General features: G+C 33.5%; 1 protein-coding gene across 12 annotated transcripts; it reads left to right on the forward strand.

Annotated features, from left to right (window-relative positions):
- Positions 1 to 15,640: 15,640 nt before the first annotated feature.
- Positions 15,641 to 212,381, forward strand: LOC118198227 (nuclear factor 1 X-type-like). Of its 12 annotated transcripts, none has more exons than XM_085820131.1 (17): positions 46,736 to 46,952; positions 48,310 to 48,397; positions 79,184 to 79,268; positions 84,043 to 84,145; positions 140,081 to 140,236; positions 151,208 to 151,399; positions 152,657 to 152,840; positions 156,182 to 156,238; positions 164,135 to 164,197; positions 166,477 to 166,809; positions 175,464 to 175,547; positions 178,177 to 178,355; positions 181,423 to 181,543; positions 190,517 to 190,687; positions 192,945 to 193,069; positions 195,467 to 195,719; positions 203,386 to 212,381. In XM_085820131.1, exons 4-17 carry the CDS (start codon positions 84,053 to 84,055, stop codon positions 203,487 to 203,489), a joined length of 2,115 nt encoding a protein of 704 aa, XP_085676257.1. In that variant the 5' UTR covers positions 46,736 to 46,952; positions 48,310 to 48,397; positions 79,184 to 79,268; positions 84,043 to 84,052; the 3' UTR covers positions 203,490 to 212,381. The 12 variants fall into 12 exon arrangements, with proteins under 12 accessions (XP_085676256.1, XP_085676257.1, XP_085676258.1 ...); XM_085820134.1 differs by lacking the exon at positions 46,736 to 46,952 and adding an exon at positions 47,062 to 47,561; XM_085820133.1 differs by lacking the exon at positions 46,736 to 46,952 and adding an exon at positions 47,062 to 47,476.
- The last annotated feature ends 75,977 nt before the right edge of the window (positions 212,382 to 288,358 follow it).

Genomic DNA, 288,358 nt, shown 5'->3' on the forward strand with positions numbered 1-288,358 from the left:
ACACAAAGAAACTATTCCGCGACCGAGAGAGAGGCACTTGCAGTTCTGTTAGCAGTGCAGAAGTTCCGAGTCTATTTTGGAAAGGCGCCGATAACAGTGTACTCTGATCATGCGGCGGTAACTAGATTGTACTCAGGGAAAAATTTGTCCCCCAGGTTAATAAGATGGGCACTCAAGCTACAAGAATATAATCTGGTAATCATGCATACCCCCGGAAAGGAAAATATCGTAGCAGATGCCCTATCAAGAATAAAATAGATGAACAAGGGAATACCGTAAAGGTGGCAATGCTCACAGCATGTACAATAAATTCCCGAGAAACTGTAATAACTGAACTGGGTAAGGATCCTGAGTTTGGAAGCATTTATGAGTATTTGAAGGATCCTGAAAATTTTAGCCACCAAGATATTGTGGCGATAAGAAATAGGGCGGCCCATTACGAATAATAGATGGTCTATTATTTTATACAAAATTACGAATTCCAACAACGAATTTCGACCTGTTATCCCAGCTAGTCTTAGATTAAATATCCTGCGGGAGCTCCATGACAGCCCTTTAGCTTCTCATGCTGGTATTCGAAAAACTATCCAACGCGTACGCGAGGCAGTCTACTTTCCTGAACTGCAAAAGTTAACAAGGGCGTATGTCCAGTCCTGCCCAACATGTCAAGCAGTTAATTATATTAATTTCCGCCCGGCCGGGTTTCTAAATAGTATTAAATCCGAATTTCCAAATGAAATAATTGGCATCGATTTATTAGGCCCTTTCCCAAAAAGTCAGTTAAATAAAAGTCGCTATCTCCTTGTTATGGTTGATCATTTTAGTAAATGGACCGAAATTGTTCCCTTAAAACGAGCCTCCGCGAAATTAGTTACTGATTCTATTTTAAATAAGTATATTTTAAAATACGTGGCGCCCCTAAAAGTTATATCGGATAATGGTCCTCAATTTGTAAGTAATATATTTGAAGACATGTGCCAAAAACTGGGCATACGTCATTTAAAAATGGTCCCGTATCGGCCGCAATCAAATATAGCGGAACGGGTCAATAGAAATATAGTGAAAATTATCCGTAGTTATGTTAAAAATTTTCATAAAAGCTGGGATAACTATGTCAATGAATTTGCTTTCGCCCTTAGGACCGCAAAACATGATACAACGGGCAAAACTCCTGCTGAGTTATTTCTAGGCAGAAAGATTATAACACCGTTAGATAAATTATTTTATGTGCAACAAAGAGCCCCAGAATTTAAAATGGGTGATATAGAAAAACTAATAAAAGAAGCAAAAAGAATACGGAAGTAGCACAAAGAAAACAGAAGCTCTATTATGATTTGAAACGACGGGGAGTAACTTATAAAGTAGGGGATGAAGTTTTAAAAATTAAGCATTCACTTTCTTCAGCACCAGAAGATAAAACTGCCAAATTTTTTTCCACGATTTGAAGGACCATATGTTATAGAAAAAATAACTCACGCTGTAGTAGTGTTAAAAGCCAGAAATGGTGAAACCTGTTCCGCAAACATTGATCAAATCAAGCCCTACTTCGATCGTAATAAAATGCAAATATTTTCAGATCTTTTGCAGGATCCGGCACGGCAGACACCGCAGGCACAAGCTCCAGAGGTGGAAAAACGACAAGTACAAGGGCAAGCCAATAAGAGGCAGGAGCAAGTGAAAAGAAAATTGCCCCGCGGAAAAATTGAAGGTAGCAAGAAAAAGAAGCCGTTCCATCGTCCAGAAAAGAGAGTTCACGAACACCCCCAGAATGAAGAAGGGAGAAGGACGACGTATGTGAAGAGAACCAGGAGAAATGACGGCAACTATAACCCGGCTCTAAAACGGAAGATCGACTCATCCGACAGGACTCTCCGCAGTAAATGTAGCCGAACTGCGGAAGGGCCATCAGCGGCGGAGGAAAAGTTACAAGGAAAATTTGAACGGCCAACAACGAGGTCCAAGCAGGCACACGAAAGAAGTTTCGCGGTTCCGCCAAGACCAGCTGCCATCAAACGGCCAAGACCACAAGCAGAGGAGAAAAAGAAGGTATTCAAGGGTGACCGAACTGGTGAAAAAAGGAAGCTTCCAGAGGAAGGCACTGAAGGGCGAGCCCGTACAAGAAGGAGGATAAATCAAACTACTATCTGCAGTACCTTTAAAGACTGGGCCCAGAAAAGGATGTCCGAATATCGCAAAGATAAGTAAAATTTTATGTTACTTTGCAAACATTAAGTTAATCTTTCATTCTTACTGCAAGTGTCAGATTTCAAGAAGTTTTACCTCATGCGAGGTATACCTTTATCGCCAAAAGGGCGAGAAATGAGTTCTTACCGATTTTGGTATTATGTTTTTCAATTACTCGCGCGTAAAATTAAAAGTTGATGTATAATAGCGTTGTGTAAAGACTTAAATATTGTAAAAAGTTATTGTATAAATTTTATTTAAAACATTCTAGCAAGAAAGAAGTTTTAGTCTGAAAGACTTTTTGAAGTGTATTATTTCAATGTAGAAAGAATTGGCACTTGCTTTGAAAAGAATAGAAGTTAACAATGTACTACTAAGGTATGTTTTCAAATGTGAAAAATTAACGGCATGTTAATATGTTCTTATATACAATGTGAACTGTTATTTTAAATGTTAAGAAATACCGTGATATGGTAAAAGTGAAAGTAATGTTAAAATTTTTTTTATTCGTGTGACTGTAAACAGATTAAATCATGATGAATATGTGTTAAAGGTTGAATGATGTAGTTAGGCTCTCTGACGCTACACTTCAGAGTTAGACACTTTCAGAATAGTACCTCAGGGTTTAGAGTTGAAATTAGGGTGTGTTAAGAGGTCTTGTTATGCTGAATTTTAACACGTTAGTGTTTTGATTGTAGGAGGAAGTGTGGAACACGTAGACAGAAACACATTCGTGTTTGGTGTTCTTTTTACAACACATGTCAGAGAGCACGGGGAGAGATAATTAAAATAGTCATGAATGAAATAAGAATGTTAAGAGAAGTATATTCTATATGTTATTTGCAATGTCATTGTGTAACATTTCATTAAACTAGTTTTCCTTCCAGATCTCTGGAAGGAACCAGAATTGAATAAAGCTCCTGTTTAGATGCAGTACAGATGAAAAAAAAAGATTGTTGTATATCCTGGGAGCTGCTATTGTAACAAATTTCTTTCTTTTAAATTTTCTAGTTTCTAGAGAAGTTATGTTGTAAAAGGTTGGCCTCGCGTTAGATTCTAGAGCTAAAAGTTTTCAACAAGGTCGTTTTAGACCTCAGTTTCAAACTAATTAACTCTGGCGGGAAGTATGTAAGGATCTTAAGTTTTACTAACGTTTATTTTATTTTAAATCTTTACTATCACTTCTTATTTTCTACTTCCGGCCAGAATTATAAGCGTTAAGGTTTTTATGCAAAGTTTGTCTGGCGAACGCCAAGTATTTAAGTTGTGGCTTTTTGCCAAGCGGGAGAGAGGAAGCAGTTGAGTCAAAGCAGGCCGCTTACCTTAGAAGTTACGCAGTTACTGTTTGCCTTCCAGGCCAGAGGTTTTAATCCTCTTGATAACTTTTAAACGTATTGTAGTGTTCTCAGTTATCTGTACTACATACGCTTTCCTGTTAATATAAGGCCAATCTTCCACGTTTATTATTCTAAAGCTGAATTAGAGTTTAGTTTTATTTTTATACTTTTACGTTAGACCCCGAGTAGCGGGTCGGTGTATTCCGAAGTACGAAAGTTATTGTACGAGTATATAGAGAAAAATAAAGGGTTTTGTATACCCTTCGTCTGTATCCTGTCTACTTACCACAATTAGTGAACATAGCTTTAATAAGCTCTCTGTTCCGAGTCAGGTCCTTGTATGTTCCTGAAAAAGGTAAGAAGGAACATTGACTCTGATAGAGCAAGGTCTTGCGTTTTTGTGAAAGTGCATGGTTTGTGCTTCATTGCATGGTGAGAATGGTCACTCTTTGTTTCAGGTCTTTGACATGTGGCTTCCATGATAACTTACTATTTATGGTCAGCCTGAAGTATTTCACTTGCTGGAAAATTTTTATTCGTCTGCTTTGAAGTCTGATATTGGGATTTTTCTTCAGGACTCTTTTGCATCCGGTCACCAGTGTCTATATTTTATCAATCTTTTCACGTCCACAAAAATGTATCTTCTTTAGTTAAGGAGAGTAATGCCGATGCAGTCTTCCGTAACATTTCGGAATTCTAATATTTTGGTATTTATACGTTTCATTACTATTTTCTTCAATTGGTGGCGCTATCTTCGGGCTCATTTTGCTTCCTCCAAATTGCATTTGATATAAAAGCGGATCTGTGTCTGATAGCCAACAATCACCTCTTCAATTCTACCTCGTATGGAGAACTCTCATCTTCGGACTTCATCATATGTTAGACTCAGTCGGAATTCTCTAAGGATATTGGTAAGAGTAGGAACGAGTCATCCTGCTTAATGCCAGAAAAAACACCAAAGTTATTCAAAACATCATTCGTATTTTTGAGGAATGAACGTTTTTTAAATAAAAGCCTTATTATGCCACATTTTCATACTTTGACTAAAGAGCATTTGTCATCCTATAGAATGCTTAGGTGTTATTTACAATACCTAATAAAGTATATAGTAATTTTCATATTTTATACTTTTGTACCAGACATTCTATAAAATGCATACGTTTCCTATAGAATGCCGGCATTATCTGAAACAGATGTAAAGCAAACAATAAAGGTATGTTTTCGATAAATCTAGGTGCAGGTCTATTTATACATCATTTAGTTTTTATTCAATAAATATATTTCTAGAAATAAAGCATAAAATGATGCAAATTTTATGTCATTGCTTTTGTAAGAAGATTCAAATCTACCACTGCTTTTCAAAAACATCTTAACAGTATAACCATCTCACTATTTTAATGATAAATTATATGTCCAAAGTTTTCAGTTATTGAATTAAAAATCTGAAATCATTTCAAGAATGTTATTTGAAGATTTACGTCCTCTTGTGTGAAGTGAATAAGACAGGAAACGTAAGAGTATCCTGATTTACACCATTATTGTTATCAATAGCTATTTCTGAAAACATATATTACGGTACAGAATAATTGCCACTCTCCCTCAGAGACCACCTCTCATCCCACAGATAAGTTTAAAAATCAATTACTTAAATATCTGTTTTCTTTATATGATATTTTTATTTATTTATTTTTTTTTTTTTTTTTTTTTTCGGTTGAAAGAAACTTCGGTAGCGCAACAAATCAGCACACTTTGCTCGCAGTACACTATTTAGGCTCAACCAGTTCATTGTTGAACAACGTTCATTCATCGCCTAACAATTTAGAATTCTGGAGAATTTCCATTTTGATGGAAATCAATGGTTTGCCATTTTTAGTGACAAAATAATTATTAGGAATTTAGTCTTTATATTATTAAGAATTAATTATAATAACTTTTAATAATCTACGAGCATGTAGCTATTTTAAATATACTAAATGCAGTAAATACTAGAGCGTTGACAGTGAATGAATGAAAATTCATCGATGCTTCTATAGTGAGCAGCATAACATTTACAACTTCCAAATTCAGTGTACTTTATCAGGATTAATATATCGTTTGCAAAGTTACTGTATTACACTGTAATACATTAACGTATTTATGTATTAGTTAATGTATTACTGTTGGTTACATTGTTATGCGTAGCTAATGTATTGCAAAATATTGTTAATGAACTATATTGTATGACTTGTGTGTAGTTACTATATGGCTAATTCGTTGCATTATATGATTAATGCTGTGTTCTGTATGGGCAACTAAGATGAGAGTAGATAAATTATATGACCCCATTGATTGTAACATTCAAACTCATATGCAACATCTATACTTATAGTAGTGAAATAATTGTCTAGTTGGTGATCAAAAGTTAAAAAAAAAAAAAAAGAAAGAAAGAAAAAGAAAAAGAAAAGAAAAGAAAAAAGAGAGAGAGGCATAAGCCTTATAAGAAATAGACTAAGACCCAACTGAGTTTTCTTCCTTACTTCCCATACACCGCGGTGATCCTCATTTTGGTGTGTATTTAATCCATTACGAATCCGTACGCACGTAATAATATAATGATTGCTACAGAATAAATGTTGTGTTTCCTATAATTGAATTCTTCAATTAATAAAACAAGATAATATAAAAGAAACATGAAACAATCGATAACTGAACTAACATCAGGTATATACTCAAAAACAGAGTATCATGTACCAAAAATAATATAAATATAGATGAGAAGATCTGAAGGAAAGAAATAAGCTGATATTTTTTTTTCGTATTTAATGTATATTAATTAGTGAACAATTAAAGCTTTTATGCAATGAAAAATTTTAAAAAAAACTTTCATTTTAGTCCTTTTTTTAAAGCGTAATTAAATGTATTTGTTATATTAAAGAAATTATACAGTGAACTGTTGTATTCATTATAGCTCACTGTATAATTTCTTTTAAGTCTAGAATCATCGGATAAGAATGATTGATTAAATTCGCGTAATCCAAAAGCAACGCTTTTGATTTATTATTAAAATCATTTAATAATAGTTTTATGAAATTACATTGGCTGGGCTCATATATATATGTATATATATATAATACTAATATATATATATATAATAATTTATTTACTAAATAATATTGATTATATTATCTCCTAAGTTTAATTATAATATATATATATATATATATATACGTGTGTGTGTGTAGGTGTGTGCGTGTGTCTGTATGTGTGTCAGATAAAAAATATAATTTAAACTAGCAAAAACCTTTCATTCCCTCCTCTAATCTAAAAATAGTAATGACTTTTCTGAATTGCACCATTTGTAGATCAGTCTACGTCATATGGCTTGCATAGCGCTGATGACGTAGCTAATTCAGAACTGAACTCGAAGCTTTGAGAACTGAAACTTTCTTTTACTAAACAACTTAAACAGAAATCTTCTCTTAATAGGCTGCCATATTGGATACTTTTTTTTTTTTTTTTTTTTTTTTAGTCCAAAGGGATTTGAATCCCGAAGGACTATTAGTTTCGTTTTGGCATTTTGCGTCGGACGGATAAATGTCGGTTCACTTTTCAAACTGTTGCCATAAAATGTTAGAGTCCTGCATTATATTTGAAGAAATTAAATAATGAAAATCTGCGTAAATGTATGTATATTTCTCACATTGTCATAAAATAACGGTACATAGAGTCATCGAATTTTGAATAACGTAATTCTCCAACGAATATGAGCATGTGGAAGACCAAATTTGAAATTTGAAATTTGTTTTATGATCGATTTCCTATTTTTTAAAACTTTGACGAATTTTTGATTAACAAACTCAAGGATTTCAAAGCGAACAATGGCAACGTTGTGCAGAAAAAACAATTTTATCTCCAGCGCGTGAGTCTCTGTATAGGAAATTCTAAAGATATGCTCGTTTTAAAACTATTTTGCGATATTGCTGTTGCACTGGATCTTATGGTTTAAGTGCGAGGAACATGATATTTAATAAAGAAAGGTAACACACAAAATGTTAAAAAAACGCCCCTTTGGACGTAATTTAAAATCTGAAACATTTCAGATTTTTTTTTTTTTTTTTTTTTTTTTTTTAACTGCACACTTTAGCTTTTACCTGTCTTCCCGTTAAGACGCTGATTCGCTCTGCTATCTTCCTATCGCAACAATATCAAAAATGTAAATGTTTTTGAATAGCCACAATTAGCGTGCCAAGTAAATTGTGGCTGCAAATGTCCAATGGAAATAAAAATGATTTAATCCGCCTCGGCTGCCAAGCTTGCTGTTCATTACGGATTTAATATTCTACTTTCTACGCTATCAACATTGCTACGTCTTTTTCATCACATTCACACATCACACATGTATACACTTCTTTTATATTAGTTCTTTGAGATGACCGGTCTCATAAGCGGCTAGTGGTTAAAGTTATACAGAATTTAATAAATTGTAAAGATAACTTATTTGAACATTTAAGAAAATTTTGATAAAACACTTTTCACTTTTGAAAACTGGTTAAATTAAATCGCTAAATTAATTTTTTTTTATTATTTATTTATTATTTATTTAAGTAATGAGAATATTCTATTATTATCGTTTTAACTAAGTGAATAATATTTTTCTCAAATAAAATTGACTGAAATTAAAAAAGTTCCTAAATTGCTTGTTTTATGAAAATCAATTTCTTAATAACATTGTTTGTTTTATTCATAAAACCTTAGATCTGAATTGTAATTACGATGAAATATTATTTTAAATCTTATGTGATGTATTTTCGGTTTTGCGTAAAATAATATCGTGCAAAAGAATACAGAGAAAAAAAATTTGAAAATCTGTATGATATTCCACACAAAGGTACAGTGTATGGCAGTTTATTATGAAGGAAACGATTAGATGTATCTCCAGCTTTATGAAATTTCGCTTTATGCCACTTCACTTTTATGGAGGACTAGCTGAAGTACCCTACGTTGTGAGGGCTTTACGTAAATTAAAAAGAGGGGAACTACTCTTCTTTCCCTAATTACATTTAGGGAAAAAAGAGTAGTTTTTGTGCAACATTTTATTCACCTCGAATAAAACTGTAGCACTAGCGCCATATAACGGATTTAGTAAAAGCTGATACTTGCTTTATTATTGGTTGTGTCTTCTTTTAGAAATGAGTTTTTCGAAATTCATTGTCCAGTTCAGCCAATTTCTTCAGCGATTTCGAAATAGTCGCGAAAAATTGACAAAAAACACACATAAATTAGACACTAAAGATTCTATGTTCTAAACAGAAAACGAACACGGAGCCTTCTAACAGTTTTATTAAGAGCTGTTAGCGGAGACGCAACAACGGCAACGGGAAATTAAGATGGATGTCGTTATTTCAAAATTGGAATTGTGTAGAAATATTAGTATTTATTTTCTGTAAAAAACACTTATAAATTCTTTGGTTGGTATTGGCTGCCACTGACAGCGGGAACGCAATAATGGTGATGTGAATCTAACATGAACGTCGTGAGCGTAATGTTATAATATAAATACCTTGTAGGGTTTATATTTACTTTAACTAACATTTATTTTAAGTTTAAACTATCTTTCCTGTCAATCCTTACTTTCCCCTGGAACTGCCAATGCCAGAATATGTAAATTTGAGTAGAACGCGCAAGCATTCAAATTATCAGCGGAAGTAGTATGATTTAAATAGAAGGAAACGAGTTCGGTGAGAGAGTTATTCTTACTTAGCGAGCGCGGAGGTAGAAATCGAGAATTGAAGAACCCCGCGTTGCGGCCTATGTGCTTGGCGGGAAGTAGTTGCAATTGTTCCAGTGAGCTTCAAGTCTGCTGAATTAGCTGCGGTATTTGTAAAACGCGGTGAGTTAGTTATTTTAGAGAGCCTCGTAGTTAGATTCTTGTTCTTAGTTTCTTTTCAGGTTATTATTTTTATTTGACCGCCTAGTTGGCACATTTTGTAAGCGTCAAGAGGACGCAATTGTAATTTAGTACGTTGAATAAAAAGGGACTTAAACCCTTTATAAGACTCTGTGGTTTATACAAGCTTTCACAGTCACCTCTTGGTTGCGTGCTAGTTAGAGGCGCGCAACGTTATATTGGCGCCCGAACACTTATCGAACTGAAATGGCCGAAAATTGGATGGAAGCCGCTGGACAACACCAAGAAATGACAACGCAGTTAGAAGGATTTGGATACCTGGTCCAGACTTTGAGAGCATCAATCAAGCCAAACGTCTATTTCGACGGAAAAAATTCGGTGGCGGTATTTCTCGAAGGTATAGAAAACCACTTTCAGCTCTACCCTGTGCCTGAAAGACAAAAAGTTGCCATCGCCACATCAGCACTAAGAGGACAGGCCGCGCTATGGTGGAAAAATATAGGCAAATTTCTTCTAGGTGAATTTGGAAGCCCGACGTATACATTTGAAAATTTCAAAAAATCGTTAGTAAAGGCCTTCCCCATAGTGAAAGATCGCGCACGGCTGGAAGCCGAACTATATAGTATCTATCAACGGGATACAGCAGAATTGACGGACTTTATTTTACGAAAAATCAAGCTAACGGATATGGTGTATGGCAAGAAACCCGATGAGGAGATCATTGAAATAATATTACCAAGATTGTTACCCGCTGTCCAAGACTACTTTGAAATTAGAAACCCAAGAACATTGCAGGAACTCTTCGAATTGGCGGTGAAGTTTCAAAATCGCAGAATCGCGGAAAGAGCGAGAGGGGAAACATATTCTCAACATACCCGAAGGACGGAGGAAACCAGAAATGGAAATCGCTCATATGGGGGAAAGAAATATCAAGCTAACGCATCGAAACTCGAAGGTCAAGGCCCAAAAAGAAAATTTGAAAATAAGCATCCGCGTACCCAGAAGACACAGATTGAAAGGAAAGCTTTAAACGACTAGAGGGGCCTGTGAAAGGGAGGGTCCAGACCCCGGAAGTTTTAGAAAAACCCTCAAATAGACATCTAAATACAGTCATCGTAAAAAACTCACAGCTACCAATTATACAAGTCCTGGTTGGCGATGTACCAGTAAAAGCCCTCATGGATACAGGGGCAGAAGGAAATTTCATGAGTGAAAAGTTCTTCAAAAAGAATTTTTATTAGATACGACTCTTTAAAACCAGAAATACGGAAATTATAGCGGCGCAAGGAAAAACATGTCACTGCATCGGGAAAGTATCATTGAACTTACAGATAAAGGAGGAGGGTCTCAAAGTATTAATTTTTGTGGTGAAACACCTCCAACACTCTCTTATTTTAGGTATGGACTTTTTAAGGGCCGCGAGGGCCAAATTAAATTTTCAAGATAGTTCCGTGGTGCTGGAGATGGACCAGAGGGTTGTGGAACCGGTGGAGACACCTGAATTGGACCTTAGCCATTTGAATGACCAGGAAAGTAAAGCAATACAGAAGTGGTGAGTAATTTTTCTCATTTGTTTTCAGAAAAACCGGGAAACTATCAGATCGTGACTCACAAGATTGAATTAAATGCCGAAAAACCTTGTAGGACTAAACCTTACCGCTATGACAAACAAAAAGACGTAATCATCGAAGAACATATTCAGGAGATGTAAAAGAATAAAATAATAACGCCCATAAATAGTGAATACGCGAGTCCAGTCGTACTATGTAGGAAAAAGAACGAGTTTCCTCCTTCGGATAAAAGGGCTTGGAGGTTTGCTATCGATTATAGAAAACTAAATAGCATAACTAAATTCCCAGTTTACCCTTTGCCGGTTATAGACGAGATCATTAGACAGATCAAATCGACGAGATATATGTCTACTTTGGACTTAACGTCTGGCTACTATCAAATAGCTATGAGACCCGAAGATATACATAAAACCGCTTTTATAACAAAATCGGGCACTTATGCATTTTTACGCATGCCTTTTGGGTTGTGTGGGGCCCCATCAACATTCCAGAGAGCTATGGACATTGTTCTAAAGCCTGTCCTAGGAAAATCAACTTTAATTTATCTAGATGATATAATTATAACGAGTAGTACGTTGGAACAACACATTAGGGACCTCGAACAAGTTTTTAAATTATTAAAAGAGGCCGGTCTTACAATTAACGCCTCAAAATGCAAGTTCGCAACTAAAGAACTTAAATATCTCGGTTATAAAATTTCACAAAAGGGTATAGAAACGCAAGATTCAAAAATAAAAGCTATTAAGAATTTCCCACCGCCCAACACCGCCAAGAAACTTTCGTCTTTCCTTGGACTATGTTCTTACTATCGATCTTTCATAAAAGATTTCGCTAATATTGTTGAACCACTCTTAATAATCAAAAGAAAAAAGAGTAAATTTACGTGGACAGCGGAAGCGAACACAGCTTTTGAAAGATTAAAAGAAGCGCTTATTAATGCCCCTGTTTTAAAATTCCCTGAGGGGGACGAAAACCTGGAAATTGCGGCAGATGCATCAGACTATGCGGTGGGTGCGGTTCTTATGCAAAATAACCATCCGCTGGCATTTTTTTAGTAAAACATTGAATCAAACACAAAGGAATTATACAGCTACAGAAAGAGAAACATTAGCCGTATTAATGGCTGTACACAAATTTCGAGTTTATTTCGGCAAATCGCCAGTAACAGTCTTTTCGGATCATGCGGCTGTTGGTAGACTTTACTCGGGAAAAAACCTAACGCCCAGGTTAATAAGATGGGCTTTAAAACTCCAAGAATATAATATCACAATAAAATATAAACCGGGTAAGGAAAACAATGTAGCTGACGCACTTTCTCGTATAAAACTGGACGAGGAAGGTAATGAACTTAAATGCGCTGTGTTGACTTAAAAAATTTTAGATTCTAGAGATACGGTTATTACTGAACTGAAAGCTGATCCTGAATTTGGAAATATCTATGCTTATTTGAAAGTCCCCGAAAGCTTTGAGCACACAGATATCGATGCGATAAGAAATAGAGCAAAAAACTATGAAATAATAGATAATTTATTATTCTATACGAAAACAACAAACGAAAATCTTGAGTATAAGCCAGTCATCCCAGCCTCGCTTCGATTAAGCATTTTGAAGGAGTTGCACGAAAAAAAAACAGCGGGCCACCTCGGGGTCAGAAAGACTTTAAAAAGGGTACGCGAGGCGGTATATTTCCCGCAATTATACAAAATAGTAACGGCGTATGTCAGGTCCTGCAATCAATGTCAGTTAATAAATGATATTAATTACAGCCCGGCCGGGTACTTAAATAGCATTCGCGCTACATTTCCGAATGAAATTTTAGGCATAGATCTCCTTGGTCCCTTCCCCCAGAGCGAGTTAAATAAAAATCGTTTTCTTTTAGTAATAGTAGATCATTTTTCAAAATGGATAGAAATTGTTCCACTTAAACGCGCGTCAGCCAAAACAGTCGCAGATGCATTCTTACACAGATACATTTTAAAATACGGTGCACCGATAAAAGTCATTAGCGATAACGGAAAACAATTCATTAGTCAAATATTTGAAAACATATGCAATGGACTTGATATACGCCATATCAAAATGGTTCCGTATAGACCACAGGCTAACATAGCAGAAAGAGTTAATAAAAATATTGTAAAAATAATTCGCAGTTACGTTAGCACACATCACAAACGCTGGGATGGCTACATAAATGAATTAGCTTATGCTTTAAGAACGGCACATCATGATACTACGGGAAAAACTCCAGCAGAATTATTTTTAGGCAGAAAGTTAATTACGCCTTTAGATAAATTATTCTTTGTGCAACAAAGAGAGCAGGAATTTAGACAAAAGGACGTGCAAAAGCTAATTGATCAGGCGCTTAAAACTTCGGATACGACAAGAAATAGACAAAAGTTATATTACGATAGAAAACGCCGTGAAGCAGATTTTAAAGTTGGGGATAAAGTATTGAAACGGAAATTTTCTTTATCAAGTGCCCCAGACAATTTTATGGCAAAGCTAGCTCCAAAGTTTGAAGGCCCCTATGTAATTCAGGAAATCAAAGGAGTAGTCTTATATCTTAAAAACGAGAGAGGGGAAATCTGTAAAGCAAGTCCCGACCAGGTGAAAAAATACTATAATCCAAATGATTTTGAAATCCTTAAAAGTTTCTTGCAGGACTCAAGTCTAAACGAAATAGAAGGGCCAGAGCCTGCAACAACTATTCCACCACCCAAGAAACGGAGAACTGAAGAGAGACCTAGCACTTCTACAACCCGGACATCGGTATCAAAAAGAAAAAAGGATTTTCAAACTCCGGCGTTTAAGAAAAACAAAAATACAGATGAACCGGGTAAAGAAACCGTAGTAAAGACGAAAACACCACCTATAAAAGATTGCAGGAGAAATTACACATCAAGGAGAACGCGCACACGGCCACAGAGTCAGGTGCCAGCAAGGCCGCCGTTCCGGAAACTGCAACGCCAACAGGAGGCACAAAAATACGACGAACAGAAGAAATTCAAGAAGGACTCCAGACCGGAGGACGTCAAGACCAGCCGTCCCAGGCAGAAACGCAAAGGCCAACAACCAGACGATTACTCCGTCAAGAGGCCAGCATGTAGAGGACGCAAAAGAAAGATCAACGGGGACGACAATCGGAGATCAATAAGGAGAAGATTGACATCCATGACACCTCTAACTTGGGACCAATTTTGTCAAAAACGGATGACGGAGTTTCAAGCATCGAAAACTCAAAGATAAGTTAAAACCTTCTATAATTTTTTTTTTCTCTTTTGTTCCGAAATGTTATGCATAAGTACGAAGTTCTATGTTTTGACGAAAGTCAATATGTCTCGGTTGAGACTTAGTTTTGTTTTACTTTATTTAGCTAAGGCAAAAGTATTATTTTCTTTAAGTGTAAAAGCTAAAAACAAGCATTTTCTGTTGGTCGAAAGACTAATTCTGTTATGTTAAAGCCAAAATTTGGCCGGAGATAAAAATAACTTCGTATTCTTGTACTAATAAGAATTTTAGTTCCAGTGCCGCCAGCTTGGCGAAGAATGAGTAAAGTAAAAATTTATTTTCTCTTATTCATTTTATGGTAAATTGTAAAAAGCATATGTATTAAACTTTTGTAAATGTATGTAAATACTTGCATGTTATGTAAAAGTAGAATTTAGTCGAGAAGCATAAAATTGTAGATGCTAAAAGTGAATGCTTAAAAGCAATGAAGTCAAAATTTAAGTATTAAACTGTAAAGTCATGCTTTAGAGCGAAAGCCTGCATGTTTAAAGATGAATGAGGGGGAAGTTAGAATGAATGTGTTTTGTAGGGTTCTCCACCTACATTTGAATTTTTAAGAATATTAAAGTAGCTCATTGAGTTGTAGAATGTCGAGTAAGGTGTGTCTATTTGGTTGTTGAATTCTAACAAATCATGGTGGTTAGGGGAAGTGTTGTAAGACTAAAACACGAATATTCCCGTTTGACACCACACATGGTGGAGAGCCAGGGTAAAGTTAAATTAATGCTTGAAAAATTGAATGAATGTCAAGTAAGCAATAACTAAGAAAAACGAAACGTTAAAAACAAAAATTTATTGTGTCAAGAAAGTGTAAATTATAATGTATGTAGAAAGATACTGATACTTATTCCTTCCAGATGCTGGAAGGAAAGACCAAGATTGATTGATGAAGTCCAGGAAAAGTTGCTGTAAGAAGAAAGCTTTGTAACGACTAACAGAATTTTAATTGTTACATAAGATTTTTTTTGTGTAAACGAGGCTTTCGCCAGTTAGTTCAGAATTAGATAAACTTACAACAGGTCGTTTGTAGGACCTGCTTCCAAGTTTTCCAAATTCTGGCAGCGGCAAATGTAGGGTTTATATTTACTTTAACTAACATTTATTTTAAGTTTAAACTATCTTTCCTGTCAATCCTTACTTTCCCCTGGAACTGCCAATGCCAGAATATGTAAATTTGAGTAGAACGCGCAAGCATTCAAATTATCAGCGGAAGTAGTATGATTTAAATAGAAGGAAACGAGTTCGGTGAGAGAGTTATTCTTACTTAGCGAGCGCGGAGGTAGAAATCGAGAATTGAAGAACCCCGCGTTGCGGCCTATGTGCTTGGCGGGAAGTAGTTGCAATTGTTCCAGTGAGCTTCAAGTCTGCTGAATTAGCTGCGGTATTTGTAAAACGCGGTGAGTTAGTTATTTTAGAGAGCCTCGTAGTTAGAATATTGTCTTTACTTTCTTTTCAGGTTTTTATTTTTATTTGACTGCCTAGTTGGCACAGTTTGTAAGCGTCAAGCGGACGCAATTGTAATTTAGTACGTTGAATAAAAAGGGACTTAAACCCTTTATAAGACTGTGGTTTATACAAGCTTTCACAGTCACCTCTTGGTTGCGTGCTAGTTAGAGGCGCGCAACGTTATAACCTTAAGCGTGGACTTCGTGGTCTGAATTTTCAATATCTTATCTAGACACTGGCCTTTCTCTGGTTTTGAAGGACAAGTGTGCAAAATTTCATAAAGTTCGGAATAAAACTGCAAATTTGTATGAAAGACAAACTCACGGACACTCTTTTTAATTTATAGAGATTTATTATTTAAGTGTTTTTTTTTTTAAACATTCAAAATAAATTCGAAGATAATATTTAGAATTGAAAGAAGAAGTGTCGTTCAGCGTTTATTTGATTCAAATATTTTCAAGACTAAGATTTTGGAAGGTAATGTAGGGTTAGGAAAGATTTCGGGTAATGTAGGGTTAGGAAAGATTTCGGGTAATTTAGAATGCCTGCAAAGAAGTGTATGGCAGAAATACGTCGGAATCTATGGAGTTGAGTATATTTCAAGACTTTTACATTCACAGTAGTTGACAGTCTCAACTTTTGACTTTGATACTATGAGTACAAGAAGCTGTGGACACTAGAAATTTATCCCCTTTTAGATTTAGATGGCCATAAAACGTTTAAAATTATCTTCTTGCTCTTTCTCAGCTAGGACTGACATCAGGCCAACACCCCAATCTCCTGTATATCACACCATCCCAAATTTCAAAGATGGGATTTCCAAAGGGCGATGTGCCTTTACAAGAAACTTTTCAAATCTTTTATGCTGTTGCGTTACGTGAAGCTAAGTTACTATACTATTTTTTTATTTTTTTAAATTTAAGTTAATCTAACAAGTGTTGTTTTTACGTGAGATAGTCTTCAATTTATCTCCCATAGCTTCTGGTAAATAAATATATTCTTCAGGGCTGCCATTCGATGTGATATAAGCTCTTCAATTAATTTTTCAAATCGCTTAACAAACTGAGCGGTTCAAAAGCAATAAACGAATTTCTTAATGATTTTAATTATTGCTCGTATAATAATATATCCAAACGATATAATTTAAAATATATTTAATTCTTTTAATGTCTAATATATATTTTTGAGAACATTTGCAACATTATTTTAAATGAAAAAAGATGTAAATAAAGCCATGTATTACATACTTCGGCGCATAAACATTTAGGTTTTGTATTTAATTCATAAGTATAAAAAATATTTTACCAGATGGAAAATGTTACCTTCGACCATTTAAAAATTTATTTTATATTTACAGAATCCTACCATCTCTAATCCAGAATCTGTTTCCACCAAATTCGCTACCTTTTTACTTCCTTGTACGAAGTAAAAAGGAAGTATTGTAATCAAAACTTCAGGCATCATATTTCAACGAAAATATCCATTTTGACAGCTATCGAATGCAATTTAACGATATTTTTGCGTCACATCTGTACGTAAGGACAGAATAAAAGACTCTTCCCCCCCAAAAGAAATTATAAAACTGACTTAAAATGAATTCTGAAGAGAAATTTTCTTGGCGTCTGTACGTATGTACTGTTACGAAATGTCAAGACGCGGTGAGATGGCTTCCCCGCAAAGCAGTTTTAGGGTTGCCATAAAATTTCAGTGGTATGCAGAGTGAAATCGCCCACTTGGAGACAAAATTGGCGATATACCATGGACGGATGGAGAACCTTCTGGAACGAATTCTTACCGGTTTAGCCCAGAATGTTCTCGAACACAAGCCGAAAGCTATATCAACCTTGCTGGTCCGAAGTCAGTCAGTAGTATTGAGAGTGTGTCTCGTCTAGCGAGTCAGTCCGTGCGGAGTCGATCGAGTTGACAGCCGGGGAACGAGTGCCGAGTGGGTCGTCGAGTGCACCGAGGGAGGCTGTTAGTGTATCGCGGTTAGTGCGTCGTCGAGAGAGTGTGTCGAGCTCCGTGAACGACTGAACCGAAGACATATAAACAAGAGTCCTCGTTTAGTCTCGAAGTCGAGTGTAGAGTGGGTCGTCGAGTGTTTCGAACTCTTATTAGTGTATCGCGGTTAGTGCGTCGTCGAGAGAGTGCGTTAAGCTCCGGGAACGACTGAACCGCAGAGTCGGAACTGTGCTCGTGTGTCGTCGAGTACATCGTGAGTTGTAGCGTGGAGAGTCTCGAGAGTACGTGGAGTTCCGAGAACAACCAAGCAGAGTCGGGAGCTGTACTCTGGTGCTTTTCAGGAAGCTGTCTCCACCGTTATTGCCTGACAGTGTGAAGGCTGTGTCGCGGATTGTTCCAGCGTGTTTATAGTAGATCTTCGATGACTGCAAAAAGCGTTAATGCAGCTGTCCTGATTAATATTGACTAAATAAAGTGTGTTTCGATACTTGATGTCGTCCTTACTCACTCCAAATCTACAAACCCCGTACGAACGTAAAGGAAGAAAATAACGTAACAACTAGTTTCAGAAGAATTAAAAAAACGTAACAGTACGTATCTCGCATAACTCAAAAATGAGTAGCCTCAGAACATTGAAATTTTGTATATAGGACTGCTATAGCATGTAGATGTGAACCTCGTATTTTGGTTGCAATCGGCCGCACCAAAAGTATATAAATATATGTATATATATATATAATTAACAAGCTAGGTAGTTAGTACAATACTGAAAGACCAATTTGGTCTAAATAATTTTTTGCTCAATATGCTGCAAAATTAAGGAAATGAGAAATTGTAGAAAGCTCGCGAAAAAGTTACCAGGAGCTGTGGTTCCAAAAAAATGTTCAACACATTTTTTTTAAAAAAACAATGTCATTGAAGGGTGAAAAATTATGCTACACGCAAAATAGAATGTAAAATATATTAAACACAGTAAAATACTAATCATTGGAAACTAGTAATGGCAAAAAAGACAGTAAAATACCTATCGATGTGATAAGTGAAAAGTTAAAACATATAAAAAAAACCACTCGATGGAACAAGTTAAAAGATAAAACAAACAAAAGCATATAAAAATATAAAGCGGAAAATGATAAATTAGCTCACTTCGAAGTCCAACCTGGCTTTTCAAGGGAAATTTCTAGTTAAACGTCGAACCAAGCTAACTCCATTACGCATTTCGCCGAAACAGACAATTGAAACTTACAAAATTTTTTAATTAATTAGATGAATTGTCTTAAAAATTTTTTTAGTCTCAGTTCTCTGTTCCAATTTCCCGACGCGTCCGCACATAATGATACATTAAGGTGTTAAAAGATGTAAATGCAATTCCGATGTACAGCAACAATTAAGATAAAAATAAATAGCAGTCTGTTATTAGTCAAAATATACAATAACTTACGGGCTGGACCTGCAAGCTTAAAGAATTATACCTTTATAAATTTTAGAAATCTGAAATTAAATTTAAAGGAAAACCAACACAGTGGGTCTTGCTAAGACCAAAAAAAAATTTTTTTAGTAAAAGAAACATAAAAAACAGACCTGTGGCTATGCAGAGTTCTCCATCGTGAAACAAAGTTGAAAAGGGGTTGTAATTCCCTTCTGTGTCCTTCAACGCTCTCCCACTCGTCGTGTGATATATATATATATATATATATCCTCTCTGTTATTCGGCTCAGTAATTTCAGTTTCTTTATTCTTATATGTTTGTAAATTGGGTACTTTTTGCTTTAAAAATGATTGAATTATGTTGTTCTTATCTTCGGGTTAAGGTTTTTATGCCTTTAGTAAATCTAAATGCGATATTTTTAGAATTATTAACAATTTAAAAGTTGTTTAAGTGCCGCTAAGCCTTTTGCAATGGCGGCAAAGTTTGTTTACATTTGAAACAGCTGAATAGTAGATTTGTTGCCAATCTAGAGAAAGTAAGCTTCGCAGAAACAAAGATAACGCCTTCTTTTTCTATTGTGAATTAAATCATGCTTAATCCATTCTGGAATTTATTCGAGGAAATAAGTGTTTAAGATTTATTTCATAAATTTCAATACAGATATTTTGAGTTTTTATGTATTTTTGCCTTGTCACGAAGAAAAAACTGAATTAATTGAATGAGAAATACTGAATCGTCTGTGAAAAACCCCTTTTTTGTTGTTGTTTGCTTAATTTCTTTTATACATCGTTTTAGATTTATTATAATATTTGAATAGAATATGTGCCAACGATTAGATAATTCTTAAGATGATATAAATTTTGTGCATTCTGAGTTAAAAAATGAATGAAATTTTACGCTGTTAAGCGAACCTACAGAGTGTCGCTATGGTAAACAAATAAGTGAATTTTAAAGAGTGCATTTATTCTATTGTGGTTTATGCGCTAATGACGAAATAAATTTAATTCAATCCAATAACTTTAAGTGAAATGCAAGAAAAAATCCGTATAATTTAATATTCCGTACAAGGAAGTCATGTGGTGTGCACATCAGATATTTTTTTTCAAAAACTTCGTAACTGCAAGTACGTGTCTAGGATTAATGTTAGTAAATGAAAATGTATCCGTAGCCTTCACTTATCCAGTGTATATAAAGATCAATATTTCTAAATGTTTTATACAATAAAGTGTTTATTAAAAGGCGAATTGTTAATAATAAGCCCTCCCCCTTTTCATTGAGTAATGCACTGAAATAGTTTGTTTTAATCTGATACATATGGTATCGTAACAGCTCAAAGCTTATTTTAATCTGATACATATGCTGCCGTTGTAGCTCAAAACTTATTGAAACCTAGTTTTTACCAATAAATCCTACATTTATCATTGTGAAGTGGTAAAAATTCTTTAAAATGTTCGTAAGGCCTGCATTGCAAGCTATTGCCAAATCATACATCTTATAAGTCTTAAGATTTACCATGTCAATTACTAAAATTTGAAGAATAAAGACATATTGTTGCATTTAATTTATTAGTAAAACCTGTGGAATTTCATCTCATAATAAAATGCTGTTTTAATTTCCCGTTCCATTTCCAATGCTTTTCAACATCGGCTTTTAAATAGAGTGCAAGAAATATCAGGATATTAATGTTACTGTATTCTTATCACTTACTAAAAATGGGATTTTCGAATTCGGCATTGATATTAAGCCAAATGATTTTTTTGCTGAAGTATCTAATGCAGCTTATCATTACAGCTTATTAGTTACAATAATACTGCAAATATGTACACTTGCCTGAAGGATGTAATGTAAGTTAAATATTTTGAAAAATAAATTGATTAAATATGTTTTATTAGAAACGAAATAAAGATTTAAATTATTAAAACGCACATTTATAGCAATTCAAATCGCTCAGTTTGTTAAACTGTACAACAGCAATTCAAAAAATAAATTAAAGATCTTAACGCCACGTCAAACGGCAATACTTTGGAAGCTGGTTATTTGCCAGGCGGTGTGAAAAGTAAATTTAAAATTTTAAGAATTGTGAAAATTTAAGGCTTGTCCAAATCGGTGGATAATTAATGGCATGGTAGCATAACGTAATATTAGAGAGAGGCCTCAAAATTAAGGAAAATACCCCTAAATATAATTCTAAGACCAAAATTATGAAGATTACATAAAGTTTTTAAATTACTAGCTTTGGTGTATTGATCAGCAATGCCCGAGAGGAAGAACTAAAAATAAATTAGAAAACTTATGATCAATGAATGAATTAGGTCCCTGAACGAGTAATTTGCGACGCTGCCTATACGATTAATGTCATGCTAACGCTGCCTAGCTTAAAGTAACATGGAGCAAAAAGTGGAAAGTCTAAGCTATCAAAATTTTTTCTGGGTCAAAAAACTTTTGCTGCTATTGCTTTTTACTAAATTTCCCTGTTTAAGAATTGGTTATTGCTCTTTTGTGAATATGAATTAAAGTTTCGCTGTTTCCGTTTGTCAAGTTTATGTGTCATCATTTAGGATTGTAACTTTCAAGACTTTTTTTGCATTTAATATCGGAGTCGCGCCATATTTTCGTCATCGGGTCTCGTGCAAAAATAGCATTAACTGCTGAGCAAAGAAACGTTTAAAGAATTACGTGGGGTACCAATCTCTCTACTCACACCTACTCTACTTAGTTTTTTTTCACTCTCAATTTTTCTTCCCCCACTTTTTTATCTTTTCTTTTTCTTTCTTTCTTTTTTTCCAGCTCCTCTTTCTATCTCTTTTATTTTACCCCAGACAAGAGCCCAAAATAATACCAACACCTGGAGTGCGCTGCACAAGGGGGTAAGAAATTTCCTTCTGGGCTGTTTTTTAATATTCCCCAAAAGTAGGGGAAAAGATGTTTGAGGTTTTTCTTTTCGCAGCGTTAACTAGAAATGCTATGACGAATATTTAAATGATGTCTTTACAAAAGCTCTGGCTCTTTGAAGACATTTGCACTGTTGCAGTAAAATACCATTACACATCTTAGTTTAAATGATAGTATAGATCTCCAAAATTTCGGGTATTTGTCACTATCTTTCTTTCTGCAGGACAAATAAGTATTTACTGTAATAAGTGAACGCATGTTTTTATATACATGCCTATATATAGTTTTATATACATATAATATAAACATCTTTGGTAGATTCCAAAATTTTTTCATTGTTACCTTACGTTACAATACGTTATTTTACAATGCGCATAACACCCAAGCAAGTACTCAAAGGGTTGCCTTTGAGCAAAAGATCATTATTTCTTTCAATACAAGATCTCAGCGAGATGAAGAGCATAAGCAGGTTGCTACAGGTTCGAAGATAAAATCCCCCCTATAGTTAATTTTAACGAATTCTATTTCGGGTAATTTAGAATGCCTGCAAAGAACTGTATGGTAGAAATACGTCGGAATCTATGGAGCTGAGTATATTTCAAGACTTTTACATTCACAGTAGTTGACAATCTCAACTTTTGACTTTGATACAATGAGTACAAGAAGCTGTGGACACTAGAAATTTATTCCCTTTTAGATTTAGATGGCCATAAGATTTTTAAAATTATCTTCTTGCTCTTTCTCAGCTAGGACTGACATCAGGCCAACACCCCAATCTCCTGTATATCACACCATCCCAAATTTCAAAGATGGGATTTCCAAAAGTCGATGTGCCTTTACAAAAATGTTTTCAAATCTTATATACTGTTCCGTTATGTGAAGCTAAGTTACTACACCATTGTTTTTTTTTTTTTTTTTTTTTTTTTTTAAATTTTAAGTTAATCTAATAAGTGTTGTTTTTACGTGAGATAGCATCTTCAATTTATCTCCCATAGCGTCTGGTAAATAAATATATTCTTCAGGACTGCCATTCGATGTGATATAAACCCTTTAATTAAATTTTCAAATCGCTTAACAAACTGAGCGGTTCAAAAGCAATAAACGAATTTCTTAATGATTTTAATTATTGCTCGTATAATAATATATCTAAACGATATAATTTAAAATATATTTAATTCTTTTAATGTCCAATAAATATTTTTGGGAACATTTGCAACATTATTTTAAATGAAAAAAGATGTAAATAAAGCCATGTATTACACACTTCGGCGCATAAACATTTATGTTTTGTATTTAATTCATAAAAGTATAAAAAATATTTTACCAGATGGAAATTGTTACCTTCGACCATTTAAAAATTTATTTTTTATTTACAGAATCCTACCATCTCTAATCCAGAATCTGTTTCCACCAAATTCGCTACCTTTTTACTTCCTTGTACGAAGTAAAAAGGAAATATTGTAATCAAAACTTCAGGCATCATATTTCAACGAAAATATCCCTTTTGACAGCTATCGAATGCAATTTAACGATATTTTTGCATCACATCCGTACCTAAGGACAGAATAAAAGACTCTTCCCCCCCCAAAAAAAAATTGGCGATATACCATGGACTGATGGAGAACCTTCTGGAACGAATTCTTACCGGTTTAGCCCAGAATGTTCTCGAACACAAGCCGAAAACTATATAAACCCTGCTGGTCCGCAGTCAGTCAGTAGTATTGAGAGTGTGTCTCGTCTAGCGAGTCAGTCCGTGCGGAGTCGATCAAGTTGACAGCCGGGCAGCAAATGCCGAGTTGGTCATCGAGTGCACCGACGGAGTCTGTTAGTGTATCGCGGTTAGTGCGTCGTCGAGAGAGCGTGTCGAGCTCCGGTAACGACTGAACCGAAGACATATAAACAAGAGTCCTCGTTTAGTCTCGAAGTCGAGTGTAGAGTGGGTCGTTGAGTGCATCGAACACAAATTTAAAAAATTACAATATATCTAACTGATACGCTTTAAAAACATTTAAATTATTATTTAATAAACTAATGATTTTTATGTGGGTTTATTACATTACTGTAACTCATAAATGAGGTTTCTTACGTCAGATATTGCATGTGTAATGCAAAATCATTTTCAATTTTCAATTTTTTCATTCATTGCGTTTTATTTCAATAAAATGTAAAACTAAAAAAAAGAATTACATAATTTTTATTCCCTTAAAGCAAATTTAAAAAAATAATCTGACCTTTATTTAGTAAACATTATGTTCTTCGCACTTAAACCATAAAATTAAATTCAACAGCAATATCGCAAAATAATTTTAAAATGAGCATATCTTTAGAATTTCCAGTACAGAGTCTCGCGCCCTGGAGACAAAAGTGTTTTTTTTCTGTTCAACGTTGCCATTGCTCGCTTTGAAATCTTTGAATCGTTAATGAAAAATTCGTTAAAGTTTTACAAAATATGAAATCGATAATAAAACAAATTACAAATTTCAAATTTGGGCTTCCCATAGTCGACCATTTGGGCTTCCCAAAGTCGACCATTTGGGCCCATAGTCGCAGGAGGATTACGTTATTCAAAATTGAATGGCTCTAGGCACCGTTGTTTTATCACAATGCAAGAAACATACATACATTTATGCAGCTTCTTCATTATTTAATTTCTTTAAATATAATATAGGACGATAATATTTGGTGGCAACAATTTGTAAAATGAAACAACACTTGTAGTGAATTAATGCAAAATGGCAAAACGAAATTAATAGTCCTTCTGGGCAAATTGCCGTTTTGGACTAATAAACGTTTTTGAAAAAATTATACACTGAAATTATTTTTATGTCCAACCCTCAACCTTAAGAGGTATTCTTCTTCATTTAAAAAAGAATAATGCAACTAGTTTTCATTTAAACTGGTTACCGGTTTAGTTTATGGCTATCGTTTTTATGATGAGCATGCTAAATGTTTTAAAAGAAAAAAGAAAAAGATAGTAAACCTTTTGTAACAGTAACAATACATGGTTCCAAACGATTTTGATATTCTTAGAAATCATCATTATCGGTAATAGCGATTACCTATAGGCGTAGTGGATCCAAGTTCTTAAAGTCAGTTCAAGGAAAAAAAAATGTGATACAGTGAAATACATAGGTTTAAAATAAAGCTTTATTAAAAATGATTAATCAAATTACTAATCAAATGTGAAAGGATTCAGATTTTAACCTCGCAGAGGTTTTTGTTAATGTATTTTATGCTTTTCCTCAGTTTGCCTCTTGCATTCACTCCTGCTAACACAACTTTTTTCTTTATTTAAGCTTTAAACATCACTTTCTTTGCATTTACGCCGCATAAATTTTCACAAAATATTTATAAGGAGTACATTTTTAGAATGTCCGACAGCGTCAAGTATTGCCACACATTTTTCTATTTTCAGTCTTTTCTCAATTCATCATAACAATGTTTAGTTTTCTTAACAAGATGACCTATAACAGTTTTTCTATGTTGCCTCCTTTCTTTCTTTTTTTTTCCCCCCTGCGTTGTGTTTTTTCGAAAAGCTGAAGGTCGAGACTAATAGCATCTCTAGCGCTAATAAGCGGGGAATAATGTAGTGGTGGGTAAAAAAACACAGGGAAATTTTTTATCCTACACTTAATTTTCTAAAATTCTATAAATGAGTAAATAAATAACATTTTTAAATAAGTGAAACAAACCTTATGTGTAAAACTGAGGGTGGAAACAAGAAAACTGAAATCTAAAACACTTTTAGATTGCAGTCGTTCATTTAAAAAAAAAGTTTACGATTACGATTTTTTAAAATATTTTAAATATGAAGCATGATATAAATTTTTAAATAATCACCTCATGACTTCATTGTATGCCTATTAAATTATACACAATTTTTGCTACACTTTATTTAAACATAATATTTCCTCGGATTATTTTAACTCAATCAACGGATTTTTCAAGGCAAATTGAAAATTACTTCAAAATTTGCAAATTTTGAAATTTAATATCTCGGTCAATTTTTGTCGCACGAGAGTCAAATTTCTTGTATATTTATTTTTTCATAACGAGTATAAAACTTTCTTAAATCCAAGTATAAGAACCGGCAGACAACATTAAAAGCTAGATTTCGCTATTTGTCCAAAATTAATTACTTTTAATATTAAATTGATAAAACATGAATATTTTCGTTATTTAAAACACTTTTGTATTTGGCAGTACATGACTAGCTTCAACTATTGCAAAAATAAAGGCCGGGTAAGGACTTTTAAGCCGTTTAAAGGGGCTGGGTTAGAGTTTGTTCTACTATGAATTCTCATTTTAACTTTGATATGTTTGGATTTTGTGTTAAACCTCTTATACACGATTGCTAATATTAATATTGTTGAGGAATAACCTTGCTTTAATTCCAGTTTACTTTTAACTTTAGAATCTTTAAGTCTTTTACTTCAATCTTGCAGCTATAGTTCAGGACGGGTATAAAAATTTGCTTTTAATTTTGTCTCTTATTATGTTTCTTTTTGTATACATATATATAGAAATTACCCTTAAGAATTAAAATTATACAGCTATAACCATGATCAGAATTAAAAATAAAATACAATTTAAAAAAATGTTTTTATACAATAAGCTTTTATTTAAAATGGGTATGATAATTAATGCACTAAAAGGAGAAAAGTAATTTTTCATATAGTTTAATGAGAAAAGTAGACTAAATAATTCTATTTACAGAATTAGCTACAATTTTCAATCGCGAATAATAAAAGTGTGGGGCGACCATTACAAATTAAAAAAGATAATGGTTTATACATTTGACAATGTAATTAAATTAATAGATTTCGTTATTTAGGTTGTCCACTCATTTATTATTTGCGATATAAAAATTGTAGGAGAATTCTGTAAATAGAATTATTTAATCTATTATTCCTAGTAAACTGCATGATAAATTATTCTACTGGAAACTTTGAGCGTTTTACTTATAACTAAAATGAAAAAAAAAACGAACATCGTTAATTCGTCATTAAGTGAGCGGAGATGGTAAACTCAAAAGCAATTTTTCAGCGAGAAATGCTTTTTCTGTCGTCTGTTTTAGACTGCAACACATTTTTAAAAACAAATTTTGAAAATTGTTCAATTGATATTTTTCAAACTTTCTCACTTTTAAGAAGGCGAAAATTTTGTTTTATAATCTATGAAAATTTAAAAACTTTACATCATGTTACAATATTCATACAATCTCATTGAAAAGATTTTCCTACTCTTTATTCGATAGTGCAAACAGTAAAATTCTGTTTTTCTTAGTTTGTTAAGCAAAGCTATGTGCGAAAAATCGTTTAAATATTAAATAAAAAAATTCTAAATCGAATTTTGAAAAAAAAAAAAAAAAAAAAAAATCGCTTGAGCACACTGTTTTGCCGTCAACCAAATATGCATGTAAAAAATTTGCACTAGGTAGCTTATCAGGAAGTAGGTTAAAAATCGGTGGAGAAATTCCGCTCACAGTGAAATACCATGAGGGAATTAAATAAAAGTTTATAATTACAGACAGACTCAGAAAATCTCAACTCCTATTTTGGTTAACAAGTTTTTAATAATACAAAGGATGATCGTATGTAAAAGATATTTCCAAAAAATGTAGTTGCACAGATTGCAAGAAAGGTAGTTGCAATTGCATTCTAAAAGAATTATTTTACAATTGTATTTTAATTCAATTATCAATGAAATATATTGTAACTCATTAATACCCAAGTCTCCCATGAAGTTTACTCTTTCTCGAAACGAAACACTCTTAGCGACTAAACAATGATTCACAGAGTAAATAAGTAACAATATGTATTTAATTTTCTATTAATCGTTATGAGGTAATATTCACCAAATGATATGTAGTGAGATTTTATTAATATGCGATGAAGTATTATTGAAACAGATGTAGTGAATGTGATTCTTATTGGATTATAATAAATTACTTTATATTATAAACTAAAAAACATATCATATACATTCACCATCATCCATGACGTGATGACAGCTCAGGACTGGCCAAGGTCTTCTGGACTAGAAGTTTTCAACCACCTTTATTAGCAGCCAAGATCCTCGAGTTCTTATTATTAAGGACTAAACAATCCTCCTCCACAGCATCTATCCATTGAAGTCTATGTCTTTCTTTTCTTGTGTTACTTGGTCTAGCCGAAAATACTTCTTTTAGTATGTTACTGTCATTCATACAAACAACATGCCCAGCCCACATGAAGCAGCTTATTTCAATGTAGAAAACAACATCTGGCCCTTTGAACATTCGGTATAATTCGGTATATCATGTACATTAATCTAAATTAATTTAATAGTTTCGGAAAAATATTTATCTTTTTATTTTTTTAATCAAGGAACAAAATTGAAAACGATTCAGTAAATTAACAGGAAGTTTAATTTTAAATAAGGCTATGTATTTCATTTTTAACAACTAGCGGTAAAACATTTTTCAAAAACAGTCAAAATTGGGTTTATTAAGTTCGCAAATCCAAGTTCCGGTAGACATGTAGGAGGAGGTTGACAGGCTGCAACGTGTTTTATTGCCTTTTTCGACATATCCAATGGTGTAAAAACAGAAATTTGATGAGAAAAAGTTTAATCAGTAAGCTTTGATATATGCGAATAATTAAACTTAAGAATATCTCTATGAAAATCTGGTGGTGTCGCTGTAAAATATTATACTTTCAACACAAAAACGTATACACAAAAATCTTTAATAAAATCGTCTCAATGTAAGGTAGTTCAATAGCACTGTTAAGCAACAGAAGCTAGTTTTATAGTTCGTACGAGGACCGATTAATACACTCATGTCCATAAATTAAGGATAATTCGGAGTCACGTGGAAATCGAACTCTAAAATAAATATATCACCTGTAAGATCACTACACACATCTTCAAGAATCATATGCAAATTTCAGGAAGTAACCAGATGACACCTATGGTACGTCACAATGACGAGAGTGTAAAAGAGTGATATATAAGGAATACAGGCAAAAAAGTAAAATTGTTCACAGGCGCTTTATAAGCATTTCAGTGCAATAACCGAATAGTTATGACACAAAGGACGCATTTGGATGATTTTTTAAGTGGTAGAATTATCGGCCGTCTGGAATGTGGGCGTACCAAACTGGAAGTACCAGACGAACTTGGAATTGCCCAGAGTGTCATCTCCAGGCTTTGGCAACGATTCCAAGATGATGGTAATGTGAGTAGACGTTATAGCACAGGTCGCCCCAGAGTAACAACGCCGAATGAGGATCGGTATTTGGCAGTTACTACCAAAATAAACAGGCGGAGCATAGCCTCAGACCTGTCTCGTCAGCTCTCTTCAGCCGCTAGTACGACAATTTCTAGGCAGACCGTGTACAGACGCTTAGGGCAGATTGGTCTATATGCTGGTAGACCTGTCAGATGCGTTCCAGTTACTGCAACTTACTGTCGCCTGCGGTTAGCCTGGAGTTGAGAGCATGCATTGTGGACACCGCAACAGTGGGCTTGTGTGATGTTTTCCGACGAGTCCAGATTTAGCTTGCAGTCTGATTCCCGCCGGACTTTCATATGGAGAGCTCCAGGTACCCGTTACCACCAAGAAAACATCATTGAACGACACCGTTACGGTGGTGCAGGAGTGCTCGTTTGGGGTGGAATTATTCTGGGTTCCAGAACTGACCTGCATGTTCAAATTGGAACCATGACAAGCAAATCTATCGGGACGTCATTCTGGAACAACATGCACGTTTGTTTCGGGGCACCATGGGCGCACAATTTGTGTTTATGGATGACAACGCCCGTCCTCACCGTGCAAACATTGTAAGCGAATGCTTTCAATCGGAGGATATCACCCGTATGGACTGGCCAGCATTCTCACCGGATTTGAATCCAGTAGAGCACGTGTGGGACATGCTTGGCCGACGAGTTGCAGCCCTGTCAACCTCCTCCTACATGTCTACCTGAACTTCGGAGAGCATTGCTTTTTGAGTGGTGTAATATCCTCCAAGATCAGATTGATAATTTGATACTTAGCATGCCTAGGCATTGTACGGACTGTATTGCATCGTCTGGGAAGTACACAATGTATTAACAATCATACCAACCATGTAATATTGGTTTTTTGTAAATAGGTTTTTTTTTTTTTTTTTTTGTAATTTTCTCCAGGGAGAAAAAATCGCTAATTTTTTTTAATAATATCAAACATATAGCATCTTTTTTGCTCTTTACCTTTTGTTTAATAAATAAGCTTTACAAATAAATCAAATTTGTTTTGCTTCTAACTCTTCCTTTGCCTGATTTTGCATTATCCTTAATTTATGGACATGAGTGTAGATTGTCAATAAAAAAAATAATATCAAGATGTGATGGTTGCAAATAACAGAGAAACAAACCTCAGTAAAACGTGAAAAATTGTTAAGAATACGCGAAAAGCTTTTAAATACTTTGGCTAAAAGAAGATTGAATGAAATATGCTCAATAATAATATATAAAGCTCATAGATTTTGTGAACGGAGAAGGCTACAAAGAAAACTACAAAATTTGGAATACAAAAAGAAATTTGAATAAATTTTGGGGAACTAAAAGAATGATAAGGAGTGACGAATGATTAACCATAAAAGATTTCTTTAGCTCTCATTAGTTGAATATAGGAACTTTTCTATGTATTCTGTTTAATGTTTACTTACGTTTATCTTAAAATAGATTTCGAAACATTTAATTGTACTAACCTACGGTAAAAAAATTTTTTGTTTCAAATTTTAGATATTCTTCTTATAATTTTTGGCGTAAAATTCAAAACTTGCAAAAAAGTTATGCATCTCGTATAATTTAATAATAAACTCAATTTTCTTTCATTTTTTTCTTTTTATCTTCTTTTCTTTTTAAATCTACACTAGTGATTCTTTTCTTTTATTCCAAAATGGCAATTTGCCCAGAAGGGCTATTAATTTCATTTTGGCATTTTGAGTACAAAACTTTAAATGCCCATTTCAGTTTTAAAATTGTTGCCACCAATTATTATCGCCCTGTGTTATTTTAAGAAATTAAATAATGAAGAATCTGCCCAAATGTATGTATGTTTCTCGCAATGTAATAAAACAACGGTACCTAGAGCCATCAAATTTTGAATAACATAACCCTCCACCAAATATGGGCATCTGGGAAGCCCTAATATGGAATTTGGAATTTATTTTATTATCGGTTTCATATTGTGTAACACTTTAACGAATTTCTGATCAACAAACTCAATGATTTCAAAGCGAGCCATGCCAACATTGTATGAAAAAAAAAAAAAAAAAAATATCTCCAGCGCATGAGACTTTTTATCAGAAATTCTAAAGATAGGCTCGTTTTAAATTTTTTTGCGATACTGCTGTTGAATTGAATTTTATGATTTAAGTGCAAAAGACATGGTATTTAATAAATAAAAGTAACACACAAAACGTTAAAAAAGTCCCTTTGGGCAAAATGTAAAATTTGAAAGCTTTCAGGTTTTTTCCTTTATTTATTTATTTATTTATTTTTTAATTTTGACTTACCTCACGGTTTCGGAATTTTTGAATCCGAATTAATTATTAAGCTGTAAAAAAATGTGTTTTAATAAGAGAAAAGATGCAATGATTAAGATATCTTCCGTTAAGAAAATAGAAAATATTAAATTGTTTAGAAGTTTTTCATTTAATCTTTTAATTATATTGAAAAAGTAATATAAATTATTTTATAATCATTAAAACTCAAATATTCATTATAACATAAATTCAAATATTTTTTCATTGTTTCTAATCTATTTGATTATGGGTTGGCTAAACGAGTCTTGTTTCTGAACATATTAATTCCAGAAATGAAGAAGTTCCACTCATTTCTCCTTGATATCGGCTTTATGCAAAATAATGTATTTTTTGTCGGTTTATATTCTCGTAGTGATACTCAAATAATTTCTTTCATAAAAATTTACTCCAACTTGTATATACATACACGATATTCAACATCAAAAACTGAGTCTTTTAACCAAAACCAAGTCTATTTATTTCTCTAAGGGTTTTATTTTACAAAATTTATATTCCACGCAGATTAATTTTTGTAGCATGCCTCCATACAGGGAAAGGCGTGAAATAAGTTGGACTGATCATTGTTTTACCAAATATCCTTTTATTTTGAGTAGAATGACATCTGAGTTTCCCGAGAAGATGTCTTAAATTAGCTATGAAAATATTAATTTTATTTTTGAGGTTATTATTATTAGTCCAGGGGCTTTGTCTCTAAAGGACTATTGTTTTCGTTTTGCGATTTTGCGTTGGTTCACTATAAATGTCCGTTTCACTTTTCATACTGTTGCCACCAAATGTTAGAGTCCTGCATTATATTTGAAGAAATTAAATAATGAAAAATCTCCATAAATGTATGTATATTTCTCGCATTGTGATGAAACAACGGTACATAGAGCCATCGAATTTTGAATGACGTAATCCTACTGCAAATATGGGCATGTGGAAGACCAAATTTGAAATTTATTTTATTATCGATTTCCTATTTTGTAAAACTTTAACGAATTTTGATTAATAAATTCAAGAATTTCAAAACGAGCAATTACAACATTGTACAGAAAAAACATTTTTATCTCCAACGCGCGAGACTCTGTCTCGGAAATTCTAAAGATATGCTCAATTTAAAACTATATCGCGTTATTGCTCTTGAACTGAATTTCAAGTTTTAAGTGTGAAGAACGTAATATTTAATAAATAAAGTTAGCAGACAAAATGTTAAAAAAACGCCCCTTTGGACGTAATTTAAAATATGAAACCTTTCAGATTTTTTTTAATGAATTTTATTTTTGAGGTTTAAAGTCGAGGTTTTTTTTTTTTTTTTTTTTTTTTTTTTTTACAAGCATGATGCCTAAATATGTAACTTCTTCGAATTTCTTCCCTATTTCTTTTTAAAATAAAGTGGAAGTTAATGGTAGAGTGAGTGACTGAGCTTTTCAAAATGGAAATGCATTTGATTCTTGATATGAAATGTAAGCCATGCTTCTAGCACATCAAGATAATGCTATAATTAACTATAAATATTTTCTGGAGTTTTGGTCTGTGTCTTAATAGCTGTGTCATTAGCAAAGAGTGCTATTTGAATTTTAAATTTTTATAGGATATTATGAGTATTCTAGCAAGCCCGCTCCCCCAATTTTCTAACCAATTGAATAAACAAACGCTTGAAAGTCTTTACGGTATGAATTTCATGGGAATAAGAATGAAAGAATTGGGAAGTAAGGAATAAATCCCAATAATATCTTCCCTTTTTTCCAAGATAAAAAGCATAAAATTTAGAATTCCATTTTAAATTGCTTAACAAATCATTGCCATCCTCAACTTAAAATAAAGAATAATTTAAATTAAACATTTTAATATTTTCCAGCGCTTTCAAATACCGAGTTAATATATTTGTTTACTAACAGTTCGTATAAACTCTTCTGAATAAACATAACAGACAAACAAAATATTAGCCAGAGGTTTTTAAACCTTTTTACAATTTGAAGCAGAAACAATTTTTACAGGTGGAGATATCCGTAGCAAATCCGAATATCTTGATCAATATTTGCATCCGAAATATAGCTAGTAGCCCATCAGCGATCGAGCAGTAAAAGCCGCTGAATGCTGGTATTTCTTACCGGGGTTCGAGTTCCGACGAACCGGCGGATTGCATGGCCGTTTTCGCGGTTTACCTCTTGTGCCATGTGGATAGAAGCCAATTTCTTCTTAAAAAGACCTTCATGCGGCATCCCTCCCTTTCCGTGTAGTGCCTAAGGGCGAAGCACGTAATAACTAAAGTATGACTAGCATAGCGAATATGGAAAAGTATGGCAACACTTAGCATTCTATAAACGTAAATATTGATCAGCTGAGTGCATTCACGCGACACATTTTTTTCCCACTTCGCTTTCTTTAATATACGATTTATTATATAATAAGGCTTTTAGAGCTGAGCCTTGGGACGTTCCTGCTTTAATCGGGCTCCACATTCCCAATTCGGAAGCTGGACGATCTCATGAAGAAAAGAAACAAGAACTCCAATTAGATTATCCGAAAACTAAGCTTGATTAATTTATAAGTAAAGCCACACTGCCAGCCGCTGTTAAACGTTTTTCAACATCAAGGAAAATCTCACCCATGGGAAATTTGTTATTGAAACTTTCAGTAACAGTGTTGACGACACGAAGGAGTTTCGTAGTGCTGTGTTTTTGGAAGGAAGAAAGGGATGATGGTTTGAGTGTGACTCTTTCTCTAGTTTTTTTAGAAAGGATAACTAAATAAGGTAATTAGTCTGTAATTTCAATGAAAGGTGTTGTTTTGATTTGGTTTAAGAAAAATAATTATAATTGCAGATTTGCTTATAACGTTTCCAACTAATAGGAGGTGGGAAAGCAAAGTAAAATTTTGCCAGTGAGATAATTTCAGTTTCTTAACATGAGTAATTAAATAACAGGAGCAGTAGATGTATTTTTGTGTAATTTGCGCGAAATGTTCTACAGCGATCTTCCACAAGAATACTAGTTAAAAAGCTGACCCTTTTCGGGTATTTAAATTTATAGATACTACGTTTCATTTGATTGTTTATGGCAGAAGTCTCAAACTTAAATTGCATGTGAGTCGAATGTACGATCTAAAAATAGCTAACGAGCCAGGCTCCCCTCTTTTATTTATTTATTTATTTTTGGAAGAAAAATGAACTAAGTTTTAAATTTGGCTCATTAAATATTTATTAAAACATCCACAAACAAAAATAATAATAACTGAAAGGAAAAAAATATCAAATTTATATTTATTTTCTATCTGAAATCTAATATTTGGTACTTGCAAGACATTTTTGTTGGTTGGAAATTTCTAAGTCAAACGTATTGACAGCTAAATATCAATGTTTAAAATTCTCTGAAATTTGGCGTTTCTAATAATTCTAACATGTTTAACTAATCTTCAATTTAAATTAAAAATAAAGAAATCATGAAAAGTTTCCACGTGGAACAAAACTTGAGGATAAATACTGAGAATATAATGTCTGTTTGTTAAATTTTTCTTCGACACTAAATTAAAATCCATACGTTTGTATATAAACTTTATTTCGTACTACAGTTTGACACTAGATGGCGTTTCGATTCTTATGAAGTTCATAGCCTTGGGAAAAAATTACTCGAACTTACCTTCATAGCGGATTATTAAATGCTCATCTGTCAATCGGGTTCTTTTCCTATTAATTTCCGACTGTGAAAAATGCTGTTCACGTACAAATGTTTTCTCAAATAAAGTGAGTATACTTATTGCAAATATATCGTAACCGAGGGTACTTATTTTTTGACAAGTACGAATAAAGATTAATCAAATCTCTATCTTGAAATCTTTGAATAAAATTTATATCACACTATAAATTAATTAGCTCAGTTTATAGAATTTTTCTGGTAAAAATTGCTTGTAACGATAATGAAAATTATGTAAGGTAAGACTTCAAATAATTAAAGTTTTGAAACGGTACTTGCAATAAATACGTAATTGAAATGTACTCGCGATCCGCAAATGCATTGCTTTGTATATTAATAGGGTATCATATGAATTTTGGTGTTTACTCATTCTATTACAGATTCTATAGATTTCGCTCATAGGATGAAGGAGGAATGAGAGGGGTGAAGCGCGAATGGATTTATGGTTAGGAAATATTGTCAGTTTTCGTCAAATTTTCAGTTTCATTACTAAGTGCCTAAATATTATTAATTTTAAAATTTCCTTCGATGATGCACTCCATAATATTAATGAATTCTACCCCCTCACCTGTAATATTAGTACTTTCGTAGGCTGGTGGTAGAAAAGAATGGAATTTCTCCAAGGACAGATTTTTAATGAAATTAGGTATGAATATACATTTATAACATAAAAACAGATGTATCATTCAAAAATCATTTTATGTAAGCATGATTATCAGAAAGGCTCATAGCGCAGGGATGTCCAAAATCTACATTGTGATATCGAACTAAAAATGAGCTTAATATGAGATATGGTCCTCTCTCACAGTCACAGGTCGCGCAGTGTGACGACAGGCTGGATAAGGGGCAGTTTAGGTGTCCTGTGGCAGCCGTTCCCACTCTTGTAGCAAGGAAGTTTTCAACTCCTGGATTGTTCTCGGAAGGGGGTGACGATATAAAATTGCCCTCCCAAGAGCGTTTCAGATATACTCTATAGGCTTAAGGTCAGGCGATCTGAGTGGCCAATCCACGAGGCGAATATCCTCACTTTACAGATAATCATCAACCAGCTGAGCCCTGTGTAGAAGAGCGTAGTAGTTCGTTAACAGGAACCTAGAGCCAACTGTGCACCTGAAAAGTCGAATATAGGACTCTGAGATCTACTCTCTGTACCTCATAGTAGACAGGGAGTCTTTGTCAAAAACATATAAGAATGTGAATCAGCGTCCAGGCTGAATCTTGACTCATCAGTCAAAAAGTACGGTCCTCCACCGAAGTCTGGTCCAAGGCGCATTTTGTCTGTGCTGCATTGAGCGAGACGCAAACAGCGGCTTTTCTGGGACACGTGTTTTCTCATGAAGCCTTCGAGCAACTTTAGACCGTGAAACTGGGGTTGCCAGTCGTATACAGCTCAGGCTATGTAGCAGTTCTGTATCGCAGCGCTAAAGTAACAAATAACGAACTTCATTTGTTGTTGTGGGTCTTGGTCAACCATGTCCAGGTTTTCTCGACATGGATCCAGTGTCGTGAAACTGCCATCGCAAATTTCAGACAACACTGGGCGTTGCACTGAGCTCTATAGCCACCAGCGCTTGTGATTGGCTTGCCTCCAATTTGCCAACAATTCTCCATCTCATTCCGTCATCCATACGTTCGTGGCTACTCATTTTACCTGGAACCTTATAAAATTTACCAAACTCTTGCGAGAAACATGACGAATGTCATGAAGGAATACGAGCACACCAAATCCGTGAAAACCCCTCTTGCACTTACATCTCCTCCAGAATCACTGCTCCGCAGACACGCACGTCTACGCTCAGGTATTCGACTCTGAATATATGCATAATTCTTCAGCAGCATAATTAGTACCTTTAATTCAATATTTGCTGCAAAAATAGACATAATTTGCAAATTCTATTAATTTTGTGCAAGAGTGGACTTCGTGCGAGCAGCTTTATGAGTCAATTTTTAAGAGGAAAAATTTCATTAATTGTAGAAGTATTATAATAATATGAGTAGTTTGGTTTGGTATTATTGCGATGCAATATTTAGATTGTATGAAGTCAAATATATATGCAATTAAAGCGACTACCCTGCAATTAAAGTAACACCGTTTCTAACAACAATGTTTGGCATTGAAATCCCCGTTAATGACCTTGCGTGAATTTATTTTCAAAAGATCAATGAGGTCTACGCAATCAATAATATGACTGGATAGCATATAAATGTTTGATAGAGAATTCTTCCTCTTCTCTGTTTGGAGGGAGATAACTGTACTTTCAAAGGAATCGTATTGTAATTATTGCAATCATAAGGAATGCTTTTACATAAGTAGGTCAACACCTCTGCCAGTATATCTATCTACACTGAAGTGACAAAAGTCATGCGATACCTCCTAATATTTTGTCGGTCCTCCTTTTGCCCGGCGAAGTGCAGCAACTCGACGTGGCATGGACTCAACAAGTCGTTGGAAGTCCCCTGCAGGAATATTGAGCTATGCTGCCTCTATAGACGTCCATAATTGTGAAAGTGTTGACTGTGCAGGGTTTTGGGTACGAACTGACCTCTCGATGATGTCCCATAAATGTTCGATGGGATTCGTGTCGGGCGATCTAGGTTGCCAGATCATTCGCTGGAATTGCCCAGAATATTCTTCTAACCAATCGCGAACAATTGTGGCCCGGTGACATAGCGCATTGTCATCCATAAAAATCCCATCGTTGTTTGAGTACGTGAAGTCCATAAATGGCTGTAAGTGATCTCCAAGTAGCTGAAGGTATCCACTTCCAGTCAATGATCGGTTCAGTTGCATCAGAGGACCGAGTCCATGCCATGTAAAAACAGCCCAGACCATTATGGAACCATCAGCAGCTTGAACAGTGCCTTGTTGACAACTTGGGTCCATGGCTTTGTGGGGTCTGCGCCACACTCGAACCCTACCATCAGCTCTTACCAACTGAAATCGTGACTCATCTGACCAAGCCACGGTTTTCCATTCGTTTAGGGACCAACCAATATGCTCACGAGCCCACGAGAGTCGCTGCAGGCGATGTCGTGCTGTCAGTAAAGGCACTCGAGTCGATCTTCTGCTGGCATAGCCCAAGGAAGACAAATTTCGTCGCACTGTCCTATCGGACACGTCCCTCGTACGTCCCACATTGATTTCTGCGGTTATTTGACGCAGTGTTGCTTGTCCGTGAACATTGACAACTCTACGCAGACGTCGCTGGTCTCGGTCGTTAAGTGCAGGTGGTCGGCCACTGCGCTGTCCATGGTGGGATGTTATGCCTGAAATTAGATACTCTCGGCACACTCTTGACACTGTGGATCTCGGAATGTTGAATTCCCTAACGATATCCGAAATGGAATGCCCATGCGTCTAGCTCCAACTACCATTCCGAGTTCAAAGTCTATTAATTCTCGTCGTGTGGCCATAATCACGCCAAAGCCTCTTCACATGAATAACTTGAACACAAATGAAAGCCCTGCCAAAGCACTTCGCATTTATACATTTTCTACGCGATACTACTGCCATCTATATATTTGCATATTGCTATCCCAAGACTTTTGTCACTTCAGTGTATCATATAAGCTAGATAATTGGGAAGTAGCTTAAGCTTACTGCAGCAAGGTTTAAGGTAGGTTTCTTGAATAAAGATAATATTGAATTTTCCTCTTCAACAAGATCCATAAAGTCCTTCTTTCTTGCTTAAAAGATCGTTTTACTCTAATACATATAGTTAGGTTTAGGTGTGTGTGTGTGGTGTATTTAATTATGGCAAAGCACACGAGGGCTATCTGCCTAAGGGGAGGAATGCCTTTCGTGGAGGACTTTCTAAGGGAAACTGGCTCGTATACACGTTACACATGGGGAAAACCACGAAAACGCCCATGCAGCCAGCCCGTTCGCGGGATTCGAACCTCGGACCGAACTACCAGTGTTCAGCGACTTTACCGCTCGGCCGCTGGTGGGCCTAGTTAGGTTTAGGCAATTTGCTTTAGTTCTTGCAGTATTTAGAGAAATTAGATATATTCAGGCAGAATTTCTTCCGCGTATCTTCGGTGTTAGTTGTTTCTCCGAATATTGCCATGTTGGCAAAGGCTAAGATCTTTAATTTACCTTTCAAATTGAACCAATCTATTACTAATTTAAAAAATGAGAGATTAAAAAACAATAAATTCACTTCTTAACAATTTAAATCTCTAATTTCCAATTTTTATATATATATATATATTAAAAAATATTTATTTTAAACGTATTTAATTTATAAAATATATTTATTTTAAATATATTTAATTCATAAAATATATAATACATGAAAAAATATAATATATATGTTAAAATATATTTAATTTATAATAATAATTTATTTCCTTATACAATCACTAATTTGTGTTCAAAATCTGCAGCTTTATTGCCATTAATAAAAATATATTCCTAGCTCCATATGCTATGCTACGCAAAATGTTATGATACGAAACCATTTTTAAATTTGCATGATATTTTACATGTAAAAAATTTTTTTGGATGTTTTTAAAATTAATATGACAATTTTTAAGGGCAAACTCTTCTTCGATGTGTTAGAGAGATACCGCAAGTTCGAAACATTTCGGAAGAACAGCTGTTTAATGCAATTTTCCTGCTTTATCACAAGACACAAGACAACCATTTGGGATTTCCACGTAAAGGAGAAATTAGTTCCTCATAACAAACACATACATTATGCCAACAAAGGACTCCCATTCAAGTCCTTTAGCTGTTTGCCGATTGAGTAAATACATACAATCTACAACTTTTTAGAGGAAAAGAGAAAAAAATTGCGCGTCTTTTAAACAGGTAGACAAATCGTTTGAAACAGTTGTTCGTCTGAAATGAACGGATATGTGATACAGGCTTTGAATTGTAATTTAAAGTTTTCAGATTAAAATAATTTTTAAAAAATTTTCTTTCTTTCGCTAAAATTTCTTTCTTTTTCTTCATGGTCTATTGAACATATTTTATTTCTGGACAAAGCAATTCTTGAAAAGCACATTTTAAACTTGATTACACAGCGCAAAGGACGCACTCTATGTTCCCGTTTTTGATCACACATTTGCCCCTTTTTACATCGCTATTGACGGTACAGTTGTTGAAAAAAAGGTAAACGACGATATGTTGACAAGACAGCAATTAAGAGCAGAAATGCGATGCGTCTAAGATGAAAATTTTATATTCAGAAAGATTTTGTTTCAGTTTAGCTTCATTTCATTGGTTAATCTTAAGTTTCAGTTTCCAAATTTGAAATCACTATAAGCGTATCCTGTGTCATTAGCGTTATGCAAGAATCATATGACAAGGACTCATTTTAAAAATGACACAGTTTAGAACGATTTATTACAAGCAGTTACGATTTTTAGGCCAGAAAGGGGAAATAACCAAATTAAAATAGAGAATTAAAGGACCATTGCAAATTCAATTTGCAATTTGCAAGAACAATTTTGATTTACTTTTTTTATCTTGCACACACACATATATATATATTTCCAGACAGATGATAAATCTCTCCAGATGCTGAAATTGTTTTCTAAACTGAGTTTCTTACTACTATAGTTTCTCTCGCACTAAATGTAAAAGATGATCGTACTGTTCTTTCTCTGTGTAAATTCAGTAATATTATGCTTGTTGTTAGTAAATTAGACATCAGAACTACGTTTAATAATCTGTGCATAACAAAAGCAATTCAAAATGATTTTACATTTTGCTAAAGTGACCAGAGTTTACTCAAGACTGTGCAAGACAAGACAATTTTGGTGACTAAATAAATTATTATTTGATGCATATTCTTACTTTTTAAAACATTTAACATTCTTAGTTGGATTTTCTTAATGTAATAAAAAGCCACAAAATGAGACTTCTTAATTCTAAGTGATTTCTGTTTCCAGTGAAGGTCACCGCCTTCAACACAATTATTCTATTATGGGAAAGCATACTAGGGCCATCTGCCTAAGTGATTTTGAACAGATGCAGAAATAATTAGGAAAATATCCCTACCCCAGCCAGTTCACCAGGATTTGAGTTCTTAATTATTCACCAGGATTTGAACCCTTAACCATTTTATATTAAATTTCGGTTCCCAACTGAAAATCATTATTGGCTGAAGCGTTATGCAAATATCTGCGTCTTGAGCGTTATACAGAATCGTGCGAGAAACATTAATTACCAAATGATGTAGTTCAAAGAGCTTTGTTATATGCAGTTAATATTTTTAGGCTGGAAGCGGGAAATAACCGAATTAAAACCGAAAGATAGAGGCTACTGCAGGTTAGCATTTTATCTTATGATTTCATGCGTAGAAGGAAACATTGGAACTCTTAACAGCTTTCGGTAGCAGTCATGGCTCAAAATTGGCTTAAAAAAAAATTGCACGTCTTTTAAACAGGTAGAAAAATTGTTTGAAACTGTTCGTCTGAAATGAAAGGATATGTGATACAGGCTTTGAACTGTAATTTAAGGTTTTCATATTGAAATAATTTTTAAAAAATTTTCTTTCTCCCGCTAAAATTTCTTTCTTTTTCTGTTTATTTTCTGTTAATTTATGGTTAAGGCATACAGATGAAAATAACGAATTGGATTTCGATAAATCACCAATCTATATTTTCACACATTTCCAATTAATTTGGTATACATTAATTCAATCATAATTAAATATGATAAATTTCTGTGTACATTGTTTTTTTTTAAAGAAATGACGTAAGAATCTGAGAAACGAAATGGCGCGGGGATGACAGAGCAGCACTTAGGAAAAGGAATGGAATGACGTAGTTTTTTTTGTGGAAAGATTATTTATACTTACTAAGTCTTGATGAAATTGTAGAGACAAGCTATGATTGTTTAATTTGAGGTTGTTGCATAACATAGATGGATCTCGAATTTGGGAGAACAGACGGATTTAAGGGGAGAGCACCAAATCTAGAATAGTTAATTTGAGAGATCGCGAATTGTTTTTAAAGCAGTTTTCATATTTTCTTGTATTTTACATATATATGTAAATAAATATGTTAAGCAGAGCAGAACTGAATGGTATTTATTTAGTGAATAGCCTTCTTTCAGAGCAAAGGGATCAGAATGATCCCAATACATGTTGAATAGACAGCTATAGACTAATAAAAATGAAAGGGAAAATGTAAACAATTGCAGAAAATCAGGGCCCTATTAAGACTTTTAGAAGTCCTAAGCGCAGTCCAATGGAAATTTTTTGTGGTGCCCCCTTTGATTTCCTAATTCTCTTTTTTGCCCCTTTTCCTTAATGCTCAAAGCACAAGCTTATTCAGATTAGTTGTTAATCCAACTCTGCACGAAACAAAAACTGTATTTCCTTCGTTATGTAAGGCCTGTAAAAATAATTCATGTAGTAAATATTGAATAAATTAGATATACTCTAAAGCCATTAATATGCCATGGATCTGTCAAGATTAACATTGGTAATAAAAGGACAATAATAATAAAGACTGAAAAAAATAATACAATAGTAAACAAATTTGGGTAATGATGTAGTATGCGATCTACTGCTTTTAGTTAGTTATTTTAAAGATAGCCCCACTGAAATTGGTTGTATGATATTTATGCGAAGTTTGTGCAGAAATGTGTGTCCAAAATTATTCTTAACTTGTAATAGAGAAAAAAAAAAAAAAAAAATCTGAAAGCTTTCAGATTTTATGTTATGCCCTAAAAAGGCGTTTTTTTTAACGTTTTGTGTGCTACCTTAATTTATAAAATATCATATCACTTAAACCACATAAAATTCAATTCAACAGCAATATCACAAAATATTTAAAATTAGCAAAACAGCGTATCTTTAGAATTTCCGATGCACAGTGTTGGGCGCTGGAGATAAAAATGTCTTTTTCCGTACAGTGTTGCCATTGCTCGCTTTGAAATCGTTCAGTTTGTTAATAAAAAATTAAAAGTTTTACAAAATATGAAATCGATAATAAAATAAATTCCAAATTTCAAATTTAGACTTCCACATGTCCATATTCGCAGTAGAATTACGTCAGTCAAAATTCGATGAACCTATATACCGTTGTTTCATCCCAATGCTAGAAATATACATGCATTTATGCAGATTTTTCATTATTTAATTTCTTCAAATATAATGCAAGACTCTAACATTTGGTGGCAACAGTTTGAAAAATGAAACAGACATTTAGAGTGGTTCGACGCAAAATCGAAAAAAAAAAAAAAAAAAAAAAAAAAAAATATTTGGAAAAAAAAAAATTTGGCAATAGCTCATTATTTGAAATGTGAAATATCGTCTGCTACTTTTTGTTCTTTCGAAACGCCACATATTCCGCATGTTCCATGTGTTGTTTCAAGCCGTGGCTTAAAGAGTATGCTTTTGCGTTTTTCGAAGAGAAATATCCATCTTGCATAATTAAACAGCGTTGTGAAATGCATGGTATTAAAATTCTAAGTCCAAAATAAGCAACGTTATTAATCGGAAGGAAAAAAACCCGTAAAATAACCCCTACACGTAAAGAACACTTCAAACGAGTACCCGAAAAAGTTACGTACTGTTTCTAATGTTTCTGAAGTTAACAAGAAAAACTCCGCTGATGCAAGAAATCAATTGCACACTCTTTAAATACATCTGTAATCTCTTTAAATACAAGCACTCGAGTGGTTGTATACTGATCTTCTTCTGAGAGTTCTCGCAGCCGGGCCTCATCAACATCAGTAGGCCGGCCAGAGAACTCTGCTTGAATGTCATAGTCCTTGTTTTTGAACTTTCCATACCAAACCTTCAAATTGGTATATAATACAACATTAGTACCTAAAGTTGAACACATGATTTGGTGACATTCTGCAGCTGTCTTTTTTTCAACAGAACTGGAAGTAAATGATGATGATGGTTCTAATCTGGTAGATTCTAATAATTTCAGACACCTTGTACTTAATGATAACGATATTTTTTTACAAATTTCACAACTCAGTATTCTAAAGCAAATCTATTTCTTTCAAATGCCTATAATTGTTTGAGAAATTATGATTAAGCACGCCAACTCGAACTGTTTGCGAAGTTCATTTGACCCTTGATGAAGCATGGGCTTACGTAAATAACTGTAATAAAAATTTTATTGACTGTAACAAAAATTATTACTGATTTTTTATTATACTTATTTTTTAAAGTAATTTATTGCCGAAAACAAAGAGAAAAAGATACAAGCCTGTTTCGTTAATGCAAAGAAAGTTTCAATAAAGGGTTTATGATTGCTGCAGAATTTTCTTTCAATCGGAAATTAAAAATAAGAAAAGCGGGGGGGGCGGAAAGTTAAAATCAACTCAACGTACTAATCAAGAGAAAGTTTTACGTCCGATATTTACAAAAGAAGGTCCATTTATTTATCCTAATGACTTTCGAAGAGTGAAACTTTATAAAGACAAAACAACAAATCACACTTCGAAAAGTAGCACTGTATTCCTTGAAGAAATGAAGATTAGTACAGGTCTTGCCTACTGGACAACTTTTCAATGTATTTCTGTGAAGTCCCTTGATATTTCGCTTATAGTGCCTTTGGTATCTTGAAAAAAGTTGTTTCTAAATGCAAACCCTCACGATGGATGGACTTTGGAAAGTAGTGGACATTGGAAATTACGAAAGGTTTTCCGTTACTTTGGAAATTTTACAAAAAGTTTTCCGTTCTGGAAATAACGATGCAGATTTAAAGTAAAACCAAAAAAAGGGCTATCAGATCAAGCTTTTAAAAAAATACTGTTAACATTTTAAGCCTTAACTAAACGGCCTGAAATTTTTCTAAAAATGTGTGAATACCCTCTGTATTTTGCAAACGCCACAGAATATTTTACATATTATTTACAAGTAACGTTCAGAAGTGAAGGGAAGAGAAAAATTTAAAACAAAACCAATCATTCCTTTAACGTAGCAACTAAATGTGTTAAGCATAGAAGAATTTGATAGTACTTAATTTAGCAAGTCTCCTTCATTTAGAGAAAAAGAATCAAATTGAAAAAAATGGGCGGATAAACGACAAACACATAAACATAAAATAATCAAAACACTAAAAAGAAAATTTCAAAAAAAGCAGAAAATATATTTCTTTTATGCATATTCACGCAGTCAAGTATTAAAATTCAGCCGGAGCCCAGATAAGGTGAACTCTGGCATGTTTATTTACTATTTATTAATTTAATTTATCTAAATAATTAACTTTATATTGCTACACTTTACTTGATTTTTAGCTATGCATTATTTTTCTTTTACTTCTCTAACCGGCCTTTCATAAGGTTCTAGCTCTTCTAATTTCAGAAATTAAGCCTTGACACGCACACACACACGCGCGCGGAAGCCCATGCACATACACATGTAAAACATTCTCAAGGGAATAGAAATTTAGAAAAGTGTGCATGCAAAGTAACATATTAACATCAACGCGAGATTGAAGGAATTTAAACAAGTAAATGTATATTTCTTTTATATCTCTTTCTATGTACGCATATTCACGCAGTCAAGTATTAGAATTCAGCCGGAGCCCAGATAAGGATAACTCTGGCATGTTTACTTACTATTTATTAATTTAATTTATCTAATTAATTAACTTTATCTTGCTACACTTTACTCGATTTTTAGCTATGCATTATTTTTCTTTTACTTCTCTAACCGGCCTTTCATAAAGTTCTAGCTCTTCTAATTTCAGAAATTAAGTCTTGACAGGCACACACACACACGCGCGCGCAAGCCCATGCACACACACGTGTAAAACATTCTCAAGGGAACAGAAATTTAGAAAAGTGTGCATGCAAAGTAACATATTAACATCAACGCGAGATTGAAGAAATTTAAACAAGTAAATGTATATTTTAAAATTTAGAAATTTAAGCAAGTAAATATATATTTTAAAATTTATCATAATTTTATGTCTTTTGAGGTGAACATAATGTAAATATAAGCTGAAATAAAATGTAATTTTTGGTTAGCTAATATATTATTATATTAAATTATAAAATTTTATATTTTATGCTAAAACTTATTTTTTTATAAATGTAAAAGAGAAACACTTACGTATAAATAGCAGAAAGTTTTGCATTAGAAGAAATGTTAAATATGGTTATATTTCCTTTATCTTAACATCAGATTTTATTATTAATTTATTTCCCTTCTTTTGCTCCTTTCAACTGTAATTTAAAACTTTGCTTTTTAAAAATTAATGTAATTTTGAACTTTTTGTTATTAAATTGTGTACTTTCTATATCATTCTTATTTTTTTTTTTTAGTGGTTCTATTTCCTTTCTATTAAATTCAAACATTCTTTCATCTTAGAAATCAAGCCCTATATATATCAAGTTTGCGTTTTAATTAAACTTCGGGTGTCAGCAAAAAAAGTGTGATACAAACGCACGGCGGGTTTTTTCAACTACCGAGAGCGTCTTCTCCGTGCGGCGCTGCGATTGGTCGACGACTTTTGATTGACATGCGCGCCAGAACCTCCTCGCCAAGATCGCGCGAGAGGAAAAATATTTTACTACGCCACAGCTGTGAACATATACCTCCTCTAGATCGCAGCACGCGTTTCGTGAAGGGGGGAAACCTTCACACAATCGATCGATATTTCGTGATTGATTTTCTTCCATTGAAAAACCCACATCTACCCAGTAAAGTTAAGTCGCGCTAGGAGAAGGAGGCTAAGCGTTATGAGGGGGAAATCGGCGAGAAAAAGGCAGTGTTAAGGAATGGTAAGTGCAGTTTATTTTTCTATTTCTGTTATTTCTCTCCCTTGCTTAGAATAGACGCAGATTTTTTACTCCGTCATGCATTTGCTTGGCCAGGCAGAAGTGAAAGATCTATCTGTGCTATGTTTTTAGCATTTACTAAAGTCTTTTTCTAAGCCTAAATATATTAGAACTAATTGTAATTTAAATATTGCACCGAAGAGGTGTTGTTTGCATTCCGATCGTAAACAGTGCGAATGGATATTGGATTAAGTACAATAAACAAATAGCAGCTAGTGTACTTTTGACAGTCTAAACCGCATTGGTTAAACAGGGTACAGGGTGAAGACGTTCTCAGACTGCCTACTTTCTTACGAGAAGGCGAGCACGCCCGTTATACTGGGTTTCAATTTGCAAATGATACACAAATATCGTTCGCCGTCATAGAGGCATGGCTCAAAATGGAATTAGGGGGTAGGGAAATGTATTTCGGTGCATTATGCCTGATGGAAAAAATGAACTGTGGCATTTAAACCAGTTACCGTAATGTAAAGATCAACCATAAATGAATTTTTTTCTTTATTTAAAATAGGACATTTTTATATTGTGCAATGAACACGTACATTTTCTCATGTAATGTTTGTTTATTTTATTTTATTTTATTTTTTTTTTTTTTGTTTGTTTTGCAAGTACACCCGTTATACAAATTTTTGTGTTTGTATACCGCGTTGCTGTTTTTTTAATTCAAGTATTTGCCGAATTAATTGAATTTTTCGAAAGCTGATTGTAACTTTTAACTGTATCTTTTGACTTTTGTTCATGTTAGTCCATATGTATTTTTTTAAATGTTAAAAGCATTTTTAAAAAATTATTCTTTGCTGTTTAGAATTCTAAACTATATTTTTTAAGTAACTAATTCCATATATATAGGTCTAAATATACAAATTTTTAAGAACATATATTAAATTTACTATTAAAACATCTCAAATGCTGTAGTTTTGTAGTGATAAATATTTCGATTTAATTTGTGTTTAATTTCTTTCTTCCAAATAGTGTATGAATTATTATCTAATTTTTTCGAATACCTATTATTTTGCTGTAATAATCACTCAAAATATAATTTTTTGCATATCTGTGCACTGACTTGTAGGAAATTTATAAAATTGCAGCAATTAAAAAAAGTGGGGGGTTGCAATTGAATGGTTTATAACCATTGTTTTTTATAAAGTGTACAATTAACTGCTAAAAAACAGCAAATATTTTGAAAATTTGGGATAGGAATTATAGTATTTATATATGATTTTGTGATTTTGAAATAGTTTTTTTACCGCTTTTATAAAATTTATATTTATTATATTATATTAGTTTTTTGATTTTATAGGGTGGCCTGTTTTATATTCAAACTCTAACGTAAAAAAGGCGTGAGCTAATTGATGGGTCTAGAAGGATATCGCTGGAAACACTATAAGGTATGTGTTTATAATAAATACATTACATATTGATGTAACATAATAATAGATTTTGAAATTAAAAATGTTCTAATTATTATAATACGATATCAATTAATAATGTAAACATTATAATACAGTGGCTCTAGTGCAGAATTGGGTGTCCCTTTGGTTAGCGACTTTTTTTTAAAAAAATTTTGATGATGAAACCTCATTTCTGGTTACCACGATATTTTTAACTGTGTTTTAGCTTCCTGATTTTTTTAAATGAAAATAGATTCATGTGTACATGGGCAAATTTAAGGCAGTGTGCAATGCCTAGTTTGTGCGATTCTAGGAAATTTTTTAAGTGAAAACAGATCGATGAGTACATGGACATAGAGTTTGTGCAACTCTTTGACTTCTAATTTTGGTTTTGTTTAGCGGCCACCTTGAAGTTGTGCATTCCTGGCACTGATCTTTGTATCAAAAAAGAATCGCCAAAAAACAAGGGGCACCCATTTGTAAACTTTTACCAAATGTTTGATTATAACCTTTTTTTATGGATGAAAATTAATTAATACACTGTTTAGGTAATTGAAAAATGACGAGGGAAAATCCCAAAACTTTCTTTCCAAAACATTAGGCATTTATAAAAATAGAACTTTGAAATAGCACTTATTAAACACTGCTTTTCTTAAAAGGGAAATAAAAGAAGAGTTTCTGTAATACATGTTTTTCTTGCAAAAAGTATTTCTTCACCTTATGTTACATACAGCTTTATTCATAGCTTACTTTAAGTCACCATATTGTGTGATTATGTGTTATAATAAATAACTGCATTACTTAAACATTTTCTTTAACCAGTGTGATTCTTAGCTGCTCTGTTTTATTTTGAACACCATACAAATTATTTATTATGGCCAATATACTGTTATAAATTTTGGTACTTTCCTGTTATTGTGATCAGACTCAGAAATGTATACATGTTATTGTTGTTGGTAATGCTCACTTGCCTTGACCTATAGTCAACTCAAGCCCACAAAATTCCTCGTGGCAAGGAGTGCAAGTTTACGGCTGCCATTGACAACAGCCTTGAGCACCTTGCAGATGACAGTGTGATTTAGCTCAGTTCCGCACCCAATTTTGATAGAGAGCACTCTGGTGAGCTCCGAAGGTCTCCCAACCCTCTTCCCCTACTAACAACCTCTCGAGGGGACTTTCAGCTCGCTGCATATTTAAAGTGCTGCCATGCAGCACTGACACAGTACATTTACAAACATCCATGCCTTCTCCAGGATTCGAACCCGGCCCTTTAGCACGACAGTCAATGATGCTAACCACTATACTGGTTGGGCGGCAATGTATGTATGTATACATTCATATACGTATGTATGTATACTCATGCATATATGTACAGTCAAAAGTCTTTAATCCGGGCTCGTAGGGACTTCGGTGATTCCAGATTATCGATTTTTCCGGATTATAGATCATCAGTTTAAATCTGGTAAGATGGCATGCAGAAATTATAAAATTAAAAATATGAAACCATAATTTATAAAATAATGAGCAATTATAATCTAAAGGGTATCAAAATTTACAAAAAAAAAAAAAAAAGCTTAATATTTATTTGTTTACTATATTAAACATTTCTTTCAATGCGCGCATGTGTAAAGCATACATTATGCATATCCGAAATTAGAAAATTGCAACCAGAAAACTATTTGATTTGTATTCGTGATATTTATAATGATGAGGAATTTGATTTAAATCATATCAAAGATGGAGTGCATCGAGATGAAATACTACATTTAATAAGGAATTATAAGCCGAATAAAATAAAAACATCTGCCCTGAAGATAACGATAGTGCTGACAGATCAACTTCCAGTTCATTGTGCCGCGATGTCCCCCCCCTCTCCCGCGCAGTGCAGCGTGAAATTGATAAACAGATTTCGGAACGGTTAGATAAACAAAGGATATGCCTTTATCCATTTTTTGGAGCAATTCCACTTTTTGTTTGATGGACATCGAAACATACTTTCGTTTTGTAGATCCTTTGGCAGCTCCAGCATCGGAAATTCTATTTGACATAATCGAAAGTTCAAGCTTACTTTTATAAAATTGCCCTTACAGTCTGCAAAAAATAATAAGCCGGATCCAATTCGAAGATTAAGGAACAACGCAATCATCAACATTAACTGAAATAGATAATTAGATAATTTTAGGTTATACCGTCCGTTATACATTAAACGTGCACGCGAAAACGTATTCTGCGCTTGTGCACATGCATATGCGCAGTCGTAAAGGTCTTACGCGCATGCGCAGAAAGTTTTTAGCTTTGAGGTCCGGATTATAGATCATTCCGGATTATGGGTGTCCGAATTAACGACTTTTGACTGTATATACGTACGTACATTTCCACAGCTGGTCCCTGTAAAGAAGAGTACCTAAATATATTTTTTTGCATAAATTGTTTTTCTTCCTAGGTTAAATATTTAATTTTGGTATTTACATTTATATATTTTCTGATTGACTGTAAAAGTTGGTGGAGATCCTGTCAGAGTTATAGCAAACATTTTCTAACAGAAGTTTAAAGTAACACATTGCTGTTTTAAGAAAATGACAGACCATTTTTTTATTTATTTAGATAATCAATAGCTGCATGGTACAGATACAGTACAAAGTTCGAACGTCCATTATCTGGAATAATCTAAAATCAGGACCTCGAAGCCACAAATATTTTTTTTTTGTATGCTTTACACATGCGCTTTTGATTTTTTCTTCCATAATATAACATGTAGAGATTTTCATTTAAAAATTCCAATTCTTAATTTCACTTATGCACTAAATAAAATATCTCGTTATGGGAAAACAATCATGTAAGCATAAATTTGTGAAATTAATAATATGAGTCCGTAGCTGTGTATCTGCTTGGCATACATCTCAAACCGAAACATTCACCTATTTTATATCCCTGACACCGACCTGGCGAGTCATTATTTATTACATTTTGCTTTCATCACCGCATATTTATCAATACATGACAGCTTCAGTAATAACTCACGCAGTGATGTCTAAACATTTTTTGGTACTTTTCCGTTTCGCCGGCACAAATCTCGCCAAGCAGACTTTATTGGCGACAACATAGAGTATATACATAAAAAGTACTAAAAAATTGTTAGTTCTAATAATTCTTTTTTTGAAGGCATAAACATTTTAATATCACTTAAAATTTTATAAAAAGCCAATAAATTTGTAAAAAGACATTAATTTAAGAATTTACTATGCTTTCATGATTCAACATCCTGATTTGCCGGTTCATATCACGTGACCCCAAGCTATCTCATCTCACGTAAACTACTCTACAAAAATCTAATGCTGTCAGTAATTATCTACATTAATTTCAAGTTAAATCTTAATTTGGAACACAAGTTTAAATGCAAGAAATATTTCAATTTGTACGAATAGCTTACTCAGAAATTATGTAAAACTGCAGTGCTTTACTTTGCTAATGCATTCTCATTAGAATTGATGAATTTAACCCTTGACTTTACCTTTTCTATATTTTCGGCTTCAGGTAAGAGCTGTAATTGCATCCTAATTGACTTAATTACCGAAAATGGCCTTAGACTTAAAACTGAACTATCTGATAAAAATTCTATGTACTAATTATATCCCAGTATTGAAAGAAACAATTAATCTGATAAGAAAAACTTGTTTGTTTGCGACTTGGGTACTATTCCGTTTTGAGGACCGTAAAAAATTGCAGCGAAAATGTATGAGCAAAAGCGCCAAATCTAGCAAACGCACCCATTTAACAGCACGCCAAATCTAGCGTACGCGCTGATTTCAGATTGCATAAGTTTATATATATTTCTTCAGATGCCATTGAAATACTAGGTTAATTTTTAAATCCTTTTTTGATTTTAAATCCTTTTTTAATATCCTAAGGATTTAACAATTTGGGAATTGCCCATGGCGAAAAGTCGGCAATAGAATTTTGGGTAAAGTGCAGAATCACCCACTGTTTGAAGCCTTTATAAGAATTGCACATACTCGATATCCATGTGCACATCGACCTATTTTCACTTTAAAAGAAATCCCAGAATTGCACAAAAATGGCACTGCGCCCACCTTTGACATTATCTATGTACACATCGACCTATTTTCACTTAAAAAGTAAAAGAAAATTGACAAAAATTCAATTGTTTTTACCCTTGTAAAATGCGGCAAACAAATAAGTGAGCGATTCTATATATAATTATTATATAGAATCGCTCGAGAATATTTTCAATGAAAAGGCATCATTCATTATAGAAAATTACGTTTGAACAACCAACGAAATGAAATTATGCTTTAGCGATAAGTCGGTAGCGAAATAACGATGCAGGCATCCATTCAGTTATGTATAGCAATTTTTATATAAATTATAATAATGATCCGAAATAGTTATTTACTCTTATGCTTCCATTCAGTCATGTTTAGCCTTTTTCATATAAATTATAATAATAAAAAGTATTATATGAAAATAACCTTTCATCTAAATTAAAACATCAGTCTTAGATAGTTATTTACTATTATACTTCCTTTTTTGCCTCAATTATTAGGGTTGCCGCAATTATTTTTGGCAGCATTGGCATCAACAATAGTTTGGCGATTTTTTACGGCCCTCGAAACCGAATAGTACCCAGATTTGTTTTGAAAATGAGGCGTAAAAGGTTACCAGCGAGAATATTCCGTTTGGCATCGGTAGTACCATTATTGGCGACTTTATCGCTTGCGCCGGCAAAACGGAAAAGTACCCTTTTTTTATATTAGTAATTGAATAACAAGCGTATGGCAACCTTTTATGCTAACATTATGCTTGGCGATGATTATAGATTTTTAATAGCTCTAAGAAATGTTGACTAAAAAAAATTCAACAAAAATTTCTTTTCATATACTAAAAATAGATTTTGTTAATGAAACTCATAGGCCAAAAGATTACATTTAGTGCTATTTTAATTAATAACTGATATGTTATTCACCATAAGCGGCGGCAGAATATGTCGGCACCAGACGGCAGAATTTAGGGAAGACAAAATTTTTGGAATTTGGGGAAGTACCGAGTGGCAAAATTAAGGGATGAGAAGTTTTTATGATTTAGGGAAAGCTGTGGGATGCAAAGTTTAGGTGTGGTGAAAATTTAGAACTTAGGAAGGCACTCTGTAGCAGAATTTAGGACCCATAGAGACTGCATCAGGCAGTATTTAGCACCAACCCTAGATAAAGTGTTAAGTATATGTGGGAGTTGATTTATTCAGGACACTGATTAGTTTTAAGCATGTGCAAGAAATAAACGTAGGTATAGTAAATAACAAAACTAATACAATTCAGGCTTAATTCAGTACACAATAGGAGCAAGACAAAATTCAGCGAAACAACTTGGTTTCCATTGCCAATCTTGTGATACACAGCCAATAATGTATAACGGATGCTATTAAGCTGGGCTAAAATTATCTTTACTGATTCTAAGGCATTTCAGTTAATGTAGCGGACTGCGCTGATCCCCAATCGTCTGGTTTGATCCAGCTTATTATTTTTTGCAGACTGTTATTATTATGGCAATTTTATAAAACCTAAGCTTGAACTTTTGATTATGTCAAAAAGAGTTTCCAATTCTGGAGTTGCCAAAGGATCTACGAAGCAAAACCATGTTTCGTTGTCCATTAAACAAGAAGTGGAATTGCTGCAAAAAATGGATAAAGGCATATCTGAGGAGTATTGCATTGGAAAGTCAACTGTATGTGACATAAAGAAAAAGGGACTTTTTGAATTTTTTGTGGAAGCAACTTAAACAACTTGCGTTGAAAGAAATGTTTTATAAAGTAAACAAATAAATATTAAGCTTTTTTTTGTAAAGTTTGATACCCTTTAGATCATAATTGTTCTTTATTTCATAAATTACGATTTCATATTTTTAATTGTATGATTTCTGCATGCCATCTTTCCAGATTTAAATTGATCATCTAATATCCAGAAAAATCCCAAATCCGGAATTCCCCTAAGTTCCGACGAGTCCGGGCCCACCAGTGGCCGAGCGGTAACGTCGCTGAACACTGGTAGTTCGGTCCAAGGTTCGAATCCCACGAATGGGCTGACTACATGGGTGTTTTCGTGGTTTTCCCCATGTGTAACATGTATACGAGCCAGTTTCCCTTAAAACGTCCTCCACGAAGGCATCCCTCCCTTAAGGCAGATAGCCCTTGAGTGCTTTGCCGTAATCTAATAAACCAAACCAAACCAAACTTGATGAGTCCGAGTTGTACTTATAAAAATTAAATTTGAACTCAAATTTTGAGGTTATCTTACAAACTAATTTGTTAAAATTAGCATCAGTCATCCCAGCATTTAAAATAAAAACAAAATTATCAACCTCTCTGTAAACATGACCTAATATAAATTGAGTGAAATATGAATCTGAGTGGTATAGTACAACACAGTTCTGCAATGTTTTCTAGTGCATCCTTTTGCTTATTCCCAGTCTTTCAGTATGTGCACGAGTATAACCAGTCCCATTTGAGGATCAAACCTGCATAAAACTGACACGTAGATCTTTTGGGTATGATGTAATATCAGGCTTATGCATTATTAGAATAAAATTGCACTGTTTGGTGACAGTTTTTATATGTCAAAAATGTTTGATGGTAAAATACTTAAGGACTTTATTTTCAAACTTTTAATCTACTTGTTTGAATAATGACTGTTTGAATGAGTACGTGTTTGAATACTTGTACTAATATTTTTTTTTTTTTTTCTTTTTTTTTCCTGAGATGTAGATATCCACCATATATACCTTTTTATTTACTTCACAATAATGAATTAGAAAAAATTCATTTTTTGTAATGTTTTAGCTGTATAATTATATTTTGTAGTAAATGCATGATATTTTTAATTTACTCAGGCTTAATTTTAAAATTAATCATGTTCAGACAGAGAAATTAAAAGCTAAATTCCATTGGAATACCTGTAAATATATGTTTCTTTTTCTAATTTAATGAATAATTTTTTTTCAGGCACCCATAATAATTAATTGCAATCTTTTTACCATTGGTTAAATTGAAAAAAAAAAAAAAAAAAAAAAAAAAAAAAAACAACGTTCCGGAAAAACCTTTTTTTGTATTATTAGCTCAAAGCTTCATTAGCTCAGAAGGGCTATTAATTTCAGTTTGGCATTTTGCGTCGATGCACTGTAAATGTCTGTATCACATTTCAAACTGTTGCCACCAAATATTATCGCCCTGTTTTTAAAGAAATTAAATAATGAAAAATCTGCAGAAATGTTGAAATATGTTTCTCGCATTGTGATAAAACAACAGTACCTAAAGCCATTAAATTTTGAATAACATAATCTTCCACTGAATATGGGCATCTGGAAGCCCTAATTTGGAATTTGAAATTTGTTTTCTTATCGATTTCATATTTTGTAACACTTCAATGAATTTTTTAACAAACTTGATTCAAAGCAAGCAATGGCAAAACTGTACGAAAAAAAATTATGTCCAGCGCATGAGACTATGTATAAAAAATTCTAAGGATAGGCTCATTTTAAAATTATTTTGCAATATTGCTGTTGAATTAAATTTTATGGTTTAAGTGCAAAGAACGGCTAATCTTTGGAATATGGTAACAGGTAGTTTGGCGACATTTTTGTAAGGTGATAAAGGTTACTAGCTAGGACTTTAGCAGTGTACATGGATAAAGTCAAGAGTGTGTGCAATGGCATTTTTGTGCAATAAAATAAGCATTGAAAAGTTAGTCTTATGTAGACAGCATTACGTAATTTAGTTGTACGTAATCTGCAATTTAAAAACTTGATTCATTCATTAAATGTAAATGCTCACTTTTCACACCCTTCCAGAAAAAAAAAAAAAAAAAAAAAAAAAAAAAAAGAAGGAAACTCTGTTTAAATTCACAGATTCCCAAGGTACTTTTTTTAATGAAATAAACAATAATTATTTGTATTTAATTTTTATTTAATAAGGACTAAATCGAGTGATTTGGGGGAGCTATGAAGCTGCTGTTTGACATGACAAACAGCAGCTTCATAGCTCACACAAATCACTCGATGGCATGCCAAAAAAGCACCATTCTTGACAAATTTTGGAGGTGTGTGTAGGAATGTTGTCCTGTTGAAAAGTAAATTTGCACTGATTCAGATGCTTTAGAATGTCAAGACGAACATTTTTTTTTGTTCCAGTAACTTATGAAAGGCATCTTATGGGCCATATGTCCATTGTAAACTGCTTTTTAAAGACATTTCTCGCCAATTGAGATGTCATTTTAATCTTGTGTTGCATTTTTCTTTTCTGACACCAGTTGTTATGTTATTTTCTTCCTTCATGTTCGTACAGGGTTTGTGTGGATTTGGAGTGAATAATGACGACACTACTTGATGAAGTATCGAAACACACTTTATTAGCCAGTATTATCAGGACAGCTCCAAAACACGTTTTACAGTTATCGATGAACTACTATAAACACGCTGACACGATCAGCGACACAGCCTTCAGGTTATCAGGCTATCACGGTGGAGACAGCTTCACTGCAAAGCACTGGAGTACAGCTCCCGACTCTATTCAGTTGTTCCGTTCTCAAAACTCCACGTACTCTTGAGACTCTCCACTCCGTTTCCAGAGCTTAACACGCTCTCTCGACAATGCACTAACCGCGATACTCTACAAGACTCTTTCGGTGCACTCGACGACCCACTCGGCACTCGCTGGCCGGCTTTCAACTTGATCATCTCTGCATGGACTAACTGAGACACACTCTAACTGACTGCGAACCAGCAGGGTTTATATAGCTTTTGGCTTGTGTTTGAGAACCTTCTGGGCTAAACTGGTAAGAATTCGTTCCAGAAGGTTCTCCATCCGTCCATGGCATATTGCCAATTTTGTCAACAAATGTTTCCAAATGGGCGATTTCTCGCCAAATATGGCAACCCTGCCTTCCCTCGCCATTTTATGGCAACCCTAAAACTGCTTTGTGGGGGGGGACAGGAAGCTATCTTACCACGCCTGCAGATTTTGTAACACTTGTCATCAGTCTGCTAAGTCAACTCTGACTTGAGATGCACGTATTCATGGATTATCTTTAACCTTACGCATGATTTTTTTTTTTTTTTTTTTTTTTTTTTTTTTTAATGCAAGTGACTTAGCTTCAGAGGTCTTCTGGATCCATAGTCTCAAAATTTTGAAACTCTTGGCCCTTTTCCATAATATATTATATAACTTAATTTATTAATGATTTCATCAGTTTGTTTCATAAATAATCCACCATTTCGTAACTTATTCACCAACTCTCAAATAACTTCAGTAACTTCCATTTTAAGATGATAATCTTCAAGCTAGAATTAAACAACTTTTGCTATCATGTATTTGTAATGTTTACGTACAATCCAGTTTTGAAAATATATTGAGGTTCACTTTATAGAGGCCATAATCAATATACATATTGCATATGAAAATATTTTTTGCATAACACTTCACACCTCTTAAATATTCATTGAAAACACTTTCTACATTTTGCAAAAAGAGACATTTATTATGAATTGTTTTAAAGACTGAAGCATATTTCAGTAATTACTGCAGGCTGAAGGCAAAGATTAGAAGTTATGCTAATATATTTGTAACTTTGGCTTCCATAGCCACCGAGCGGTTAAGTTGCTGGTAGTTCGGTTCGAGGTTCGAATCCTGTGAACGGGCTGGCTGCATGGATGTTTTCCCCGTGTATAAAGTGTATGTGAGCCAGTTTCCATTACAAAGTCCTCCCTGAAGGCATCCCACTCTTTAGGTAGATAGCTCTTGAGTCCTTTGCCATAATCATTTTGAAAGGTTTTTTTTTTACCCCCTGTATATGCATGGTAGCATAATTTAACAGTGGAAAATTTTTAAAAAGACTTCCTTTAAGGATTTTCTTTAAGTGCACAGTTAAATAAATTTGTAAGTTATGCATTATTGTGTTGTTTATTCAGCGAATTTCAGTTGAGGCTCTGCATATGGGAATAAAATTTCCTTTGTCACCAGTAAAATGGTGCCTTAAAGAATTATAAAAACTTTACCATGGGTTTACATTAATTTCAGTTGCAGAAGCTCAGTGCATTTTGAAAAACAAGTGGATGTATTCTGTCATCATTGATAGTGTTTCTTTTGAAATATACTGATGTTTTCAACTCAAACTAATGACACACCTGGCTGAGTGTTTTTTTTTTTTTTTAAGATAGTTAATATCTTACTTTTATTGAAATTTTTTAAAATTATTAAATTTCCAAACTTTGTTACTATGCAAATATACAAGCACGAGGTTTGATAAATGAATAGCCATCTGTATATTTTTTGTAGAATTTTTACTTATTTTTTTTTTAAAGGCATTTTTAAGCTAAATAGTATTAAAATTTAACCTTAAAGTTCTACTCAGAAACAGTACTGAAGTAGAACACTTAATATTTTAGCGATCAGCAGAAGCAATTAGCTAGGAATGTTCTTAAAAAAGAAATACCTGGTACATTATTTAAGGGAAAGTTTTTGCCATCTTACGCTGTGTATTTTTCCTGTAAAGGAATCAGTTATGTTTTAATAAAACTCTGAAAATAACTTCTAGAAATGCAGATTTGATTATATAAATGATGAGTTGGTACACCAGATGCTGTTTAATGTGATCAGGATTATTGTTATCATACAGTTATTGTTACTGAGTTTCCGAAATATATGTGAAATAGAAAATGTGTCACTTATTGTGAACAACAGTTAGGTTAACATGATCAAAATATAATAGAAAAATTTTTTTGAACTAAAATCCGTGAGTAAAAGGTCGCCAAATAAGCTCAAAATAGAATATAAAAAGATGCTAAATGACAGAAATTTTGGGGAAAAGGGGTTAAATTTACCAGACGTCTTGACATTAGTTAGACATAGATTTTCATTTATATTTATTTTGAGGGTGATCACCATGGAGGTAAGAAGTAAGAGGTGGCCCTAACTGGTTTTCACCATGCACTGATTTGAAGCACTGGCAATCCCTTCGTGGAGACCAAAACATTCAGTGACTTATCATTAAGATCAATGGGTTTTGACACAATCAGATGTAAACATTTTATAATTATGTTGTAAATATACATAAATGTACATGCTTCTTCTTCAATATTTGAGTCCTAAGTATGTGAAAAGAATACATTTTTAAACAATGTTTCATTCTGAAGGGAATTAAATGCTATATTTTTCACAGAACAGTTTGCTTACTTAATTTAAATATTTTCAAAAATTTTTGTTAATTACAGTAGAAAAAAATGTTAAGGTAATTCGATTTTATTCGATTAAGAATATTTCTTTTCTATTTACAGATCTTCTTAAAATACTTCCTCAAATATGATATGATTTTTTAGTTTCCGAGGCATCTTTTAAATAAAAAATCTGAGTCAATTTATAATTAATGCTCTATTCGGTATACTTCAAATTAGAGCAGCTTTCATTTTAATGATGAAATATATTAAATATTGTTGCTGATTTCCGTGTACTTAACTTTCTCTGAATATTTATGAAAGGGAATAAAAAATATTTTTTTAAAGTATTATTTAAAACTTGTAACTGAATTATTATAAAAATGCAAGGAAATAATTCTTTTAATACTTATTAGATTTTTTTTCCATTAATTTCAGCAATACATATTCTAAAACTCTTCTTTACTACTTCCTTAAGTACACGTCTCATAGAATTTGCTTTACAATACCTTTTAAGAGATTGCTTTCCAGTACAAACAATTCTTGCTTAAATAGTTTTTTAAATGTATTTGTCAACAGAATTTCAATTTATGTTTACAATTAAATGTTAAGGTTATTATATATTTAGATAATATTTATAATCATTATAAATTTAGATATAATGAATAAATCCTTCATTTTGAAATAAATTTATAAATAATTTAATAAATACATGTATTTTGTTAAAGGCAGATACATGCTTTTTGCAAGCATGTGCATAAATACCCATACATATTTTGTATTTTTCATTTTCAGCATGTGCAAATCTTTAATTTTTGTGCATTCACTATATTTTGCCAGTAAAGTAATTTACAATAATTTAGTATATACCAAAAATTTTTACATATCTTATGTATAAATATAATTTGAATGAAAATGACATGCACTAATTTTAATACCCACTCAAAGGTCAGTTTTTCTTCGAAATTCCTCCATGATGGCATTTATCCCTTTAGGCAGATGGCCCTTGCATGCCTTACTCTACTTAATAAAAGCTTAACCTGACCTATGTGCCTAATTACAAATATTTTAACATGCATAATTTTATATTTACAATTTAGCCATCAAGTTTCAAACTTAAAACATTCATTATCAAATTCAATAGCGATTTGACCCAGTTTAATAATTCTCAGATAATATGATAAATAATAACTATCCATTTCACATTTAAACATTAACCTCATTGCCATCAGATCACAATCTGTCACACAATGAATGTTTCTTTTATATGGAAGTGTCCCGTTTTTGATTTGTGAGGAACTGTCGTGTGTTGACATATCATCAAAGCTGTCAAGGAAGCTTCTGGATGTAAACAAAAAAAAAAAAAAAAAAAAAAAAAAACCCTATCTGGAGACCAAAGTCTGAAAGCAGTGCTTCACGCGTAATACAAGGTTGGCCCCTCCTTTCATTCTTACCTCCATGTCAGGCACAGAACCTTCTTCTTCAGGAGCAGCCCTCCAAAACAAACCTCTGCAGAATTTTCTTTTTTTTCTCCCTCTCTGAAAACATACTTATCAAATTAAGTTTTACATTGAGTCATATATTTCAGTGTCACAGTATTATAAAAAGTAGGTAACTGAGTATTAAGTTTCATGTTAGATTGATCTCTAATATTGCTTCTCCCCCTCTGAGTGTTTATACTTTTTGTATGCTTTGAAACCAATATTAAGATAAATTTAAATACATTGAAGCGTATGTGGAACTTACTATTGTTCATGTCATGTAACATATAAAGATAATTGTAAAATGAAGAATTTACATTGTTTTTGTATACAGTACAAAGTCTTTAATCCGGACGTCCATAATCCACACTTTTAGAGCTTTGAGGTCCGGGTTCCTCAAAGCTCTAAAACCTTGACGCATGCGCATTTAATGTATAATGGACGGTATAAGCTAAGCTAAAATTATCTATTTCAGTTAATGTTGCAGATTGCATTGTTCCTTAATCTTCTAATTAGATCAGGCTTATTATTTTTTGCAGACTGTTGAGCAATTTTATAAAAAGTAAACTTGAACTTTCGATTATGTCAAAAAGAGTTTCCGATTCTGGAGCTGCCAAAGGACCTACAAAGCGAAAGCATGTTTTGATGTACCACTTCCGATAGTGAAGAAAGTGACAGAGAGGTTATTGAAAATGAAAAAATTTCAATTGACAAGTTAGTCGGTATTCTCGACACAGCAATTACAGGACTTGAACAGTGGAACTGAACAAGAAATTATGTCTGTTTATAGAATTAAAGAGAAAGTATTAGCACAAAAAATGAAGCAACTTAAACAACTTACATTGAACGAAATGTTTAATAAAGTAAACAAATAAATATTATGGTTTTTTTTTTTTTTTTTTTTTTTGTAAATTTTGATACACTTTGGATCATAATTGCTCTTTATTTCATAAATTATGGTTTCATGTTTTTAATTTTATGATTTCTGCATGCCATCTTAACAGATTTAAATTAATGATCTATAATCCAGAAAAACCCCTAATCCGGAATCGCCGAAGTCCCAACGAGTCCGGGTTAAAGACTTTGTACTGTATCTTGTTATTATTAGAATTCCTAACATAAAAAAGTAACATCTTTTGCTTTTATATACTATCCTATACATGGCAATTATAAGACAGGGTCAAATTAATAGTTATTCAAGTGAATTATTTGTGCAGTGTTAGTAGTGATATGAAAAACTCTGTAGTAAAAGATTATTCTTAGCTCATTTCTGAATTGAGCTTGAGAGAATTATTAAGTGCAAGAGCTTATGAAAATTTCCTTATTTAAGGGCATTTACTGTTTGATTGCAAGGTTTGGTATATTATTTCTTCATTGTTTTCCGCTTGTAGTTATCTGTGTTAGACAACTTAATATCCTTCTTCAGGCAGTCCAGCCACCTAGTAGCAGATCTCAATCTTTTTTTTTTTTTTTTTTTTTTTTGCACCATAAATTTTCAGAACTGTGGAATTATTACTTTTTGGCTGCACTTGAGTCTTTAAATAAGCTTGTTATGGTGCATATGAAGCCTGTAAAGAATTCTTAAAATTTATGATTATAGCACAAAGACCAAGCATAATCATTTAAGGGTCTTTTTTTTTGTTCACGCCATACTATACATTTTTGGCACCATATTGGTACATTTTGACCTCTTACTTCATGCTTTGGCTCAATTCTGGAGATGAAACAGAATGCTTAGGAATAGCAACAAGAAATTATTCTGTTATTTCGCAACAGAATCCTCTAAAAACCCATTGTAGTAAAAAAGGCGGGGGTCTCTTTTTTTTTTTTTTTTGGTATGCATGTGCATGAAGGAGCATTCATCAACTTTCACATTTTTGTAGAATCCATAGATTTTAACACTAGGATGAGAGAACATTTGCAGTGGAGGAACTGACACATTACTGTCCATGTATTAGTTTACTCAAATGTTGTGTTTTGATTCAGTAGAAGTAAACTTTTCACAAAATTCAACAGACTTTTAACTCATAACACCATAAATAAATTAATCGGCAGTAGCAAAAGGAATGTGTTATCCAACAAACAATATTTGTGTTTGAACACCCTTTTCTTCTCATCAGAAATGAAGGTTATATAGCCATTTCGGCTTTGATTCTCATTTAAATTTTATAAATTTGAATGCATTCTTTCTTTGAGAAAAATATTTCTTTTGTAAAGAAACAGGATAGCGGATAGCTACCTGTTCATCTCCTGGCAAACTCCAAGTTATAAGGTCCATTGCTGCATTAAAAACAAAAATGATAAAATAAATAAAAACCTGAAAGGTTCAGATTTTAACGGTCGCCCAAAAGGATTTCTTAAGGTTATTATATAAGATGAAAAATGTGTCTACATGAACTCTGGTTACAAAGGCAGTTATCACCAGGAAAGAAACCAAATCAAATTTTCAACACCTGGTATTGATGCCAAAACAACAACAACAAAAAAGCACCAAGTAATAAAGCTTTAATAGGAAAGTACTCATGTAACCTGTATGCAAAAGAGAAAAGTAAGATGTAAATTTAGACAAGAAAACTTGTTTATGATTGGAATGAGTTTGTTACAGAATTCTGTTAGTTTTGAGGGCGATTGTTACAAATTGTTCTTTTTCACTAAAAAAATAATAAAAGTTTCATTTAAAGGTGAGTAGTTTTGAGGGCAATTATTACAAATCGCTCTTTTTCACTTAAAATAAATAAATAAATAAATAAATAAATAAAATAAAATAAATAAAAAATAAATAAATAAATAAATAAATAAAATGTTTCATTTAAAGGTGAGCAGTATGTAAGTGTCAACTGAGATCTGTTTAAATGGGCTATTTATTTGTATCTCACGTGAAATCACATAAATAAGACTTAAAACACAATTAGAATAGCTCATATTCTGATGTGTTTCTTTCTTTTTTCGTCCACCTATAGAAAACTACACTGAAGTGCCATTGAATTAGGGATAGCAAGTTAATAACGAGTTAGGCCTCCTCTGCCTTTGATAATAGCTGTCACACAATAAGGCATAAATTCAATAACTTTGTGGAAGCATTCTTCAGAAATGGCTTGCCAAACAACGGATAGACTGTCCATAATTCAGGAATAGTTGCTAGTGTTATGTGATGCGGTTTCACACCTTTCTCCAAAACATCTGAAAGGTGCTCAATAGGATTTAAGTCATGGCTTCTAGGTAGCCAAATCATGATAGAAAGAGTCATGTCAGAGGAATGGTCATCCAATCGGGCAGTAATTGTGAGACCTGGACTTGTGAGAGTTGCAGTTATCTTGCTGGAACACTCCCATTTCCAAGTGAATGACAGGATGACATAGATGGAGATGATTGCCCAACAACTCTTATGTACTAAATCATATTGAGGGAGGTTGTTACAAATACCAAGGCTTCCAAACACTAAGAGAAAACACCCCAGAACATGACTAAGCATACATGGTCTTGTACAATTCCAATCAGGCATTCAGGATCCAAGACTTCATGAGCCTGATGCCCTATTCTTAGCCGGAATTGAGACACATCACATCCATGCTATTTGTTCCCAGTTCTCTAGAGTCCATTCTCAGTGTTCTCTTGCCTTGGCAAGACTTGTAGCTCAAATGCAAGCATTGAGCAATGACACCCTTGTGGGTCTACAGCTCCTGAAGCCCATATGGTGAAGCGAGCGTTGTATGGTCCATTCACTGACTATATGACTGGTGCCATGATTCAGCTGGGTGATAATTTGAGCTAATGTTTGGCTCTTCTAGCTATGTACTGTAGGATTGAGACGTCTCGCACCATCCTGGTCCAAGGCTAATTTGTCCAATCGCTATGGTTTTTCCCACCATCCGTGTATTCTCATTATACTATTGTGATTTCCTATATGTTTTACCACCAATCCTCGAATTCCATATCACAGATTATGTTCTTGCTGCATTAATATAAATATTAACAAGACATAGTGCACAATAAAAATTAAACTTTATTTCGGAACTTCGCGCACATTCCCCGACAGCCGGCCTGTTTCGCTCTGCTCGCTACTCGTAAGAAACTTCTCCTCTAGGGTTATTATTGTGATTTCCTATATGTTTTACCACCAATCCTCGAATTCCATATCACAGATTATGTTCTTGCTGCATTAATATAAATATTAACAAGACATAGTGCACAATAAAAATTAAAGCTTTATTTCGGAACTTCGCGCACACTCCCTGACAGTCGGCCTGTTTCGCTCTGCTCGCTACTCGTAAGAAACTTCTCCTCTAGGGTTGCCACACTTATCGGAGGGTGCAAGGCGCGCTCCTTATCGCCATCACCACAATACTCTTGACTCTGTCGGCCTTAAAAATCCTAGCCCTTCGACGATTTCAGATATTGAATGGCCCATGCGTCGAGCGCTTGCTCTCTGTTTACGATCGAAAGTGTCTAAATCAGAAGTTTTATCCATACTGGCAACTGAAACAACTGATTAACAACAGCCATAGTACTAGCTATATAAGAAGTTACCACAATGCCCTTACATGAGCATAAATGCGGCGCAGATTATACATAGGATTTACAAAATTTGCATAGCATGTCTAATCTAATTCAGTGGCACTTCAGTGCATTTGGTATATGCTATCCCATAATGAAAAGATCTAGAGAGAGATCTACATTAATTATTTTTGCCATTAGTAGAGCTTTATATAAAAATTTACATCGGTCTCAGAGATGCTTTCTTCCCTAATCGTACATCCAATTTATATGAAGTTAGACTAAGTATGTTTTATGTATAAAATTATTGGCAGATATTTGAATTTGCTTTGAAATTCACTTTTATGTCTAAATACTTTGAATATACTTTTATGACTAAATAAAAAAGCATTTAGCAGTGAAGTGATGTTTTGATTTTTCATTCTTGATGTGGCTTCTGATGTTAATTAAAAATTGACTGAGAAATAAATGTGTAATTGAGAGCTGAATTATATCTAAGATTTTCAGTCCTAATTATAATCTAAGATTTTCAGTTCTAAAATTATAAATTCAGAAAATTATAATCTAAGATTTTCAGTTCTAAAGTTATAAATTCAGAAAATTATAATCTAAGATTTTCAGTTCATTTTAATTTTAGATGTATTAAGTCATTAATTGCATAAATATATATAAAATGAGTAGCTAAAACTGTTTAATACTTTTCAATTTTTTTCTTGAAAATGTTTTTAAACCAGGCAAAATTTATCTATATTTTATGTAATGCATTTTCAAATGTATTACATATATATATTTTCATCTTATATTTCTGACAATTAGCAATGCTCAGATGTTTAAAATTAATGAACATTGATCATGCCATTCCGAGTTTGAATCCCAACAGAATGAACAGATGGCATGTGTATTTTGGTGTTTTCCGTGTTTATGTAATGTATGAATCAATTTCTTTTATAAAATCTTCTATGAGGAATTTTTCTGAGGCTGATCATACTTAAATCTCTAAAACATTTTTGAAATAATCATATCAAACTGTAATATATGAAATCAAATTTTGAGTCACTCGTACTTAGTGCTATCAACTTAGTGCAATTTTTTGGTTTCTGTATAAGAATAAGTTTTATGGTATTTTTCTTTTACTGGGACCAGATTTAGATATTGCCAAATGCTAAAGATTTGGTGAAAATGTTGAAGCATAAAAAAAATTGCGAAAATATTTGCAATAAAGTGAAGAAAAATCCAAGGAAAAAAATAACATAATGGATATTAAAAAAATAGGAAACTTTAATAGAAATTAAACAATTTGTTAAAAAAAAGGGGGGCAGTGAATTAATAATTATGTGGAGCCATGAAACTTTGGATATAATTTAAAATATCTGAAAGCTTTTATGTTTTAGGAGGAAGCTGCTGCCATAAAAACTCAGTTAAATTAATTGGTTACAGGCAAGTGCCATGCTAACATTTATTTAGCGATTGCTCACTGCCCCATAACATTTCAATGGTTTGATGTGACAATCAATATTGGGATCAATAAAAGTGTAGTTAAAGGTCAAAATTTTCAAATGTGGCTGCATTTAATTCTTTACTGTTATACGCTTTCCAATAGTCTATTATAGTGTCATGAATAATTTCAATAACTCTAAGCAAAGCTTTGGGAGAACAGTTAGGCAGGTAATTAAAAAACATTCTTTAATTTTTCGCTGATCTTACTGCAGACTTTTTGTGGTGAAAGGGTTTAGCCAGTGTTTTTTTTTTTTTTTTTTTTGACATGAAAATAAACTTTTGTCCATTTCAACAATGTAGCACAATACACAATAAGAAAAATAGTGTTTCTAGTAAAATTAACTTTGCAAAATGTTGTTCTGATAAAGCAAAATGGAAACTTCATGTGAACCTCTTGAAAAGTTTAGCAAAACATTTGGTGATGAGTCCAGTCCCAATAATAGAAAAGTACCTGATTTATGACTTGTAATTCCACAGAATGATTTATTACATATCTGCAAAGATGGTGCTAAGCATATTGCCATTCAGTGCAGTCTCGGTATGTTCTAAATTTTGCAACTCTATGCCTCCCTAAATTCTAATTGCTACCTCCAAATTCTTCAACCTAGTGCTTCCTTTAAATTAAAAAAATTTTCCCATCCCTTAATTTTGCTGCTGAGTGTATCTCCAAATTCTAAAAAAATTGTTGCCTGTGTATTCTACTGCCTGATGTTGATGAGGAGAAATTTAAGAGTAATTTTTTCCCATGTACAAAAAATAGATTTTGTAAATGATACTCATATGTCATTAGTTTACATTTAATGCTATTTGAATTAAGAATAACTGATTTGTTATTCAGATAAACCTATAATCGGAGCCAGAGTTGGTGCAGCCAAACCAGTCAGCAATTTAGGGATGGCAAAATTTTTAGAATTTAGAGAAGCACCAAGCTACAAAATTAAAAGAGGACAAAATCTGTAGAATTTAGGGAAAGCTCTGAGATGCAAACTGTTTTAGAATTTAGAGAGGCACTTGGCAGCTGAGTTTGCAACTGGTAACCAGTATAGGAGATAGAATTCTGATGTCTGTGGACTGCAGTGGGTTGCAAAATGTCTAGCACCAGCCCTGGACAAGCCTTAAGCCTTTATTTATTCGGGACTCGGATAATCCTTAAGCATGTTTGGGAAATAGGAATATGTGTAATAAATAACTAATATAATTCAGTCTTAACTTCATCAGCGTGCGAGAAAAGCAAGACAAAATTTAATGGAACAACATGTCTTTAGTTTCCAATCTCATGCTATATTGCCAATAATGCAAAGCAGAAGCTAGTTAAAGTTTTTGATGATACCCAGAAATTTGAAGGTTTTTCAGATATCACTGGCAAAAGGCAAAATTTTTCAATTAATGGAATTTTTAAAATGTTGTGGAGAAGTGCTCATAAATAAAGATGATATAACAGAAGTTTTTCATTGCGATCATAATGCTTCAGATATGAATCAACTAATGGGCAGCAAAATCTGTAGTATGGTTCTAAATACAACAGATATTCCTACCAATAGTGAAGAAAGTGACTGAGATGTTATTGAGAACAAAACAATTTTAATTGACAATTTAGCGGGTGTTCTCAACACAGCAGTTACAGGACTTGAACATGGAATTTTGGAACTGAACAACAAATATTTACCTATAGAATCTAAAAATTCTACTGTGCCTAAATTTTGCATCCCAGTGTTTTCCCTAAATTCTGAAGATTTGGCCATCCTTTAATTTTGCTGCTTGGTGCTTCTATAAATTTTAAAAGTTTCACCTTCCCTGAATTCTGCTTGCAGCCACTCTAACTCTGGTGCTGGTTGGGCTTATCTGAGAAAAACTAAATTATTTTTCAATGTAAACAGCACAGAATTTTCATGAATTAAAACACTTTTCAGGTCAAACTGTTTTTCTTCAAATATTTTATTTGTTTCCATAAATTAAAGAGAAAAATTAAAAAACTGTTTTTTTCCCCCTTTTCTTTTCTTTTTTTTTCAAAACAGCTAGTCTTTGAGTGCAGTTTCATAATATATTACTTGTCTGCTAAACGTGTTTGTTTCTGTGATGAATCAAAATGAATTAGATAGGCGTTTGTTTATATAAGATATAATTTGTTTAAGATAGGGATTTGTTAAGAATCCTTTTGTTTATGAAGTGGGAAAAAATTTTAATTTCTGAGTTTTAGTTATAGTATTTAGTTAAAGTTCTTTAGCATTGCTGCTTTTGTTAAACAGTTAAAAATTCTTTTAAAAATGCGTAATATTTTCTCATTTTGTCTAGTTGTACATTTGCATTTTACTACCCAGACGGTAAAGTGGTTAGGGGAGCCTACTGCAGTACTGAAGGGCCCGGGTTCGAATCCCGGAGAAGGCAAGGTTGTAGGCCCCTTCATAGGAGGCAGTGGTAGCCACCTATTATTAGGTGCTTCCACAGTAAAACAGCTGCCACTTATGGCCTTAGGAGTGGCCAATGCTGAATAGGCAAGTGCCCACCATTGGATTAAGATAAATTGCAGTTTTGTGTTTCTGTAAGATGCATCTTCCAAATATCTTGGCCATTGTGTCTGTATTTAATTATGTATACACACTGCCCACGGAAATACTAATGCAGACTTTACTTCTGTAGCCATTGATTCTACATATATACTTTCAGGTAGACAAATGCTTTAAATAAAATTATTCGTGTTACGGTATTTGTAAATTTAAAATATCAGTTTTGTAAAAATTATGAAATTTAACTTTTTATATAGCCTTCCAGTCCCTCTAGGTATACTTAGCAAGAGTTTTACTTATTTTAAAAAATATGTAAAATGTTTTGACTCCCGTAAGACAAAATCTAACCAAGATATGTAAAGTTTGAGATCGTGTTCAGAGGATATACATAAATGTTTGCGTTTGTACATAATTAAAAATGAAGTATAAATTTAGATAAGGTTTCTGATGTTTAATACATTATGTAATAAACATTTCTATGTAAACATTGAAAGTACTGATCAATATAACATTTAAAAAAAATAGAGACCTTATTTTGAGAATCTTGATGAATACACATTCTAGAAAAATGAGGCAAGCTTCAGTATTGGCATATAGCAAATTTGCAACATTGTTTGCATAAATTATAAATAAAAGATATTTTTAATTTAATGAATTTTTGTATGATTATTGAAGTATGATTTTAAAGTTATAAAACTGCAGACAAATATTAATAGTATTTTTATCATTTGAAACTTAAATTACTCGTATGAAAACTCAACTTTCAATATACCAACAAAAAAGTATAAAGTAATACTTTAAAATTATAAAGTAAAGAATGTTACACATAAATGAAAAACAATATTAACAAATGAAAAAAATATTCTAATTTATTTTTTAACTGACCACTAAAAAAGGAAAATGTGCTGAAAAGGATATTAAAAATTAAATACCTCAGTCAATTTTTGTCATACAGAAGTACAATCAGCAGTTGTGGCAACAAAACCTGTTTCATGCTCAAAATTGTTTTCACACTTTAGTTTTCTTTAATGATCTCAAAATCATTTTCATGAATAGTGAACATTGTGATTGGATTTAAAACATTTTAGCATGTATAAGGTAAATTTATGAATAAAGGAAATAAACCTGTTTCCTATTTCAGAAGGCATTCATAAGCCTATACATTACATTTATGTAGAGAAACTTCTTTTAGACTTTTCAAGATTTCTCAAAGACTTTTATTGCATATATAGTCACATTTTCAGTATCCATTTCAAGTTTGATTGTTAGAGAATTTAATGTGCTTGATTATCAGTAATTTTTATTTTTTCAATACAATCTAAATTTAAAAAAAATAGTAAAATATATTTAAATGAGCTGTAGTTGTAGCTGATGGTTCCTTTTCTCATTAATCTCACTTAAGTAAATTGTATAAAGTACAGGGTAATCCAGAAGTTCTGCAGGTTAAGTTGAAATGTGTTTTCTTCTAATTATTCTGTTACTAGTAATCTTTATTGAAGCAGATGTATAAATATGGTCTTTTCTGCTCGCATTGCAAAATTCTAGCATATGTGATGGATAATTTTTTTTCATTGCACTGGTAAGAATGGGGAATCAAAAATTTCATTTTCATCATATTATGCTCTTTTATTTTGAAAGGAAAAAAAATGCTAGTCAGACTGCTGAAAAAATTTATGCTACATATAGATAAAGTGCTGTTTTTGACTATGCAGTTCAGGTGGTTTGGAAAGTTTAAAGCATGGAAATTTCGCCCTCGAAGGTGATTGCCGTCTGGATGATCACCCTGTGTAAATAAGGACCTATTAGAAGAAGTTGTTGCTGACAATCCATGTTACATAGTTCAAGAACTATTAACAGGCTAAATCAGGGGTTCTCAACCAGTGGTACGCAAGAGAAAAATAGGTGGTATACAAAAAAGCAAAGTATTTTTAACTATTAAATTCAAAAATTAAAACGCCCAACATCCTGATTGAGTTTTTTTCTCTAACACTCGTAAATTTATGTGATCTGAGGTTTGTTAAAGAGTGGGGGTGGTATAGTACTTTGTAGTGGTAGTACTAAAAGGTTTTCAATATTTGTTTAGATGGTACACATTAGTCAAAAGGTTGAAAACCGCTGGGCTAAATGATCGTTATGTAAAATTAAAAATTCAATACTCTAAAGTACTAATGTTATATTTTGTGCATTATTTTTCCTATAAAGGATCTATTTTTATAGCTTTAGGGAGCAGAATTTAATAAATGTTCTTGTTACTGAGTTAAGGGCGGAAATGTATTTTCTTCCCCTCAAAGATTATCCTTGAATTTTTACAGTTATTATAAAGTGTTTTCTTTTTTGGATTTGAAATTTATTAAATTTCATTGTTTTAAATAGTGTGTCATCAGTTTTATATTATAAATATTTTTTGATTTGAGGAAGTGCTTTTTTTTTTTTTTTTTTTTCTTTGTTTTGGGTAGGAGATTAGAAAGCTTATTGCTGATTATCTTATAATTAAAAGCTGATGGAAAAGATGGCCAAAAATTTTAATTAAATTTTAAAAGCTAGCAAGGGAACTCTAGTAATACATGGAAACTAGCCAAGGAGTTTCATTTGTAGAATGAAAAACAAGTCAACAGATGGTTTAAAAACAGACTTGGGAAATGGGGACGTGATTGGGGGGGGTGGAAAACCACAGACTAATATGAAAGCTGTTAGAAGTTCAGATAAAAAGTGCAAAATAATTATAAATAGTTGAAATAAGTAGAAAAGAAAGTTTAGAAATATGAGTATATCATTTTAAAGTGGGAAATAGATTTGTTAAAAAGTTTAGCGTATAAATATAAGTATAAAGAAACAAAGTTAATGAGTTTATCAGTACTTTTGATCTTGTGGTTCTTCAGGTTGTTTCTCATAGTCAAATATTCTCATAAATCTATGCTGAATTACTGTAAATAATAAAAATTAACTTATTTCCTGTGTACTTGATGCTAAATATGTTTTTATGGGAAATTGTAGTTCTCAGATGATAATGAAACTGGAAAGTTATTTATGGTTTTAAAATAATCGAAGACTGATTAAATTAAATTAAATTTTGGGTACTTAATTTTGGTGACTAATTTAACTGCCTATTGCTTACCAGATTAGAATGTATTTCTGTATCTAATTTACCTTTTGATATGTATCAAAAAGCTTTTCTTCATATAGTCAACAATAAATAAAAGAAATAAAAATGTATTACATATGTGCATTGGCTAAAGAAGATTTACAGTAAAACTAATGTTTGTAACAAGGACACATTTTTTGCACCTCGTGGTTACAGTATCCAACTTTGAGAAGAAAATTATCTAGTAGCGAGCTTGAACTGTTTTGTTTGTGTCAAAATTCGTAAATGTTGCTTTTTTCTGTCTTGGTCACCATATTGTGTAGTTCATTGTTGTTCTTAGTTTGTTATTAAATTATGCTGATTGTGCATATAAAAGTTTTGCATTAAAGCTACAGTAGTAGCAGTATTTTGTGCTAGATTCTAAAGCATGAAATACTTATTAGAATTAATAGTAACAATAGCTTTGAAACTTTAGCATCAATTCCAACTCTTTTGTTAGAAGTGGATAAGACGAGTGGTCAAGTAGATATGACCACTGATTAGTGGTACGTTAACCTGCATCGTTTCAGAAAAGGCATTTGTTGCTTAGGCATTTCTATGGTTTTTAATGTAAGTTACTCACCTGCCTGTGGTGACGCCACGTTTTTTTTCTCTCATTTTAAGACAGATGCCTTAAAATATTTTACAATATTCAAATCAAATAATCTAATTCAATGCAATAAAATATTAACCATTAAAAATTGTGAATTTTCTTAAGAATGATCATCATTAACTTACTTTCATTAGTTATATCTTTTGTATAAAAGGAAACTTCTTACAACTAGGTCTAAATTCATATTAAAAATTTCTTTATCATATAGATTGTATAATAAATTTTATAGAAAAATTATGATAAAAGTCCTGAAGCCAGATCATGCAGTAATTTAGAGGTAATTATTAAAGTCAAAACAAAATCAAAGAAAATTCAAATGTCATATTCAGTTTAACTAAATAGAAAAATGAATTGGTATCAAGAATGATTTAAATTTCTTTAAAATTTAACAATTTTGAAATGTGGTTGCAACAAAAAAAACTAAGAGAAACTATATAAGTAAAATTTTTTGACGATAGAATATGGTAAACAATATCCAAGGGAAAAAAATCTTGCTCTGAGAACATTAGACAGATACATAATTATTTGAAAAATAATTTTTTCTTTTTTTATTAAAAAAAGAAGACTAAATAAGTTGATTCTATATTCTTGAAGTAGAATTCTTTATGAGGACTGTCGTGAGTCTAGAAGTTGAAATATGCCCTTTGGTTAGTAAAAGAATAGTAGTAAAATACTAAACAATTTATTCAAAAATTTTTCTGAAATTGTAAGATTTGGAAAAAAAAAAAAAAAAAAAAAAAAAAAAATAATTCAACAGTGATAAAAAATCCAGTCTATAACCATCTATAATAGGTTTAGGTATTATAGTATTTATGCAAATCAGCAGATTAACTGTGTAAGTTTAGATTGATAAATGTAATTCAGCCAGTTGCTTTTTAATAAAATTATATTGAATTTTACGTTTGACTGCAACTTAACTAGTTTAATGGTTTTGAAATTAAAAAGTCTTTTTACATAGCTTATGTGCAGTACAAAGTCTTAGGTCTGGAATCATTGGGACTTTGGCAATTCTGGATTTTGGAAATTTTCAGATTTTAGATCGTCAGTGTAAATCTGAGATGACCTGTAGAAATTATAAAATTAAAAGTATGAGATAGCTGTTTATGAAATTAAAAGGAATCAAAATTTACAAAAAAAAAAAAAAAAAAAAACCCTCAATATTTATGTATTTGTTTTATAAAATATTTCTTTCAATATAGATTGTCTAATCTTTTTTTAATGTGCTAATACTTTCTCTTTAATTTTATAAATAGAGATAATTTCTTTTTCAGTAACATTGTTCACATTTTATAATTCTGTAATTGCTGTGTACAGTTACATTGTTCAAATTTTATAATTCTGTAATTGCTGTGTACAGTTACATTGTTCAAATTTTGTGATTATTGAGGAGTCCAACTGAATTGAAACTATACTTCCTCGCCTGGTGAGAAACTCTATGGTGCCATATTAATATATAAACTTTTTGTCTACATTTCAAACTTTAAGCCTAAAATGTTTGCAAAAACGTGGTTTTCGCAGTTGCAGAAACTACGTTTTAAACACGCAATTTACGCTAAAAATCCGAAACAAAAACAAAAAATTCAGATAGCAAAAAAGTAAAGTTTCTAACCATAAATATTTGACAAGAATCCATGTACACAGCGATCTGTTTTAACTTAAAAAAAACAACACAGAATTGCACAATCTATGCAGCAAATAAATTATGAACTATGCACACCTCGCTTAAATAAATTAACAACAATAAATTTCAAACAACACTATGTACACAGCGTTCTGTTTAAACTTTAAAAAAACATCAGCTAATTGCACAATCTGGATATTGCACACAAATCAACAAAATAATTAAAATAAATTACAAACAGTTCAAAAAACAACAATTACAACAGAAATTCATACTTAAAAAAACAATGAACATAACATTTTACAAAATAAGAACAACAATAAAATAAAATGCACTTACCATGAATGAGTGCTTCTTCGAACAGCAGAAATATTAATTTCAAATATCACCAAAACAACAATTTAAATCAAAAACACACTTTCATCAAATATTCTACTAACAAATTTTCATTTTATCTCACTCGAGAGTTCTTACAGTTTCCACAAATTTGTTGAAAGGATCTTTCATTTCGGGGCAGCGATGGAAAAGCATATAAACCACCAAAAAAAACTCAAAATCTCATTTCCAATTATAAGTAGGCAACGTAGCTTTAACATGCCGCCATGTAATCTCTATCATAGTTATACGACAGCCAGACTCACTATCCATAAAACTGATACTATCATTCACAAATAAATGTTCAAAACCTTCTCCTAAATCCTTGTAGAATTTCCAACCACCCAAAAAAATAGTTGTACCAGGCATGCGACTAAAATTTTGCCAACATGTCTTTCATTGAATCATAAACCATTTCAAATCACCCACTACACGAACTAACCAGCAACTAAAACCACTACAGTAAAATCCAAGTTTCCACATAGAAAGGGTTGCCTTAAAAACCAACATCGCCCCCCAAACCATCGCAGAACACGTAGTCGCATCAAAAACCAGCGCAAAACACATATCGTCACATTTGACGACCTGAGGGCGTATATAAGAGTAGTAATTGGATTTTTTTCATTCTCTGGGTCACTTTCTTCACTATTGGTAGTGATATTTTCTGAATTTAAAACTGTACTACACATTTCACTATCCATTAGTTGATTATGATTGGGCGTTGTCATTGCAATAAAAAACTTCTTTTATCTTCATTTATTATTACTTCACATTTCTTCATGAATTCAATAAGTTGAAAAATTTTGCCTTTGCTTCTGATATCTGAAAATTTTGGCAATATTTCCCTAGCCAGCAGGTATTTGCAGGTGACAACAGAGCTGCATTTAACCATTAAACAAAATAGCATGTGTTTGAGGCATCAAGGAAAGCAGGCATTGCATAAGATGCTTTAGGAACTTGGAGGGTAAGACAAGATTTCAAATCATCTACTTCTCCACAGAGTGTGTGGGGCAACTAACTATATATGTATGCAAGATATAAAAAAATATGATGGTTGCTTTAAAAATAGTTAACGACCTCAAAATTAACTATTCTAGATTTTATGCCCTACCCCTAAATTCATCTGTTCTCCCAAATCCAAGATCTTTCCATGTTATGTAACACTGCTTGAAAAAGGTAACTAAAACTAAAATTAACCAATCACAGATTAGCTGTACTTCTGCACCTATCTAGTATAAATATAAAATATAGTTGCTAATTGCATATAGTATAAATAATTACTAACTGCGTAGTCTCTCTTTCCCTCCCCCTTTGCCTGCTTGCTGACAGCGTGTTGCTCAGCCTTTGCTAGCTGTTTGCTATTATTTAAAATGTAATTGCATATCTAAACTTATGGGGCACGTTTAGCACCCGTAATCTTCTATCAGTTATAAATTTATGTGCTAAGAAATTCGTCATCCAAAAATAAAAGATGTTTAACTATCAAGCTGGTCATGCTTCTTCTAAAATTCCATCCGATCATCCACTACACCATAATGTCCAGTCATCTATGCAACAGTTTTTTCGGCCATGACTAGAACATGAATTGCTTTCATCTTCCATCAAAAATAAAATATTACATGTATATATGTGTGTAATGATTTAGAACAGAAGGGAATTAGGGATTTTTAGTCATAGTGGATGTTGTAAACAGTGATGTTTGTAGATGTATAAAAATATTGCAGGAGGCTGATTTAACATATTTTATTTCTGGGAAAAGAATTCTAGAAAAGTACGTTCCTATTATGAATTGCACAGGGCAGCAGGTGTAATCTCCATGCCTGTCTTGATCACATCTTTATCTGTTCTACATTTTTGATAAAACTGTTGATGAAAGAGAGAAATAAGTGATGACATCTTAGTAGAAAGCATAAGCAGGAATGTGTCATACCCAACAAGAAAGCCGAGCTCAAGTGAAAACAATCCAAAAGAGTTTCAGTTGTTTTATCTTGATTGGTTAAAGTGTTTATTATGTATGTGCGTAAATAACATTATGTAAGAGTCATACCACATAGATTAATTTACAAATGATAAGGTTTAGAGATTTATTGTAAATAGTTCCTATTTTTAGTACAGAATGGGCAAACAGCCAAATAAAATGGGGAGTTAAGGGTCCTTTACAAATTAAAGTTAAATTTTTGTATGTGTTTTGATAGCCATGATATGATTACTTAATATTTGATACAGTTACATGATATGATAGATGAAATGATAATGTATTACCAAATAAATACTAGAATTTCTTGTAGATCATGGCTGATTAGGCTTACAGAGACAAAAGAAGGAAACTTTAGGAATACTTTATTAGAAGGTATCAGAAAAGTAAGATGAAAATGAGTAGAAAATACACTTAAAAATAGGGAAGCTACATTATTTGATTAATTTTAATGTGTCAGAGAAGGATATAATCAGCTAATAAACATTGAAAGCATGTTTGGCTAGCTTTCACCTTAAGCTCTAGCTAAACTATATTATTTACAGGATACAGAGTAAGAAGTATGTGAGAAACAAACACGTCTTTTCACTGGTTGAGGAAGACAAGATTGAGTATTACTATTAGTGGATACATGATCAGCTGTCATAGCTGCACCATTTATCCTAAACCACAAATGAAGCATATGTATAATTGATTCTATTAATAGTCTGCAGTTCAAAATAAGGTAAAGAAATAATAAATACTGGAAATAAAGTAATAAAATAAGTGATATCAGACATGCAAACTAATAGTCATGCTTTCATGGGGTTGTGGAGTAATTTGAAATTGATTTTTTAGATAAGTTGAAATTTTGTGTTAAAGATATGTCATATATGTTTTTTGAGTGAAGTGAATCGTAAAAGAAATCTTTGGTATTATGGAGATCTTTATTTTAGGTTGTAGAAAATATAGCATAGCTATAGATGAAGGATGAAGTACTATGTATTAGGATGCAGAAGAATTCTGAAATTGCATTTTTTAATTCATAGATTAATAGTTCAGTTCTGCATCTAGATTTCTGAATTCACTGAAATTCATTTTAAAGTTAAGTTCCTAATTGAGGCATTTACATATGATAAAGATTGGTTAGATTTTTCGTACAGTGATTCCTGTGCCACAAAAGTGACCGTTAATATTTTAGCTGTCATGTGCTACTTACTACACAGTGGGAGCATGATTTTATCAATTGCATGTGACACATGTGAAAAGTATAAGTAAACATAAAGTTCCATGGAATAAAGAATTATTTCTTGTTTAAGGTTTTCCTGTGGAAAGGACTCTAAAGTAACCAAATTTGACAAAGTTGCTGAGGCATTATTTAAAACAGTGTCTGTCACATATAGGTGAATTGTACTTGATACCATGTCATGATACCAATACAGATTTAGTTTCTATGTTTCTCATATTCACAAAGGTTTGAGAACGGGATATGCATCCAATTGAATACCTTCTTTGAGGAAAGGAAAAATGCCTTCCATAATATTGGGAAAAGTGCATTGTACAGGGCTTTACTTCGAAGAATTATTTTTTGTATAACAAGCATGGCCATTCCATTTGTCTGGCTCATATTTGAATGCCATAGTACAGCATTTCTCAAACTTTTTTTCAAGTGGGGACCACTTTTACAAATTTCATGTTCTGCAGACCTTGCTCTTTCCTGTATGGAAGCAATTTTTTTTCGCACATGTTGCAAACTGTATTTATGTATTTAAAATAAGATTAAATAAAATTCATTTAATTTTATATTGTATGAAGTAATTAAATTAATAGAAGAAAATTTATATTCTTTTTTAATAATTCAGGTTTTATTTACAATTTGGGTAACTTTTATCCTATTAAATAAAATTAGGTACCGATGTTAATGAGATGGATGAGCTTGTCAATTCTAGCATAGTCATTCTATACTTGGATATATTCTGATTTGAGATCAACAGGTACGTCAGTTCTATGCTTCATTTTTACTTGAGTCTTTTTGTTTATAAAATGTCAATCTTGGAAGAAAATGTGATAGGCTGTTGCCATGTGTAATTTCCACATTTTGAGATTTTCAGCTATGGTTTGATATATGCACGTAATTTGATTTTTAGCCCAAAGGGGGTGTGTTAGCCCAGAAGAGCTGTTAGGCTCCGTTCAAACGATGTTATAAATGTATATATTTATAGCATTGTGGTTTAACAAAATTGGAAGATAAACTAAATTTTTTTCGCCTGAAAGAATGACATGAAGCCGGCTTGACCTCTTTAAATTTGTGTGCCTGAATTATGGAGACTAACACTAGGTCAACCTAGTGATGCTTTCGCACATGTGAAATTAGATGAAGTATTGCCTAGACATAGCCTGAGATACAAATGGTATTCGCATGAGATTATACTAAAATTTTTTTTATTTCTTTCCACCTATGTAATCTCCAATACTGTAAAGGTATTGAAGGTATTGATTTCGTATTAAAAAGTATTAGCAGAGTTTTCCCTTTTATTATTTTTCCATTTGAGTAAAATTTATGTATTTCCGTTTTTAACCCCCCAAATAGAATGAGATATTATATTGATAAATTATAATACTAAATTTGAAATTGGTATTAATTTTGTTCTTGGAAAAAAAAGTGTTTCAAGAACTTGCTGAATGAAGAAAAGTACTTCAAGAGCTTGCTTTGTCATTAGAAAAATCAAATTTTCTAATGAGTATAAATTGAATAAATATATTAATGTGAGAAGGAATAAGTTGAAATTATGCGCTGTCTTTACTTTCACTGGGAAACAATAAGAAGAAATTCCAAACTGTCAAAATTCTATAGAATGAGTATGAAAATAGTATCTAAAATTAAGTATAATAGTATATCTAAAATTAACGAAAGGCTTCAATGATGCAAGTAGAAATGGTAAAATAAATGTTACCTGAAACTTTTACATTAGTTTTTTTTTTTTTTTTTTTTTTTTTGGTATAAATAATTACTAGACAAGAAAGTGCTTTTTATATTTTAAATTAATGACTCAAAATCTCATTACTAAACATATTAATGAATATTGTTTTAATACTTGTTTTTTACTATTTAAAATATTTGTTGTAATGAAATCATGTATTTTAAGCTGCATTCTATGCCCTGAAGTTAAGTTCATTATTTGGAACTCATTGGCCATTTTCAAAGAATGCGATAATAATTAAAATTTGTATTGAGCATTTATCATCCATATTGAATGATACGTTTTGTTTTCCTCACTTTTTTAAACATTTTAACAGAAATAATTTTTTTCTGATTCTAAAATTTATTAATTTCTTTCAGTGGGCTTTAATATTTCTCCTTCAAAATAGGCATTTTTTTGTTCATAACCATATTAAATTGATTAAATTGACAGAAATCTATAGAACTCATTTTATTCTCTAGTAGACTAATATCGAGAGATATTAATAATTTAATTAATATTTAAGCCTTATATCAGCTATATAAGCTGGTCATATTATATAGTGATGTTTATTATGGTGGACAGAAAGCAAATTTCAGCCCATTAATATATTCTTTGGAGTAACGTTAGTAACTTACATGGAGTATTTCTCAGTCGTATTATATTTAATGATATTTAGTGCAGTAAACTAAGTACACTGTCCACACTGTGTTTGTTTTCGGGAGTGTAGTTTTAAAGTTTACTTAAGGTTTTATTGAATATTGTTAGTATATCATCTGGTGTTTCCTTCTTGTAATAACCTGAAGGTAGAATGGTAAAAATTAAATTCTTTAAGTCATAACTGTTTTGTCATCTTCGTTGCTAAAGATGACTTCTGTGCAAATTCCATGTGATGTAGTGCAAATTCCATGTGATCTTGGTTTCATGCTTGCGATTCTTTTTTCCATTTAAACTTTTGAGTGATAATACTAGCTGTGTTGCAGGACTTATTTTATTTTTAGAATGCATTCGTTGTGCTCTGTCTGGAAAGGATGTCTCAAAATAACCCCTGCATTCATACCATGCACTTAAAAATAGCTTCATGATCTGGAGCTTTAATGTCATTGCAACCATTTTGTGAGAAGATGAAAACAGAAACATACCCCCTGTACCTTTAAATCATATTGATTGAGAAAAGAAAAATCTAATTCTAATCACAGTAGCAAATGATTTTCTTTAACTAATATATATTGTTTTAGATAATTTATTAAAGTAAAAAAAATATATATATATGCATGTATTTTAGCATTTCATTTCAATCGAAACTGCATTAGGAGATAGCTTGTAGACACTGGAATGGTAATGAAAACTTTAAATGTGAATTATTTATTATAATTTGAAATTGGAAGGGAGTAATTTCCTTAAGGTATAATATTACTATATGATCAGTATTATTTTTTGAGATTATTATGCTTTCACCTTAAGAGTGTTCTTGAAGTTTATGATACATGATCAGTATTATTTTTTGAGATTATCATGCTTTCACCTTAAGAGTGTTCTTGAAGTTTATCATAGCTTATTACATTTAACATGCCTCATAGTTCAGTGTAATGTTTTAAGTTTGTCATAGTTTATAATATATATATACATGTATATACATAGTTTCACCTCCAGGGTATTTTTTTCATAAAATCTGTCTGAAATTTCTGGTGATCTAAGAAGGGATACAGATATGTATTGATAATTAATTTACATAGAAAAAATCTGAACATGATTTAACACTGAAAGCTATTACATTTCATGTATATGCTTATAATACTAGACTATATATCTGTATTTAGGCATAGTTTTAAAAAAAAAAAAAGATCTAAAACTGGATAAAAAGAAAAGCTAATACTAAATCTGTTCAAGATGTAAATGCTAAAGAATATTAAAATCCTGTAAATTTCCTGAGGGATGCCAAAACATGTTTCAGATTCATGTTGAAATTTCAGGTTTTACTACTGTAGTAGTGACCCAAACTCAGGTAACAAAATAAACTAGAAACATGGAAATCTTCTGGTTTTCTTTTTGTGTAATGTTAAGGTCATTATTTCTAGATGTATAACTTTCAAGTGCTTTTTCGTAGTTCGTCAAACAGCTTGGCCTTGGTAATGTTCTAGAAGTGATATTATATTAAGTAGAATTCTCTGAAAAATCACACAACTTGAAATTGTGATGGCATTACGTCAAAATAAAACTGTAAATAAATAAATAAAATAATAATAGTAAATTAAAAAAGAGATGGAAGTATGTTAATTAGTTTTGCAGCATGATATAGAATGACAGTGCTCCTGTCATTCTGTGTGCATTTGAATTATTGAAGAGTAATTTAATAGTAGTTCGTATATTTACAGTTTTAGTGTTAAAGCCTGTAAAGTTCAAATTGAAAAGGAAACTTTATTTGTTATGAGAACTATCATCATATACACATGATTACAACCACATATGCCTGTGGCATAGAGTGAGCAATTAGCAAAGAAATAGAAGCTCTGCAAAGACTATGCTGCTTTGCAAATAATGTTAAATAATGTTTGCTGCTACTTTTTGGGTAACAGAAACTAATTCTTGCACTAGGATTCTTGAAGTTGCTGTGCAACTGTCACTGCCACAAGCACAACAGATCTGTCCTCTCATCTGATGAATTATATGAAATCGTTCCTATCAGTAGGTCCATCCTTCCTGCTCTTTTGAAATTGCTGTCGTCAGTAGGTCTATCTTTCCTGCACTCACTAATTCCCATCACTGTAGCTTGTTCTTGTCCAGCATAAACAATTTCTCAGAATAACTTGCAGTCTCAAGATTTGATTCTTGAAAGTGATCATAAAATTTCTTTAAAGGTAGTAAAATATGTATGTAATTTTAACAGACATTTATTTAGGTTGATTACTATAAAAATTTTGTTTTAAAGTATTAAAATGAATAAATTTTGTTACATTAAATTTGAGTGATTTAATTAATCCAAATAAATATCTTCAGACTGTGTAGAGATCACTCGTAGACTGTACATATCAGATATATTACAAGGACTTGGAAAGAAAAGTATTTTATTACTGGCCATCCAAAATATCATGAAGAGAACATCCTGTTGGTTTGAAATTTGCATTAAGTATAGATCTGATAGGATATGCAAAAGATATTAGCTATTGCAGTGTTTGAGAGAGAAAGGATTGTGCTTTCTTGAGATTGCAGGTTATTCTTCTGAGAAATTGACATTTATGTTGGGTGAGAACAATCAACAATGAAGAGAATGTGGAATTAATAAGTGCAGGAAAAATGGACCTACTCATGAGAGTGATTTCAAATAATTCATCAAATGAGAGGACAAGCCTGTTGTGCTCATGACAGTGATAGTTTTGTATATTAACTAATAAGTCATAAATTGTATATTAACTTTAAAATATTCCTTCATAATCAAGGCATCACAATTTTGGATTTATTTCCGGAAAAATCACTTCATGGTAATGTCTTAAATATATTTTTGGTTGCGAGAATAATTTAGCTTTCTAGTTCATAATTTGAATTTAGTGTGGAATCAAAGTATGCTAAATGGAAATAAAGTAGGGAAACAGAATTAGGCAACTGAACTCTCTTCCCCAGCAAAAGTTAGCGTGATTGCAAGAGAAACCTGAAAAGAACTGACTTTGAGATGCCCATTTTAAAGTAACGAACTGAAGTAATGGATGAATAAAGAGATGATATATGTCAAATATTACATAAAACAATGAGTAAATTGATTTATTAGCATTGTAATATATATTTACCTATTAAATAGTTCTTGTAATTGCAGATAATCTTACATGCCCATTTCACAAACATTGCCTCTGATGGTAGCCTGTGGGACTCTCCTCAATTGTAACTCTTCATTTTCCAGCCCAGACTGCATGCCTCTGGTGAGTAGAAAGCATTTTAAATTCCTTTTACAATAAATACTGGGTTAAAAGTTGCATATTATTTTTCAATCTCTGTAAATCTTTACAAAGTTGGAAAAAATTTATAGGTCAGATATTCATGAAATAGGGAAAAAAACAGGTTTCCCCTATTTTAATAGAGAGCATTCCTGTGAAACCTTTTATAAGCTGAAACAGCTTTAAACAAAGAAATATTACCATATGGGAAAAGCCTTTGGATGCTCCTAATTCTTCAAAGAAATGTATCAAATCGTACCAAACAGTTTTTAAAATCTCAAGTCACGTCCAATGCTTCTCTGACTAAATGTTGAAAAATCAAAATTTATTATGTTTTTTCAATTGCAAAAGGCTTGAAGTAAGGTAGTATGCTTGACTGTTATGGGAAACATGCTTGGATAAATTTTTAACTGTTGTATTATACAGTATAAAGTCCGAAATCTGGACGTCCATTATCCAGAATGATCTAAAATCCGGACCTCGAAGCCACAAATAATTTTTTTTTTTTGTATGCTTTACGCATGTACATTTGATTTTTTCTTCCATAATAAAACATGTAGAGATTTTCATTTAAAAATTTCAATTCTTAATTTTATTTACACACTAAATAAAATATCTCGTTATGGGAAAACAATCATGTAATCATAAATTTGTGAGATTAGTAATATGGCTCCGTAGCTGTGTATCTGCTTGGCATACATCTCAAACCCAAACATTCACCTATTTTACATCCCTGATACCGACCTGGCGATCCATTATTTATTATATTTTGCTTTCATCACCGCATGTTTATCAATACATGACAGCTTCGGTAATAACTCGTGCAGCGATGTCTAAACTTTTTTATATATTAGGAATTGAATAACAAGAGTATGGCAACCTTTTATGCCAACATTATGCTTGACAGTGATAATAGATTTTTAAATGCTCTAAGAAATGTTGATGAGGAAACATTCAACAAAAATTTCTTTTCATATGCTAAAAATAGATGTTGTTAATGAAACTAATAGGCCAAAAGATTACATTTAGTGCTATTTTAATTAAAAATAACTGGTATGTTTATTCACCATAAACCCAGAAGCGGTGGCAGCCTATGTCGGCACCGGACGGTAGAATTTAGGGAAGACAAAATGTTTGGAATTTGGGGAAGCACCCAGCGGCAAAATTAAGGGATGAGAAGTTTTTTATGATTTAGGGAAAGCACTGGGATCCAAAGTTTAGGCGCTGTGAAAATTTAGAACTTAGAAAGGCACTTTGTAGCAAAATTTAGGACCCATAGAGACTGCACCAGGTGGTATCTAGCATCGGTCCTAGATAAAGCCTTAAGTATATGTGGGAGTTTATTTATTCAGGACTTTTTATTTTACTTTATAAAAGCTAAAATTATCTTCGTAGCTTTTGTGTTAGCTAAAGATAGGTGGTAGTTGAGATTTTTCATGGAAAGTTTCATGAGTTACCTTTTCTGTTCAGTGATGGACTTCCTAGTTCTTCATGGGTATGGCTGTAAAGTGGTCAAGGGTTTGGTTATCACTCGAACTCCAAAGCAGACATGACAGATTGGTTCTTGCGTTTCACCGAGATCTTCAGCTGATAAGTGTGTCCATTTCCTCTTGTTATCTGGTTTTTATGAACGTTTTCTTCTCTGCCATTCAGCAGTTGAGAAATGGGTACAGCTGCTGGCAAAGATTCATCTTTCAAGAATTTGACCAGTTTCATGCATACTGTGTCGTGATAGAGGAGCGTGTTACTCTCCCACGGACCATGCCTGCTTAGTTTGCTTCAGTGGCTAAAGGGGGTATTTATTTAATCTAATTTAAAAATCTTATTGAATGTGCTTGTGTTCTATCTAATAAAGCATATGAATTAATATTCACAAATAATCAATTGTGTTTGTTGAATGTTTATCCTTACTTTTTCTTTTAATATTTTGCAATGCTGAAAGTTATTCGTTTTTCTGTTAGTTTTCTTTGCTTCATATAAGTAATTTATGGGGTGTACATTTAAAAACAAATTATTTAATATCAAAAGTTAGGGTTATTAAGATGTAAATTTATGAATTGATGTGTGCTAATATTATTGAAGAATTCTGTTTTGAGCAAATTTGCATTAAATAACTTAAGTTTCATCAACTTCTTCAAGTCACTTGCATATCTTTTCAATTATTTTCTCTCAATTTTTTGCTTATTGAGAATAATGTTTAAAGATTAAATGGGCTAGCAAAATTTCCAAAACTTTTTTGCTGCTTCAGAAGAGCAATCTACAGAAACGATTACTCTCAAAATCAAAGGAATTTAATTCAAAATCTGTGTCAATCTCACACTGCTTTTTATTTTTTTAGAGGGAGGGGTTAATTTTAAACCTGTGAAGATGTGCAATGAAAGCTCAAGAAATGTCAATTTCTGGATACATGAAAATTTCATATAGTTGAGTGTATAAATAATGGGGTTCACATTAGAAAAGCCAAATGAATGGGGGAAAATTCTGCTCAATTTTTAACCGTTTGAGTCCGGCTGCGCGCTTCACTTGTCGTATGCCAAAAATACGGGGCAGCGCGATAGCGCTTCTCTTGTTTTGTATCGAGAATGCGAAGACGCTGCCGTTGGTTAGTATACTTGAAAAAAAAATTATTGAAATGTTCGATTGGTTTCGCATCAGGAGGAGGGGCATGCTTTGGTCCAGGTACTTCAGAAAAAGTATTTGATTCGTTTGAAAAAATTGTATCTGCGGGTAAAACTCATCAATAATATCGTCATCGGAGGTACTTGCAGTTACTTCATCATCATCACTGCTATCACTAATAACTCGTAATCTCTTAGAACGAATGATGATGTCACTTTCACTATCACTTTCAAGGTCATTACTATTCTCTTTATTATCACTTCTCATAACATAGTCACTTTCAAATGAATCAGAACTTGACATGGGTTATTTCGTAATTATCAGTATAACACTTGGTAAAAAAATGAAAACAATTTCTTATTTGTTGCCAACTTGAATATCAAAAGCCTACATTTAAAATTTTATAAGAATTTTGAAAAAAGAAATTGCATTTTGGACATAAAATCGTACATATTTCATAAGCCTTAAACATGAAAGTAAAGCATCTGATCTAATTTTGAAATCCCGCCCATCATGAAAGTTGGCAGGAATGTCACCAATCATATTAGCAGAAATTTAAACAAACATATTCTTCTTTATTTACTTATGTAATAAAAAGTTACAAATTATAGATATGGCGTATAAAACATTTTAAATCGTGTACTGGAAAATCATAATTTTTCTCTGTTCATAGCCATTGTTTATCCATTTTGAAAGCTGCATATCGTGACCTTTTTCTGATACTTGAATCCTGTAACTTTGAAAATACCCCAAAGGATGTTTTCCCAAACACATTTTTTTGCTTTCCCAAAGTCATTTTTTAAATGTGAGAAAAAATGTAACTTATATTCTTCATCACAAAAATTAAACTAATCAAGAATTAATCAAGTTTAAGTTAAACTTAAAGAATAAATCAACTTATCAAGTTTACGTTAAACCAAATTGATTTTCTTAGACTGCTTTGTGATGTTCTGCTTACCCATTATTGGTGCTAAATCACACTATTTGGTGATAACATATACCTAAAATGAGGTCTATAACAGCATTTCAAATATCTCATTTACTAAATTTTTTAGGAGAAAATGTTTTTCTAAAATGTTAAAATATTCTGTTAATTGAATGCTGGATAGTCAGGCTTGTATTGAATTAGTAATATTAAATTACAGTAAATGCCACTAATGTGATCTCAGTTAATGTTATTTAGATATTGTTATCAAATTGCCAAAGTCTAGCTCGTTTAAAATAAAAATTGCCTAGTAGGGATTGAATAGTATTGCCTAGTAGGGGAAAGTGGTTAATTTTGATTTTAGTTTATCATTTAAAATTGGGCAACAACACAAATTTAATTTGACATAGATTTTCAATAAATTTATTGATTTTGAAGATGATCAGACACAGTTTTTTTTTCATTGGACAACTCCCCCCCCCTTAAAAACATCTATGCAAAAACTAAGATTGTACTTTTGCTTAGTTTTAAACTTTACGTTGTGTTATTCTATTCCAATGAGGGATGCCCTCCGAGTATTAAGATTCGAGGTACACCATCTCCGAAATAATTTTTAGAAGCATTATGAACAGTTCATAAACAAACTTTCGCATTTTCCTAAGTATCTCTTTATATGTTTCTAGTTATATTTGTATTAAATCAATGAAATTCCATAACTCTTTTGATTGTAAAAATCCTTCTTGGTGCTTCGATTTTTTTTGGGGGGGGGACAAAAGAGTGTATTATTGTCCTGTATTATATTTAAAGAAATTAAATAACAAAGAGTTTGCATGAATGTATGGATGCTTTCCACTCTGTGAAAAAACAATGTCACCTAGAGCCATCAAATTTTGAATAACGTAGTCTTCCACCTGACTATGAATACCTGGAAGCTCAAATATTGAATGTGTTTAATTGTGTATTTCACATGTTGTAAAACTTAAAAAATTTTTTAATTAATAAACTCTATGATTTCAAAGCAAGCTATGGCAACACTGTATGGGAAAAAGTATTTTTATCTCCAGCGTACAAGACTGCCTATCAGAAGTTCTAATATGCTGTTTTTAAAGATTTTATTGCATATTTCAAATTTTATAAAATTGTAACAAATTTTTGATTAACAAACTCAGTGATTTCAAAGTGAGCAATGGCAACACTTTATGGAAAAAAACATTTTTATCTGCTGTGCGCAAGACTGTCTATTGGAAATTCTAAGGATAGGCTGTTTTTAAATAATTTTAGCTCAAAGGAACAATAAGCCTAAATGCTCTCGAAATGTGAATGTGTATGTAAATGAAACAAAGCCACTTTGGGCATAATGTAAAATCTGAGCGCAATTTTTTTTAAATTTATTTTTTGGTTTTGTTGCGGTAAAAGCAGATAATCAAATGCAGGAGAACTAAAAAATTGTAAATATATATAAGTAAAGAGAAAAATAAAGCTGAACCATGCAGAATATTTTTAAGTAAAATTTTCAGAAAAGGATTAAATTATTATTTGTTTTAAATTTAGAAATGTGAAAATCAGTGGAAGTATAATCACAGCTATAAATAAAGTTATAAAATTTATGGTGTGACTTGTGGTTTAGTAAGAAAATATTTTCTGTTAAGTACTTAATGATTTAGATTTCTCAAAGTTTTATAACTGAAGCTCTGGAAGTCATTTGCATTAAGGTACTTAATGTTTGAGATGTACATATGTCTTTGTTTTATATTAATTACATAAAATATCTGTATTAAATTTATTTCAAAAGAATAGTCTGTATCATTCCATTTTAAATAGTTTAATTATATGAAAACTGTTAAAATGATATGGTAGTGGAATTTTCACAAAATAGTTTTAAAATTTACTTTAATTTCATATAATTTGTTTATTACATTAATTGGGCAGATGAAGAGGAAGAATTTTTGTCTTCAATTGATAATTGTTAGTTAATATTAATATTTTTTAATGAAGTCTCTATCTGGAAGTTTTGTATATAAGCATGTGCATTGTTTATGAATTGATCTTTATTCTGATATTAATATTGCTTAATTTCTCTGTTTCACATTTTATCCTCATATTCATGAATGTGACCTTAGGTTTAGGGTGCGCCTTTATTGGTCTTGAGTGATTCTGCTGAGAGAATGATTGATCTGTTTTGTCCTAATTTTGATACGAAACATGCTCTGGTGGATGAAATTTTAGGATTTCATAACCTTTTTTCTCTGCTGCCAATTTCTCGAGAGGACATTCAGAATAAGGGTTTTATGTATCCCCTTTCTGAAAAGATTCTGCACGTTCACAAATGCCATATTGAGTATTCAAAACCAAATACAATAATAGTACATTGGGCTTTTGCTAAGCATTATGATATCTGATGTAGCAGAAAATTATGTGCATATGGAGTGGTGCATATGGAGTTATCTGACTTATTAAATCTAGCAGTCTTTTGTACCCTTAAATGAAGCTTTTGTATTTTCCTTAGGATTGGATGAGAGATATAATTAATTTTGTATTAAAGCTAATGTTTTTAAAATTTACTTTGTTTCTTCATGTTTAAAGTCAATCTCCTAAAGCATATAAGCATTCATTTACATCAATTATGTGCATGTGGAGTGGTCAAATTTACAATTTTTGTCTGAATTATTAAACCTAGCAGTCTTTTGTACCCTTAAATGAAGCTTTTGTATTTTCCTAAGGATTGGATGAGAGATATAATTAATTTTGTATTAAAGATAATTTTTTTAAAATTTACTTTGTTTCTTCATGTTTAAAGTAAATCTCCTAAAGCATATAACAGGGTTCATGGCGGTCCTTACAAGTGCTTATAAGTCCTTATATTTGAAAATAAAATATAAAGGCCCTTATAGGTGCTTACTTTTTCTTATTTTTTTGCTTTTAGTGCTTTTTTTTAATGAACGCGCATTTACCCCCCCCCCCCCCCCCCGTACCAAAGCCGAAACTAAATAAACAACTTTTCTTCCTTATATGGAACGTCAGATGGTGAATCATACTCCCGGAAATAGCTTTTTCCCTTTCTCTGCATTAAGGTAACCTATGGTGAGCGCGAGAGTACAGACAGGTGCACGTCGTTCTATTGGTCAAAGAATTGCGAAAACCGTAGAAAATTCCGGTACACTCGGTATTCTTTTCCTCCCACCCAAATACTACACACGTTTGAATTTCTATCAAGATTTTAATACGAGGGCCATCCAGGAAGTAGATTACGTTTCCGTCTGTGTCCGCTAGGGGCGGGGCTAGCGCGGCCATCTTGGGGTCAGAGCGTTGCGCAGCTCAGTCTGCATCTAGCCGTGCTAGTGAGAGGTTCGTGCTGTGCTCCGTTCAGATACTGTGACGGTTTGAAATGTCTGCGTTAATTGAAAATCCCGCGAGCTGCGAGGTGCGCTCAGTAATAAGGTTTCTGACTGCAAAAAACTGTAAACCGATAGAAATCTATCGGCAGCTTCGTGAAGTGTATGGGGACAACATTATCACTGAAGGTGGAGTGCGTCAGTGGGTCATAAGATTTCAAAATGGCCGAACCAATGTTCACGACGAAGATCGAAGTGGGAGACCCAGCATAGTGACCGCCGAACTTCTCGAAAAAGTCGATGCTAAAGTCCGTGAAAATCGAAATTTCACAATAACGGAACTTTCTTTGAGTTTTCCACAAATTTCGTGAAGTTTGTTGCACGAAATCATCAGTGAAAAGCTTGGTTACCACAAGTTTTGTGCAAGATGGATTCCAAAAATCTTGACAGAGGACCACAAAAATCAGCGAATGGCTGCAGCGTTGAACTTTTTGGACGCTTACCATAAGGATGGTGACTCTTTACTCGATCGCATCGTTACTGGTGACGAAACATGGGTGAAACATGTGAACTGTGAAACGAAATTGCAATCAATGCAGTGGGGGCACACAAGTTCTCCCCAAAAACCCAAGAAATGCATGCAAACAATGTCGGCAAGGAAGATGATGGCGACTATTTTTTGGGACAGAAAAGGTGTAATTTTGGTGGACTTCCTGGAAAGAGGCACTACAATAAACTCTCAAAGGTATTGCCAAACTCTCCAAAAACTCAGAAGAGCAATTCAAAACAAGCGCAGAGGAATGTTGAGCTCTAAGATCTTGTTGATTCACGACAACGCCCGGCCCCACACGGCAAATGTCACTCGTAAAGTTCTTGAATCTTTTAAGTGGGAGTTGTTTCCTCATCCGCCGTACAGTCCCGACCTGGCACCGAGCGACTTCCACCTATTCCCAGCAATGAAGAAGTAACTGGCTATGCAGCGTTTTGATGACGACGCACAGCTGCAAGAAGAGGTAACAAAGTGGTTGAAGGCGCAGGCAGCCGAATTTTTCGACGAAGGAATTTCCAAGCTCGTACATCGCTACGATAAATGCCTTAATTTGTATGGTGACTATGTAGAAAAGTAGTATTTGAGTGTGGCTTTCATCTGTATATAATAAAATTTGTTTCCTATACTTTGTTTATTTTTTTATTCCAAAACGTAATCTACTTTCTGGATAGCCCTCGTAATTTACATTCTCGTTCCGCGTGGTCAGTTCATATTCGTGTTTATTATGATCGTTATGCTTACTACACTGGTGTGCAAAAATTAAGGACGAAGTCGAAAAATTAGCATATCAGCTGAACGAAGAGGCAAAGCGGACAGAAAGACCAATCAGGAGATTAAGTAAGGTGATGTACGGTAGCACATGTGCAGATATGCAGGTAGACGTAATGGGAGAGTGTCTGAGTAGTATAAAGCATGTTGTCGGTGTAAGATCAGTATTTCTGGCAAAGAGATTGCACACCGTATAGCAGTTAAAATCATACCGAGTTACTGCCTCAGCGAGAAATGGCGAATAATCAATCTGTTAGACGACATCTGGATGCTTTTACCCGAGGTCGAATCATTGGGAAGTTGGAGGAAGGCCGCAGTATGACAAGTGTGGCTGCAGAGTTCGGAATTGCTCACAGCATCGTTTCACGACTTTGGAGACAATTTCAAACTACAGGAACAGCTATCCGGGGGTTTAGTAGTGGTCGTCCACGAGGAACCACACCCGCAGATTGCCTTACAGGCTAGAAGAAACAGGCGGCAGAAACCGGGAGAAATCGCTAGACACACGACACAGGCGACTGGACGAGCGATATTGCGTTTTACCGTGGCCAGAAGACTGCACGGTGGTGGTCTGTTTGCACGATGCCTTGTACGGTGTGTACCTCTAACGCCTGCCCATCGGAGAAGGCGTTCTCTGTGGTGCCGGGAACACCGGAATTGGAGAGAGAATGAATGGGGACGAGTACTCTTTACAGATGAGAGCAGATTCAGTCTGAGTAGCGATTCTCATCGCATACTCATCTGGAGAGAGCGGGGAAGCCGCAATCATCCCTCGAACATCATTGAAAGGGACAGGTATGGAGGTGGCGGTGTTCTCGTTTGGGGAGGCATCATGCTTGGTAGTCGTATAGACCTTCACATCTTCGACGCAGGTTCAGTCAACGGGACCCGTTATTGTAACGAGATTCTTCTTTTTAGAGGCGCTATGGGTCCACAATTCCTTTTCATGGACGACAATGCACCATGTCATCGCACAGTAGCTGCCGAACAGCTCTTAGAGAGTGAGGATATTGAACGTATGGATTGGCCGGCACGATCTCCGGATCTCAATCCCATCGAGCATCTATGGGATTTTGTAGGCAGACGCTTGGCAGCTCGTACCTTACCACCAGTAACGATTCCGGAGCTTCGATTGGCGCTGCAAGACGAATGGGCAGCAATGCCTCAACAACTCAATGACACCCTCATTCTCAGCATGGGCAGACGCTGTGAAACCTGCCTAGCAGTCAGGGGAGATCATATCCCCTATTAAAGACCGGATGTTTCTTGCTGGACACCCATCACAGGGATGTTTCGGCCTTCAGTCGCATTGCGCTCCATGCTACTTTTTCAATAAAGCTTCTTTTTATTCCTCTGATTTCTTTTTATCCCTCTGATCCTCTGATTTTGTAAGTGTTGCTTACATTACTCAAGTCCTTACGTATTGGGGATCTTACGGTATTAAATGTGTTGATTTGGAAAGCTTTTGTACAAAGTTATATTGAAAAAACCGTCTCGTCCTAGCATATGTATGAATATTTATAATAATATAGTTGCAGTAGCTGCTGAAGTGTAGATAAACTTCCAAAAATGGGTTTATTTTTACACAGATTAGCTTTCTAAGGAATAATATTCCGAATGGCTTAAATAAAATGAAAGTAATCGATAGTCAGAATAATTTCTTTTTTTTTTTTTTTTTTTGCGCCAATACATTATACAGTACGGAGGCTGGGAGGTTCTCCCCTTTCTCCGTAAAATCGCTAATTATTGAAGCAGCGGACTTTTTTTTTTTTTTTTTTGTCACTGTCCAATTTGCATTGGATAGGACTAAATTTTTGCGGTCTACCCAACCCAAGTGAAGAATGATTCTATTCCGGAAATTTAACGGTCTGTTCAAAATTAGAACGAAAACACCCCAGATTAGTGAGTTTCTTTATTTTCCTTTATTTAGTTCTTTATTCTCCGAATACCGGCAGCTGTTGATTCCGATTGCGTAATATCATGTATGGAAGAATTATGCCACACGTATTGCGCAATAACGTTTGCGGTATTTTGCAGAGATAATTAATTTTGATGTTCAATCTGAGATTTATTTATGAATACTTAAAAGAGTTTTACTGTTCTTTCTAAGCAGAATATTTCTCAGTTCCGTTGGTCTATTTTTATATGATGCAGATATCGAAATGTCAAAATCCATTTATTTAGCCGAGAAATCTAAAGAACGGCTACAATCTCCAGCTCCCTCCTCTTTTTCCAGTTACACTCGACTATACGGAATATTCGGCAATTTCTGAGTATGCGGGTTAGTTAAGCTTTTACTGTTAAAGGACGACTGCATGAAGCAATTTTCCGCGTTCTGATTTCAGAAATGTTCCTCTTTTTTACTTAAATTACTTTCCTTGGAATGTATGTTAAGGGAAAACTGTTATGCACTGTGCATAACAGTTTTCCCTTAACAAAATTTAGAAAATGTTCAGAATTTTGATTTAAGTTAAATTATTTAAATATTAATATGAGTGGAAAAATAAATTGTATTTATTATTAAATGCCAAGCGAATACAGTTAATATGGCTTATTATTATTTATTTTCTATATTTTGAACTGAAATTTCATTATTAAATCTTGTAATATAGTTTAGTTCTGCATAGTTTTTTTCCTCTTATTGTAAACTAATTCTGTAAATTGAATTGTCATTTAAAATTTAAAAAAAAAGTTAATTGTTTTCCATGGTTGAGGTAATGCTCATTCTCTTAATAAATATTGCATTGCTAAATATTTTAAATTGAAAGTCTAATTTTTCTTTTAAGGTTATGCAGTTGTGTATAATGTAATCAGACAGGTGCTTATTTTTTTCTTAAAATGTGCTTGAAAAGTGCTTATAGGTGCTTATTTTTTTAACTAAAATGTGGCTACGAATCCTGATATAAGCATTCAATTACATCAAATGTTATATAAATTTTTATTTGTATTCTTTGAGGGCAAACCTACGTAATGCATCACCAAATCTTTCAGTTTTTTTAGTGTAGCTGAAATCATATATTTTTTATAATTTAAGATTTTTGAAAAATATTTCCTGTTGGTAAATACCCTTTGTGGACAGGTTTTGAGTACCATTGTTTAAATATCTTACACCCTTTATTTTATGAAGAAACCTGAAAGATACATGTGCACTGTTATCTTTTGAAGTAATGCATTTAAAGACTTTTCCCAGGCCTTTCAAGCAGTCTATACTGAATTGGTGAGCAATAAGGGAAACAATATGTATGTGTGGGAAATACTTGAGGGAGTAAATAATTCTACAAAGAAGATGGATTCTATTTAATGCAAGTGTAAACGAGAATGTTATTTAGAGTTTCGAGAAAAGTGGGACATGATTTAGGGTAAGAATGCAGCTCTGACCGGAATGAGTTCACAACAGTAGTCTTCAGATTTCAGAGTTTTGAGTCAGATTTCTCTTTCTGTAGTTGTATGAAGCCGTAATTTTGAAGTGAACATCGAAGGAATCGATCGCATTTGCTTCATTTGAAATACATTTGATCTAGTGTTCCTTTTAGTAGTGAATATGGCTCTTGTCACACGAAACAAACGCAGTGCTAGTTTCAAATGCAAAGTCATTCATTTTGAAAAACAAATTAATAATCGTGCTGCAGGAAGGAAGTTTGGTGTTGGTGAAATCTTCATACATGTTTTGAAGAAAAATTAAATCACAATAGTTAATATGCCAAAGAATAATGTGTTTTGCATAAAAGAGTAAGAAAATGGCCTGCTATAGAAGAAAGTATTGGGAACTGGGTCCCAGAAAATCGCCAGAATGGATTAATTGTAGGAAGAAACAGTGTACATCTATTTGTCTTGAAATGGGCAAAAAAGAATGCAAATGGAAGTGAAAACTTTAAAGCACCTTTGAGTTGGTGTTATCAATTTATGGCCTGAAATAATTTAGTTCTATGAGAAAAAACAAAAGTTTCAGAAAATCATCTGAAAGATTTGAACTACAAATTCATAAGTTTCCAGAAATATGATATTGAATTACGAAGGGAAAAAAAAAAAAAAAAAAAAAAAAAAAAAAATCTTTACTGTCACATACTAGAAATATGGATGAGACTGCAGTAATGTTTAATATGGTAGAAAATAAAACAATTTATATGAAAGGAAAAAAATGATTCACGTAAAAACAGCAGGTCATGAAAAATCTCACCTCACCATAGTGCTTTCCTGCCTAGCAGACATTACAAAATTAAAACTCATGGTTATTTTTAAAAGGAAGACAATGCCAAATGTAATTTCCAAAATGCTGTTTTTATTCATGTTTACGAGCAAAGATGGATAAACAAAAAAAGATGTGAAATAGTGGATAAGAAATATCTGGCAAAAGCATCCCATTTCTTTAAAGAATGTTGAAAGTGTCTTAGTTTGGGACATGTTCTGATGGATATAATGAATAATACGAAGAAAGTGTTGAAAGAGTGTAATACGGACATGGCAGTTATTGCAGGTGGATTAACTAATATAATTTAAATGTATATGTTAATAAACTATTCAAAGAAAATTTAAAATGACAGTGGAATAATGGATATTAGAAGGTGGAAAAACATTTACGAAAGAAAGCCGAATGTGTCATGCCAGTCTAGAAATAGCGTGTGAGTGGATAAAGCATGGAGTGAAAATAATCCCGTCATAATTGATATATATGTGGATCAGAGTAAAAAGGACGGTGAAAATGAAACAGAATTTGATGATGTGCCAAGATATAATGGAAAACAAATATAATGAACATTTCATGTCATCCAATAGTGAAAAATTTTTAAGTTTATAAGTTTATCACTTCTTTTGTATAAACAGCGTGTAGGTACATGTAGAAATCTAATTTTTGTATGCTCATCGTTTGTTTATTTTTAAATGTATGATTTCTATATCTAGTTTACTCGTATAACATGCACCCTTAGATTTTGATCTTATTTTTTGTATTAAAAGTGTCCTTTATATGCTGGACTATATGGTACATGTTTGTATGGAATATAAAAAATATACTGAAATTTTATGAAAGTTTATGTATTTATTATTATTTTTTTAATGCTGGTGCATTAATAGTTTTATTTTTTCAGAGGTTAATTTTTATAAATTTTAGAATTTAAATTCCCATGCATGCATGGAAGATGAATTAATGTGTAACATTGAAATGGGCATCAGTTGCAAGCAAATTGATAGTTTTAATGTAATGTTGTTTGAACCTGAATACGTAATAAATCATTAGCTGAATGTCAGATCATTTAATCCTATCTAATCTACATTTCAAATAGAGTTGTCGAGTAATTAGGTTTTTTTTTTCCTTTCTTTTTTCTTTTTTTTCTTTTTTTCTTTTTCTTTCTTTCTTTCTTTTTTTTTTTTAAAGCAGGAAACATGAAAAATACCTAGTGTACTCACTGCAAATCAAACACCAGACCTCCTGATTGCTAGCCAGATGTGCTGTCTGGTTACACCACTAAGGCATACAGAGAGGAGGGAGAAAATACTTTATAGAGTATTCAATTTATTCAGCATTAGGTATGAATTTCTACTTACTAAGCCAACTGCACAATATACCATAATTTTGGGTAAATAATCTGCTCTGGCACAAATACTGCACATGGGATAATTGACTAAAAAAAATTGAAGTTAATCAGGTAACCCACACTGCCGTATATGCTGCAGCAGAGCATTCCAAACCATGGCAATTAATATTCATTCAATCAGTAAATTCCTTTGCATACTGATGTGATCATCATTTCCAACAACAACATAATATAAAAAGTAAATACATAAATAAATAAAAAAATATATGAACATTTTACTTTGAATTTGCCAAAAAACTATCAGTACTGATTTCCAGTACACTTTATTTTTACAGGTTGGGTAACCTATGCTTATCACCATAAATTACCGTATTATGAAAAACGGATTCGTAAATTAAATAATCTAACAAAATTTTATAATTAAAATAAACTACATTTATTTATAAAAAACCTTCAAAAAATGAGACTCGTGAATGTCAGAATTAAATAAGCTTAACAAACCACCATCAAGGTCACTTTCATCACCCTGTTCTAAATCACTTCTTCCAACATTGCTATCTTTATTTTCATTTTCTTTTTTAATGATTTCTGATTTAATGAAAGCTGATATGATCATATCAATTCAGACTGATTGTCTTGCTTTATCAACCCACTAGGCAACTTCCTCATATGAAGCTTTTCTAATCCATGTGGAATTTATGAAGGAAGGAAGTCAGTTTCACATCCATTCCTTCCACTGCTTTTGTAGTCTGTGCTTGAAAATTATATTGATGGTGAGATCCAATGGCTGTAAAATTTCTGTAAGCCTGCCTGGTATCAATGATATATCAGTGCAAAGTATTTTTGCTTCTGATTTTGCAGTTTTCACTAAATGGAATTGTATTTGCTCAAGAATGATGAGTCCCAGAGTTTGGAAAAAAGCCTTTTTTCTTTTTAAAAACATTTCTCTTGGCCACCGCAACATCAGTTTTTGCACATCCAGTGCAATTAAGACCCCGGTCAGGGAAGTTTCCTTTCAGAACTATTTTTCTTTTGAAAATTATCATGAGGCTTAACTTTGGTCAGTTAGCGGCACAATGCAAAACACAAGTGAAAGAGCATTTCTGGTTGTTAATACAGAAATAGGTTTTTCACCTGTTGAACGAACAATTCTGCTTGGAGAACAATCAAAAGTTTTTCATTCAAAGGAATTCATCTACTATATTAATTATTTGCCCTCTATTCAAATTCTGTTCTGTAATTTTCTTAGATGTGAACTCCAAAAAAGCTATCTTTTTTTTTTTTTTCCAAGCTAGTCCACAGGAAGCTTCAGTTCAACTATTGTTTTGGTCCTGACAAATAATTTCTTTTCTTTCATGAATCAAACACTAGTTATGTCCACCAGTAAAGTTTTTAATGCCCATCTGTTGAGCAATTATTCTGCCTGAAGGCGAATTCTAACTGTTGACACTGGTAATCCCTTTTCTTTCTGCTCTGTTGTCCATTTCTGTTGTCTTCCAAAATAGGGCAGGCTATGATGCCAGTCTGACGAGATCTTTAATTCTTAGGCATTTTCTCTAATTCTTGTTTGGACTTCCACTGCCGAATGCATTTTCTTCAAACTGTAGTTTAGGGGTGACTTTTGGGGAAACAAAAACGTGCTTACTCATCAGCACTTTTTGTCAAAAAATGCTTCCAAGCTGTAGAAACTAAACTGGAGTAGTTCTTTCAGTGGAAATGGTAGAACTGTTGAATGTTGAAGCCAGTAATGGCTGTTTCTGGAGAAAAACGCAATACATACGAACTTTTAAATAAGAAGTGTTATTAGTTTTTCTTCTTTAGTATAGTAGTTGTTGCACACTGTGTGTAATTCTCTTTCTTCTGATTGTAAGTATGTTTGTGGGACTCCTCGCATCGAAAATTTGATAGCTGCTTCAAATTAGTATTCGTATTAGCATTCTAACTGAAGAACTGTTGCGCGAAGTATTGTGAAATTTAATGGGTTTGTAATTCAGGCAATTGGGAAGAAACTTCTGAGACACAAAGTAATGATTAAAAAATATTTTAACTGACGAAAAAACGGCTCTGTAATCAGATAATGAGACTAAAAAATAAATAAAAAAGAGGCCATATTGCGTTGGCCCTGAGATGGCCTGAGTGCAGAATGCATTTTGTGTTTTTCCTTTCTATTCCCTCGATCAAAATGATAAATATTGCGACTCCAATGCAATGGTCTTAAGGAATTGCCATAGTTCTTAGCTAAGGAATTCCGTGATAGTGCGTGTGCATGCAACGTATATGCAGTTTACTGAAAGTTAGATGTACTGTTTAACTTGACACCAAATATTGAATGCGGAGAATACTGAAATCTAACAGGATATGACACTGACATTCTTAGCGCGTATGTGGTTGACAAAAGTTGTCTTGAAACATTCTGAGGAGCGGTGAAGCACATTTTTTCCAGTAAATGCATAGAATTGCTGCATTTGTGTGTCAAAGTTATGTTTCTTGGTTTCACGGAGCTCCTGTAAAAAAGTTAAAAAGTTGTTGTTCTGAACTGTATAAAACACGTTTTGCTTGGTCCGGTTTCTTTTTTGAAAATATTTTGCGGGCAGAACTTCCGTAATAAACATAGGATGTTGTAAGGAAATATTGCAGAATAAAGTCTCGTTTCTTCCTACAAAGGATCATTTGGTTAAAACCTTCTTCCACACACTGGATCCTTAAAAGAACTGCGCATCACGATTGTAATCACAAACAAGTGACAAGCGAATAATAAATACAAGTGATTTTAAATCTTTTAAGACGTGCACAGTACGTGGTCTTGTTATGCAGTTTGGTATTACCATTTACAGAAACATTCTGCAACCCATGAATATGGCACTTCATGAATGTATTCCATTTACGTTTTATTTCCACAAATGATCAAGATTTCCCCTCCAATTTTGCTGAGAATGACCATATGTATGAATAGCAATACTAGGATTGATATTAATATCAATTTTACTGACTGTTAAAAGAAATGTTGCGTAAATAACAGAATTTTCTGCCGATATTGCGATTCAGTTATAGTAAAGTGATGGATATCACCCCAGGGTTCTAGCTGAGTTTGAAACAATGGTTAAATATGTCGGCTACAGAATTTTACTAGGCCTATGTTCATTCTGGACGTGACGACTTAAGAAGAGGAGTGGGAAGTAGGAATATTATGAAAGAAAAAGAATCAGCTACTGGAAAATGGTAGATAAGTTATTAAACCCTTTTTTTATCACTGTTTTTCATTCAAAACCTTTGAAAACTATATTTTTTACAGTCTAGAAGCCCATTTTTAGATTATATATATGTTTCCCAATTAGCTTATATGCTTTTTTTATGCAGGGATTATTGAAAGCTAATGTTAATTCTAGGCGTTCTTTTCTGAATGTGGACCGATGGTATGCGTTGTTCTGCGATACTGTTATTCAGGATATACCGTATTGCTAATGACATACATATATAAACTGCATTTTTAAATTGTGTATCAGACAACTACCTTACACCAGAAGAATAGTTGACATGGCAGATGAATTTTCAGTTTGTGGGAAAGTACTGGCTTCCACCTTCAACAAAGATCTCTGCCGACGTAAAAAAGGTGTTAAATAACTACAATAAAAATATTCATTTCGGAAGATACTGCTCAGCATTTATTGCGACAAGTATGAGCCCCGACCCCATTATTTTTTTCCGATAGCCTTTATATTATCAAACCTTTGTTTGCTTTGATGTAGGATTCGTGGCAGACATTCGCTTTCATCATTTTCTTAATAAAATTCTTCATTGAAGGAATTAATTGTATTATGCATTTTTGCTATACGTGGTTTCAGAATATGTTCGCTGGCTAATTCCTTTTTTTGGGGGAAAGGTAGGTAATTCTTATTTGATAATTATTGGAAGTGGCATAAGTGATTTTTTTTTTTTTGCTGCGTATCCCAAGAATCCTGTTGTTTGTTCGCGCATCATGTCTAGAAATTCTACTAATCATTCAAGATGTCGTTCAGAACAAAAGACCGTGATACGACAGAAGTATTTTGCGACGAATTAAAAAGAATTCCTTGTAACCTGTTGTTGCTTTCCAAGTATATCTTCTGCCCCAGAAGTTCTTTGTGGATCTTGGCTTCTCTCCAGTGAGTAGATCACTTCACTGATTCTTTGACGTCTGAAGATGCAAAGGGACTGACCTCGAATCATAAGGCTGTTTCTTTCTTCCCCCTCTCATTTTTTTTATTTGGGGAGGGGGGAGTGAAATTCCTAACTTTATTTTTATTTATTTATTTATTTAAGAAATTACAGCTTGTTTTGGTTTTTTAGAGGCTAAAGACTGTTTTTCATTATGCTGGACATGAAGCACGAGTGATCATTAATTGTGCGTCATTAATAAATATTTTTTCATCTTTATGCATAGAAGTAATTTAAATGTTGATGCAGGTATTTGTTCTTTTTAAATCTTTCAAATATATCCTGACATTCAATAATTCAGTAATTAAAATTAATAAAAGTTGTATGTGTAATAAAAATGTATGATGATGAACAATAAATGTATATGTAATAAAAATTTATGATGATTCAGCAGATAAAAATGTTTGAGAAATTATTTGAACATAAATGGTCTTGCTTTTGATTGGAGGAGGTGCTTAATTCAGTTACGTTTACAAATACAGTTAGTATAAATACTTCATTTATGTTCTCACACAAGTTTAAGCATTACTGCATGAAGAGAAGATCGAAAATCATGGGGGGAAGGTCTTTTTGAGGTATTCCCCCCATAGGATAAATTATGCGCTTTAAATAAATGAATATAAATAAACACTATTATTGTGGAAAAGTCTCTTTTTTAGGCCCATATTCATAAACATTGTATTGAATATATAATATGAACTTAACAATTTAAGTTTCAAATTGATAAAATAGTACATCAGATTCAAGATTATGAAACTAATTCATGATTCCACATAAGAAGCGCAGGGACGTATCTTTTATTTCCTTTATTTCCTCAAAAGATTTAACATAAATCTGAAGGGTTTCAGAGCTCGACTTATATGAAAAACGCAGACGCAGATCATTTCTAAGATTTACCAAGTCTCTTATTTCCTATATTTTATATAAGAACATATATTCCTTTTTTACAATTAAGTAAGTGATTTTTTTTTTTCTGCTTCTGAGGTGGCAATGAAAATATTCATATTGTTTTTATTTTCTGAAGCATTGGTGCACAACTTTTTTTCTGAATGAAATCTAAATGAATTATTTTCAGTTTATTTGGAAGGGAGCCATTTGAATAATGTTATACTATCATGTTTATAACCCATGTGACCTGGCAAATAGCCGTTTACCCCTCAATGCGGCATAAGCTCTTTAATATATCTGTTGTATTATCAATGCAGTTGCAAAAAAGCGAGTCATATAAAAATAATTACCATTAAATATGTGATATAAAAAGAATTACAAATTAATAATTTGTGTTTTTTGACAATATATCTAATTGGTATAATTGATAATGCATTTAATTTGTAATATATACAACTGATGGTTTTAATAAAAAAATGCATATTGCGATTAATTAGAAGTACTGCGAATCTTAAAAGGTTTTGGATAATAGTAGTAGTAATAAAAAGGAGAGAAAACTTTTCTTTAATATTAAGAGTTTTTACTTACAGAAAAACTTCAAGTGTCTATTCAATAAAAATAATAAAAAAATCATGAGATAACCTTTTTTCTTAAAAAAATATTTTATATTTATTCAAAAGTTAAAATGAAATGTAATAAATGAAGTATATAATTAAAACTTGAATTGTGAGGTTCATTTATTCCATATAATTTGACACAAACATATTTGTGTAATGGTTTAAATTTTTTCCCATAATTTTTTTAAATCAAAGCAAGTGTACAGGGGTTATTATTAGCAATTAGATAAACACAGAAATGTTAAAAAATTAAGAGAGTGTTCAATGGGGTTACCCACGATCTGATACTGGCAATCCAGATCAGTTGAAATTGCTATAGTCGTATTCTTTTTTTCTTTTCTTTTCTTTCTTTGTTTATGTATTTTTTATGTAATGAATGCTTTTGTTGTAAGTCAATAAAATTTAATCTTTTCAAAGTTTTGAGTTAAATCGTTTAATGATTTTTTTTTGGGGGGGGGGTTGGAATTCGAATGCTGAAAAATATCTGACAGTGTCAGTTTCCGAATCTCAAATTTTTCAGGGGAATCGAGGATTCAAATGTTCCATCTCGATAATTAATAAGGGCACACAGCGGCCGAACTGAACACTCTTATTTAAACAGTTAAGACTCTCTTAGGTTGACCTTGGTTCAATTCCAGGCGAACATTTTGCTGCATGGGAGTTTTCATGGTTCCTTTGGTTTTCCATAGAAAGCACTCCACAAAGACATCCCTTTTCATTACGCAGACAGGCGTAGCGTGCTTGTCGTAATCAAATAAATCAAACATGATAAACAACAGATTTTTCTGCTCTCTTAACATCACTAATCTTAATACTGAATGAACTCCTCCTTTCTTTTCTTTAAAGGCATGTATAATTGGCTTTTGAATTACTCGCATTTCTCTTATTTGCTCAGTAAAATATTCCGTATCTTTTTTTTTGGGGGGGGGGATATTTATTGCTATTTAGAAAAACTAGCAGACAAATTATATAGTCTGCAAGAGGAAAAAAGTAGGTTTGTCGAAACGCATAAATGTATACAGATACTAGTTTATCATTTATTACTTTTAAACACAAATCTATTGAACTTTAAATTCGTCATAATACACAAATAGTTTCAAGTTCTTCGTTATACCATTGACAGTGAGTGGAGTTAGACAAATGTATTCTCCCCAAAAGAAAATTTAACTAGGATACATATTGTGGTATACAACTGGTTCGTCGTCGTTTGAAGAATTCGTCAATTAAGTAAACTGAATCATTGAGTAAAGTGTTAACATTCCGAAGTCCTTGGTTAGTTTAAATTGCATGTAGCATTTTACTGAACGCCTTAAATGACACAGAAAAAGTGTCTAGTACGCTGGCATTGTTTTCCATAGCATTTAAAAATATTGAAGTACTTCATGTTGTGTAGGTGTCCCTAGGCCCCGAGAAAGAATTTCCTGGCCAAGGTACCGTATTCCTGGAGGGGGGGGATGTCCATAGCAGTCTCTGAACATAGCGTAAATTTACAAAGTATATGATTAGTGAAACTGACCAGTTTCATGTGATCTCAGAAGAATAAGCAGTTGAAAGAACACAGGAAGATTAGCTGTTGGATAAAATGTCAAGTACCAGAATTAACCCTCTAACCGACAAGGCCGTGTATATTGGTCTAGAATGTTTTTGTGACGTCATTAAATATATAAATGTGGGATTTTAAATTTATAGCTTAATATTTTTCCTCGCGCGCTGTCTAAATTTTAGCTGTTGACTGCACGAGTGAAATTGATAGAACTCTCGCCACTTTGTTTTATGAGAGGAGATGTAAGATGTTACAGATGCTGTATTAATAGATTAACGATCTTATAGATGTATTAATGTTTCATTAAATGTGCTTTGTTTGAACATGAATTGCAATTTCGAAATTAAAGAACCCACAAAATTGGTCTGAGAAGTGGGATAATGTCGTCGATGTCGACGCATAGAGGAAGGCCGAATGTGGGATTTTAAATCCATAGCTTAATATTTTTCCTCGCGCGCTGTCTAAATTTTAGCTGTTGACTGCATGAGTGAAATTGATAGAACTCTCGCCACTTTGTTTTATGAAAGGAGATGTAAGATGTTGTTTTATAGATGTAGGATGTTACAGATGCTGTATTAATAGATTAACGATCTTATAGATGTATTAATGTTTCATTAAATGTGCTTTGTTTGAACATTATTTGCAATTTCGAAATTAAAGAACCCACATATATATACCCTCATTTTGAAATATTTCCTAAAAATAAAGGCAATATTAAAAGTCCATAAATTCAGGTATAAAGTACTAGGGGCAATTTGGCATAAAAATCCAGAAAATATCTCTTTTTCATGGCAGTTTGGGGAAATTTAGGTTATCTTATCTCCGTACCGGTCAGAGGTTTTTAACAGGTTTTGCATATGGAGAGAATGTATGGGATTTCTCAAGAATTATGCAATTTTGAAAATAATGGCAAAAGTACATGGAGAGAGGTAAAACATTATATTGTGTTACCATTCTTCAGTGTTATGATTATTATAAAATATTTTCTCCCTTCTTTTGGCATGCCTTCGTGGTGTAATGGTTAGCACACTCGGCGCTTATTCGAGAGGTCCAGGTTCGAGTTCCGGCGAGGGCATTGCTCATTTTTCACATTTCCTGCTTCTAAATAACATGTCTCTTCAATTTCAGCTAACGTTTGAAGAAAAAACATGAAATTCCTCGGTAATATTACTGTGCGTTTTTAATTAGCATATGTTTTTTGATGATAGTAAACATGTATTTAAGATAATGTGCTTCTAAAGGGGTTTAGAAACTTTTTCATATTTTTAAATAGTTTACTAAAATCATTATTAGATGTATTATTAGCATTTATCATTCTGTTACAGCCTTTTTTATGTTTAATTTAAATAATTTTTACCATGTCTGATAACGAAATTTTGATATCAGCATTAATCGGGTAAAAGGCTTAAGAGGAACTTAACACCAGGTCAAATACTGCTCTTCTAAACTCGTTATTAAGCTTAGACATAAACCTGCACTCACCTCGAGGTGATTAATAATTAACAACTTTCACTCCCCTGGAGGTGATCAAGAATTGCTTGGGATGTGTACTGCAGATTTTTTTAAAGCATTTCGTTTGTTACAAATTTTTCATTTTGTAATTTACAGAAACAAAGTTAATGTAGTTGTTGACAAGCGGACAGTTTAGTTTGTAAACTGATAGGGTAAATTTATGGTAGTGCAACATTATAAATATATTTCCCCTTTAGTTTTCTTTAATACAAAAATGCATCATATAAGGTTATAAGGTATTTCTCCCGCCTTCTTAGCATGCCTTTGTGGTGTAATGGTCAGCAAACTCGGCGCGTATTGGAGAGGTCAGAAATTCGAATCCGGCGAGGGCATTGCTCATTTTTCACATCTTCTACCTTAAAATAACCTAATGACTCTACAATGGCTCCCGAACTAAAAACGGTGGTGGATGATGATTCTTTACCACCAGGATTTGGCGATTGGGTCCCCTAATCCCTATTCGTCCTTTAAGGGGGAGTATATAAGGTAATCCTGGCGAAAGCATTGCTCATTTTTCACATCTCCCATAACAAAATAACCTAATGTCACTACAAGGCAATATAAGCACCAATAGTATGTATTTATCTACCATTAGTTATGGAAAATACTTCTAGTCAGCAGCAGGTTATTAAATGTTGTAGCAACTAATAAAAAGCACAGGAATCGGTGTAACATGCATCCTGTAGTAGAGACTCGGTGAATAAATGTAGGTTTTCAAAATTCTGTATTCAGTAACTTTGGCCGTATCGATTTTGATATATATATGTATCGATTTTGATGCAACCACGCTATCTTAGAAAATATTTGATTTCATACCAAAATGTCTCCACGAATGAAATTCTTATAAAACAACAGTCGGAGACACACGATGCCCTCTTCCTGCTTCAGAAGAATCCATGCGCCCCCAACCTAAAGTGGTTTATTAACTCTTGCATAAAACAAAAGACTATAGAGATCGGAAAACCATTGGGGGGGGGAATGCGTAAAGGTATGAACATTTAAATGTGCAGTCCACTTTTGGATTGAATATCTCGCAGAGGCACTGGTATTCAAACTTAATGTGAACGTTATAAAAGTACGAAATTTTTGTGATAAATATCTGTTGAATTAAAACTCAAATTTGATTTTATGCGAATAAATAGTAATAGGGATTATACTGTGGTTATTAAATTCTACACGCGGTCCTTGACAGCTTTATAGGGGCATGCTTGCTCAAAACATTTGAATGGCTGGACACATGTGTTTAATTTTTTTTTTTTTTTTTTTTTGCATGTATATGTGTATGTTTGTTTATCGCTGTATATAAGTTATAGTGTCAAAATTTAACTTGCGTGTTTAATAATATTTCTGCTATTATACTATACGGTTCTAATCATATACAGGGAGTTTGTCGGTTAATCACTAAGAAAAATACATGAAGTACAGAAGATCGAGAATTACTTGTATAGATTTTAAATGCATAATATCCATTTTTTTTTCCGCATAGAAAACTCAAGATGGTTACTGTAGTGAAATTGGGCCGCGGAAGTAGATATTTGAGATGTATCTCGAAAATGCGCAAGCTAATTCAGTGGAATCTGCAGCTTTAATTAGAATATTGTTTAACACCCCTCCTGGCCATAAATTTCCTCAATTTAAATTTGGAAAAATTTTGGCTAGGAGAGGTGTCCGGAATTCATCTGCCAACAGGAAAACTTTTAATATTTTGTTTCGCAATTACAAAAAGGGGGCAGAGGGTATGTTAGCTTTCTGGCAAATCTAGAGCTTCATAAGTTCCAGCTTTCGGTTATCTTCAACAAAAATCCTGAAAATGGGGCAAAAAATCATCAGTGTGTCGGACAGCGAGCAGAGCGGTTCGCAGAGGGAGTAAGCAGAAATCGAGAAAAATGTGTATTTATAGGTAAGCTTATAAAATAAGTGAATTTATTTGGAGGAAGAATTGAAATCAATCATGCGTTTCCTTTCCAGAATTTATCTAAAGTTAGTATGTTAGTATAGGACATTTTAACGACGCTGAGAATCATACGATCACCTGCCATTCTTTTTCACTCTAAACGAATACATTTGGAATTAATAATAATAAATTTGGAATATATAAAGAGCAAAGAGCAAACGACCAAAAATGCAAGATTAGTTTGTAAGAATTTCTCTTGCTCATTACTGCGTGCTTTCACAGTATAATTGTAAAGTATTCCCGACTAGTAGTCAGGAGGTGGGGTGTTTGAATCTCGGCGAGGGCATAGTAGTTTTTTCATGTTTATTGCTTTAAAAACATAACTCAATAGGTGGCGCACTAACTAAAATATGGGTGGGGTGGGGCTATAATTCGTCCCCATCAAGGATTTGGTGACTGGGTTTCCTCCGCCTTAGTTGCATTTTAAATGGGGGTAGACTGTAAGGAAATTTCTCCCTTCTTACCGCTCGCGTTTGTAATTTAATCGGAAAGTACGTCTGGTCAGTAATTGGTAGGTCCTGATTTCAAATCCCTGCGAGGGCATCGCAGTTTTTTTACATGTTTCTCGGATTGAAAAACCTAAGACTCTTAATATCTGCTAAATGCGCTTTATGAATATTGGGATGGAGAAAGAACTATATAATGAAAGCTTTCTGATGGTGAGTATGGATTTGCTGGGGTAGCTGTAGGGTTTCACAATTCAACAGAAACATCTAGTCGCAGACCAAAGGCTAAAAAAACGCTGAGTATTGGCATTTTGTTTTCATTTCTTAAGAAATCGACTGACTGATTTCACAATGTTTTCCTTGTATGTAGCATAGTACGAGAAATTCCCCTTAAAAAATCCCCAATAAAAAAAAATAAAAGTACTGGCTGGAAAGGGAAGCTAATTACTGCTACAGATAGATGAAAAATGTGATAAAAAAATCATGGCTGTTGCCGTGTAATATTAAGGGCACTTACTTCTTTTATAATTATTTATTTTAGTGCTGTTCAGATTTGTTTCTGTGGAATATTTGGGGGGTTGCCCAAATTAGGCTTTTAAATATTTTGAAACTTTTGATTATTCGCAAATTTCACGATTTATGTTTTTTACTTAATGAAAAAACATAAAAATCTTGATATTTTAAACATCAGTAATTTTATCTAGAGATGGCTAATTTAATATTTCTTTCCCCCTTTTTTTGTTTCAAATTTGGTCGAGTGGTGGTGATATGCAATTCATTTGGAAAAAGAGCCCCCTTTTTTTCCCATTGAATGTAATCGTTAACAATAAAAAGATGTACAGAAAAAATCTTTTACTGGAAGGTTTTTGTAAAGTTTATTAGTCTTGTTAATGTACTCTGGATTGTAGATTGTTTGGTGTGCTAGTTTAGTTGATGAGCTGCGTAAGGAAAATGCTCAAAAATTATCTGCCTAATTTTCTTTGGAGGATTTTCTAAAAAGAAACAGCACTTCGTTTATGTTGTTAAACTTGGAAAAAATCACAGAAACCTTTTCAGTTAGCAAGTACTCCTTGAAATGATTTCGGGACGAAGTACCAGTACTCAGTACTCAGTAGTCTTGTCCATTTGACCATTATTGTGATGGATTTACCAGCTATATAGTTACTATTTTTATCTAGGGGTCTATGCATTCTGAAAACAATCCAAGAATTCTTTCGAGAAAATTTTGTGAAACGTTGGCCTGTGCAAAGGATTCTGTTGAGTGTTGATAGTTTTCCCTGACAGAAAGGAAGTGAACAAGAGTTAGACGATTATGTGCTAGAAGTCATTTCTTGGCATCCAAAAATGCAGCCAGTTACCTGCATCTAATAATATATGGACTTTGAGTGCTATTACTTTTTGTTTATTGTGTTAAGGGCCGCTCTCTTCACATGTTTCACAGCATTAATTAATTTCTACTCAGAGTAGCATCTAGTTCACCGACAAAAGAAAAAGGCTTGTCCCGCGTTACGTCACAACTGTGAGTGATTTTATGCGGAAAGGTAGACAACCTCGGCACATGTTGACAGTTGCCGCGATAGAGTTGAATCAGCAGGCCTTTGGGCTTCGTCCAAGCAACAATGGTGCCAAACGTCGGCCCCAGCAAGTTATCGCATGCACCTCTCCCCCTTTCACCTGCATCGGGATTGGCCCCAAGTCGAGCAAGTTCATCGGGGACATTAATTCTTGTTCGGAAAAGTTTCTGTTTTGATAGATAGCTATTAATGAGTTTTTTTTTTTTTTGTTGTTGTTGTAACTAAAGCGTTTTTGAATACGTGTTGCTGGCTTTATCATCATCAAAATTTTCTTTTCTGTGAAATTTTGACTCTGTATGCGTATTTGAGATCATAGCTTTGAAAGTTGTGGCTAGCGTTTTTTAATTTAATATATTTCGCTCCACTTTACGTAATATATTGTTGTATTTAATATACTGCCTGTTGGTCCTTTTGCCTTTTAAGAGTGCTTGATGAAAGGCATGATATCACTTATGGTGGTAATAAAGAAAGTAATACGTTTACCAAGTTCCCTTTTTAAGGGAAAACTTACACAACTAATTTATTCAAATGCCAAGAATAAATCCCGGGTCGACATAATAGTGTTCTACACCTTTAGTTTTTCGGATGCTCATGCGTCTAGTATTAAAGGGTTGGTGAATTTTCTTAGATTCATATGTTGCGCAATTCGTGGTACAAAAAATCTGAAGGAGTTTAAAATAAATAAAAGTATATTGGACAGAAAGATAAGAGAAGACAATTTTGTCATTTCATTTTCAATGAAGAACATTTTATTTGAGATTTATTTGGAGCATTATGATCAGCAAACGCGGCCGTTCGTATATTTATGAACATTTTCAAGTATAAAATTTTTACCTCTCGCATCTCTCTGAAAATTGTTTTTGAAACTGCCAAAATAGTGATTTGAATACTGAAGTTATGAACATGATGCTTTGAATTTAAATTTTTTCATCAGAATCTTGTAGTTTTTGGTCCTGAGTTTAATTTCTGCCAGATGAACGGATTGGCTGCTTGAGATTTCCGTTGTTTTTTGGCGTATGTAATACGAATATGAATCTTTCCCTTAGAACAGCGGGTCTCAACCTTTTGACTAAAGCGTACCATCTAAACAAAAGTTGAACACCTTTAGTACCACCACTGCAAGGTACTACTACCACCACCACTCTTGAACAAAGCTCAGATCGCATAAATTTACGAGTGTTAGAGAAAAAACTCAACCAGGATGTTGGGGTTTTAATTTTTGAATTTAATAGTTAAAAATACTTTGCTTCTTAGCGTACCACCTATTTTTCTCTTCCGTACCACCGCTTGAGGACCCCTGCCTTAGAATATACCTTGAAGGTAACCGCCTTAAGATAAGTTGACCTGAAGTGTTTTGCGGGAATAGAAATCTGAAGTTTCGCGCTGTTTTTAATAAAGTGAATTTCCGTATCTTTTCATCTGTTGTGTGGAAAAGAGAAATGTATATTTAAGGAAAATTTAAATGCTTTAAGAACTTAGAAAGTTCTTTTAAAGAATAATCTTGATTAGAACACTGATTGGATTAAGTGTATTTTCGCTGGTCATTATAAGTTCTTTGTAAATGCAGGAATGAAAAAAAAAGTTTGAACATAGCTAAAAACATTTGTTGAGTCATTATGTGCCTAAATAATCTCCTGACGAAGGATAAGTATGATATTTACAGTGCAACTGAAGAGCTTTTATGCTGCGGTTACTTCTAACTTCTTGAGTAGCACGTAAGGGGTTTTGTATGCTAGCACTTGTTAACTTTTTTTTATTGGAGGAACTGCTATGTAATACGCATTTTGTGCAAAATTTTTCTGCATTCCAAAAGCTACAGTTAGATGTATATCTTTCATCAGCAGTGGTACCAAAGTAGTAGGACTTCACAGTACTGCCATCCATTTCTCGGCTGACCTACGAATTCCAAATCTTGGCTCTCTTCCCCTCTACATTCGTTTCTTTCTATGTCTTCTTCCATCTGCCTTGCAGCAATTCGCTTAAGTAAGCCAAAGATGTGTCGAAAAACTTCACGACGCTAATTAAGTGAGGATGAGTGTAGATACAAGATACCGTTAGAAATGAATACACTCAATGAATTCGTCTTTTTGTAGGTTGCTTTCTTTGCATGCTCTGATGCTTGCAGGATAACAGACATTACAGGTAATTAAGCAAGTAACGTCTATTACAAATTTAATTCAATATACTGTATTCTTGAACTCTTCCAGACTAAAGGGATTATATTCTTGCTGATAATTATGCGAATCGACACAGCTTGTGTAGTCAAGCCACATGCGCCCTCACTGGAAGACATGTCTTTGAATTCAAAAGTACGAGTTTCTGTTTCTTAATTAGGAAGAGCGTCTTGATATGCCTTCTAAAATTATAAAATGCCCAATTTTTTACTGATTTTAGATAAGACCCGTTTGAACTATCTTTTAATAAATGTAATGTTTTTGAAATCCGGTTGTAAACATGTATTACTGCCTACAAGCGGCCGAGCGGTAAAAGCCGCTGAACTCTGGTAGTTCGGTCCGGGGTTCGAGTCTCGGCGAACGGGCTGGCTCAATGGGCGTTTTAGTGGTTTTCCCCATGTATAACGTGGATACGACCTAGTTTCCCTTTAAAAGACCTCCACGGGGCATCCCTCCTTTTCCGTGTAGTGTCTAAGGGCGGAGCACGTAATAAGTAAAAAAAAAAAAAAAAAGTCTTACTTATTATGAATTATCATCAGTCATTTTGCAGTTTTATTATGATCCTTCTTCTTTTTTCGTATGCGCAAAAAGGGAAAGAAGCAGATGAAAAGTAATTAACGCTTAAATTATAAGAGGCTGGAAACAGACTATACTATATTTCGAGTATTTTAGGGAATCTTCTCGCAATTTTTACCAATCAAAAATAGGGGGGCAAAAGATACATGGATTATTAAGAATGTAAGGTAGTAATGATATTTATCCTTGGTATACTTTAATTAACAGAAGTGTTAATTTTATAAGATAAATTTATCATTTTTAAATTTAATGCATGTGTTCCGAAGAATGTGAAAATTTTCTCAAAAGCTTGCAAGTAGTCAATTTTTGCTGAATACTGTAAAATAAATAGAAAACTGAAAGACTAATTACTGCATTCTCTAAATCTTTCTCTCTCTCTCTCTTTATTTTTAAATAGCATTATTAATTGTTAAAGAAGTCAAATTTAGGGATAGCTACGAAAGTTGATCAAGGAAAGTCAGGCAGTCGGACCTATAGCTTTGAAAATAAAAATAATATCAAGAATTTATTGCTTTAAAGTATCGTAAGTACTATGTTTTATGACCTTAAGTAGGATATTTTCGAACTGTGCTTCTAAATGTGTTTCTCAGTCTAATGTTAACAATCAGAATCTGTGTTTTAATGCATTATTAAGTGTTCATAACAAATTTGACGCTTTTTCTATTTGCTCGCCTGTGGCTAGTGTCTGACTTGCCGCGCCTAAGAAATATTTAAATGAGGTAATTAATTATGTTATTTTATAAAGTTATACTTGGTCTAGTACTAGAACTTTAGTCCTATAATCCTAGCAGATACACAGCGAATTACCGCTAAGTCTGAGATAATACGACAGATTCTTATGAAAGTTTTAAAATAACCTTTTTATTTAAACGGAATTTTGAGCATAGCATAAAGGCACGACTATATGCTGCAAATAACCCCAGCTCGTGGCAATGCAATTTAAATAAGAACAGCATTTCAAATTGAACGTTGATCCGTAGTCTAAGATTACAGAGTTAAATACTAAGCTACAACCTGGCTCTTGATAATTTAACTGCACGTAAGTATAAAGTATCGACGGCGAGAAAACGCAAAACCTAGATAGTTACAACAAGAAACTGGCAGAAATCTAAGCACGCTACGCTAGTGCTATGAGTACGCTTTCTCTCCAAAATCCAAAAACTTCAGCTCAAATACACGTATAATTTATTTTCATTCTGGTGAGGAATACTGAAAGAAGATAAAATAAAGCTCCAAATCATTATAACTGGCTGGCTTAAAATAAGAACTTTACAATTATCTGTATTAAATTAAAATATTAATGAATTCGTAATTTTTTGATAGACGTATCTTTTTCCTGCCCAACGCTGCGGGCACTTAGTTGTCCTCATTTAACATTTTATTAGATAAAATCTTAATTTAAACTGTCCGTACTGGTGGAAATTCCGATTTTCTTCAAACTTTTCTGAGTTATTTTTGGGGAAATTTGGCTGCATGCATCAAATTGGGTTACTTCTAGCAATCCACTTTGCTTGAAATCCTTGAAAGGCTTCATCAAGTGGTTGTAAGATTAAAATTAAACATTTTGGAATCGCTGCCATATCTGTTTCGTCCTTCATGGGCAGACATCATCTATTTAGATATTTATCTTCTTTTACTATAAACTTCTATTCAATCTGTTTTAGTTCTATGTATTTATTGATGCTGTCTTGTATTTTCCATGCAAAAAAGGCGTTTGAAAATTCGATACAAGTGCGTATTAACTGTAACTGTTAATCGTCTGATTAAAAATTCATTGAAGCTAATTGCAGCTGCGATTGCTTTATCTTTTCACAGTAAGTTAAGTACCCTATCCGGAATTTGAAAATTCGATACAAGTGCGTATTAACTGTAACTGTTAATCGTCTGATTAAAAATTCATTGAAGCTAATTGCAGCTGCGATTGCTTTATCTTTTCACAGTAAGTTAAGTACCCTATCCGGAATTTGAAATTCGATAAAGTGCGTATTAACTGTAACTGTTAATCGTCTGATTAAAAATTCATTGAAGCTAATTGCAGCTGCGATTGCTTTATCTTTTCACAGTAAGTTAAGTACCCTATCCGGAAGACGTGATATTATGTCCTGAGTTGAGTGTTAATATGTTATTAGGCGTAAGTCACTGGTCTAATATGTTATCTTTCATGGCAATTCTTTCATGGTGGTGTATTTTTTACAAACATTAGTGTTTATATTGTGGATGTATTGCTGTTTGTCTTCTGTGTCTTTCTTTCTCCCCCTCTGGTCTGTTTGGGTCAAAATTGCCGAATACTTGAAAATAACTTTAGTCTTGTGGTTTATCATTGAAGGAACACTGGAAATCATGAGAAGCTTCGTTAATGAAATTTTAGCAAATCTGAAATGTGATGCCGTAAGCTAGACGTTTCTCTGTTTTCGATATTTCTAATTTGTAATTTAGTTTATCTGATGGTTCAAGAACCACCAGAAGCTTTCTTGTGCCAAATGAATCTGTTTACCGTCGGGAAACCTTTTAAACAAAATTTAAGTGTCAGGGAATTCTAGATTTACTGTGTCAGGGAATCCTAGATTTACTATTATTTGCATCTTTTCTTTTTATAAAATTCATATGGAAAATATGTATCATTTTGTTGGTTTGTTTCAGGTTATTAAAGCAGAAAGTAACTTGTCAAGCATACTGATTCCCAGAAATAAATAAAATAAAAAATGGGTATCAAAAAACATTGCGCATTGAGGTTATAGTCTAGTACTCAAGAGAAAGATTTTTAGGTCACAGATTTCATAAAATAGCATAAAAATTGAAAATAACTAATGATTTTTGAAACCTTTTTTTTTAAAAATCTACTGCAATAGTATCATAAAAGCTCATATAAAATATCTTGTTAGTACAAGTTAGTTATTCATTAACAGATTGATTTAATTTTAGAGATAAATATCTTATGCCTGATGAGCTGGGAAGAATGAAAGGAAAATCATATATTTCTGATAGTGATGATAAATAAATGTAAAAATCATATATTTCTGATAGTGATGATAGTTGCCAAGGGTTGTATCTTGATTCTTTCTCCTTTTCTCGGTCTTCTTTTCCAGGGCATAATTGTGTCTACAGATTTTATTTTGCTAAGGAGTGATGTTATATAGTAACCTAACATATAATGTATTTCTTTTAAGACGTGAAAAATAATTTAAAAGTATATATATGTATATACTATATATATATATATGTCTAGATTAAAACTGCCAGTTTAGGAGACCTCATGCGGACATTCTTATTCCCAAAAAATTAACCCATGGTCCTGAACACGAGCTAACATAAAAAGCAATATGGTATAGAAGCCTCGAAGGGAATTTATTATGGTTATTATACTTATATATGTTATACAGATTGAGACTTTTACAATAACTTCTTAAATTTTTTTATAAATTCTGTAGATTTCTAGTAAAATTAGAAACATGAAATGAAAAATAAACAGTATGTGTAAATATATTTCTGAATATTCAAATATATATATATATATATATGCTTGTGTTTTAAGACATTAAACTAATTTTTTTTTTTTAATTCAGAGCTCGATTCCCTAAAGAACAGGCGAGCTATACGAGAATTTGGAGCAGTATATGAGCAGCTACAAACGTTTTCTGAGTTCTGCAACTTATTTAGAACTAATCTGTAAACAGTAGATTTATTTGCTTGCTATACTTTATTTTATAACAACTTTTTACTATTTTTAGTTGTTGGAGAATTTCGGTAGTGGTTTTAAATTGATTAAAAAGAGTCATCGCTTGGAATTAATCACGGTTTTCAGTATCTCTGCTTAATTATAGAGATGGGGGTTCGAATATTTTTGGGGGAGGGATTTGTTTGGGACGTATCATTACAGTGTTCACTCTTGAGGATGGACTACTGTTTTGAGTCTGTGGCTGGCTAACTCGAAATGTACAGTACGAGAACTTTGCAGACAGTTGTAGGAAACCATTGCAAATCGTGACCCATGTTAAAGAAAATAAGTGGAACCACAGGAGATAGCTTTGTTCAGTTATGGATGGCTTATTACGTTGATCAAGCTGTTGTGCCTTTAAATATTTTTACGCAGGGTTGCGTACTGTCTCGCGGAATATTTTATGGATTTCCTTGAATAAATGTCAGAAATATTTCTTTCAGCAAGCGGAGAGTCATCTAAACCAACCCTTTCTTAATTAATGTCTTTTCATTTAGACTGACCGAATGCTGCCTTATGAATTTGTTATTTGCATCCTCCTCTTTATTTATTTATTTATTTATTTATTTATTTATTTATTATTATTATTATTATTATTATTATTATTATTATTATTATTATTTGTCTGGGTGTGTGTGAGAGAGAGAGAGAGAGAGAGAGAACATCCTAAGATTTCGCTTGCAGTAATAAAGCAGTTTGCTAATGCTAAGTCTAAAGAGGTGCTTCGTTTCTTGTGTAACTTCATTTCACTATAATATGTCCTCAACTGTTGCTGTTTCGAATGCGGGACTGTTCCATTATGCGTCACTGTGCTATTAATGATGTGTTAAAGACGAGATAGAACCTACCTCCTCGAATTTCACTCCCGCAAGCAAAGACTATTCAATGCACAAGTCATCAGGCCATCTTTTCCATTTCCTTTTATTTTCTTCCCCCCTTCCAATTTGCTTCGGCCCTCGCAGGCTATTTTTAGATGATTCTCTCTCTCTCGTCCTAGGTGTGCTGGGACTTGGAAGAATTTTTAAGCTTTTTCATTGCTTCTTCTTCTTTCCTCAGTATTTAACCAGGAGGTGCGAGATAAACTCGTTTATGGTGACATCCCCGTATCTTTGCAGGTACTGTTTTGTTAAGATGTGTGGGTGGACCCCAGAAATGGATCCACAGTTTCTTTGCGGAAAAATCCTAAACTAAACAGCATTTCCGTTGGTGAATAGTGGAAATTCAGTGCCTACTCATAGTGTCAGGAGGGATTAAGTAGCCACTTTGCTGGATTAAAATTTTTAGGAAAATCACTGGGTCGATTTTAATATAAATATGGTTGATGTTCTTTCCGTATCTGCAAAAAAAAAAAAAAAAAAAAAAAAAAAAAATTAATCCTAGAAAAAGCACGTATGTGATAACCCTTAAAATCGATAAAGATTTGTGCAAATTTGTGCCAATCTAAAGTTGCTTTATTTCTAATTTAAAATTTCTTTTCCATTTATATCTTTTGCTACTATCTGCGGCAGCTAAAAAAGCCGCTTTCAAGATCATGTAGTCTTGTGGGCAGAAGGCACACGAACATACATCTTCAGTATACCCCACGTTGCATTGCATAAGACCAGGGCCGGCGCTAAGCATTTTGCCGCCCGGTGCGGTTTCTGCGGATCCTAAACGGTGCTGCACGACGCCTCTCTAAATTCTAAAATTTTTGCCGCTTCTGAACTCTGCTATCTGAAAGCTAAAAACTGTCCTGCCCTTAAATTTTACTGCTCGCTGCTTATATAAACTTGAATAAAATTTTTGCCACCTCTAAATTCTGCCATCCGGTGCGGTTGTACTGGTTCCATCGGCCCTGGCGCCGACCGTGCATAAGACAGTGTGACCTAGGAAACGGTGCAAAAGCCGAAAACCTTTTTTTCCGCTACGATTTATTCAGGAATATGTAAAGGAAATATGACATTCTACAGATTCTAATGCTAAAAAATTAAAATAAATCAAATCGTATGATGAATGAAAGAATGTTTATGTTGTTTGTTGCAATTGCATCTGTAGTTGTAAATGGGGCGAACAGCGTGCAGATATAAACAGTATGCATATTTGGAGATCTCTATCGTCGAATCCGATTTTATTACACCATCATTTATTCTGATGATATTTATGTTGTTTAAAATATTGTTAAGCATTCTATATTATTAAAGAATTAATATTTTTTCTTCTATACTGAAATTGGATTCTCCCGAATTAGGACCCTAGACATTTTCCATATTTTTCTGATAGTTTATTCGGCGCGTGTGGGTATTATAGTGGCTTATATCATCAATAATAATTTTATTTTATTTAAGCCAAACAAACTGTATTAATATTAAAGGTGGTCAAAAAGAGATCATTGGATAAAATGCGAATGCTCGCTATCACATTCAACGTTGCGTAGTTATCATTTTCTGTTTTTCAGTCATCTATACCATGCCATGCCATGAGACACATTTCAGCTCTTACGATTTCTGTTTTCTTTTTGTATTGGGGGGTCGTGATTATTACGGTGTTGCAACATCGATGTCGTTTTACGTTTTTTTTTTTTAATTCTTGATTGTTACGATATCGATGTTGTCTATTTATTGTCATCGTTGAGCATACTGCTTTCTTTTCACTTTCGTAGTATCTCATTCATTTTCTTTACTCTTTCTTCACGCACATTCTCCAAGCTAACAAGAATTATGAATGACGGAAAACCCTCTGCAGTGTAATATTGCGATGAAATTTATTCTAAACGAATTCTTTTGTCTTACTATCTTGTCTTGAAAGTTTTAGCACTATCTTACGAAGCCTTGAAGAGATATTAAAGGGAAATATTGATAGTAGCTGTTGAAACATCGCTTGTAGTAAATTGATATATTGTTAATAGGTACGAAATCGTACCAGTTTTTAATTGGCTCAAACATATTGAATAACCCTATGTGTCTGTTTTATAGCTGTCTTTCCCTCAAACTCATAGAATCTGTGATAGCAATGTTGTTTGATATAAAATCTTTTGTCTTTTGTGAAGTGCAGTGAAATCCTTACTTAATTTGTTCCATAGCTGTAATTTTGCCTTGATTTTCTCAACAGTATTAAGAAGATTCAGGTGCAATCTGTTTCACGAGGATACAGACAGTATACCTAGTGCATCTATATTTTTTACACCTGAACTTTTTTTCAATCTCAATGGAGCTACTGCTTAATGTGTACTGTCTAATTTTGTCTCCTCTTTAATATATCTTCTGGAATTCTTCATTTTAATTTATGCAGCCGTAATTTGCTGTTGCAAATTCAGATGCTAACGAAAAGCAATGATGATTTGATTGAAATGTCTAACAGTAACCTGAATTTCACCCCTTATGCTCCCCGGTCATTACTTGTAAGGAAAACCCGAGTTTTATAACCATAGCCAAATCGAAAATATTCTATGTTAGTAAGAGAAAATTAATCCTGGTTAGGAAGAACTTGATTTCAGAAGTTTCAAGATTCTCCCCATTTATTTCTTTCTTTTGTTCTCCCCCCCTTTAGTAGGCAGAAAATAAATCGTAAGGAAAATTGGAAGGAGAAGATAGGCTGTATTTTCTATTGAGAAGCAACTGACCTGACTTCTGAAAAGAATTTTTTCTCTTAGGCCTTTAAGATTGGATCAAAAAATAGATCTTTCTCGCCTCTTTGCGCAGTGCAGTTATTATCTAATTTTTAATTGCAGAGAAAAGTGTAACTTTTATTAAATATCTTCTTACTCGTCAGGTTTTCAGGGAAATATAAAAAGGATGGAAAAGCTTTGCAATAGTGGGATTTTCTATGAGTATACCAACGAAATACGTAGCCTTAAAAATAAATGTACGTAGAAGGTTAACAGTGATATAGTCCTCCTTCCCATCAGTTTCTGTGAGTTCTATCCTAAAACTGTTAATGGCCTGTGCATGTTCTCTCGCAGACAAAAGTAATTAATATTACTAGGTAATTAAAAATATGGCAGATGGTGTGTTTTAGGGTGTATTTGTGTGATTATGAATAGCATCCAGATATAGCAGAGGTAATCAACGAAATCAAATTCGTAGATGTCAAGAATATCAATTCGGAATCTTAGGTTATAGATATTATTAAAAAGATAAATGTTTTGGAAGACTAAGTTATAAAATTGTTCGTAAGAAGGTAAAAATGGAAGCAAAATTATTTCCGATTGCATCTTTTTTTTCCATTAGAGGGATTGAAAATATTTCGTGCTATTTAATTTATATGGATTTAAATTCTGTAAAAAAAGCTAAATAAGTTCTACGATGTCTCTCAAACTTTAAAAAAAAAAAAAAAAAAAAAAAAAAAACTTTCATTTCTAAAATTTGCTTTTATTAAAAAGCATTGTTTCTCAGGCTCAGATTATTTTGTTTAGTAGCTGGGTTGTGCAGTCTGAGTTGAGAAAACTGAAGGGGTGTAATTTTAACTGGTTTCTAATCCTTTAATCATTAATAATTAGCAAATAAAAATATGCTGGAATTTATCCTCTGCAGAGTGTTCCATAAATATTGGTACAAACTCTAAAGGCGGATAGGGCATGTCAAAAGAATTGAGAACTGCACTGCAACCCATGATCGCAAACATCGTTGTACGCTGCCACATAAACGCTGTTGACGAGGCTGTTCACACTGGCTTGCTCACCTGTTACCATCATCTGTAACATCGACAACAAATTATCTCATCTCAGGCTTACTTCCCCCTGTGCCTCCAAATGTAAGACGCAATATATAGTTTCAACATGATGGGCCCCCTTCCCATTATGAATGATGTAGTCGGAGACATTTGTATGATGGACTGGGCCTGATGGACCAGTTGACTGGTCCCCACGCTCTCCGGATTTGAGCGGCCTGGATTTCTTTCTTTGGAAGAGCTGGAGAGAACTTAAAGCTGTTGTGTATGGAACGCCTGTCGAGTTTGATAACATTTTGAAATGGTATCATATACTACAATATTATGCAATATTTTATGAGCAATAAATACTTCTTATATCTTTGTGTTATGGCCCTTCATTTTTTGTAACTCTGATAACACTTTCCCATGACATTTCCGGTAAAGGATTGCTAGGCAATTCTCAATACTTTTGACTTGCCCTATTTTCCCTTAAAGTTTGCACCAATATTTATGGGAGGACAACCTTTATCTATCATATGGATAAGTTGCGTTTCAAAGGCGTTTTTTAATTGCATTTAATGAAGTTGAATTTCTTAAATTAAAAATTTATGTAAACAATGAATATTTTTAAGGGACCGGCGCCGAACTTTCCGTGTGGCCGGCGTCGGCCCCTGGGCACCGGCACTGGAATTTTCGTTTGGCTGGCGTCGGTCCGCGGGACCGACAGTATTAAATTTTAAAAATAAATGTAGTCTCAATGAAATGTGATCAAATTTAGTTTTAATCAAATGTATTGAAACATTCTAAAAAATACGGCTTAGCTCGCTGCCGGCTGAACGGAAAGGACAGCAAATTCGGCGCCGCGCTCAACATGTTAAAATGCTTCGGGCATAGTTGTTACCATCTCGTCACTTTGTAATGGTCTTAGGAAACTCTATAATAACTGTGGCCTGTGAAAAGTTGGCTGCGCTTTACTGCTTGTTGACTAGTGTTTACCAAGGCTGAAATCTTCACAGCTGTATCCCGGCAGCATATTTCACTAGTGCACATCAGCGTAGCCACTGAGGGAGGGGTTTCGCAAATGGAGCAGTGAGCTTCTATTTCTCTTGTGAAGCTAAAGTCTTCATGCCATGTAAGCGTATGCTGTTTATCTTTTAATTCGCATTTGTTTCGCAGTTATGAATGTATGGCGTAATAGCAGAAAATCTCGTAGTGCTTTCGTTTTATGAGTGTAATTAATCGCTAACATTTTCGCGATTTTTTATCACGCATTAACATTTGGATTGATGTTCACGGCATATTATCGCTCTTTGCATCGAGAAAATGACTCAAGCTTCAGTTAGCCTCAGATATTATGCATTTGCTAACGCTGTCGATTAAGAGAATTCAAGTGTTTTTTTTTTTTTTTTTTTTTAATTGAGCTGAGAAGGATTGGAACTGTTACAATGAATCTAGTGTTTTCTTATTTCAGTGCTTGCATTCTTTTGATTTTGAAAGTGTAAGATTCAGAATACATATTGTGTATGATCTAATTATACGCATTGTTAATTATACCCATTGTACGCATCCTATCATAGTTACATTGTTGTCACATTAAAATTCTGACTAAGACAAAAGTAATAGTGAAAAACCATTAGAAAGCCATCTGAATTTAAATGTATTTTTTTCTTGTTATTATACTTAGAGCTTCGGATGGAAGTCATCGTTGACACAAGTAGTAGGAAAAAATAAAAATTTATTTGTTATGAAGTTTTTGTTTTTTGGTATTGTTCTATTATCGGGACCGTATTCAGATATCGCCAAAAGCTGGCGATTTGGCGAAAAATTCGAAGCACTAAATTAATCTCCGTATTTACGATACGGTTGAGTAGAAGAAAATCCAAGAGAAAATTTACAAATTTTTAATGTAAATTAAACAATTTGCCAAAGAAATTTAAAAAAAAAGTCGTTTATCGAATTAATATTAACACGAAGGCATGAAACTGCGGATATCATTTAAAATGTCTGAAAACATTTGCGTTTTAGAACTCTTTTGCCACCCCATAAACTCAGTTAAATAAGAATCGATGAATTGGTTACGGTCAGTGCCGCGTTGACACTTGTTTCGTACTGCGCCCTAGACATTAATGCATAGCCACAGATTTCCTTCATATAACTGTTTCAGTCAACAGCAGGGCGGCCCACCAGCGGCCGAGCGGTAAAGTCGCTGAACACTGGTAGTTCGGTCCGAGGTTCGAATCCCGCGAACGGGCTGGCTGCATGGGCGTTTTCGTGGTTTTCCCCATGTGTAACGTGTATACGAGCCAGTTTCCCTTAGAAAGTCCTCCACGAAAGGCATCCCTCCCCTTAGGCAGATAGCCCTAGTGTGCTTTGCCGTATTCTCAATACACACACACAACAGCAAGGCAATGATTCGTATCTAGTTGATACTGACAAAATTCAAGGGAAGTTAATTCCAAATACCATGCATAAAATTAAACGAATTGCCGTTAAGAAACCGTTTCTAATCTTTCAAACCAATTTTGAGAACGTAATCTTTCTTTCTACCCCGCTGCCAACACGTCATATCTTCACATCTCCATTTCGGTGCTTCCTTCGAACTGAAGTACAGCATCATTGTATGGTTTTTCGTGCATTTTCTTTCAGAGTGAATTATTCCTCGTTCCTGTTTGGCAGATTTTTCATTATTAGGCAAATCCCAAATTTTCTTATTCCTGGTAATAGAGCAGTAATAAAAACAGAAGTGACCCGTTACATCTTTAGAATTGTAGTCTCGTTGCCAATTTTGAAAAGACGTATTTTATCATCATCATCATCATCAATATTGCCGGCATATTGCTGCTTTTACGCAATGTTTCCGGCTCATGACACATAGGCCCGAAGGGCGCAAGACGGTAGTAAGCAATGACGATTGAAAGGAGGCATCAGTAGTGCGAAAAGGGGGTGACAGCATGACGTCACAAGTCTAGAGAAACACGCAGACAAAGCCCAGGACCAGGAGAGGCGAAGACAGGGTGAAAATCAGACTTGTTCTGTTGTTCATGATAGGTACATGTCATAATAAAGTTACACAAATAAGATGATACAATACAATTTATTAGAATAAAATACATGTAAATAAAATGAAAAAGAGTATATAAGTAAAATACGGCAAAATAAGTCTATATACATATTTACAGCGACGTTGCGCTCGTGATAAAGTTACGTAGGGAAGTTCGAGTCTCGAGTGGTGAAAGCTGCGAGTGGTCGAATACGTGCGTCCTCTGCAAATATCTGGTAATCGGAATACTTTGAAATGTTTCATATGTGAACAATTTTTTGCTTTTTCAAAGAATTTTCTATTAGCTTTATGAAGGAACTCTTCAACTCTGTCTATGCGTAGGTCTCTATGTAAGGTCTCATTCGAAACATAAAAGTGCGCATTAGTAATAATTCTGAGAAGTTTGATTTGCGTTACTTGGAGTTTTTTCATATCACTTTGAGTGTAGGTCGCCCAGGCAGGGGACGGCGTAACAAAAAATTGGTCTGATAATTGCTGTATAGATGTGTCTTTTCCTTTTAAGATCTAGTCGAGAGTTTTTACCTATAAGTGGGAGGAGATTTTTGATGGTATAGGAGGTCTTCCATTTAATATTCTGAATATGGTCTTTCCAGGTAAATCTGTGATTCAAAACTACCCCAAGATAAGTAGCCTTTTTAACAAGTGGTACTTCTTCATTAAAGATATTAATTTTTCTGTCCAAAGGGATTCTGGAATGTTTTTTACCGATGATTATCAACTGGGATTTTTGTCCGTTAATCGCAATTCTCCATTTAGCGCACCATTCCTCTATGGCTGGAATTTTTTCTTGAAGTTTTATCAGTGCATGCTCTTGAATGTGACTTCACGGCAAGGGCGGTGTCATCAGCATAATATCCGAGGTAAGTATTGAGGTCGGCACTATTGGGTAAATCATAAACATAAAAAAGATACAAAATAGGGCCAAGAATAGACCCTTGAGCTACCCCGGCTTTCAGATATTTGGTCTCAGAGTGTTCATATCCAAAATTTACAAAGAATTTGCGGTTCCGTATGAAAGAGTTGATAAGTAAGATGAGGTCTGTACTGAAATCTAGTGTGATGAGCTTGAAAATGAGCCCCTCATGCCAGACGCGGTCGAAAGCTTTCGCCACGTCTAGCATGAGTAAGGCGACACTTTGATGCCTGAATAAAGCAGATCCAATGAATTCACACTGACGAACAAGTTGTTTTGTCGTTGAGAGATTTTTACGGAAACCAAATTGTTCCATTGGGAGCTTATCCATATGCGGTTCAATTCTTTTATAGAAACGTATTTTACTTTTAAAATATATATATACAGTGGTGGCCAAAATTGTGGACACTTTTGGAAATTTTTATGTTTTTGATCTTTGTATGCTTATAGAAAATGTTACATTTCGCAAAATGCAAACTTGTATATATCATTTTAAAGAGAATTTATTACTGAATTCAATACAAAACACAAAATTCAATTATTTGCAATACAAAAAAAAGTTATATGTACTTTAATATAAATAAAAAACACAGTTATGAAGTGGTTTGTAACGTCTAGCTTTCCTGGCCAATCACTGTTCTTGTTCTGAGAATCAATCAAATGTTGGTAACTGCCAGTAGAAGCTGACATCATGTTTACACTTGAAACAATTCATTATTTTGCTTTGTTCTGTAGAAGGAGGACCTGTCTCTTGTACACTGCAATTACAAGTAGGAGTTTTTGTAAAAATTTTTAATATTTAGTCAAGAAGCAATGACATCAAATAAAAGAGTAGATTAGACACCTAGAAAGAGATGTAATATTATTGTGTTACGAGAAAGTGGTTTTTCCTATGCTGAAATTGCAAGACAGGTGGTTGGTTCAGTGACTACATCTGGAGTCCGAAAGTTTTGTTTACGATATCAGGAGACAAATTCAATAAAAAACAAAGAAGGAAAAGGCCGAAAAAGGTGCACCACATCTATTGATGACAGAAGAATAAAAAGACTATGTCTCCAAGATAGAAAAATGTCATCAGCGGCCATCAGAAATGATCTGAATGATGCTGGTGTTTCTGTCAGTTCAAGAACAATCAGGAGAAGATTAACAGATGTTGGACTGAGAGGTAGAATTCCACGAAAAAAGCCTTATTTTCATTTTCAGCAACGAAAAAGAAAGACTACAGTGGGCAAAGGAACACATTAATTTATAACGTTGCGCGCCTCTAACTAGCACGCAACCAAGAGGTGACTGTGAAAGCTTGTATAAACCACAGAGTCTTATAAAGGGTTTAAGTCCCTTTTTATTCAACGTACTAATTTACAATTGCGTTCTCTTGACGCTTACAAACGGTGCCAACTCGGCAGTCAAAATAAAAATAAAAACCTGAAAAGAAATTAAAGACAATATTCTAACTACGAGGCTCTCTCAAATAACTAACTCACCGCGTTTTACAATACGGCTGCTAATTCAGCAGACTTGAAGCTCACTGGAACAATTGCAACTACTTCCCGCCAAGCACATAGGCCGCAACGCGGGGTTTTTCAAATCTCTATAACTACCTCCGCGCTCGCTAAGTAAGAATAACTCTCTCTCACCGAACTTGTTTCCTTCTATTTAAATCATACTACTTCCGCTGATAATTTGAATGCTTGCGCGTTCTACTCAAATTTACATATTCTGGCATTGGCAGTTCCAGGGGAAAGTAAGGATTGACAGGAAAGATAGTTTAAACTTAAAATAAATGTTAGTTAAAATAAATATAAACCCTACATTTGCCGCTGACAGAATTTGGAAAACTTGGAAGCAGGTCCTACAAACGACCTGTTGTAAGTTTATCTAATTCTGAACTAACTGGCGAAAGCCTCGTTTACACAAAAATAATCTTATGTAACAATTAAAATTCTGTTACTCTTTACAAAGGTTTCTTCTTACAGCAACTTTTCCTGGACTTCATCAATCAATCTTGGTCTTTCCTTCCAGCATCTGGAAGGAATAAGTATCAGTATCTTTCTACATACATTATAATTTACACTTTCTTGACACAATAAATTTTTGTTTTTAACGTTTCGTTTTTCTTAGTTATTGCTTACTTGACATTCATTCAATTTTTCAAGCATTAATTTAACTTTACCCTGGCTTCTCCACCGTGTGTGGTGTCAAACGGGAATATTCGTGTTTTAAGTCTTACAACACTTCCCCTAACCACCATGATTTGTTAGAATTCAACAACCAAATAGACACACCTTACTCGACATTCTACAACTCAATGAGCTACTTTAATATTCTTAAAAATTCAAATGTAGGTGGAGAACCCTACAAAACACATTCATTCTAACTTCCCCCTCATTCATCTTTTAAACATGCAGGCTTTCGCTCTAAAGCATGACTTTACAGTTTAATACTTAAATTTTGACTTCATTGCTTTTAAGCATTCACTTTTAGCATCTACAATTTTATGCTTCTAGACTAAATTCTACTTTTACATAACATGCAAGTATTTACATACATTTACAAAAGTTTAATACATATGCTTTTTACAATTTACCATAAAATGAATAAGAGAAAATAAATTTTTACTTTACTCATCCTTCGCCAAGCTGGCGGCACTGAAACTAAAATTCTTATTAGTACATACAAGAATACGAAGTTATTTTTATCTCCGGCCAAATTTTGGCTTTAACATAACAGAATTAGTCTTTCGACCAACAGAAAATGCTTGTTTTTAGCTTTTACACTTAAAGAAAATAATACTTTTGCCTTAGCTAAATAAAGTAAAACAAAACTAAGTCTCAACCGAGACATATTGACTTTCGTCAAAACATAGAACTTCGTACTTATGCATAACATTTCGGAACAAAAGAGAAAAATATTTATAGAAGGTTTTAACTTATCTTTAAGTTTTCGATGCTTGAAACTCCGTCATCCGTTTTTGACAAAATTGATCCCAAGTTAGAGGTGTCTTGGATGTCAATCTTCTCCTTGTTGATCTCCAATTGTCGTCCCCGTTGATCTTTCTTTTGCGTCCTCTACATGCTGGCCTCTTGACGGAGTAATCGTCTGGTTGTTGGCTTTTGCGTTTCTGCCTGGGACGGCTGGTCTTGACGTCCTCCGGTCTGGAGTCCTTGAATTTCTTCTGTTCCTCGTACTTCTGTGCTTCCTGTTGGCGTTTCAGTTTCCGGAACGGCGGCCTTGCTGGCACCTGACTCTGTGGCCGTGTGCGCGTTCTTCTTGATGTGTAATTCCTCCTGCCATCCTTTGTAGGTGGTGTTTTTCTTTTTACCACGGTTTCTTTACCCGGTTCATCTGTACTTTTGTTTTTCTTAAACGCCGGAGTTTGATAATCATTTTTTCTTTTTGATACCGACGTCCGGGTTGTAGAAGTGCTAGGTCTCTCTTCAGTTCTCCGTTTCTTGGGTGGTGGAATAGTTGTTGCAGTCTCTGGCCCTTCTATTTCGTTTAGACTTGAGTCCTGCAAAAAACTTTTAAGGATTTCAAAATCATTGGGATTATAGTATTTTTTCACCTGGTCGGGACTTGCTTTACAGATTTCCCCTCTCTCGTTTTTAAGATATAAAACTACTCCTTTGATTTCCTGAATTACATAGGGGCCTTCAAACTTTGGAGCTAGCTTTGCCATAAAATTGTCTGGGGCACTTGATAAAGAAAATTTCCGTTTCAATACTTTATCCCCAACTTTAAAATCTGCTTCACGGCGTTTTTTATCGTAATAAATTTTCTGCCTATTTCTTGCCGTATCCGAGGTTTTAAGCGCCTGATCAATTAGTTTTTGCACGTCCTTTTGTTTGAATTCCTGCTCTCTTTGTTGCACAAAGAATAATTTATCTAAAGGCGTAATTAACTTTCTGCCTAAAAATAATTCTGCTGGAGTTTTTCCCGTAGTATCATGATCTGCCGTTCTTAAAGCATAAGCTAATTCATTTATGTAGCCATCACAGCACTTATGATGTGTGCTAACGTAACTGCGAATTATTTTTACAATGTTTTTATTAACTCTTTCTGCTATGTTAGCCTGTGGTCTATACGGAACCATTTTGATATGGCGTATATCAAGTCCATTGCATATGTTTTCAAATATTTGACTAATTAATTGTTTTCCGTTATCGCTAATGACTTTTATCGGTGCACCGTATTTTAAAATGTATCTGTGTAAGAATGCATCTGCGACTGTTTTGGCTGACGCGCGTTTAAGTGGAACAATTTCTATCCATTTTGAAAAATGATCTACTATTACTAAAAGAAAACGATTTTTATTTAACTCGCTCTGGGGGAAGGGACCAAGGAGATCTATGCCTAAAATTTCATTCGGAAATGTAGCGCGAATGCTATTTAAGTACCCGGCCGGGCTGTAATTAATATCATTTATTAACTGACATTGATTGCAGGACCTGACATACGCCGTTACTATTTTGTATAATTGCGGGAAATATACAGCCTCGCGTACCCTTTTTAAAGTCTTTCTGACCCCGAGGTGGCCCGCTGTTTTTTTTTCGTGCAACTCCCTCAAAATGCTTAATCGAAGCGAGGCTGGGATGACTGGCTTATACTCAAGATTTTCGTTCGTTGTTTTCGTATAGAATAATAAATTATCTATTATTTCATAGTTTTTTGCTCTATTTCTTATCGCATCGATATCTGTATGCTCAAAGCCTTCGGGGTCTTTCAAATAAGCATAGATATTTCCAAATTCAGGATCAGCTTTCAGTTCAGTAATAACCGTATCTCTAGAATCTAAAATTTTTGAAGTCAACACAGCGCATTTAAGTTCATTACCTTCCTCGTCCAGTTTTATACGAGAAAGTGCGTCAGCTACATTGTTTTCCTTACCCGGTTTATATTTTATTGTGATATTATATTCTTGGAGTTTTAAAGCCCATCTTATTAACCTGGGCGTTAGGTTTTTTTTGCCGAGTAAAGTCTACCAACAGCCGCATGATCCGAAAAGACAGTTACTGGCGATTTGCCGAAATAAACTCGAAATTTGTGTACAGCCATTAATACGGCTAATGTTTCTCTTTCTGTAGCTGTATAATTCCTTTGTGTTTGATTCAATGTTTTACTAAAAAATGCCAGCGGATGGTTATTTTGCATAAGAACCGCACCCACCGCATAGTCTGATGCATCTGCCGCAATTTCCAGGTTTTCGTCCCCCTCAGGGAATTTTAAAACAGGGGCATTAATAAGCGCTTCTTTTAATGATTCAAAAGCTGTGTTAGCTTCCGCTGTCCACGTAAATTTACTGTTTTTTCTTTTGATTACTAAGAGTGGTTCAACAATATTAGCGAAATCTTTTATGAAAGATCGATAGTAAGAACATAGTCCAAGGAAAGACGAAAGTTTCTTGGCGGTGTTGGGCGGTGGGAAATTCTTAATAGCTTTTATTTTTGAATCTTGCGTTTCTATACCCTTTTGCGAAATTTTATAACCGAGATATTTAAGTTCTTTAGTTGCGAACTTGCATTTTGAGGCGTTAATTGTAAGACCGGCCTCTTTTAATAATTTAAAAACTTGTTCGAGATCACTAATGTGTTGTTCCAACGTACTACTCGTTATAATTATATCATCTAGATAAATTAAAGTTGATTTTCCTAGGACAGGCTTTAGAACAATGTCCATAGCTCTCTGGAATGTTGACGGGGCCCCACACAACCCAAAAGGCATGCGTAAAAATGCATAAGTGCCCGATTTTGTTATAAACGCGGTTTTATGTATATCTTCGGGTCTCATAGCTATTTGATAGTAGCCAGACGTTAAGTCCAAAGTAGACATATATCTCGTCGATTTGATCTGTCTAATGATCTCGTCTATAACCGGCAAAGGGTAAACTGGGAATTTAGTTATGCTATTTAGTTTTCTATAATCGATAGCAAACCTCCAAGCCCTTTTATCCGAAGGAGGAAACTCGTTCTTTTTCCTACATAGTACGACTGGACTCGCGTATTCACTATTTATGGGCGTTATTATTTTATTCTTTAACATCTCCTGAATATGTTCTTCGATGATTACGTCTTTTTGTTTGTCATAGCGGTAAGGTTTAGTCCTACAAGGTTTTTCGGCATTTAATTGAATCTTGTGAGTTACAATCTGACAGTTTCCCGGCTTTTCTGAAAACAAATGAGAAAAATTACTCACCACTTGCTGTATTGCTTTACTTTCCTGGTCATTCAAATGGCTAAGGTCCAATTCAGGTGTCTCCACCGGTTCCACCACCCTCTGGTCCATCTCCAGCACCACGGAACTATCTTGAAAATTTAATTTGGCCCTCGCGGCCCTTAAAAAGTCCATACCTAAAATAAGAGAGTGTTGGAGGTGTTTCACCACAAAAATTAATACTTTGAGATTTTCCTCTTTTACCTGTACGTTTAATGCTACTTTCCCGATGCAGTGACATGTTTTTCCTTGCGCCGCTATAATTTCCGTATTTCTGGTTTTAAAGAGTCGTATCCTATAAGAATTCTTTTTGAAGAACTTTTCACTCATGAAATTGCCTTCTGCCCCTGTATCGATGAGGGCTTCTACTGGTACATCGCCAACCAGGACTTGTATAATTGGTAGCTGTGAGTTTTTTACGATGACTGTATTTAGATGTCTATTTGAGGGTTTTTCTAAAACTTCCGGGGTCTGGACCCTCCCTTTCACAGGCCCCTCTAGTCGTTTAAAGCTTTCCTTTCAATCTGTGTCTTCTGGGTACGCGGATGCTTATTTTCAAATTTTCTTTTTGGGCCTTGCCCTTCAAGTTTCGATGCGTTAGCTTGATAGTTCTTTCCCCCATATGAGCGATTTCCATTTCTTGTTTCCTCCTTCCTTCTGGTACTTTGAGAATATGTTTCCCCTCTCGCTCTTTCCGCGATTCTGCGATTTTGAAACTTCACCGCCAATTCGAAAAGTTCCTGCAATGTGGTTGGGTTTCTAATTTCAAAGTAGTCTTGGACAGCGGGTAACAATCTTGGTAATATTATTTCAATAATCTCCGCATCGGGTTTTTTCCCATACAACATATCCGTTAGCTTGATTTTTCGTAAAATAAAGTCCGTCAATTGTGCTGTATCCCGTTGATAGAAACTATATAGCTCGGCTTCCAGCCGTGCGCGATCTTTCACTATGGGGAAGGCCTTTACAAAGGATTTTTTGAAATTTTCAAAAGTATACGTCGGGCTTCCAAATTCACCTAGAAGAAATTTGCCTATATTTTTCCACCATAGCGCGGCCTGTCCTTTTAGTGCTGATGTGGCGATAGCAACTTTTTGTCTTTCGGGCACAGGATAGAGCTGAAAGTGGTTTTCTATACCTTCTAAAAATACGGACACCGAATTTTTTCCGTCGAAATAGACGTTTGGCTTGATTGATGCTCTCAAAGTCTGGACCAGGTATCCAAATCCTTCTAACTGCGTTGTCATTTCTTGGTGTTGTCCAGCGGCTTCCATTCAGTTTTCGGCCATTTCAGTTCGATAAGTGTTCGGGCGCCAATATAACGTTGCGCGCCTCTAACTAGCACGCAACCAAGAGGTGACTGTGAAAGCTTGTATAAACCACAGAGTCTTATAAAGGGTTTAAGTCCCTTTTTATTCAACGTACTAATTTACAATTGCGTTCTCTTGACGCTTACAAACGGTGCCAACTCGGCAGTCAAAATAAAAATAAAAACCTGAAAAGAAATTAAAGACAATATTCTAACTACGAGGCTCTCTCAAATAACTAACTCACCGCGTTTTACAATACGGCTGCTAATTCAGCAGACTTGAAGCTCACTGGAACAATTGCAACTACTTCCCGCCAAGCACATAGGCCGCAACGCGGGGTTTTTCAAATCTCTATAACTACCTCCGCGCTCGCTAAGTAAGAATAACTCTCTCTCACCGAACTTGTTTCCTTCTATTTAAATCATACTACTTCCGCTGATAATTTGAATGCTTGCGCGTTCTACTTAAATTTACATATTCTGGCATTGGCAGTTCCAGGGGAAAGTAAGGATTGACAGGAAAGATAGTTTAAACTTAAAATAAATGTTAGTTAAAATAAATATAAACCCTACTAATTGGACAGATGATCAGTGGTCACAAGTTATATGGAGTGATGAAACTTAGATATCGTTATTCGGTAGTGATGGGCGAAAATATGTAAGACGTAGAATAGGAGAACTACATCCTGACTGCATTCAAGCAACTGTGAAGAACCCAGTTAGTGTTATGATTTGGTCATGCATGTCAGCAGATGGTATTGGTCGCCTTCATGTCATCGATGGGACACTGAATGCCAGAAAATACATTGACACTATTCTAAAACCAAAACTTCTACCTTCCAGCAGAGATCTCTTTCCCAACAATGCTTCGTTTATTTTTCAGCAGGATTCTGCTCCTTGCCACACGGCCGAAATATCGAGAGAGTGGTTTCGTACAAAGAGCTTTAAATTGTTGTCATGGCCAGGAAACAGTCCTGACCTCAATCCTATCGAAAATTTGTGGCACCGTTTGAAAACTCTTGTCCGAATGAGGCGCCCATCAAATAAAAGGGAACTAATTGAGGCTATAATTGTTTCCTGGCATCATGTAATAACGAAAGAAGAGCTTAAAACTCTTGTCAGCTCAATGAAACGTGGATGTGAAGCTGTAATCAAAAATAAAGGGTACCCTACTAAGTACTGATAACTAACTGCAATCATCACTATCTAATGTATATCGATAACTATTATCGTATAACTTTTTTTGTATTGCAAATAATTGAATTTTGTGTTTTGTATTGAATTCAGTAATATTCTCTTTAAAATGATATATACAAGTTTGCATTTTGTGAAACTTAACGTTTTCTATAAGCATACAAAGTTCAAAAACATAAATAAGAACTAATCTCTTGGCGAAACATTTAGCGATCTTTAGAAAAATATATGGCGACGACTGCGGTCCGTATAACGAAACAGTACCCTTTCTTTTTAACCCAGAAGAGCGTTACTCCGAATGGGCTATTAGTCTCGAAATGGGATTTTACGTCGTAAACGGCGGATCACTCTTCAGATTCTTGCCACCAAATATTATCGCCCTGTACAATTTAAAAAAATTAAGTAATTAAATATGCATGTATGTATGTTCCTCGCGCTGGGGGGAAAAACAACGGTACCGAAGGATATCTAATTTCGAATAACGTCGTCCTCCATCCGAACATGTATATCTGCAAGCCCGAATTTTGAATTTTATATTTCATAAAACTGTAATGAATTTTTTATTAACAAACTCAACGATTTGAAAATGATGAATGGCAACACTGTACGAAATAAAACATTTTTAGCGCTAGAGTGTCTATCCGAAATTCCAAAGATACGTTGTTTTTAAATATCTTGTGATTTTGCCGTTGAATTGAATTGTATGGAGGGGGGGGGGTAAATGCGAAGAGCATAGTATTTATTTAATAAATTTAACGCACAAAATGTTAAGGAAAAAAAAATAGAAAAAGAGTTTTGCAAGGCATCTTACTAAAAAAAAAACTGAGTGTTAATATGATAAACTGAGAAAAGACTGAAAATAATATTAAAATAAGTAACATCTAACGTTTCTAACGTCTTTTGAGGGGAAAGGAGGAGGTGACAGGATTTTTTAGATCCCAGATTAGCGTCTAAAATGTAGCGCTAAGTGATAACCTTGCACTAAAAAGTAGAAATACTTTTAAAAAAATGTTGTATTCAAATGTAAGCAGCGCATACTTTGTTTTAGTGTAGGAGCGATATTAATGTTTACATTTGAGAAGGTAAATGGAAGTTCTTAAGCCGTGGAGATTGGCAACAATTTCTTCTTTCTGAACAAGATCTTTTTCACAAGTGGAAGAGCATCTTTTCATTTGTTAAAAAAAGAATTAATCACGAGCATTATCTTAAGTTTACTGACTGCTTGATGACAGAATATTTCTCTGGAAATTACGTCCCATTGGCAAAAGTTCAGCAGCAGCTTTTCAACTTGGAGATGAAGTTTTTACCTCAGGATGCGTCAAGGCATTGAAATTTGGGAGGGGGGATAGAAATAGTTTCCCTGCAGTCAAAAATGTTATAAACGAGAGATCAACCGAACATTTGGCTAATGCCGATTCATTCTCCGCAGAGAAAACGGAAAGAGGTGGAGATATTATTAAAGGGCAGTGCAGAGGAGAGAACCGACTGACTTACTCCTCTCGGTAAAACGAATTTGGGTCACGTGACTCTCACCCAGTTGGCCTTGTGGCAGCAGCTTCCGCATTTGAGAGATTCAGCGGGCGACCTTGGGGATCCCGTTCCACGCTCCGCAGTTCCTGGTACTTCCACTCCGGCTCTTTGTAATAGTAGCCGATGTCTAGCCCGGGCCTATCTTTTCACCTTGGTCCACCCGAAGGCCACGGGGGTTTGTTACCTGTTGCGTTTTTGTGTTACGTATACTACTAGATTGCGAAACGGACATTTCCGGAGCTTAATAAAAAAAGAAGAGCGGCGTGCATTCATCGCTTACTGTTGGCTGGTAAAAATTTCAGTGGACGCATAGCATTTCATTGTTTCTTTATATATTTCTCAGCAGTCCCCTTGAAGGGATTTTTTTTTTTAAATGCAGTTTCCTGTTCTGATTATCATTGTGGACTGCATTTGTCTCATTTGACTAAGTGAAAAAAATTTTTTAAAAAGGTACAAAAGAAAAAATTGTTAATATATTAGATGGGTGCGTTTTCCTGATCGCATATGGCAGCTTATTATCATTTCTTTCTCTTATTTTGATTTAGAGATTCTGGTTAATTTAAGTGACTACAATATTGGTAATAATATACTGTAGTCATTTTTGTGCTTCCACCTCTGAATAAAATTTCTGTTGACAATTCTCGAAAAAATTACTCTGCAGTGTAATCATGGGCGATGTACTCCTCCGGAATTGTAACATCATTCAAATCTCAAGTTTACACATCATTTATTGGCCGTGATATATGGTTCTTGAATCATAATTACTTCAGATGCATTCTTTATGCATTAAATTCTCTCACCCCTTTTTAAAGTTTACGTTAAGTTAAAATTATAAATTTTTTCAATATTCAATTAACAAATAGAATGGAAGAGTCAGTTCTCAAAAGGATGCAATATAAAGCAGCCCCCGATCAAATTACTGATAATGCATTTTGATAACATGAAGCATACATTGAACTACATGCCTCATTTATCATTTATGTTATCTTTATTAAAATGGTGGGATTTCACTTCAAAATGAGAATTAGAATTATAAGATATTATTATTATGAAAATTCTTAATTAAATAAATAAATGTTTAATAGATCCTGGCATTTGAAAAAAAAAAAAAATTATATACTGTATATATATGTGTGTGTATTTTGATCTGCAAAAATTATACATAAATATTATTTTGTAAGTTTTATCAGATTAATTGCCCATGGAACCTGCTGATTTTAAGATTGCAATAGGAGTAATACCAGGGCTTAATTTCTAAGATTAGAAGTGCCGGAGCCCTATGGAAGACCGTCAGCAAGAGTAAATAAATAAATAAAATGACTATTAAAATTTCGCATCAAGGAACATGAGGCATATGTTAGAAAAAAGGAAACACAGAAGTCTTCTGTTGCTCAACATTGTTGGTCCGAAAACCACACTTTCAGTTTTTCTGCTGCCAAAATTATTCAAAAAACATCTTCCATTGGAGAACTGAATTTTCTAGAGGCATTTCACATTCATAAAAATCTTTCTGTTCTAGTTAACGATCCTAATTCCAATCCAAATTTGCCTTCGGCTTTTAAAGAAGATATGTTTTAGTTCTGGTTTCACCAACAGATGGCGCCACTTGCTTATTCTTGTCCAGGCTTTCTTATCTGATCTAATCATTATTTCCTATCTTGTTCATTTGCGGTTTTGCAGCTGAAGATGGTGGTTCAGTAAAACCATCGAAACTGGTCCTGTGAAAATTTTGTAAATATAACGCTGATTTTTGTTGTTTGACTTCTGAATTCGTATTTATTCGGCGTGTTATTGTGTCTTAATTACTTGCTTTTAATTTAATTTCTTTTTCAAAGTTTGAAATGTGTTATTCATAATTTAATTCAAGTCCCCATAAAACATTTTTAATAATTTACATTGAAGTTACTTTAAAACACAATTTTCGGAATTAAACTTCCTACATACGGGTTCACTCTTTTTTGATACTTCTACTAAATTTATATTAGGAGGTAATATAATCAATATTTCTTTAGTAAATAAATTATTATTATCTTACTTTGCAGCTATTGCGCAAGTATTAGAAAAACTTGTTTTCGAACTAAGTGAATTTAAGATCATATAACATTTATATATATATAGACATACATATATAGACAAAACGTAAGAAATTTAGAACTAATTCCACAAAGCCCTGAAAGAAATGAAATTAAATACCAGTATTTTTCAAAATTCTTTATAAATATGTAAAATTAATGGAAAGTTAGAAAAATTAAAGAAATGTGAAAACTAAAACCACAAAAAATGCATAGAAGAAGAATGCAATCAAATCTGATATAACGTTATCAATAACATACCAATGCTTTTTCGTGTTTCGATTTTATGACCCAAATTATGTCAAATTGCCAAGTTTTGTAAAAATTGCACAAGTAGTTTTTAAAAAATTAGCTCTCAAAATTTTAGCTCCCTTATGTTAATTAAATTTGATATATATTTATTAATATCCTCTTTTTTTTATTAAACTTACTTGATTCCTTCTTCCAGAATTCGAAATTTAGGCATAATCCAAATATAATTTGCACATTTTTTATGACTTATTTTTAAATATTTTTATAAACTTTTCGAAATTTTTTTTTTATTATAACTTATAAAATTTTTAACATCATCTTAAAATAGATATATTTCTAGGCACACCTGCAAAAAATGAAGAATTTTTATTCAAAATTTTCTAAGATAATATGTGAATTTACATATTGGTGCATTTTAAAATTTGCCATATTTGTTGCAAGCAATAATAATGTCAAATGTGGTTTACACACTTTGTTAAAATTATTTGAAAGTAATGAACGGGACTTTTTTCACGTTTGTGTACAATGAAAAAAAAAAAATAATAAATAAAGGAAATTAGAGTGCTATCAGTTAAGAAGTTTGCCAAGTTATTCTTGATGCAAACTGAAAAAAAAAATGTGGCAAGATAAATTTATGAATTTCTCCGTAAATTTCGCACCTAATTTTACAAAATTTTATATGTAGGAATAATTTAAGTCGTAGAATCGAAATATGGAAAAAAATGGCTTGTCCCTTCAGAAAAAGTCCGATTTTGTGTCAAAATACCTATATTAGAACAATGCTATATATAAATCTAATATATATCCTGAGTCACGTTTTCGAGACAAGAAAAGCGCAATTTGAATTTTGTTAATCGGTTCAGTAGAATAGGAGATATAGAATTGTCCCCCCCCTTTCTTTTTTTTTTGTGCATTGTACATCAGACTCAATTGAACTCCCTTTCCCTTTGAAAACTACTGCATTTCTGTTATCCAGAATTAGCTGATGAACCCATACTAAATTGTTTAATTATAACAGTTTACCTGAAAATTCTGAACTCCTCCTCAATGCAGTGTCATTTCTTTAAACAAAAATATAAATGCACATCCACTAGTAAAAATACTAATATCAAATAAAGCAAAAGAAATTTGACTCTTTTTAATGAATTTAAAATTGAAATTAATGTAGTAATGCAAAATATACTAATAGAACGACTGTGAACATGAATGTAAACTTACTAAGTTTATGCAGAGGCAATCCATTAGAGAAGTATAATATGAATATACATATCGTATCCTATTACTACATTAATTTTTATGTGCACTACATGCATTACTACATTAATAAATATTCATATAATATTTCTTGCAGTATGACCTTGTTTAGGCACCACTTTGATGGAAAATTTTGTTATCCTTTAAAAGCTATATAATATGTAGATTCATGTATGATTTTTGCCAGATATGTAATAGTTTATGTTTTAATGGATATGCAATTATGTACTATATACAAGACTTACTCTTCATGAGTTATTTAACCATAAGATGTGTTCCTTTTCATAAAATAGTCTAAACAAATGTGGTCATAATATATCAGTTTCCATCCCATTTAATGAGCTTTTATCTGCACTGTGTTGCAGCTTCAAAATAAAAATAACCTAATTTTCAGAATGCATTGAATATATATCAAATTCTTCTGTTGTATCAAATTCAGAGTTCTGTTGTGCATTTGTTTTGTCATACCCCCCTTTTTTGTGAGTGATAGGTGTAGTTTTAAATTTAAAAAAATTCTTATCGTAAATATATCTTTATTTTTTTAATGTGTTTATCATTAAATGAAACTTTTTTCCATGCAGGATGAATTCCATCCATTCATTGAGGCTTTGTTGCCTCATGTCAAAGCCTTTTCATATACATGGTTCAATTTGCAAGCTGCTAAAAGGAAATACTTCAAGAAACATGAAAAACGCATGAGCTTGGAGGAGGAGAGAAGATGTAAAGAAGAACTCCAGGTAATTATAATTAATCATATTTATATGTATTTATTCATGTTGTTTAATATATACCGTATTTCTTCACATATTTATTTCTCTTCCTTCCATATTGAAGCCCTCCAGCAGCCAAGTGATAAAGTTGCTGAACACTGGTATTTTGATCTGTGGTTCAAATCCCAGCAAAATGGGCTAGCTGTTATGGGCGCTTTCATGATTTTCTCTATGTGTAACATGTATAAAAGTCAGTTTCCCGTAGAAAGGCCTTCATAAAGCCATTCCTCCTCGTAGGCAGATAGCTGCCAAGTGCTTTGCCATAAACAAATAACCCAAACCAAATTTCTTTGTGTTTTTCCATTAACTTTTTCAGCAAGTGATTTAAAAATTTCTGATTTATAGTGACAATGTAAAAATTATTTTGTGTTAGATAAAAAGAATATTATTGAAATTCGTAAGTCCTCTGAAATATATAATACTCCTGCTGTCTTGAAATAATTGCCCTATTTGCATGAATTATTTGTATCAAAATGAGTATTCCCTTTAAAATTTTAAAAAAATTATGTTTTCCCAGCTTTATCACTAATATCAAGACATAAGTATAATTTATTAAATACAATACAAATATATAAGCATAATACATATTTATTTCTTTTTTATCTATATTACATGTTATTTAATTTTTAAAATTATGTACAGTACAAAGTCCGTAATCCGAACTCATCGGGACTTCGGCGATTCTGGATTAGGGGTTTTTCTGGATTATAGGTCATCAATTTAAATCTGGTATGATGGCATGCAGAAATAATGCAATTAAAAATATGAAACCATAATTTATGAAATAAAGAGCAATCATGATCTAAAGGGTATCAAAATTAAAAAAAAAAAAAAGCTTAATATTTATTTGTTTACTTTAGTAAACATTTCTATCAATGTAAATTTTCAAGTTGCTTCGTTTTTTGTGCTAATACTTTCTCTTTAATTCTATAAACAAACATAATTTCTTGTTCAGTTCCACTGTTCAAGTCCTGTAATTGCTGTGTCGAGAATACCGACTAACTTGTCAATCAAACTTTTTTCATTTTCAGTAGCGTTGTCTGTTACTTTCTTCACTGTCGGAAGCGCGCATTGGTAAATGCTTTACTGGCTTTATGCACATGCGTAAGTTTGTGGCTTTGAGGTCCAGATTATAGATCATTCTGGATAATGGACATCCGGATTAGAGACTTTGTACTGTATAACTTCATGAGCCACACTGATGGGTTCTCTGACACAAGTAATAAATTCCTGTTTCAAGATTGAGACACTTTTTCATGTGTTCTTATCTTGCAATTCAGGTTTTGTGGTATTTAAAACATACTTCAATATACATTTGTTTTTTTATACCCTGCATCATTGCTAGTGGCTCTCTCACTGCATCAGAAAGATTTCATTATGAAGCATGTTTGCAAATTGAGACTTTTCTGATTTTTTTCCAAAATCTCTTCATGTCCATTGATGTAAATCAATAATTACAATGTCCTTTATTTTTGTGACAACATCAGTGTGTTCTCTACTGTAGCAGTGTTTGGTGTGTTGCCGTATCTGGGAACGGCTGCAGCCGGCGCATCATGTTTTTTACCAATAGCTGCTATAATACCATGCTTAGGTCTTTCTTTTTTAAAATTTCTCAGTAGCTCCTGCAAAATTGCATTTCTTTGCCATAGCTGTATAAAAAAAATGAAAATAAATTTGGCATATAATATCAAAATTCTGTTTTATAAAAGTGGAAGATAACATATTCAAAAGTACTCTTCCCATTCTGGTTTTCTTAATCCAGTACAAATTTATAATTGGCTGATCATTTTGATACAGGGGGAGCATAATAATATTATGTGTTCTTATGCGTGCTTTTTAATGATCTGTGAGTGTAAAGCCAGTAGTCTCAATTTTTGGCAAGCCATGAAGCAAATTTATGCAGCCCACAAATACATTTCAGTTATGTAGTTATTGCAAATGCAGACTTCAAGATTTTAGTTATTTGGAGTCCAAATTTTCATTATTTTCATTGCCATTAAAAACTAAGATGAACAATGCACCAGGAAATCTATAAATTTAACTAATTAATTTACAATGTGATATAAACTTATTCAAAGATTGGAAGACACAGATTTGATTAACTTTTATTTGTGCTTGTTAAAAAAGAAGTATGCTGAGTTATGAATTGTTGCACTAAGAATAATCACTTTGTCTGTACATTTATATCTTAATGGCCTTTTTTATTCACAGTTGAAATTTAGCAAGGGAAAAAGCTCAATTGACCAGTGAACATTTACAAACCATAGTAAAGATAATTAGTGATTTTGTTCTATACACAGACATTATATTGTTATATGTCTATTATTATATTAATTTTGTATTTAGAATGAAAATTCGTAATTATTTACACAGAAACATATGTATTTTAATTTACGTGTTAAAGAAAAAATTATTAAATAAGACAAAGAGACTAGGTTCTCATTATTTTTTAATTCAATTTTTGTTTCTCTTGCAACTGTAATTTTGTTCCTTTTGCTCGTTGTATCACTGCACAGTACTGATTGGTGTTGCAAGTTTAATCATGTGCACAACTTGGAAAACCACATTTGTATGCCATGTTTTGTAATTGTCGCTTAGTTTTAGAAAGTTTAGAAAATTTTCATAACCTGTTTATTTATAATTTAAATTAAGGTAAGTTATTTGATGATTAATAAAACACTAAAATTATTTGAAATAAACATCAGTCTGAAATATTAATGTTTAGCTGTCAAAATGTTTGAATTTTAAAGTGTAACCAACAAAAATCTCATACAAGTACCAAACTTTAGATTTCAGATAGAAAATTAATACAGTACAAAATCCGAAATCTGGACATCCGTTATCTGGAATGATCTAAAATCTGGACCTCAAAACCACTAACAAAATTTTTTCTCATAGACTTTACGCATGCACGTTTGATTCCCCCTCCATGCATAATAAAGGATCTGGAGAGTCCTGATTATTAATTTCACTTCAACACGAAATAAAATACTTTGTTATTGAAAAAACAATCATTTTAGCATAAATTTGTACAATCAGTAAGTTGGCTCCGTTGCTGCGTATCTGCTTGACACATATCTCAAACTGAAACATTCCACATAGATACATCGTTGATCTGACGCCAACCTGGCGAATCATTATTTATTATATTTTTCCTTTCATCACTGCATGTTTATCAAAGTATGACAACTTGTGCTGGCTTAAATCTCTGTGTGAATTTATTTATTCGGAACTCTGATAAGCCTTAAGCATATGCAAGAAATAGACATAAGTATAATAAATAACTAAACTGATACAATTCAGGCTTAATTGTCTCTGCACAATAGAAGCAAGATAAAATTTAATGGAACAACTTGTCATTGGTCGTCAAGCTCATGATGCATAGCCAAATGTGTATAGTGAAGGATAGCTAAATTTGATGATGATAGCTGCTAATTTTAAAGGTATTCAGATATCACAAAACAAAGGTGAAATTTTCCAATGAATGGATTTTGTAAAGAAATGTGGAGAAGTGGTAATAAATGAAGATGATATAAAAGAAGTTTTTCATTGTGATGGCAGTGCTTCTTAATCATCAATCAATTAATGAATGGCGAAATTTGTAGTATGGTTTTAGATCCATAAAATACCTCTACCGTTAGTGAAGAAAGTGACAGTGAAGTTACTGAAAATGAGAAAATTTCGATTGACAAGTTAGTCGGAATTCTCGAAACAGCAGTTACAAGACTTCAACAATGTAACTGAACAAGAAATTATGTCTGTCTACAGAATTAAAGAGAAACTATTATCACAAAAAAACGAAGCAACCTAAACAACTTAATTGAAAGAAATGTTTAATAAGGTAAACAAATAAACATTAAGCTTTTTTTTTTGGTAAATTTTGATACCCTTTAGATCATAAATACTTCATTATTTCATAAATCATGGTTTCATATTTTTAATTTTATAATTTCTACATGCCATCTTACTAGATTTAAATTGATGATCAAATATCTGGAAAAAATCTCAAATCCGGATTCACGGAAGTCCCAACAAGTCCGGATTTTGGACTTTGTACTACACTCATTGCAAAAAAAGTACATACACTTATAAAGAATTGAGCCACAACTACAAAACTTGGCAGTATATAGTGTTCAAGTAGATTAACAAATAATCATAAAGCGGGTGAAAAAGAAAGCATTCTATTTAAGAAAAGCAATTGTTCAGCAAGTTGAGGCGTATTTGTATGCGGCTGATTTTGCCAGAATTGTCCCAAACATGTTTGATAGATAACAGATCTGGAGATTTGACAGGCCGGTCAAGGATATTAAAATGTCAGAGTGTTGAGAAAGTTATGCTATATGTAGCCGAGCATTGTCCTGCTGGAAAACAGAACCAGTACAACCTGCTAGCATAGGCAGTATGACTGGCTGTGAAATATCATCAATGTACCTGTGAGCAGTCAGAATACCTTACAGCAGGGCTAATGGTGAATAACTGTCCTAGCTAATTGTTCCCAGACTGTCATACCCAGTGTTTTGGCTGTGTGCTGCTCGAGTACATTGGATTGCTCACTTCTCTGCCTTCAGGTACATATGTAGTGGTAATCAATATTAAGAGAAAAGCATTATTTATCACTGTAAGTCATATTTTTTTTTTTCAATTGGGCGCTGTCCAGCTTGAGCAAGAGCTGCACCCTGCAAGACAACACTGCTTATGATGGAGTGTCAATGGCAAGCATCTTAATGGACATCAAGATCTGAGCCGGATATCCTGGGATACCTGTAAGCTGGCAAATGGCATTGAATCAATGATAGTATAACTGCTGGTGCAGACATGGCAACTCTTCTAATTGCATGATCATTTCATGCATTGGTGTCCTGGGACATCCAGTATCACTATGGTGGCTGGTTATGGCTCATCTGCCTATTTGACCAACTGGTCTCTTTTAGGCCTATGATTTGACCCCTAAGTCTGATAACTGTTTGTAATGGCATTGAGTATGTCTTAAAAGCATCTTTTGTTACAATGTTGTGTATCGAAGCCATCAGAGCAGTTGTTAAATGTTTTCCACTTTTTGCTTCTGCCCTTTTACATTCTACCAGATGCACATTTCAAACGCGCATCGTATCACTCCACAAAAAGAAATGGTAAAGCACATTTGCATGCCGTGTTTCCTAGTAGTGGCTCAATTTTTTTCTGGGCACATAATTTTTTTTTTTTTTTTTTTGAAACACAGTATAAATTTGAATTTTTTTCCTTTTTTATTATTTTTTTATATATTTTAATAAAAATTTAGTTAGTGAAATTTAAAATTTAGTTATAATATTTTTTATTTTTCATTTTGTTAAATAAAAATTATGACTTTGTCAGTTGTTATCAGATCATGCATTTGATCTGCATGCAATTTGAGTTTGAGTTCACTGATTTTAAGCAGTCTATTTAGAAACAGTATGCTCTGCATATTTTCCCCTTTTCGTTTTCAAACGATAAAATTAATGAGTAAATATGGTATTTTGAATTTTATTAGAGTTATAAAAATTACTGTAAGTTTCAAAAAGAATTTTCAAAAAATGGCAATGATTCTGAATCAGACTTCCGATTGGTATTTCTCTTGTACATTCTTTGTGATGTATCTTTAAAATAATTTTCAGCATTGTGAGAAGCTCCTGCATAAAAACTGCATGTAAGAGTTAATGCTATTTTATGGTGATTTATTAAAATGTAGTTTATATTATCTGAAAGTAATTGCCAATACTGTTCTGAATGAAAGCATTTTTATGGAAGGGATTTGGTGGGTTTATTCTGGCAAAAGTCAGCTTTTTTAAATGATTTTTTAAGTGAAATATCTTCATTCTTTTGGTGGACTGGGATGAAGGTGTACAACAATATCATTAGAATAAGTAGAGAAAATTTGATTTTTCTTCTCTCTGTTGACTTTTTATCATATTATACTCCAATCCTACTTTGTACTCTTTTCAGGATATCTAGAAGGTCCCTTTACTCTGACTTTCAATGTAAAGTAACTTTTCAATGTAAAAGGAAAATTAATATGTTTATGTAGATTATGGTATATCTGCATCTTCACTTGCTTATCAGAGACATTGGGATCTGATTTTTTAAATGGTGCATGAAGTTGTGTTTAATTCCTTGGTGTTGGAGTATCTGTGTTTCGGCCCCTCTTCTTTCACAAGATTGCTGAGTACATTATCGAATGTGCACATCTGATCTAGCAATTTAAGAAAATTTCACCCAGCTGTTTGTTTGATCTATGCATTGATGCACTATCTCATTGAAAAACATGATGTTGCTGTTTCCCTTTGCCAACGCACTAAATACTGATTAACAGAGCCACTTAAGAAATGAAGATTATTCAGGTGTTCCACTGGCATCTGTACCAAAAGCTCAGTTATGTTCAGTAGATATCTTTTTTGTGACATATACATTCTCTTCATATACAAGATTAAGTAATAGCATACAGATACTTTTCATCCACCACTTACCTATACAAAATGAAGCTGTTGTTGCTTTATTCATAGTAACTGAGAGTTTGATTTGTATTTCTATTCTCCTTTGCTGATAGTATAGCTTCAGAGTTCCCATAGTACTGTTAAACAAAGGTTTTTAGAGTTAGTTTAATTTTCTGAGTGGATTTTAAGTTTGAAAGCTTTGGGCCAAGCAATAAGAGATTTGTTTGCTTGTAGTACAGTTTATAAGGCAAATATGTGTAGAACACTTTACCTTATTATAGAAAGCTTAAATATATCATTATGATTTCTGTTGCATTTTGATACTAGAATAATATATAAAAGTCCCCCTCCATCACTGAAAACTAAGAGCAAACTATTTGATAAACATTATTTAATTAAACATATTTACCATGAACCTTTACCTTTTCTGAACTTAGTCTGTTCAGTTTCCATAAGTTAAATAAATTTTAAAAAAAAGTGCGTATTGTAAATCTAAAAAGTTCTGTGCTTCATTCTCTCTCTTTGTTTTTTAACATTTTTGATAGATTTTACGTTTTTGAAAATAAGACTGGCTTCATTGCCAACTTCAAAATTCTTTTTGGAAGAAACAGGGTATGTTGAAATTAAAAGGACAAGGGGTGATATTAAGATGCAGATGTTCCTTTAATTTTTGTTGGTCATGCGTTATCTACTCTTTGATGACCCTCCCTGTCTGCACCTCACAGTGGTAATAATGTATTTAATGTTAGTGGTAATACATAGATGGAAGCTTACACTCTAGCTTAAGTATCCTCTTTAAACACAGTTTTCTAGCCCCCATTCCAGTATCTGTCCTTTCACTCTGTATTATATGCCTGTGCTTCTGCAATTTAATCATGCATGCAATATCCCCTTAGCATGTCTAGAGACATCTTACAGTTTGGTCCCCCATTTCCTCCTCCCAATCACAAGATGTTCTGTAAAACCAGTTAGTTTTTTATGCAAGAGAGTTGAGAGAAGCACTGCCTTTTAAGAATAAATCACAGAGAAATAGAAAATGAGTCTTCTTTCATAAAAAATCAAAAGAATAGGTCATGCAGCTAGTTTCATGAATGAAATCAAATAACAGCTAGATTCACTTGACAGTCAGTCAAAAAAAAAAAAAAAAAAACAGTTAGATTTACTTCTTTTGACCTTGAGATGAATGAAGGTAATACAATCAAAAGTCGTTAATCCGGACTCGTCGGGACTTAGGCGATTCCGGATTATCGATTTTTCTGGATTATAGATCATCAGTTTAAATCTGGTAAGATGGCACGCAGAAATTATAAAATTAAAAATATGAAACCGTAATTTATGAAATAAAGAACAGTTATGATCTAAAGGATATCAAAATTTACAAAAAAAAAAAAAAAAAAAGCTTAATATTTATTTGTTTACTTTATTAAACATTTCTTTCAATGTAAGTTGTTTCGTTTTTTATGTGATAATACATTTTCTTTAATTCTATAAACAGACATAATTTCTTGTTCAGTTACAAAGTTCCGCTGTTCAAGTCAATTGCTGTGTCGAGAATACTGACTAATTTGTCAATCGAAATTTTTTCGTTTTTAATAACCTCTGTCACTTTCTTCGCTATCGGAAGCGAATTATAATGATGAGGAATTTGATTTAAATCATATCAAAGACGGAGTACATCGAGATGAAATACTACATTTAGTAAGGAATTATAAGCCAAATAAAATAAAAACATCTGCCCTGAAGATAAGGATAGTGCTGACAGATCAACTTCCAATTCATTTCGTGCCGCGCAACGTTAAAGATAAACAAAGTTTAGATAAAGAAACGTTAAAGTTTAGATAAACAAAGGAGATGCCTTTATCCATTTTTTGTATCAATTCCAATTTTTGTTTAATGGACTTCGAAACACACTTTCGCTTTTTAGATCCTTTACATAGTAGTAAATATACTATATCAGAAATTCTATTTGACATAATCGAAAGTTCAAGCTTACTTTTATAAAATTGCTCTAACAGTCTGCAAAAAATAATAAGCCGAAACCAATTTGAAGATTAAGGAAGAGCGCAATCTGCAACAATAACTGAATTAGATAATTTTAGCTTAGCTTATACCGTCCGTTATACATTAAACGCGCATTCGTAAACGTTTTTTGCGTAAATGCACACGGATATTCACAGCCTAAAGGTCTTACGCGCATGCGTCAATGCAACGCATGCGCAGAAAGTTTGTACCTTTGAGGTCCAGATTACGGGTGTCCGAATTAACGACTTTTTTTGACTGTAATACTACAGCAAACTTGTGAACCTCTTTTCAAATCATGTGTTTATATTTATGATTTAGTCAGAAAGTGGAAATCAAATTCTTTTTGTGTGTATGTGTTGTATTATTTTATTTCTAGGTAATTATTTTCTGAAAAAAAAAATTCATTCAGTAACATATATATTTTTATTTTTCAAAATGATCATCTAATTATTCTAAAACACAGAAAAGCAAATGAATTTAATACACAAATACAGTGAATTTTCACACATTTTTTTAATGATTTTAATTTTTTCTATGAATTAAAATATTAATTTTAAAATACAAACATGACTGGCGTCACATTAGAATAAGGTTTAATTATCGTCTGCAGTATTAAAAATATTCTTTCCTTTAAAAAGTCGCTGAAAAATAAACAATGGATCGAAGGCTATATTTTGTGCTGTCCAAAGATAAGTACTCTTATTCAATTATTAAAAAAAAATGTGAAAAAACATGGTTTTAATATTTCTACATGTAAAATAAGTGACATAATTAATATGAAAGGAAAGAAATGTCAAAGTTTACATCTGACCGGGAAAAAAGGGCAAAAAGTGCATACCCACCAAAGGTAGGTACAGCTCTTATTAAATGTAAGTCGCATCTCGTGTTTTAAAAGAATATCCAGCCCCCAAAAGAGCGATTGCAAAATGTTTAAATATCTCCATAGGAACTGTGAACAAAATTATAAAATCTGATTTAAAGCTAATCAAAACAAAAAAAGTGTGATGTTCATTGCCTAATGCTGAAATATTTTTCTCAGCATAAGACAAGTTGCAGATTGCTATATGAAAATTATTTGGCAGGTGAAAAATGGAAATATATAGTTACAATTGATGAGACTTGGATGTACCTATCTGGTTTTGAAATAGAAAAAGATCAATTTATTACTGAAAAAGAGAAGAAAAAGACTTAATATGCTGATTCAAAGAAAACAAGGAAAGTTTTTCTAAAGGTTTTTTGGCTATTACTAGATTTTCTTGTAATGGAAAACTTAAAATAAGGAAATTAGAAAAAAAATGTCAAAATTAGTTCAGATTACTATCAGAAATATGTTTTAACACCTATTTTTAAAGAAAACAATTTCATCTTTTAATCCAAACAATCTTTACTGTGTTAAGTTTAATCAGGATAAGGCTCCAAGCCATACCTCTAAATCTACTGCTCTATTTTTAAAAAAATGAGAAATGAAACCATAATTGAAACTATTCTCTTTAAATGCATCCCACCCAAGTTCCTTGATGTGTCTTCTATGGATTACTGTGTATTTGGTCTTTTAAAACAAGCTCTTTATAAGCAGCATCCCAAAACATTGGATGGACTGGAAGATTTTGAGGGAGGACTGGAATAAAATTAACCTTGGTGTGTTAGAAAAGGACTTTTATTTAGGAAATCAAGATGTAATATGATAGTTCAACAAAAGGACTATCAGTCTAAACATTAGAAAATAAAATTCAAATATTTTTATATATAAAACTTTGCAAAATTGTTACAAAAATGTGTGAAAAACGTCTGTAAAATAGTGGGGAAACATATTTCTGTGCAATTTTATATCAACTTTTATTTAGAAACATTTGTTACCTAAATATAATTCATCATTTTTTTTAAAAATTATTGCATTTGATTAAAAAAATTATTTAAGCCAGCATATGCAATAATCAAATTATATTTTTTTAATTATTGCATATGTTGGATAACAAGCTTTAATCCTGTAGTTTATAACTTGTTATCTTAATATCTTTGTTGCTGTATGCCTTGAAAACCCTTTACACATCTAATGCAAACCTTGTATGATTATTAACTTTGAAAATTAGGCTGTTTTATAACTGTACAGAAATTTTATTATATTGAATATTATTAATATATTTAAGTAAGCATTACATATGAGCAGTTGCTATGGAACTTATGTGTAATGTTGATATTTTAGTCAAAAACTGAAATCATTTATGTTCATCATTTTAAAAGCACAGTATGTTTTAAAGGACTAAATTGAGAATAAATATGTATAAAGTGTTAAAATAGAAGATTAGTTTTAGTTATTAATATATAATTTTATGTTTTCAAGTTTACCGATGCACTCTATGCAGTTACAGTTATTGTGTGTTAATTATATTTTGTAATATTTAGTTATCTTCAAATTATTTGTATTATTTCGATTTACTTACTTAATTAATTTAATACTTGATTACAGAATGAAAGAACAGAAGTCAAACAGAAATGGGCATCCCGACTTCTTGGGAAGTTACGGAAAGACATAACACAAGAGTGCAGGGAAGATTTTGTATTAGGAATCACTGGGAAAAAAAGAGTTAGTTGTGTGCTGAGCAATCCTGATCAGAAGGGTAAAATGAGACGAATTGATTGTCTTCGACAAGCTGACAAGGTAGTGATTCATATGTATTATTTTATTCAAAATTTTTTAATGTTACAACAGATTATCTCAAAAGTACCTGACAATGATAAATTGATAAAAAAAAGTATCTGCTTTAAAAGCATGTTGAATTGAAAATTTTAAATGCACTTTTCTCAGTTTTATGTCTTTAATTACACTGAATTACACAGCCAAGAAAAATCAAAGGAAGAACTCTAAAAACTCATATAACTTGAATAGTTTTGTAACTAAGACCATGGAACTTGCACAAGATCTTTATTTTATGATGTTTGACATACAAGCTTCAAAACTGCCTATTTCTGCAATAACTAGAAAATATGGTATAAAGTGGGGTAAGGAAAAGTTAATATTACAGCCTTTTAAAGACATATAGAAAAAATTAATATGGTATGTGGTTATCCCTGACAGAAATGCCATTTTTGTACTGATTATCTGTGCTATGTATTAAATTTTTTCAAGAATTCCTGAAAATGGTCCCCTGAAATGTATTGGACATAAAACTAGTCTGAAATTAAATTTTACTTAATTTGAAAACATGAAGAGTGTTGTAAAATTAATTCTACATTTACAACTTAATTCTACATTAATAGCATCTTTATGGAATAACCAAGAAAATTCATAAAATTAATTTCTGCTAAAATATCACTTTTATATGCTTAATTCTTAATATGGCAGAAGCTAGGAAATCTGGATGTTAAAATAGGAGAATCAGGAAGTTAAAACTTCCTGATTAAACTTTTTGAATATCTACCATTTTAGAATAATTTTCCTTTCTGATCTTTATCAGTTTAAATGCATGCTATGCCCAGAATTTAATATAAGAATGGATTTTTTTGTCCCTTCTTTGTTAAGTTTTAGAAATTGAGGGGAAAAAAGCTAAATGTAAAATAAGAATCAATAGGAAATCAAAAAAATTTAGTTCACTTTTCTTCATCACGCATTCTAGTAATGCATGCATAAATAACAACTTTTAAAATTACTTGAATGTTTTTGACTGAAAAATTATTTTGAGTATTTATTTATTTGAAGAATTACTTTTCTGCTGCAATTTTTAAATTATGAAGCGTAACTTTTTCTTTCAACCTAATATATCTGTAAACATTAAGCACTATTAATTTTAAAACAATTCATAAAGTTTTGTTCTTGTTATCTTTAATTGTGTAATTAATTCAATTAATTGTAATTCTTGTAATCACTTTCCAAGTAACAATTTGTAGTTTATGGTTGCTAATTCATCTCATATTGTAGGTTTGGCGGTTAGATCTTGTTATGGTGATATTGTTCAAAGCAATTCCACTAGAAAGCACTGATGGAGAGCGTTTAGAGAAGTCACCAGAGTGCCTCCATCCTAATCTTTGTGTTAATCCATACCACATCAATGTCTCCGTCCGAGAACTTGACTTGTATTTGGCCAATTTTATATTAAGCCATGGTGAGTATTTCTTCCCTTCCCCTAAAAAATTAATTTTTAATATAAATGTGGATAATTTAGTGAAATTTCTGAAATACACCATGTATAATATTATTACGTTTTTAAGATTATTTTATTATTTCAGTGAAGATAATTTAGTGATGAACGTAAAGAGGGTAATTTAATGAATTTAGCAGTAATCTACTGTTTGATCATTTGAAGATAAATTTGAGATATTTCATAAAATATAAACATGGTATCAAATGTAGTGTGTTTCAGTATATAGCATTATTTGTGTGCACTTTGTGTGTTGTTACTATTTGTGGTACGCTATGACAGTAATTAATTAATTTGATGGAAGACTGGGAGCAGCAATTATGAAAATACCATAACTGTTACAAATAAATGAATGAAGCAATTTCATCATCTGGTTGTACATCTAAACAGAAGGTCACTTTAATGCAATAGATCAGTTTTAATTTTTAACTTAATTATACCATGAAAAAGAAAAACTGTATACTATACACATAAAAATAAAAAATGGATTCCAGACTTAGAAACCCAGTAAAGTAATAGTTGTTTTCAGAAACATGAAGTCTGAATCGTCATATAGTTAATCTGCTCTTTTGAATAAAAATTTGGTGACTTTTGATGAAATATTTATTTGGTGATAATAAAGGCAATAATCAATAGAATATGAAAGCTTGCTTCATTACTGATTTGTTGTAAATAAGGTCTAAATATTGTCAGTAATTGCCAAATTGCATCATACTTCCAGATGAAGGTTAATTTTGTAGATAAATGAATATAGTATGTAAAATCGATTATTTTTGTAAAGAAAATAATCTGCGGCTATTTTAAAGAATATAGAATTTGCTGAGAAGTATAATTATTTTGTATTCTTGTTCATTAGATTTTATCTGTTATTACTCCATTTTAAATACAGTAGGGTTTATCAAAGAAACATTGCCATGATGTAACCAGTGATGAATTATAAGGACCCCCATGAGTCCTTCATTTAATTTATCTTAAATTTCCAACGAATTTCATATTTTTATTTGCTTTAAATAAATTAATTAATTCTGTGTTAAAAATCAATTTGAAGAATTAATGATTAATAAATTTCATATTACTAAGGAAAATTACCGAACTACTTCATGATATCTTTATCAAAGTAATTATAAAAATAAAAAATTAAAATGATGGAGAGTTCATTGAGGAAGAATTAAAAGCAATTTTTAATGTTTGTTATGCAGAGATATGGAACAATGAAGAACTAATATGCCCATGGCAGAAAGAGATAAAGAACAGTTTAAATTTCATGTCAGTTAAATTTAAAAAAAATATCATGTTATCAATGATATTTAATTAATTAGGTAACAATAATTAATTAAATATCATGTTCTTCATAAACCATAAAATTCAATTCAAGAGCAATATCACTATTTTAAATTGAGCATATCTTTAGAATTTCTGATACACAGTCTAGCGCCCTGGAGATAAAAATGTTTTTTCTGTAGATGTTGCCATTACTTGCTTTGAAATCCTTGAGTTTGTTAATTAGAAATTCGTTAAAGTTTTACAAAATATGAAATTGATATTGAAACAAATTCCAAATTTGGACTTTCAGATGCCCAATATTCTCAGTAGGATTATGTCATTCAAAATTTGATGGCTCTAGGTACCATTGTTTTATCACAATGCAAGAAACATACATACATTTATGCAGATTCTTCATTGTTTAATTTCTTCAAATATAATATTTGGTGGCAACAGTTTGAAAAGTGATTTAGCCTTTTTATTGCAAAATGCGAAAATGGAAACAGTAGTTCCTCAGGGACAAAGCCCCTTTGGACTGAAAATGTAAAATGGCTTTAACAGAAAAGCTGTGTACTAATTTTCTAAAAGTATAAAAGAACCTATAGTCATTATGGAGACTGTTGTTATCAGCTAGTTGCACTTAAACTGAACAAGCTTTCACCTTGATGATCAGTATTTCCGCAAGAAGATTCTTTGACTGTAAAACATATTTTAGATTTAATAACTGTTCCTTTAAATGGGAAACCATTAACAGAATTTAATTCTAAATTTTATGTAGAAATGAAATGCCTTAGAATCTAATAGAAAATCAACTAACGTGAAAGAAGAATATGGGATAATTTCAGACATAAATTGTTTGGCATAATTAAATTTATTTTTTATTTTATGTGATTTTTTAATTTAAAATTTGTTTTTCAATGTGTAATTATTTGTATTTTCAGTTTTTGTAAAAAGTCAAGTATTTAATGTTTTGTTTGTGTACTTGATGTTTTGTTTTAAATTTTCATAACTCATTCCTGATTATAATGAAACATTTTATATATTTTCTCATTCATTATCAGATTAAATTTATTTTTCTAAATACAGATTAAGTTAAGTTTTGATAAACAAAATGAAGTTTTAAATTTTTAGAATTTAATAAACCATATTAAAGTTTATGTAAATAAAATCCATGTAACAGCTGAATTAATTATGTGTGATCTAGAATAAATATTTTTTGTCTGTCTGTTATCAGTGTTATTTTTCAATATTTTGCATTATGAATGTCACTGGATTTAAAAGTTTTTTTTTTTTCTTTTTTAAATTAGATATGTTCAATCTTTTCTCCTAAATTATTTGTAACTGCTTTTCATTAGGAAAAGGTATTCTCACCCCCACTCCTCTCTTTTTCCCCCTACTTTGCTCACATGGTGTTGTGTCTATTTTAGATTACAAGAGATGGAGAGTATCCAATTTGCCACAGTTGCTAAAAATAACTTCTTCCCTTACTTTTCATGTACATAAAGTAGAGGTTAAACATTGCAATTTCTGAGTATGTTTTTTTCCTCAAGGAAACATCTTTGACTTTAACATTGTGATTTCTTAAAGTAGAATTTATGATTTGCCATTTTTCTTTTTTGTGGTTTCGTTTTAATATGAATAAAGGTTTAAAAAAATCAGCTTTTTAATATGCAGAGTTATTTTGTTTTTTATAAAGTTAAATTGCATTTCAAGTATTTAATTTATAAGTTAGGTTAAAGAGGTGTATTTTAAGGTTTAAAAAAACACTTTATTTTTAATTTGTTAATATAATCCTATTGTTCATGTAACAGCTTTATGGCATTTTAATAACATTGCATATAGGAGAATATGTTGTAGGAGTAAAACATTTAGAATAATGTGAACTTTCTTTCTTTTTTAATATATAAAACATTATATGAAAAAATATAGAGAATTCCATTTAGTAAATAGAGTGCTCTATTTACTGAACATTCTCATATATAAATATTAATTAATTTATTTTCTACACTTTTCATATTTTTGAAATATCTTCTCTGTTTCAGAATCTTTAAGTGGTATTAGAGATGGTTTATGTGATAACAGCAAAGAAGATGAAAGAGGTGAGCTGGCTAAATTTCATTTTCACATCAAATTTTAAAAGAACTTGTTTCTTGAGCACTTTTAGAAGTATACAATGTATACTTTGCAGCTAATATATAATATGATGTTTCATTAGTAAGAGGCATGTGTCCTGTGCAAATGCTTTTAAAATTATCAAATCTATGTATATTTACTTTCGCAAATTTTTTTTCTTGGCACAATTTACTTTAGAAGAGAGAGTTTTTTGGCCTCTTATACTGGCCTGGCATACTAACAAAATATTTTGTGATGTTCAGGGGCTTTTCCCATTGACAACATTCCAAATGGATCTGACTCAGTTTTGGTGTCACACTAACCAGCTGGCAAAACATTAGAAAAGTTCTTTCAGCATTTTATTCACTGTCACCACTTGTTTCTGTATTATGTTATTAAAAACTGTTATTGGTTTTAACAGCTAAAAATTTGTTGTTTTCAAATGATTTCTCGAAGAAAAGCATTTTTAAAGTATCTTATGGAATTCATTGTGATTAATGGCATGTCTTTTGCATAAAGAATTTAAAATGTTTCCATTTAGTTGTAAACATTATGAAAGAAATACAGTGTCAAAATATTAAAATGAATCAAGAATCAAACCTAAGTAACTGCATCTGTAATTTTATTTTATGAAGGATAAAATAGGACAGTTTATATTTCAAACCTGTGTCTTTCAAGTGCTTTAATATTGCAAACCACATTGTTGTAATTTATTGCAACTGGCATCCATATAATTGCTCTGAAAAAGAAATGGGAAAGAGTTAGAAGTTCTGGATGGTAATAATGTAATAATAATATAATAAGAAATAGATATTTATATTTATGAATAATAAATTAAGCATTGTAGATAAATATATTTGTCTGCCTAGTAAAGCAACAACAAAAGCATCAAATCTCTTTTATTATCTTTTGACTATCTGGATTTCCCTAAATCATTTTTGAGAACCACTGTTTTAAAATATGTAGTAAGTAATCACTTATAAAAATTAAAAATCATTACAAATGTGAAAATATGTAAGACAAGCTTAACATCATCAGAATCAATGTAAATTTCAAGTTATACACTGGCCGGAAAACTAAAGGAACAATCATAAAATTTCACGTAACTTGAATGATTTTTTTAGCTAAGAGCATGGAACTTGCACAGTATCTATTTTTTCATGCTTGACATATGTTCAAAATGCAAAATTGCCAATTGCTATGAAAATTAAATTTAAATAAGAACATAGGAAATGTGATATAAGGTGGAGGAGTGAGAAGGTGGTGTTGCAACTTATATAATATTAGAAATATTGAGTCATCCAAAAAGTTATTTGTTTTTTTCAAACAAAAGAACATTTTCATGAAAAAATGCTAATCTGACTGCTCAGAAAATTTGTATTGTATGGACAAAGTTATGTTTCTGATGGCATAGTTTGTAGGTGGTTTTAGAAATTTAAGCACAGAAATTTCCTAAAAATGGTACCTGCTCTGAATGACTATTCTCTGTAAACAAGAACCTATTAAAAGAAGCTGTTGCTAAAAATCCACATAATGCAGTTCAGGAATTATTGGACACACTAAATATTCTGAAAAGTAGAATACATGATTATTTAAAAAACAATGTTGGGTACACAAGCTGGTACAATGTATGGATACTCCATACCTTAACAGAACAGAACATGCTTGTTCAAGTTTCAACATATGATTCTTTGCTGAAAAGAAATAAAAAAGCTTCTTTTTAAAACCACTCATTACTGGAAATGAGAGGTGGATGGTATACAGTGATATTATAAAGAAAAGACTAGGGGATAAGGCAAAAGAACCTGTTTTATTACCATCAAGATGGAGGGCTTCATTCCAAAAAAATAAGGATTTATGTAGTGGTAGAACTACAAAAGAAATGTATATTATGAATTTTTGTCACTAAATTAGACAATGAATTCAGAAAAATACTCTTCCCAAGTAGCAGTTTTAAAAGCAGAAATGAAGCAAAGCTCCCAAAACTGATCAATTTTGGGGGTTTTTTGTCTTCCGTCGTGACAATGCTCAGTCCTTATTTCAGTGAATATCTTATAAAGATTAATTAAGTATGGTTTGGTTCCCCACCCCACCCATATTCAATAGATCTTGCCCACTTTGATTTTCATCTCTTCAGATAAGTTTTAAAATTCTCTGGGTGGCCTAGAGGTAATTTCTTTGGACATTATCAAAAACAGCATCTTGATGATTTTTTTACGAATAACACAATGACATTTTTAATAAAGGAATTTTCAAGCTGCTAGAGAGCTGGGGAAAAGTCACAGAACAAAATTATGCTTATGTGATTCCGTGAAATTTTCTTATGTTTTTGTACTGCTTCATTTTTATTTTTCTTTATTGAGTAACAGAACCATCTGGATGATCCGATGCATAGAAAAAAATTTAAAAATTAAAAATTTGTGCTTGCTTTTAACTGAAACACAAGCTTTGTCAGTTTCAGATTAGTAATTTTCCATGCTGTGTATTAGGTAACCCAAGAGTTCCTGCAGTAATAAAGTGTATTCTCGATGAGTAGTGCCCTAAATTTCTGGAGAGTGAGCTTTATGTGGGGGGGGGGCTGCAGTATCAGCATCTTAATGCATCCCAAACATGTTCTGTCTAATCTAAATCCGTAGAACACATGTCCATCTGCTGGATTATTTTGCCGTCAAGATAATCACTAGTGCAACATGATGGGGATGAGCGTTATCGTCAATTAGAGGAAACTTTTATCACTTACACCCCTAAACAATTTGACATAAGTATCAAGAACCTTATATTTTAGCATTCATAGTTGCACTAATAAAAATATATAAGTTAATGCTGTAGTTCAAAATTATACTTGCCCATACCATGATTCATAACCTTTGTATGGATGTCTCATTGAATGTGTTTAAGCTTCTTGCATTTGTTCTGCTCTCTCCAGATTGCAGCATGTCTGAAATTGCTCTCCTCACAAACACGAGAATCATCAGTATAGTGAACTTGGCTACAGTTCGTAGTACTCCAGCTGCAATGATTTCTGATCTCTGCAAATGGGAATATTTTGCAGCCAGGTTAGTTGGATAAAAGAGGGCTGCATGGAAGCATACAGTATGTCTGTCATGATATGTCTGGATAGTTGAATTCCTGTAGCTGCAGCAAACTCCTTTGCAATCTAAACTGACATCATTTGCCTATTTCTTTTAGCAATTATTGCCAAATAGTAGTCCTGAGAGCCTGTTATGATATGTTTTCAACCTTGACCTAGACCTTGGTTGTCAGCATTCCGTGTATGATACAGTCAAAAGTCTTTAATCCGGACATCCATAATCCGGAATGATCTATAATCTGGACCTCAAAGCTACAAACTTTCTGCGCATGTGTGAACACATAATGTGTATACGCATGCGCATAATATCTTTATGCATGCGCATATGCATTTACGCATGCGCGTTTAATGTATAACGTATGGTATAAGCTAAGCTAAAATTATCTAATTATATATTTCAGTTAATGTTTCAGATTGCGTTGTTCCTTAATCTTCTAAATAGATCCAGCTTATTATTTTTTGTAGACTGTTAGAGCAATTTTATAAAAGTAAGCTTGAACTTTATTGATTATGTCAAAAAGAATTTCCGATTCTTGAGCTGCCAAAGGATCTACAAAGCAAAAGCATGTTTCAATGTCCATCAAACAAAAAGTGGAATTGCTGCAAAAAAATGGATTCAGAATGGTTAGAGAAACAAAGGCTGCCTTTGTTTCTCTAACCATTCCGAAATCTGTTTATCAATTTCACGCTGCTCTGCGGGGAGGGGGATGTCGCAGCGCACTATGAACTGGAAGTTGATCTGTCAGCACTATCCTTATCTTCAGGGCAGATGTTTTTATTTTATTTGGCTTATTATTCCATACTAAATGTAGTATTTCATCTCAATAAACTCCGTCTTTGATATGATTTAAATCAAATTCCTCGTCATTATAAATATCACGAATACACATCAAATAGTTTTCTGGTTGCAAATTTCTAATTTCAACTATGTGTAATGTATGCTATACGCATGCGTGTGTTGAAAGAAATGTTTAATAAAGCAAACAAAAAAGTATTAAGCTTTTTTTTTTTTTTTTTTTTTTTTTTTTTTTGTAAATTTTGATACCCTTTAGATCATAATTGCTCTTTATTTCATAAATTACAGTTTCATATTTTTAATTTTATAATTTCTGCATGCCATTTTACCAGATTTAAACTGATGATCTATAATCTGGAAAAACCTATAATCCGGAATCGCCGAAGTCCCAACGAGTCCGGATTAAAGACTTTTGACTGTATTTTTTACTACTTATAGATCTTTGCAGACCTGGGTCAGTACCAATCTTGCTTCCTTCTTCCCATTCTCATGCCATTTATTATAATCCCAACAGATCTCTTCTCAGTGGCATTTTTGCACATTCCATATGTGAAATTTTTATCCAGTTGATGCAATCCTTGAAATTAGAATCTGAAGCTCCTTATACTGCTTTTCACATGTGCCAAGATTTGAATTTTTCTGGGTGCAAAAAATTTCCTTTTTTCTGTGTAGAAAAGATAAATGGAATCCCTTTGGACTTGTGATAATGTTTACCTTGAGCTACATACCAGCCACCTTTCATTAGCCTTCATATAATAGAATTAACATGAAGAAGCTTTTTGTGGTTGTTCCTTTAATTTTTCCCACCAATGTACTTGTTATATCAAAATACTAGTAATATTAATGTGTGCAGTTTTCTAGGTTGAAGTACGTTAATCATATTTTCATCTGTAATTGGCTCTGAAAAATATGAATTTTCTTTCTTATAGTTTGTATATAAAAAATCATAATCTGAAGTGGCAAGTTTAATATGCAAGCAAATAAACCTTCAGCAATATGATTTATAACCTGAGTAGCTGAGAATAATATTTTACGTAACATGCAAAAATGTCATATTTCTAGTTACTTGCATTGTTATCAGCAAAATTATTTTATCTTAAAATTATGTAACATTTCTATACATAATTGATAGTGTATATTTGGAAAATGTTTGGAATATCGTAACATAATAAGTCCATTTGGCTTTGCTGTAGCAGTCGGGCATAAATGTTTCACTATGTCAGTTAAAAGCTAATGAAGAATTGTGTGAATTTACTTCCCATTTGAGTGATAGAAGGGAATCATATACTAATAGTTTTTTAATCCTTGATTATTATGAAAATAAAGTGTCAAAATAAATAACTCTAGCAGAGTAAATTATAAATAGTGCTATCGAGAGGGGGGGAAAAGATCTGTAGTTGTAACTAAAATATCACACTTTATGTATTGTATTGCTTTGCTTTAATAATATGTAAAACTGATTTAGAAGTTGTAAATTCATATTTTCTAATTTTTTGTATCATGGTTTGTAAATTGAGCAGAAGAACTAATATTTACTTAATTGATGAAATGAATAATGATGATGTATGTTAAGATGGTGGGGAAAGTTTATATTTGATAAGCAAATTTATGTAAAAACACAGGCAGAAGGAATTGAAAGAACTACAAAAATTCTGTTTTAACTTCTGTTCAAGAACTTTAGTTAATTAATAAGAGCAAGAATTCTGTTGGAAAAATAGTTATCCCTTTTTACTGAGCTGTATATTGTGAGGCGTGGGAAATGGACTTGAACTAACAATGAGTATGTCCAACCCATGACCTTCAGTATCTATTGAGTAAAACCTTCCTTGTACAGTTGACTAGTGAACAAATGGGCGAGTACATGTAATGTTGAATATGATTGCTGTTTCATTCTTATTTCACACCGAAACATATTTGGCAAATTGGAAGTTTAGGTTACAGTCAGCCGCAAAATGTATTTAGATATGCTTTTATAATTTGCACCTTCTTCAGAAAGAGTTACAGCAATTATGAATATTTCCTGCTCTTGGTGCTCCTTTTTGAAACCTTGTATGTTTGCAAGCAGCCTTTTTTTTTATAAGCCATATAAAGTAATATAAGTGCAAAATTTAATGAAAGCACCCTTCACAATCACAGCAACATCAATCAAATGAGACTAGACATGCAGGCACTCAAAAACAAAATTCAGTTCTCACATTAAAAATTTCATATTCATATATTTTTGTAATAAATTTCCTTTAAAAGTAAAAAATAAAGTACTTTAAAAATAAAGTGTAATTTTATCAGATACAGGAGTAATGTAGGTTATACTTTGATCATTAAAAATTTTAAACTCTGTCTTTGGTCCCTCCCCAGTACTGCAACCTATGGTACAATTTTGTTGGGTAATGCACCACACAATCTCTCAAAGGTTGAACAGCTAGATTCTACACAATGTGCAAAATAATTGATGAGGCTATAGCTAGTTACATCACTCATAAATGGTAAAAAATGAAATAGGAAGGGCTTTTGAAATTTAATTTGAAGATCTCATGTCCTGGTAGATCATGAATTATCTAAAAAGGACATGTAAAAGTGATCATATAACTTACTTCATCAGCAATTCATCTTCATTTACTCTGATAATCTGAGATTTACTTTTTTAATTCAATAAAACTTTTAGTACTTTTCCAAATTATTTCTTTCTTACCTATATCATAACCTATCATCATTTTTCATAAAAAAATTAATTTGTTATCCATTTTAAACAACTTTTACCATTAAATTTAATTATATTGCTGAATATTTTTCATGTTTATTCAGTTTGTTTAATACTCTCAATGTTCGCCAAAGTTTATTATTATTATCAGTATAAAATTGTCCTTTATGCTTTCTTGAATTTTAATTAAATAATTTTACATAGTCAATAGTTTATATGTGTGTTATACTGCACGCTTCTTGCTTTATGAATCTGTGAAAACAATTTGCTGATTTATTTTAATTTCGAGTTTGATTAATATTTCAATTTGATACTATAAATACTGTAAAATATATATTAAAATGACATTTAACAGTAATTTTCTAAAATTCAATACTTTCAATAAATACATTTGAAAAAAAAAAAAAAAAAAAAACAAAACAAAACAAGTAACTTAAATTTTGAAATTAGCATGTTGTAGATTTAAAAATTAATAGTACTGAGAAAATTAGTACATATGGTTACCATACATGAATACAACATTTTAAACATATTTCCAAATAGGCAATTTACTAGATGCAAGCTGTGATCACTATAATAGGCCAGTAGTGGAACAAAACATTATCAAAACAAAAAAATGAAGAGCATTTTATTCATTAGTGCAAACCTTTACTTTTAAAATAATTTATTTGATTAATAAGTATAATTAATTTTGAAGAGGAAATACTCCAAAATATTCAAGATGTTGAATGCAGAGATGTTAAAAAAAATTAAGGAAAGGGCTCTAGAACAAATTTGAGTGTGTTTTATGAAAGGCCATATTATAGTGAATGTAGTTAGGATCAAATCTTTATATCACATCATTAAATGAACAATATATAAAACTAATTATTGGCTCTAACTAGCGTAGTGGGTTAAGACCAGCAAGATCCTGATTCTGTCTGAGGAGGAAATTTTGCCCAGATATTTCATCTTTAGATTCCATTCTAAAATTAGTTTTCGAGGATCTAGTTTATTTTATGCTTTTCAACGGAGAGGGAAATATAACATGCTCGTGTAATACATATTGTGTTTATTTGAAGAGGGTTGATTATAATGGCTTTAAAAATTTTCAATTTCAGAGTATATAAGTATTCCCCATAAAAATTTTAAAAGTAGAGAGTTATGATTTAGTTAATATCATTACCAATCTTTCACAGTTATCTTCATTTCTGTAATATCTCCAGTCCATAACTGGTGTTAATTATTGTAGTTTGCGTTTTTAATATATGCACAAAAAGAGCAAACTGAAATTTCAGGGTGGTCTTTTTGTTTTGCAGAATCAGATATCGTCTTTGCCTCTGGTGTTTTTACATCTGCAGAACTGTATAGGTTATCCAAAGGTGAGCAAAACATATATTAATACCAGTTCTGGATTGGATATATTCATTCTAATAATTATGTCTTATATCACTTATCTCATTTAATCTACAATATGTTTCAGGATGTTTGCGTGGATATATATGTTTTCGCAATCATGATGGTTGTTTGAAAATAGCCAAATTTAATCAGATTATTCTTTAAATAAATTTATGCCAGTTTTACATGTTTAAAATTAATTTCATTATTTAAAAGAAAATTAGGAAACAGTTTGAAATTGTATTTAAAATGCACATATTTAGGTGTGACATTTTAATTTACAGCAGCTTTTCACAACACAAAGTGAAGAAAACGATCTAATAATGAGGAATGTTGCAAGCTGAATGTTTTATGCATTTTCAGTAAAGCTGTTTCTGTTAAATTGCTAACGAACACTTTTATTATTGTACTTTAATGGCTATTTCAAATTATTAGTCATAGAAAAAGTTTCAAATTCTTTGATAGTAACAGTATATTTTAATTCAATATTAAATGATTTTTTAACATGTAAGATCACACAAAATCAAAGAAAATGTATCAGTTTTTTAATAAAATCAAGCCCAAAGTTTTCAAAGTACATGAGATTTCCCTGGAAATATATAAATAATTTTTTAATACATTTGGAAAATAGTAATAAAAATGACTGTTGTGAAAGTTAAATTTTTAAAGGGGTCTGTAATCTTTCATTCAACAAAATGTTATACATGAATGTAATTAAAACTATAAATGACATCTAGTTTAATTGAATACTGTGTTTACTTGTAAAATATTTTAAGACATTATTAAATAAATTATTCAATTAAGCATTTATTATAGTAAATAAGCAGACAAAAATGGTGACTGATTTTCAAACTATGAATTTGAGTTCAAATAATATAAATTTTGCGTTTGAAGTGATCCGAAAGTTATTATTTCTAATTGTCATCATTTGTAATAATTATTATATTTTTCATTATAGATTGACTTCCATTATACTCATATTTTCTTAGCATGGAAAAATAATTTTTTTATTCATATTCAATCATACTTCTTCCATTATTCATCAACTCCCATATTTTATCAATCATTTTGTGGATTGCATTCTTTAGTAACATTTTTCTAACATTACTGAGCTTGTCACAAACAGTTTTAACCTTGTGTTTCTGTCTATTTTATTCTAAAACTACCTTTATCTAATAATTTTTTTGTAAGTATATATTTTTTTTAAATCCTGCAGTATTCCTTGCTTTTTCTTTGTAAAAGAAAATTGTTTGGCTTCTAAAAATTTCTGTTAGTTGCAGCTATTAATTTTATGCAATAACTAAATGTATTAAACTGTTTTATACATATATGAAAAAGAAATTTAGTTATTATGAAGTTAATTTAACAAAGATTGTAAATTGTGCATGAATATAAAAATAATGGTGAAAACAAAATTATTAACATATGTAAATGTTGCTTTCCCAATTTAGAGAAAAAATATAAATTTTTAGGCTTGAGATTGTATCGTTTGTGGAAATATTTTATATTAAAAGAATATTTTATAATTTTAAATGCATATGCATTTTTTATATTATTTTCAGAAACTGAAATGTCCAGTCACTTTTGTGAAACGCTATAGTTGTTTAGTATTATTTATTTAAGTGTACTGCATCGTAGATAGCAACCAGTGAGAAATTAAGTGTGTTTCTGAATAATGAAATGACTCTGTTAGGTATATTAGATATCAATGAAGAAAATGTATGAGATAGCAAAATAATAATTATCATAGAATGATTTGAACTAAAATAAAATTAATTTCCTAAAAATTCAAATAAATAAATGTGCTTGAAAATTTGTATTAATTATCAGACAATAGTTAGTATAAGTGGTTACCATAATTGTGATCTTTATTATTCTGTGTGCTAATTATGAATATAGTTTTTATCAAAATTCTTTTCTGTTTTCTAAACATATACTGTCCTTTTTATCTGTTAATACTTTTCCACTGTATAAATATGTAGCAAGGTTATATTGCACATATTTTGAGATCTGTTAGGTAAAGTATTGCTAATTATGAATATAGTTTTTATCAAAATTCTTTTCTGTTTTCTAAACATATACTGTCCTTTTTATCTGTTAATACTTTTCCACTGTATAAATATGTAGCAAGGTTATATTGCACATATTTTGAGATCTGTTAGGTAAAGTATTGCATTTATGGTTAATATTGGATGTAATGTTATTATTTTTGCTAGCATTCATCTTTTTTTTTTTTTTTTTTTTTTTTTTTCCCCTCATGCAGCATCTATTTTGCAAACAACAAGTAATTGTCAACCTGCACTAAACATGATCAAGATTGAATCTCCTACATACTACTGCAACAGCTACTCATCCCCCCCAGATCATAGAGGGTTACCATCTGGCGCTGGTCCTCCTCTTGCCTTGCATCCTCATAACAATCACGGTACGCCACATCCTCCTAGTCCTACCGAAGAACCCCACAGCAAGCGTCTGCGTAAAATGTCATCTGGCGAAGATGATGTAGATAAGGTCCATAATGACATTAGCAGTTTTTATGGTCAGAGTCCAGCTCAGCTGCACAGCCAAGCTTCTTGGAGTAGTGATATTGACCAAGGTAATAAATCTTTCTCTTTTAAATGCTGCTATTATATTTTTATGGTAACGTTACAAAGATTGAGTAATAATTTTCATTCTGTCACGAATTATGATGTATAATTGATTTTATATCTCAGTAACAGGAGAAATTTTAAAAAAAATTTCCAGATAATTGAATAGTTTGTTGTTTGCTTTGATCTGCAGTTCAAAGTAGGTGGTGCTTTTCAAGGGAAAGCAAGGAACATGTGTTTAACATAAAGCAAGGAAATGCTTCTTTGCTTTATGTTTAACACCACTATGCTGTACTTTATGTACACTCAGCACATAAAAAAAGGGGGGGGCAGTTCTATATCTCCCATTCTGCTGGGCCAGCCAACAAAATTTAACTGTGTTTTTCATATCTCAAAAGCAAAACTTAGATATATATTAAATTTATATATAGCATTCTTCTAACATAGAGATTGACACAAAATCAGACTTTTTTTTAAATGCCATATTGATTGTTTTCCATATTTCGATTCTAGCCCAAATATTAAATTTTGTGAAATTTGGTTAGAAACTTAACGAGAAATTAAAAAATTTATCTAGGGTACTTTTTCAGTTTGCTCCAAGAATAATTCACTTGGCGAAATTCTTAATTTATGGTAACCTATTTTTCTTTCCCTTTCACTGTTCATGAGTGGGGTAAAAAAGGTGCATGGTTCATTCTTTGAAATAATTTAACAAAGTACGTAAACCATGAATGAACCACGTATATGAATTCATGTATCTTGGGAAATTTTGAATGAAGAACTTTTTTTTTTTTGTTGTTGTTGTTGCCAGTATGCCTAGAAACACATCTACTTTAAGAAGATGGTAAAAAATTTATAAGTAACAAAGAAAAAAAAAATTGGAACTTTATAAAAAATTACTAAAAAATACAAATTTTTAAAGTAAGTTAGAAAATATCTGCAAATTTTATTTGGACCTAAATTTTGAATTATGAAAGAATGAATCAAGTAAGTTTAGTAAGCAAAAGCTATACTATATAAATTCTAAGTCATGCTTTCGAAACATGAAAAATGCAAGTTAAGTTTCATCAGTTGGCCCAGTAGAACACAAGGTATAGAACTGCGTCCCCCTTTTCCCTTTGGTACAAGGTATACTTTTAGTCCATTGAAACCTGAGGTTTGAAGTCCAGACATTTCTCAAACATTGATTCAAAATAAAAATTTAATATTCATTCTTTGATTCAGGTAAAACACACAAGAACTATCTGCTCTAAGTCACCAGCCTAATAATTGCAATTGTATTCATTATATTTGCCTAATGATTGCAGTTGTATCAATTGAAATGATTCTGTCATGATATGCCATATCTGTCAATTCATGTGTGTTGAAATAAAAATTATTAATAACTGCTTTTTCTATTTTGATGATTTCCTTAAATCCCTTAACATCATATTTTGCATATCTGCTTTAAATTCACTAGTCTAGTGATTGTTTTGAGCTGGACCAAAGCTGAATTTATTCTGATGCTGTAAATTTGCTTCTGTTTTTGAGTTGTTAAGTCATTTAGATGTGTTTTGTTTTGCTGTTTAACAGTGCAGTATTTAATGATATCAATTTACCTTTAGTGAAACTTTAGCTCTGAAACTACACATAAACCCTAGATTTACTATTAATTTGAGTACTATTAATTTATTACTATTAATTTGATATATATTGCATGACTTTTGAGTGTCTGCAGTTTCAGAAAAATAAAACATTCATGTTTTAATAAATAAAACTTTTTCTTGAGAGTTTCATAGGAATTTCACTTAATGTATTTTTTCCCGTGTATTTTTTTAACAAAAGAAAGAAAGGGTGACTAAATGTCTTCATGCAACTGTGATGGCATCTTCTGATTTTATTAGCATTATCAGAGTAATGAAGAATAAAGATTTTAACTACATTTAAAACAATTCACCATCCTACTTGTTAATATAATTACATCATGAAATTAACAAATTATTTCTAAAATTTAGAAGCTGTAGTTTATTTATTAGTTTGTACTGAATTTGGTCAATCATATTCAAAATTAGGAAATATTGTATGCTAGAAATAAAAAACAATGATATTCACATAAGCAAATAAAATGAGTACTGAAGGTAGGTAATAAATTTACAGTTCATTTCATCTATTTATACAAATTGAATGGATATGTAAGACAGGAAATAATTACAATTAGATAAATTTCTTAGTATATCTCATGAAATATTTTCTCCACATTTTCAGTTAGTAATTTTATGCAGCTACTTGAGAAATGTTTAAATTGAATATTTTAACCATTTCTTTTTTATGTCTTATTATTATATTTTTACTTTTTTGAACAGGATCATCTTGTTTTGTCTTATTTGAATTTTGTATCCAATCATAGAATTTTTCTGGTTAAGACTCTCTAAACTTTCTCCTTTCTTCCATGTGCCACTGATGTCTTGTTGGATAAGAATGCTAAATAGTAGTCATTCATCCCAGATTTGTTCTAAGCAATTGAATGAGCTGACAGAATGGGGTCTTCATGATTTTCTCTATTATGATTATGAGCAATCATCCATTAGAATAATTTCAGCATGAAGGTATATCTCCTGAGGAACGTAGTCTCTGGCCATTTTGATATAATAAATAATCTAGCCTGTTTCCCCCCTCCTTTTCCTGTCTCATTTACTAAAAAATACAGTACCTGCTGCTTATTGAACTCACTGATTAATAAATTGAGCTGCTTATTACATTCAGTTTCTGGGTACAGAAACAAATATATACACTCAGGAGCAAATTTAACACAACACATTATGTTGAGTTTCTGAAAAACTAATGGACAGATTTTAATGAAATTTGATATGAATATACATTTATAACAAAGAAAGATATGTATCATTCAAAAGTCATTTTATCTACTCATGATTATCAGTAAAGCTCATAGTGCAGGAATGTCCAAAATCCATGTTGTGATATCGAACAGAAAATGACTCTGAGGTATGACCTCTCACAACCAGATATGTCATGGAGCTTGACAGTAATATTAGACAAGAGGCAGTTAAGGAGTCCCTGTGGCAATTGATCTCTTTCCTGCAGCAAAGCAGTTTTCAACTTCGGGATGATTCTTGGAGGGAATATCTGGCCAGTTCATGCAGTAAATATCCCTGTTTTCCAGGTAATTATCGATCAGCTGAGCCCTATGTGTATAAGCTCTGTCGTTTATTAATAGGGCCCTCAAAAGTCAGACACATAGCTCGAAGGTCTCCGCTCTATACTTCATGGCAGCAGGGAGTCTTTGTCAAACACATGCAGAGGTGTACGGCCGTCCAACATAATGCCAGCCCAAATCATTACACCTCCACCACCGTAATTATCCTTTACCCTGAGGAGGGAGGAATGGTATCTTGTTCCAGGCTCTCTGCAGATACAGGTAGTGCAAGAATCAGTGTCTAGGTAGATTCTTGACTCATCTGTAAATACATCGTGCTCCACTGAAATCTGATCCAGGGTGCACCATGCTAAGCACACTGTCTTGTGTGTTTCGGTGAACTGAATGCAAACAGCAAGTGTTCTGGCATATAGCCCTATCTCATAAAGCCCTGTAGACCATGAAACTTGGGTTGCAGTGGCTGCATACAAGCTGACATGAAGGCTGTGAAGCTGTAGCAGTTGTGTGTTGCCACGTTGAAAGTGCCAAATAACAATCCTCATTCGCCATTGTGGTTCTTAGTCGACCTTGTCTAGGTCTTCTCGGTATGGATCCAGTGTCCTAAATGTGTTTCCACAAGTTGCAGACAACACTGGGCATTACGTTGAGCTCTGTAGCCACCTGTGATTTTGATTGATCTGCCTCTAGTCAACTGACAATTCTCCATCTCATTCCATCATACGTAGGTTTGTGGCCACTCATTGTATCTGACATCTCAAAAAATGTACCCAACTCTTGCGAGTAACTTTGTGAATGTTGGAAAGAAATACAAGCATATAAATTGCCTGCCAAAACTCCTTGTGCGCTTATATTCCCTCCACAGTCACAGCTCCGCTGGCACGCACATGTATCCTTACGTGCATGCCAGTGGAGCCGTGCCGAGTCGAACTCATGTTGCATGCGTGCCAGCAGAGTTGAACACGTGAATGCTTACGTGTTCAACTCTGAATATTTACATAATTCCTTGGCATAATTTGTACATTTAGTTTGGTACTTTTCGTAAAAGTGGGCATTTGCAATTTCTCTTAATTTTGCAAATGAGTATACTAACCAATAGAAAAAACATCATTTATTAAATTCATCTTCGGTTATAAAATTCAGACTGGTGAAAGAGTGATTCTTCAGTTCCAAAATATCCTACTGGCACCTGTCAAAACTGTCTCAAGTTCATCCCTTTTACTTACTGAGGGACTTAATTATCGTTCAGTTATGTGCTTAAATAAAATGTGTTTAGCCATATTCAGCAAGCGTAGATCTATTAACACACCTTCTAGGTTCTCCCTTTCCAGATACCTGTCGGATTGCAAAGCTCTTTATCTGTACAGTAGCTAAGACTGACAGTTTTAAATTAATGAGTGTTCATCAAGATTAAAGGAAAGATGGTGCCTAAAGAATCCCTTCTGAATACCAGCTGATAGAGTATGGAAGTGCAATCTCTGCATCCTACAATGTTCAAAATCTTCCCGTACTGTTACACACATTAATTAAGTTTGCAGAAAGTTAACTTGCTTGCACTATCCCATTCAGTTTTCGAATTTGCTACATTCATCTCAGCAGCATTATTGAATTGCTATCAAATTGATTGTGAACTTTTGTGATTTTGGGCTTCATCCTCTAGACATTTAGACCATTTAATAATTAGTAACACTATAATCAGTTTCAATGGAGTTTGAATTTTGTTTCAGAAACTAGTTTGCAACACTCTGTTGGTATGTTGAAGAAAGTTCATAGAAACTTCAAAAAATGCTTCCTTATATTATTGTGCATTAACAGTCTTTAAATAGAAAAAGGAATAGTAACTGTAAGCTGAACCAGAAATAAAAAAAGCATTGGTTATGCCTGTAACCAAACAGGAAGTAGAAGATCATCTAATCACCTAAGTGCAATCTTTCTGCTTGATAAAATGTGAATTTTAAATTTTAATAAATTATGGAAGGAAACATTCTTTAATTTGCTGTGTGTGTAACTTGTAATGCATCAAAAATGCCTAAGATTTAAGAAAAGGAAGAATTGTTAAAAGATTATGATGCAGAGTAGCTGTATTTAAACTGAGAATTTCCCAAAAAGCGCTATGGTATTTGCTTGAAGAAAGAACTGTAAATGATTATGAGCTAATAAAAGTAGGAAATGACTCAAGGAAGAATAAAAAAGAGGGAAGCTTGAGAGATGTTGAAATTGCTCTCCTAGGATGGTTTCAAGCAGTGAGATTGAAACATGTGCCTATGGAAATGGAAAGAGAGAAATAACAGTGTTTTTTGGAAACAGCCATGGAGACAAGCAAGAGGCAGATCATCATGCAAATGGTAACAGAATAAAAGATGTGTTACCTGGGCAGCTTAAGGAATAAAAAAGTCATCATACAGATGAAATGGTTTGGTTTTATATGGCATTGCTGGAACATACATCAATGTTTAAAAGTGAAACAGCTGGTTTTAAGAAACCAAACAGCAAGTTATAATGTTATTATCATGCAAAATGGATGTAACAATTTAGAAAACACCATTGGTTATTGGAAAATGCCAAAAAGCTTGATGTTTGAAAAGTGTCAAGAATTTACCTCTGACTTAACAACTTATGGATACCAAGTGATATTTTCATTTATTTTCTCTTTAATTGGAATCTAATAAACATAAAAATAGCATAATTGTTAGATAACTATACTGCAGACCCCTGTAATTTCATTCAGAAAAATATTAAATTTGTGTTTCTTACTGCAAATACAATGCCTGTGAGTTCAACCTATAATCCAGAGTATTATAAAAACTTTCAAATTTAGATTAATTTTTGGAATTCTTTGCAAATTGCAGAGCCCATCAGCGGCTGAGTGGTAAAGTCACTGAACACTGGTAGTTCAGTCTGGAGTTTGAATCCCATGAGCGGGCTGGCTGCATGAGCGTTTTCTTGATTTTCCCCATGTGTAACGTGTATACGAGCCAGCTTCCCATAGAAAGTCCTCCACGATATCATTCCTTCCCTTAGGCACTTTTCCGTAATCACATAAATCAAACCAAATGTTGCAAATGACAGTAAAATAAGACAACATGTGAAAAAAATTGACTGTGATATTAGAAAAAGTATTAAAAGAACTATAGAAATTAAACTGACAGTGAAGGATATGGAAGAAAGTTAAAATATGCTAACTTCATTTGAATCTAAGAAATTAGTATAAAGTTTGAAAGAGCTGTTGAATTAAAAGGTAGTGATCAAGTAAAACTATGAGTAGTTTTAAAAATTTAAGAATACAACTGAAACACTGTTATTGAATAATACAAAACAAGCAGTTCAGTTCTGTACAAAAGTGTAAAATTTCACCAGGTATATATTTATAATTATTCATATTTAAAAATTGTGTAAATAATTTAATTTTAGCAGTAATTTTGAATTAATATTTTATATATTAATTATTAGAATAATTGTTAGTTTCTATCTTACTAAATAAATTCAAAGCTAATATCATAATTTTTAATTCTCAAATCACTATCTGTTAAACTCAGCCATTTAAGTAACTCAAATATGTTTTGAATGGAAGTAAGCAGTGGTAATGTAATATGTATTGTTTGATATTACATAAAATCAGATTTATTTGGATTATCTTATATTTATTTCTTTATAGATTAAAATGATTTTCTGCAGATAAGGAGTTAAAATTCTGAAATGTACCCCCCTTCCTTCACATTTTCAAAAATGTTTAAAAATGATAAAGACTTTTTTTTTCCTTTCCAGTTTGTTCTTATACAAAGAGGAAAATTTCCTAATTTAAATAATGTTTTGGAAAAATAAAGTAAAAAAATTCCTCTTTATCTATATTATTCGGCTGCCAGATTCCTATTTATATTTGTTAAACTCAGATTCGTATGTGTGTGTGTGCGTTTTTTAATTATAATAATTTAATATTGAAAAAATCTTTAAATCTTCTAGAGTTTCAAAATTTTCTGCTATGATACAGCCATCACCAGCATTTATTTATAATAACTGAATCAGCTGGCAACATGATATTTTTTATTTTCTCCTTGTATAAAATGAGCCAATTTTCTTTGCAAAATCCTTCATGATGCCATTTATCCTTTTACATAGGCTAGCTCTTTCATGTTTTCCCATGAATAAATCCAGTCCAGTCCTGAAAAAACATCCTTTGGTGATATTTCACTTGCTAAGTGATCATCTAATATAGAAAGCTATCTGCTGTCCCCTAATTAAAGCAAATTCTTGTAGCAAAGTTAGAAGATAGTGTAGAAAACCTCCATACTAATATTGTTAAAGGAAAAATCTGCATATTAGGTTGTACTCTGAAAGAATATATACTATATTCTGTATGTGATAGCTGAAAAGGTTCATGTGGCATTGTGCATATGATTCTAGACACATCAGATAAATTATCAGTTTTGAAATCGCATTTTCACTAGATGACAAAAAGTAAATGATGAACATATGAAGAAAAAGTAAATAGCACTAGAAAAGTACATCAGTATTGTATCAATTTATGAGAATTCATGTAAGGGCGCTTATTGAAACCTTATAAAAGCTTGTGAATCACTATTGTCAACATAATGAGAAACACAGAAGGATGTAAACAGGAAATACCTGATTTTCACATATCCAAAAAGAGTGTTTTTAACATGACATTTCTAGGCCCTGTAATAGCCAACAAAAACATTCCAAGTTTAAATAGGAAATTTTATATTGCCTGTTATATTCAGCAGACCCAATTGCACATTTTTCATGTTTCTTGCTTCAAAATTCCTAATGACTACAAGTATTTAAAAAAAAATAACAATACAAAATTGTTTTGACAATGTTTTGCCAAAAAAACAAATTAAGCTCTAAAATGATAATTTCATAGATTTGACATAGAAATCTTGTTAACCAAATATCTAAAAATGATAGAAATCTTTCAGTTAATATTAAAAGTAAAATTAGATCTTTGATTAAAAATTTCTGCTTTTTTAATGTAGTTGTTTTATCCATTCAGAAATAAATGGGACATTAGCACTCATGCAGTGGCTTATTTTAATGATTTTATAAAAGAAGTTAAGCTGTTTGCATTTATTATTTTTGCAGCATTAAATATTTCATCTTTTAATACTCAACAATATGTGATACTATTATCAAGATTAACTAATCATTTAAATATATAAAATTATTAATTTATTAATATAATGTAATAAAATTATGGCTGTTTCTAGTTTTAATAGAAAGATTATAGCTTAAGTTTTGTTATACATGCAAACCATATTAAAATCTTTTCATTAACTTTATTTTCTTCTGATGTTTTCCCCATTATTCTCCCCCCCCCATATATAATCTGTAGACTTTTCCACGAAGAGATGTAATAGGTTTTTGATATGCAGAGCTTTTCATTGTTAATTTTTGTGGTAAATATTTCAAAGACAGATTTATCTCTTTTCCTTAATGATCATCCACTTTCTTCCGATCAAAAAAAATCTGAAACACCGAGTGTGCCTATTTCAGGTGGGCCTTTGACCCCGCATGCATCCTCTAAAGAAATTGGTATGACAACATCTGATGTTGCTCACTCATCTAAACTTCAGGATGGTAAGTCGAGTTCAGTGTATCACTCGCGTTTCGTTGCTCAGACTTTTAAAAAAAGAGCCACTTGAAATAGTGGCACTTTTTTAATAAAATGAATGACGTTTTTCATACGTTTAAAATGCTCCTTTACAATTCCTGAATTAAAGGTAAAATTATATTTATCCACAGATCCATGTAAAAAAATATCTTAATAAAATATACATGTGCTTACTGGCACTTGGGAACAGTAAATTTTATCCTTGATTTAAAAATGAACATTGATTTAAGAATTGCTTTCCTCTTAATGCAATAGGTAAAATATTTCTGTAGTAAATGAAAGTTTCTTTGTTCTGATCTGTTGAGAAGATTAAACTTTATCTCTCTTCTCTGTAATAATTTAAATAATTGTTTAATTATTTGGTACTTTTAGAAGGGCATATTTGCCAATGTAAACTTAACATAATGTAAAATTGTGAACATGCTGAAGTCAAAGTTTATGACACATAAAAAACTTTTATTTAAAAATAATTTATGTGTATAATTCAACATTAAACCACTTTATCTGAGAAAATAATTCTAAAGTATCTTCATAGAAAAGGGCATATTAATTTAATTCATTTTGTGTATTGCATAGTAAATAAAATTCATTTATGCTTTTAAAACATTTGCTAGAAAGTTGGGATTTTGAAGACACAAACAAGGTTAAAACATTTTCCTGTAAAATTTTACTCATTTCTTTATACTTTTGATCATATGACTATCTTATTAGAGGAAAATTATACAGTTATATAATGGAAAATTTTATGTAGCATTGTTAGATTGTTATTCAAGAATACCCATATCTGATTTACACACAATCTTGCACTAAAAAAAGGATTTGTGGTGCATGTTCGTAAATATAATTTTTAAAATGCTATTAAGTTTTTTTTTCTAGTATTTACTTTTAGTATTTACACATCAGGAATTTAGAAGAAACCTAAGTTTCCTATAACATTTACTTACATTAAATAGTAAATAATTACATATAATTTCTCTAAAACAAATTAAAACTAATTTCTATTTAAGGATTAATTAAAGTAAATGATTTATTGATAAATCTAAAAAATAACATAATTATTTTAATTGATACCAGTTTTTAACACTGACAAGTAACCAGTAAATCTTTACCTTAACTTTATAAGAATGCACTTGCAGAAATGTCTACTCTCAAACTTGCAATTTAAAAATAATTTTTGGTGTTTTAAGGTTTCTGGAGTTGTAAAGGATGCTTTTCTGTATTTTGAGATGTATTATTGATTTAACTGAGGTATAAAAGTGAATGTACTTAAATGGCTCAAAGCTGGATTATATGTAAAATTTCAGTACAAGTGTTCAAAATTAAGTGTTAACTTCATCTCTATGAAACACTCCTTGCTTCTTTGATCATTTCTTTTCTGTCCACATCTTTATCTTGCAGTCTGATAACTTCTTTTAAATATGGCATCTTGGAATTTCTGATTTCACATAGATCTCTTTTGCTGAATCTGTGTTATCTTTTGCTTCTTGTTGCACTTCCTCAAAGCTCTGTCACTGGTTATAATTTTGCACCTCCCACTGAAAATGCAAAACTAAAGGTAGCTTGATATTTCACTGCTGCTCGTTTTTTTCATTTGTAGATGATAGATTTATGTAAAGAAGTAAAATTTCTATATTTTATATATATATATTATTTCTGAATCTTGTTTTTATGGCAGAATGGGGTAATTGTAAAAATTTGTTCTTTAAATTTTACGTTAAATATGTAGGGGAAAAACCAAACGCTTTTTAATTTTATACAAATAATTTAGATATCTTGTTATATTTTTTTCCTCTGAAAGTGTAACTGTGCAACTATGTTTATCGTAATTGTCAGCCTTGTTAGTGCATTTCTTCAGGCTGTACATATATTGCTCATAGCAGTCATGATTAAAAATAATGCTGTCCACTGACTGTTGATCTTATTTAACCACTTGCACTAAAAAGATGTGCCATGCATGTCGAGATGCTTTTGTCTCAAACTGCGAGCGACGTGAACATCATGTCGATAGGCATTTATCGCAAAAATGAAAATAACGTGGTGCGCACGTCGCCTAACAACAAGATTGCTTATTTCTCGAGTTATAGCTCTGGATTGCACTCGCAGACGCAGAGCAGCGTAAATGAGACACTTTACCACTTGTTATATTGTAGTGCACAGCACCGCAACCGTGAAGTTAAATCGTAGCGCAAAGCACAAGTGGTTAAACATTGCACTGATCTCCTGATTTTGCATCAGTTGACTACAGCCTAATTTCTTGCTTTTCCCAAAGCTCAGAGATTCTGAAAAGAGAAAGATCTATCTACTAAATCAAAATGCATCTATCAAAAGGATTTAAAAACAGAAGAATAGTATATAAATTTCCATGAATGTTATGAACAGTTGAACTTAAATTTGAAGATTTGAAGAAATAGATTGGTATTGGCCAAGTTATCTTAAAAAATGCTAAAATTTATCTTTCAGAGGAGAAAATTTTATGTGATATCTAAATTATTTCTATTAAATTAATTGGATTAGATCTTCCTATGAATGAAAATTGTGCCACAATTATGTAGCTGTTGTTTAAATAATTGACATATTATGACATATCTGTTCTAGGATTGCAACAGCACACTGCTATGAATATGACATCACAAGCATCCAACATCAGTGGTCCTCTCACTCATTCCAGCCCATATTACATAACTCCAGGAAAATATCAGGAAAACGGAGACACACTGTCAGACTTTGTTAACTTAGTGTGCCAAGAAGCTCAGAATTCTGGTCCAAGCCCACAAGTATGTAATTTTGCTTCCCTGATTCCCCCTAATTAAATACTAAGCTTTCAGTCAGTTTCTCCTTTGAATGTATTAGCATACATTTTGTAGATACACTTTTACACATTCTTCTTTGAAAATGCATGATTATTCTTGGTGTAATTGTAAAATTTAATTAAAAGTGTAATATCTTGAGTCTATAATTGAATTTAAAATGTTTCCAGTATCTTTTGATTGACATAGAACATGAGGATCCTTTTAAATTAATCCATCTATTATTTACATGTGCATTTCTTTTAGACTATGATATGGTATGTATGCTGTGCAAAAAAAGGGAGGGACAGTTCTATATCTCCCATTCTACTGGGTCGATTGATGAAATTCAACTTGCATTTTTCATGTCTCGAAAGGGCAACTTAAGATATGCATTAAATTTATATATAGCATTGTTCTATGTATTTTGACACGAAATTGGACTTACGCAGGCCCATACACAGCAGTGTAGTACACTGCACAGTGTGTTGAGAAACACTGTCTGGGGCACTACTGTCGTAGCTGGTGGTGATTTCAGCTGCTGTAGTTCTTCCGTCATGGCAAACAATGCATATTAATTTCCACTCTCCTCTGGAATCGATCCACCATCAACGACACACTGCTGCTTAGCAACTCGGAGTATTCACCATTTATACACCACTTTCGATATGGCTTCACAACAGCTGCACGTGAACAGCCCACTAAACACGCCAGTTCTGATATTTATGTTCCCAGTCGCCAAGCCATAACAAAAGTCATGATAAAAAATCTGATAATTCAGCTGCTTTTCCCGTTGTGTTACAAACCATGCCATGTTTGGGAACACAATACATAGCCGCTTTATATACTCCAGCGTCAGCCTCACACGCGCAGTGGTTTAATTCCTGGGCGAGCTCATTGTTATAGATGGGCGGTGGTCATAATGTAATGGCTCTTCAGTGTATATGTATGCATGCATGATTGCTCATCTGCTCATATAAAAATATTTGAAAATTGCTACTAAAATGGTGTAGATAAGCAAATGAGAAGAATATAAAAAATAATACTTTGTGAAGCAGCACGCAGTTTTGCATATTTTTTCCAAAACTTCTAGACGAAGTTTTCAGTTAATATTTTCTTTCACTTTTGCAAGTGTTCATTTGAGAAGATATATATATATATGTTGTCAGTAAGAACTAACTAAATAAGGAAGAAATTTAATATTTGAAAAATATGGTTGGAATTTGAAGAATTCTGAAAATCCTTTTATTGTAAGAACATGCCTCGTGCTGCACTCATGTTTGTAAATGCAAACGATGCATATTTCATGTGACAATCAAATATGCTGATTACAGATAAAATGTGTAACATAGATGTGGTTTATTGACATATGATCAAAGCATAATGCATTTTAATGTCAGCTACATTTAATGAATTAAGTAAAAATGCCAGTTTGAAGAATGTACACGATGATCATAAAAAACTTTCCCAAATTATGAACCCTTAGTGGCTTTATCGACTCAACAAGTCCGAATGAAATTTCAGATATTAGTATTTGAAGTTATGTACTCAGGATTGTAATGAAAACAATAGAGCATCACAGTTATGGTTACAGTGAAAGGAGTTCATGTATCGGAAAGCTTTTTTATGACCATATTGTAAACAACAGGTCCGGATTATAGATCATTCTGGATAATGGACGTCCGGATTAAGGACTTTGTACTGATAAACAACTGCAGTTTTTTTTCAATTCAGCTGTGATAACAATTTGCTATTACACAAACTTGTACAAGTAGCTAATAGAAAAGTTTTAACCTAAATGAAACACAAACCATTCAATGATACTACTTAAGAGTAAATTGCAAATTTGATAAATCATCAAAATAAAAGTGGTTTTGATAAGGCTGTGAAATTACTAATTATGCAGAAAAATTAAAGCAGTTCTGCTCGTTTATAAATGTATAATGTTTAAAAAATAGCTTCTTAATCATTGTAAATTGGTTATTAAAATATATATCAGTACAAAGTCCTTAATCCGGACGTCCATTATCCAGAATGATCTATAATCCGGACCTCAAAGCCACAAACTTTATGCATGCACGCGTTGAAAGAAATGTTTAATAAAGTAAACAAATAAATATTAAGCTTTTTTTTGTAAAATTTGATACCGTTTAGATCATAATTGCTCTTTATTTCATATTTTTAATTGTATAATTTCTGCATGCCATCTTACCAGATTTAAATTGATGATCTATAATTCGGAAAAAACCCTTAATCCAGAATTGTTGAAGTCCCTACGAGTCCGGATTACAGACTTTGTACTGTATAATTATATTTGGCAGTGCAAAGCTGCTTTACAGCTACCCAAAATTTTGAAATGTTGTCAAATTTTGTCAGAAAGTTAGCTTTTGGCATTGAAACACATTATATGTAATAATTTTTTGAGATCATTTACATGAATTTAGCAGCTAGTTTTAACTGTTTTTTTTTTTTTTTTTTTTATGTATAAATTTAGTGTTTTTCCTACTCAGACAAAGCTCAAGGTAGAAAACGTTTCTTGTAAATTCTATTTTTAGTGTAAACATTGGTGTACAAAAGGAATGGTAAATTTTGCAACTGAGGTTTTTAATGTATGGGAAGAGAAATGTTTTGAATTAATCACAGTGATGTTATCAGTATTAATAAAACGTATAATTTTCACAAAAGTTAATATTTTATTAGTAAATAATGATTAAATCTTTTTAGGGTTTAAAATAAATGCAAAATTAATTTTAAGGAATAATAAAATCTTGGAAAGAATGTCACATTCTGCTGTATTAATTCTCTTTATGTGTGCATATATTTATAATTGCCTAATTACAGTTCACCAAACTGCTACAATAAGTGAATGCAGTATGAAGTCTAATTAATTCTATGGTGTTATCTTCAATTTTTTATCCAATAAAAATTTTGTAAAAAATCCCCCCTATGTGTATGTGTTTTTAACTGTATTCTATAATTGCAATTTATTTCCTATAATGGAGTAATTCCTAAAGAATATTTTAATAGCAATTTTTCTTTACTTGTACTTTTTTAGACTAGCCAAGATTCTGAAGCTCAGAGTCCCACTAAGTTGCCCCACTTTTATTCAAACCCAATGCTTCCACCACCACCACCGGCACCTATGGCACGACCTGTTGCTATTATTAGGTCAACAGGTATGTTTTTCCGCTATTACTTATGTAAATTCAACCTAGAGTCACATTTGTTGTTCTGATTTTGTAAAAAATTTCATGTATTATTTAAATTTAAAATAAAAAGGAAAAAAAAAATCTGTGTATAGTCACAGTTTATGTCTGTTTAATAGTGTGCATATTTAACAGGTTGATTGCTTGATTGGCATATTATTATTAATTTGTTTTTGTTACTGTCTATAAATGTATTTTGAAAAAAAGAAAATTAACATCGCCAGCAAAAAGCAGAAGTGTGTGTGACATCATATTTAATAGGTATTTAATGTCCAAATGATGCACAGTGATAAATCATTAAGCTTTTTAATACGTTAAATGTTAGGATGTATTTTTATGTTCCTGGAATGTGAAAATATTTTTTTTTTAATTTTTAATTTTTTTGTAATTCTTTATATGTATATTTCAGACATTGTATCTGGAATTTTTTTTTAAAATGTTGAAAACTAAATTCAAATTATATATAGAATATTAATATATTATGCTCATAGAATTATTAATTCTGTACTTCTAATGTTAGTATTTCATAATAAATGAACAAAAAGTAAAACTGAAAAATTTTCAGGGGAAATTAGAAGTACCAGGTGTTGCACAGATTTTAAAAATACAATAAATTGGTCAGAAGTGCATTAAAAAATCAAAATTAAAATTTATGTATTTTACTGCCTTTAAATTTAATAGTAGAAACTAACATTTGATGTACACTGCGCTGGGGGGGGAAAGGGACAGTTTTATATCTTCCCTTCTACTGGGCCGATTGACGAAATTTAAATTGCGTTTTTCATATCTCGAAAGCGCGACTTAGGATATATATTAGATTTTTATATATAGCATCATTCTAACATAGGTATTTTGATAGAAAATCGGACTTTTTCTGAAATAACGTGTCATTTTTCCCCCCATATTTTGATTCTATGATTCAAATTATGCCAGACTACCAAGTTTTGTAAAACACGCACGAGTAGTTTTTAAAAAATTAGCTCTCAAAATTTTAGCTTCTCAATGTTAATTGAATTTTGTACATAAATATATATCTAATTTTTATTAAACTTTTTTTATTCTTCCTTTCACATTTCGAAATTTAGGTTCATTCCAAAAAAAAAATTGATCCATTTTTTGTGATTTATTTTAAAAATAATTTTTATAAATTTTTCAAAAAATTTAACCTACATTAATTATAACCTACAAAATTTTTACCATCATCTTAAATTAGGTGTATTTCTAAACATACTTGCTAAAAATTAGAGTTTTTTATTCAAAATTTTCTAAGATATACACGAATTGACATATTTTCGCGTTTTGAAATTTGGCATCCTCTTTTTTTTTTTTTTTTTTTTTTGAGCAATAATAATGCCAAAACTGGTTTATGGATTTTGTTGCAGTGAATTGCCACAGCCATTTTTATCCTTAAATTTTAAATAAATTTTTACGGAGAATTATATGAAATCCCCCCCAATGATTTGCACTAAATATTTATTAATGCTAAATGGAAAGCTATTTTTTTTAAAATTATTCAAATTTGTAACTTTTTAAAAAATTTCTTTCTTTTTCCCTTTTTTTTTTTTTTTTTTTTTTTAACATTTCTAACAGTAAATTTTTACCTTCACTGTATTATTGTCTGCTACTTCATTTAAATTGAATTGTCTAAAACTGACAAAAGTTCGTTTGATGTTTATTTTCACAATGTTTTTAAGCAAACAAGATGTTAACACTTTGGGTCATGTCCTAGCTTTAAAAGACATATATTAATCTTCTTAGAAAAAATGTCTTAAGTAGTAATTTTCTCTCGAGTTGTAGATTATATAAAAAACATCTTCTTTAATATGTAAATTTTTAGACTTAAAAACTAAATAATATGATTAAGATTTTTCGCACCCAATATAAGAATTGGTGGTACAGGATAAGCATTGCTGGAGTTGTTTATTTCTCTCTCATTTAACAAAAATCTTTTAATTCAAGTATTTACCCTTTAGACTTTGCTTTAAACTTTATTTATAGTTAAATTGTCTAGAAGCTGTCTTCAGCTGAAATGCATTTAATGCAACTGGTATTTTTAAAAAATTTGACAAGAATGCAAAATTTATGGAAGTGTAACAACCTAAAAATCTTAATTTTCATGTGTCAGCACTGGAAACAAATGTAGAAGGAAATTAGGAGGGGAAGCAAAAATTTGAAGGGTAGTCTACTTCAAGGAAGTTGGGTGTTCAAAGAGAAAACACTTGGACGTGTGCACCAACAAATAGCAGCAATTGAGTTTGTGCTAACGGAAAAGACAAAAACGATATCATTGCAGATTAAAGTGAAGAGTGACTGATTTTCGACTATATGGTTGTATAAATTTAAATTACTTCATAGAACATCATATCGAATCATAAAAGGAGCATCCCATGATTTTTCCGTTGAATTATTTGAAGATTCAAGAATTTATCTAGTTATGTATGTGAATGTCATCTAAAGACGTTTTCCCTCTTGATGAAACCAGTCTTTCCTTTCATCTCATGCCTTCAAAATGCTTAGCCTCTAAAGACTGATAAAGGCTCTTACTAAATACTGATGAAGTGGGTTGAATTGGATTGTTAAGTTACGGGAAAGCAGTAACTTTAACTCTACCTAAAAGGAAGATACCTTCGAAGAACCTTTTTAGAGAAACTAGCTGGCATACACATTACACATGAGGAAAAACACGAAAATGCCCATAAAACCAGCCTGTTCACAGGGATTCAAACCCCTGAGCGAACTACCAGTGTTCAGTGACTTTACTGCTCGGCCGTTGCTGGGTCTTTATGGAATGGAAGGTGATAAATTTATTTAAAATGAATGTCAGAAATACCAAGATGTTTAGAATAGTCGAATGCTTTTTAATATACTTGCTTTTTAATGTACTTGCCTGAAGAAAAAGAGCAAGCCATTAAGAAGAAAAAATAAATTTTTGCATAAAAGTTAGTATTTTTTTTAAATTTTAAACTTTTAAATCTTATGATATTTGATTCTTGCGATTTCGAAAATAAAATATTTGACTAAAATATGAATAACATTTTAAGAAACTAAAGGTAGGATGATAAAATTGTGTAAAGCAATGAGCACAATGATAAAACTCTTTAAAGCAATGTATGCAAGTTATCCCAGGTTAAAATGTCAGTTATACATCTCTCTTATTTATATATCTTTTCTGAACGGAACACTGAAAGGCGTGTTAACTGTGCTTTACTGTATTTTCTTTTTTAATGCATGCAGTTTTCAAATGCATTGTAGTCTGGGTCACAAAGTATTCTTCCGAAAGAAACGCAATCAAATAAAATTTATGTTACTAAATATATTTAAAATGCTCAGTTCGAATGAATAAAAAGAAAATTTTAAAACAATTATCTGAAAAAACAATGCAACACAAACAATTAAAATAAAAGTCTAAAAATTAAAAAATTACGTAAAATAATAACTATGACAAAAAATTTATAAAGAAAACTGTTTGAAAAAAATAAACGATGCACCTTTTATTTAAACTACGCAGTTTGAATGGTAAACAGAAATTTTTAAAACAGTTATTCGAAAGAAAGCATGCAACTTAAACATTTAAAATGAAATTTGAAAAAGAAAAAATTACTTAAAATAATAATTATAATTAAAAATATAATATAAAGAAAATTATTTGAAAAAAGGAACGATATTGACTTTTTCCCCGCTCACGTACGATGTAAAAATGGAAATGAAAATAGGTTGCCATGTATTAAGAAGTTCGCCAACTAAACTATTCTTGACATAACCTGAAAAAAAGCACAAACATAAACTTGTGAATTTCTCCATAAATTTCGCACCAAATTTTACAAAATTTCATATTTTCGCATAATTTGAGTCGCAGAATCAAAATGTGGAAAAAAATTGCTATGTTATTGCAGAAAAAGTACGATTTTGTATCAAAATACCTATGTTAGAATAGAGCTACATATAAATGTAATATACAGTCAAAAGTCGTTAATCCGGACTCGTCGGGACTTCGGCGATTCCGGATTATAGATCATCAGTTTAAATCTCGTAAGATGGCATGCAGAAATTCTAAAATTAAAAATTTGAAACCATAATTTATGAAATAAAGAACAATTTTGATCTAAAGGGTGTCAAAATTTACAAAAAAAAAAGCTTAATATTTATTTGTTTACTTTATTAAACATTTCTTTCAATGTAAGTTGTTTAAGTTGCGTCTATTTATGTGATAATACTTTCTCTTTAATTCAATAAACAGACATAATTCCTTGTTCAGTTACAAAGTTCGGCTGTTCAAGTCCCGTAATTGCTTTGCCGAGAATACCGACTAACTTGTCAATTGAAATTTTTTCATTTTCACTAACCTCTCTGTCACCTTCTTCATGTCTTTATCCATTTTTTGCAGCAATTCCACTTTTTGTTTGATGGACATCGAAACATACTTTTGTTTTGTAGATCCTTTACTTTTATAAAATTGCTCTTACAGTCTGCAAAAAATAATAAGCCAATTCGAAGATTAAGGAACAACACAATCATCAACATTAACTGAAATAGATAATTAGATAATTTTAGCTTATACCATCCGTTATACATAAAACGCGCACGCGAAAACGTATTCTGCACTTGCGCACACGCATATGCGCAGTCGTAAAGGTCTTACACACACGCGTAAAACGCCTATGCGTGCATGCGCAGAAAGTTTTTAGCTTTGAGGTCCGGATTATGGGTGTCTGAATTAACGACTTTTGACTGTATATCCTAAGTCGTGCTTTTGAGACATGAAAAATGCAATTTGAATTTTGTCATTCGGCCCAATATAACGGAAGATATAGAACTGTCCCCACTTTTTTTTTTCGTAGTATATATCCATCCCCACTGTCTTTGGTGGCAGTTTATCAATCTATCAATTAGACGATAATCCATTCACAGATGTTTCTATTGAATTTCTCAGTGACCTGTTGAAGTTCTCTCTTTAGTTTGGAAACTGTTTGTGGGTTTTTCACTTAAGTTTTTCAGTTGATAAATATGCATAAAAAGAAGTAGCAAGTGCAAGGTCACAAGACATTGTAGGCCATTCTTGATCACTGTCACTAAATGAGATTTTGTGTGCCAGGGAAATTTTCATGAAGCAGCGTTGTGCAGGATGTCAGGCAAGTGTTCTGCTGCAGGATGCGCGGCAGGTAACCCTGTTTTGCTGAAACCACATATTCATGGTATTAACTGCAGGGTGCATTTAATTGTTTATTGTTAGATTTAACCCCTTCAGGTCCAGCACATGGAGAACAAAGTGCGGTCACATGATACCCCTCCCCTCCCGTGAAATGGAACACCACCAGTGGCCCATGCATTTTCAGCAGTTAAGCTTAATTTTACCAAAAAAAAAGAAATCATATAAAATCAGCATTTTAATATAATGACTTCAGTATTAGAAGTTACGTATTTAATATACTAATTCTTAATATGTATTAATATAAAGAATACCACATTAATAGAAATTACAAATACATGCAAAATGAAGTTGTAAACACATGAAAACAAAAACTCTACACTTGAAAACGAAATTACAAATACGAAATTGTAAAAAAATAAAATTAAACAATAACTATCTTTAGGTTATTAAATTCCAATTTAAAAATTCTGCTGTGTATGGAGTAATTCAAAACAAGGATCGACACATAAGACAAAGATGGCTTTTTTCTGAGAAATGCTGAGTGGGTAAGACACAATATGCATTGGAAAAGCTGATGTTTTTCCCTTTCTGTAATAATGCTGTAATGTTGCCTTTTAAGTAACCAAGAAAGCCTATATTAAGTTTTAAAATAAATATAAAAAAGGACAATTGGTCTTAGTTTTTCCATCACAGAAATCCAGCGACGTTACATCTACTATAGTCAGCTACATACACTTTACCACATTCTCCTAACAAAAATAGCAAATAACTTAAACGAAAACAATGAGCGATGCACTTTCCACATTTTAATAATGAAAAAAAGCAAAGAACAAAAATGAAATTTTTAATAATAAATGCGCCAGTGCCCTTTTTATCACGTGTATTTATAAAGAGCCGTGATTTGTGGTTTGTTTACACCAATAAATCTATCAAATCCAGAAACGCAGAAGAGAAACTTTTGCCTGTATGTGAAGGTCAAATGCCGTATTACTCAATCGATATGAAAACCATTACCATTTAGCACCATTTATTGGCCATTTAAAATTTCAAATAAATCATTCCGCTTTCCAGTTACACGTATGCAGTTCTGGGCTGAAGAGATTGATCGGAGCTCTTCGTGTAGAAGCGGCACTGGGTTGGTAAAGGTAAAATCGTTGCATCATGCCTACTGGCCGTTGGTCATAAACACGTTAAAAGATTGCATAAGGCTTATGCATTGTATGTGTATAGTGCATTGTAATGAATTTCTACAATTACAAAGTGTTGCTACTTGGTAAATGATCTGTAATTTTTTTTTTTTTTTTTTTTAAATCCTCAATTGTGCAGAAAGAAAAGTGTTAGGAAATAACAAAACTGATAAAAATGGTGCTCGCAACCTTTATCCAACAAAAAAAAAAAAAAAAAAAAAGATAATGCCATGAAATTAAAAAAACTGAACACCAGTTAGAAAAAAAATTGAAGTGAATTGATGAACCAAGCAAATTATGAAACCCTCCGGTTCCATAAAAAAACAGGAGAATATTTCCCCAGTTCCATAAAAAACAGGAGAAAATGAAATTTGTCTCGATAACAATAATTCGATCCATAATTTTCCCAGTTCTGTAAAAAAACATGAGAAAATGAAATTTGTCTTGGTAACAACTTAGGATTTTACTAAGTTATTATTAAGGCAAATGTTGTAACAAAGTAAATTAGTAAGTGGCTATTGCTAAGTATGCTCCTAATTTTTTAAATTCATGTCTTCAAATATATATGGTATTAAGATGTTTATATATGAATTTTTGGTGAAAATTACTCAAATTAACACTTTTCTACTGCATACAGAAGTTTTCATTGTCACTGCATACAGAAGTCACTTTGTCATGATATTGTATAAATTTCTTATACTTATATACATTTTTTATGTATATTAAGTCTCTATTAATTTAATTGTGAATTTATACAAACTATCCAAACAAAAGGCTGTATTTTCATTATCCGAATTAATTTTAAAACTGATGAGAAGAGAAAAAATGGTTTAATAATATTACTTCAACATATTAGAGCCATAATGTTTTAATTTTTTTATGTCTTTTCTTTAAACACTGATCAACACTTAGCCATGCAAAATTATGACACAAAAGTATATATTATTCAGTTTTTTACCATGTCAACATCGTTATCTCTTTTTCACTAACATACAAAGCAAATGACACCAAAGCAGTAACTAGAGCATCTACACTGCAGGTTAGGACATCTCAGAACACATGCTAACTTGTAATTACCTGGTATTGCAAAACATTTTAGTGCCTTTTGTGTATTCTGAAATTGTTATATTTTACTAGCAACAAGTTTGATACAGAAATGCAAAAATTCTTTAGCATAGCACTTCAGCAGGAATTCCTTCCTAGCACAGCAGATGTCCTACTGATGTTCCACCTCAAACTATGTCTTAATTTTTTATTTATTTATTTATTTATTATTTTTTATTTATTTATTTATTTAATTTTTGTTTGTTTGTTTTGTTTTATGGTGCAATTTTGGTAATTGAAGTTAAAATCCAGTGGTTTGCAAATCTCCTAGGAGTATGCTATACATGAATTCAGGTGTTTTTGTGAGTGTTTTTAACCGATCCTCACAAAAAGGTGTCAGGTTGATGTCTTGAACATTGCAATAAATATTGATCCCCATCTTTTAAAGAAGTCTCTTGAGATGTGTGGCTATCATTGGCAAATTGAGCTCAAGCTTTCTTTAAAGCAATGACCCCCCCCCTTAAGAGTTGGAATACATCATAATACTAAATTTGGACTCCATCTTGCAAAGCTGGTTGCAGTAGCTTCCTAAAGGGGCACTAAACTAAACTGCCTTAGCATTTCATATCTATGGTACTGGTACTCCCTGATATTCAGTTTCAGGCATTTTTTATTCTTAGTGGAAAGTATCACATTACGTGAGCCAACTGTTATCATCCATAGAAACTTGCAGAGAATAATTAATGACTGTGTTTTGATCATGAATCTTCTTGTTCTACAACTCATTTATACTACACAAGAATGGATATAATATGGCATAAAGCTAAAATCATGCTTTAAACTCTGGGACCAGTGCCACACTAGATTGTGTGCTGGCCAGCAGAGGCTGATTGCTAATCTGACAGCCAAGGTTTAGGTCTCACCCTGTGGTGCATGTTGGAGAATATTTTAGATGATAAAATGACTAAATTATCGATAGTTCATGATGAATGATTAATCAACAAATATCTTCCATTGATGGAGGGCAGAATAGTACAAGACTATTTCATACTGTAAGCATAAACTACATCTACAAATTATAGCATGTCCTGGTCTTTTTAGTCCAGTTACTGTTGCCTGATTTTCAGTAGAGGAAACCAGTGCCCAAAGCTATCTAGTGTACAAATTTCAGTACTGCTATTTACTCTAGCACCATATTTCTTTTATTAAATGAATGTACCTATGTTATAAAAATTTTTATATTATATATGAAAGAAATTATTTCATAAATTATTTGGAGCAACAAAGTATGTAGAATAATTTTTATACCAGTTTTACTACTAAAGGAAGAGAAATGCCCTTTTTTATCCCCCTTGTGTGTCTAAAGTTGCAGAATACATATTTACTGTTGTTTGGGTACCCTGATTTTCATCATCATCATTCAAAACAAAAGAAAAGTTTTTCTAGTGCATAATGCAACATACAGAAATTATCACAAAATGTTGTCTGCCCTAGATAATCTTAATATGCAATACCAGCTGAAACTGTTATGGTAATTATACTAATATGTTATATTCACTCTAGGAAAACTTGCTGCATTTTCCGACATTAATGCTTCTGCTCCTAGCCCACCAAACAATGTCAGCCAGTCTGGTCCTAGAAATAGTTCCCCTGTGTCTGAAACCTCATCAGTTACTAGCTCAGTCGTTAGAGATAATCGGAAGCAGCTAGCATCTCCACCGGTTACCTCATCTGGTAAGGAAGTTACATCGTTAATTTTTGGATGGTACATAATTTTTGTCTGTAAACTTTATTTTTAATATGTCAAAAGTGTTTAATTAAAAATATATAGTGTTAATTTGTAGAAACGAAATGATTTTATAGATAATTTAGAATGCTCACTGGACACAATAAAAGTAACGAACATGTCATTGTAAAACAACTATGGCTACCAAGTTTTTCTGATTTTATTTTGCACTTGGATTTTCGTCATTTTTATCCCTTCCCCCCTTTGGAGTTGCTTGTAAATGGAAATGTGCCTGGATAATAAAGGTATTTTTGCGAATTTAAAGACCAGCATAATGCCTACAATTCAGGAAATTTTGCATGCAGTGTTGTGATGGATAACTTCTGATGCGAATTTAGAAAATTATCTTGTTAATCTGATGACTCACTGCTACACATCTTGCATTTTTATACATTAAGTTCACAATATTTATTGGCATCTTTCAGTGTCTTTATATTGTAGGAAATGTTGCTCATACTGCTGTGTTGAGAATGTATTGTGTATTGTGTTGGATGCAATGCCTTGTAATATTACACATGGAATTTTCTCGTATTCATTGCCCTATATGGGCTTGTAGATCCTTCACAGATCCTTGATTACCCCTGTAATTCTGTTCTGTACATAGGTCTGTAGAAAAAATTCCAGAAGATTATAAAGGAATGGCTGTTCTAGATAATCTTTCCAGTTGGTGTTTTTATTGTGTCAAGTAATTATCCTAAGCTGTTCTGCATATGCAAATAATTTATTTCAGTGACTTTATAAATATTCTACTATATCTGTGGCCCACCAGCGGCCGAGTGGTAAAGTGGGTCCGAGGTTTGAATCCTATGAACAGGCTGACTGCATGGTGTTTTCATGGCTTTCCCCATGTGTAACATGTATACGAGTCAGTTTCCCATACAGAATCCTCCATGAAGGCATCCCTCCCCTTAGGCAGATAGCCCTAGTTTGTTTTCCTGTAATCTCAATAAACCAAACCAAACCTGATGCAAAGTGTTCATAATCTGCTGACTCAGCTCTCAATAGCATAGGTAATTTTCTAATTTTAATAATGCATTAAATTGTAGGTGAGTTATTAAATAGATTTCAAACTTATAAATTACTAATCAAATCTTTTTTTTAATATATAATTTTGTCTTAAAATTTGTTTTCATATTATAATGTTAAATTTAGATAATCATTAACTAAATGATTCATAAGTTATCAGCATATTCTAACACAATATTGGCCTAGCAATATTCTAGACAGGTCACTGCAAACAACTGATAAAATTTTAAGTGTCATAGATATTTACAAATCTGATGTATAGTAAAAATAAATAATTGTATATTTAGGTTTAATCTTGACGAAAGCTTTAAGATTTTCTATTTGATGGTTTATCAATTTGTTGTTTGGGATGACATAAGATTAGACAGCATGTTTCTTAGTGCTATAAACTCCTGTTATATTGTACTTAAAAAATCTATATTAGATTATTTTTTTTAATTATTATTTTTTCCCATTTAGTATTTATATTGCTTGTGCAAAATCATTGGTTAAGTAATGTAATGCTAAAAATCTGTTTTTAGGTAACTGACTATTTAGAACTAATCTAAAAAAATTTTTAATTTTAGACGGTCATCTGATCTTTCATTAATATAGAATGCAAGTGTTTCCAATAATTTAGTCTTATTTGTCTTTTAGGATACTAAATATATTTATTTCATAGAATTTGTTTATTTCTGTAAAATTTATTCTATCCATTCATTATAATTCACTGTATATAATATTAATACAGAAAAGACTTCATTCACATATAATTTAATTAATATGAAGAATTCTGTTCTCCTCTCCCCAAATGTAGAAAGTCTGCGAGCAAAAATTGGTAACCAGATGCAAAGAAGATATGCAAGCAAAAATTATTTATAATCAATGCAACTAATTTTCTTAGCATTTAAAATAGGGAAAATTTTTAAAACATTGCCAGTGATGCATTTGTAGCACAAAAAATTGTCTGCAGATCATGTAGACCATATGTATGTGTTAATTTAGTGTCAAACTAAATTAATTTTGCTTAATTTTAAATTGGTTGCAAGATATTAAAAATAGGTAACACTTATTTATGCAGAGAAATGCATGCATTTTTTGTTGTATTGAAAGCTGAAGCATCATTCAGCCTTGTCAAAGAGACAAGAATGGAATCAAAAAATAACCGGAAACGACTGTGAATATTTTTTGTTTCTACAGTTGCTCCTGCTGGAAACAATGGACTCGATAGTTCCCAAGGAAATCGAGGAGCCATGAGCAGCCCTTTTGCTTCCTTACCAAGGCCCGACAACAATTTTTCTCATATTCATCCTCAAGCCCACCAGGTAATAGATAATTCACACCTAAAAGGGGGGACGCATTTCTATCTCTCTCTTTTTTAATATAGTTAAGTTGCTATCTCTTTTATGTACACTCTTTAAAATTTGTAATTTTAGTTTAAGAGCTGCTAAATTAGCATTTAATTTTTGAGATAATACTTGATCAGCAAAATGTTTTGCTGATAAAATGAAGTTTCTAACAATTACTTGAAGCTGAACTATAATTAAAGTTGCTAATAACTAGATTCTCTCTATTCAGAGTGAGTTTTTGCATTAACAGAGCTTAATTTCACATAAAAAAAGAGAGAAAGAATTAAGTTGAACTAATTAAAATTGCTAATTCAAGGCTCAGTTCTCATTACTTAGGGTGAAATTTTGCCTTAACAAATTTTGATTCCACATATAAAAAGTAAAGTGGAAACTTTGAGGGTAATTGAAACTTTTAATTACAAAACATAGCTGTGAACTAAAATCTGCAAGTTGATATAATTATTTATTCTTAAAATCTCTAACCACTCATAAATGTAGCAACTCCTGCTTTCTGGTGGAGGGATAATTATATAAATTTTAATTTTCATCTGTATCTAACATTTCAGCTGACAATAAAAATTCTGAGCAAACTGCATCACCCCAGTAAGATAGAAGTTATATTGACTAATTACAAAAGATCGTAGTAAATATTAAGAAAGATATAATAAAACTTAATTTTTTTTAATCATTTGATAATCTTAGTATGTTAAAGATAAAGGATAAATGCTACTGTACTAAGATTTTCCATCGTTGGTCATCTTTCATGATCACTATGATATGGCTGATGCAACCTGTTCAAAATGTTTAATTTAAATTTTGTAGAAGTGAGACTGTTAAGCATACTGTTATATAGAGTAGGACTTGGTTCATTTGACTGGCAAGCTTTGACTTAAAGCTTGCTCACTAAATTTTATTCTATGATACAAAACTGTAAGGAGAGAAAAAAAAAATTTCACGGAGTGATATTTAAATTAATTTTCCAGAATGAAGAGTTTTTCTGAATATAGTAATGTATTAATAAATGCACCCTTTGAAGATAATTAAAGCAACCCAGCAATTTGCTATGTCTGTTTGCCTAAAATTTAAAATAGTTTTGAAAATTTTGTGAATTTGGTTAATTTGGGAGCAAATATGTGATGATGCTGTATCAAATTAACCTTTTAAGTGAACAAAATGGTAACATAGTAATTAACTTTAAGTTTTCTTCCTAATTCTTATCTTCACACACATACACACATTAAAAAAATTACACAGTTATAAACTAAATATATATTACTTTATCTGTTAAGACACAAAGATCTTTAAATAAATAAATTAAGCCTCATTAAGAAACTTTGCTATATCAAATTCTAGATCTTTTATTTTTGTTAACCAGTTTGTTCGTAAGCTAGATTTTTTAAAGTATAATTATTTAATTTTAATTAAAGTATAATTCTACGTTCGAGATGGTATTGACGTGGAAACAGCCTAGACTCCAGCTTGTATGGATTTTCCATATTTGCTATGGAAATTCCTTGAAAACTATAAGCTTTGTAAAATATAGAAAAAGATATGCAAAACTGAAACAACTTATTCAGTAATTGACAAAATGATCATGACATCATGTATCACATGGTTAGTTGAGAGTCCTGAGAAAGATATATGGTTTATGGGTCCTCATTTCCTTTTCATATAATTATTTGTGATTTAAAATGTTCATTTAAAAATATTAGGAAATTAGTCATGTTTCTGCTTTAGTAATAAAATCTAATTAAATATGTATATAATTTACAAGAACTATTTTTGATATTTCAGTTTTTTTATTTATGAAATTTAAGTTAAATACGAACTGGTATTTTTAAAAAATGCCTTTTTGTGCACATTTTTAAAGCTGTAAAAATGTAATTTGTGCACTGACTGCTATAGGTTGGAGTTTATGAAACAGTATACTGCAGAATGACATCTTTTGCATTAGATGAAAGAATTTCAACAGTTTTCAACTGCTTTCTTCCTTTCCCCCTTTTTTAAAATTTTACAAATTTATTAAATAAATTTGTTTTTATTTTCAAAAGATGAATTTGAAATTTAAAGTTTCATAAGTGAGATATTAATTTATTGTATTAATCTAAATTAATTTTACATATGAACTAAATTAAGTCTATTTAATTTATAAATCCTAGTCACAAATTATATAGAGAGAGAGAAAGAGGGAGAACATCTTAGTTATTTAAAAGTAACTTCATTGATATTTTGTATGAATTTGTTACAATTTCATATAGTCTTTTTATTTTCAGATATTTTACAGTAAATATTGATAATATGCTTTTTACCAAAAGTAATGAAATCTAAATGTTCTTTATTCTTAATTAACTTTTGGTATATTATTGCTATTAGCTTTTCCAGTACACAAATATAAGTCCAGTGAGTGCAATCAGTGGTATGATAAGTCCAACAAATTTGAGTATGTTTACCTCTCCTCAAACAACACCTCGTTCAACTCCCAGAACCACCCCTGTGCCACGATGGAGTGCTCCATTTATTACTTTAGATGAGAACCTCGATTACAATATGATGGCTGGGCTTATGCCTGGAACAAATTCTGATACTGATCCACCTCATATAATGGAAGCAGAAGGTGAAATAGAAGGTAAGTGTTTTTTGGATCAGCAAAATTTGTAAAAAGCACAACAGTTAATAAAGGGTTAAATAAATATTTTTTTAATTAAAAAGTTACTAAGTAATCTTTAGTCAGAAAAACATTTTGTTCATAAAGCTTTGAAATTTGTTTTCAAGACAAATATTATGGTTTAGGATAAATTTTAGTTGTCTGTATTTTCATTTATCATTCTGTATTCCTCCGTTTTTCATCGTCATTCCTTAAGCTTCCATGTCATATATATATATATATCCATTCAGTATTCAAAAATATTATTAATTATTTTATGGTTTAGAAAGAATCTTGGTCCCATATTTCTAAGCTTTCAAAGTCTATCATCATTCATTCCTTCCTTAACCTTCATGTAACAAGTATTGTATATTTTCATTTGAAAGTATTTATCCTAATGCAAGTACACAGATTTCCATCTTGAAATGTGTCCAGTATATTGGAAAGAAAACAGTACAGGTACACAAGTTTTGAGTAATTCTCCTCCTCTCAGGGTGTTCAGAAAGTGAGCTTCCCTTAATTTTAAAATTGATTTGTTCACATAAGTGGTTGTTTTCATCTTTCTAACTGGGGGATTTGGGTGCATCGGCTCTGATTGATGAAGCATAAGAAATATGAATAATGAAGAGCTTCAAGAAAATGGGGATCGTGAGAGCCACTTAAAATGTTTGCAAATTATTGAAAATTGTTGCGCAAAACCTCTTTTGCGTTTGCAGTATGGTATGTTACACGCACGAATCAAACCTAAGATCAAGACCAGACAACAATTACTTCCTAAGGACACCTGGAACTCATACCTCGCATATCCTCTCAGTGCTAACAGACGACGACACAAACAAGCAGCAGCAAAAGACCAAAAGCATACTAGTAAGCCTCTTGCCTTGGGACTGTCACAATCTAATACTCATGATAGTTCAGAAGATCATTGCTTGTAGAAAGGCAGACATGATAACAATGGTGACAAGGATGATAACTTGTAAATTGCAGCAGACGATAAAGATAGCAGTTCCAGCAGCATTAAATGATTTGAGGTCTAGGGAGAAGCAGTGAACAACAATAGCAGAGGGTGATGTTCAGGATATTGGGAAGTAGAAAGAAAGATATCATATTAGGTACTGTAATTTTAATATTACTGTGCATTCTTATTGGAATGTTGTTTCTTTTAAGTAAATAATAGTGTGATTGTTACCAGTAATTAATTCATGAATATTTTTCATTTGTTACATTCTTACTGTAATCATATCCTCTGTTAATGAAATTAAATTCTTAGCATAATTTTCTCCTCTTATATGAGTTAACTCAGGAAATGTGGTTATTTTTTAAGTTTCATGTTTTCTATTAAAATTGTATAACTGATTATGCATCAGTTTGAATAAATAAGTTAATTTTGTTAGGAAATCATTAATTTTTGTAGATATTTTAATATCAGTATTATCCTAGCAACAAGATGACACTATATATTATCCCTTTGCAGAAAATAATATTATTATTTTTATGAAAGAGGTATACAAGTTGTCAGTATATATTTTTATTAAAATTAATGTCTTTTCTTGATGCATAGGCTATGATATCACCCATTTCTTATTAAAACTGCTTATTTTTCAAGTCTGATGCATATCATAAACCATTATCTTTTTAATAATCCAATAATTTTTACCTATACTGTTTTAAATGAAATTAGCTAGTTATAAAACAGAATGATAACATGTAATGTTATATATTTGTTAATGAATATGGCTAAATGGTTTTACATTCTCAAGACATATTCATATCATTACTCCTATTTGTCCATTTATCTGCAAAAAGTTTCTCAAATTTTCAGCACAAATTATAACAGTAACATACATTTCTGTTGTAACTGTTTATGGATTATTTAGTTCTGTAAATATAATTTTTTTTTGGCCATTACTGTCATAAAACTAATAGTTTCACTAGTAAACTGTGCATGATTGATAAGTTAAATAGCAACAATCTCTAGTTTTACATGCAAAATATATAGATATTCAGCAATGAATTAAATGACTAAACTGTTTGCTAATCAAAAGAAATGTTGCTTACTATAAAGAAGGTTTGCTGTGTATACTGAGGTGGGCATCTACAACTAGTTTAATTACATTTTAGTGCCTGTTATTGAACAAAACTCTAGATTATTTTTTTCATGTTCAGGGAGAAAATACCAGACAAAAGTTTCCTGATTCAGCAAATGATTATATATTAGGGAAAATACATTTATTATTGATGATCCTGAGAAAGTATTAATTGTGTATATGTTGATAAATTTTGCACATAAGGGGACGTGGTACCTTAAAATCAATGAAATTCTGTATTTGACTTACTAAGGGGACGTGGTACCTTAAAATCAATGAAATTGCCCATTTTTCAGATTTTTACTGAAAACAATCTTAATACCCTTACTATACTGAAAAGAAATTTTTAAATGATCTGAGGATAATAAATGGTATAAAAATGCTTTTAAAAATTATGACAGCCCTAAATGCCACACTCTCTTATTAATTGTTTCAACTTCTTAATTTAATTAAAATAAGTGTAAAAAAAAAGAGGAATACAGTGCTTTCCCGATTATCCGCGGAATTGGGTGGCGCGGCCGCAGCGGATAACAAAATTCACGGATAATCCGAAAAAAGCTAAAAACAGGTATAGCAAAAGAGAAAACAGTCATTCCAACTTTAAAAATCGTTTTATGTAAAATAAAGCGTAAAATAAACAGCAGAAAATGTTTAACTAATGCTTAATATTTTAGTATATCACTCAAAACTAACCTAATATGCATTTTGTTAATGAAAACAGAAAAGTGCTTTGTACTTACGAGAAGCGTCAAGGATACACAGAAAAATTAATACATATGTACTGTTTTAATACTGTAATGTATTATGTAATTACAAAACATAACTGTAAAACTACACCTTTTTGAAGAAATGAGTCATTGCTTCTTGCTTTGGAAGCATTTTCTCTTTATCTGAGATTGCATTTTTCGTAGCATAAGTTTCTCGGCCAACTCCGCGTCGTCTTGTTCTTCCAAATAGCTCAACAGTCCGTCGACTTTTTTCAAAGCCGCTTCGTGTGTCTGTGATTATGCCAAAGCCTCGGGGGTTATCTGCTTAAGAGGAGGGATGCCTTCGTGAAGGACTTTCTAAGGGAAACTGGCTTGTATACACGTTACACATGGGGAAAACCACGAAAACTCCCATGCAGCCAGCCTGTTTGCGGGATTCGAACTTCGGACCGAACTACCAGTGTTCAGTGACTTTACCGCTCGATTGCTGGTGGGCCACCGCTTCGTGAGTCTTCCGCATCTGCACAGTGGGCTCTTCTTTGCTTTCCTTCATTCTCGGTCTCTCCTCTTGCTTTCTTCACAATTTCGTCATCTGTCAAGTGTTCGAAGCCAGGTTCGTTGACGTCACACTCCAACCACTCATTAATGTTTTCAGCATCGACGTTCGCACCACCCGGAACTGTTTTCACCATATCGGCAAGAGTAGCCGTGGGCGTGTCTACATCTTCATTCTCTTCTTCACGACTCAAAGGGGTTGTTGTTAGATTGTTGTTGGCTTTAACATTAGGCATGAGTTTTTTCCATGATTTTATGAGGGTTGACGGTTTCACTGAGTCCCATGCAGATGCAATATCGTAGATGCTGTCTAAGATTGTGTAGTGTTTCCAAAATTCTTTCAGATCATAACCTTTTTCAATTTTGGTCATTAGCAGCTTGGTTCGGTATGTTCTCTTCATTGTTGCAATGACTCCTTGGTCCATGGGTTGGATTAGCGCAGTAACGTTTGGGGGGAGAAACTTTTCAAAAATTTGTCCATCAGAAGACTTTAACACGCTTGTTGTTGGTTGAGAAGGTGCGTTGTCGATCAATAGCACAGCTTTTTCAGGCTGGTTTTTCAATTTAAGATGTATGCGCACTGGAAGAACAAAGATTTTTTCGAACCATTCTTGAAAAATGTTTCAGTTCATCCATCCTTTTTTTTTTTTTTTTTTGTTAAATAATCAACGGGCAAATTTTCTATCCTTGTGCCTTTGAAAGATCTCGTTTTTTTTTACTTTCCAATGACAACAAGTATAAGTTTATGTCCACCGTTAGCGTTACTGCAAGACATGATAGTGATCCTTTCCTTGCTGCTTTTGTGACCCGCCGCTTTACTTTCACTTTCAAATGATAAAGTGCGAGTGGAAAGACATTTTCACAAAACTCCCAATTCGTTGGCATTGTAAATTTGTTCAAAAGATAGCTCTTCTTTTGAAACAAATTCTTCAAATTCATGGTGGAAATCGTCGGCTGCTTGTTGGTCACCACTAAGTTTTCCCCATGAAGTCCAATTTCTCGAAATCCATGTCGCTGCTTAAAACGAGTCAACCAGCCAGAAGATGCATCAAAATTTCCTTTCAGGTCTAACAACTCAAAAAAGGTTCTTGCCTTCACCGCAATGATAGGGCCATTTACAGGAGTACCCTCTTTTCGAACTTGAGCTAACCACTCTGCCAACTGCCTTGAACCAACTTGAACTAACTAAGCCACAAAACCAAAAAGCACAAGCACTGAACACAATAAAAGATAAGGAATTAACTCTGACAGTTTCGCAAACACTATCAGGCTTAAACTAACAATGGAGAAAGGGAGGAAGTGGACGTGTCAGTAAGATTAAGACGAGAGAGGGTGGTGGAGCGGGCACTGCAAGGGTGAGTAAGAAATCACTTACTCATCAGAGGGGAAGGTTCCGAGAAGGCCTGGATATTTTTGCCATAAATAAGCACGATGTTAGCAAATTTAACTTTCTACTCAGTTTTGTGAACATTTTTATTTTCTTTGCTTTACACTTGTTTAAAAAAAAAAAAAAAAAACTTTGCAGCAGGCGTGGATAATCCGCCTGCGGATAATCGGGAGTCTACTGTATAATAAAGTATGACTGCAACTATCAGCAAACTCTATTTATATTCTTACAAATTTGTACATAATTTCATTGCTGTTGTGAAAGTGTTGCCTTTTTCTGTGTGACGTAACATAAGAAAATCTAAAAGAGGCAAGCTATGCCAGAAAATTAAGAATACAGGGGCAAGTGCATTTAATATTGAGTAAATGGTTATCTCGATAATTTGGCATGATATCGCCAAGCTGGCAGTGGTTTCAGCAACTTATTTTGTCATCAAAATTGGCGAGAATTTGCTAAAAGTCACCAAACTTGGCAGCATTTTGATCCAGTGCCTGCATCACCATGATAAGGATCATAACTGAATTAATGTAATTGATCACTAAATTAGCTGCAACCATAATTCGACCCTCATAATGCTTTCCTGTAATTTCAAGAAGCAGAAAGTACTAGATATGTTTTGGCAGCCGGTTGAAAACTATATAAGGCCGGAGAGAGCATCTGCTATCAGTTGTGAGTTGTTAGTTGAGCATGAACTGAGATATCTCCAGGTTAGCTTTCTCTTTAGCTCAGCAAATATTTTGATGTGTATTATCAGTCAGTTTTCCTATGCTTCTTCAAAAATTGAAGTAATTTGTGAAAAGACGGGAACAGAAAGTGGTGGCATAATGAAAGTGATCAAGTTCCTGATTTTAGCATTATTGAAAATCATGCTGGAACAAACATTAAACTCTTTAATTTAGAAGTCAAATAACAAAAATCAATGTTATATTTTCAAATTTTCACTAGATTAGTTTCGATGGTTTTACCGAAACATCATCCTCAGCTGCAAAAGCGCAAATGAACGAGATAAGATATTGTGATTAGATATCACAATAGATGATTAGAATATCTTATCTTGTTCATGGAACAAACATTAAACTCTTTAATTTAGAAGTCAAATAACAAAAAATCAGCATTATATTTTCAAATTTTCACAGGACTAGTTTCGATGGTTTTACCAAAACATCATCCTCAGCTGCAAAGGCACAAATGAACAAGATAAGATATTGTGATTAGATGTCACAATAGATTAGATAGATCACAGTGGATGATTCGAATATCTTATCTCGTTCATGTGTGCTTTTGCAGCTGAGGATGGATGATGGTTCTGTAAAACCATCGAAACTAGTCCTGTGAAAATTTAAAAATATAATGCTGATTTTTGTTATTTGACTTCTAAATTAGTACTTGTTCAGCATGTAATGGTATCATGATTAAACTCTTTAATTAATTAAAATACTCCTAAATTATTTTAAGATGCGATTTATATACAAGACAAAATAACTAAAAGCAGAGAAATCTCGTATGCTGTTGAGCAGTTTTAAATAAAATGTTTTATGTTTGTTCAAATTTCAATTTTTTTTCTTTTGAAAAAATGAATAAAATGACAAATTAATATAATTAATATTTGCTGTAAATGTTTTGATACTGATTATTAATGTTTTAGAAAATAATAATTCATATATTAAAATTGTTTTGAACGCGTTTTACAAATCAGAAAGAGGTAAAGAAAAATTGTACTTGCATTTTATGGGTTTTTTTTGGGGGGGCAGTATTTCTGGCCAGATAATGTTTTAAATAAAATATTCTAATTTATGTTTATATTAACCAATTGAATATTTCTAGATTTTATTTTAGATATATATATATATATATACTGAAATCCGGTAATAAAATTTTTAAGAAATTTGAAATGATTTAATGATTATTTATTCAGTTTACATTCTTTAAACTGCATGTTCTCAGTTTGCAGTTTTTCAATAAATAAATTTTTCAGTAACAAAATTTTTAAGAAATTTGAAATGATTTGATGACTATTTAGACAGTTTACATTCTTTAAACTGCATTTTCTCTGTTTGCAATTTTTTGGTGAATCCTTTTTTATTTGTTAAGTCCCAAAACTTAACAGATATGGACTAAATTATTTAGTATTTTTACTGTGTGTTTAAAATTATATATGCAATAGGAACAGGGATGGGTTTTGCAAAATACTGAAAAGAAAAATTATTGGAGATGAAAATGTAATATTTTTACCAATTTTTCAGTTTAAAAAAATAAAAGTACATAAAAATGTGCTTTTATTTTTTTCCTCTGAAACTAATTCATTAATTGCAAAATTGATCCTTAAAGCTATTAAGAACATTCTAATAAATACAATAAAAAATTTGGTTAATAGACATTGGAAATTGTAAGAGTAAGGCAATTTAATTTTTTTTCAAAAAATTTTAATTTAAAAAATTAATCAAAAAAAATTTCTTCAGCTTAAAATCATATTGTCTTACAAAACCATTTAATAATATTCATAAAAAATAAATTAAAGTTCTTAAGTGAAAAAAATCATTTAAAAGATACCGAGTTCTCTTAAAACAAAATGTGTTACACTTATTGAAATTTTAGCTTTATAGAGGCCATATCAAATTTTATATTTTATATCTGTGGAACCCTGTTGAGCAACTGTCTTCATAAATTTCGTTGCATTAATTAGAGTTTGTAATTCACCGTATATGTGCATGTGTGATCCATGAAAATAAAGGATGTAGCCATCTTTTTGAATTCCCCATATAAACCCCGTGCAGACTGAAGAAATTTTTAAGTGATTTTGTGAATATGTTCTTAATTGTTAACATTAGTATTTGATGCTTTATTTCTGTGTTAATTGCTTAAATATTTTGTAATAAAATAGCTTACAAACTGTTTTTTTCTCTCTCCCACAGAGCGCTATTTCACAGTAGTTCACAGTAGTGATGGTGTTGATGCTAGCAGTCAGACAGCTGGCAGTAGTGCCTCCGTCACACCCACCAAGCCTCAACCATCTTAAATTTATGAATTTTTATATTTTAAAACTAGGTTTGAAATGTAAATTAGGATGGAAATTTGTCGCTTAATTCATTTAAGCCAGTTTGTCAAGATTATGGTTTTTATGTGATTGCAGTTTTTTGAAGAAACTTTGAAATCTATACATAACATGCAGCTCCTGGATGGTATTTGACAAACTTTTGCCATTGCTTGCAAACTAGAGTACAAAGCAAGAAGATTAAATGTGACTTTGATGAGTGGTCTATGTGCCATAGACAATCAAAGGTGTAAGACAAGAAAAGAACCTAAACTTTAAAGGAGCATCAAGACTGGATTTGATGCCTTATATAAAGTGCCCTGCAACACTGTAGGGTGCTGTGCTCTTAAATTCTCTTCCATTTCATTGCTTATAGCTCAGAGATTTCTAAGACAGTCTAACTTCCGCCCATTGAGATTTCACTATGATAACTTCCTGGGGCCTCAGTAGCTTTTCAAGAATTTTTGCATTTTCAGAACTTGCCGTAGACTTTGACACTCCCAGTGAGATCAGAGGGGATAATGGGACACTTCTGCTCCATTTTTCATGAAATTTAAAGGGAGCAGAATTACCCATTACTTGGACAAATTGTCATCCACTTGTCATTTCTTTTTCCCTCAATTGACTTATCCATTGACAGAAATAGATTTCCTAAGCTAGTGATAAGTATCTAAGTGGAATATTTTACTAATTACTACACATTAAATTGATTTAATGATGGTTTCAGAGTTACTGGACATGTTTATTTTCTATACAGTCTGTGATTTTGGAACTTGTGGATGGCAGTTATGTTTTTTAATCTTCCTGGCCCCTCTCAGAATCAAGCTGGATGTGTTTGCTGAATGATTTAGGACGATTTCCGTAGAATAAATAATACCAATTTTTCTCACTTTTTAAAACATCAAATAACTTGGAAGGCATCTCAATTGCCTTTTGCCTTTCAAATCTTTACCTATTAATAATTCCTAGTGATATAGAAAACTGTAGGATATTTAGTGGTTGCTAGTTTATATAGAAGCTCCTAGCGAAGTAAAAAGGAAATTTTTATTTTTAACACTTTTTGCTCTCAACAAATAAGCGCCATTTAAGAAAAATTGTAGGAGGATAGACTGTAGATTAAATTTTCAGGGGTGCCAGAAAAGGGGGAGATGTATTAAGTCTAAAATTTTTAGTTTACTCTTGTATTGTAAATTTTAACTAAATGCCTTAAGTTTTTTGTTTAACTATTCCTGAATGTGTACTTCAAGATCATTTTAATGCTGGTATAATAACAATTTCTATTTTAAAGTAATTTCCAAATAGTAATTCAAATTTCCAGTTATTCTACTCTGCCACAACGATAGTGATTTTAAAGTTCTATAAACGGGGGCCCCCAATTTGTTATGGCACCTCTGTACATTTTAAGATGAAAAAGTACTACTGTAAGTGCTCTTGATTGAGTCTCTTTTGACATTGTTGAATCTATTACATTTTTCAAGTAGAAATTATTCATGAACGTAGTGTTAATGTTAACCATTTTAAATTTTTTGCCTCTTTGGCAAATGATTAAAATCATTCCTAGATCTTTAGGAATACTTGTTGAATGATTATTAATTCAGGGCATCTTTACACTTGGCCCGATCTTTCCTGATAGAGTAGATTTTCTCTCAAATTTCCCTCCTGTAAAAGAAAAGCTAATATTTCTCCTTTTTCTATTACAGAACCAACATATTTTTCTGAACTTAACCCCAAAAGGTGTCATGAATGTTTTGTTTTATTGTGTGTGGTGCAACACACCCACTTTTTAAGTTTAGTCAGACATATGCCTTTATATGTTGCAAAGAGAAATGTGATTTTTAAGCAATAAACACAGTTATTTTTCCGAACTCTCTTATGCCGCAATGCCGTTATTTGTGAAAAATGATGACCTTGTGCAGCAAGCGAAGATTGTCATAAAATCTATATCTTTTTATGCATGTAAATTACAACTACACTGGATCATGTTAAAACTGATAAAAGATGCCAAAGAATTGTATAGTACTTGGATCTAGTATTTGTTGCTGACTACTGGAGGGAGGGACTAAAATTTACTTAAAATCTTGAACATAATGCCGTGGTGCTAAACTGTTCTGCATGCAGAATAAGTTCCAGAGGAAAAAAATGCAAAGAAAATTAGCTCAGGTATTCCAAGTCTCGGCAGAGATTTCGGTGTGGCACTCCTTTACTTTGTATACCATTTGAATTTATCCTTATATTTCTGTATATGCACTTCCTATACTATTATAATACTTATTCAAAAACTTACTGGAAATATGTTATCATATGTTATAATTAACTTGATAAACATAGAGGTAGTATGAATTATATGATAGAAAATTCTCTAAATTTTTATCTGCATTCAAATTTTTCTATGGCTGCTCTACTATTTATGCATTATCATGCAGTTCTAAAATATTTTGAGCTCTTTTTTCCATCTAAATTACTAGTCTTTTATCTAAATTTTATCTAACCGAAATAACATAATTCTATCTTCTCGAGTAAAACTGTCACATATTCTTTTAAGAATCCATCGTATGCTGAAAAAAAATTTTAAAATAGTTGTATCTCAAATAAGCTACAAGTTTATTTTAAATTGCTAGTGCCATATGTAATTTTTTTCCTCATGCCCTCAAAATCAGAATGAGAAACTTTTATATTGTGCTTAGTACATAGTATGATATTTGATTAAGACGAAATTATTGTTGTCATTTTACAGTTTAAATTATTTAAGCTTTTGGTGCCTTTGGCAGTCTGTTTTAATACTTGTTAATTTTTTTATTTACACTAGTCTGTATATTTTTTGTTGATTTTTCTAAGATTGTACATACAGTTATTACAGTTATAGATTTATGTAGTTGTAAATTAAGAGAATTAAAACAGCAGAGTCAATGAATCATACACCCGGTGTTTCTGTGTAGATTTTTCTTGCTTTGCATATTTTTGATCATGCTGTTAATGACATTTATAATTATGAATTTCAGTATGTTTTGTCCAGATATATTCTGAAAAAATATGAACCTAATCCCAAGGAAGGTGCCTGTGTTCCTTTTTTGTTTTTAAAAATAATCCATGAGTTAGTCTTCCTAACAGTCCTTGAAAATACCATTTCATTTTTCACAAAACTACTAAATGCATTATTTTAATTCATGTATGTATTTGTGTATATAATGTGCATTGTACAGCTTTAGTTAGATGTTTTTAATATATATTGCATTAGGAAAGTTATCTTAACATTATGATAGATTGAGTTTGTAGTCGGGCATACTTGCTGAGGTCTTTCTTTTTAAAATTTTTCTGTGATTTTTTTCATAGTGATCTTATTAATACAGTGCAACATGTTTTTGCCTGAGATTAACTGAGATCAAGAAAAAGTCTCATTTTCATTCTGATGAAGATTTTGAAAAATCGATTTGTGTATCATATGTATGTGCTCATTAGTAAGTGCTTGAGGAGAAAGGAACTGCTGGTAAAATTCAGTTTTGCATCTATCAAAAGTCTAAATTATACAAAATTTATTATAACTAGATTTTGCTGTAATTTTGTTTTTCTTATGCATTTAGTTTATGTGTCAGTTTATGAAAGTAACATTATTAAAGAAATTTTGATTTGCAAAGAGTTTATTTTTATTAAATTTTTATTTCCCTGTGGCAAACAAGAACCAGAATGGGTAATTTTAAGCTTGTCCTACATCTTCAGTTTTCTTTGTTACTATTGCCTGCATAAATTAAAATTGAGCTTTTGATTAAAATTCATACTTAGTTATCTTCCCTCCTGAAAGCTAAGGTTTCAGCTTGTAAAGGCTAAGATATGTGATAGTAAATGTAAAATGCTTCTGTGTAGATAATCATATAAGATATAAGAATATTATACTAGTTGTAATTTTTTATTGAAAATATATTCATATTTGGTCAGTACCTTTTAGAGGGTGAAAACCGGTAATAGCTTTATAAATTAAAGTATTAGTCATATTAGTGCCAATTGTTATCTTGTTAATAATTATTTTTGTTGCAAAATCAGCTTTTATGTGTATTTAGTTTTATTTTTAAAGTAGTAGCTGTAAATAGTATTTTGTGTTTTATTTATTGTTTTTACTTAAAAGCAAAAGTAGTCCTGAAAATGATCATTTGTAAAGTTTAATATCTGTTTTTGTATGATTGAGAAATGTGTAAAAGCACAAAAGCTAATAAATATTTAAATGAATGTAAAACCTAATTTTTATGCTTTGTGTGATATAGTTATATTACTGAAAAAAGTAATTATTAAGGAAATTTTATGTAAATTAAATTTATAAACATATTCATCAGCATAGATTCTCTTTAAAATATTTAATAATTTATAAATTGTTAAGTTATTGTCTCTTAAATGAAACATATAAATCTAAGCTGCCATTTGTTTCAGTTCTTTTAGCCTTTAAAATTATGCATGTGTTCATTAAAAAATGTTTATGATAAGTGGTGTTATTTAATTTACCAAATTATAGATTTGAATATCCAAATTTTTTTCTTTTTAAATTTGTTAATTTGTGCATCATTTTCACAGGCAGCATTGGTGAAATATCCCTTTGCTATTTCTTTTCATCTTAAATTTTGTGATAACACATCTTTTACTTTGATAGGGAAAAAATTATGTATATCTTTACACCCAAAAGAGCCAGCTGTCCCGGTGTTTATAATTCTAGTCCTAAAACTTATATTATTCTATTGGCCTAAAATTTAATTTGAGTGCCTATGGTAATATATTGTTATTAAATCAAACTGTTACAAATATGCATAAAGTATTTGAGTTACTTGACTTATATATTTACATTTTATGCCTAGATCATTTACTGTAAGTTGTTGTAAATAATTAGAAAAGTTTTAAATTAGTGAATTAGCTAGTTTTTATATTCAGAAAAGTAATTCTTAATAAGGTGCTTTTGTGAGTGAGAGAGTTTTGAGTCATTGTTCTGTTCCTTACATCACATATTATGTGTTCAGAGTTCAAAGTTAGACAATTCTACTCGAGAAAGGATTAAAATTCAAGTTGTTCATTAATTATATTAGTCTGCTATAAAAATACTTAGCAGTGTTACCAAAAGCAAAGTGTGTGCATGATATTATCAGGTACTGTTTTTTATAAAAGTGTTTAGGACTCACTCTGATGTTTTATATCTTCATGATTTAGTCCTGGTTTTTAAGGCAGAAATCATCTGCTATTGAGTGGTTTTGTTTTATCAAAGGCAACATCCATTTCCCTGAAGCAATAAATAATACAAAAGCAGTATTTTATGAATAATGTTGAGCTCATCTCTGCCAAGTGCCTGATATTTTATAAAATATTTGCCTGTATTATCAGAACTTGTACTTCATTTTCATGCTTATCTACATTAGCAATAAAAGTTGTACATATGCCTTATAAATCAGATTATAGTGTGTGTAGTTTTATTGTGTGATTTCTGATTAGATTTAGCTGCAGATATGAAAATGGTCTAAATTTTGCCTTGCCTCCTACATATTTTTAAAACTTCCAAAAATTCTCAGTTGATAATCCATATATTAATATGTTCTTTAAATAAAAGTTCAACGCATTTTAGTTTATCAGAAAATTAAATAGTTAGATACTTTTTTTATCTTGAAATATGAAAAATGAAAGACTTTTGAATAAAAGAATCAAGATATCCAACAGCCCTTCCCCTAACAATAAAGATTAGAATTCACTTTTTATGCATGTGAACAGTATACGTACTTGATGTTATTTACCAAAGGCATAAAATTTGGAAAGAGTAACAGAAAAACATATACATTACCAGAATAGAGAGAGATACCAAAGTGAAATTTGGTAAACACAGATTACAGAAAAATGTTTTGTTGAAATCATACTCTTTACTTTTTTTAATACATCTCTTAATGAAACCTAGGCCATGAGATTTAATCAAAATCGTAAAAAACAACCTTATATTTAGCGTAGGTATAATGAATATAAGGTTGTTTTTTACGATTTTGATTGTCACATTAGCGTGTTTCTCTTCTAGTCTAGTCATGAGATTTAAGTTTGTGGTTTATATTTCCAGTTTCATCAAATTACTGATAAAATATTATAACTCTTTATATTTTCTATACAACTTGACTGTAAAATTACCTAGAAAATGTAAAGGCTAACTAATATTATTTTAAATTAAATTTTTGCCTTAGAATCAGTTAAGAAAAGTATATATAGGCATCCCATAATAAGTTAATTATTCTTTGAATTTTGCAGTGATAATTGAATCTCAAATGCAAAAATTAATTCAGTAGGAAATTTCAATGTTGCATCTTCATCCACATTTGCAGTTTATTGTTTTAACATTTTCAAAAACCGTATTTTATTAGCTATAACTATTGTATAAACCTTTGTTCAGTTAGTTAGAGTAGATTATTAACATATCTTTCACTCCAGTCATACATACACTGTATATGTTATGGACAAAATATTATATAATGTCCAAATGATTAATAGATATTATAAATAATACCAAGAACTCTATGGCTGAATAATGAATAGCTGTTAGTTTATCACTATGAGCAACCATCATATCGGGCAAATATTTCATATCTCTGAGTAGCGTTTTCTCGATTGCTTTCTTAATTTGTACATTTATAATCAAATCCCTGTAGTGTTTGTTTCTGAATCAACTCTAATTTAAAATGAATGAAAATTAAACTTCTGTGACTCAAATATGCAGCAAAATTGTACCTGTTTCAGTAAGAAAACAGAGAATAAATCAATAAAATTAAATTGCAGTTTAGCCACTTTGCTAAAATAAAAATTAAGTTGTTAAGATTAAAATTTGACTGAATATTACTGTAAAATTACTTATTTAATAAATATTATATAATAGTGAATGCTAAATTATCTTTAGGTTAAGAATTATCTTGTATTACCAGAAATATTTTGTTATATTATATTGCATTCATTCTTTTATATATATATATATACACAAATAAATATTCTTTAGTAATAGTTGAGACTTCACTGATATTTGGAATAACATATTTAACCAACATTAACATCTATCAAAATCCAACCACTTGTTTTGCTCAATGTCTGAGCAAAAGTTTTTGATCTGATTCTTCTTCAGCAGCAGTCAGATTTTCTTTACATTATTTTATGTGAAAAAATTTTTATAAGGATAGTTGAAGACATATTTCCTGAAGAAGAAGAAGCAGTGAGTGTATAATGTATGTTTATCACTTTGCCTGAGTGGACTGGTGTAGTAAATCTTGTATAATGTACTATTAATCTCTTACCTCATAACGTTTGCATTTTAAAAGTGAAGCTAACAAAGCAAATTTTCTGGTATCTTCTGTATAATATTTTTTCTTTTCTGATTTTAAATCTAATATCTTCAATTTTAATACATAAACTTGCTCTAACACCAATCTGCATATTAGGCATGATGCCAGGACTTTGATATGCTGTAATAGTAAGAAAGGAAGAATTATTATTTTTAGAATAAACAGTGAACATCAGTTGAATGATATTCTAAGTTCATAAATATCACTGTCTGAAGTAAACCATCTTTTAACACATAGATTAAGCATTAGCTTTCATCTGAAATCATTTTTGAACAAGATGTAATATTTTCATTGATGCTGTACTGTTAAATTATTGTCATAAGGAAAAATGCAATATAATTTATTTATCTGAATTGCCGTAAATTATTTCAATCTGTGTCAATTAAAATTAATTCATTTAACAACAAAATGAATATTCTTTTTGATTATTTTCTTTTGAAATATAAATCATTGCAGATTGTAACTATAAGAACTAATTAACATGTATTATGTTGTAAATTTTATTATTTCACTGCAGTAAAAAAGTAGTGGCTTAATTTTACTTAGATAGAAATAGGGTATATCATGTAGATAAAAGTTTTTTATTCTTAATTGAAGTACAGAAAAAATAAAATGATTACTTACTTAGGTTTGGGTGTCATATGAACAAAAATTAATTTAATTATTTTATTTTAGTTGAAACAGTGCCTTTTTGTGTTAAGCGAAATAAAAAAAATTTTTTTTTTTCTCAAGTATTTTGTGTATCAAAAATACAAATGCATTTTCAAACTTATGATGTGTTTGAAGAAACCTGATGAATGAAGTTTCCTTAGCTTCATTACACCCAGTGTCATGCATACAGGAAGAGAGTTCTCCCTCAATAATATATGTGTGTATCTTAATCCTAGTAGGTGTATGAGATACTTCTAAATATCCCCCCTTGCCTTTTTAGGATACAGAATCACGAATTGCAATTTTGATCATTATTCTTAATCATTAAATGTAAAAATGTCTAACCATAAATAATTATAGAATGAATGCATCTCATAACTAATAGAATGGGAAAGCAATTTTTAGTATTCTGAAATTTTTCATATTTTAAGTAAAAAATACCCAACTGAGTGAATATCTTATATTTATGTACAAAGATTATTAAATTTACACTATGATAATTTTCATATCTGCAACTTAGTCAAGTGTGTTCTCTCCTCAGCAAGTGATGCCCATATGTAAAGTTTGATTATCTGTTATGATGCTAAAGGAAAAAAAAAAGCATTCTCTGAGTTTCTGGCCTAAACAATATTAGCTCATTTTTGTTGCTTGAAAAGTTTATAAAAATTCAAGTCACTTCATTTTAGCAAGAGAAACTAATTATTGGTTGTTCACCTATATGTTTTTAAAAACAAAGATTGAATTCTGTATTCAGATTACTGATTTTTGTTTGTAAAACATAAAAATGGATTGTAATATTGGCCAACATTATGCTTGATTTCTGCAATGTTCAGACAATCATGACTATTTCATGCTTATTCATATTAACAAAAAAACTTTTGATGAAATCTGAAAACCATTAGTTTTTGTCTTTTCTCTACAAGTGTTACAATAACAGCTCACAACATCCATAATGTTAGTTTTTTAAAACAGAATAAGTTTTGTTAATACATTTACTGAAAGAAACCTTTCTAGGGTATTAATTAATTTGCAGTAATTTTATCTTTAAATGAATTTTTTCCACTATAACAATTAATTTATGATTACATTACTCACAGAATATAGAATTCTAAGAAAATGCCTTTTCTTGTGCTCAAATTTAAAAACATAGCTTCATCTAGTATAACTGTATACAGTTAATGTAAATGTAGAAGATGTACATAATTTTATATTGATATATAATTTTAGATTTATAATTTTATTAAATGATTCCATTTAACTGTTATCTCCATCAAGAATGAAAATCCATAACCAGAATTTGTTTTAAAATTATACCATATTATAGAATGAATAAATTCAAATTTCCTTGTAAAATGATTATAAACGTTATGAAAGTTTCAAGCTGAACTATTAATGAATCTTTCAAAGTACAATAAGGAAACTACTCCATTATAATAAAATGGTTTTCCTTAACCTAAAGTCATAAGTATGTGTTTAATTTTCAACCCTAAGGAATGAAAATGTAGCCCTTCTTAATGGTAACACATCTTACTCCACAATTACACACAATCCACAATTTAAGTCATTAGATTTTATTACTTCAAGAAAATCAGCAGAGTAGAATTCCAATATCTAGATCTGTATTGTTCTTTATATATCAATCAAATTAGGCTCTGTTTTTTATTTAACTGTTTGTTTTAAATTTTTTTCATCCATTTAAATAGTATTAGAAAGTATCATAGTAGCTATTTTAATGAACAGTTAAACTAATTTCATTCAGTTACAGTTAAATTAGTTTAAACATTCAGATTAGCCTGCAATATTCAACAAATATACAGTCATAAACAGTAAGAGAAAAGCAATTATATATTTTATATAAACCTGCTGTTCTTTGCTTATACTCTAATCCTCACTTAACCATAGCAAGTGCTTCTTTTCTAAAAATAGATTTAAAAAAAATAGGACATTAAATGAAACCTCTCTCCATTAAGGAATTTTTATCTGACAATATGTACCAGGGAAATCTGCTTTTGAAACATCTGCTCCTGCTTCCTGACTATCCCCTATGCTACTGCACTTCATCGCTGATGACTACACATCTGATCGCAGGATATAGCGCTTCAACATTACTTGTCTCTTATGACGGCTTATTGCATTTTTACGAACTCTTACAATCGCCATCAACTGCTGCAGATTTACCAATAATTTTCCTCCTACTACAATATTTGTTTAAGACTCTCACTATGCTAATTAATATTCGAAAAGCTATCTACTTGTTACATTGGGATAGGGAGTCTTCCCAGGTGCCCGCAACCATGAACTTTATTCAAGAAGCGATAACCGAAAAGAAGTGGCCCCGTCTTTCCACAAACGAGGGCAGCCAGCCACCCCCAAACTAAATTAAAAATAAGTAAGCACATCTAACAAAAAAACAAAAAACAAAAAAAAAAAAAAACTCAAAATCACAACATAGAACACCAAAGATATTTAAAACCCTTATAAATACAGAGAATTCAGTTTTAACAGAAGATTCCAACAAGCCCCCTATTTTCATTAATAAACTTCATTAGAGCAATGGTATATGATTTTAACTTTACAGTTAATGGTATTTGCATTAAAATCTGTCTAGTAAGTGTTGTTAAACCACAATCATACACAAAATGCCTAGCATCACCATCAACTTGAAAACTGTTACATAGTTTATTTTCCTGCAGATTAAATCGGTGGAGATACACTGGTTATCATAAATTAAGGAAAAATAACGATAACTCCCTCAAAAATAAGCCAAACCGTGTAAAATTTGACTATGTTGCCAAGTAAGAGTAGCTGAGTAAAACTCCAATATGCAAATTAGTGGCGCTGCACTCGTAATACGTCATTTGCGAGGAGCATAAAAAGTCCATGTTTGAGAGCAAGCCCCATATTTCAGTGTGATAGTGACATCAGAAATCTGAGATAACCAATCCGTAACAACGACCTCCAGGCATCATTTGCCTTCAGAACTACGATAGAGAGCCATTGGGAGACTAGAGTCAAGACAAAGTCAAACAGAAGTGGCTAAATGTGAGTCCTTCTATGGTTCTAGACTTTGGAGGCTATTTCAAATCACAGATTCGGCACCTAGGAGGTTCAGCCAAGGACGACCAACTGCTACGACGAGCACCGATGACCGATATTTGACATTATGTGCACTCAGGAATAGAACCGCTACTCCTACTCTTCTTAAATCCTCCTTTGCTGCAGCCACCGGGAGTTTTGTGTCAGCGTCAACTGCGCGTAGAAGGCTTCACGAAGGTGTTCTGTATGCGAGCCGAACAACCATTTGCGTGCCGCTGAAATCACGCCATAGGAGGGACCGTTTGCAGTGGGCACGACAACATGTCCACTGGACGCCTGAGCAATGGAGGGCTATTCTCTTTACGGATGAGTCCATGTTTAGTCTAGAAAGAGATAATAGGCGTTATTTGATATGGAGAGAACCTGGAACCCGTTATTATCCGTCACCCGTGAAAGTGATGCATACCGAAGAGGCAGTGTCTGTGTTTGGGGTGGCATCTCTTTGGGTGGATGCACAGACCTTCATGTTTTTCCAAGGGGCACCGTGAATGTTCATATTTATAAAGATGACATCCTTAATGCTTATGTGCGCCCGGGCAATAGGTGATGCTTTTTTGTTACAGGACGACAATGCAAGACCACACAGGGCTCGCATCGTAGATGATTATATTCAAGAGGAAACAATTATGCGCATGGAGTGGCCAGCTCGATCCCCGGACTTGAATCCTATCGAGCACGTTTGGGATGCTTTAGGGAGACGTCTAGCTGCTCTCAATCCGCCCCCTGAGACCCTTGCCGCGCTTGCAACTGCTTTACAAGACCGATGGCTCTCGCTTCCTATGGAACTGATAGACCGCATAATTGAAAGCATCACACATCGCTGACTGTGCTGTATTGCTTCTAGAGGCGATTATATTCCATATTGAAGGTACTTTTACTATAGCAAACTGATATCTTCGATTTGTTCATTTTATACATGTGCTAATTTTTATACTACCATACTTGTCTGGTAATTTCTTTTTATGTTATTTGATACCTTACTGTGTGTTGTATTTTGTGTGTAACTTTTATAAAACTCTACATGTAACTTTTTCAGTAATCGTGATTTTTGTGATTTTTCCTTAATTTATGATAACCAGTGTAGAACAGAAAACTACCATGTCCAGTTAAAACCTGATTCACGACAATATTCTTCATACATTTCATCTTGTTCGTGATTTTAATTTAGTTCCGTAAATCTTTTCTTTTTAGATGAAGAGAACCACTGTGTTTTCCATTTGTTAACATAATATTCTTTTATTCTTTCAGTAGCAATTTTCATCGAACTTGTTAGATCAGTATCAATTGCAATAACATCTGAGACCGCCTGCTTGGCTAGGATGTCAGCCCTTTCAGCCTACATGAGCTTTACCCCAATGTAGCTTAATATTTACATATGAACTCAAAGCTGCTAAATGACTCATAATTTCGACAATTAATGGATTGAAATTGTCTGGGCGGAAAAGCGCATGAAGAAGTGACGGGCAGTCAAGTGTCAATATTTACAGACGTAGTTATAAACAAGATATTTTTAATCCATATTAAGGCTTGTTTCTTGAGCACTTCACTTTCTGCTTGGAAGACTGAATTATTATGTGTTCAACTTAAACAGTCTACCTTAATTCCACAGTATATATAAAAAAAAGTAGCTCCTACGACCCCCCGACCCCAGAATCATCAGTATATATATAAAATACATCAACAGTTGGATTACTTTTATGAAAATCAAATCACTTTATGAAATGATGTCTTAAATTAATATTTAATTTTTCAAAACATTCTTTGTAACCAAATAATCTCCATACATTTTCAATTCCATTTGTGCAGTTCTAAATAAAAAGTTCTCATAATAAAATTCATATAAAATTGAGAGAGGGGCAGCCCAGCCAACGCAAAGACGGCCTTGGTAAGCACCGTTCTAAAACATCGGGTTAAAGTTAAATCCCTAGCTCTCTGAATACTGTCTAACTTCATCCCCGTAATCTAATCAATTCCCTCGCCCTGGATCCCCAGCCTCCAATTCGATACATGATTATTAGTAGTACAACATTTAAGTATATCTTTCTCAGGATAGAGGATTTCAAAACTAAAATCTCAGCTGAAGGAGTTCTATAATTTAATATAATTTCAGTTTGTATCAATTTAAAGTGTTCTACAAAATTTAATTTTTTTATCAATCATAACGCCAAGATATTTCATATTATCTACAAATTTGATTTTTTTGCCTTCATATTTCAAATGTGGTGGTCTAGTCTTTTTACCGATATTTCAAACATATAGGTACGTAAATACTTTACATGCCCTAAACATTTTACCGCCAGGGACCCCCAACTGATTTAACTCACCCCTTTATTAAATACTGTTTCAATTCAAGTCTTCATGAGCAGATCGCAAAACCCCTGCCTATCAGAGGGTTAAAGAATATGAACCAAAATAGCAAATTTAGAAATTACACTCTAAACGAAAAAATTAGCAGTCGATGTTTAGCCATTCTTTGAAACCGCATATTCAAGAAGCTTCTAGCTAATTCCCGAGCCTCTTGATATCCCTTCGAATCTTCTGGAAACTCAGCCCCATATAAATAAAGATTACCAGACATTTTGCCGACCAGTGCAGTTTCTGAGGGTACCAAATTCTAAAAATTTCACCGCTATTAAATTTTAATGCCTGCACCAAATCCTAAAAATTTTGCCATTCCTAAATATTGTTTCTCGTTGCTTCACTAAATTCTAAAAAAATTTGCCGCACCGTTTGCATCAGCACTGCAGATGATTAGTCGGTTTTGGAAATAATTTTACAATGAAGGTTTTTAACGATAATAGTGTCATTTATTAGCGATTCTTCCACAAGTTTTCTGCGCGTTTGATTTCTTTGCAAGGTTTTTTTTGTGTAGTAATAAGTGTTCATTAATGAATATAACAATAAAAATAATAAACGGTATAAAATCGCGAGCTCTTAAAAGCAGGCTCTATAATCGAATGCTTGGAGACTACGGCAGGCCATCATGAGTCCCTTCTACTGCACATAGAAGTAAAGTGGTTGTTTTCAGAAAACGCGTTGACGTATTAATGAAACTGTATGCACAAGTGGCAGCATTTTAATACGCCACAGCACTGTACTGGCGACAGTCTGAAGATTGTGTGTGTAAAATGACGTAATGGCCAAAATTTTAACAAAATGAAACTATCATTGCTAGGGAAAAATGCTCTCTTTTTGATGCAAACTATAATGTGTCTTTTAAGAGGAAACGTATTGATTTGAGTGCATGGAAAAGAAAGATAATAATTGCGCTGCATATGCTTTCCTGTGTAAGATACTTACATCGTACTTTTAAAATCAGTGTACATAAAATTATTGAATTCAACTATGATTGAAAAGTAGTTTGTCTACAAAGAAATGATTTGGATGTCCCTCAAAATAAAGATGGTGGCTCGCTGAAATTAATTTTGTTATAATGTATTTCTCCTGCCTTCTTAGCATGCCTTCGTGGTATAGTGGTCAGCACTTTCGACGCGTATTCGAGAGATTCGTGGTTCAAGTTCCGGCGAGGGCAATGCTCATTTTTCAGCTCTCTTTCTTTCAAAAAATACCTAATGTATCTACAGTGGCGCCCGAACTAAAAAAGTTGGTAGATGATAATCCTCCACCACCAGGATTTGGCGATTGGGTCCCCAAATCCCCCTTTAAAAGAGTAAGTATATAAGGTACTTCTCCTGCCTTCGTGGTGTAGTGGTCAGCACGCCCCGAGCGTATTCGAGAGGTCCGTTGTTCGAGTCCCGGCGAAGGCATTGCTCATTCTTCAACTCTTCTGCTTTCAATAAATACCCTAATGTCTTTACATTGTCAACATGCTCTTCCTGCCTTTTCCACTCAGCCATCACGACTACCCCTTAAAATATTACATATATAGGTAAATCTCGAAGTTTAATTTGAACTTTGAGACATCTCAAAAGAAAGTGCTTTGAGTAAGTATTGAATGTGTTCAGCGCAGATGAATTAAAAAAAAAAGTAGCAAAATTAAGTTTGCTAGCTTTCTCGGGTATACATCCTTGTAAAGTTGGAATCTATTCCCATGCAGATATCAAAACAATACACACAATCCTCGTCAGTGCAGAACTCCGCGTGCAGTTATCGACAGTTGAACTTAAATATGAAAAATATACCTGAAAATGCCGCCTAAGGTGTCTAATTGATACTGATTTAATGCGTAGGAGGAATCAGCTTCAAATTGTCATGGCCGAGGTTGAAAGCGTAGAGACGAAGATGACGAAACTGGGTTTTTACAAATCAATCTTTATTTTCGCACATATCAAAAATCATCCTTTTTGTAGATAAGATATTTTTTAAACCATATTTGAATACAATAACTTCTTATTTACACAGGTTAACGGGGATACGTCAGTTTAGAATAAGAAGAAAGACAGAGACGCATGTAGTTGACAGCGTGGCAGGAGCTAAGGGAACGACCTAATTTACTCGTGAGCGGTATTTATACCGAAGTAGATATAATTGTAGAGACAAGCTATGATTGGTTAATTTTAGTTTTACTTACCCTTTTCAAGTATCGTTATATAACATAGAAAGATCTCGAATTTGGGAGAACAGATGAATTTAGGGGGCGAGCACCAAATCTAGAATGTTAATTTTGAGACTGCCAATTATTTTTATTTTGTAGCACTCGTATTTTGTTATAACTTACGTATCCCCCCTTCAAGGAGAAAAAGGCGTAGCGACAGAGAAGCCTTTAAAAAAATGTTAAAGCACTAGAAAATGAAGAAAAACATAAATCATAAAATAATAATAATTTTGATCAACATAATTAATTAAATAACTATAAAGTATAAATTTTGAATATCAGCTTTTAAAAATTTGTTATATCTTACATATACAAAATTACAATTTAAATTAACGGTAAACTCTTTAATTCTTTCTCTCTGTTTTAAAAATCGTAATAACTTCCCTGGATTGCATCATTTCAAATCATTCTATTTTGCATGGCCAGCGCAACGCACGATGATGACGTAATAATTCGGAACTGAAACTTTAAACCAAAACCTTTCTCTGTGTGCTTCCATCTTGCATAACTACGCACTTCAGCTTCGCTCTCTACTCTGTTAGGATGTAACTTCCCTGTGTTGCTTGCTGTTGCAATAATATTAAAAATGTAAATGTTCTGTGAAAAGGTACGACTAGAGTGCCAAGTGATTGTGACCACAAACGTCAAGTGGAAAATAAAAATGGAATTAAAACTGCCTCGACTGCCATGTTTCTTAGATATTACCAAGTCAACATATTAGCATACGACGCAATCAGAATGATTCCTCTTCAGTATGGATCTACACTACATAGCTACATACGCATCGACACTGCTCCGTCTTTTCCTTGCTTTTATTATGTCAAATATATGTAAGATATAATAAAATACGATGGCTACGATAAGAAAGAGTGGCATTCGAGATCTTTACAAATTACATAACGCTGCTTGAAAAAATGAACTGAAACCTAAAATTAACCAATCACTGCTTAACTGTACTTATGCACCTACGTTGTATAAATAGTGCTTCGTGAGCAATTACCTCACTACTTTTCATAATTTCTGCCATGCAAACATTTCCGCGCTGCTATGCTTTCCTGTCTTAGATGCTTACGTCGTACTTTTAAAACCCGTGTACATAAAAACTATCTTATTTAACTATGATTGGATAAATATAATTTTATTCCATGATAAATCATATCGGATCAGTTACGTCCCTCATATCATATATCAAATACCTTGTCTACCAAAATGATCCGATATGAATTATCATGGAATAAAATTATATTTCGAAACAGCCACGTCTGGAAGTTGGTTTATGCATCTATCTCTCTAATTACGCACTTAAAATGAAAATAAAAATTATAATTTAAAATGCCTCTTAATTGCTCATTTTTAGTTTCGGTACTTTCTCTCTAGTTATAACTTTCTCTAAACTGCGTCATATCTGAAAACTAATTCCACTTCATGTCATCTTAAACTCCCGCATTGCTTATAAGTTTTAGCTAATCAGATTAACGAAAAGTTTTACTATAAATACCGTTGCAACCCAACTACCCTCCCTTTAAATCCACAGTTGCTTATCCTTCTTGGAAGGTGTTTGAATCTGGACCTTCGCAGAAAGAGGCAGATTTATATTACGATATTGAGGCCGATCATGTGCTATGCCTCTCTCGTTTGGGCGACAGCTACAAGCACTTATCCTAAAATTAACCTACAGCTATAAATAAGTTGCAGGTGACTCAAAACTCACTATTACTCAAGTACTGCTTATTATTACGGATGCTCATTTCTATTTTAGAAATCAGATATTGATGATGATCTGCAAATAGAATATATAGATAAGTATCTGCATAGGCTCAATAGTAAGTTTTACGATAAAGGGTTTAAACTGCACAGCAGGAGATTTCAATGCTACTTAGAATTATACTTGTATCCCTGAAGATGTCAACCTCAGGCCATTTACAGCACACAGAATGAAAGAGCACAATTTCATTACTTAGTCATACACATTCGTAATTCTCATTGTTAATATCATTTACTTGTACACATTTCATTCAATTCGTTGTTTTTACAATACGTTTTTACAGATATTGTTTTTTTATGAAACAGTACAGATGTATTTTTGTATTTCATTTCATATATATAGCTCACTTGTCTGCTCAAGGTGTGATGCGTTTCTCCTGAAAGGACTTTACTGCCTTACTCCGATTTCCCAGCTGGGATATAGATGAAAGTTTACAATCTGATCGCCTGAGGAATTAGATGATTAGAGCTTATAAGATTTTTCTCCCACCTTCTTGGCGAGCCTTCGTGGTGTAGTGGTTCTGCACGCTGGGCCGGTATTCCAGAGGTCCGTGGTTCGATTCCCGGCGAAGGCGGTTGCTCATTTGTCATCTCTCCGGCTTTTCCAATTAACCTAAAGTCTCTACAAGCTTATAAAAGCCTATCAGGTTATATAAGCATAAGCATGTCGCATTTAAGCATTTACCCTTCTCTTATTTAGATCACAACTTTCGACTTTATCTTGCACTGGCTTCACGTTTCTTTTATATTCTTCAAGCTCTTCCCTTGCGGAGTCCACTCGGGAAAACTACACTGTCAGGTTCACTTGCGACTACTTTTAATTCTGGGAAGTATCGTCCCGGTGATAGAAACCCAGAATAACACAGCAGTATCGCAGTACCCTCCCTCTTCCTCTGCCTATGTTTGCTAGCTAAAGGTAGTGTCTTGCTTGGCTGTTTTTGTTAAAAATGTAATGCGCCATCATTAAAATTGTAAGGTGCAGATTGGCCCCATTGTGAAGTGCAACAAGTAAAAAAAGATATATTTGGAATATCAAGTGATTTTGTGATTTTTCAAAATGTTCCTGGCATCTTCTGTTACTTAATTGATATTTCCAGTAATCCTCAACTCAATCGCGACTGCAAAATGTCTCCCTAGTCAAGCACTCATCTATCATCAATTTACTGCAAGAGCTAAATCTTATCATCACACACACACATATATATATATATATATATTATGTCTTAATTTAGGCCTCAGTGTACTATACTTGCATTGTGGTGAATTAAATTAAGTGGATTCTACTCACACTGGCCAATGAATTAGAAACCTTTGAAATTTTCATTTGAATGCGTGCTAAGGATGAAGTATGCAAATTTGTTTTATAACGTGGGTTACACGTGGTTAAAATGCTAGTATAAGTAAGATATAAGAGCGCTTTTCACGATGAATGAAGTAAAATGGGAAAAATGAAAGATCTTTTACCATTTGGAAAAGGGCTTATTGTTGTGCCCGTTTAGCAGGGGCCTCGATTTCAAAGACAGCAAATCTTACTGGATTCTCAAAATCAGCCATATCAAAAATTTCAAAAGTTGGAATCGGAATCAACAGTCTTTCTTCAGAAGACGTAACTGCGGTTCAAGCACAGTTTTCCGAGAGAGTGATCGGCGTCGTGTCCAACGAATTGTACAGCAGAACAAGGTCTCTACTGTGTTTCAACTGACACAGATCGTCAACCAAGGCTCTTCCCAACAAATTTCAGCTCGAAAAATCTGCTGAGAATAGGAATGCATAGTCAAGTGCCTGGAAGAAAACCATTCATTTCTGCCCGACATGCAAGAATTAATTTACAGTGGTGTCGGGAAGTAGACACTGAACATCTGAGGATTGGAAGCGGGTGATGTGTCCGATGAATCACTCTACACCTCATTTTGCACTGATGGGAAGACGTCGAATTTGGCGAGAACCCCATGAAGTCGTGAATCCATCTTACCTTACTCGCACTGTGTAAGGGTCTGGTGGGATATGGAGCATGTTCTGATGGCATGGACGGTATGCCCTGGTGTTTCTCAAAAGTAAACAAACAGGCATGAGATACCTAGAAATACTCACAGATCAAGTGCACCCTGCAATGCTGCATTTTTACCGTGATGGCGACGGACACTTCATGAACAATAGTGCAACTGTACATCGTGCCAGAAGTGTTTAAAGTTGGTTCGCTGAACATCAGTCTGACTTCCAACACCTTCCCTGGCCACCCCATAACCCGGATCTTAACCCCATAAAAAAAAGTGTGGAATATGGTGAAAAGACGCATCCGACAGCACTCTACTTTTCCATCTAATTTACAAGATCTAAAAAGCTACATAGCTAATGCACGGTATTCGCTGGACGTAAATGCACTCCAGAAGCATGTAGATTCGATGCCCGCCCAAACAAATCAGAGCAGTTATCCGTGCAAAAGGTGGTCCGCTAAAATATTGATCTTGGGTTTCTAATTCATTGGCTAGTGTGTGTATAAGCAGTAATTAAAACTTCAAATAAAAAGTTCTGAACGACTATTTATGCATGTTATGATTAACTTGCAGAGACTCATCAATAATGTAAAATATCAGTTGCAATATAAATTGCTTTTATTTATTAAACACTGGAAGAGTCTTTATATATGGCTAACTTTTGACTATATCACGTTGAGAATAAATTGAAATATTATGGTAAATAATTTCTTTTTAATATAATTTAATTCTATGGACATTGGGCAACTCTTTAGATATCTTCTTATCCCTTAGTATCTATACCAAAGAGTAATTTCATAGTTTTAAGGGGTGGGAGGGAATGCGTCCAGCCTTTTATTTATCTGCTAAGTATTTAGTTTCAGTTCATCAAGATTAAAAACTACTTTTATTCAGATTTGGGTATTTATCAACAATTTCTATATTTTTTGTTCAATTTAAAAAACGCATTAGGAAATAGTCATGTAGGGATATTCTTTTTAAAGTTTTGGAAAAGAGGGGGTGAGGGATGAGCTTCGGGCAATGGTGAAAGGGTTGCATGGGGCAAAAGCATGAGAACCAATGATCTATACCTTTAATACCCTTGTAATAATATTTTTATTAAACAGCAGTAACCTTGTAGACTAAGGGGCTGCGTTAGAAGAGTTGATTCTAAAAAGAGCTTCGCGAGTCAAAATATTTGAAATGTATTGAATTCTTGAAGAAAAAAAAAAAAAAAATACTTTTCGAAGTGCAATTGCAGTAACAAATACACTGAGCACTGATTCATATTTTGGCGAATTGGGGGGCTGCACAGCCATTCTGTTATTTTCTCATACTCTGTTTCTCTCTTTATATATACACATGTGTAAAATGAATACCACTGAATTTCCTTTAGAAAATCCTCCACTGTAGCAGAAAGCTCTAGAGTTCTTTGACATAATCTCTGAAACAACAAGCTAAAAATACTATATACATAAGCGAAAAACATTCGAGAATGAATGTCCGACGGTCTTCTCAATGCGATGAAATCAATCTTTTGCACAGTTGCTGATGTCACATGAACTTAGTTTACTGTAACAATAAATTTATTTTTAAAAATATAATTCCAGATTACACTAAATAACAAAATTTACTGTATTCTTTATTGCGGAGACATTCAAATGTTGCACTTAATAGTGTACCCCCTCCTCGTTAATACTTAAATCTGGTTTCCAGACTTTCCTGTCAATATTGTTTCCATTAACCGTTTAAATTTTTATTACACAAAAGTATTTTCAATTATAATTAGTGATAATTTATTTAAAATAAGAGTATCTTTTTTTCCTTGGATATCTTACGTCTGTTAACCACTTTAGAGAGCCAAAAAATACTCAATTATTATTTGGATACTTCGTTTTTCTTTACAGTGCGTTTTTCATTACACATGATGATGTGTTCCCTCATACCCATACCTAAACGGTTAAAGTTCTCTGGGGCAGGTGAGGAGGAAAGATCTGTGTCCACAAGATGAACCTTAAATGGCACTTTATACTCCTGTTATTGCTTTTCAGAAGGTTACTCATTAGTTCGCTTAATATAATTTTCCTCACATGAGAATTTCGTTACTATGGGTTAAGGATTTTGTGCTTCGAAGTCAGCCTTATTCAGGGTAATTCCAAATCCAAGACCAGTTATTAGTTCCTTCCTTTGAAATTCAACGAAGGTAATTTAATCTGAATCTCTTTCACTAACGAAAAATTAATTTTTAACATAAAATTAACAATAGTAATGTGCGTAAAGATATTAAAAAACAAATAATACGAAGAATGTGCTTTTCCAAAAAGCGTCTGTTTTGTTCTTAATAAAATTTCACCTAATTCTGGAGAGTTATAATAGTTATCTATAGTTATACAGTATCCTTTCTCTAAAAGCGCCTCGGACAAAATTAAAACTACCTGCGTTGCAAACAAATAGTCTTTACATTCCTAAGAAATATTTGTACTTCTTCCAACGTATAATTACAATTATTAACCGTACATAGACAGTTTCAGGTGTTAAAAGCATAAATATCTTGATGCCGAATCGTTCTCTCTTGTGTCGTAAATACCCCGCGCTCAAGAAAAAGAAAGTCATTCCTTTTCAGACTTTCGTCCAGGCAGATATCTTTATGATATCTTGGAGGTGCACAAACTTCCGAAAGGTACACAGGACAAAAGTGTGCAAAAAATCGGCCTTGGACTACTGACAACTTTATAGAAAAACTCTATTGATTTCATGGGATTTGGTGTTTATCGAAATCAATAATTCTCTTATAAAAACCAACATTAACCTCACATTTGTTTTTTGATTTGTTCGTCAGCTACCGTTGGCAGAGTCTGACTAAGGCAGGGGCATACCTGGCATACATCAGAGAGCCCCCCCCCCCGAATCGAATAGAAAGTCTATTTTACGTTTACTTCTTTAATGAACTTTTTTTAAACAAAATATCAGATCAAAAATATGTAATACTAATGACAAACAAGAGGCAGAACCAGATGCACTTATTCAGGGTAAGATGGGTATTCAGGTTATGAAGACGATGCGGAATGCATCGAAAAAAGCTTTTTAGCCTATTCTTTAAGTTCATGGCACTTGTCTATGGTATTTTTTGTTAATTAATTCAAATTGCTAGAAAAGTCTTTATATTTCCTAATTATAAATTTAAATAGCATTTTTGTCAAATTTTGGCTCTTCAGATGTGTTATATCCTTTTAATGATGGACATAGAATTGTCAGAAAATCAACAAAATGGACAGAACGTTATTTCGTCTGACCATTGGAGGGACTTAATAGCTATTTTAATTTCCAGTCAAATTTATATCTATAATGAGATGAAAAATTTAAATACCTCCATAAAGTTTGGTTCTTCATTACTGAAGTAGTGAAGCAGAGGGGAACCCCCAAAGAAGTTTTTCCTCCGGGTCCCAATTAGGCTAAGTCGGGCCCTGGCGGTTTGCATAATAAATGCCAAATGTATCTTTCAGTTGCTTTCCTAATTATGGGAAAATAAGGTTTCGAAGGTTACCTGCTGGGCAGAGATGTCCTTTTTGATATACCTTCTAGAAAACAGTTCACACAAAGGGCATTCAAAATGCTTTGAGATATTCGCGAGGTAAAAATTAAACAATTATCGTATCATTTCGAATTTTTCACATGGACACTCTAAATGGCTATTCACTAAAACTATTTTGAAGCCCTGGTGTTGTTTAACGCGAAGAACGTGTCCGTAATAACCCTGCTATCGCTTCATTCGGTAATAAAAATTTTCCGGATATAAATCAGATGAGTAAGGCTAGTCTATTGTAATTCATTAATATTTTTATGAAACGAACGTTTGGATTATGTATTAAAAACCTATACATTACATAACTTGCGCAAGTCTCTTTTTATTTATTTATTTATGACTGAGGTGCGCTCCTTTCAATGTACTATCAAGCGAAGCGTTCTTCACAGCCTGCAAGCTACGGATTTAAGTTCCGAAACCGGCTGAATCACAACATGTGTGCGCTACTCTGAAAGCATCTCCTTTTTTCATTTCTTGCTTGCTGGAAATGCAGAGCCGGATCCGGTTTTCGTTTCTATTTCGATTTCACGCCTCCGTCACGCACCAATTTGCCAGATGGATGGACCCGTAGAAAGGTTTTATTGGGAAAGAGCTCGATAGAATTCGATCACACTCTGCTTCATTTATTTGGTGATGAAGAAGAGTCTCGAAGGGTAAATATACAGGTGATGATCGGGTCAGCATCTTTCGCGCTCTGTTTGCGGTGCAATCGTCTGCGACCACTAAACATCGCACGGTTTTTGATTCAAAAGCATGTCGACAGAAAAAGGATTAAATTGTTCCTTTTTATTCTATGTTCCTTATTTTAATACAGAAAACTGATATTTTGTTATTATTATTATTGATAATATTTTATTTTTATTCGATTTTTTTTTTTTTTTTTTTTTTTTTTTTTTTTTTTTTTTTTTTTTTAACTGCAAGAAAAAGAAAAGAAAATTACTTCTAATCCTTGAACAGCACGGGTTTAAGTTACACGGCTCGATTTAAAGAGGACTTTTTTGCAATAATTACGTCGAAGATTGTTTCTCAAGGTTTAAGACAGTTTAAAAAATACCCAGACGAATATCATAGCCTAGAAATGCCAAATAAAGAAGAAATTAAGATCAGCATGGTATCAGGATGTCATAAAATATATGTAGATATCTAGTTCTCTCCCGCGTAACTACGCACTGTCTTCCGCGAAGTTTAATACGCGAATAAAATTTCGTACCAATTGGCTAAACATCTTTCTCGCGTAGTTACATTAAAAATTATGGTAGTTGGTTTAGTTTCGTTTATTTGATTTTTGATTATGGCAAAGCTCATTATTGTTATTTGCTCAAGAGAAGAGATGCCTTCTTGGAGGACGTTCTAAAGCAAGCCGGCTCGTATCTACGTTACACATGGAGAAAACCATAAAACGCGCATGCCTCGAGATCGTTCACCGAGATCCGAACCCGGGTCGAACTACCGGCGTTCAACGATCGCTAGTACCCACCGATAAAAAGTTATGGTTTATACCAACCTCCTCACATATTTTGTCATTTACTACCATAAAATATACATTATTACAAGATCATTTCCCGGTGTAATATTAGTAATAAGTATAGCATCTTCTGCATTTTGAATTAAATAAGACAATACTGACATTGCCTTAAATATAGCTTTCTTTTTATTAAGTTGTTGTATACAAAATGTTGTACTTCGTAGTGGAACTTCAGATAAAGGTAACTTTTTTAAAATTCACTTTTCTTAATCAAAAGACCATTATATGCTTAAAACGTATGTTGAATATGATGCATCAGAAAGTTGTGACACCTTTATGAAAGTCAGCTACTTTTCTCCAAGACAAAAGTCTTGGTGCCACGGTGTGAGGCTATGAGCATCCGTATGAAGATAAATTTTAAACTTGAGAAGAACCACACTTTTAATCCGGGGCACTGCTACATGCACTACAGTGAAGCTTTAGTTTTCTTTCTGATTAATAAAGCAAATGAAAATCCCGGTTTGATAACCGTGTCCCAACATTAAAGATGTTTGCAACTCTATGAAGATTGTTCGCTTCAGATTTAAAACTGATCATCATAAGAATGCCCTCATCTTTTATGCCGAAACAACCTCATGAAAACTTTTATTTTGGAGAAAAGTAGATGACTCACATAGAGATGCCAATATTTTTGTGGCGGGCCACAGTTATGAAAGTGTCTCTTTTACTAAACGGGACAGAACTGCAATCATACGACTCTTGTAGACAGATGAAATTACTAAAAGCTGTGTCATTGCTAAAACGTTTCCCCCTAAAAAATGATCCAAATGGTTAAAAGAAACTGCATAAATCGGAAAGATGTCTGATATGCGGTGCCTAATGAATATGGTCAATGAAGAAGAATCTCATAATGCAAATTGTGAGCTGAGAGCAATGTTTCTCAACATTAACAGTTCGCCAAATTTTGAGAAAGAAAACCACCAATCAATCATCAGTGACGTCTTTGAATGAAGATTTAGTTTCGGCTTGTGATTTGGGGTCTTATCAGCATTCAGCCGTTTAGTATATCGGAACTGATTATTGTATAAACTTCGATTTGTGTCCCATATTACTGATCAAAAACAGAACATTGCTTTTCAGAAATGCAGAGAAGTGCAAACTTGCAGACGACGTTCTCAGTTGCTTTTCTGTGATTTTATGGAAAAAGCACTTATCAAGTTATAAGGTATTTCTCCAGCCTTCTTAGCATGACTTCGTGGTGTAATGGTAAGCACACGCGGCGCATATTCGAGAGGTCCGTGGTTCGAGTCCCGGCGACTCGAACATTGCTCATTTTTTATCTCTCCTGCTTCGAAATACCCCAATGTCTCTACAAAGTAATATATCAGTTACACAGACAAATTATAATATATAGGTTACACCTTTTAACCTACATGAATAAAACAAAAACAATTAAAATTTCAGTTCAAGAAGGCAACAGATTTGCCTAATGGGTTAAGACAGCTAATTCTTTAAATCCTCTCCCGCCATCAACACACACACACACACACACACACACACACACAAAACAAAACAAAACAAAACAAAACAAAAATACTCTCTAATTACTTTTGGGATGCACGGTGCAGAAATTTCCTGTTATAACCAAGGCACCGTAGTTCTAAGCGTTGTTAACTTCTTAAATATTCTATTCTTCTCTTTTAAAGCTAGAATTACACTGCAGGTATATGCGTTGGTATTATAACAGAAAATTTTATTGCTAAAAATGCATTCACATTTTATTGTTCACATACATTTAGAAAAGGAACTACCAGACTTACAAAAGTCTGAAGCCTGAAGTCAAAACATCCACACAATGCCTGTCCCACCGTTGACACTTACCATTCACTGTCTGTCCACTTCAACATCGCTAAAATAACATTTTTACTTTTTTGTTGTTGTTGTTTTTGTTTATGTCAGTTACTTTTTTTTATTTATTTTTTAACTTCTTTTTTTTTTTTTTTTTTTTTTTTTACTGTTCCCATTTACTATTTTCTGAACTCTGTTTTGCCATGGCTACATTTTTCATTTATTGTTTTCCTATCATTTACAGATCACTGTGTTCCCTCCAGCGGCCGCTAGGTGGCGTGCTTGAAAACCGTTGGGTTAAACTGTAGCAAAAAGTCTTCAAGTAAAATTAAGTGTATACATTACCGTTGCGAATGTTATGTGTACATGTATGGAGATTCTATTCTATTTGTTGTGCTAACATGAATTTCATGAGGAGAATCCCTCTGTAAGTGGTGTTGATTATGCGCTCAGAAATAAAAATCGCTAAAAAAAAAATCAGTGCATGGCCTTGTACGAGCGCAGCTTGCGAAACATTCAGTGCACTCGAGTACAGAATTCCAGCTATTCGGTTCGTTGGCTTTTTGCTTTGGGGTTATTTAAAATTCTGCTTGCCGTTTATTTATGCGTGCTTAAATTTTTCGTGGTTTAATTAATAGAAACATATATTTTCTTCAAACGGTATTACAGTCGAACTCGCTTATAACAAGCGTGAAGGGTCCGCGGTATTTGCTCGTTATAAGCGAGTGCTCGTGAAAACAAGATTCGTGAAAAAAATCATAAAATTTTATACTTAGTATATTATATATACTTCATTTAATTTTTATTTCTCTACAGTAGAAAAGAAGTTGGTTAATTTGCATTGAACTGCCGTATTGTCTCTTTCTTGTGTTATTGTTCTTCGGACAAGATTCGTGATCCGAAAAACATAGTCATTTGCTTGAAAAATGTTTAAAGTTTTTCTGCGTACTCAAAAGCCACTGATTATGTTCAGCTTGGGCGGTTCAGCTTGAAATTCTTTACATTCGTCGTTGGGAGTAGCTATCTCGGAAGTGATAAAAATAGTGTCAACAGATAAATAACTTTTAAATTCTTCTCTATTCATTTCCAAATTTTACAAGACGATCACTTCCAAAGATGAAAATGACCGTCGTCACGTATGCGCAGGATTTATGACTCATCACTAACTTTCGGTTGACTTCGGAATGTTAAAGAAATGTTTCGAAGAAGGAATTAGTTGACCTGGAGAGGAGGAAGTCAATAGAAATTGCATGAATCACAAAACTAATACTCGCTGTAACCGGGATTTGCTCGTTAAAAGCGAGTTATGCTTTCATAGACAGAAAATTGTACCAATCAAATATTTTCAATTTTTCGTTAAATCACGGCTCGTTATAAGAGAGTTGTACTGTATATTAATTTAGATGAATAGGTGTAACATTTCTGATTGACTTACAATTAAAAAAATTATTGTCAGTCAGTAAACACGTGATATGTATTTATCTCATCTAATTTAATAACGCGTTAAGACACATCTTTTGGCGATTATGTTGCTCATAAACATTAAAAGATCGATAATTATGTACTATACTATAAAACTTACTGGACAGGACTAATCTCCCAATATGTGTATGTTTGCACGGTTTACAAGGTAAGATTACAAGATTTGTCACCTTTCGAGTATTAAGCTGGAATCAAGTTAGATGCAAATGTAGTATAATTATTGCTTTATCGATTCAGTTAGTTTACATTTTTTAAATTTAAACATCATGGCAAGCCCACTTCAAGGAGCTGCCAAAATAATTTCAGCTTCGATATAAAATTGAACGCAATAAAAATTTAGCAAATTAATCAAAAGTTAGGAACAATTATCTCCTCCTCCTTTTCACTGCTAGAAGGAGGTGTGCGGCAGTATCTCCGCTTTATTACTCTTCACTCCTTCCCCCGTTTTCCCAAAAGAAGAGGAGGGATATGAGTACGCTGGAGTGCAGGATGCGTTGGAGAAACCGGATTTGACCCAGATAACGGCATGGATAACTGCGGAAGCGTGACCCGGAGAGAGAAAGCGACATACAGAGGATGTGATGATATTACGAGAGAAATTCTTTCGCAGTTACAGTAACACCAAAATGCTTATTCGACAGGCGTTTCTAAGAAAAGAGGAGCAATGACATTCATAGATCTCGAACGAAAGATTTGGAGCCGGACACTTTTACCAAGCTTCGGAAAGGACGCAGAAATTTTTATGTTTTGAGTCATTTGATGCTGTATTTCTCGGCTGCCAATTTTTTTGAAGCGTTACGATGGTTACATGGGAAATGTGTTTCTAACACGTTTAAGTGAAATACAATAAAAGTCTGATAATCCAATTTATTCAGAATTTTGGAGATGTCTCGTTATCATACACTCCAAATTATTGCACTTCATCTGCATAATGCAATAAACATTATTTAACTTACCTTTCAACGAAATAAATAATGAAACCACATGTGCAGTAATTCTGCAGTGACCAAAATATACGTTACTGCAGAATTTACAATTTTCAAAACGAAATAATAGGTTAAGCACTAATTTCTCAGACAATTATGAAATATTTAACGAAACAATCAATAGGGATAGAATATGCTTAATGTGCAATAACTGGGACACGGTACATCCTTATAATAGAAAATTCTGAGTAACAGCTTTATGTTTTTCTCTAGGCCAAATATGTATTTACTGTATACAAAGAGGGAACTGTATTATTTTTTAATTTACCTGTTTCATTTCAATAAAGTCAGAAGGAATAAAATATTATTTCTGTTAAGCAAAATGTAAAAAAGCGAAATGTAAAGCAAATATAATTTACCAAACCCTGAGCATTAAATATGAGCCCCGTTTTTTCCGAAATAAGAGAAAGGAATGAAACATACTGGATCCGTTCAATTCTTCACTTTCAATGTGCAAAATAATTTTAAAAAAGAATTTTTTTAATAATCTGTCTACTCATTAGATGATTTTGGTGCTGGACACGTGAAAAATGTGCAGTGCCCTTGCCGGGACTCGAACCCTGAAACTCTCGAATGTGCATTGAGTAGGCTTCCAATTACACCACGAAGGCATAAGAAAAGGAGGAAGAAATTACCCCGTTTTGAAGGCCTACTGGGGATTAGAGAACTCAAATGCCAAATCCTGGTGGTGACAAATTACCTTATAGTATACCTATTTTGCACTTTATATGATATTATTTTAAAATATTCTCCCTCAGCAAAACTTATTTCTAACAAATTAAATAAAGATTTTAATTATTAAGAAATGTTTTTAAATCCCTCATTTTATCAAGCAATATTTTTATAATTTTAAAGAAAAATTAAAGAACTTAATGTGAATGAACAATATTCTGGCAACTGGCACAGGATGCATAATAAGTAACGTATACATCTTATGTCGTGTATAATGAAAACACTTGTCAGATCGTTTAGATAACAAATAGTATAATATAAGTTATAACGTTGCGCGCCTCTAACTAGCACGCAACCAAGAGGTGACTGTGAAAGCTTGTATAAACCACAGAGTCTTATAAAGGGTTTAAGTCCCTTTTTATTCAACGTACTAATTTACAATTGCGTTCTCTTGACGCTTACAAACGGTGCCAACTCGGCAGTCAAAATAAAAATAAAAACCTGAAAAGAAATTAAAGACAATATTCTAACTACAAGGCTCTCTCAAATAACTAACTCACCGCGTTTTACAATACGGCTGCTAATTCAGCAGACTTGAAGCTCACTGGAACAATTGCAACTACTTCCCGCCAAGCACATAGGCCGCAACGCGGGGTTTTCCAAATCTCTATAACTACCTCCGCGCTCGCTAAGTAAGAATAACTCTCTCTCACCGAACTTGTTTCCTTCTATTTAAATCATACTACTTCCGCTGATAATTTGAATGCTTGCGCGTTCTACTCAAATTTACATATTCTGGCATTGGCAGTTCCAGAGGAAAGTAAGGATTGACAGGAAAGATAGTTTAAACTTAAAATAAATGTTAGTTAAAATAAATATAAACCCTACATTTGCCGCTGACAGAATTTGGAAAACTTGGAAGCAGGTCCTACAAACGACCTGTTGTAAGTTTATCTAATTCTGAACTAACTGGCGAAAGCCTCGTTTACACAAAAATAATCTTATGTAACAATTAAAATTCTGTTACTCTTTACAAAGGTTTCTTCTTACAGCAACTTTTCCTGGACTTCATCAATCAATCTTGGTCTTTCCTTCCAGCATCTGGAAGGAATAAGTATCAGTATCTTTCTACATACATTATAATTTACACTTTCTTGACACAATAAATTTTTGTTTTTAACGTTTCGTTTTTCTTAGTTATTGCTTACTTGACATTCATTCAATTTTTCAAGCATTAATTTAACTTTACCCTGGCTTCTCCACCGTGTGTGGTGTCAAACGGGAATATTCGTGTTTTAAGTCTTACAACACTTCCCCTAACCACCATGATTTGTTAGAATTCAACAACCAAATAGACACACCTTACTCGACATTCTACAACTCAATGAGCTACCTTAATATTCTTAAAAATTCAAATGTAGGTGGAGAACCCTACAAAACACATTCATTCTAACTTCCCCCTCATTCATCTTTTAAACATGCAGGCTTTCGCTCTAAAGCATGACTTTACAGTTTAATACTTAAATTTTGACTTCATTGCTTTTAAGCATTCACTTTTAGCATCTACAATTTTATGCTTCTAGACTAAATTCTACTTTTACATAACATGCAAGTATTTACATACATTTACAAAAGTTTAATACATATGCTTTTTACAATTTACCATAAAATGAATAAGAGAAAATAAATTTTTACTTTACTCATCCTTCGCCAGGCTGGCGGCACTGAAACTAAAATTCTTATTAGTACATACAAGAATACGAAGTTATTTTTATCTCCGGCCAAATTTTGGCTTTAACATAACAGAATTAGTCTTTCGACCAACAGAAAATGCTTGTTTTTAGCTTTTACACTTAAAGAAAATAATACTTTTGCCTTAGCTAAATAAAGTAAAACAAAACTAAGTCTCAACCGAGACATATTGACTTTCGTCAAAACATAGAACTTCGTACTTATGCATAACATTTCGGAACAAAAGAGAAAAATATTTATAGAAGGTTTTAACTTATCTTTGAGTTTTCGATGCTTGAAACTCCGTCATCCGTTTTTGACAAAATTGATCCCAAGTTAGAGGTGTCATGGATGTCAATCTTCTCCTTGTTGATCTCCAATTGTCGTCCCCGTTGATCTTTCTTTTGCGTCCTCTACATGCTGGCCTCTTGACGGAGTAATCGTCTGGTTGTTGGCTTTTGCGTTTCTGCCTGGGACGGCTGGTCTTGACGTCCTCCGGTCTGGAGTCCTTGAATTTCTTCTGTTCCTCGTACTTCTGTGCTTCCTGTTGGCGTTTCAGTTTCCGGAACGGCGGCCTTGCTGGCACCTGACTCTGTGGCCGTGTGCGCGTTCTTCTTGATGTGTAATTCCTCCTGCCATCCTTTGTAGGTGGTGTTTTTCTTTTTACCACGGTTTCTTTACCCGGTTCATCTGTACTTTTGTTTTTCTTAAACGCCGGAGTTTGATAATCATTTTTTCTTTTTGATACCGACGTCCGGGTTGTAGAAGTGCTAGGTCTCTCTTCAGTTCTCCGTTTCTTGGGTGGTGGAATAGTTGTTGCAGTCTCTGGCCCTTCTATTTCGTTTAGACTTGAGTCCTGCAAGAAACTTTTAAGGATTTCAAAATCATTGGGATTATAGTATTTTTTCACCTGGTCGGGACTTGCTTTACAGATTTCCCCTCTCTCGTTTTTAAGATATAAAACTACTCCTTTGATTTCCTGAATTACATAGGGGCCTTCAAACTTTGGAGCTAGCTTTGCCATAAAATTGTCTGGGGCACTTGATAAAGAAAATTTCCGTTTCAATACTTTATCACCAACGTTAAAATCTGCTTCACGGCGTTTTTTATCGTAATAAATTTTCTGCCTATTTCTTGCCGTATCCGAGGTTTTAAGCGCCTGATCAATTAGTTTTTGCACGTCCTTTTGTTTGAATTCCTGCTCTCTTTGTTGCACAAAGAATAATTTATCTAAAGGCGTAATTAACTTTCTGCCTAAAAATAATTCTGCTGGAGTTTTTCCCGTAGTATCATGATGTGCCGTTCTTAAAGCATAAGCTAATTCATTTATGTAGCCATCCCAGCGCTTGTGATGTGTGCTAACGTAACTGCGAATTATTTTTACAATGTTTTTATTAACTCTTTCTGCTATGTTAGCCTGTGGTCTATACGGAACCATTTTGATATGGCGTATATCAAGTCCATTGCATATGTTTTCAAATATTTGACTAATGAATTGTTTTCCGTTATCGCTAATGACTTTTATCGGTGCACCGTATTTTAAAATGTATCTGTGTAAGAATGCATCTGCGACTGTTTTGGCTGACGCGCGTTTAAGTGGAACAATTTCTATCCATTTTGAAAAATGATCTACTATTACTAAAAGAAAACGATTTTTATTTAACTCGCTCTGGGGGAAGGGACCAAGGAGATCTATGCCTAAAATTTCATTCGGAAATGTAGCGCGAATGCTATTTAAGTACCCGGCCGGGCTGTAATTAATATCATTTATTAACTGACATTGATTGCAGGACCTGACATACGCCGTTACTATTTTGTATAATTGCGGGAAATATACCGCCTCGCGTACCCTTTTTAAAGTCTTTCTGACCCCGAGGTGGCCCGCTGTTTTTTTTTCGTGCAACTCCCTCAAAATGCTTAATCGAAGCGAGGCTGGGATGACTGGCTTATACTGAAGATTTTCGTTCGTTGTTTTCGTATAGAATAATAAATTATCTATTATTTCATAGTTTTTTGCTCTATTTCTTATCGCATCGATATCTGTATGCTCAAAGCCTTCGGGGTCTTTCAAATAAGCATAGATATTTCCAAATTCAGGATCAGCTTTCAGTTCAGTAATAACCGTATCTCTAGAATCTAAAATTTTTGAAGTCAACACAGCGCATTTAAGTTCATTACCTTCCTCGTCCAGTTTTATACGAGAAAGTGCGTCAGCTACATTGTTTTCCTTACCCGGTTTATATTTTATTGTGATATTATATTCTTGGAGTTTTAAAGCCCATCTTATTAACCTGGGCGTTAGGTTTTTTTTGCCGAGTAAAGTCTACCAACAGCCGCATGATCCGAAAAGACAGTTACTGGCGATTTGCCGAAATAAACTCGAAATTTGTGTACAGCCATTAATACGGCTAATGTTTCTCTTTCTGTAGCTGTATAATTCCTTTGTGTTTGATTCAATGTTTTACTAAAAAATGCCAGCGGATGGTTATTTTGCATAAGAACCGCACCCACCGCATAGTCTGATGCATCTGCCGCAATTTCCAGGTTTTCGTCCCCCTCAGGGAATTTTAAAACAGGGGCATTAATAAGCGCTTCTTTTAATCTTTCAAAAGCCGTGTTAGCTTCCGCTGTCCACGTAAATTTACTCTTTTTTCTTTTGATTACTAAGAGTGGTTCAACAATATTAGCGAAATCTTTTATGAAAGATCGATAGTAAGAACATAGTCCAAGGAAAGACGAAAGTTTCTTGGCGGTGTTGGGCGGTGGGAAATTCTTAATAGCTTTTATTTTTGAATCTTGCGTTTCTATACCCTTTTGCGAAATTTTATAACCGAGATATTTAAGTTCTTTAGTTGCGAACTTGCATTTTGAGGCGTTAATTGTAAGACCGGCCTCTTTTAATAATTTAAAAACTTGTTCGAGATCACTATTGTGTTGTTCCAACGTACTACTCGTTATAATTATATCATCTAGATAAATTAAAGTTGATTTTCCTAGGGCAGGCTTTAGAACAATGTCCGTAGCTCTCTGGAATGTTGACGGGGCCCCACACAACCCAAAAGGCATGCGTAAAAATGCATAAGTGCCCGATTTTGTTATAAACGCGGTTTTATGTATATCTTCGGGTCTCATAGCTATTTGATAGTAGCCAGACGTTAAGTCCAAAGTAGACTTATCTCGTCGATTTGATCTGTCTAATGATCTCGTCTATAACCGGCAAAGGGTAAACTGGGAATTTAGTTATGCTATTTAGTTTTCTATAATCGATAGCAAACCTCCAAGCCCTTTTATCCGAAGGAGGAAACTCGTTCTTTTTCCTACATAGTACGACTGGACTCGCGTATTCACTATTTATGGGCGTTATTATTTTATTCTTTAACATCTCCTGAATATGTTCTTCGATGATTAAGTCTTTTTGTTTATCATAGCGGTACGGTTTAGTCCTACAAGGTTTTTCGGCATTTAATTGAATCTTGTGAGTTACAATCTGACAGTTTCCCGGCTTTTCTGAAAACAAATGAGAAAAATTACTCACCACTTGCTGTATTGCTTTACTTTCCTGGTCATTCAAATGGCTAAGGTCCAATTCAGGTGTCTCCACCGGTTCCACCACCCTCTGGTCCATCTCCAGCACCACGGAACTATCTTGAAAATTTAATTTGGCCCTCGCGGCCCTTAAAAAGTCCATACCTAAAATAAGAGAGTGTTGGAGGTGTTTCACCACAAAAATTAATACTTTGAGATTTTCCTCTTTTACCTGTACGTTTAATGCTACTTTCCCGATGCAGTGACATGTTTTTCCTTGCGCCGCTATAATTTCCGTATTTCTGGTTTTAAAGAGTCGTATCCTATAAAAATTCTTTTTGAAGAACTTTTCACTCATGAAATTGCCTTCTGCCCCTGTATCGATGAGGGCTTCTACTGGTACATCGCCAACCAGGACTTGTATAATTGGTAGCTGTGAGTTTTTTACGATGTCTGTATTTAGATGTCTATTTGAGGGTTTTTCTAAAACTTCCGGGGTCTGGACCCTCCCTTTCACAGGCCCCTCTAGTCGTTTAAAGCTTTCCTTTCAATCTGTGTCTTCTGGGTACGCGGATGCTTATTTTCAAATTTTCTTTTTGGGCCTTGACCTTCGAGTTTCGATGCGTTAGCTTGATAGTTCTTTCCCCCATATGAGCGATTTCCATTTCTGGTTTCCTCCTTCCTTCTGGTACTTTGAGAATATGTTTCCCCTCTCGCTCTTTCCGCGATTCTGCGATTTTGAAACTTCACCGCCAATTCGAAAAGTTCCTGCAATGTGGTTGGGTTTCTAATTTCAAAGTAGTCTTGGACAGCGGGTAACAATCTTGGTAATATTATTTCAATAATCTCCGCATCGGGTTTTTTCCCATACAACATATCCGTTAGCTTGATTTTTCGTAAAATAAAGTCCGTCAATTGTGCTGTATCCCGTTGATAGAAACTATATAGCTCGGCTTCCAGCCGTGCGCGATCTTTCACTATGGGGAAGGCCTTTACTAACGATTTTTTGAAATTTTCAAAAGTATACGTCGGGCTTCCAAATTCACCTAGAAGAAATTTGCCTATATTTTTCCACCATAGCGCGGCCTGTCCTCTTAGTGCTGATGTGGCGATAGCAACTTTTTGTCTTTCGGGCACAGGATAGAGCTGAAAGTGGTTTTCTATACCTTCTAAAAATACGGACACCGAATTTTTTCCGTCGAAATAGACGTTTGGCTTGATTGACGCTCTCAACTAATTTACAATTGCGTTCTCTTGACGCTTACAAACGGTGCCAACTCGGCAGTCAAAATAAAAATAAAAACCTGAAAAGAAATTAAAGACAATATTCTAACTACGAGGCTCTCTCAAATAACTAACTCACCGCGTTTTACAATACGGCTGCTAATTCAGCAGACTTGAAGCTCACTGGAACAATTGCAACTACTTCCCGCCAAGCACATAGGCCGCAACGCGGGGTTTTTCAAATCTCTATAACTACCTCCGCGCTCGCTAAGTAAGAATAACTCTCTCTCACCGAACTTGTTTCCTTCTATTTAAATCATACTACTTCCGCTGATAATTTGAATGCTTGCGCGTTCTACTCAAATTTACATATTCTGGCATTGGCAGTTCCAGGGGAAAGAAAGGATTGACAGGAAAGATAGTTTAAACTTAAAATAAATGTTAGTTAAAATAAATATAAACCCTACAAAGTTCAGTAATGTAATGTCATGACCGAAAACTTTGATAAGATTCTGCTAAAGATTTTGAATAGGATTTTTGTCATGCCCCAATTTAGAAACACCCCATAAATATGAGGCACATGTTTATTTCAGTAACGGATTCATTTATGATTTGCACTGCGTGTTTATAAATGTAATCTCTTAAAGGTCATCAAATAAATCCAAAATAATTATTTAAAAAATTTAAATCATTTATATTTAATTCCTATGTTTTCCACACTGATAAATTTAAAAGAAATCCGAATTGCCTCAAAATGTCTATTGACAATAAATGACTGGCTCTCCAATATTTTTGTACAATGCAAATAAACTGAATAAATGTGCAAAATACCCCTCCAAATGTTTAGTTGTCATTGGTAGTCAAGAAATTGAATAAGCAGAGGAAGCGGCCTGTCTAAATTGATGAAAGTACAGTCCACCCACCAATTTTAATTTGAAGTATGCTAGGGAAGCTCGGTTCCCAATTTTGGGGAAAAGGGAATATTTCTAAAATTTCTCTTCTTCTGTAAATATTGACATTCTTTCTTTACCATTTATTGGAAGAGACCTGGCATCTTTTTTTGCTTTGTTTTGTTTGCCTTTATACCCTGTAATATTTGAAAAGATTTTAGCAAACCAGTCATTTCTTGGCGAAGTTGATTACCATTTTTTCGCAGCTAGGTTGAGTTCTTTCACCGATGCGCAGAAGCGGCGCGGGGATCAGCTTAACACGGGTAGACGGTAAACCTCTAGGCCAGGTTTCTCAAACTTTTTTACATTCTGTACCACATAAATAAGAATAAAAACTGTATGTACCAAAATATATGTATCAAAAGGATCGCCATTTAATGTTCATTTTGAATATTTATTTAAATCTTTTGTATAAAAATTGTACCTCCAAAAATAATGTAATTTTCAACTAGTGGTACATGTACCATAGCTTGAGAAACACTGCTCCAGGCAGTTATGGTCCTTTAAAATGTCTCAGTTTTGCAACATTAGCATGTCTTGAAAAATCCGGGATTACAGATCGGATTCGTACGAAAAAGGTCTTTTCACTATATGCTTGCAATGATTCTACATGAACTAAAATAACCGGCTATTTACAATAATATAAATATTTACAATAATATAATATAAATAAGTTTGTCAAGAGTTTCAGAGAGTGAAAGCTAATGTTCTTATTAGGTTTCCAACTTGACCATGGCCTCCTTCTTCGCGAGAAAATCAGTTTTTTTTATTACCATCGATTAAGCAAAGTGATGAAGCTTACTGGAAAGTTATACTATGCTGGAAAAGTCTTAAAATTTGTCTTGATAACTTAATGCATAGATTTAAAAAAATAATAATGAAAATTTTAAAAATAAATAAAATAAAAAATTAATTTAAAAAAAAATCTTCCTTTCGCCATACTGCCTGGACCAGCGGCTCCCAACCCTATGGCCGCCGGCATAATGGCGCTTACCGATCGTTCAACGTGTGCCCGTCGCTGTGCGATCACAATAAAACTGTTTTAGTAAAACTGTTTTCAATAAAATTCTATGTGAAAGCTTTCTCATTTTTAATGAAGTAGAAATTGCGTCCAACACAGATATCAGCAATATGCGACCAATCTTTTTTTCTATATGCATGTATTATTAACTCTGTCCAACTATAAATTTACTTTGAAAAGTAAATGGTGCCCGCCGTCCAATAGATATTCTATAATGTGCTCTTAGGGACAAAAAGGTCGGGAAACTCTGGCCTAGACATTAGAGATTTAATTTGAAATATATATTGCTTTTTCGAAGCAGTATATGCAAATTAAATTTCTAAAGATCTGAAAATAATAACGTGAATACAAGCCAGAAGGTCCTTCACGAATGCACCCTTCCCTTTAAGCAAAGAGTCTTCGTGTGCTTTGCTGTGTTCAAATAACCTAACCTAACCTATAAATGTTCTATTCATTTCGCCATCGAAATGAGTGGCATAGTTTCCAAAAAGAAAGTAAAAGCTAATCAGTTAGCAAGAAATACTACTACCAATTTTCGGTGTCCTATCTAATAAGGATCAGTCGTAGATCAGTCACTCCGTCAAAGAAAAACGATGAGACATGTCTTCAATGAAACGGCACGAATTGATCTGGAACCATGTCTTTCTTATTAAAGATTATAAGATTTGTAGATTATAAAGATTATATATTTTAAGATTCACATCAAGATCCAAATAATCTAAATGACTCAACAAGGTAATAAAAAGTCGACCTTAGTATTAAGCATAGGTTGTAATGTAATGTCCATCCCTGACTGAATAAATTCTTTTGAGATTTTAAATTTTTACTTTTATTATGTCCATAGTCTCTCTTAACAAGCATTGTTGGGAAGATGAATGAGTTTTGATGCAATCTCAGAATAAGACTTGGCATAGGTTGAGCGTTTGTCTATAACTACATAGCAAATACCAGAATGGTTTTAACACAGTGATAATCCGGAGAGTGATTTTCTGGTTAGTGGTTAGGGTTATTTGGATTATGAGACAGAACACAAGATTGATCTGCCTAGAGTGGATGCCTTCTTGGAAGATATTTTAAGAAAACCTGGCTTGTATTCACGTTACATATAGGGTATATTCCGACACAGTCTAGTCGGACTACCAGTATTTAGAAATTTTATCACACGGCCGTTGGTTGGCCCTTGATTTTTGAAAATCTATCAAGCGTGTTTTTGAGTGGAGAAATCAAGACTTCGCAATAGTCATTTAAGACACGTTGTAATATATTTTATAAATGGTATTCAGAGTCGTTCCGCTGCATCCCCATTTGGCTTCTGCAAGGGGCTTGGGAAACGGAACCATCATGCGGTTTTAGCAACTACATACTTTGCATGTCTCCTTAGATTCAAGCGAAACTCAAAGACGCAACCTAAATAGATTTGGTTCATTTGAATACGGCAAAGCACTCGAGGGCTATCTACCTTAGGGAAAGGATGCCTTCATGGAGGATTTTCTGAGGGAAACTAGCTCGTACATATGTTACACATGAGGGAAACCCCGAAAATTCCCATATAGCTAGCCCGCTTGTGGGATTCGAACCTCGGATTGAACTACCAATGCTCAGCGACTTTACCTTTCCGCCGCTAGTGGGCCAGCCTAAGTAGGCATAACATTCCCTGCGTTGCAAGTTCCCTCCTCCAAAATTTAATCTGGAAGCAAACGGTGTCTGCTCAGTATAAAAGACTGAGTTTGTGTCTAAATTAACAGATATATTGTTTCTCCAGCCCAATAAGTCCCGTTTTTCAACGAAGATATTAAAAGCAACGTCTAAAACACATCCTGCTCATTTTTAAAGATGCCGTTTTACAACATTAGATTGTCAGATTGCCTTTCTTCTGCCAAGAGGTGGCGGATCTAATATTGTGGACTGGTTGATGAAATCAATCAAAAGGGAAGGCAAAACATTTTTTAAAGCTTTCCAATAAGCACAGGGAAGTTTTCCAAGAATGTTTATAGTGGTAATAGATTTGGAATGTTACAAGAAAAAAAAAAAAAAAAAAGACTAAGAAAACTAGATACAAAACCAAACTTAATTCTATATAAGTTACCACGCATTATTAATGTTATGGAGCTAATAATATCAATGGTTATGGTTAATAATTCATTATGATAAATTCGGCTTTTATGCTGGCTGATAATTTTAAAAAAAGACCTGTTTGCACAGTTATTAACTTTATCGAGGCCAGTTATCGAGCTATTAACGTCTATTATCGAGGCCAAGGAGCTAAATTTTGGATAATTTATACGATGATTATTAACATTCACATTTAATTTTAGATCAGCTATAGATTTTTCTGATTTTCATCAGGTCACGGATCGGCACAAGTTGAAGCAACGCTGGTATCTGCGCATTCCCGAAGATAAATGCCGACCCGACAATGCCTGCGCATTCCCGACGACAGGCCTTGCTAACTGTTAAATTTCCGCCTCAGCTGTGAAGGAGAACACCCCTGGGGAAGGTAGGGTCTCCTAACCCTCTTTCCCTATCCCTAACCTCTCGAGAGGACTTCCGGTTCGCTGTTTATTTTGAGTGCGCCTTTGCCACATAGACACTATACTTAAAAACATCCATGCTTTCGGTTCCGAACCCAAGCCCATCGGTATGGCAGTCAGCGTCACTAATCACTATATCGGCTAGGCAACAGGCTATGAGTCAACATTGGCTCCTAGCAGTAGAGGATTTATGGAAAACTGTTTTCTAGCAGTTAGCCTAAATTTAATTTACTTTGACATTTTAAGAAAATACCTTCTGTTTTCGAAAATTCATTTCAAAGTTATAGTTCAGAATGAGGGCTTTGAACCAAAAAAAAAAAAAAAAACCGTAATCATCTATACCAGCAGTTCTCAACCTTTCCACTAACGCGTACCATTTAAATAAAAACTGAAAAACTTAAGTACCTCCGCTACATTTTACAATTTCTCAATAGAAATATTAAAAATAAATATATATTTTGCCATTTGCACAACCTATTGGCTATTTTTATTAAATATCCATACATGAAAAATATATTAGATTAAAAATTGGTTAGCATTTTTACTATCAAAATTTAAGTTATAATACTTTAATTCTAAAATTTAGTGCGAAATTTGGGCCTGTTTAAGAGAGACAAACTTCTCTGTGTCTGGTCTTATTTCATTTAGTTTTAACAGCAATTTAAGATCCACTTTTAATTTAGTTCTGTATTTAAATTTTAAATATAACATGGAAGAAAATCCTTGTTCACACAAATAGGTTGTGCAAAAAGGGAATAAAAATTTAATAGTTTATTTGAAATGAGTTTGAAGTTATTTTTCGGTTCAGACAAAAGTTAACAAGTGTATTTATTAATTTTGAAATCTTCAGCTCGAGTTCGATCACAGGAAATTTCTATCAATTTTTATTTCTCTTCACGAGATTTTTGAATTTATTAGTTAAAAATACGTTTTCTTTTGTGTACCACCTATTTTCCTCTTGCGTACCACCAGTTGAGAGATTTTTGAATTAGTTAAAAATACTTTTTCTTTTGTGTACCACCTATTTTCCTCTTGCGTACCACCGGTTGAGAACCCCTGATCTATATTATAGTGGATCATACGAAACGAAACGGGAGAGCATGCTGACTTCGCGATGTACTCGCGTACCTTCAGAAATTCAGGGGCGTGGAGGGAGAATGAGTGTTGCGCCAGCCATTTTGAGGCGGAGGACTCGTACGCGCCGCGTTCCACTTCGATTCCTAAGAATAACGCCTTTGTCTCTCTCCGAATTTCACAGTCGGAGGAGTCAGCTCATTTCATGCGCCACTTGGTGAGACAGATCCGAAAGAAGAGGTCCCACTCAGAGTTCACGACCTGACGTACCCGTGCGGGGACATCTCCACCAGACTTCTTGCCATGTCCTTACAGTGTGTAAATAAATGCTTTGCCATATCAACTAAATTAAATCCAATGTGTTGTGACTGACATCACGCCTTGATAGCAAGGTTTTCATTTTTTATCGATAAATTGCCGTAAATAATTAACGTACCCTAACCTCATATTATTATTTTTTTACAACACTGCTGTTAAAACGGCATAAATGTTTAAATTGTTCATCAATTTTTCGGCACTCGCAACGTGATGTTACCAAGGTTTTCAGGGACGAGAAATTGTGGCCAGTCAAATGTTATCTTGCATTTAGTCGATCGTATGGCCAGTTTTCACCAGAGTTGGTATTCGACGATGCACAAGACCTCTAATTAACCTTTCAAATTATATATATATATATTGCTTCATGAGCTGAGCAACTTAAAAGTAATATAGTATTTCTTATTAAGTTATATCTTTATTTTATTCTTTAATAATACCTCCAATGGAAGTGACTTATATCGTATCTAATTCATGTGATTTATACCTAACTGTGTAGAGACATTAGGTATTTTTTTGGAGGCCGGAGAGATGAAAAATGAGCAATCGCATTCGCCGAGAATCGAACCACGGACCTCTGGAATACCGGCCCAGCGTGCAGAACCACTACACCACGAAGACACGCTAGGAAGGCGGAAGAAATACCTTATATACTCCCCCTATTAAAGGACGACTGGGGTTTTTAGGGGACCCAATCGCCAAATCCTGGGTGTGGAGTATCTTCATCCAACACCCTTTTTGTTCAGGCGCCACTGCAGAGACATTAGGATTTTTTGGAAGCAAGAAAGATGAAAAATGAGCAATCGCCTTCGCCGGGAATCGAACCACGGACTTCTGGAATACCGGCCCAGCGTGCAGAACCACTACACCACGAAGACACGCTAGGAAAGCGAGAGAAATGCCTTATAATTGAACACTTTTATAAACATTTTCTACATTAAATAATAATTGACATTTTAATGCGATATAATTGCCTGTCTTGGCATCGAATAGTCCATGTGCCGCTTTAGAATTAATACCACAGTAATGTAGCAGTAAACTATTTACACTGAGATCGATGTATTCGTAAAGAATTTCTTAAGGAAATCTGGGATCTCTTATTTCTGGGATTTACATGGAAGAAAAATCGCATAAAACTCATTACTGCCAACTTATTCTTTCTTTGGGAATCAGACTGGTAAAAACTAAGGAATCGTTTACATGCAATGTTACACATATGTGTGCATTGTTCAGGACCATTCCTAATGACCAACCACGTAAGGCATGCATAGACACAGAATATCAGCTTTTGAAGCTTTAGTGTATTAGGCTGTATGGTAGGTTAGCTGAATTGACCCCAGGGCCAGCGCAAAACTGGTGCAACCGATGCAACCGTAACAAGCGACAGAATTTGGGAATAGTAAATTTTTTAAAAATTAGGAGGCCCTGGTATGTATAATTTAGGAGCTGAAGAGATTACACTTGGCGGCAAAAGCTGTTGTGCCGACCTTGGTTGACTTGAATGACGATTACGTTTGAATACTTGTATGTAAACGAGTTTCTTTGCGCTATATCTATTCGGCTACTTGTGTTGAAAAGCAACGAAAGAGAAATGTATATACAAGATAAAAAAAATATGTAAATCAAAATTATAATTTAAACTAACAATAAAACTTTAATTCTCCCTCTATGTTTTAAAAATCGTAATAACTTCTTTGGATTGCGTCATTTCTAGATCATTCTACGGCCTGCGCAACGCTGATTACGTAATAATTGTAAACTGCAACTTTTTAACTCAAACCAAAACTTTTCTCGTCGTGTGCTTCCATCTCGCATAACTACGTACTTCAGCTTCTGTCTCTGCACTGCTTGAACATAATTTCGCTATGCTGCTTCCTATAGCAATAATAATTTTAAAAATTTAAATGTTCTTGAACAGGCACAGCTAGAGTCCCAAGCACACTGTGGCCATAAATATTAATTCAAAATAAATATGGAATTAAAAGCGCCTCGACTGTCAAGTTCTTTAGATATTACCAGGTCAACATATTAGCTTATTACGCAATCAGAATCCTTCAATATGGATCTAATTACGTATCAACAGTGTTCCGGCGTTTCCTTCCTTTTATCATGTCATATATATATATGTAAGATAAAAAATGCAAATCAAAATTATAATTTAAAATGCCTCTTAATTGCTCATTTTTAATTTGGAAGCTTTATCTCTACTTTCTCTAATTTATTATATCTGAAATCTATCATATCTCTAATTTGTCATATCTGAAAACGTATTCCGCATTATGTCATCTTGAAACTTTTGCATTGCCTATAAGTTTTAGCCAATCAGATTAACGGAAAATTTTACTATAAATAAGGTTGCAATACTACCTCTTGCTTTGCTACTTTTGTTTAAAATGCAATGCGCCATCATCAGAATCGTGGGGTGCAGATTGTCCCCCATTGTGAAGTGCCACAAGTAAGAAAGGTAGTATATTTGGAATATCAAGTGATTTTTGTGATTCTTCAAAAGTTCCCGGCTGCCAAACTAAATTTTATCATCACAGTAAAAAGTCGACAGGACTGCTGCTAACTCCAATGGATAAAAGTACCTGAAAAATAATTCAGTAGCATTTTTAATTTACATTTCTTGTTAAAAACGATGCCTATAAGATTTTTTTTTTTATTTTAAAACATTTAGATCAAAATTGTATAATTATTTTTTTTTAATTGTATTTCCTTTGTTTCGCTACTATTTTAATGCTTTTTTCTATAAAGGCTTTTCCGTCGTCAAGCCTTTTTCTCTTTGAAGGGGGGATATGTAAGATATAAAAGAAAGAAAATCAAAATTATAATTTAAAATGCCTCTTAATTGATCATTTTTAATTTGGGTACTTTGTCTCTAGTAATAACTTTCTCTAAACTGTGTCATATCTGAAAACGTATTCCGCATTATGTCATCTTGAAACTTTTGCATTGCCTATAAGTTTTAGCCAATCAGATTAACGGAAAATTTTACTATAAATATTGTTGCAATCCTACCCCCACCCTCTTTCTCTGCTGGTGCTTGCTGGCTGAAGGACGTATATTTGGAATATCAAGTGATTTTTGTGATTCTTCAAAAGTTCCCGACTAAATTTTGTCATCAAACATATATAGTAATAATATATAATTATTATAATATATATAATAATTTTGTAGATGATGACTTGCCATTTCTTAACGCCCTACTGCTTTTTTTAAAGGTTTTTCTATCTCCAAGCCTTTTTCTCTTTGAAAAGGGGGGGGGAATATGTAAGACATACCTCGCTTGCACGCGTGCCACAAAATGGCGCGGCGAAATTTTAACAGTGGCACGCGCAGACTTATTGAAAATTTAAAAACTTGAAAAAAAAATAATAATATAATGTTGTCTTTGGAATAAATATAATGTTGTCTTTGGGAACTTCGGCAAAATTCGCAAAAACCTTACTCATACGCTACTGAATACAACAGCGTCAGAAAGTGGCACTGCTTGACACTAGTACAACGAGGCGGTAAGACAACATGGTCATGAGACGAGCCGAATGGTTTGAGTTGCCTTGCTTTGTCGCCGTTGTGGCTGTCCATTCTCGAGGGAGAGCAAATGCAGCACTCTGGCTGTCTCTCTCAGTTGATTTTAAACTGCCGAGCAAGACGTTGAGTATATTTTTTAATGTTTTTAGATTTTGACGTCGAGCATCGCTACAAATTTATTTTCACTATGTTGATGAGTAAACCTTCGACATCAAAAAGAAAATCTGAAGAGGATATTGCAATCGTGATTTTAAAACTGTCCGGGAAGAATAATTTTTGTTTACACATCAAAATACTCCCAACCCTGTTTCATATGTGGAATTTGTGTAGCAGCGCCGGAAAACCGTAACTTGGACCGACATTTCATACTGCATAGTGACCGATAACTGCATAGTAATTTCAACAGCAAATAGCCTGTCGAATCACACTTGCAAACGGAATTATCAATTAAAAAAAAAAAAGAAAGAAAAATAAATGTTTAGTCGGCTAACAATCCTTGTTCCAGAAGAGAAATAACGTAATGGAAAATACGGGGAAGCTTCTTGTGACTTTTCTCTATTGATAGCCCGCAAGAAAAAAACCTTATTCTGACGGAGAGGAGATAATAAAATATACATATTATATTTGCCCAAAATGTCTGTGATATAAGCATAAAAAATATGGTCGATAAAATAGCTTCGTCAAGAAATACCGCCATGCGTCATATAGATGCCATGGACCAGGATACTGGCACAAAAATTATCTCTGGACTACAATATTATAAATTCTTTTCATTAACTTTAGATGAAAACTGTGACATTGAGTAGTTTATTGAAGTTTCATTTACGACAGTATTTTGAGAAATTATATTATCTTGGCTTTCTGTATGTATAACAGCAGGAAATTTATTTTAACATTTAACTTTTCATCATTTTTAGGTGAAGTTTGATTTAGGATGGAGGTGAATTTTAGCTCAAAACTGGATATTATGAATTTGGATATCTCAATGGTGATGACTGAACATTTTTCTAAACCAGATTTTAAAGCAAATAAGATCTAGGGTAGACTGACTGGTCTTGAAGTATTATGTTTTGGTAATAGAAATATGGACAAGGTTTCTGCCTAGGAACAGCAAATCTGGGAACTGGTGCTTTCTGATTGTTGAGGTAAACTTGAAATTGGAAATAACTTTTTTTCTATGGAAATCCAATTTTAAGAAACAGTAATTTAAGATATTGCTCTGGCAAACCTTGTTTTAGAGACTCAATTTGATCACTTAAATGTAATGCAGAAACTATTTTTAATATCTGACGGAAATACTTACCAATACCTTTAAATTTTTTTATGTAATTGAAACAAAGTTATCATAATACTTCCTCAATTAGAAAAGTAAGTTAAGTTTTTTTTCTTTTAATACATTCCAGCCCTCACTTTCAACACATTTGCATAAAAGGGCATTGCCTCGCCTTTTAAAATATCTGGGAATATAAGTTAATTTTCCTTTGCTAATGCTTCTTTTTGCAGTACATCGTTTCTCAAAAAAAAAAAAAAAAAAAAAAGGTAGCATACATACCGACGGGACAACCCTTTGTGGGATCAAATACTGGATACGTAAATTTTTCTTTATCTACAAAAACAATTTCTGATTTTTCTTAGGTCATTTTCAAGGTTTTCGATCTTGTCTGCATTTACAATTTTATGAAATAATCAATAAATTTCTTAGCCGTAGAAAAAAAGTATTACAAATAAATCATAAATCAACATCAGAACTACTCACTTATAAATTCAAAATTATATAAAACAAAATACTGAAAATATTCACTAATTTTGAAGACTCATTTTGGAGGCCAAATATCATGAGCTGCACTAATTTTGCACAGCAGTAACTTTCATTCCTTGACGCCGGGTACAGCAAAAAAAATTATGATGCATTCGATGATATTTAATTCACAAAGGTTTTAGGTATATAGCAACTCAAGTAAATAAATCTTCTACACAACCACTTTGACAAACGCGATGACTTTGACCTATAATGTCGAATCTCCTCTTTAAAGTGCTCGCTTTGAGCTTGCAGTCGTAATGCCACATTTTATTTTACTCGTCAGATTTTCAACATGGAGACACTTTTGTTGACATATACGTGCGCACGTGCAGAGGTACATACGCACGATCATGCCAGCTATTTTACTTGTGATTATTTTGTAGATTATGGCTTGAGGATTTGAAGATAGTAATATTTTAAGAGATGAGTAGGAGATGCGAGATGACTCCAATTATATTTTAGTCATGATTAAGATAGTTAAAAATGTTGCTGGCGTACAGATATGATGCGCAGTTGACAAATGGAATTTAGAGAGCAAAAGTAGTTGTAGACGCACTGCATGGTTTTATTTCTTGATGAATAATTTTCTAGGACATAAATTCTCTTTTACACATTTCTGTGGATACGATAAACACCCCACAATTTTACACGCAACTTATCACATATCGAGACAATAGACGATACAGACATTAACGTCAGAGTAAGAGCCCTTGCCTTAGAAGACTTAGGTCTCCCTTGCAAAGTTTACATTGACTCATACTCCAGAAATGATCCGAGAGGGGGCCACTCCTCCTGGTTGATGCAGAGGGAACAAAAATTTCCCTAGCAAATTCATGGAAGGAGACCGGACGAGCGACCATAACGAAGAGATCCACAGGGCCGGTTCTCAAACTTCGACTACTAAAAACAACGCTTATTTTTCTACAAACGGGGTCACCACTCCCTCTCACAGTACTAATTCAAAAGTTACATAAGTCAGACATCGCCGTCCCTCTACACCGACTGATAGGAGCGCATCCCTCTCGAACAGTTTTTGGTATCTGACCATGTAACGTCCCCACAGCCAAGGTCGCAGACAAGACATTACCATATGATTACTGACGAGCCTGAACCAACCACCGAATAAATGATGGCTCTAGTCCATATTAGACGATGCAGACAATAGCAGGGCAAGAGAGAATAGAAAAAATTAATGCGCCGCGGCTGCTGTATGCTCTGATCATCTAACAATCCGAGCAAGACTTCCGCCAAGAGAATCTTATAAGATCGTCCGCCCAGATGAACAGGCATGAGGTATGGACCTCGCAACAATGCTCCTCCAAACATTGACGGAAAAACGGTGCCGTGCTGCACGTGCTCGTGTACTACTGGGCTTGTCCGCTGCCCATACATGTGTGTTATGTGCGTTGCAACAACCGTCTTTGCTAAAGTATGCGTTGTCGATGGACAGAATGAACAGGACAGCAGCCGTAAAATGGGGTTAAGTCGTACATTTCTGTTTATACCATTCAGCAAATGCAACTCGCGGTATCTAATCAATAGGAAGCAGTTGCTGTACGCGGTGCTTATAGTATGGTTTAAGTGCAAGATTCTCCAGACAGTGGTCTGGGAAACAGCGAGGTTTGCAGCGATCGTTCAAGTGCTGACATGTAGATTCCTTTCTGCACCACCAACCACCATTTCTTCTACATCAGGTGCCCATGTCGTTCGTTCCCGGTTCCTTTAACTTGTCCCGGAAGAGCCCGTAACACATAATCTTTGATGTAGGCACAGAAATATCTGATGATTCGGAATCCGCCTGTTGGGTATCGCTGACTATACTCACCGCGGCTCGTCCAGTCGGCCTTTCCATATGTTAGATGCATACCTGCTAACTCGGAATTTCTGAAACCTTCCCTTCTACTTGCTCTGCGGTTGATTGTCGAATGACGAATTTCGCACGCGGAGGTTTACAGCAATGTCCACCAGCGCGCTACGAATGCGTTTCTATTCTTATATTGTTACGTAATTTCAGAATCTTTGAGTGACCTACTCCTCTGTGAAGTTTGTACAGGCTTAAGTGAACCACCTTGTTTATACAATCAACATATAACAATAAAATCAAAATTGGTGGTTGACAGTCAAACAGGAAGAACAAAAAATCATCGTCACAAGGATCAAAACTAGAACAATCCGATTTTGATGTTTATTCTTCCTGCTAGAATGTCAATCAGCAATTAATTATTATATTTGGATTATTTAATTATTTTGCAGCATACTGTGCGACTTTATTAATTTATAACCTTAGTTTTAAAATTTCTAAACTCTTTTATATGTAAAATAAAATTAGATAAATCAAAATTATAACTTCAACTAAAATAACCTTTTAATTTGTGTATTTTCCCTCTCTGTTCTAAAAACAGCGATTGCTTAATAACTTTTACTGAACTGCTTCATTTCTGAATTAATCTCTATCATATGACTTACATAACGATGATGCTGTAGTTAATTCGGAACTCAAAATTTCCAGAACCGAAAACTTCTCTGACGAGCTTTCATTTTGGATAACTATGCACTTTGCTTCTGCTCCTCAGTGAAGGTGGACTGCTGCTTGCTGCTTCTCTTTTTACAGCAAAGCTACGAAAAATGTAAAATTTAAATCAGGTGTGACTACAGTGTCAAGTGAATTGTGGAAACAAATGTCAATTGAAATAAAAATGAATATTTAATCTGCCTTGCCTATCAAATTTGCTGTTCATTATAGATCAATATTGTGCGATCGAAATTTCTACATTACATCTAAATCCGCTTTGTTACGCACACACATAGTATATACTATGTATATGTATGTGTGTGTGTGTATAACTATATTACTTATATATATAATTTTATTAAAAAATTTAAAATTTTTTATTTTAAAATTTTTTTTCATCCCTTTTTTATTTTGAAGTTATTTCTTTTTGTAATTTTTACATTAAGTTTTTACGCGATAACTATGACTTCTTTAGTATTTTTTGTTGTTTTTATACGGTGTAACTAGTTTACTCAGGAACTACAGTATCAAATGTGCTTTTAAGCTATAGCTTTTGAACGTTCCTTTTCTTTACAAATATATATATATATATTCTGTAGGCAAGAGTTTCTAAATGAATGGTTTTTCTAAAAAATTTGGTTTTCTACTCTTAAGTGACTTTTTTTAAATTTTAATTCTAGTAATTTACTTACTTATTTCTCAAAATTCCACTTTTTAAAATTTCTTTTTAGTGATTCACAATATTTGGATTTATTTCCTTTTACCCTTGCCTATTGAAACACGAATTGAAGAGTAGGTTTGGAGGCAACTTCCCCTTGATAAGTCTGTCTCCTGCCTGCTCAACAACTATTCATTTATGCATTTTTATAAATTTTTTAGGATTAAAAAAATTTGTGGAATTATATATTTATTCATGGATTTTGATACTTGCACTTGATTTACACATGCTTTTAGAATTTAAATGACATTGTAGGTTAGTTCGCAGCAATAATTAATAATTTATTTGTTTGCAATTAACTTTCATTATTTAAAATTTAATTAACTTTAAATTTGCTTTTTACGAATAGAATGTTTGTTATATATATGTAATATATTGACTGATCTAAAATTCACTGAATTTGAAAGCAAGTTTTTCTAATACTTGTGCAATAGCTGCAAAGTAAGATAATAATAATTTATTTACTAAAGAAATATTGATTATATTATCTTCTAATATAAATTTAGTAGAATGTATCAAAATGAGGTAACCCATAAGTATTAAGTTTAATTCCGAAAATTGTTTTTTAAAGGAATTTGAATGTAAATCATGAAAAAAAAAAAAAAAAAAGAAAAACTTTTTAAGGGGACTTGAATTTAAATCATGAATAACAAAATCTCAAACTTTGAAAAAGAAATTAAAAATTAAAGAACAAGTAAGTATCGCTACTGATCGGAAATTAGTTGACTTTTCAAGGGGAACAAACCAACTCTTGTTCAATGAACAATAATTAATAAATGCGAAGGTGTTTCGTCTTTTACTCAAGTAAGAATGATGATGCCAAACTGGCAAATTAAGTCAGGCCAAAATTGTAATTCCGTGAAGTGATGGGGTTTATAGCTAAAGTAGAGTATCAAAGAACTCATTCTGAATAAAGCATTTTCGCTAATATAAGATTCTTGAGAAATTTTGAGTGAAAAGCCAATTTATGTAGGAAAATTTTCAAGATACTTGAGTAAATGTCCCCCGACACCTTCGCTTTTATGCATGTTAATTCAAGACTATTTTTATAAAAATAAACATAATAAACAATAGTAATCTTAACTGGAATTATAAAATAGAACTCAAAGTAACTGAAATAAACATGAGAAACATAAGAAACATAACTATACTATCTTTGCAAAAATAAATCAAATAAAAGTTGAAAAATTGAAGTATATATAATAAAAAATAATGAAATGTACATGAAATATAAAAGGCCAGAAAATGCATTAATTAACACGTTCTTTCTAGTGGGATGTCGGTAAAGTGTTTTCTTCTGTGTCTTTTACTCAGAACGGGTGTGTGTCCGAAATTCCGTTATCGGCAGTGGGGATACTTTGAATTATTACAGGCGGTGAACCTTTGAAAAGCTTTTTTTGGTACATGGGAGGGACTAGGGATGTTTGAGGGGGGGTTGTTGTGGAGTTCTTATGTGAGTGGAAAACGTCTGTTAAAACTTTGAATATACTAACTAGTGAATCTTGTAATAAATTTCCTAATACTTGCGCTAAAGCTGCAGAGTAATAAAATAATAATTTATTTTCTAGTAGCTTATTTTATATATTATCTTCCTTTGAAAAAAAAGTAGTTAGAATCCTATTGAATGAATTTACTCATTAGCATATTTAAAATGGAATAATTTGAGACTATTGCTTATTGTTTTAATTATTAGTCCAAAGTGGCTTTGTCCCTGAAGGACTATTGTTTTCGTTTTGCGATTTTGCGTTGGTTCACAATAAATGTCCATTTCATTTTTCAAACTGTTGCCACCAAATGTTAGAGTCCTGCATCATATTTGAAGAAATTAAATAATGAAAAATCTGTATAAATGTATGCATATTTCTCGCATTGTGATAAAACAACGCTACATAGAGCCATCGAATTTTGAATGACGTAATCCTACCGCAAATATGGGCATGTGGAAGCCCAAATTTGAAATTTGGAATTTGTTTTATTATAGATTTCATGTTTTGTAATTTCATGTTTTGATTAACAAACTCAAGGACTTCAAACGAGCAATGGCAACGTTGTACAGGAAAAACATTTTTATCTCCAGCGCGCAAGACTCTGTATCGGAAATTCTAAAGATATGCTCAATTTAAAACTATTTTGCGATATTGCTCTTGAACTGAATTTTATGGTTTAAGTGCAAAGAACGTGATATTTAATAAATAAAGGAAACAGACAAAATCTTAAAAAAACGCCCCTTTGGACATAATTTAAAATCTGAAACCTTTCATAATTTCTTTTTTTTTTGGGGGGGGTGATTATTTAAAGGAGTTTTTTGCCTACAAAACAAAAGCAAGTTTCATTGGTAATTAACAAATTTATCAATAACTTCTTTTAATTTGCTGTTCCAATGTACGTACGTAAAATAATTCAGTTCAGTTGAGATTGAGATGTGATATTTCTTAAATTTGACTATAGCCGTCTGATGTTGGGAAGGGCTTCTTTTGGTTGTGGGGAGGGGGGGGACATGTTTTAGCAACATCTCCTAATCTTTTGATCACGAGAGTAGTGATAGCTCCTTTCTCTCCATCTATTTTGTGGCATAAGATTATATCCGATTTAAGTTTCTTTTTGATTTAAAAACCGCTTAAAATCGTGTAATTTCTCACAATGAAAGATTAAATCTTTTCATTTTGTAATCTAAAATTTGTTAGCAAATGCAAGATACCTTTAAAAAAATTGCAAGGGCGGAGAAATTAAAAAATTGCTAAAATTCGATAAATTGTGTCAGATATTCTGTTTCAAGTCTTCGTTAGGAAGATCGTATGTTGATCTATTCGATGATGCGAAGATTGAAATTCTGCAACGCAAAAAAAATTCAACACTAAATTAAAAAAAAAAAAAAAAAAAAAAAAAAAGAGCATATCTTTGAAAGAACAATCACTATGCAGTATTTGATAGAAGAAGGGTAAAAAATTCATTTCTACATTAGACTCAAGTAAATAGAGAATCCACGCCAAATAAACCCTATCGTAAATTTTACTGCAATGGCTGATAAAAAAATTCATGTTTGGGTTATTTTATCTAACTGCACCGTCCACAATTTAATATGGACAGTATCCCCATTATATTGAAGTACGTCTGCATTTAGAGCAATTATTGTGCCGGAGCCGTATGGAAGAGGAACAAAAGTAGAGAAATAAATAAAGTGACTATTAAAATCATTAATAATTTAAATAGTTAATTATTACGAAATTAATTATTATTTAATTAATATTAATATTTGTCAATTATTATTTAATGAACTATTATTTAATTAAATAAAATTAATTAGTTATTCATAAAATAGTTAAATAATGAAAGATTAAAGTAATTAAAATTAAATAAAATTTAAAAAGCTATATTAAAATTTAATAAGCGATTTGTAATACAGTTTTGTAATATAATTTTATTGCAAAAAAATAAAATTTTCGAGATCAAATTTCTACTGAAATTGTTGTTCAGTAACATAAATGAAGCCCCGGAGCAATTTAAGCTCTGGTGGAAGCAAAGCATTTTTCTATATCGCATAAGCAAAAGTTAATTTTCTCATTTGTTTGTCATTTGGTGAATTTCACTCTAAAATTTCGAGAGCAATCAAATCTATGCAAATTACAGTGCAAGATGAAACCGTTATCACCCCATCTGCGTAATAGAAACGGGGCAAACATAAATGGCTAGCGTCTGACCCAGGGCAAAGCAAGGAATGCCGCTACTTGTGGAATGTGGCTCTTCCGGCGCCATTGGGGTCGGGCCCTGAAGCTTTCGCAGATTCCTCGCCATTGTTTATCGTAGCCTAGATATCGCTTGGGAATCAATGATGAGGGTCATGACACAAAAGGTGGGGGCAATCACTTCATTCGATCGAAAGAACGGACACTGGTGCTAGTCATAATCAGGCAGTTCGAAATTTGAAGAAAACAATGTGATCCTCTATCAACCGCGTCGCTGCAAATAATAGTAGAGTTTAAGCAAGTCTCTATAATTTACAGAAGTGCTTACGCTGATTAATTTCTGAAGTGACATAATTCATGCTGATCATTCCTCCCTTCTCTTCCCTACTTCAATGTCGAACTTTCCTTTGCTTGATAATACACAATACAATGTTTATAATTTATAAGGTTTGATAAATCGTCTATGTCTTTTTTTAATACACGAAAATTTTAATATAAAATTTAATGTATGCATATACACAGAGCATTCGGATAAGGTGATTATTATTTTTACTTAGCTGCTCGTCCTAAACGTGTTCTTCCATTAGCAAAATTTCTTAAAATAAGGTAAATCATTTCAGCTGGGGGGGGCGGGGAAGGTATAACAGTTTTAAAAATAGGATATTTAACTCTTTTAAAGGATAAACGAGCAAAAAAGAACCTGATGGTATTTGTTTATAATAGACTAATTTAGTTTTCATTATTTGGCGACATCGATGTTATTTGCTTGTTAAGACAGTTTCATGGATCTGGCATCAGTTGAAGATATGTTCTGGCGGGTATACTCCAACTGCCGCGAATCAACATTTCTTCCCCCCCCCGTCTGGGTATACTCCAACTGCATGGTGACTGCTTTTTAATATAGCTGTTTTTGTGCGTTTCCTTTTAACTTTCATTTTAGAAATATTTGACATTTAGAAATATAAAACTTTAGAAAACATGTACAAAACCCTGTTAAAATTTTCTTGAAAAAAAGTTAAACATAAAAAATCCCTATCTTTGAGCACAAAATTCAGTGAAATAGTATTTGTAATTAACTTCATAACATTTTCTCGAATTCAACTAAGGACATAATAACTAAAGTAGAAATTTAGCCGTGGTCACTGCCACGACTGAAATCATGAAATTTCTCGAAATTTTCAGTGCCTGCGATTTACAGTTTTGCAAATACCTTTGGAGCCTAGGAGTCATTAACATTAACTTTTAAAAAATAATAATCATTATTCCTACCAGATATGAAGTAATTATATAAGTATTGTATACGTATATGGTGCTCGGAAAATATCTGCAAAAATGTAAACGCATACAGAGAAGACAGAAACAAGCAGATTTTATAATGGAACGTGTGTGCTGAAATAGCACTTTAAGATAGTACAGAGGGCTGTTGAACGGAACATGGAAATGTTCACTTGGCGTAAACTGTCTTCTCCGTGCAGATTTCGAGCGGTATGCATTGCTACACGAATGTGAAACTCGTTGGCATGCATTTTGTCTATGGGCTTCCCCCTAAAATGGAGCAGCTACTAAAACGAAATATAGTGAACACATCCAGAGTCCCTTCTTTGAGCAAATGCTCCGTTTCCATCTGGAGCCCTAAAGATAAAATGTATGACGATGAGCTCCGCCACTCGAAATCCGCACAAGAAATAACGATTCACGTCAGCGAAACGCTTTATCTCCTCGTTAGTAGCGCCCTGTTACACCTGAAAGCGCCATTTAGGTGCACACATTCCAACACAAAATGTGTTGATTTCGGTCCTTTCTACCTGTCTTTACTGATACGTTTCGAGGACTTTCTATATATGTTACCGGCAAAGTTTGAAATCCGGCATTCTATAGAATGCCTAGGCATTGTATATAATGCCTAAAACTAGCCGGCAATGTATGAAACGATTCATATTTCACATATTTCCTAGGCATTCCATAGAATGACAAATGACAAACCGGCAAAGCATGAAATAAATTTTCGATTCGTTTCGAAGAACACAACTACTTACCAGAAGTTAATAAACGATATGAAAAGGCCAAAATGACTACTAAGAAGGAACATGACTACTTCTGAATCGCTAGGATGTAGTGTTTGTGGAAAACAAAATTACGTTCATTTATCCTGTTAAAGTGTAAGGATCTTAAGTTTTACTAACGTTTATTTTATTTTAAATCTTTACTATCACTTCTTATTTTCTACTTCCGGCCAGAATTATAAGCGTTAATGTATTTATGCAAAGTTTGTCTGGCGAACGCCAAGTATTTAAGTTGTGGCTTTTTGCCAAGCGAGAGAGAGGAAGCAGTTAGTCGAAGCAGGCCGCTTACCTTAGAAGTTTTACTCAGTTGCTGGTTGCCTACCAGGCCAGAGGTTTTAATCCTCTTGATAATTTTAAACGTATTGTAGTGTTCACAGTTCTCTGTACTACATACGGCTTCCTGTTAATATAAGGCCAATCTTCCACGTTTATTATTTTAAAGTTAAATTAGAGTTTAGTTTTATTTTTATGTTTTTACGTTAGACCACAAGTAGCGGGTTTGTGTATTCCGAAGTACGGAAGTTATTGTAAATAGAGAAAAATAAAGGGTTTTGTATACCCTTCTTGTGTATCCTGTCTACTTCCCACAGTGATTGAACATAGCTTTAGTAAGCTCTCTGTTCCGAGTCAGGTCCTTGCATGTTTCCGAAGAAAGTAAGACGGAACATTGAACCTGATAGTGGCGCCCAACGAAGAAGAATAACCATGGCCGAGTTTCAAGAAGAACCTGTGCTGCCTGCAGAAGTGGCTCAGAATCCAGAAATGCCAGCTGCCGCTCTGGAAGGATTTGGTTACATCGTCCAGACCATGCGCGCTTCGATGAAACCAGAAGCAACATTTAATGGAAACTCACCGGTAACCAGTTTTTTGGAAAAATTGGATGACCATTTCATGCTCTACCCGTGCACGAATTTCAAAAAGTTACCTTAGCTACCAGCGCTTTGAGGGGCCAAGCGCTTAATTGGTTCAAATGTATAGGCAGAAGTCTCTTGGGTCAAGCAGGAAGTCCCACCTATACTTACGAGAATTTCAAGACTGCCCTACTAAAAGCCTTCCCTGTGCTAAGGGATCGTGCGGAATTAGAAACGGAACTTTTCAGTATATATCAGCAAAGAATCGAAAATTTCTCAAGCTTTATTTTAAGAAAAATTCACATCTTCAAACTCTTGTATGGAAACCGTCCGGATCCTGAGATAATTCAAGTGATTTTGCCGAGGTTACTGCCCCAAGTGCAAGACTTTATTGAATTAAGGAATCCGACTACACTGGAAAAGTTATTTGAGCTAGCAATCCAGTTTGAAAGTAGAAGAACGGCGGACGTCGAAAGAAGACGCCAATATCAACAGCGAAACCAATTTGGTGCGCCAAGACTACAGCAAACTCAAGCACACGGTTACGGAAGCAAAGCGAATCAGTGGGAAAGGAAACCCGAGCATTCAAAAACAGCCGGCGAACGTCGACAGTTCAATAGCAATCCAGGAAAAAAGTCTCAAGGCCAGGGGAAAAAGAAGGAAAGCACGGAAATGAAAAATAAGTTAAACTAAAACGGATTTCTGCTGACGGGAGGGTGCGGAAATCCGAAGGCCAAGAAAACCCCTCTTCCTTCAAGTTAAATACAGTAATGGTGAAAAATTTGACTCTTCCGAAGATTGAAGTGTTGGTGAATAATATCCCAGCCATCGCACTCCTGGATACAGGCGCGCAGTGTTCCTGTGTGGCAGAAGATTTTTTTAGGAAGTATTTTCGGAAATACCGCATATATAATTCGGATAATACGAAAGTGTTAGCGGCGCAAGGAGAAAAATGTAAGTGTATAGGTAAAGTACCGTTGTATGTCCGTATCAAGGACTAACAAGTAAAGGTGATGTTTTTTATAGTAAAGAATCTGCAAGCACATATAATTTTAGGAATAGATTTTCTTTCAGAGGCACAAGCAACGCTGGATTTTAATGAAGCGTCCCTTAAGCTGACGATGAAACCAGTTCGTGCAGAAAAGGCTGAACCGCCGATGTTAAATCTTGACCACCTGCCTAATGACGAGCAAGGAAGAATCCGACAAGTGGTAAGTGAATTCGCTTCGTTATTTAGTGATATTCCAGGATTTACTCAGGTTACTAACCATAGTATTGACACCGGGGATTCAATGCCAGTTCGCCACAAAGCATACCGGTATGATAAGAATAAGGAAAAAATTATAGAATGGCATATCACCGATATGCTACGTAAAAAGATCATAACGCCCATCTCAAGTAGTTATGCTAGCCCGGTGGTTTAATGTAAGAAAAATAATGACTATCCTTTGACACATCCAAAAAGGTGGAGATTCGCAATTGATTACCGTAAATTAAACTCCATAACTAAATATCCGGTATATCCGTTACCTATTATTGAAGAAATTCTAAGGAACATAACATCCACCAAATATATGACGACTTTAGACATAACGACTGGTTATTTTCAAGTAGGGGTTAGGCCTGAGGACGTGCCTAAGACTGCTTTTATAACCATTTTTTATATATTATTTTATGATTTTATAACTTTTATAACCTATTTTTGCGTATGCCGTTTGGCCTTTCAGGGGCGCCGGCAACATTTCAGCGATGTATGGACATTGTGTTCAGACCTGTTCTTGGAAAGTCCACATTTATCTATTTAGACGATATCATTATTACTAGTGATAATCTCGACCAACATGTACAGGATTTAAGACAGGTGTTTTCTTTATTAAATGAGGCCGGTCTAAAAGTTAATGTCGAAAAGTGCAAATTTGCAGCCCCTGAATTAAAATATTTAGGTTATAAAATATCTCAGAAAGGAATAGAGACAGACGAATCAAAAATAATCGGTGTACAAAAGTATCCGACTCCAAACACGGCAAAGAAGCTCTCTTCTTTTCTAGGACTTTGTTCATATTATAGGTCCTTTATAAAAGATTTTGCGGCTATCGCTGAGCCATAGTTAAAATTAAAAAGGAAAAAGGCAAGATTCTCGTGGACGGCCGAAGCCAATAGTGCTTTCGAAAAATTAAAACAAGCATTAACGCAAGCTCCTGTGTTGAAATTTCCTGAAAAGGATGAAAATTTAGAAATTTCAGCGGATGCTTCGGATTATGCGGTAGGAGCGGTACTTTCGCAAAATCAACAGCCCGTGGCATTTTTTAGCCGAACTTTAAATCAAACACAAAGAAACTATTCCGCGACCGAGAGAGAGGCACTTGCAGTTTTGTTAGCAGTGCAAAAGTTCCGAGTCTATTTTGGAAAGGAGCCCATAACAGTGTACTCTGATCATGCGGCAGTAACTAGATTGTACTCAGGGAAAAACTTATCCCCAAGGTTAATAAGATGGGCACTCAAGCTACAAGAATATAATCTGGTAATCAAGCATACCCCCGTAAAGGAAAATATCGTAGCAGATGCCCTATCCAGAATTAAAATAGATGAAGAAGGTAATACCGTAAAGGTGGCAATGCTCACAGCCTGTAGAATAAATTCCCGAGAAACTGTAATAACCGAACTGGCTAAGGATCCTGAGTTTGGAAGCATTTATGAGTATTTAAAGGATCCTGAAAATTTTAGCCACCAAGATATTGTGGCGATAAGAAATAGGGCGGCCCATTACGAACTAATAGATGGTCTATTATTTTATACAAAAACTACGAATTCCAACAACGAATTTCGACCTGTTATCCCAGCTAGTATTAGATTAAATATCCTGCAGGAGCTCCATGACAGCCCTTTAGCTTCTCATGCTGGTATTCGAAAAACTATCCAACGCGTACGCGAGGCAGTCTACTTTCCTGAACTGCAAAAGTTAACAAGGGCGTATGTCCAGTCCTGCCCAACATGTCAAGCAGTTAATTATATTAATTTCCGCCCGGCCGGGTTTCTAAATAGTATTAAATCCGAATTTCCAAATGAAATAATTGGCATCGATTTATTAGGCCCTTTCCCAAAAAGTCAGTTAAATAACAGTCGCTATCTCCTTGTTATGGTTGATCATTTTAGTAAATGGACCGAAATTGTTCCCTTAAAACGAGCCTCCGCGAAATTAGTTACTGATTCTATTTTAAATAAATATATTTTAAAATACGGGGCGCCCCTAAAAGTTATATCGGATAATGGTCCTCAATTTGTAAGTAATGTATTTGAAGACATGTGCCAAAAACTGGGCATACGTCATTTAAAAATGGTCCCGTATCGGCCGCAATCAAATATAGCGGAACGGGTCAATAGAAATATAGTGAAAATTATCCGTAGTTATGTTAAAAATTTTCATAAAAGCTGGGATAACTATGTCAATGAATTTGCTTTCGCCCTTAGGACCGCAAAACATGATACAACGGGCAAAACTCCTGCTGAGTTATTTTTAGGCAGAAAGATTATAACGCCGTTAGATAAATTATTTTATGTGCAACAAAGAGCCCCAGAATTTAAAATGGGTGATATAGAAAAACTAATTAAGGAAGCAAAGAAGAATACTGAAGTAGCACAGAGAAAACAAAAACTTTATTATGACTTGAAACGACGGGGAGTAACTTATAAAGTAGGGGATGAAGTTTTAAAAATTAAGCATTCACTTTCTTCAGCACCAGAAGATAAAACTGCCAAATTTTTTCCACGATTTGAAGGACCATATGTCATAGAAAAAATAACTCACGCTGTAGTAGTGTTAAAAGCTAGAAATGGTGAAACCTGCTCCGCAAACATTGATCAAATCAAAACCTACTATGATCGTAATAAAATGAAAATTTTCAAAGATCTTTTGCAGGATCCGGCACGGCAGACACCGCAGGCACAAGCTCCAGAGATGGAAAAACGACAAGTACAAGGGCAAGCCATTAAGAGGCAGGAGCAAGTGAAAAGAAAGTTTCCCCGCGGAAAAATTGAAGGTAGCAAGAAAAAGAAGCCGTTCCACCGTCCAGAAAAGAGAGCTCACGATCACCCCCAGAATGAAGAAGGGAGAAGGACGACGTATGCAAAGAGAACCAGGAGAAATGACAGCAACTATAACCCGGCTCTAAAACGGAAGATCTACTCATCCGACAGGACTCTCTGCAGCAAATGTCGCCGAACTGCGGAAGGGCCATCAGCGGCGGAGGAAAAGTTACAAGGAAAATTTGAACGGTCAGCAACGAGGTCCAAGCAGGAACACGAAAGAAGTTTCCCGGTTCCGCCAAGACCAGCTGCCATCAAACGACCAAGACCACAGGCAGAAGCGAAAAAGAAGGTATTCAAGGGTGACCAAACTGGAGAAAAAAGAAAGCATCTAGAGGAAGGCACTGAAGGGCGAGCCCGTACAAGAAGGAGGATAAATCAAACAACAATCTGCACTACCTTTCAGGACTGGCCCCAGAAAAGAATGTCCGAATATCACAAAGATAAGTAAAATTTTATGTTACTTTGCAAACTTAAGTTAATCTTTCATTCTTACTGCAAGTGGCATATTTCAAGAAGTTTTACCTCATGCGAGGTCTACCTTTATCGCCAAAAGGGCGAGAAATGAGTTGTGACCGATTTTGGTATTATGTTTTTCAATTACTCGCGCGTAAAACTAAAGTTGATGTATAATAGCGTTGTGTAAAGACTTAAATATTATAAAAAGTTATTGTATAAATATTATTTAAAACATTCTGGCAAGAAAGAAGTTTTAGTCTGAAAGACTTTTTGAAATGTATTATTTCAATGTAGAAAGAATTGGCACTTGCTTTGAAAAGAATAGAAGTTAACAATGTACTACTAATGTATGTTTTCAAATGTGTAAAATTAACGGCATGTTAATATGTTCTTATATACAATGTGAACTGTTATTTTAAATGTTAAGAAATACCGTGATATGGTAAAAGTGAAAGTAATGTTAAATTTTTTTTATTCGTGTGACTGTAAAAAGACTAAATCATGGTGAATATGTGTTAAAGGTTGAATGATGTAGTTAGGCTCTCTGACGCTACACTTCAGAGTTAGCCACTTTCAGAATAGTACCTCAGGGTTTAGAGCTGAAATTAGGGTGTGTTACGAGGTCTTGGTATGTTGAATTTTTAACACGTTAGTGCTTTGATTGTAGGAGGAAGTGTTGAACACGTAGACATAAACACATTCGTGTTTGGTGTTCTTTTACAACACATGTCAGAGAGCACGGCGAGAGATAATGCACAAAATTTATATCATTTAGAGAATAGAATTATCTAATCGTTGCCACATATTCTATTCAAATACTATAATAAAGCTAGAATGATGTATAAAAGAAATTAAGCAAACAAAACAAAAAAGAAACAGTTTTTCACAGACGATTGAGTATTTCTCATTCAATTATTTCAGTTCTCACTTCGCGAGAAGGAAAAAATACATAGAAACTCAAAATATCTATATTAAAAATTACGAAGTAAATCTCAAACGCTTATTTCCTCGAAAAAATTCCAGAAAGAATTAAGTATGATTTAATTGGCAATAATAAATGAATGCGTTATCTTTGTTGTTGCGAAGATAAGTTTCTCTAGATTGGCAACAAATCCACTAGTCTCCTGTTTCAAATGTAAACATCAGTGGCCGCCATTAAAAAAAGGCTTAGCGGCACTTAAACAACTTTAAAATTGTTGATAATTCTAAAAATATTGCACACAGATTAACTAAAGGCATAAAAATCTTAACCGGAAGATAAAAACAACAAAATTCAATTATTTTTAAAGCAAAAAATGTACAATTTACAAACATATAAGAGTAAAGAAATTGAGATCACTGAGCCGGGTAACAGAGTGGATATATATATAAATGTATTTATATACGTTTGGTGCGGCCGATTGCAACCGAAATACGCGGTGCACATCTACATGTTATAGCAGTCCTATATACAAAATTTTAACGTTCTGAGGCTACTCGTTTTTGAGTTATGCGAGATACGTACGTACGCACGTACGTACATACGTTCGTACAGACGCCACGAAAACTTCTCTTCAGAATTAATTTTAAAGCAGTTTTATAATTTTTTTGAAGGAAAAGAGTATTTTATTCTGTCCTTACGTACATATATCATGCAAAAACATCGTTAAATTGCATTCGATAGCGGTCAAAATGGATATTTTCGTTGAAATATGCTGCCTGAAACGTTTCGCGATTACAATACTTCCTTTTTACTTCGTACAAGGAAGTAAAAAACTGCCGCAAGTGAAAAGAGCAAACGACGCAGAATCGTGGTTTTAGAAAGACGCGGCCGATTTGTAAATCAGCCACGTTCTTTATTGCAGTTGATTCCATTACATAAATCCAGATTTTTCATTTATGTGGACAACATTTTGATATTTTAATATTGCACATAAGATAGATTTCTTCATTATATAGTACGTTTTTAAATTTAGAACAAGAATGGTTGAACGTCGTGACATGAAATGGTTAAATTCTTTATCAGCACTGACTAAGGAGGCTGGTTGACTTCGGAAAACAATATCTCATATTCAGGAGTATTTCAAAGATCTAGGAAGAACTAAGTTACAGATCGAAGTTTAAAATGCTGGTTTAACGAGGATTTTCGTTATAATTCTGACAAAATACAGTATAACTATTATTTGAATGTAATATTTCAATGTAACAGAAATTTAAAATTCATTGGAAAGTATTTAAAAATTCGCAAACTCATACGACATTCCATCAAAAAAAATTATATTCGAGAAATCTCTGGGGATCTCTTAAAATTCATCAGTGTTAATTGCAAAAACTGATAATAAATAATAAAATAAATCACTAGCTTAATCTTCCTTGTTTCGAAGAAATCCGTCTTCACAACTCAGCAGAAATCCAACTAAACTTCCGGAACATAATCAACACAGATTACTCAATTACTCGTAAAAGCCTTATCAGACTACTTCTGAAGAAAAAGTTGAAATTAAAAATCATTAACCACGCTATTTGCAGGATTTTGAGAAATCAAATAATCAGCATAATGCGTAATCTAAATTTAGCCTATTTTTAACTGGGCTCCATCAAATAGGAATCCTAATCTCTAATAGATACAAAATCACTCACTTATCCAAACCAATGCAGGTCGGTTAAGTCGGCTAAGTGATTTAAAATTTCATTTAAAATCTAACAAGTTCAGAAGCTGGGTTCAAATGAGCTCATAGTCAATTTAAACCTATGAATATACAGTATAAGGTATTATTTCAAAGGATGAAAGAACATTAATTATACTTTTTTGGCACACCAATTAAAAAATAGAAACGGTTAAAATGTCGCTAATGAGAGTGGAAAGAATGCTAGAAACAGTAAGAGAATACAGGGGATCTTTTCTTTAGCCTTGATGAGGATATCGAAGAAAATTTTAACGGAGGAAACTTTGGTACAAAAACAATGACAAAAGACTAAAAAACTCTGTGATAACGATCCTATGGCAATGTATATTATTTATTATGGCTGTCAAGCAGAATATGTGATTCAAGATAAAATTCTAGAAGTGTGTAAGCTGGGAACAAACATATGATTCAATATAAGTGATCATTTTCGTCATGTATTTGGTTATTATGCGTCCGTAAATGCTCTTTTCCATTTAAACTTAAGTTCGTATTAGTAAAATGTTAAAGAACATCCCGGGAATGAATCTGAAGATCTCATACCCCTGTTCTCCTACCATCAATATCTCGAAAGGACTTCCGGCTCGATAGTACTTTAAGCAAGCCCATGCAGCCAAGATATTGTATACTCACAAATTACAGGTACAGGTACAGATAGAACTGGGTGGGATACCAGAAATTTATCACTGGTCGTTCATCATTCATCACAGTTCCTCCGCACTAACTGTGTAGTTCCGCTCCAGTTTTTTTGGAAGAACACCCGAAATTCTATAAGGGATGGTTGTTGACCCTATTTAGTTTAAAAAAGCTTTTTAGCGTTATTGTCATCCCTGAAGCAAACTACTACTATCCGATGGAGAACGGCTAGGAGGCGGTCTAAGCTGTCTCCCACCTCTCTTGCGCTATCATCAGTCTCTCAAGCGGACTTTCGGCTCGCCGTGTATTTTAAGTACCACTTTCCGCACACAAACTATACACTTAAAATATCCATGCCTTCTCTGGGATCCGAATCCGAGGCCATCGGTAGGGCAATAGCGTTAGCAACCGCTATACCGGCTAAGCGGCTACATACAAATAACAGACATCCATGCCTTCACCAGGATTCGAACTGGGGTCCAAAACTATGGCAGCTGGCTCCAGGCCATCTAAGCTGAGGACGGTTTTATTTAAGAACATAAACGGCGTTAATCTTCTCCATCTTATTATAAACTCGGATAACTGAAACCGCCAATACCGCAACAGCAAATACGATGCAGGACCAAGAAGACCACAGTGATTTACCCGTTGTCAGATAAGCTTTGATGTTTATTGCACTTCTTGAAGGCTAAAAGGTTTTGACATGCGGTTTTACTACTGAAAGGGAAGCATGCATTTAGAAGTTAATATTGATTTCCAAGTCTTATTTAAAGCAAAATGTTACAAGATTAAAAGAACTTCCTACTGAAGTTGTGTCTTAGTTTTTTAAAAAGAAATGCTGGATTTTATTTAGGTTATTTTTATTTTATTTGTTATGGTTAAATGTTGAAATTAATTTTTAATTTCCCTCTACCAAGTTGATTTTTTTTTCAAGTTTCCATACTTATATAGTTGGGATGAAAATCCAATATTATAACGCGAGTTTTTCCTGTATACTACTTAACATAAGAGTAACTCTTTTACATATTTATCCCGCATAATCTACTTAGTGATCAAATGAATCATCAATACTTGATTTTGAACTTTGCACCATCGGATAAAATGGAAAGTTATTTTCTGTAAGGAGTTTAATTCGAAATTCTACATAATTTATTAATTTATCCCAAACTGAACCTTGGTTACTAAAAATGATAGATTTTAAAAACCCGAAATTTCAAAGGGAAATTTAGATAAATGGAATTTAGTTTTATGCTACAGATTAAATCGGAAAGAGACGTCATATACACTTTCATGTGATCACTTTATTACCTGACTAGCAATACACCCATTTTTTGTACAGGGAAAAAACAGAAAGAAGGCTCTTTCCATATAAAACAAAATATTAGAAAAAATCTTAGACGTACCAAGAAAAAAGTCAGTACAATTGCACTTCGAATCACGAAAGCTTCTCATCATGAACAAATCGATTTGATAATAAATTCTCTGAACAAAAAATATCTCGTGTGACGAACTACGTCTCCACTAACGAACACGAAAGCCATCAGCAAATGATTTTCGGAGGAGTTTGAGGTAACCTCTGACACAGAATTAACACTCAGAAATTTCGGGAAAAATCCTTTTAATATCCACCTCTTGCTTAAATCTTATTAACAAATCCTGGCAACAACTGACATACAAGACGAATTCGACCTGGAGGAAGTTACGGTCAAGTTGTGCTGCAAGCACAGACTTCCATAGATACTGTTGCGTGCGTACGGGTTCGTTATGAAATGAATGCACAAGTCCGATGAAAAATGAACAAAAATTTATTATTATCACAACAAAAATGCTTAAATTTTCTCAAATTATCATGCAGTATTACAATATCTCACAGTAGTTATCTTTTAACTACTCAAATGTCCAATAGAACGTAATTCAAAACAGCTAAAGAACGCTAATCCGCGAATTCGCTACAATCAACAAGAGCAGTTTTCTAAACAACAACAAACTAAGCAACTACTGCAAACTGAGATGTTTTCCTCCTTTTATACGATTTTAAAATCACGCGCAAGAATTTTCCAGTACTTTCTCGAAATCAAAAAGAGATATTTATTTATTTAATGCACGCGCTCTTGTATTTTCAATTTTCCTGCTTAGCTTTCTTTTAATATTCGTCACGCGCTGCACTGCGCGAGAAATAAAACCATTTAATTTGTAATTGAACTAACATTAGCTTTTTAAATACCAAATTCGTAACAGTGCCCCCATCCCAAGGACTGCACGTCCCGGGCAGTACAATCTCTGGACAGGAAGCTAAACTTACAACTGTGGCATAAATGCAACTGAGGCATAAACATTACATCACAATATCAAACATCATGAACAATAAATGCAATAACTAACTTAAATCAAATGCTATCAAATACTAAATACAAAACAAATACTAAATACAAATCAAATCAAATATACATTTAAAAACAAAAAGGACCATGGTCTTATACTATTTACAATTATTTACATTACGTACTATGGCCATAGTAATGAGCTTGTAAGGATCTTAAGTTTTACTAACGTTTATTTTATTTTAAATCTTTACTATCACTTCTTATTTTCTACTTCCGGCCAGAATTATAAGCGTGAAGGATTTTATGCAAAGTTTGTCTGGCGAACGCCAAGTACTTAAGTTGCGGCTTTTTGCCAAGCAAGAGAGAGAGGAAGCAGTAAGTCAACGCAGGCCGCTTACCTTAGAAGTTACGCAGTTGCTGTTCGGCTTCCAGGCCAGAGGTTTTAATCTTCTTGATAAATTAAACGTATTGTAGTGTTCACAGTCTCTGTGCTACATACGCTTCCTGTTATTATAAGGCCAATCTTCCACGTGTATTGTTCTAAAGTTAAATTAGAGTTTAGTTTTATTTTTATACTTTTTTACGTTAGACCCCGAGTGGAGGGTCAGTGTATTCCGAAGTACGGAAGTTATTGTATATAGAGAAAAATAAAGGGTTTTGTATACCCTTCGTCTGTATCCTGTCTACTTACCACAATTAGTGAACATAGCTTTAGTAAGCTCTCTGTTCCGAGTCAGGTCCTTGTATGTTCCCGAAGAAGGTTAGAAGGAACATTGAACCTGATACTGGCGCCCAACGAAGAAGAATAACTATGGCCGAGTTTCAAGAAGAACCTGTGCTGCCTGCAGAAACGGCTCAGAATCCAGCTGCCACCCTGGAAGGATTTGGGTACATCGTCCAGACCATGCGCGCTTCGATGAAACCAGAAGCAACATTTAACGGAAACTCACCGGTAACCAGTTTTTTGGAAAAATTGGATGACCACTTCATGCTCTACCCCGTGCACGAGTTTCAAAAAGTTACCTTAGCTACCAGCGCTTTGAGGGGCCAAGCGCTTAACTGGTTCAAATGTATCGGCAGAAGTCTCTTGGGTCAAGCAGGAAGTCCCACCTATACTTACGAAAATTTCAAGACTGCCCTACTAAAAGCCTTCCCTGTTGTAAGGGATCGTGCGAAATTAGAAACGGAACTTTTTAGTATATATCAACAAAGAATCGAAAACCTCTCGAGCTTTATTTTAAGAAAAATTCACGTTTTCAAGCTCTTGTATGGAAACCGTCCGGATCCTGAAATAATTCAAGTGATTTTGCCGAGGTTACTACCCCAAGTGCAAGACTTTATTGAATTAAGAAATCCGACTACACTGGAAAAGTTATTTGAGCTAGCAATCCAGTTTGAAAGTAGAAGAACGGCGGACGTCGAAAGAAGACGCCAATATCAACAGCGAAACCAATTTGGTACGCCAAGACTACAGCAAACTCAAGCACATGGCTACGGAGAAAAAGCGAATCAGTGGGCAAGGAAACCCGAGCATTCAAAAACAGCCGGCGAACGTCGACAGTTCAATAGCAACCCAGGAAAAAAGTCTCAAGGCCAGGGGAAAAAGAAGGAAAGCACGGAAAGGAAAAATAAGTTAAACTAAAACGGATTTCTGCTGACGAGAGGGTGCGGAAATCCGAAGGCCACGAAAACCCCTCTTCCTACAAGTTAAATACAGTAATGGTGAAAAATTTGACTCTTCCGAAGATTGAAGTCTTGGTGAATAATATCCCGGCCACCGCACTCCTGGATACCGGCGCGCAGTGTTCCTGTGTGGCAGAAGTTTTTTTTAGAAAGTATTTTCGCAAATACCGCATATATAATGCGGATAATACGACAGTATTTGCGGCGCAAGGAGAACAATGTAAGTGCGTAGGTAAAGTACCTTTGTATATCCGTATCAAGGACGAACAAGTAAAGGTGATGTTTTTTATAGTAAAGAATTTGCAAGCACATTTGATCTTAGGAATAGACTTTCTTTCAGGCGCACAAGCTACACTGGATTTTAATGAAGCGTCCCTTAAGCTGACAATGAAGCCAGTGCGTGTAGAAAAGGTTGAACCGCCAAGGTTGAATCTTGACCACCTGCCTAATGACGAGCAAGATAGAATCCGACAAGTGGTAAGTGAATTCGCTTCGTTATTTAGTGATATTCCAGGATTTACTCAGGTTACTAACCATAGTATTGACACCGGAGATGCATTGCCAGTTCGTCAAAAACCATACCGGTATGATAAGAATAAGGAAAAATTATAGAATGGCATATTACCGATATGCTACGTAAAAAGATCATAACGCCCATCTCAGGTAGTTATGCTAGCCCGGTGGTTTTATGTAAGAAAAATAATGATTATCCTTTGGAGCATCCAAAAAGGTGGAGATTCGCTATTGATTACCGTAAATTAAATTCCATAACGAAATATCCGGTATATCCGTTGCCGATCATAGAAGAAATTTTAAGGAACATAAAATCAACCAAATTTATGACGACTTTAGACTTAACGACTGGTTATTTTCAAATAGGGGTGAGGCCTGAGGACGTGCCTAAGACTGCTTTTATAACCAAGTCTGGCACTTATGCATTTTTGCGTATGCCGTTTGGCCTTTCAGGCGCCCCGGCAACATTTCAGCGATGCATGGACATTGTGTTAAGACCTGTTCTTGGAAAGTCCACATTTATCTATTTAGACGATATCATTATTACTAGTGATAAGCTCGACCAACATGTACAGGATTTAAGACAGGTGTTTTCTTTATTAAATGAGGCCGGTCTAAAAGTTAATGTCGAAAAGTGCAAATTTGCAGCCCCTGAATTAAAATATTTAGGTTACAAAATATCTCAAAAAGGGATCGAGACAGATGAATCAAAAATAATCGCTGTACAAAAGTATCCGACTCCAAACACGGCAAAGAAGCTCTCTTCTTTTCTAGGACTTTGTTCATATTATAGGTCCTTTATAAAAGATTTTGCGGCTATCGCTGAGCCATTGTTAAAATTAAAAAGGAAAAAGACATGATTCTCGTGGACGGCCGAAGCCAATAGTGCTTTCGAAAAATTAAAACAAGCATTAACGCAAGCCCCTGTGTTGAAATTTCCTGAAAAGGATGAAAATTTAGAAATTTCAGCGGATGCTTCGGATTATGCGGTAGGAGCGGTACTTTCGCAAAATCAGCAGCCCGTGGCATTTTTTAGCCGAACTTTAAATCAAACACAAAGAAACTATTCCGCGACCGAGAGAGAGGCACTTGCAGTTCTGTTAGCAGTGCAAAAGTTCCGAGTCTATTTTGGAAAGGCGCCAATAACAGTGTACTCTGATCATGCGGCAGTAACTAGATTGTACTCAGGGAAAAACTTATCCCCAAGGTTAATAAGATGGGCACTCAAGCTACAAGAATATAATCTGGTAATCAAGCATACCCCCGTAAAGGAAAATATCGTAGCAGATGCCCTATCCAGAATTAAAATAGATGAAGAAGGTAATACCGTAAAGGTGGCAATGCTTACAGCGTGTACAATAAATTCCCGAGAAACTGTAATAACAGAACTGGGTAAGGATCCTGAGTTTGGAAGTATTTATGAGTATTTGAAGGATCCTGAAAATTTTAGCCACCAAGATATTGTGGCGATAAGAAATAGGGCGGCCCATTACGAACTAATAGATGGTCTATTATTCTACACAAAAACTACGAATTCCAACAACGAATTTCGACCTGTTATCCCAGCTAGTCTTAGATTAAATATCCTTCATGAGCTCCATGACAGCCCTTTAGCTTCTCATGCTGGTATTCGAAAAACTATCCAACGCGTACGCGAGGCAGTCTACTTTCCTGAACTGCAAAAGTTAACAAGGGCGTATGTCCAGTCCTGCCCAACATGTCAAGCCGTTAATTATATTAATTTCCGCCCGGACGGGTTTCTAAATAGTATTAAATCCGAATTTCCAAATGAAATAATTGGCATCGATTTATTGGGCCCTTTCCCAAAAAGTCAGTTAAATAAAAGTCGCTATCTCCTTGTTATGGTTGATCATTTTAGTAAATGGACCGAAATTGTTCCCTTAAAACGAGCCTCCGCGAAATTAGTTACTGATTCTATTTTAAATAAATATATTTTAAAATACGGGGCGCCCCTAAAAGTTATATCGGATAATGGTCCTCAATTTGTAAGTAATATATTTGAAGACATGTGCCAAAAACTGGGCATACGTCATTTAAAAGTGGTCCCGTATCGGCCGCAATCAAATATAGCGGAACGGGTCAACAGAAATATAGTGAAAATTATCCGTAGTTATGTTAAAAATTTTCATAAAAGCTGGGATAACTATGTCAATGAATTTGCTTTCGCCCTTAGGACCGCAAAACATGATACAACGGGCAAAACTCCTGCTGAGTTATTTTTAGGCAGAAAGATTATAACGCCGTTAGATAAATTATTTTATGTGCAACAAAGAGCCCCAGAATTTAAAATGGGTGATATAGAAAAACTAATTAAAGAAGCAAAAAAGAATACTGAAGTAGCACAGAGAAAACAAAAGCTGTATTATGACTTGAAACGACGGGGAGTAACTTATAAAGTAGGGGATGAAGTAATAAAAAGTTAAGCATTCACTTTCTTCTGCACCAGAAGATAAAACTGCCAAATTTTTTCCACGATTTGAAGGACCATATGTTATAGAAAAAATAACTCACGCTGTTGTAGTGTTAAAAGCGAGAAATGGTGAAACCTTTTCCGCAAACATTGATCAAATCAAGCCGTACTTCGATCGTAATAAAATGCAAATCTTTTCAGATCTTTTGCAGGATCCGGCACGGCAGACACCGCAGGTACAAGTTCCAGAGGTGAAAAAACAAGTACAAGGGCAAGCCAATGAGAGACAGAAGCAAGTGAAAAGAAAATTGCCCCGCGGAAAAATGGAAGGTAACAAGAAAAAGAAGCCGTTCCACCGTCCAGAAAAGAGAGTTCACGAACACCCCCAGAATGAAGAAGGGAGAAGGACGACGTATGTGAAGAGGACCAGGAGAAAGGACGGAAACTATAACCCGGCTTTAAAACGGAAGATCGACTCATCCGACAGAACTCTCCGCAGCAAAAGTCGCCGAACTGCGGAAGGGCCATCAGCGGCGGAGGAAAAAGTACAAGGAAAATTTGAACGGCCAACAACGAGGTCCAAGCAGGATCACGACAGAAGTTTCCCGGTTCCGCCAAGACCAGCTGCCATCAAACGGCAAAGACCACAAGCAGAGGAGAAAAGGAAAGTATTCAAGGGTGTCCGTACTGGTGAGAAAAGGAAGCTTCCAGAGGAAAGCACTGAAGGGCGAGCCCGTACAAGAAGGAGGATAAACCAAGCTACGGTCTGCAGCACCTTTAAAGACTGGGCCCAGAAAAGGATGTCCGAATATTACAAAGATAAGTAAAATTTTATGTTACTTTGCAAACTTAAGTTAATCTTTCATTCTTACTGCAAGTGGCAGATTTCAAGAAGTTTTACCTCATGCGAGGTCTACCTTTATCGCCAAAAGGGCGAGAAATGAGTTGTGACCGATTTTCTTATTATGTTTTTCAATTACTCGCGCGTAAAACTAAAGTTGATGTATAATAGCGTTGTGTAAAGACCTAAATATTGTAAAAAAAAGTTATTGTATAAATTTTATTTAAAACATTCTAGCAAGAGAGAAGTTTTAGTCTGAAAGACTTTTTGAAATGTATTATTTCAATGTAGAAAGAATTTGCACTTGCTTTGGAAAGAACAGAAGTTAACAATGTACTACTAATGTATGTTTTCAAATCTGTAAAATTAACGGCATGTTGATATGTTCTGTTATTTTAAATGTTAAGAAATACCGTGATATGGTAAAGGTGAAAGTAATGTTAAAAATTTGTTATTCGTGTGACTGTAAAGACTAAATCATGGCGAATATGTGTTAAAGGTTGAATGATGTAGTTAGGCTCTCTGACGCTACACTTTAGAGTTAGCCACTTTTAGAATAGTACCTCAGGGTTTAGAGTTGAAATTAGGGTGTGTTAAGAGGTCTCGTTATGTTGAATTTTAACACGTTAGTGTTTGGATTGTAGGAGGAAGTGTGGCACACGTAGACAGAAACACATTCGTGTTTGGTGTTATTTTACAACACATGTCAGAGAGCACGGGGAGAGATAATTAAAATAGTCATGAATGAAATAAGAATGTTAAGAGAAGTATATTCTATATGTTATTTGCAATGTCATTGTGTAACATTTCATTAAACTAGTTTTCCTTCCAGATCTCTGGAAGGAACCAGAATTGAATAAAGCTCCTGTTTAGATGCAGTACAGATGAAAAAAAAGATTGTTGTATATCCTGGGAGCTGCTATTGTAACAAATTTCTTTCTTTTAAATTTTCTAGTTTCTAGAGAAGTTATGTTGTAAAAGGTTGGCCTCGCGTTAGATTCTAGAGCTAAAAGTTTTCAACAAGGTCGTTTTAGACCTCAGTTTCAAACTAATTAACTCTGGCGGGAAGTATGTAAGGATCTTAAGTTTTACTAACGTTTATTTTATTTTAAATCTTTACTATCACTTCTTATTTTCTACTTCCGGCCAGAATTATAAGCGTGAAGGATTTTATGCAAAGTTTGTCTGGCGAACGCCAAGTACTTAAGTTGTGGCTTTTTGCCAAGCAAGAGAGAGAGGAAGCAGTAAGTCAACGCAGGCCGCTTACCTTTGAATTTACGCAGTTGCTGTTCGCCTTCCAGGCCAGAGGTTTTAATCTTCTTGATAAATTAAACGTATTGTAGTGTTCACAGTCTCTGTGCTACATACGCTTCCTGTTATTATAAGGCCAATCTTCCACGTGTATTGTTCTAAAGTTAAATTAGAGTTTAGTTTTATTTTTATACTTTTTTACGTTAGACCCCGAGTGGAGGGTCAGTGTATTCCGAAGTACGGAAGTTATTGTATATAGAGAAAAATAAAGGGTTTTGTATACCCTTCGTCTGTATCCTGTCTACTTACCACAATTAGTGAACATAGCTTTAGTAAGCTCTCTGTTCCGAGTCAGGTCCTTGTATGTTCCCGAAGAAGGTTAGAAGGAACATTGAACCTGATAAGCTAACCTGTCGTAATGAACGACTTTAGGTTTAGAGTTCGAAGACTTACGAATCCGAACCACGACGTCATTCAGCCTTTTAGGACTGTATACGGGCCATCCCAAGGTGACTGTAATTTCGGACAAAGTCCTTTCCGTCGAGTCGGATTCCACAACCACACCTTGTCTCCTTCGTGGAACTGATGTTCAGTAGCTCTTGTGTCGTAGCGGGTCTTCATCTTCTCCATCGCCAAGTTGACTCGCTCTCGTGCAAAGTTGTGCATCACTTCAAACCGGGCCTGGAGATCTTGAATATATTCCTCAGACGATGAAGGAGCATCCGGAGGGCGGCCAAACAATAGATCACAAGGCAGACGAAGGTCACGACCGAAGAGCATCTGTGATGGAGAATAGCCGGTAGTCTCGTGGACAGCACTGCGGTAAGCCAGTAAAAAGAGTGGTAATTTCTTGTCCCAGTCCAGTTGGTTTCTGGAAACCACTAATGAGAGGTTATTAAGGATGGTTCGATTGAACCTCTCTACCATGCCGTCCGACTGGGGATGCAATGGCGTCGTTTGAGTTTTGTCAATGCCGAGTAGTTTGCATAGTTCTTTGATTACTGCCGAGGCAAAATTCCTTCCCTGATCGGAATGTAACTGAAGAGGCACTCCGAACCTGGAAATCCAGTGCTGTATCATTACCTCAGTTACTGTGACAGCCTCTTGATCAGGAATAGGATAAGCTTCAGGCCACTTGGTGAAGTAATCAATGACAACGAGTATGTATTTGTTGCCATCAGCAGTTCGTGGCAGAGGTCCCAGGATGTCAAAGGCGATACGTTCAAAAGGCGCCCCTACGTTGTAACGTTGCAGCTTGCCTCGGCTGCGTCTCCTCGGTGCTTTCCGACCTGCACAGGCATCGCAAGATCGGCACCACTTTTGCACGTCATCCTTTGCATTATTCCAGTAAAAGCGCTCACGAACTCTCTGCAAGGTTTTCATTATTCCAAAGTGACCTCCAGTAGGGGTGCTATGTAACTCTTTAAGGACATCAGGAATGCGGGGTCTTGGAAGTATAAGTTGCCATCGGAACGTCTTCCAATCATCCGATTCGAATTTCCGGTATAAGACGCCGTTTCGAATGTGAAGTGAATCCCAGAGTGCGCAATATTGTTTGGTTGTAGGACTACAGATAGAAATGTCCTGCCAGGTAGGTTTTCTGTTTGATGACTCCATTAAATCAATTATGGGTTTAATGTCGCGGTCTTCCAGCTGGTCTTTCCTGACTTCATCATCACTCCACGGTTCTCGATCAGCCGATGTTGATGTTGTAATTTCTCTTGCGACCGGAGTCAGCAGCTCGTATTTCGCTTCCACCCTGGAACAATATCGGCAGCTTTCTTGGCAAGGTCTTCTAGACAGGGCGTCGGCGTTTCCGTGTGATGATCCCTTACGATGACGGATAGTGATGTCATATTCTTGGAGTCTCTGTATCCACCTGGCTATTTGACCATCAGGATTCTTGAAATTTAAAAGCTAGGTCAATGATGCATGATCGGTGCGGAGCAGGAATTTCCTGCCGTATAGATAGTGATGGAACTGTTCTACAGCTTTGACTATGGCGAGCAACTCTTTCCTGGTGACACAATAATTCCTCTCCGGTTTAGACAGGCACTTGCTCCAGTATGCCACTACACGTTCTTGGCCGTCTATTTCTTGGGACAAAACAGCACCAACAATTTCATTACTCGCATCGGTGTCGAGAATAAATGGTCGGTCAAGCTGAGGATACGTCAGGATTGGAGCAGATGTTAAAGCCTCCTTTAAGTTGTTAAATGCATCCTCGCATTCTTTTGTCCACAAGAACTTCTGGTTGCTCTCTGTCAGCTTGTGTAGGGGTCTTGCGATGGAAGAAAAGTCCTTCACGAATTTCCTATAGTACGTGCAAAGCCCTAGGAAGCTTCTCAGCTGATGGACATTTTCGGGACGTTTCCAGGATTTAACGGCTGATACCTTATCAGGTTCAATGTTCCTTCTAACCTTCTTCGGGAACATACAAGGACCTGACTCGGAACAGAGAGCTTACTAAAGCTATGTTCACTAATTGTGGTAAGTAGACAGGATACAGACGAAGGGTATACAAAACCCTTTATTTTTCTCTATATACAATAACTTCCGTACTTCGGAATACACTGACCCTCCACTCGGGGTCTAACGTAAAAAAGTATAAAAATAAAACTAAACTCTAATTTAACTTTAGAACAATACACGTGGAAGATTGGCCTTATAATAACAGGAAGCGTATGTAGCACAGAGACTGTGAACACTACAATACGTTTAATTTATCAAGAAGATTAAAACCTCTGGCCTGGAAGGCGAACAGCAACTGCGTAAATTCAAAGGTAAGCGGCCTGCGTTGACTTACTGCTTCCTCTCTCTCTTGCTTGGCAAAAAGCCACAACTTAAGTACTTGGCGTTCGCCAGACAAACTTTGCATAAAAACCTTCAGGCTTATAATTCTGGCCGGAAGTAGAAAATAAGAAGTGATAGTAAAGATTTAAAATAAAATAAACGTTAGTAAAACTTAAGATCCTTACATACTTCCCGCCAGAGTTAATTAGTTTGAAACTGAGGTCTAAAACGACCTTGTTGAAAACTTTTAGCTCTAGAATCTAACGCGAGGCCAATCTTTTACAAACATAACTTCGCTAGAAACTAGAAATTTAAAAGAAAGAAATTTGTTACAATAGCAGCTCCCAAGATATACAACAATCTTTTTTTCATCTGTACTGCATCTAAACAGGAGCTTTATTCAATTCTGGTTCCTTCCAGAGATCTGGAAGGAAAACTAGTTTAATGAAATGTTACACAATGACATTGCAAATAACATATAGAATATACTTCTCTTAACATTCTTATTTCATTCATGACTATTTTAATTATCTCTCCCCGTGCTCTCTGACATGTGTTGTAAAATAACTATTATACATCAACTTTAGTTTTACGCGCGAGTAATTGAAAAACATAATACCAAAATCGGTCGCAACTGATTTCTCGCCCTTTTGGCGATAAAGGTAGACCTCGCATGAGGTAAAACTTCTTGAAATGTGCCACTTGCAGAAAGAATGAAAGATTAACTTAAGTTTGCAAAGTAACATAAAATTTTACTTATCTTTGTAATATTCGGACATCCTTTTCTGGGCCCAGTCTTTAAAGGTACTGCAGATAGTAGCTTGATTTATCCTCCTTCTTGTACGGGCTCGCCCTTCAGTGCTTTCCTCTGGAAGCTTCCGTTTTTCACCAGTTCGGCCACCCTTGAACACCTTCCTTTTCTCCTCTGCTTGTGGTCTTGGCCGTTTGAAGGCAGCTGGTCTTGGCGGAACCGGGAAACTTCTGTCGTGATCCTGCTTGGACCTCGTTGTTGGCCGTTCAAATTTTCCTTGTACTTTTTCCTCCGCCGCTAATGGCCCTTCTGCAGTTCGGCGACTTTTGCTGCGGAGAGTTCTGTCGGATGAGTAGATCTTCCGTTTTAAAGCCGGGTTATAGTTTCCGTCATTTCTCCTGGTCCTCTTCACATACGTCGTCCTTCTCCCTTCTTAATTCTGGGGGTGTTCGTGAACTCTGTTTTCTGGACGGTGGAACGGCTTCTTTTTCTTGTTACCTTCAATTTTTCCGCGGGGAATTTTCTTTTCACTTGCTTCTGTCTCTCATTGGCTTGCCCTTGTACTTGTCGTTTTTCCACCTCTGGAACTTGTACCTGCGGTGTATGCCGTGCCGTGATCCTGCAAAAGATCTGAAAAGATTTGCATTTTATTACGATCGAAGTAGGGCTTGATTTGATCAAATTTTGCGGAACAGGTTTCACCATTTCTGGCTTTTAACACTACAACAGCGTGAGTTATTTTTTCTATAACATATGGTCCTTCAATTCGTGGAAAAAATTTGGCACTTTTATCTTCTGGTGTTGAAGAAAGTGAATGCTTAATTTTTAAAACTTCATCCCCTACTTTATAAGTTACTCCCCGTCGTTTCAAATCATAATATAGCTTCTGTTTTCTTTGTGCTACTTCCGTATTCTTTTTTGCTTCTTTTATTAGTTTTTCTATATCACCCATTTTAAATTTTGGGGCTCTTTGTTGCACATAAAATAATTTATCTAACGGTGTTATAATCTTTCTGCCTAGAAATAACTCAGCAGGAGTTTTGCCCGTTGTATCATGTTTTGCGGTCCTAAGTGCGAAAGCAAATTCATTGACATAGTTATTTCAGCTTTTATGAAAATTTTTAACATAACTACGGATAATTTTCACTATATTTCTGTTGGCCCGTTCCGCTATATTTGATAGCGGCCGATACGGGACCATTTTTAAATGACGTATGCCCAGTTTTTGGCACATGTCTTCAAATATATTACTTACAAATTGAGGACCATTATCCGATATAACTTTTAGGGGCGCCCCGTATTTTAAAATATACTTATTTAAAATAGAATCGGTAACTAATTTCGCGGAGGCTCGTTTTAAGGGAACAATTTCGGTCCATTTACTAAAATGATCAACTATAACAAGGAGATAGCGACTTTTATTTAACTGACTTTTTGGGAAAGGGCCCAGTAAATCGATGCCAATTATTTCATTTGGAAATTCGGATTTAATACTATTTAGAAACCCGGCCGGGCGGAAATTAATATAATTAACGGCTTGACATGTTGGGCAGGACTGGACATACGCCCTTGTTAACTTTTGCAGTTCAGGAAAGTAGACTGCCTCGCGTACGCGTTGGATAGTTTTTCGAATACCAGCATGAGAAGCTAAAGGGCTGTCATGGAGCTCCTGCAGGATATTTAATCTAAGACTAACTGGGATAACAGGTCGAAATTCGTTGTTGGAATTCGTAGTTTTTGTATAGAATAATAGACCATCTATTAGTTCGTAATGGGCCGCCCTATTTCTTATCGCCACAATATCTTGGTGGCTAAAATTTTCAGAATCCTTCAAATACTCATAAATACTTCCAAACTCAGGATCCTTACCCAGTTCGGTTATTACAGTTTCTCGGGAATTTATTGTACATGCTGTCAGCATTGCCATCTTTACGGTATTGCCTTGTTCGTCTATTTTAATCCTTGATAGGGCATCTGCTACGATATTTTCCTTTCCAGGGGTATGCTTGATTACCAGATTATATTCTTGTAGCTTGAGTGCCCATCTTATTAACCTTGGGGATAAGTTTTTCCCTGAGTACAATCTAGTTACTGCCGCATGATCAGAGTACACTGTTATTGGCGCCTTTCCAAAATAGACTCGGAACTTTTGCACTGCTAACAGAACTGCAAGTGCCTCTCTCTCGGTCGCGGAATAGTTTCTTTGTGTTTGATTTAAAGTTCGGCTAAAAAATGCCACGGGCTGCTGATTTTGCGAAAGTACCGCTCCTACCGCATAATCCGAAGCATCCGCTGAAATTTCTAAATTTTCATCCTTTTCAGGAAATTTCAACACAGGGGCTTGCGTTAATGCTTGTTTTAATTTTTCGAAAGCACTATTGGCTTCGGCCGTCCACGAGAATCTAGCCTTTTTCTTTTTTAATTTTAACAATGGCTCAGCGATAGCCGCAAAATCTTTTATAAAGGACCTATAATATGAACAAAGTCCTAGAAAAGAAGAGAGCTTCTTTGCCGTGTTTGGAGTCGGATACTTTTGTACAGCGATTATTTTTGATTCATGTGTCTCGATCCCTTTTTGAGATATTTTGTAACATAAATATTTTAATTCAGGGGCTGCAAATTTGCACTTTTCGACATTAACTTTTAGACCGGCCTCATTTAATAAAGAAAACACCTGCCTTAAATCCTGTACATGTTGGTCGAGCTTATCACTAGTAATAATGATATCGTCTAAATAGATAAATGTGGACTTTCCAAGAACAGGTCTTAACACAATGTCCATGCATCGCTGAAATGTTGCCGGGGCGCCTGAAAGGCCAAACGGCATACGCAAAAATGCATAAGTGCCAGACTTGGTTATAAAAGCAGTCTTAGGCACGTCCTCAGGCCTCACCCCTATTTGAAAATAACCAGTCGTTAAGTCTAAAGTCGTCATAAATTTGGTTGATTTTATGTTCCTTAAAATTTCTTCTATGATCGGTAACGGATATACCGGATATTTCGTTATGGAATTTAATTTACGGTAATCAATAGCGAATCTCCACCTTTTCGGATGCTCCAAAGGATAGTCATTATTTTTCTTACATAAAACCACCGGGCTAGCATAACTACTTGAGATGGGCGTTATGATTTTTTTACGTAGCATATCGGTAATATGCCATTCTATAATTTTTTCCTTATTCTTATCATACCGGTATGGTTTTTGACGAACTGGCAATGCATCTCCGGTGTCAATACTATGGTTAGTAACCTGAGTAAATCCTGGAATATCACTAAATAACGAAGCAAATTCACTTACCACTTGTCGGATTCTATCTTGCTCGTCATTAGGCAGGTGGTCAAGATTTAACCTTGGCGGTTCAGCCTTTTCTACACGCACTGGTTTCATTGTCAGCTTAAGGGACGCTTCATTAAAATCCAGTGTAGCTTTTGCGTCTGAAAGAAAATCTGTTCCTAAGATCAAATGTGCTTGCAGATTCTTTACTATAAAAAACATCACCTTTACTTGTTCGTCCTTGATACGGATATACAAAGGTACTTTACCTACGCACTTACATTTTTCTCCTTGCGCCGCTAACACTGTTGTATTATCCGCATTATATATGCGGTATTTGCGAAAATACTTTCTAAAAAACTCCTCTGCCACACAGGAAACACTGCGCGCCGGTATCCAGGAGTGCGGTGGCTGGGATATTATTCACCAAGACTTCAATCTTCGGAAGAGTCAAATTTTTCACCATTACTGTATTTAACTTGTAGGAAGAGGGATTTTCGTGGCCTTCGGATTTCCGCACCCTCCCGTCAGCAGAAATCCGTTTTAGTTTAACTTATTTTTCCTTTCCGTGCTTTCCTTCTTTTTCCCCTGGCCTTGAGACTTTTTTCCTGGGTTGCTATTGAACTGTCGACGTTCGCCGGCTGTTTTTGAATGCTCGGGTTTCCTTGCCCACTGATTCGCTTTTTCTCCGTAGCCGTATGCTTGAGTTTGCTGTAGTCTTGGCGTACCAAATTGGTTTCGCTGTTGATAATGGCGTCTTCTTTCGACGTCCGCCGTTCTTCTACTTTCAAACTGGATTGCTAGCTCAAATAACTTTTCCAGTGTAGTCGGATTTCTTAATTCAATAAAGTCTTGCACTTGGGGCAGTAACCTCGGCAAAATCACTTGAATTATTTCAGGATCCGGACGGTTTCCATACAAGAGTTTGAAGATGTGAATTTTTCTTAAAATAAAGCTCGAGAGGTTTTCGATTCTTTGTTGATATATACTAAAAAGTTCCGTTTCTAATTTCGCACGATCCCTTACAACAGGGAAGGCTTTTAGTAGGGCAGTCTTGAAATTTTCGTAAGTATAGGTGGGACTTCCTGCTTGACCCAAGTGACTTCTGCCGATACATTTGAACCAGTTAAGCGCTTGGCCCCTCAAAGCGCTGGTAGCTAAGGTAACTTTTTGAAACTCGTGCACGGGGTAGAGCATGAAGTGGTCATCCAATTTTTCCAAAAAGCTGGTTACCGGTGAGTTTCCATTAACCGTTTCTTCTGGTTTCATCGAAGCGCGCATGGTCTGGACGATGTAACCGAATCCTTCCAGGGCGGCAGCTGGCATTTCTGGATTCTGAGCCGTTTCTGCAGGCAGCACAGGTTCTTCTTGAAACTCGGCCATGGTTATTCTTCTTCGTTGGGCGCCACTATCAGGTTCAATGTTCCTTCTAACCTTCTTCAAGAACATACAAGGACCTGACTCGGAACAGAGAGCTTACTAAAGCTATGTTCACTAATTGTGGTAAGTAGACAGGATACAGACGAAGGGTATGCAAAACCCTTTATTTTTCTCTATATACAATAACTTCCGTACTTCGGAATACAATGACCCTCCTCTCGGGTTCTAACGTAAAAGTATAAAAATAAAACTAAACTCTAATTTAACTTTAGAATAATACACGTGGAAGATTGGCCTTATAATAACAGGAAGCGTATGTAGCACAGAGACTGTGAACACTACAATACGTTTTAATTTATCAAGAGGATTAAAACCTCTGGCCTGGAAGGCAAACAGCAACTGCGTAACTTCTAAGGTAAGCGGCCTGCGTTGACTCACTGCTTCCTCTCTTTCGCTTGGCAAAAAGGCCACACTTAAATACTTGGCGTTCGCCAGACAAACTTTGCATAAAAACCTTCACGCTTATAATTCTGGCCGGAAGTAGAAAATAAGAAGTGATAGTAAAGATTTAAAATAAAATAAACGTTAGTAAAACTTAAGATCCTTACAACCTTTTCAGGATCCGTGCGCACACCTTCTGCAGAGATGACATGTCCCAGGTAAGTCACTTCCTTTCGGAACAATTTGCATTTAGCGGGACTCAGCTTCAGATTGGCTTCTTTCAGTTTCTGAAGCACCTTCCTAAGATTTTCTAAATGTTCTTCAAAACTCTTTCCGACGATGATGATGTCGTCCAGGTATATGAGGCAGGCTTCGTAGGAAAGGCCTTTCAAAACAGTTTCCATAAGACGTTCGAATGTTGCCGGCGCATTACACAGTCCAAACGGCATCACCTTGAATTGCCAAAGCCCTTGTCCCGTAGTAAATGCCGTCTTTTCTCGGTCTTCAGGCTGTATTTCTACCTGCCAATACCCACTCTTTAAATCAAGTGTTGAGAACCACTTGCTTCCAGAAAGAGTGTCTACAATGTCGTCAATTCTAGGAAGAGGGTAACTGTCTTTCTTCGTAACCTCATTCAACCGGCGATAGTCGACGCAAAATCTTGTTGAGCCGTCTTTCTTTCTGACTAGGACGATGGGAGATGCCCATGGACTTACTGAAGGCTCGATGACATCACTTTCTTCCATATCTTTTAACAGTGTTCGCACCTCTTCCTGTTTAGCAAACGGTAGACGTCTTGGATGTTGCTTGATCGGGGGATGATCGCCGGTATCTATTCTATGTTGTGTCAAACTAGTTCGACCCACGTCAGAAGACGAGCGTGAGAAAACGACTTGAAGATCTTTAATGACGCGATCGGCAGCATTCCTCTCTTTATCGTTTAATTGCGCATTCTGCAATAACTCTGATGTAATTCTCTCTGAGGACACGGATTCTTGGATGTTACTCTTTCTTTCAACGGTGGTAACTGGAGTACATGCTGCAACCACTTCACCTTTCTTAATAATTCTCCCCTTCTCAGTTACATTGGCGACTCTCACCGGGATAACCGTTCTGGATAGGTCGACGAGTGTTGAGGCTACTAGTATTCCTTTTGGGCTATTACAGTTATTGGGATATTCTATGATGCCGTAGCGGAAATTTCTGTTTTCGGCTATGGATCCAGGAAGTAAAATTTCTGTTCTTGCCGGTATTGTGATATTGTCTTGTGCTATGATTTTATGGACAGATTTAACTTCATCATTGACTCCAAATAACGCTATGTCCTCAAATGTAGAATGCAATTCGTTATTTTTAAAGTCCAAGGAAAAATTGTATTTCCTTAGAAAGTCCAATCCGAGTATGCAAGAATCAGTGATCTCTGCTACATATGCCGTGTGATGGTAAGCGGCACTTCCAAACGTGATGTTAGCATTTACTTTTCCATCGATGTTGATCTTCTCACCGGACACAGTCTGTAGGGTAACGCAGGGCGGCGTCCAGATAAGTTTGCTTCCCAGTTGTTGAGCCAAATCTTTTCGGATGATGGTAACATTGGCTCCTATATCTATCGTCATATTGCAGGAACTCCATTAATATGTCCTATTATGAAAAGTCCATTACTGCCGCCTCTCACTGCAGAAATCTGAAGCGCTTTAAACTGGGGCTTTTCATGATCTGGCAACCTCCGCCCCGCGAGATGGCCACTAATTAGTTTCCCTGATGTTTGTTAGGAGCGGTCTTAGCATCCGTGCCCTGGGGTGTTCTGCAGTTTCGTCGTATGTGTCCTTCAGCACCGCAGTTCCAGCACTTTACGGTCGGTTTCTTGTCACCAATATTCTGTCTCAAGGCGTTCAGTTGTCTAGTTAAATCGTCTAGACGAGCAGTGACTTGATCCCCTGGCTCCTGGACTTGAGCAGCTCTGACTGGATGGCGGTCTCGACGGGTGGCTTGCTGGGCTGCCTCAAATTTCATGGCATACACTAAAGCGCTTTTCAGATCTTTAACATCCGCCATTCGCAGTGCTTTCTGTATTTCAGGGTCCCGGATGCCATCGATGAAATATTGCAGGGACAGGATTTCCCTTGTTTCTGTCGGGCACTCCGAAAAGGCGTGATGTGACAGTCTTTCAACATCCGTGGCGAGCTCCTGAAGCGTTTCGGTGAGCTTCTGTTGACGAGATTTTAATTGGAGCCTGCTGTAGTCTTTTAAACATTTCTCGCCGAAGCGCAGCTCCAAAGCGCCGGATAGAGCTTCGAAATCTAGCCTTTGATTTTCGGGAAGCGTCTGCAGGATATCCGCTGCGTCTGCTCTCAGAGAAGCGGCGAGATGACAGGCCTTAGCTTGGGAATCCCAT

This window comes from Stegodyphus dumicola, chromosome 7 (assembly GCF_044657685.1).
Source record: "Stegodyphus dumicola isolate Sdum_Otavi_A_Nest chromosome 7, ASM4465768v1".
NCBI lineage: Eukaryota > Metazoa > Arthropoda > Arachnida > Araneae > Eresidae > Stegodyphus > Stegodyphus dumicola.

What these genes read in the sequence shown, in the direction of transcription:
- LOC118198227 (XM_085820130.1), top strand. Translation starts at nt 84,053, where the DNA reads ATGCCCATTTCACAAACATTGCCTCTGATGGTAGCCTGTGGGACTCTC. An exon ending in GCCCAGACTGCATGCCTCTG is followed by an intron (nt 84,146 to 140,080) that starts GTGAGTAGAAAG and finishes TTTTCCATGCAG; the next exon opens with GATGAATTCCATCCATTCAT. An exon ending in ACTGTATAGGTTATCCAAAG is followed by an intron (nt 164,198 to 166,476) that starts GTGAGCAAAACA and finishes CCCCTCATGCAG; the next exon opens with CATCTATTTTGCAAACAACA.